Raw genomic sequence first — 259,539 nt, forward strand, 5'->3', positions numbered from 1 at the left:
GGTCAAATAGGTCTGAGGTCAATGCCAGCCAGTTGGCGGGGTCTCCTTGGAACATTATTTTGAGGATGCTGAAACAGTGTCTTGGCTGTGCAGGAAATGGTCTGTGACGAAAAAAATGTTTAAGAAAGTAGATAGAGCCACCACCAAGTCTTTTTATTCGTCTTTATGGTAGCCTTCCTTTTTCTTTGGGATTTGGGAAACTATTTCTCAGTTTTTCTTGGTTTGCACAATCATGCTCTTTGCTTTTCTTCACCATGAAGTTATCAATTTTATTGCTGTTCTTCTTTCCTCTTGTACTTTCCTTCTCCAAGAGCCCTTTGGAATGGGCTGACCAAGTGAAGACTCAGTAGATCGTCTTTCCTGTTATCAAGTACATCAGCATCGGAAGATGATCTCTGCAGGTAGTGCCCAGAACTGACATTTTCTTCCACAATCTGTAAAAACACCTGGCTTCTTCTTACGTGTGAAACAGCAGGAGATGTATTCCTGAGTGACAGAGCACAAATTTTCCCCTGTGCTACTTGGTTGGTGTCACACAGGTGGGAACAAATGGTCCTCCACTATCCACTTCCATGTCAAACAATCTCTTAGAATAAACACAAAGATTCCTACTCCAAGCTTTGTGCAAGAGAATACAAAAGAAGACAAAGTAAACATTATCTTCAAGAATCCTCTGGTTGGGTTTGTTCTCTATTTGCTCTAAATTTTAAGAGATTTATCCATTATTTCTAGATTACTCTTCATATGCTTATCTGCCTTCCCAAGAAAGAAATCATGAATCTCTATTTAGGATATATTATGTTCAAGACTCAGGGGCAATCAGACCAATCTGGCTCGTATGGTCGGCTCACGAAAAGTCCCTATATATTGTGTAGTGTTCTAATTCCATACTCTACCACAAAATGATACTTCATACTTTTGTAAAATAAGAAACTGGGAACCAGTGCTTTCCGGAAGACAATTAATTGTAAAATAATGTCCTCACTTGGTTGGACTGCAGTTTCAAGCTACAGTGACATCTGATGAAGAGACAGTCAGCAATCAATGAACCAGTGATTATGTATAAGGCATTCTACATTAAATTAAATCAGATACTGGTCTCTTTAAAGTAACATCAATCTCTTTTCTTTTTTTTTTAAAGATTTATTTTATTTTTATTACAAAGTCAGATACACTGAGAGGAGGAGAGATAGAGAGGAAGTGGAGCTGCCGGGACTAGAACCAGCGGCCATATGGGATCAAGGCAAGGACCTTAGCCACTAGACCACGCTGCAGAGACCACATCAATCTCTTTTCTCACAAAACATGTAGGGAACACTGAACAGTCATATTGACTGATGTTATGTTCAACTTTTTGTGTTTTTTTTTCCTTCCTAAATTCTTTTAGAAGAAAAATGAACAAAAGGTAAGCGAGCAAAGGAGAACAAAGCAGAGGGAAACAGCTCTGCTGACACCTGCAGACTTGGGCTTGCAGACTGCAGTTCCTGAGAACAGAATATACTTATAGCTTTTGCTTTTATTTTTTGAGAGAGAGAGAGAGAGAGAGAGAGAGAGAGAGAGAGAGAGAGAGAGAGAGAATGCCTAGACTATGAACATCAAAAAATGGGGGAAATTCTGAGAACTATCCCTGGAGAGTAAAAACTTGGCATTGGTGGATACTTTCAAGATTGTGGACATAATACGCAAGCCTGTCCATTCAAGGGCCCTAAGCACAGTTTTTACAGTCAGTCATAAAAGAGAAAGTAAAGGTTCATTGTGAAATAGTTGGCACATACCTAACAAAGGTAAGACAAGCTGGCACCACTGTAATTTGCACCCATTAGCATGGGGCTCAGTGGTGATCCAATGGTGGAGGACACAGCTAATAAACAACTTCAAAAGCAGAGAACACGCTAGGAAGTTTAGATTAGGATAAGCAGTCCACATTTTCAAGGATATGAAGCTAGATTTTACTCTCAGAGGTTAGGAAATGTCACTATTAGTACAAATAAATAACCCATCATTTTGTGTGTGTGTGTGTGTGTGTGTGTGTGTATTAGAGAGACTTCATACAATGTGTCTTGCCATTAGAAAGGCTACTATTTATTACAACACTATTTAACTTTTGAAAGAAATGAGGTGGCAGTGCTTGAAAGCACTTAAGAGAACTTATCTGTCAAATCTACACTTGTAAATATTTTCCTTGAGCAGACAGAGTAACTGAATCTATTTGCCTTCTAATAGCTCTCTATATTTCTGAAAATTACAGTTAAGTGACTCCTTAATCCCCATATTTGCAGGTTAAAAAAAAATCCCTCTCCCATCAGCTTTTGAAGAATCATTTCCTTTTCCTTGATTATTTGGTCACTTCCTTCGGGACCTTTCCCCCACTCACACTTTTCTGTAAAAATGAGAAAAGTAGCAAGGTCTAACCCGCAGGCTCCTCTAAACTTACCTGGAAGCATTTCCCCTTGTTTTGCTCTTGGGTTTTTTACTTTGGGAACTTTCATCAAACACATGATCAGACCCTTTTGGATTCCTAAGAGAAGAGATCAAAGAAAAAAATCTAGTCCTCTAACATCTCAGTTGTACCAATCTCTCCATGAAGTGGAAGGGGTCTGCTAACCACATGATCTTGCCCTGGAAAATGTACTGCTTCCCTGAGTCTTACCAGGACATGTGCTCTCACAGAGGTTAAACTGCAGCGCACAATACAGAGCAAAATGCTGCCATTTGGATACTCAAATATGTCCCTTTAAAGAGAATTCACTGAAGGGGAATCACTTGCCCTGGTTGTGATAAGCATTTGTAAAGTAAACCAGCAGAGGGAAGAACTATTCGTGTCTGTCTCTGCTTTTTACGTAAATGGGGGGGGCAGAGACAAGGGAAAAGGAAGAAAATAAGGGAAAAAAAAGAAAAAGACAAAGAAAAGTAAAGAAAAGGAACAGAAATGAGAAAGAATAAAGAAAATGAGAAACTCAAAATTTGCAGCACCAAAATAATGTAATTACATTTTCCACCAACCTTTTGAAGTCCTCTTTTAACTACTCTGTACCAGAAGTTCTGTGAAATGTAGGTCTTGGCACTCTTATTTCTGTAATTGTTATCTACATTTCAAATGTCAAGAAAATATGTGAAAAAATAGAGATGTGACTGTTTGGAACTTGTAGGGACTAGCATTTTGTTTTAAGACAGCAGATGGCACCGTGGTAGAAACTGAAGGTATGTCTTAATTTTATTCAGTAGTGTCACAGTGGTTACATCAATCAAGTGCCTCAAAAGCAATGAAACATATGCAGCTGGGAAATGCTTTGGCAGTTACACTGAAACAAAGACTGTATGTTGTTTAACCTGAGGGACCAGTGCTCAGAACTAAAAGGCGTATTAGACATCTGAATTTTGTAACCCCCTACCTCTTTGCTTCCTTATGTCCTTCAGTGACTTGTTGCTCCCAGTATCATCTCCATAGATGACACAGCATAGGCATCGCTTGGGATCCTGACACAGATGTAGGATATTTGTTCCCACCCAAGACCCAATTTATCTCCATTTTGCAGCAGGTTTGCATCCTTATGGTTCTGAAAATTAAATCTCAAATCAGAGTCCCTGGGTTTAATTCCCAGCTCCAGCTCCGGACACCTGCTTCCTGCCAATGTATATCCCGGGAGGCTCCAGTAGTTGGGTTCCTATCACTCACGTAGGAAACCTGCATTATGATTCCAGCTCCTGGCTTTAGCCCAGCCTCAGCACCAGCTGTTAGAGGCCCTTGATAAAGGAAAAGTAGATAGGAGTGTTTTGTTATCTTTCTCCACTGCCCTCCTCCTCTGCCCTTATTTCCTCACAAATTTAAAAAAAAAATTTTTTAAAGATTTATTAGTTTGCTTGAAAGGCAGAGTGATAGCGAGAAAAAGAGATTTCCCATCTGCTGGTTTGTTCCCCCAAATGACTGCAACAGCCAGTGCTGAGCAAGGCCAAAGCCAGGAGCCAAGAGCCAGGAACTCCATTGGGTGGCAGGGGCCCAAGTACCAGGGCCATTTTCAGCTGACTTCCAAGGCATGTTAGCAAGGAACCAAATCAAAAACAGAATAACAGGGACTGATTGGAGATGCAGGTATCGCAAATAGCCATTTAACCTGCCGTTCCATAACACAGGCTCCTGCTCTCATTGAAAAATAATAAAAATCCGTATATTACCAAGATTTCCAAGGGATTTGTATGCATGTTAAAGTTGAAGGAACACTGCTTGGCAAATCCCTTTTTTCTTCTACATATTATCTCTAAAATTATTTTTCCTCTTAAACTCCCTTAATAGAAAGTTAAGAAAATAAGCTTAACAGCTCCTTTCCAGAGCAATCAACAAAGTGTTCTTCCTGTCTTTCAACTTATGGGGTGGCCTTTTTCACCCAAACACTAATACAGTGGGGAAAAGAAAGAGTGATAAAAATGGCTCTTTGCCATCAGTTTCCCCTTCAAAGTCCCACCTTGTCTAGTGAGGGATCTCTTTCGAATCAACCTCTATTTCACACACTTTCCTACTAGTTAGAGTCTGGGGGGAAAAAAAAACTTCAAAGGAGAACCAGGTGCTCTAAGATTAACAGCTGTTTATTATTGTAATTAATTTATTGAAAGAGATGGTTTAGCTCCACAGCAATCTTAGGAGAGTTTGCACATAACCTGAAAAGCAAGCAGCCTACAGGGCATAGTCACTGAAGACCCATCTACCTCACAGACCATAACAGATGAATTCTAAAAGCTGGGGGAAGGAAGAGCATTCTATTACTATGTTACCTGTTCTAATTAATCCAAGAATACAATCTTGGGGATCAAATTTGAGGTGAACTGTCTTTCTTACTTGCTTTTTTTTTTAAAAGATGTATTCATTTGAGAGAGACAGAGACAAAGAGACATAGATCTTCCATCCATTGATTTACTCCCTAGATGGCCACAAGGGCCAGGAATGGGCCAGGCTGAAGCCATGAGCCAGGAGCTTCATCCAGGTCTCCCTGAGAGTAGCAAGGGCTCAAACACTTGGACCATCTTCTGGTTTTCCCAGGCCATTAGCAAGAAGCTGGATCAAAGTGGAATGGTCAGAAGATGAACTGGTACCCTCATGGTACGCTGTTGTCGTAGGCATACGCTTAATCTGATATGCCACAGCACCAGATGCATGCATCACCTTTCTTATTCAAGGATCTCCATATTAGCCTGTCATTTGGTTTTCCATTGTCAGGCATGGAAAAAGAACTTCTATAGACAGAGATTTTAGGAGTGGAAATGTGGGGATCTTATGGGGGAAGGTCAGATGTTTAAAGATACGGTTTCAAGAGATTAGGAAATTATTTTTTCATAGCTCTAGATTATTTTCACTTAAGCAACCATTAATTGGTGGCCATTCATGCTAGCACCCCAACTATACTTTTACAGAAATTAGATATTTTCAGGGATTGTAAGTAATCATAGGTAACTGAACTCTCCCCACCCCCCTTTTATTCTTTTTCTGTCCAGGTGTTTTTTCTGTACAAGGTGGAACAGTGACTTCAGACTACACAGTCAGCCCTGCACATCTGCTGCTCTCTTTCACATCCATGAACTCAACCAATCCTGCCTGGAAATATTTGAAATAACATAGATCTGTACTGAATATGTACAGGCTTTAACATATTTATTTATCTTTTCACTTTATTTGGGGAAGAGGAAGGGTAACTGAGGGGTGTCTTCTGTCTGCTGGCCCACTCCCTGAGGCAACAGCCAGAGCAGGGTGAAGGCAGGATGAACACTGGATCTCTCACAGAGGCAGCTGAGACCCAAGCACCACACCCATCTCCCACTGCCTACCAGGATGTACAAGAGCAAGAAGCTGCATTAGAAGTGAGGTAGCCAGGACTGAACCAGCCCTGCTGATATGGGAGTCAGGTATCCTAAGCAGGTGCACCAAATGCCCACCCCAAGAACATGTATAGACACTTTTTCACTGTCAGCTTGACAGCTATTCACATAACATTTACGTTGTCTGACATGTTAGGAGTAAGTCAGAGATGAATTTAAAGTGTATGGGAGGATTGTGGAGTTGTATGCCATTTCATACAGGGATCTTTTGCATCCTGGGATTTTGATCCTGTAGGCAGGGGCTAGAACCCAACACAGACGAACACAGAGGGATGGCTGCAGTCTGTCAAATGAGTGTTGTGAATGATTTCTTTGGGTAGTGCTTCTTGAAAACAGGACCAGAAGGAACCAGAACAAGAATCAGCTGGAGAGCTTGTTAGAACAGACACATGGGAACAGCACTTTGGATTTACCAAATCAGAATGTGGGGGAGCTTGCATCCCAACACTACACTTTCAACAAGCCCTTGGGCGGTTGTTAGGCTTCAAGTTTTTAAATTAACTTGAATTTTAGATTCCAACAACACTGCAGCCAGCACCATATTCAACAGCTGTCTCCAACCTAGGTAAGAGAGCTAGCAAGTTAGTAATTACCTTTCCATCTTGGGGAGTCTGAAAACATGCAGGATTTAGGGACTTTTTTTTTTTTTCCTACCAAGGGCCATTTAGATATTTGCAGCATCATTCACAGGCCATACAAGATTATTAACTTAAAAAATTATCTTCCTACAGATTTGAATTGCGAATTCTGCCTACAGCTGCCTTGGCAGGGCCAGAACAAATGATTCTTGTGGGCCTTCTTCTGGCCTGCAGGTCAAAAGTTCTCCCATCCCTGAATTACAGAAGAAGGAGCAAGATACATCAGTGAAAACCTTGATACAAGCACAAGAAAAGTTAATTTTCATGATTCAAAATATAGGTTGGTGGGTCACCAATCTAAATTTTCAGTTAAAAAATGTTTCCACAGCCAACTGGATCACAACTGTGGAACTAAACAATCATGGGAAAAATTATGTTGTATTAGCTAGATGACTATGGAAACCCCTAAGGTTTCAAACAGATTACTGGGAGTCAATGCATTCCAGTTAGGTATCCAGCTGGTCCATGTTAGAACCTGCTCATGGCTATTGATCATTCATGTCTTGGGTTGTTTTGGAATTTACAATGCCGCCAGTTTTATGCTCACAATTCTTCATTCCTACACTGAAAAAAGGCTAGGTTTAAGTTTACCATCAGGGTGAGTAGTACACAGCACTGGTACTACATACATTCACATTCGGTGAATGTGCCTATTCACCAAAACCAAATTCACTGTGTTCGTGCTTCTTTTAGCTCTTCCTGGTAGAAAGGAAATGAATACTTTTGAACAGCAGAACGAAAAGTCGTTCCACAGAGAACCATAACACTCAACGTTTGTTGAATACTGATGCACATTTGCATTTAAGCTCCAAAGAAAACAGCAACAAACCAACCAAGACAAATTTTAAACATTTATAGCAAAAGAGTTTGTTTTAAATTCTCTGCTTCTTACCAATATAAGTTCAGTCTTCCATCAAAATCAACAGTGAAGGAACAGATTTTTGGCAGGCTTTTCCCACCAGCCCATACATCCAGTCCAAATTCGTAAGCCATCATCTGGACACCTACATATTATGATCAATAGTAGACAGTCTCATGTTTCACTTAATGTGAGATTTCCTTTTTGAGGTCCTATAATTTAAAAAAATACACAAAGAATTAAGTTTCACTTCAAAGCAGTAATATAAGGAATGTTATGCTTGGCCCAAGAACTAAATGATTTCCATCCTCATGAAAAACAGATAGCCGTAGGTATGTGACTAGGGGTTGATATAGGTCCCTGATAGACAGCCATCAATCCTTTTTCCCTAAATAGACTGACTTTTGCCTCATAAATAACTCTCAACCAACTAAATTCACAATGAAATAAACATGGCCTTTGGAGACAGGAAGCCAGCATACGTGAGCACTGAGTGCCAGGTAGTCACTCTCACCTATATTTTAATCCTTGGTTCTCTGTGTTCCAACCGTTCAGGTTATTTAAAGCAGATATTCATTCCAGGTGAGTGTGGGAAATTATACCTGAAGGGGCCAGGATGAAGCCAGGAGTCTCTCAAATGGATGACACAAACCCAGCCATTCCAGCCATCCCTGCTGCTTCCAGCGTATGTGTTAGCAGGAAATTGGTGGTTCATGAGGTTGAACACCTTGTCATATATCTGTGCCATTTTTGGTGAAATGTCTGTTGAATTAGATCATTTGGCTTCGTGCTATTGAATGTATAAGCTTCTTAAATATATTTTGGCTGTTAACTACTTATCAGATGCATGATACAGAAATATTTTCTCCCAACTCATAGGCTATTTTTAATCACTTTTTCCCCTATAATTTATATGTTGAAAAAAAATCTCAGGCTATTAAGGCCACAGAATCTCCCATAAACTGGACTTCTCTGGCTGCATACACTAGGTGCGGTTCAACATGTTCCTCTGTCCTTAATATTTCCTGCAAATTGGCAACTGGGTAGAGCCAGATCAGATTGCCTTTAGCTTTGGAAGCTTTATACCTCATTGTGTTCTTTCACAGAGAAGTATATATTATCTGTTGTCATTCTTTTTGCATGAAAGTATTCATTGATCTTCAATGCCTGAATCTGTTAATTCATTATAAGTCGTAAGTTGTGAGATTTTAACTTTTTGTTGCTTTAAGCTGAATCTTTTTTTAAACCTAGTAGTACTGTGCACAAAGGTAAGGAAGATGAATTTTTGATTCTTCTCTTTTGCCCACCCAATTTTGAAGACAACAATTGATCCTTATAAAAGATTTATTTACTTTTATTAGAAAGGCAGATTTACAGAGAAGGAGAGACAGAGACAAAGATCTTCCATCTGCTGGTTCACTCCCCAAGTGGTCACAACAGTCAGAGCTGAGCTGATCTAAAGCCAGGAGCCAGGAGCTTCTTCCAGGTCTCCCACATGAGTACAGGGTGCCAAGGCCTTGGGTCATCCTCTACTGCTTTCCTAAGCCACAAGAAAGGAGCTGGATGGGAAGTGGAGCAGCCAGGACTCAATGGTTCAATGCCCATATGGGATCCTAGCATATGCAAGTCCAGAATTTAGCCACTAGGCTATTGTGCCAGGCCCAACAAACTGATTCTTGCTCTTCATAGGATGATCAATGAATCACATATATAAAAATGCAATCACAAATGTAAGCAAGTATGATGTATTTAAACCATTTAAATTCTTATCCCTACTGAAGCTCAAAATGTTTGGCTCCCAAATTCACTGGACATGGCTCTAACAGTTTTTGAGAGCTGTGTTGCTGTATAGTGTTTTAAGATGTTCTAAACTCATTTTTACAATTCCTGCTACAGATTTTTTCACACTTCACCCTCCCCCTCCCATAAGTCATGGTCGCTTTTAAAGGGGAATGACATTTTAAGACCACACACAGATCCCAGAAATAATGTTTCTGGATTGGCCATTATCCTAAGCCTTTTCAGTAAACTGAACTAATATGCATGTAAGTCTTTAAAAAATAACAATTTCTGAGATTTCAACTGCAAATCTAGGATGACATAATTTTCACGGAACTCATAGAAAAAAAATCTATCTTGAGTTCTTCCATGCTGAAAACAAATTTTTGTGCTTTTAATCTTTAAATTTAGTTTTGCTATGATATAAAACTTTTTCAGGGCCCGGCGGCGTGGCCTAGTGGCTAAAGTCCTCGCCTTGAATGCCCCGGGATCCCATATGGGCGCCGGTTCTAATCCAGGCAAAACCACTTCCCATCCGGCTCCCTGCTTGCGGCCTGGGAAAGCAGTTGAGGACAGTCCAAGGCTTTGGGACGCTGCACCCGCGTGGGAGACCTGGAAGAGGTTCCTGGTTCCTGGCTTCGGATCGGCACAGCACCGGACGTTGCAGCTCACTTGGGGAGTGAATCATCGGATGGAGGATCTTCCTCTGTCTCTCCTCCTCTCTATATATCTGACTTTGTAATAAAAAAAAAATCTAAAACTTTTTCAAACGTATTTTCTTTCCTTGTTGATTTATATAGTGTAGCTCATTTTCTCCTAGCATATAACATTGCTATGGAAAGTCTGATGGTACCCGAGATGGAAAACATTTTGGTTCATACTACTTTTCCAACTTCTTAAGGACATATTTTCTTTTGTTTTTCCAGATTGTAGGGACCTCATAAATACCTGAGAAGTGCCTCTCAAAACTGTCAAGGTCACCAAAAAGAAGCAATGTCTGAGCCACTGTTACAGCCAACAGGAACTTCAGGCAACATGGCAAATAAATGTAATGTGGTATATTGAATGATATCCGGGAATAGAAAATAGATAAGGGGGGAGGTTGGATAAAGCCACTGCCAATGATATCAGCATCCCGTGTGGGCACTGGCTCATGTCCTGACCAGCTCCAAGCTAATGGCCTGGAAAAAGCAGCAAAAGATGGCTCAAGTTCTTGAGTCCTGCTCCCCATGTAGGGGACCAGATGGAGCTCCTGGCTCCTGGCTTCATCCTGATCCACAGCCATCCACTGGGTCATGTGGAGGGTGAACTGGAAGATGGAGGACTTCTCTCTTTAGCTCTCCCTGTCTCTCTCTTTCAAAACAAATAATGGTAAGAAAAAAAAAACAGACATTAGGTTAGAAGCTAGAGAAATTTGACTAAAGCAGATTTAGTTAGTGATAATGCCCAGTGACTTGTACTGTGGCATAGCAGTTAAAGCTGCTGCCTACAGTGGTAGCATCCCAAATGGGAACCAGTTCAAATTTCAGCTGTTTCACTTTTGATTCCTCTGCTTCCTGCTGATGCTGCCTAGAAAAGCAGCTTTAAAGATCTAAGTCCTTGGGCTCCTGTAGCCATGTAGTAGATGTGGATGAAGCTCCTGGTTCCTGGCTTTGACCCAGCCCAGTTCCAGTCCCTGCTGCCACGTGGGGAGTGAACCAGCAGATGGAAGATCCTTCTCTCATCTCTATTTCTCCCTCTTTCTCTGTATCTCTGCTTTTCAAATTTAAAAAAGTACACATTCTTTTAAAAAAATAATGTCTATTGGTTCATTAATTATCACAACTGTTTCATACTAAAATGATGAAAGAAAAACACAGGGGAACTGAGTGTGGAGTCTGCAGAAAATCTTTATACTCCCTTGTCAATTTTTCTCCAAATCTAAAACTATTCTTAAAAATAAAGTCTATCGGGGCCCGGCGGCGTAGCCTAGCGGCTAAAGTCCTCGCCTTGAACGCCCCGGGATCCCATATGGGCGCCGGTTCTAATCCCAGCAGTTCCACTTCCCATCCAGCTCCCTGCTTGTGGCCTGGGAAAGCAGTCGAGGATGGCCCAAAGCTCTGGGACACTGCACCCGCGTGGGAGACCTGGAGGAGGTTCCTGGTTCCCAGCTTCAGATCGGCGCGCATTGGCCGTTGCGGCTCACTTGGGGAGTGAATCATCGGACAGAAGATCGTCCTCTCTGTCTCTCCTCCTCTCTGTATATCTGACTTTGTAATAAAATAAATAAATCTTTAAAAAAAATAAAGTCTATCATATACAGACCTTCAGCAGCTTGCTGATATTTCCTAGCTCTGTGCTCTACATGCATCCACCTTCTCTGATCCTCTTCTTTTTTCTATCGCTTTTGTGTGTCTTTATATGAGGAGACAGCTTGGGGGGCAGTGTTGAGATCCCGCAGGGGTTGTACTGTTGCAGTCATTTTAAGCCTTATAATGGGCCCCTCACATCATTAGCAATTGGGAGGGCAGACACCTGACCATTTCACCAGTTGTTACCAAACTGACATGCTGTGGTGTCCAGTTTCATCTATTTTGGGGTTCTTCCGTTCTCGAATCCATCAAATGCAACCTCATTGCTTTCCCCTTGTCTTCTCTTACACAGATGCTAAAAAGGCATACGTCTTATGCCTTGTAATTTAAGGTTCTTTGGTTCATCCTTTGCCCTGTTTTTGTCATACATGTTGTCCATGCATTTTTGGCTTTATGATCTAATTGCTCTAGTATATGTCTAAAATTTAGAATATGAGGATGCTGAGCTTTCCAATACACATTTATTTGTGGCAGCTTTACTGAGATATAATTCATTTATCAAACATTTTTTTTTGGTAGATCAGTCAGGATTCAAAACTTAGGTTGCCACCATTTTCTCTGCATTCAAAACCTCTTCATAATGCAACCATCAGCATTAGAATGGAGTCAGATAAGTGAGGAATTAATGATGGCTTTGGATCCAATGGCTGCTTTACTCTAGACAGGCTGGAATGTGTAGTGGTCACAGAGATAGGCTGCTGTCTTTCCCATGTATTGAAAGACAGAAACCCCAGGCTTCCTGCTGCACATAGGACACAAGCAGCTCACCATAGCTGATGGACATTGGAATCCATCAGACATACCTCACATCTTGTTAATTTCCTTTATGTATTGCCTGAATTTCTTCCAATTGATCAGTCTTTGAGGAGTAAAAAAAAAATGATAATGTTGCCTTTCAGTGTGTACCAAGTTTCAATTATACACAACGAAATAAATACTTAAGATCTGCTCTAAAACATCAATCCTACAGTTAATAATAACATATTGAATGCTTTTAAAAAATTATTTAAAGTGTAGCTGTCATGTAAAAGATTCTTACTAAAAAAAATCAATGAATAACATGCACACGTGTGATTCTGCCACCTCCTGCCAGGGCAGGCACACCTGTGTGGACCACAGCCAAGCAACAGCTCTGCCAGGAAGGAGGTTTCAGTGCAACAAAACCTGGGTGACCCCGAAGTCCCAATACACTGTGAAGCAGTACAGCTTATTTTCAAGAGTCCATTTCCAAGAAACCCCCAAGAAGAAACAAACAAAATCAAGGTTTCATAAATACGGCGAACAGAAGACTAAGATCATCTTGAAAAGTTTTTCCCAGACCTCCCTGGAAAGGAAGGCTATACTTTTTTGGCCCAGGTTCTATGATTCTGATTCCACTACTAACTCTGACAGACACTTCGAGAGGGTTCTGCTCGCACAGCAGTCTATAAACAGTGAGCAAAGTGAAATTAAGCTTGCCTGAAAGAGCCTACCCAGTCTCCAACAATTTCTTCCCTGAAGGTGTTAATAAGTGTCTGTCTAACAGTACACACGCTTCATCTTTGCGTTTTCCCCTTTTTAGGCACCATGCTCAAAGGCAAGAAACAAAGGGGGCCCTCCCACAATTTGTAGCCCAGACAATCAGTCCTTAAAGAACAGCAGGCCTCATAATATTTTGCTTTCAGGCTACAGCTAGGCCGTGTAGGGACAAGACAGCTGCTCTTTCTCCACAGAACATTCTGAGGAGAGGCCACCCTCAGGATGCCACCCCAACACAGACCGATTCCCATACACACCACTAGCCACGGTTTGTTTTCTTAAACAGCAAAAGTTTATTTTATTTCACTGCTCCATCAAAATTATTTATCTCATTTATCATACAGTTCCTGTCTAGTGTATTTTGCCAGAACTAACATGCATGAAAATTATGTTAATGGGCCTTGGACTGGTTTTAATGTACTTCATATAATCAAGAAGCTAAACAAACAGAAAGTATTCTGAAAGGTTCTCATTCTGCTAGGGAGAACCACTTGCTCTCAGAAGACACGTTTTTGAGGAGAGCCACTGCCAAGGATCCAACCACCAGCAATGTCCTTAGAAAAGACCTGTTTGTTCCAGAAGGAAAATGGATGGAGGGACTTGTCACCGTCTCCCATTCCATCAAGTACCGTAGGTTTCCATTCACCAGCAGTGGTTTCATGGAGGGACTTTGGGAAGTGATTTGGAAAAGATTCTTAACACGAAAACTAACCAAGGGAAAAATGAAATTTCAATTTGTGAGGAGAAGTTAGCTTGGTAAAAACTGCCCATAGCTGTGTGTGCACAGGGATGGCACTATAAGGCCAGCCTGGTGGTCCACACTGACGTAGGGAGAGGCTGCATTATAAAGAGGTCTTTCTGCTGCTTCTGAGAAATGCATATCCCAGGATTTAGTGCAGGAGGCACCCACATCATGATAAATTCTCCTTGAGAAACAGGTCTTATAGAAAAACTCCATTAAGCTGGTTCAAGAAGTAGAATTTTGAGTAGAAATTCTAAATAGCTTTGCAATTTTTGCCTTGAATATTTAAACTTATATGCTGACCTTTAAAAACAATAAACAACTGCAAAAAGAAACTTGGGAATCAGGATTCTGCATTCAACAACCACTATGTGGCAGATGGTGAGGGCAGGGAAGGCTGGCATGTACCAGCAATATCAAAACAATGTGAAAACCAGATAAATGAAATAGACAGCGATACATTCTATTTTAAGTATTGCAATGATTGCATCAAATGGATGGCCTGACCAATCAAATCTCTGGAATAAGACTTACTGAGTAAAATGACCAAAACACATGATTTCAAAAGGAATTCAACATTTAAAATATGTGTACTTTCACGCTTATCTTACATTCCATGCAGGACATTGAATGGCAGTGGTGGGGACTTGAGTGTTGTACAGCAGACATTGGAGCTGCTTCTGAGTCTGTGTTTTGGTTTTGGTTTTTGCCTAATCCGTCTTCCAAAGAGAGCCAGAAGTTAAGAATCAGAAGGCAGAAACAGGGGCCTGGGGTCAAACTCAGAAGGGCAGGTCCTAGCCTGGAGCAGGTGGCAGGGTAGGCTGATGTACCACGGCCCTGAAGCTTGCTGCCTGGCATGGGAGCTGTGAGCCACCAGGGGCCTCCTTCCATACCTTCCACATAGTGCTCTCTCAAGATGGTACGACACCAGCTCAAACTCCACAGCTGGAACTACTGTTCTTTGATCCAAGCTAATCAAGGTGTGATCTTCAGATATAAAAACAAATATCCCTGAAGAGGTGGCATATTAAGCTCACTGTTTATTTTGTGTTTCAGCTCAACATAAGAGTCAAATGCTTTCTTACATTTGTTGTAATAAGGACTGGCTGGCGTTGGGTATGGGGCTGGCCTAAAGGAAACAGTGGTGGGTCACAAAGAAGAGGACAGAAGTAAGAGAACCTCAGAGATAGAAAGAGAAGATAAATCCTGAAGGAATAAAACCACAGAAATCATATAAGAATGGAAGGCAGGACCTACCCATGCATTTTTTCCATAAGCATTTCACTTACAATTAATCCTGTATGAAGAAGACAATAAACCCTCTCCTACTCTAAATTATTAAAACTCTTCAAAAATATTAAGTCTATGAATGTGCCACGTTAAAAAAAAAAAGACCTCAACCTACTGCTTTATATCCAAAAGAGTATGACTAGAAAGATGGGAATCAAGTATAATTCCTTGAGAAGCTAAGGATGCCTGGCTAGAGAGAATTCAGCAGACACAATAATTGTGAAGTGAGGGATTACAGATAAATATGTACACTAACAATTCAAGTGTTGCCCTTGATAACAGATATGCAACCAGTGAACATAGAAAAATTGGGGTTCACTGTAAAATTTCATAATAGTCAGAATCACCAAAAAGGAAACAAAACACTTCATAAAACAGAGACAGCCTTCTCATCAGATTCACTGGATAGCTTGCTGCTGACTGCTCAGATCCACCATAGAAAGGAAGTCTATTAGTCAAATCTCTCCATTGCAAGCGACTAAGGCTAATTCGAATGGCTTAAGCAGAAAGAAAACAAATTGGTCCAATTTAATTCTGGATTCACTCTTGGATGAAGTCACATGTTAAGCAATCTCTTTTTCACTGTTCAGTTCTGTTTGCTTTATATTCGCTTCATACTCAGAAATGCTATCTTTGAGGCAGTGGCACAGATGGCAGTATGGACACCCAGTGTTACACTATTCCAGATTCTGTATCTTGAAAGCAACAACAACTGCTGGAATTCACTCCAGCTTGGGTTGAGGACTTCTCTTGAACTCAAATCTGGGATCACAGAAAAGGTGGTGTCCAGAAGTTATATGCTCAATCCTGCACAAAACTTGATGACCACAGGCATGTAGCTCATTCTTTGACTGGGTCTAAGCTGCGAGAACTATTTCCAGAGCAGGAAAGGAAGGTAGACACGGGGTCAGAAATTCTTCCTTCCTAAATCATGTGGACTGAAAATTGGAAAGATTACAAAAAGAGGAAGGAGATTCGGAGTAAACAAAAACAACAGCTATCCTATAACAGGAGGTCTTTATGAGAGTGGAAGGAGTCCCACAAAACTTGTACAAGCTCATCCAGTTAGCGTTATTTTTTATTTTTAAGTGACACTAAGAATGAGGTATTCATCTGATAATTTTTAAAACCAAACATGACCTTTTCAATGTTTAATCCCTTAGATAAAATAAATGCAGATACTGAATTACTCATGTAATAGCTTGTTACTTACCTCCTTTGTAGGATGTATGTGCAGAAACCAGTGGTGTTACTGGTAAAATGGTTCCCTGAAAAAGTAAAGCCCTGATTTATAGCATTTGCCAATTTCCATGGCTCAAAGATGCCTATAATTGCCAATTGCAAATTATCAACATAAGGTCATTTTTGTTACTCTAACACACACACACACATACACACCCACACAATTTGAGGCAGCCTACTTTATAAAGAAAAACAGTCTATTTTGGCTCAGGGTTCCCATGGTTTCGCAAGACATCACAAGGCAAGAGTCAATGCGCATTTGTATATGTATCTTCTAGTCTCTATTCTTACATAGCTACTCATTTTCAATCATGGGGCCCAACCTTAATGGTCTTATCTAACGCAGTCACCCCTCAAAGGCCCCACCTATAAACACATAGATTAAGTTTTTATCTTCCTAACACCTCACAACAGGGATTAAATTTCAATCCCTGAACCATTAAGCAACATTCAAAGCATGCCCAAACCACAGAACTCAGTAAACACAGAGATGCAAAGCACACATTCGTCTCTGCTAGACAATACTTAACAAATGTTCCATGCCTATGAAACATGACTGCAGGTGAGTCCAGTTTTTTTCGCATCACATTGTGGTCATAGTAAAAGAACATAACTTTTAAAATACAACATAGGGGCTGGCACTGAGGGATACTACCTGTGACACTGGCATTCCACAGGAGTGAGGGTTCTGCTGCTCTGCTTCTGATCTAGCTCCCTGCTAATGTGCTTGGAAAAGCATCAGAAGATGATCCAAGTAGTTGGGGTCCTAGCCACTTCCATGGGAGAACCCAAATGGAGCTCTGGGTGCCCTGCTTCAGCCTGGAACATTTCTGGTGCTGCCTGTCACTGGGAAATCAACCAGCCAATTTCTATCTTTGTAACTTCCTTTCAGATGAATAAATATTTTTTTGAAATTTTAAATAAAGTATAAAATATTTAAATTAGGCATACCAATTTCTCTACAATTAGATGCTGCTAAAAATATCAGGGGTTAGGATCAAAATTAATAGACACAAAATAAAAGATTCTGTAAGAATCAATGGAAAAAAAACACAAAAATCCAACTGAATATCAATATTATATGGCAAGCCTTTAGCTCTTACCTTCCAGAATTTGTTAACTATGACTTACCAAAACTATTAAATTGAAAATTCCAGAAATGAACAACGCCTAAGTTTTAAACTGAGCACCATCCTGAGCAGCATGATGCAGTGTCAGGCCAACCCATCTCTCCAGCTGAGGGTGTGAGTTTTCTCTGTCCAGTATATCCACACTGTACATAGTATCTGTAGGTGGGTTGCTTATCAGTCTCAGTTATCCAATTAGCTGTGGTATTCTCACAGTGTATATGCCCAAGTAACCCTCATGTAGCCTAATGCAACATCACAATGCCTCACGTCATCTCATCACGCACACTTTTTACCATTTCCCATCATCAGAAGAAGGGTGAGCACAGCACCAGAAGGTATTTTGAGAGACAGAGAGAGACCACATTTAGTATATTCACATAAGTTCCATTATGATATATTGTTACAACTGTCCCATTTTAGGATTAGTTGTTCTTAATCTCTTGCTATATTTCATTTATAAATTAAACTTTATTTTATTAGGGAAAAACACAGCAAATACTACCTACAGTTTCAGAATTCACTTGGGGTCTCAGAATGTATCCCCCAGATAAGGAGGAATGCTGTGTGAAGAAAGTGGTGCAGAACTGTAACAAGAAGGTCTATTTTTTGATACTTTAGAAAAAGTTATCCCATTCCCCGCCCCCCAAAATGCCTCAGTAGAAACTTCAAATAGACAACAGAAAATATTTTTAACTGATTTCTCATTCTTCAATCCTTTCCAAATATTGAAAAATAGAATACAGCTAAATATGTGTTTCTTGGTTTATTGTATCCTGTGTGAATTTTAGAAATTAATTTTTGTCTACCCTATTAGCAACTCTAATTATTTTTGAACAAAGAAAAAGTCAACTTAATTCAGGCCTTGGCAATGGTAATAGCTAACACTTATGTAATCTTCACTTTGTCCCACGCACTCTTTCATGTAATAGAAGTGAATGCTGCATTCATGGAACAAACAGTATTGTACTTGACTGTCATCACTAAGACCAATAAATGAGCCCTGAGTGGTCATTCAAGCCTGGGTCAGCAAAAGCCCAAGTGCAGGGCTTCCAAAGAATGGCAAGAGAAAAGGGAAGATGAGTCCTGTCAGCCTGCTCGTCAAAGCCATCTGCGCTGCTCATCCCACTTATGTCACGGCTGGAACATATGTCACCTTTCTAAAAATTCGAAGTCCAAATTGCCAAACAGGTGGATTTTTAAAAATTCTGTAGAGGAATTGTTTCAGGAATCATAAACCCCAGAAAACATGAAAGATCAACTGAGCTTTTCTCAAAATTTAAGCTATTTCTAGGAAAAAAATACATTCTAAAGTCAAAAGATGACACAGTTAAGTGAACTTTTATGATGTATGTTATTTTATACAAAAAGGTATCTTATAAATCAGGTAAGAAAGTAGAAGACAGGGAAAGAAGGAATGAAAAGGAGAAACCACCAGGCTGGACTGCAAATCGGGGCTGAAAATAGAACCAACCCAGCGATCGCAACCACCAGCTGCTCAGGGCGTGGACTGTGCTGGGCCCTGTACTTGCTAATACATACAAGAATCTGATCTGGGAACACCTCAGACAAAGTTTCTTTGAAGATCTTCCCAATCGAGTTTCTGGACCCAGAACCCTAACCAAGGAAAGGCAGAAGACAGAACAGGTCAATCAACCATGTCAGCTATAGGTTGGCAGTGAAATATGGGGCAAACGGAGACTCTATGTCAATCAATGGATTCTTCAAAGACCTCATCGTGCTTCAAAGACTGGAAGCGATTCATAACTGGTGAACTATCAAAACCACTTGAGCAAGAACCTCGGAGCATGCCCTACATCCGGGACCTGGGGAGGGTGGGAAATTGGGTGGGCCTTCTCCCTTAATACCCCCCTTTAAACATGAAGGAAACAATATGGAAAGAATGGTCTTACCCACTTTCCTATAGCCCTTGAACCTTTTTTACCCTAATTAACTATGTAAAGATTGTCAAAAATATAATAAAAAATAAATTTAAAAAAAGGAGAAACGAGAAAAAGAGAGGGTGGAAGCAAGGATGGCAGGCAGGCAAAAACAAACATGCAAACTTCATATATATCGCACATAATTTTAAAAATGAACATTAACATACAATTAAATATCTCCTTATAATCTATTCATCTAAAATTAAAGTAAACTTCAGAAAGAATGTGGTGGGCAATAAATTACACAATGTCTCTCAAGGAAAATTTGGGGAAACATGAAAAGATATTCTTCAACTTTACAATTGGATCACCATCCAGAATCTAGAAAATCAATTAAATCAAAATTTTGACTAAGATACAAACAAGCCACCTAAAAATGACACTATTGGTTCTAGATGATTGATGATGTAATTTATATTATGAGAGAATGTGAGCTTGCTTGGACTGGCCTGATGGATAACAGGTCAATTTAGCAGAATATTTATGAGCGGAGCTAATAACAAATTCTGAGCTTACTTTGATCTGTGACTTGCTTAAATTGGTTTTGCCTTTGCCCTCCCCCAGACTGAGCATCCTACAGAAACCAAGACTATTCAACATACAGAATATTACAATCCAGATTAACAAACGATGTGTAGACTCATGTGGGAGGCAGGGTAACAGAGATGAGGATGACCTTACAGAGGAAGGGTACTGAAATGCCTTGCGATGCACTGAAGCAGCTGCAGAGCTGCGGAGAGTTAGAAGGACCCTTCCAAGCTCAGGGAAAAGCAAGGGCATGAGTACAAGCAGGTAGGAAGATCTGAGATGTAAAACCAAATCCAGAAGATGTTATCAGCAATAAGATTCTTGGCACTTACACTTAGCTACAAGCAGAACGCAGAAAACATCCTCAAGATATTGGTCTCAAGATACTCCACACTGATCTATCTAGAAATTGATACAGTCATGAATCTCCCTTATGAGCTTTGTCTTTTTGGCCTACAGGCATATTAATACAATGTTTTTTCCTTTTAAATCTACTCCTTTATTCTTCAGCCTCATTTTAAGGAATAATATCCATGAATTGCCAGATCTTGTATGTTAGTTTTTTTAATACACCTTAAGCAAATATGGGCACAAACAGGTGATACACTGGCTAAAACACTGCTTAGCAGTCTGCATTTCCATTTCAGAACGCTTGGTGCAAGTCCTAGCTCCCAGGTTTCTGAGCCAGTTTTCTGCTAATAATGCATACCCGTGGGGCAACAAATGCTGGCTCAAGTATGTGGGTCCTTCCCACCAATGAGGAAGACCTGGATTGAGTTCTGATCTCCTAGTTCTGGATGAGCTCTGTCTCTCTGCCATTCAAATAAAACTGAAAACAACTAAATAAAAACCTTGAACATAAATCAGCATACAGACGAATGCCGCACCATGAGATTCTGGTCAGTGGTTCTGCAAGGTTATATCACCTAGTGACCTCACAGCTGTCTTGGTTTGTGAAAGCATCATCCACAATGTTCACACAACAATGAAACTGCCTAATGATGCACTTCTCAGAATGTAACCCTATTGTTAAGCGATGTATGGTTGTATAGCCAATAAAAGGTTTTTAAAAGTTCATGGTATAGCATCTAACCTCATACAATTAAACCACCAAAGAAATACATGTCTCTCTGGGGGGAAATGCTGCTCTTCATACAGTCCCTTCCAACTGAACACTAGGAAAGCTGTCATTTGCTCAAGTTTATACCACACATGACAACACAGACCAAACATGAAGTGTGAAACTGGAGATACCAGATGGCATTTTTAAGCCGTGTGGAAAACTCAACTTAACGTACTGTAGTGCAATGAGAAACATCTTTTGAACAACTTTGCACAGCCAGTCTGCTAGTCACATAAAGTGTCTTATGAATGAACGTGGAATTCACACAAAATCAAATAATGTAACCAAGCAAGTCAGATCCAAATACAAACACCTTCTCATTCCAAACCCCTGACAACCTGATATTAAGTATCATTTCAAAGTAGTTTTGGCTCAGTGTTGACTTCCAACCTTTGAGGAGAGTTGTTGGATCCCACTTGAAAGGATGACTATCCTCTGAGGGGAGAGACCACAATCCCACAAGAAACAAGAAAAAAAAATACAACCATCAATTATCTTACAACATTTACTAAAGACGGGGGAGGTTTCATAATAGTGTGGCAGCTGGCTGGAGTCATGGCAGGGTTTCTTCTTTATCTGTTTATTTTCTTAAAGAACATGCACTCCTATTTCCAACCAACATAATTTCCTGGGTGAGCAAGAAAGATTTTTCATGAAGATTACAATTGTGTTAGTATGGACTTTTCTCCCATGGGCAGGCAAACAACTGATCTTTCACCAGGCATAAAGAGTGATCAAGGGGTGGCTGCTTCCATCCTGGTACAAAGGATTATGACTGAGGATTTAGGCAAGGTGTCTTTCTATTCCCAGAACCTACTCCTAAACCATAACAAGAATGATCTTCTCCCTCCACGCACCCAGTGAGGTTGACTCGGACACAGGACAGTGCAGAAAATACAAGTGAGATGTGTCCTGGGCAATTGGAGAGAAGAAACAAAGTGATTCAACATCTGGGAAACAAGTCTCAAACTAAGAGAAGAAGGGGAATTTAGATGTATTTATTGTGCCCAAGGAAAGAAGGCATATAGTGGATATATGACTGTGTTCCTTTATGAAGGACAGGGATGTTATTGACAGGCAGATGACAAAGACTTGCCAGTCATGTGAATATAAGGGAAGCAACACCGACCTTAAGAGGAAGTGTTTCCTGTGAGATGAAATTCTCTGATCCTTCTTTAGAACACTGTAGTACACGAAAGGCAAGGCTACCAATAGCTCAGGCACACAGACCAGGAAACCAGGCTGCAGCACTACTAACTGCACGGCCATGGGCTCCCTGAAACTGAGTTTCTCTGCATATAGAATAACAAAACTAAAAGTACCCAGCGTAGTAAGCATTGTGACAATCAAATTTGCTATTTTATATAAAATGCTTAAGTCAGTGCACGGTGCATGATACAGTGATAAGCATTTATTGTTGTTTGGGTTGTTTCTATTACTGTCAGACTAACTGCAAGCACTTCTATTTCCATTAAGAGTAAAAAGTCTGGGGATTAAATTGCATAAAATTGAGGTGAGCTACAGAGATAAATGAAATTTATTACAAAATGGTTTTGGAGATTGCATCTTCCAAAGTTGTTTTGGTTTACTCTTGTTTGTTGAGGTTGAAGACACTGTTGGGTTTGTGTGAGTTGTTCTTCCTGGAGGGAAAGGCAGATACACAAGCTGACCCATTGAGTAAGTTGTAGCCAGATCGTTTGCTTTACATGTGATCACTCCAGCTCTGAATATAGAAATTTTTCCTAAATGCAGCTCACAAGAAACATCTCCTGTCAAGCTCAATGCTATTTCACTGGCATGCACATGGCCCACAGATTCTTGCCATCTGTCAGTCAATACACATGTGGAGGTAGGATTGGAGTGGGTAGCGTATCCGAAACCAAACTGCTTAAAGTATGTAAGCAGGCTCTGTAGTCCATGTCAGTCAATAAAATTAGATCCTTACATCTCTCTTTTCTTGAAGGCATTTAATGAGTTACATACTCATGGTTTTAAGAAGTACACTTGAGTAACAGTACAACTTTGTGGGCAAAAAACAATGCTCCTCAGACTGGGTTTTGTACCATAGAAACTTGGTGATAGGAAGCAACCTCAAAGCTTCTGAGCAGAGTAGGGTGTGCCTGCTCAAAGCCTACAGGGTCCCATCTGAGGGGCCACATGGTGGCAGACCGATGCCACTTGGTGGGAGTTTAAATTCTGGAGACCCTTGCTGTGTGCAGACTGAGCTAGTCACAGCCACCCACTGGGAAGAAACCTCAATGGTCTATGCCAGGTGATCACTTCTCATTCTTCTGTGAGGCTGGAACTCATGCAGGACCACAAACGTAGTGATGGGACACAGTGGACTGCTCTTGAGCAGTCCAACAGTTTGTCAACATCAGAACAATTTGCTTATCGAAACGCATCAGGACAACTGCTGAGAGTAAATGGGATATTATGAATCATTACAAGCAGACATTAAGCATAACCTGAATCTGTCCTGGACAAATGAAATGCCTGGTCATTTTGCTCAACGTCTGCCTTTATATAAGCCATATCTCTGGCCAATAGCTTTTTTAAAAAAAAACTATTTATTTTTATTGGAAAGGCAGATATACGGAGAGGAGGTGGAGAGATGGAGAGCAAGATCTTTCATCCAATGGTTCACTCCCCAAGCAGCCGCAGTGGGTGGAGCTGAGCCAATCCAAAGCCAGGAGCCAGGAGCTTCCTCTGGGTCTCCCACACGGGTGTAGGGTCCCAAGGCTTTGAGTCATCCTTGAATGCTTTCCCTGGCCACAAGCAGGGATCTGGATGGTAAGCAGGGTTGCTGGGATTAGAATCGGCATCCATATGGGATCCCGGTGTGGTCAAGGCGAGGACTTTAACCACTAAGCTCTTGTGCCAGGTCTTCTGGCCAATAGCTTTTTTAGCAAAATATTTCTTTATTTAAAAAGACAATCAAGTGAGAATTGGATCGTTGGTTAACTTCTATGAAAGTTTTATCACATAATGGGTAATGGTAAGAAAATTGGGTTTTCAGAAACAGCTCCTTCAAAATCTAAAACTAGGGCATATGCGAGACTCTCAAGAGATTACTGAATTATCCACACAGAGCTTAAGTCTGAAAATTTTTTTTTAAAGATTTATTCATTTTATTACAGCCAGATATACACAGAGGAGGAGAGACAGAGAGGAAGATCTTCCATCTGATGTTTCACTCCCCAAGTGAGCCGCAACGGCCGGCGCGCGCCAATCCAAAGCCAGGAACCAGGAACCTCTTCCGGGTCTCCCATGCGGGTGCAGTGTCCCGAATGCATTGGGCCGTCCTCAACTGCTTTCCCAGGCCACAAGCAGGGAGCTGGATGGGAAGTGGAGCTGCCGGGATTAGAACCGGCGCCCATATGGGATCCTGGGGTGTTCAAGGCGAGGACTTAAGCCGCTAGGCCGCGCCGCCGGGCCCAAGTCTGAAAATTTTATGTCCTCACCATATGTCTATCAAATTGGGCAAGAAGATTGAAATAAAAACATGTCCACCTGAGTTTATTTCCAAACAACATCAGGGTTTGTTACTATTCAGATAACTAAAGTAAATGGTCAAATGGGCCACTGGTGATAATGATTTCTTACAAGATAATGCTAGCTGAAAATATCCATTTGACTCGGAAAATTTTGAAACCTGAAGCATGTCCCAAAAATGGCCTTCCTATGGCTTTCCAGGTACAATTAACTAGGCAAGCAACTAATGTGTATTCTATAATGAGAATGTACTATACTCTTTATACAAAGGAACTTCAAAAAATTTATGGAAAATAGAGTTCAGATGGATTTATTTTGATGTCAAAAAATTGAAATTCATGCATATTAAAGGTCTTCAGAAGGTCTTTGGGATGCATGTCATGAATTCCAGTCTTTTGCACCAAAATGAAGTAATCTTTCAATTGCATTTCCCACGATCATTTTAGAGTACCCACGTAGGTATGCTGTTTTTCTAGTTTATAACTATCAGAAGGAGACAGTATCCTCACCTGACTGCTTAAGAAATTGGTTTACATAGCTTTATCAAATAAATTCATTTATATTTTTACATATATTTTTACACAATCATGGCAGGAGGGAGGCGTACAGTTAGTCCTAAAAAAACAACTTTAATCTTCTCATCACAGGAAAAGGTAAAGATGTTAATTGTTTCTTACTCCAAGAAACTACTCCTATTTAGTCTATCATTTGCTGGTAAATTTGTAGAAACGAACTAATTAGAGCCAGATAGGTGCTTTCCTACTATTGGTTGGGGGTGGTTTTGTTGCTTTGTGTAGCTCCTAGGAGATCTGAAAGAATTCTGGAGCCTAAATGACATAATCAGGGCAGCGGTTTGTAAATATTTTACTATCAATAGGAAGAAAGTCTTAGTTTTGGTAATCTCTCTCCTAATCTTCAACTAACTATCTGCGTTGAAAGAATCATTAAAATGAAGGGGAAGAAATTTTCAGTGAAGACTGTAATGGGAAAAGGCAACAGATACAAAGGACGGCGAAAAAGGGATGAGAAAACATTCTGCCATAAAACTGGTGGCAAAGGAATCAGGGGAGCTCTCGCCTGCTCAAAACCCAGACCACAACAGTTCAACTGGAAGGAAGTATGTGACTTCCAGTTGAACTCACTTTAGGTTAGAAGGTGAACAGACTGAGGTTTATGCTGTAGTAATTACCTATAATTACCATTTTGAAGGATTTTTTTAAACATAAAAGGAAATAGGTTATAGTTATGCTGCAATAATCCACTTATGTACAGTTTTTGTTAATTTTAGCTATGATGGAAGATGAGAGGGCGTGGAAAAGAATACCCTCCAGTCAAAGCTTTAAGTGAAAACGTGTTTCATGCCAGCACATGTCGAGTAAATAAAATGATCCAAGATCTTTATTGTATATGTGAAACATCGAAGTCTCGCATTGGAGGAACAACTTGACTCCCTGACAAAGATCATTTGGACCTGTGTGTCCAGCTGGGATGTGTGTCCAGAGATGACAAAGTGCCTTCAACTGACTTTCTCCAGGACACAACATTGCTCTAGAAATCTCCTTTAGCAGCAGCAGCCTTCCCGTGGCCTCTGGGCCCCTGACAAACCTCCACCCATCATGCAAATACATTTCCGATACCATCTGTAATCAAGCCTTTGCCCAAGCCTCCATGGCAAGGGATAGCACACCCCTTGGACCCTTGTACAGAAACACCTTTCTCACAGTTCCTTGCCCAGCACACTTCACACCCAAGAAGAGCTGGCTTCCAAGCATGTCATCTCATGGACTTCTAGGTTGATTCTAGTGACTTGAAGGATTAGACATGAACTTTTCATCATTTGTTATACACACAAGTGATCTGCACATTTAAAGTAGAGAAAGGCTTTTGTTCCATATGGGACGAAGAATGTGCTTGTATGTGTCTGTTCAGATGTGTACTGTTCACTAGGTTTTGAGTTACTTGAGCCTTGGTAATTAGATCTCACTGATGTTTTGTTAATCTGTTCTTATGTAAGTTCTATATGTGCAATACATGAATTTATGTTCACATAAGTGAAAGCAATGAAAATAGTATACTTACTCTCCTTGTTTTTAAATGACATTTTCTTATTTTTTATTTTCTAGGTTACATCTTGATTTTTAAAATGTTTTTTTACTATGATTCAGGGAGTCTCAGATTTGCAAAGGAGTACAAATTTATGTCTCCAACCTTGAGCTCCAGATCCATTTCTGAGTACATATAAAACTTCCAACCTGCCTTAAAAATCTAATAGACATCTCAACAATGTCATTACAGATACTCCCCTTAGTCCAACTCTTAAAAGTGCGTATCCATTTCAAAACTGACCAGCCCCATTTCTTTGGGCCCATCCACTATCATCTCACCTGCAAGACCTCCAACTATTCTCCAGTTTCCTGTTCCCTTACAGACAGAAGAGCTCTACTGCCCTTCTTAAAATATCAGTATCATGTTATTCCTCAACTGAAACACCTGCAGCAGTTTTTTCAAGATACTTGGAACAAAGTCTTATCTTGTCCTTATGGGACTCCAGTGTTCAATACTGTCCATGCTGCCTGTCCATCTCTGTGACTTTGTTTCCCAGCTCTCTCCACTATATCTGTTGGGTCCATATTTCTTCTTCCTGATCCAGGAACCTGTCAGGTTGTTATCCTTGGCATTTGTCTTTCTTATCCAAACTTCATGGTCAGACTTTCTCCTGCCAGGCTCCATCTGGTCATTCCTGTTTCAGGAGAAGCTTCAGCTCTTACAGGAGCCCTTCCTGACTGATCTCCCAAAGTAGATCTCCAGGTCCTCTCTGGAGCAGCTCTCTACTTGGCTGACTTTGAAGATTTTTTTTTCAGTATCTCTCTTCCTGCTAGAACTTAAACCTGTGAGAGTAGGGACCTTGCCCACTTCATTCACTGATAAATCCCTAACTCCTAGAATAAGGATGGTGTTCCCATTTAGAAAGAAAGAGGAGTGGTCCTGGAAACAAACCAGAACACTGTCCATGTGAGATTGATTTTTGGTACAGTCACCAGGAAGTGGCTTTTCTGTGGACATGTACTTCCTTCTTTGTTGTCAGCTGCAGGAATAAGCCAGGACTACAGACAAAGGACCACCTAGTGACAAATGTGCAAGTTTGCTTTGGGACTTCACTGCCTGTCAGTGTGCTGGCAGAACAGATGTTATCCAAACGGCCTGTAGGGTAGACATGTGGCCTGCTGCTTGAAAGAGAATGGCAACACTCCCACCTCAAAGGGGGAATTCTCAAGAATGAAAACACTGTAGCAGATATAAAATGCATCCTTGCCAAATAGCCCTGTCCATCCTTCAGCACAACAGAGAGGTCAAGGAACTGATCTCCTTGTTAAATTATAAATTTTGCTGCTATGCTTACTTCAATCCACTGATTTATTAGCTCCAAATCCAGCTGTGTATACTCGTCCTTAATCTAATTATAGCTCCCTGATACCACCTCACACCCTCGCCCTCCTTCTACGTTGCTGCCTAATTCAGATTGTGTGTGTGTACCCAAAATAAAATACTGCCATCCCACAATGAACTGCTACTTCTGGCCACTTTACAGATCAGCATGAAATGTAATCAGTGTAATAAATATGTGACCACTGTCCATCATTATCAAAGCCACCAGTCTGGCACTAACTATTGAAAGGTTGATGTGGCTGTAACTCCCAACATATTTATTAATTCTTCTTTGTACTCTCTTTCACCTATGTGAGCATCTAAAAGACTCACCAGTCTTTCCCTCCATTACCATCCATCTCATGTGAAGACAACCTACTTTTTGCCTTATTGTCATTCCTTGGATAATGAGGGAGAAAAATCTGACATTCTTCTTCTGTGTCTGCTTAGTTCTCGTTTCATGTATATGGAGGAAACAAATGTGCTTTGGATTCATGCATATTTTCCTTTGACTCCTAGTATACTTTCTGTATTTCTGAGGGAGAGAACTTCTGTATTTGCTCAACATATGTCCTCTGGCACCTAATGCCCCATTTCTAGGGACTGTTTGCAATCGGCAAATAACAACTTTGATCATCACTAGCCTAAGAAGAGATGCTATATGTCTCAAAAAATATCTGTGATGTTTCTTATGTTACACAAGATACTTGCTGATGACAGGTACTGTGACGCAAAGACAGCCACCTCCTATTCTGTGGTGGTGGTGAGTAAATGCAGGACATCCAACAGAGTTGAACTTTGAGTAGAAATTCAAGCTCTGGAAAACTATATATATAAATACACACACACACACACACACACACACAAATACATACGCACAAAACTTAGTCATAAATTCACAGTGTGATATCAGGTGACTAATAACTTCTTTATATTCAATTTCTGAAGATAAAAAAAAAAAGAAGACAATCAGTCCCTGCCTTGCTAGCTGCTGAAAGGACTGAACTAGGTAATACACACAAAGGGTTTAGAAGAGTTTCAGGATTTGGTAAACGTGTCAATACATCTCAGCGTCCACTCTGGCAGTATGGATGTGCATTTCCAGGTGCCATGTCCTGTTCAATGGTGATTAAACGCATCTTTAGCTGTACTCCCTGTTTGATGACTGTGTGGGAAGGACATCAGCAAGCAAGTAGGCAGGCTCCTACTGCCCTGGATGCCCAATGTTCCTGGAAAGGCTAGAAAACGTGCCAGTTGGAGGCTTTATTATTCCTCAAAATTCATTATCTGGGAGTCTGATACACAGGTGCCCTGGCAGGGATCTGTATGCAAAGATGAGAGGAATGCCCACTTGAGAGGATAATTGTGAGACTTTAAGTGAAACAAATTATGTGAACCAATCCAGAGCCAAAGGAGTAATTTTTCTTCCTTCTTTCCTCTGCATGGTTTGGAAAATGTTTAAAATCTTTATTTAGTACTCACAATCAACTTTTTACCTGAAATTTATAAGGAGCCTATCTCTTCCCATGATAAATTCTTTGAATGCAAAGTATTAAAGTTTCCCCCTAATCATCTCCCTTTCCCTTCTTCCTCTTTGATCTTTTCTTTCCCTTGCTGTCCCTCCATTTCCCACATCTTTAATTTACATTTTGGTGCACAGTCTTGGTACAAGAGCTTTATTGTGGCACCAATCATAGAATGACTATTTTTAAATGGTCAGTTGCAAAAGAAAATAAAAGTAGAATCCTAGCAGGATACATCCTGACACACTCTGATAGATTCTTTTAAAAAGTCTCTTCTCGTAGTCTATGCAAATGATCTGTGACTGTAAGCTGGAAATACATTCAGCTGCCTCCTCAAGCAAGAATGTTGTTTCAATGTCACAATTCTTAAAAGTCCTTGAATAAAAATTCACTTTCCTCTAGAGCTATATTTGATGTATTTTTTAATATTGCTATTTTTCTTTTATTGTAGAATAGAGATGAATTCTAATTTTGTTTGTTTGTAGTTTGTAATAAAAAGGAACCTGGGGAAAAATTAGTAAGGGTTTATTGAAAGAGTTAAATCATTTCCCTACAGCTTCCCTAAGCGGAACTGATAGTCTTAGTCTGACTTAGAAAGCTGGAATAGAAAGGCTGCCAACATCTGTTTTGGTCAGAGTCAGATAAAAGGACTAATTCATAGAGGGTATAACCCGTGTATGGCATTCTGTATTCCATTACTCTTTTCACAAAAAACACGCATGATATAGATTGACAGATATTTCTACCTAAACTTTTCCACAGTAGAAGTGAAAAAAATTAAGTGAAAGGCCCTAAAGTGTAATTACTGATTTGTTTACCCAGAATGAAGCTTGGAAGCAAAACACATCAACATCACTACATTGTACTGGCTGGTCTTGATCACAGGACAAAACTAAAAAGAAAAAGAAATGTTGCTAAAAGAAAAAAAAAATGTTTTGTTTTTAAGTACAAGGAAGAATGATTTTTCAAATATCTATAGAATCTTGGATTAAGGCTGACATAAACAACTGAAACTCAGAAATAATGTGCAATCCTCACTTTAAATCCAATTAATTTAAAGTGTTAGTCAGATGTACTTTGAGAACTCCTTTCTCTTATCACTGACAAAGATGCTAACAAGTATGCAAGGTAAGTAGCAACCATCCAGACAACTGATGAAATGAGTAAACCATCAGAATAAGGCTATATCAAGAGCTTAACTCCAAGAACAACAACAATCACAAAAGCTGCATTTGGAAGGGATGCCACAGTAGAGGTGGCGGGAAAGTGGTATGCTCTCATTGGCTTATTAGCTAATTGTCAGTTCTGTGCATTTTACTGAAAAATGTACAAAAACCTTCAACAGGAAACATGTCTAAAACTCTGAATTACTGAAGACAGGTAACTTGGGCATAGATTTATTTTTTAATGCTGATCTTTGCATGATTGAAACAATGTTGTGATAGGAAGGGAGTTGTGTTGAATGTTTTTTAACAATGAGCAAAGACAATCTGGAGTGAGAGCAGCCCAGCTGATAATCAGTAGGCACGGTTTTGACCACTACAGCCTATGAGTACCGCAACAGGGAAAACTCACCTCAAATTCCATCAGCGCATCAGGATGGGTGATACACCGATTCTTTTTCCTGGTGATGCTTAAATTCAGTTCTTCTCAAAGTCAAACGCAAGCTCCTCATGACGGGCCTTGATACTTTGCTCTTCTCCTAGTTTTCTTCTGCTCTTTCTTCCTTTCATCTTTCTCCCTCTCCCTCTCTCTTCCATTGCCTTGGAAGATACCCATAGTCTGGCTGGGAAGTAAGTCTTGAACATGAATACTGGAGTCCAAGATCATCCGAAGCAATGACACAGATACGGCGCTCAGAAAAGAACTTTTAGTGAAAAAGAATAAAACCATTGTATGACTGTGCCACCCCCAAGGTCTAGTACTGAGGAAGTAGTTGTAGTAAACGGAATGCCACTCCTGCCATGGGGTGGATGAGGCGGAAAACATTTGTTTATGAGCAACCGTCCTGTTAAACAACTGCAGTCTTTAACACTCAAACACAGTACAAATGTTTCAGGTTTCTGAATGCTTGACACATCAGGACCTTAGTTAACTGGAACCTAACCAAAAGGAACACTACTACCAACACCACCACGACTCTCTACAAAACATTTACAATTTTTTTGGCATCCCACTTTATGAAAAAGATTTGAAACTTTAAAGGATTCAGGGAGACTCTACATGTAATTAACAAAATTGTCTCCTATTATCATTAAAAAAATACATTCATGAAGTAACAGAGTAATCAACAAAAGGTCTCTGAGTGTACCTGAAACATTGTATGTCGAGGTATTCTCTTCATCCTTCTACAGAGCCAATGAGACTGAAGCCAAAACAATCATTCATATTTCAGAATATCAGTCCAGAAGCAGAGCAGGGCCATGATAATGGGAGAAACATTGTGATATCCTTTGTTCTTACTAAAGCAAGAAAAATGGCTACTGCCTTTCAGAAAGATTTTCAACAAGAGAAAATATTCTTTTTTGTCTTTGCATTCCAGATAATTGAATTTCTTTTTTCATCTGCCAAAGAATGTCAGTGCTCTGATCCTTCTAAGAAATCTGGGAGTAGTAGCCTGGAATTATTTATGATTTATGCCTACTGCCATAAAGGATTTGAGGCCTAGGATTCAAGGAATTGATATGACCAATATGCTAGATCCTGCCCTGGATTTTTCTGACCAAAGTTGTGTGTTTCATCTATTCTAACTGTAAAACAAGAGACAAATAGTCACAGAATGACAGAATTAGAAGGAAGTGTTTCTACTGGGAATGGTAGATCATTTTCTGGAAAGTCAAGTTTCAGAGAAGTAATGCTTCCTTCTAAAAACGGAAGATGTCCCGGCAATAGGAGTTATAGTAAGATCAGGCTCCTGGACTCCAGTCTTCCCTCTGTGCAAGAATTTTTAGGCTAACACAGTTATGAAGGTAAGACTATTTTGTAAAATCTGTGAATATTAAAACATGCCCCGAAAGCACAAGTTTTCTTTCAAATTCCACATTCCAGGCCCAGTGCGATAGCCTAGTGGCTAAAGTCTTCACCTTGCATGCACCAGGATCCATAGGGGCACCAGTTTGTTCCCTGGCTGCTCCACTTCCCTTCCAGCTCCCTGCTTGTAGCCTGGGAAAGCAGTCGATAATGGCCCAAAGCCTTGGGACCCTGCATCTGCATGGGAGACCTGGAGGAAGCTCCTGGCTGCAGGCTCTGGATTCGGATTGGCTCATATCTGCCATTGTGGCCACTTGGGTAGTGAACCAACGGATGGAAGATCTTTTTCTCTGTCTCTCCTTCTCTCTGTATATCTGCCTTTCCAATATAAATAAAATAAAACAATTTTTTAAAAGCCTCCATATTCCACCCTGATACTTAGACTAACCTAATGGATCACCAAATGGGTCACAAGCCATCCACTCAGATACTATGACTACCTCCTACTAATGCTCCTTCTTTCCTGGATGCTGTCCTGAGTGTCACTGTCCCTACCAGTCATACTAGGCTTCCAAATTGCCCTTCTTGGATGGTGGAGGATGGCGACTACTAGGAGACAATAAAATGAGGAGTTCAGGGCATTTCCTACTTTATTTGTAATATAACTATAAACTTCTCTAACATAATTTTAACAGCATATGTGTTGAAATATCCATCTCACAGTATTCCTGAACACTTAACTAAGTGCAAAGCTGGTGGAAAATGGCTCCAGCACTCCACTATGGGGGAGAGCTATTCTGAAAACCAAGTAACTTATAATAAGACATATTCAGAATGCCAGACAATGGGACTGTGCAGTGCCCTTGCTGAGGGGGTCCTTCAGACAGCCTCCTCTTCAGACAGTGCATTTTCAAACTGAGAAATTGACCATTTTCATTTCATTTCCTGAAAGTTGGGGTTGGCTTATGAAAAGCTGTAATCCAACATGCCAAATGGGAAGTTGTCCACCCTCACTTCCTGCCTGGAACATCAGATGAAGACTTCTTTGGGATCTGCAGTGGTTTCTGACGTCAGTAGTCCATTAGAGAGTCTGAATGCTGTTGTATACTATAAACAATTGTCTTCCCCAGTCCTGCTTGAAATACCAGGACTGTTATCTTAAAAAATATACCATGACTGTTTATGAAAAGAATCTTTAATAAGGCTGGCTACAGATCGGCTTAAAAAAAACCAAGAGATACATATTCATATTAAGTTATAAGTCATTTACCGAAAAAGTGAGTTTTCCAAAACCCTTGACCAGCCGGTAGATTTGGCATTTCCCTCCAAGTATGTGTGGGGTTAGAATTTCTCCATTTCTACCACAGCCTTAACCACCCACCCCAACTCTTCCACAGACACCCACTGCACACAGGGATCCATTTAACACACCTCATGAGAGGTGCTATCCAAAATAACTCCTTCTGGAGCCAATTTTTTAGTGTAATTTATTCCAAACCTTTGATGGGGAAACTTGTACTCTTGAAGCTGCTCAGATGTGCAGCCAGTGGGAAGCTGCTGGGCCACGCTGGCTTCTCCAGCTGCAGAAGCTGTGGCCAACCCGGACACCCAGGGACACCATGCGGATCTGTAACATTCCATGAGGGACAGAGGATCCATAGCCTATCAATGAGGGCATTATGCTTCTCCACGTACATGGTTTTCATCTGTGACAGGTAGTTTATGGATTGCAGCCTTCATTTAAATGTTACATAATAAATAATGTGAGCACCCAATATAATTGAAACAAGAAAGGCTGCCTTTGTTTTTGCAGAATTGAACCAAAAAGAAAAGAACTCATCATGACTAGAAATGAATCTTCAAAAAGATCATTACATGTCTACCAAAACTTAGATGAAGTTTGGACAGATGACACCTCTACCAAAACTTTACCAGAATAAAAGAGGCACAATAACAGGATGTTTGCCTTTTAATAGGTGATCATCCTCAACTCCTCAGACATAAGAAACAAAAGAAATGTGACCGTTGGTCAAATTACTCATTTGTCTTAGCTAAAAACAAAGCCAGAACAAATTAAATTTTTTTAAATGCTAAGTTATGAAAAATAATTTTTAAAGAAGTTAAGGTGCACTCTACTGTAATTCAAGATTTCACTGAAACTGCTATCCACATATTACTCAAGTAGATTGAACTTCAATGTGGGGATTATGTGAAATAGAGAATCTGTAACTTCCCATTTAGCAGTCAGTACCTGCAGCATTTAGCATAACATCTCACACACAAACAAGTCTCAAATGGAGTTACTAGCAAGTAACAGACATTTTCTAACGGAGAACCTGAGTCTGTTACCTGCCTCAGGATCCCAACTCCAGACAGACCCTGGGAGGGAGCAGAGATGGTTTAAGTCACTGGGATTCTGAAACTGAAAAAGGAGACCTGGATTCCTGGCTCTTGGAGTCAGCCTCCGCTAGGGTGGCTCTAGGCATCTGGGGAATGAGCCCACCGACGGGTGTTTTCACTGTCTCCCAAATAAACAATTCCTTTAAAAAAAAGATTTATTTATTTTTATGGGAAAGGTGGATATACAGAGAGGAGGAGAGACAGAGAGGGTCTTCTGTCCAATGGTTCATTCCCCAAGCAGCTGCAACGGCTGGTAAGTCAATCTGAAGCCAGGAGCCAGGAGCTTCTTTCCGGGTCTTCCACGTGGGTGCAGGGTCCCAAAGCTTTGGGCCGTCCTTGACTGCTTTCCCAGGCTACAGGCAGGGAGCTGGATAGGAAGTGGGGCCACTGGGATTAGAAAGGAACCCGCAAAAAAAAAAAATTAAAAAAAAATTTAAAAAAAGATGCCCACATGGGATCCTGGAGCGTTCAAGGTGAGGACTTTAGCCACTACATTATTACGCCAGGTGCCCAAATAAACAATTCTTAAAAGGAATTAGTTCCGGGCCCAGCGCCGTGGCCTAGCGGCTAAAGTCCTCGCCTTGAATGCCCCGGGATCCCATATGGGCACCGGTTCTAAACCCGGTGGCCCCACTTCCCATCCAGCTCCCTGCTTGTGGCCTGGGAAAGCAGTCGAGGACAGCCCAAAGCTTTGGGACCTTGCACCCGCGTGGGAGACCTGGAAGAGGTTCCTGGTTCCTGGCTTTGGATCGGCGAGCACTGGCTGTTGCAGCTCACTTGGGGAGTGAATCATCGGACAGAAGATCTTCCTCTCTGTCTCTCCTCCTCTCTGTATATCTGACTTTGTGATAAAATAAATAAATCTTTAAAAAAAAAGTTCCTTTATTCACTAACAAATGTCTTAACAATTGGTGACAATTTACTAACACTTAAGACTTCTTTTTGTGATGTGAGGCCCCAAATATGCTTATAATCACACTTGTAACACTAATTTAAGAAAATTTCTCTATTAATAGCATGGCCCTTTAGGCCTTCTGTTAGAAATTCTGCAGTCCAAATGAAGCAGGTACAGCGCTCCTCTGTTGTTTTTTCCTGCCCAGGACTCAGTTCACTTTCTGCCATCAGTAACATCCTGGTTCTCCCCTGGGATCTCATTCTCCCCTTCTCACATTCCACGAGGACACCAAGCCCAGCCTGGCAATGGGACAGAGGCCCCAGGCCACATGGCCGATGTGATGTTAGACATACAACATATACTGGACAAGAATTTGCTGCAAGTACTAGAAGAGAACCCTCTCTTTCTGCTAGTGTGCTGATCTGGCAAACTGTGTGTCTGGTTGTTAATGTCAGTGACAGTACAGGAGTGAGACCAAGGCAGGAGAATGTGGAGCCCAGAGGCACAGAAAGAGATGCCCTAAAGAATGAGATGATCTGAGCAGTGATGGGACAGCTGCACCACCAGCAGACATTCATAAGCACATAATTCAGTGGGGGGTCCTGTCACTCACAGCCAAACAAGTCCCTTCCTTAAGGTTGTCTTATTCTTATTTTCCATGGTATGGTCTCTGTGGCTCTAACTGAAAACCCAATGAAAGCATAGTTGTTCCTCTGCATTTGTGGGTTCCACTTCAAGCAATCATGGATTGAAAACATACCCCTCAAAACTGCATTGGCTTTGAACGTACACTGGCTTTTTAAATCTTGTCATTATTTCCTGAACAGCACAGTATAACAATATTTACATGGCATCCACATTGTATTAGCTATTATGAGCAACCTAGAGAAGATCTAAAATGTAAGAGAGGACCTGTGTGGCTTACATGCCAACCACACACTATTTCACGTAAAGGACTTGGTGACATGCATGAACTTGGATATTGTTACCCACAGCATGTGGGCTGAAAGGAACCTGGAACCACCACCTGAAGATAACAAAGGCCAATGGCACACATTTGCTCAGCCGGGGGGGAAAAAAGCATAGTGTAAAATGTTGCCAAACATTTTAACTTTCCAATTATTCACATCAGTAGTTTCAGACTCATGTTCATGAAGCCTAGAGCTGAGTTTCACCAGACTCTGTGGAGAAGGGGCTCTTTTAGTATTCCTCCATAGCCTAAGGAATGAAGGTGACTTGCTTTCAGAAGATAACTCAAATGTGGGAAGGTGATTCAGACAGCCCTTTCTCTACACAGGACTCCTCGTGCTAGTAAACTAATGCCCATCACTGCCAGGAGACCCGGGAGCTCAGGAATCTAGAAATAAAACATTAGGTGGCAAAAATAACAACAAAAAAGCAAACGATTCACAAAATGACAAACAGAATATTACTCTTTCAGAATGCTAGGAATACCACCACAAAGTTCCTCTCTCAAAGGGAAAACGATGAACTTCAGTAGTTATCCTGAAGCAAATTTTAAAATAACTTTATTTTTTTTGTGTGTGGATTTATTTCTTTAAAAAAATATCCTTATTTGAGGCTCATTGGCTAAATTTTTACCTTGTACATGCCTCCAGGTTTTCATATGCATACCAGTTCGTGTTCCAGCAGTACCATTTCCCATACAGCCCCCTGCTTGTGGCTTGGGAAAGCAGTGGAGGTTGGCCCAAAGCCTTGGGACCCTGTACCCACATGGGACACCCGGAAGAGGCTCCTGGCTTCAGACTGGCTCAGCTCCAGCCATTGCAGCTATTTGGGCAATGAACCAGTGGACAGAATATCTTTCTCTCTGTAAATCTGCCTTTGCAATAAAAATAAACTTAAAATCTTAAAATTTTTTTGATAGAAGAGTGAGAGTGAGAGTGAGAAACCTTCCACTCACTGATTCTCTCTCCAAATGGCCACAAAGGCTGGAGCTGAGCTGATCCGAAGTCAGGAGCCTGGCCTCCTTCGAATCTTCCAAGTAGGCATAAGGGCCCAGCCACTTAGGCCATCCTCTGATGCTTTCCCAGATCCAGGGAGCTGGATCTAAAGTGGAGCAGTTCAGACATGAACTGGTGCTCATATGGGATGCCATTACCATAGGCAAAAGCTTAGTCTATTATGTCATAGTGCCAGTCCCCTGAAGCAATTTTTCCTTATCCCAAATACAGTGCCATGACATTAAAGGGTGTGGAAGGAGATGGAACAGGGACCCCTGATCTGGGTGTGATTTCCACTTTGGTACTTGGCAGTTGACCGATTCTCCATCCCCACACTGATGACCATGTTTGTTTGTTTGTTTTTATGAGACTCAGAACACTAAGAGTTATGAAAATTTGCCACCACCTCTCTTTTTCATCAATGCTGTAATAATATTGTTAGGTTTGTGGACAAAGCCACACACCTCAAGAATTGGTAAGGTAAGGAGTTTAGTACACATTGGTGGAACCAATGTGCCCCTATACATGAGACACACTTTTACCAATCTGAGGATCTTGTTTAGAAGTAACAGAACAGACAACGGAAGGGCTGTGCCTTTGCTTCTGAACTGTACTTAACTTGGCATAGTTAATCTTTCCTGCAAGAGTAATATGCTAGGGCTATCAGAATTACAAAGGAGTAAAAAATAGTTTCCACTTTCTGGGAACATAAAGGCCAGCCGTGGCACCAGATGTGTTTCATACCAAATACAGTATATGTGCAAGAAGCAGCAAAGGGCTGTTTCAGTGGCCAAGAAAAAGTGATGAATTCTATGTGGCCTTCATTAAAACCGGCATTTCAGCGTATCAAATGTGTGTGTGTGTGTGTGTGTGTGTGTGTGTGTGTGTGTGTTTTAAACAGATGTTGGGAAAGGTCTCACAAGAAGGGAAAACAGATGCAGAGGGCCTGAGCGCAATAAAGAGCTGTACACAAGTAGGTTTGGGGTCAGCTCTTTTCCATGACCTGGAGGCATGTGGAACGGCATCTTCACAGGTCTTAACCTGGATATTCACCAAGATAACTTTGGGGCTGGTCTTTGGTATCATCCATGTCCTTGATCTGCTGTTTCAGAAATACTGGATCTGTCTAGGTGTCAGGTGCATAATGCTCCAATTTCTTCTCCCCCCTTTTTATTAAATAAAGATTTGCTTATTTTTATGGCAAAGGCAGATTTACAAAGATCTCCTATGCTGGTTCACTCCTCAAATGACCACAACAGCCAGAGCTGAGCCAATCTAAAGTCAGGAGCCTTCCTTCTGCTTCTGTCCGTAAATTATTCTCTTTCCAAAGAGAGAAAGTAACACTTTGGATTTTTAAAAATCTTGTACCTTGAAATGTTTTCTCTTTTTAAAAATATCTTAATCAACTTGAATGACAGAATACTAGCCTATGAACTATAACACTAAAAAAGGTTCCCATTTCAGAAAAACAGCATCATTCTGACCCAAACTATGGGCAACTGCCTTGGTTGCCTTGCACCAAAGCAACTATTTTTTAAAAAGATTTATTTATTGGGTGGGGAGAATCCAAGTACCTATGAAACTGTGTCACATAATACAATGTAATTAATTAATTAAAAATAATAAATAAATAAAAAAAGAAAAAAAATATTTATTTATTTTTATTGGAAAGGCAGATGTACAGAGAGGAGGAGAGACAGAGAGGAAGATCTTCCATCCGATGATTCAGTCCCCAAGTGGCCACCAGGAGCTTCTTTCCAGGTCTCCCATGCGGGTGCAGGGTCTCCAGGCTTTGGGCCGTCCTCGACTGTTTTCCCAGGCCACAAGCAGGGAGCTGGATGGGAAGTGGAGCTGCCGGGATTAGAACCGGCCCCCATATGGGATCCTGGCGTGTTCAAGGCAGGGACCTTAACCGCTACACTACCGTGCTGGGCCCACCAAAGCACTGCTGGTTGATAACACTGCTGGGAGATAGGCAGCAAGTAGCTGACAGGCATTATGGACCTGGTTAATGTTAAATTTGTGCTAAATATACCAGTAAGCCAGCTAGCATAGTTACTTATTCCACCCCCTTCTTTTTTTAAAGATAAGTTAGGAAGGTAGGGAACTCCAGGTGGGACGTAACACCGTAGCTCCTCGGCAGAGGGCAGGGGACACAGCGGCACTGCAGACTGCCCAGAGAAAGGGGAACAGAGACATATGGAATGAGAACAACTGACAGCAATTTGACCAGAGAGGAATGACTTCTGAGGTCTTCCTCAGACCTGGCCACTGCACTTGCAGGTAGGTGAGGTAACTGAGACAAAGAGGTTGAGATGGGGGAAACCGGTGGGCACGTCTAGGACAGGTGAAGGCATCCACCCATGTGGGAGACTTGGGCTGGGCTAAACATCATCGCCTGCTAACCACTGACACACACAAAAGCTGGGGCTTGGGGAGCATGTCTGGTTCGGCTAGGCCACCGTACCCACCCATGAGTATTGGAGTTCGGAGTGGGTTGTGTCAGGCTGGGCCACAGCACCCACCAGAATGAGAGAGAATTGGAACTGGGGGCAGATTCTGTAGGGGACTGTGGACTCATCTCGGACTGCAGCACCTGACAGTTTATGCAAAGAGCTGAGGGCAATGACAGGCTGAGTCAGGCTGGACCACAGAACTCATCTGGTAGGAACCCACCTGACACTCATGGGAGCTGGGGTTAGAAGGCCTGGTGGGGCCAAGCTTCAGCACCCAGCAGCCCATTCAAAGGCCAGAACTGAAGGCAGACCATGTGAGGCAAGGTCACTGCACCCACCACTAGCACACGTGAGATCCAGGGCTGGGAGCAGATTCAGTAGGGGAACTTGGGAACTCCCCTACTAAGTCACAGCTCCCACTGGGGAGCACAAGAGCCAGATCTAGGGGTAGAAAAGGCCAGGCAAGTCTGCAGCATTCATCAGCATTTGTTTGAGCCAGGTCTGAGGACAGGCTGGGCTGGTCCAGGCCAAAGCACCCACTGGTACACATGAGGGCTAGAATAGGATGTGAACTGCACTGTAACACCCACCAGTGACAGCTGAGACTGCGGGTGGGCCATACCAGGCTGGATCAAAGCACCTGCCAGCATGTGCAAGACCCAGGGCTGGGAATGGACTTGCTAGGGATCTCTGCAGACTTCCCCCACAGGGCTGCAGCATGCACTGGTGAGTGCAAGAGCCAGGGTTATGAGCAGCTCAGGCTGGACAAGGCTGCAGCACCCACTGTGAGCAAGCATATGGACTGGGTCTGAGGACAGGTGAGACTGGGATAGACTCCAGCACCTGCTGGCACTCACGAGAGTCAGAATGAGACTGGGTAAGGCTGGATTAGGCTGTAGCACCCAGTGGGGAGAGCTGGAATGGGAGCTGGGCAGTCAGGTTAGGCCACAGTATCCACCAGTGAGTGCCGGCAACAGCACCCACAATCACATGTATCTGTTACTGGGAGCAGACCTAGTAGAATAACCTGGGAAATTCTCCTGGTAGGCCCCAGCTCAAGCTGGTGAGCCCAAGAGTCAGGGTTGTGAGCAGGCCAGACTAAGCTGGGATACAGCACCCATTGGCATACATATGAGCCAAGTAGAAGAGCGGGCATGGCAGGATTGGTCCACAGCACACCCCTGCATAAGCCAATATGGACTACAGCCTGGCTCAGGGTTGAGCTAGGCTATTGCACCCACCAGGTAGCACTGTGACTGGGGGGCGAGCAAGGCTGAGCCACGTTGTAGCACCTACTGGCAAGTGCCAAGACTGGGGGCAGGACATTTTAGGCTGGGCAATAGCACCTGCTGGCATGCACAAGACCCTGGGCCTGGCAAGGGAACATTGGAGACTCCATTGCTGGGCTGTTGGTTTTACTGGTAAGCATGAAAGCTGGGACTGGGGGCAGGTAAGCCTGGGCTAGGCTGCTGCACCCATTGTCATGCATATTAGCCAGAATGTTGCAGCTCAGGTGGGCTAGGCCACAGCATCAGCTGGAAGGTGACAGGACTAAATGGGAGTCACATCAGGCTGGACCACAGTACCTCTCTGACAGGCACAAGATCCAGAGCTTGGAGAATGCTTAGGAGGAGAACTGTGGGCACTCTGCTGTTAGGCTGTACCTACTACTTTTGAGCATGAGAATCAGGGCTGTGGACAGGCCAGCCTGGACAAGGCAGTGTTACCTGTCAGACTAAGTGAGTGCTGGTCTGGGGGTGGGTCAGGATGAGCTAAGCCATAACACCTATGGGTAACCAGAAGAGCTGATGTGACGCAGGCTAGGCTGGATGAGGCTGTACCAGAAGCTGGCACACACAAAAACAAGAGCTGGGAATGGCCTGGTGGGGGTTATTTGGGTTTGCCCCAACTAGGCCGACACACCACTGGTATGTGTGAGGACCAGGTCTGTGGCTGGCTGGCTAGGCTGGGCCGCAGCACCCATCAGTTTATATGAGATATGGGGTTTGGAGGGAACTGAACCTGGCAGCTGCATCCACCAGTATGTGCGCTGGCAGGTGCAGGAGACAGACCAAGCTTGACCCTGCAGTGGCTGGCACACAAAAGTCAAGTCTGAGGTCATTCCGGGCGAAGTTTCTTAGGGGAATCCTCAACTAGACCACTAGACTCGGACCCACAGAGAAAATCACAGCATGTGTGATCCAACTCTGAAGTGCATGTACCGGACGGGACTGGACCTCTTCCTCAGTTTCTGATGCCTGCACAGTGGACAGCATGTCCAGATGCGCATGGGGGACATGACAGCCTGCTAATCTAGGCAAGCGGGGACATCAACTGCCTCATCAAAGGATGGAAAGCAGAACAGGTTATACAAATCTCCTGCCTAAGCCAGCAGCATGCTCCAGGGTCTGGGGATGCACAATCGTGGACTTCATCATCCAGTAGACTTGAAGACTTTCTCAACCCTGGAGCAGTAAAACTGATGTCTCAGGGCTACAAAACCACTCAACACATTCAGAACACTCTTCTCCACAACCAGGTCTCTAAGGCATCATCAAAATATGGTTCCCCATTCTCGGGTGCTGATGTAATTTGACAGCAAGGAGCAGTCCCTCCCTTTCCTTCCCTGTGGGCACAGGAGGGAAAAAAAAACTAAAACATTATTCCCACCCAACTTCCTCAATACCTGGTCCTCCCACCTTAATGAGAGGCCCACATGGGCATGTATCCTTCTCAACTATGTAAACAATATTAAAAATAAAACATTAAAAAGGGAAAGATTTTTAAAAAGAAACATATAATCATTGTGATAATTAGAGATAATTCAGAATTCCTTTGAAAGAGAGACAAAAGAGCTCACAGTTGTTGCTATGTTCTAGAAGCTCAGCCTATGGGAGGTAATTCAACCCGTGGAGAGGAAAATGATGGGAAATCCTTGAGGGGTAGATATTTTTCATTTTTGTGGAAGGATGCAGCAGTTCAGGAAAAAAATTTGCTTGGCACAAAAATCCCTCACTGTGGTGTGCTGAAGTTTTCTTAGAGCAGTGAGAGGATAGGATCCTGACGTTCTGGGCGGTCCCCTTAGGCCACTGCCACAGGAACTTGAATGTAGTCAGCACAAAGCCTGGAGGCCAAGGTGAGGTCTGAGAGGAGAGAGGGGAAAAGCTCTCCAATGAGAGTGGACCCTTGGAGAGGACCACTGTGAATGTGAGAGGCCACCAGTGACTACGGGGGTTTGATTCTTCTGCCCAGTCACTCCACATTTCCTGAAATGTCAGCCTTAATATATATTTTGAGCTTGTAGTCAAGAATGTAGGAATTCAGCAAGAGAGAGAGACACAGAATTTGCAAATAGTGACTTAATTTGAGCTTGGTTTTAAGAGGCTACTCCAGAAAGGCTGACCTTGTAACATTCTACCCAAAGGGATGAGACCACCAGTCAATCAAAGAAAACTGCAAGATTCAAGTGTGAGATGATTTAACATACAATGTATCAAGATGTATACTACAAACAGGAAGGGAGCCCTCTGCCTCCCCGCTACATTCTGAACACTCCTTGACCCAATTATAAACCTGGGGTACTGGGTCAGGCCCAGTAGCCTAGTGGCTAAAGTCCTCACCTTGCCCACGTTGCCAGGATCCCATATGTGTACCAGTTCTAATCCCAGCAGTCCTGCTTCCCATCCAGCTCCCTGCTTGTGGCCTGGGAAAATATTCGAGGACAGCCCAAAGCCTGGGGACCCTGCACCCGCATGGGAGACCTGGAAGAAGCTCCTGGTCCTGGCTTCAGATTGTCACAGCTCCGGCCGTTTTGGCTGCTTGGGGACTGAATCATCAGATGGAAGATCTTCCTCGCTATCTCTCCACTTCTCTGTATATCTGACTTTCCAATAAAAATAAAATAAATCTTTAAAAAAAACTGGGGTAGAGCAAGACGGAGGGAGAGCAAGACAAGAGATAGTAAAAGGAGCACTATTTTCCCGCTGTTTCTTTTGCTTGTTACCACAGAGCTTCCTTTGAGCAGCTTCTGTTAGAGGCTGATGATCTGGCAACATCCTCTTGTTTCCACTGATGAACAATTTATATTTCGTTTAGGTTAGGTTGTTTTGCTATGGCATCTATTTTATTCTAAGGTACAAGAATTGGTAAGGTGGAAATGTTAAATGGAGTTAACTTTCACCAGTCACCCTTTCAAGCTATTCTTGTTCACAGTTGATTAAGGCTGATATATTTTATAAGGGCCACTTGGAAGTCACTAATGTTCATTTTAGTTTAAACACCTCAAGAATTTTACATGTTCTTTCAAGTACTTTGGATAGTTGCACAGTAATGTGTTTCTTGCTTTTTTGATATGGCTGATTCATGCCTGAAAGTCTGTGCAACAAACAAACAAAACAAAACATCTTACTGCAAGTCTGTATCTGGCCATATCATTTTCCAAAGAAATCTGCAGTAATGAGGATACTCAGGCTTGCTGCTGCCACAATCTCAGAGAGCTTGTTTGGGAGAAGCCTGAAGCACTGATCTAAGAAAGTTCAAGGCCTCTCCACGGCTCTGAAGGCCAACACAGACCTGCTTTCAGCTGCACTGTCCTGACAGCCACCTCATACCAAACAGGATATGCCACAAAATTCAACCTGGGTCCAATGGGAAAGTGCATCAGTTGCACATATCCATGGCAAAAGCCTCTCTTTTGTTCCTCTCTCTCCCCTCCCTCCAACTTATTAAGGGATACACAATAAACTGTCCATATTTAAGGCATGCAATTGGATGAGCCTTGATATGTGCAACCAGTACCTTTAAAAATACAGGGTCACTTAATGCAATCCCGAGGTTCACTGATGCTGTCTGGAGGTTTCCTCTCATTTTCTTTCCCTTCTGATTATTTTGACAGTCTCTGTTCTTTCTGTGTTTCATTCCAGACAGCTTCTACTGTTACTTCTTGAAGTTTAGTAAGCTTTCCTCTGTAGCATTCAATCTATTAATTCCATCTGGTGTGTTTTTTATCTGAATCACTGATTTTTCATTGTTAGAAGTTTTTGTTTGTTTTTTAATTAATGGCACAGAGAGGGAGAAGTAGAAAGACAGGCAGAGAAAGATCTCCCATGCACTGGTTCGCTGCCTAAATACCTGCAACAATAGTGCCTGGGTCAGGTCAAAGCCAGAAGATAAAAACTCAATCTAGCTTCCCATATGAGCGGCAGGGAGTCAGCCATGGGTGATATTCCCTGCTGCCGGTCAGGGATTCACATTGGCAAGAAGCTGGTATTAGACATGAAGCCACACTGTGACCCAGGCACTCTGATCAGGATCTGAGCAGCCCAAGCAGCATCCACACTGCTGTGCTGTCTGCCTCTTAGTCTTCTTTGCATTACGCGCAACTCTCCTTGCCATGCTGAATGTTTTGCATCTGTGAAGTATATTGATAATAACTCTTTGAGTACCCTCACCTATTAACCATATGATCCATGTCATTTCTTTGCCTGTTTCTACTGATTAATATTTCTAACTATAATTATATTTCTAACTTCTTTGGATGCCTGATAATATTTTATTAAGTGACAGACTTCATCAATTTCTGTTTGGGGTAAACATGGATTTCTTTGTGTTGTTGTGTTCATTTAGATATTCTTGAATATTGTTCTAAAGAAGTTAAGGCACCCAGAAGCAAGTTGATCTTTTCCAGGTCTACAATTGCATTTAGTGTAAGGCTTGGTTCTACTACTAGGGCTCTGCTCAGTGCCACAGGCATTAAGCAGTCTTTCTACTAAGCACAGTGTGGGGATGAACTGTTTCTGGTTCCAAAGACTCTTCTGCCTGCTTCTTTCTACTGACTTTTTCCCCAGGTTTCAGAACTTTGCACACATTCATGTACCCTCAGACCTAGATTAAAACCTGATGGCACCCTCTGATTAGGGAAAAGGGGCCAGGGGGCTAATCCCTGACTCCAGTAGCATTGCAAGTTAATCCTCTGCTTGTTGGCACCAGCATCCCATATGAGCACCTGTATATGTCCCAGCTTCCCTACTTTCAATTCAGCTCCCTGCTTATGGTCTGGAAAGGTGGTGGAGGATAGCCTAGGTCTTTGGGCTCCTGCACCCAAATGGGAAACTGGGAGGAAACTCCTGGCATCAGATTGGCTTAGCCCTAGCCACTGAAGTCATTTGGGGAGTGAACCAGTGGTTGGGAGCCTCTGTCTCTCCTTGCTCTGTCAAATCTGCCTTTCAAATAAAATGAAATATTTTAAAAAGGGGGAAGAAAAAAGAAAGATATGTAAAATTATCCCTTGTCACTCCATGAAATCTCAATGGTGAACTCTGATTCACAGGGTGTTAATACTAGGTTCAAAAGTTTAAATTACACATTTTAAAAGCTGATACTGGTGTTGGTCTCAGGCCGGGGCGTCTCCATGCTCGGATCCCTGACTCCAGCCACCACGTACACGTGGTTAGCTGTCCCTGGGCCTGCCTGAGCTCCAGAGGCTGCTCCCTTCGGGGTGAGTACACCAAGGGAGTAAGTCTCGGGCGCTGGGCAGGCCCGAAGCCCACTCACCACCCTCACTGAGTGGTGGATGGGATTGGAGAGGGGTGCAACCATGGGCCTGGGGGTTGAAACTTCTGCTAGTGGACCTCAGGCCTGGGCGTCTCCATGCTTGGATCCCTGACTCCAGCCACCACATACACGTGGTAAGCTGCCCCTGGGCAACCAGCACGCCATTTGGCACCAGGCTCTGCCTGCTGGCTGCCCGGCCAGGAGCGCTGAGTTTTTGGTTCTTTGAATCGCTGCTTAGGTAGCTCCACGTTGAACCCAGTGTGCTTCTGGGATGTGAATTAATTCTAAAGATTCCCAATGACAGTAACTTTTCCTTTGAAGGACTTGTAATCACTGAACAATGCTGACCACTGAATACCAGTCCATGCAAAAGCTATGGCTCGGGGCTTGTCTAGCAGGATCATATCCTATTACCTGACATGATGATGGATCAGGAGACGAGTCACATTAGGCAGGGCCATGACATTAACTAGCACTCAAGAGAACCATATCTCGGGGTAGATTCTGTGAGAAATGTGGGGGCCAAACCCTGTGATAATTACAGACCCACTGGTTAGCTCAAGAGTTGGGGTGGTGATGGACTAAGCTAGTTGTGACCAAGGAGCCTGCCATCAATCACAGGTAAAAAAACCGACAACAGTTTGGCCTGTCAGTGCAGCAGCACCCGAATGTGCACCCTGAATAGGGTGTGGAGTGGGCCGGGCTGCAAAGTTCACCAGTTCATACAAGGCCAAATGGAAGGCCAGACTTTGCCAGGACCTGGCCTAAAACCCAATGGTATGTATCAGAACTGGGTCTAGCAGGGGATTAAGTGGAGGAACTTGGGAAACTTCCCTGGCGAGTCACAGCTCCTGCTGGTGAACATGGGGTCCAGACCTGGGGACGGACAAGCTGGGCAAAGTAGCTCCAACAGCTGGCCAATGTGTGAATTGGTAATGGAACAGGGTGTACTGGGCAGGACTGTGCAAACCTGAGCCCACAAGCAAAACTAGAAACCAGGATGGAGAACAGGTCATGCCAAACTAGGCTCTTGCACCTACTGGTCTGCGTGAACCAAGAATGCTAAGCCACAGTGTCTAAGGCAGGGGTCGGGACAGGTGAGGGGCTGAGCCAAGCTGAGTCAGAGCAACCACTGGCATGCACAAGATCTATGGCTGGGAACAGGCCTAGTTGGGGAGCTAAGGGGACACCCTAGCTGGGTTGAGGTTCCCGCCAAGGGGCGCATGTGTGCTGGAATGGGGGCTGCATTCTGATCAGGATACAGTTGTAGTCTCCCTTGGCACAAGTGTGGACTGGGACTGGATGCACCAAGCCAGGCCAGACTCCAACACCGTCTGGTGTTCTGGAGGACCAGGGTAGATGTGGAATGGACTAGGCTAGGTCTCAACCCCTATTGAGCCATGCGTGAGCCATATGTGGGTATGGACGAGCTGTGGCTGGGCTGAAACATCCAACAGCAAGAACCTGATTGGGTTGAAGGCCAGTCAGGAAACACCACTATTCTTGCTAGGACAGGAGGTGAACTGAGTAGGGTTGGCTCATGGACCCACTGGTATGTGCAAAATCTGGCACTGGGAGAGGTTCTGATGGAGGAGCCTGGGCAACTCCTCTGGAAGGACACAGACCCTGCAGAAAGCGCAAGAAGCATGATAGGACACAGCCCAGACCAGGCCATGGAAAGTTTCCCACAGGCATACATTTGGCATGGGTCGAATGCAGACCAGGCTGAATCAGTTCACGTCATCCACTGGCAAATCTGAGCATCGCAACAGAGTATGGGTCAAGCCAAGTTCGGTTGCGACGAAAACCAGTACACAATATGGAATGCCAAGGTGAGGTCACCTGTACCGGATGTGACTGCAGCGCCCAACAGCACACGTGAGAACCAGGAAGGGAAGGGGCAGAGCCAGCAAGGAGAATATGGGGGAGCTCCCTTGCTGGACAGCTACTCCCACTGGAAAGCATGAGCCGCGATGGGGGCAGACCAGACTAAGCAGGGCTACAACACCTGTAAGCCTCATGTGGACTATATCAAGGAAAAGCCAGGCTGGGCTGATTATTCCTACTGGTGCAATCTACAATTAGAGTGGGTGAGCATTGTTTGGGCTTATCCGCAGCATCAGCTGGCAGATGCTGGCACTGGGGTCTAATCTCTCAAGTCAAACCACAGAACCACCTGGTGAGTGGGAGAGGCCTGGGAGGGAAAATAGTGGGCTCCTCCCTCTTGGGTTACCACTCCCACGGGAGGGCATGAAAACTAGGACGGGGTCTGGGGTGGCTAGACAGGCACCCAACAACAACCGTGAGGGCTGGATAGTTGAGCTGATTAGATCGAACTAAGCTTCAATACCCATCGACAAGTGCCAAAGCCAAATGGGATGTGGCACACACTGGACTAGTCTGCTTCACATACTGGCAAACCAGGGAAGGGGGCGGGCCTGGTGGGGGTTATTGTGGGTCGCTCTGACTAGGCTGCAGCTCCCACTGGTTTATGTGAGGGCCGAGCATGTGCCAGGCAGAACCAGGCTGGACTGCAACACCCATTAGTTCCAGTGCAAATTGGGGCTGAAAACAGAACCAACTCAGCGATTGCAACCACCAGCTGATCTGGGCAATGGACTGTGCCGGGCCCTGTACTTGCTAATACATACAAGAATTTGGTCTGGGAATAACAAAGTTTCTTTGGAGATCTCCCCAATCGAGCTTCTGGACTCAGAACCCTAACCATGAAAAGACAGAAGAGAGAAAAAGTCAATCAACCACCTCAGCTATATTTTGGCAGTGAAATATGGGGCAAACGGAGACTCTAAGATGGACTATGTCAATCAGTGGATTCTTCAATGACCTTATCGTACTTGGAGTGGCGAGAATGGTAGCAATTCATAACTGGTGAACTATCAAAACCACTTGAGCAAGAACCTCAGAGCATGCCCCACATCTGGGACCTGGGGTGGGTGGGAGACTGGGTGGGACTTCTCCCTTAATATCCCCCTTTACCTCAGATACATGAAGGAAACAATATGGAAATAATAGTCTTACCCACTTTCCTGTAGCTCTTGAACCTTTTTAGCCTAATTAGCTATGTAAAGATTGTCAAAAATATAATACAAAAATGGAAAAAGTTAAAAAAAGTCGATACTGAACATCTTCCTCAATTCATCAGTCTGACACAGAGCCACATCATACTGATAAAGACTAGGTGAGTCCAGTGTCCCTGATACGTCCTTATTTTCATTTGCATAAATTAAGGAACAGACATGTCTTGGTTGCCACATTCCACACTGGAGTACATGGCTTTGAATCCAGATTCTGGGGGTGTCTGGATGGCCAAGTGGTCTAAGGCGCCAGACTTAAGGTGTGTGTCTAAATCCAGATTCTGACTCCTATTTTCAGCTTCCTGTTAATGCCTACCTTGGGAGGCAGCAGGTAATGGCTCAGGGGCTCGGTTCCTGTTGTCCAAGTGGCAGACCTGGATGGAGCTCCTGGTGCCCAGTGTCATCCCCTGGCCATTGTCAGAACTCAAGGAATGAGCTGGTGAACCGGAGCTTGCTTATCACTTGTCCACTCTCTCCTCCACTCTCCACTTCTTCCCTCCAAATATATTTCCTTTGTAAAGTTAGGATTCCTTTCAGAGCATGAGTGTATATTCTTCCTCCTTTTTACAACTAGGCCCAGTGTATTCTCAGTCTAGCTCTATTCAGATGTACGTGTGTGGGTTTTTCCTGTAAACACATATGGGTATTTGGCTGTATGACTGGATTTAGTCTTAAAATAAAATTTATGAGTAAGCTTTGTTTAATGCCCATAAACAGGAAATAGCTACTTGTGAATTCATTAATTAGAATTCTGTTTATAGAAGTCCTGTGAAAAATAATCCTCTGTTTACATGAGTGAGATCCTGCTGTCAGTATGAAAAATATATATATAGGGAGAGTTTCCACCAAGGACCAAACCTCGTGGCTGGCCTGCACAGCCAGCCAGTCTCACTCTGGAGCCCTCTGGACTTCCCATGTCCTACAACTGGATCTTGCCCCCAAGAGAAGCCTTTGATTGGACTAGAGCCTTGCATGAGAATTATTGCCCATTCCTCTAACCCCCTTCCTTGGACTCTGTGCCTTGGCCTTGGCTGCTTGCCCAAAGTCTACTTCTTTAAGACTTTGGGTGCACTCTGGTTTCCCATACCTGAATGAACCCAAGGGCACCCACCTCTCCTTGACCTTTGGTATAAACTTCCTAGGTGTTTGTCTGCCTGTCCACCTGGACATTGCTTGGCCTGATGCCCAGTGTAAGTTGAAAGCCAAAGGCAGGATATAGGAATATGAGCGTTTCCTCTGAACAACACAAAGGCAGCCAGCAGTCAAAAGAGATGGATATGGAACATATTTTTTAAGTTAAATGAACCAAAAACATAGATATACTTTTAATGTAATTTCACAAAATATTTCTTAAGCCAGGCATAGTGCAAATGTCTGTAACACAGCTGAATAAGACAGTGTTTGGAAGATAAGCAAAACAGTGAGTGACTGAGCAAGAGAGAAAGATTGTAATTTAGCATCAAGGCGATCACATCTTCTCTTTGCCTATCCAGCTTCTAACATACCGCATTTATTTATACATATGTTAGGATATAGGCTGTATTACTACTAGATGACCCTGCACCATGTCTACATTGAGTTCTACAAGAAATTTATTTGCCTGTTTTTCCAACCAAATTATAAATTCCCTAAGAATAAGGGGAATGTCTTATTTCTCTCTTGTCATTTCCAGTGACCAATACCAGTTTCCCTTCTATTAAAAATATGCAGCATATATATGAGTACGTAAAAGCCTAGTGTAAAACAATAAATTAGTTACATAGGCAGCATACAGTAAACTAAAGCACACTTCTTTTAGTAATTCCAATTAAGAAAACATAGATAATACAGTTCACAATAAAAAGCATTTTTCTTTAAAAATGAATAAAGCAAAAGATTCTCCTCATTTGTTCACTTTGGCTCAAGTTTCCTCTTCAATGCAGATATGAACCAAAGCTATATATGCATTTAAGCAACAATGGCACTGCTGGCTCCAAGCACTTCAGTGACTGACAGAAAGGAAGTCACAAGTCCAACTTCCAAATATGGAAAATACTCATCCTGATACTGTTATCATGCCCTTTTTTTGGCTTTTCTTTTGTTTGCCACCTCTTTGCTCTAAATGAAATTGCCTGGAGGACAGAAGAGAATTCTAGATCGTTCCATACCCAGGCAGAAGTACCAGGGATTTAGTTGGCAGTCAAGCACACCAGAGATGGGAGGCACAGTAAAGCCCATTCTATTGTTTAGGGCTCTTTCAAGTGACAAAAAGGCAGATTCAAATGGCTGCAACTAAAAAGCAATAAAGAAAAAATATTTATGCTTCAGACACAGTCAGATTCAGAGTGCTCAAACAACCTTGTCAGAACTGCCTCTCCATCTTACAGCTGTTTTCCATGTCAGCTTTTTTCTCAACCTCACAACTCTACTTCTGACAGAACCTAATCATAGTGGTGTATGTTCTAGAAACTTCTTAATGTTGTGTTTGATAGTGAGTAAAGGATGGATGAAATTGTTATCCACTCTCTGCTTCAGTATGCTGTAATGTTGAGTTCATTGACAATGAAGAGTATTAAAACATAATCAGACCATGAGAAAGTATTTCCTTCTGCTTTGGCAGTCTAAGCTCAATGGTTGCTTAAAGTCTTACTATACAAACATGCTGTTATGCAAAATGACAGACACCCAACTCCATTGCTCTATTCATGGGTCTGAGCTCTAATAAGGAGGCCTATTCAGTTTATCTGTCAAAGACCATTTCATGACTTACAATGCAGTTTGGAACTACATTTGATGTGTGAAGTTGTCTATCTGGCATGGTAAAATAGCATCGTTTGGTTCTGGCCTTTGGATCTGCATTGATCTGGCTTCACACGGGGAGTTCACAAGGTCAGACTGCGTTTTATTTATGTATTTATCTCAAAAGAGTCCTTGGTCCAAAGTAGGCAAGCAATGAGTATATTTTAAGTGAGTGGCCCCCAACTTCAGCTGTCAGTCCCCAGTGTTTGCTGACAATGCCAGTCCCTGCATGCCTGCTGCTTACACATTCACAAATCTGGATCATATGCAATGTGTGTATATGTAACATTTATACACCAAACACGGATGTACAGCTTGAAGCATTCCTCCTAAGTGAAGAGACGAGTGTGATCACCAACCAACTCAACATATAGAACACTTCCAGAAGGCTTGTAGTCAAAAATCTGCAAAAGATAACTACTATTCTGACTTCTACCATAATAGCCTATCACTTACCTTTGCTGTATAACACATTACCCCAAAGCCTAGTACCTCAAACAACACCCATCTCATTTGCTGTCAATTCTCCTAGTTTCATTTTGGCTTAGACTCAGCAGGTACCTCTTCTCTCTCGCACCTTGGGTTGCTCATGTGGCTTTGGTTATCTGGCAGCTCAATTTAGTGCTTTATGACCTGATGAAGTCACAACAAATGTCTGGCTGTCAGTTGGGTTCTATGTCTCCAGTAGGACATCCATGTTCCAAAAGCGTGAGGTCTGCCAGCCTCTGACACTCAGCCTGAGAAGTGTCATAGTCTCACTTTTCCCACAAATTGCTGTTCAAGACAAGTCAGATAACAACATATTCAAAAGGTGATTACACAGATTTCATCTTCTGATGAGACAGTTGCAAAAAAAATTGAGCAGGTGTTTGATTCATCTCCTATAATATGTCTAATCTTATATCTGAGTTCTTTCTCATTTGTGAGATTCGTATCTTACATGATATTATGTGAGTTACTAGGTCATTTTTCATTGCTGTACAGTATTCTATCATATATACATATCCCCCAAACTATTTGCCCATTCTATTGTTCATGGGCCTTTGGGCTGTTTTCAGTTTGGGGCTATTCAGGCTAAAGCAGTACAGAGGGTATCTGGCTGAGCTGCTCAAGATGTCAACATCCCATATCAAGTGTCTGATTCAAATCTTGGACCCTCTCTTTCCAATCAAGTTTCCTGTTAATCCACATCCTGGGAGGCAGCAGTGATGGATCAAGTATTTGAGTCCTTGCTACCCATGAGGGAGACCTGAATTGAGCTCTAAGTTTCAAATTTTAGCTTGGCCCATATCTGGCTCTGGCAAGCATGTGGAGAACAAACCAGTGGATAAAAGATATCTCACTCTTTGTTTCTCTATTCATCTCTGAATTTCAATTTTTAAAAAATGAATGATTAAAAAATTAAAATAATAAAACAGATAAAATCATTCCTATGCATACTTCTTGTAGACAACTGAGTACCCAGACCAACATTACTGAATCATGCAGTGCATGTATGATTAGGTGTACTGAAAAAATACTTTTCAAAGTGGTTATTGCAGTACTAGTATGGAAGTTTCACAGTAGTTTTGGAGACTTATTTCAACACTTGCATCCACAGATTTTCTTAGGTTCTCAAAAAGAATGAACTTTTTTTTCTCCCTCTGTCAGTACTCCTTTTATGCCTTTAATAATAAAACTGATTTAAATCCAGCCACCTTTTAATTCAGTTGATCTTAACCAAATTCCCTTAAGTGTGAAAACATAAATCATTTTTGTGAATTATCTAAGAGATAGCAAATCTAACATGTGGAATTGGCAGGACATGTTGCAGCAGATGACTCAACTTGATCAGAATCAAGCCAGCACCAAGACAGGATAGAAGAAGTGGAAAGAAATTAATGTTTACTGGAAACCACCTGTGCGACAAGTACTTTGCTATCCACTCTGCCTATAAGAATCTGATTAAGCACAACATAAGGAGATAAGTTTAACTCTGTCCATTTTACAGATGATTGATATTCCAAGAAGCTGCTTAAGGTCATATTCAGCTGCTAAACAGCAGAACATAGATGAAATTTTTAAATGCACTGCCTGGTTACATCAAATAACCTTGAAATAACTACAAGATGAGTCAAATTCATGAACTGCAGCAGATCAAACTAAAACCAATTCCTTAATTAATACAAAAATAGAGACTTGAGAAAACCAAATTGGCACAATACTGTGATGTCCTCAAAACCCAGATGAAGACTGTCTTGCATGGCTTGTTAGGAATCACTTTTCAACCCAAACTGCCTACCCATCAGCTGCATCAGCTATTAGAGCCAACAACATCTTCAGCATGCCCAGGAGTGAGGGCCACTGTGTGAGTAAGATAACCGAGGGTTCAGAAAAGCACATTCCAAATTCATGTATTCTGTTTCCTAAAAGGAGTTCCCCAACTCTAAATGTTCCTTTGTACTCAGTTATAAAGCTCTTCAGTGAACCTCTGGATGTTTTATTGGGGTCCCTCTTCCCACCTTCCATGTTCATCCCTGATGGTCTGCAGACACAGAAAACGTGTGACTCTTTCCTATGCACACTGGACACTGGGCACAAAAACCCTTCTGCCTTTACCCAGCCATTGCACAAGACAGGTTTTCATATATCCGAGGAGAATGACAATTCAAGAAGTGTGTAGTCTGTGCTTCCAAAGGTTTTATCATATTAGAAAAGCAATGATTATAAAAACAATCTACCTCTACTAAAACTACTCTGTTCTCCCCACCCCTCACACACACACACACACACACACACAATCACATCATGACCGTCAACCAATGCCCTAGTCCTTTTTAGTCTGTTACTAAGTCATGTTTTTCCTCTAACAAAGCTAAATATTTTCCATAATTACCAAGGCCTTACTTGAGAAAGAAAACAATGGAATCAAGAATCTATGTACACTGAACTTGTCTCAGTCTTCCTTGAGCTGCCTTTCAAGGCTTGTAATTCACTGTAGAGATTTGAAGGCCACCCACCCAAGGTTAAACAAAAGTGAATGTCCTTCTACAAGAACACACAACCTGACATTTCCTGAGTTCTTAGAACTTTTACACTGGGCGACTCCTGGGAAGTGACTTTTGAGGCACAATGCTACTTTTTGGAACTTGTGATATTATTTTGGTGATTGACTGAATACTAATCAAGAGGATAGGTTTTGGAGGTTCAAATCCTAGACCTGCCACTGGCTTACAGTGGGGAGGTTATTTGCCTTCTAGAAAATGTAAATTATAATAATCAGCGTCATTTCTGCCATGCAGCTCAATAAGATAACTCACAGAAAGTGTTCAGCATGTTGCTCAACATATAATAAGATCTCAGCAAATGGTGGCTACTATTCTTTCAACAACCTCAGCCCGTATCACCATAGCAATTTCAGGCTGCTTTCCAATCTCCTTCTGCCCCTTTCTTACTGAAATATTGTCCTGGGTAGAAATATTCAGCTTCTGTTGCCACTTCCCAAAGAATAGTATCATTACTGTTATCCAGGAAGTGATTACTGGTGGAATGAAAGCTCAAATCCTAAAGAGAACTCAGGGCCCACATGTCAACCTTTCCAAGCCCCTTGCCTCACACATCCTCAATCACCTCAACCTTTTCCCTGACTGTGAATAGGTCCCAAATTTAGAACAGCTTAGTCATTATTTGGAAATGCTCATTTCTAAGGCTGTCATTGTAGTGTAGCACGTTAAGCCACCAACTGCAACCCTGGCATCCCGTATGAGGAGTACCAGTGTGAGTCCCAGCTGCTCCACCTCTGATCCAGATCCCGGTTGCACATAGGAAAGCAGCAGATGACGGCCTGACTTCTTGGGCCCCTGACTTCCACTTGGGAGACCTGGATGGAGTTACGTTGCTGGTTTTGGCCTGGCCCAGCCTCGGTCATTGCATCCAAGAGTGAACTTGTGAATGGAAGATCCACCTCTCTCTCTCTCTCTCTCTCTCTCTCTCTCCAGCCCCACCCCATTTCTCTGTAACTCTCCCTTTCAAATAAATACATTTTGGGGGAATAAAAAAAATTTAAAAAAAGAAATGCTTACTCTTAGAATTTGAAATTCAATCCCAAACTATACTTGCTCTCTCTTTTTCCTTCAATTTCTCACCATTAACTGCTCCAGACAGAAACCTTTTAACAACTTCTACTTGGTGTCATGGATTCAATCAGCCCATGTCCACCAGCCTTGCTCATCTTAAGAATCCCTAACCTAGGCCCCAGTGCAGCAGCCCAGTGGCTAAAGTCCTCGCCTTGCATGCGCCAGGATCCCATATGGGTGCTAGTTCCTGTCCTGGAACTTCCCTTCCAGCTCCATACCTGTGGCCTGGGAAAGCAGTCAAGAACAGCCCAAAGCCTTGGGATTGTGTACCCACATGTGAGACCCAGAAGAGGCTTTTGATTGGCTCAGCTTCAGCCGTTGTAGCCACTTGGTGAGTGAACCAATGGATGGAAGATTTTTCTCTCGGTTTCTCCTTCTCTCTGTAATTCTGACTTTGCAATAAAAAATAAACAAGTCTTAAAAAAAAAAAAAGAATCCCCTACCCTAGATTGTCCATACTCAAGTTTCCTTTTCCTTGGGTACTAACCATTAGTGGAGATAGTAAAAATTAAAGCTAAAATCTTTAAAACTGAATAATTCCACCTGTATTTATATATCCAGTATTAACTAGGCCCCTTTCTTGCTCACTATTGTTTTTCAGTACTCATCATCATGCCCTGCAAAGCCAATTCTGTATCATTTCCTTTCTTCACTTGTAACCAAGGTTGCAATAGAACAGTTAGACCTTTCCAGTGAAATTCTCACAAGATAGAAATACCATTGAATTCTCACGATGTTGTGTTGATTTTAAAGGGAAAAAAAGGTTGATTGTTTTTCTGAAAGAGGAAGAAACTCCAACATTTAAATCACAAATCATGTGGCTCTTTTTCCTCTTCCCTTCAACATTCTTAGTTTTTCAGCACGCAATAGCAATATGAGAATTTCATAGAACCCTCTTGCTTTATAATGAATAATATTTTTCCATGAAATGAGTACTATTGGGTCTTACGGTTCATATGGTTTTACTTATTTTTTGAAGTAGTTCTTAGAATAAGTTAATTAATTTAACTAAATCTTTCATTAAGACAGGAAAGAGAAGGAATAAAAATCAGGCAACAATGTCTCCAGAGTGAACATACAGTCTATCTGCAGACTCTGGTTCTTGACACCAAGGCTCAAGGTGCATACTTTTCTAATCAAGACAGAATGGTCACAATTTTATGGCTTTGTGATTCCAGGGGAGGTCTGTTCATGCTGCTGCTTCTGTCCAAGCCATCGTAAGTGACACTTCCACTGGATTCTGCTGACAACAGTTTTTAATGCTCACTTACCTTCTAGCACATATAATTTCTGCCTGCACATATCTATAGCAATGTCATCAATTAACCCCATGCTTGCCAGTTTCACAATATAGAATGCTTTATAATTAGCATAATGACATTCAATCACAGTATAAGAATCAACTGAGCCTTCAGGAAACTGAGGGTGTGGCCTTTGCCTGCTATCCTTAGGTCTTAGACACTTAGGATACTTCTATGTTGGCTTCTGGCTTTGCCCCCTCCTACTATTGAGGTGCTATCTGAAAGCATCTTCCAAATGAGGGTCTTCTGTCAACTTTAAGCCAATTTCTTAAATTAATGATGATTCATTACTGAAATGGAAAGCAAGGGAAAGGCACAGTTATGCTAAGACATGATTTTTAGTTAATGCATTTTATTCCTTAAAAATGTTCCTTTTTGGGTATATTCTTAAGCAGGAGCTCATTACAATAATTATTCTACATCACATAACTAAACAGGAAATAGGACTACATGCTCTTTGCAAGCACCTGAAAAATGGGAGAGGCAGGCAGTCTCAGTGTGTGGAGTTTATCTCCTCTACTATAAGATCATGAAGACACAGAAGTACAGAGTGACGGGGTTATCTTTCAGAGTTTATAGTCACAAAACACAGAGTTAAGGAATTCTCCTTCCTCTGGTGTTTCATCAAGGTTTTATAAAAACCTCAAATCTATGAATTGTGGAACAATAATGTACTTTTCCATGGCTAGTTACTCACAGGCAAGGAAGCCCAGGATACAACTCCTCTATACCATAATTACACCTGGGATACATCTTATCGTTTGTCCAACACCACTAACTTATGCAAAACCATTCACACACCAAAGGGAACTGCAGTTACAATGGAAAACAAACCATCGGGACACAACAGAAATTTCCCACAATTATTTGTTCCAAAGTAAATGGGTTTCCTTTGATTTTGACAAAACCATAAAACACAGAAGTGTATTGTGAAGCTCTGTTTAGCTGTGTGTTTACTAATACCCTGGAGGCTTTACTCTTTGAAACACAACTAGATTACATCATGCTGTTTCATCTCTCATCACTTGGCACGCATGCCATGCTATATCTAACAAACATCAGCAGGGAAAAACAAAGAACTAATTCATGAATCAGGGTTCTGTTTTACAGTCCATTTGTGAAGGATAATCCTGACTTAGCTTAAATAAGACTCCACACCTTGATTATAAGTTTCAAAGTGTGAAAGTATTGACTGAGCCTGAGTTTCTGATACAACACACAGAAAACATAGCACATCCATGCTATATTTGCGGAAGGATCCTACAGATTTGATTAATACAGCACATACACAAGCAACAAAGCATTTAGAAGATTGATATTCCTGAGCCTTACATCTATTTCCCCTTCCATATGGTAAGAATAATGTTTTAACTTAATTTTATTCTTTCCTCCAAACAAAAAGGCTTTCAAATATTTAAATATCTATACCTTATCCAGAGTCAGATATTTACAGCAAGGGAGTATTTTATTTTCTTTTTTTATTTTTATAGATTTATTTATTTTTATTGGAAAGGCAGATATACAGAGAGGAGGAGAAACAGAGAGGAAGATCTTCCATCCGATGGGTCACTCACCAAGTGGCCACAATAGCTAGAGCTGAACCAATCTGAAGTCAATCCAAAGCCAGGAGCCAGGAGCCTCCTCAGGGTCTCCCACATGAGTGCAGGGTCCTAAGGCTTTGAGCTGTCCTCCACTGCTTTCCCAGGCTATAGGCAGGGACCTGGATGGGAAGCAGGACTGCCGGGACTAGAACCGGCACCCATATGGGATCCTGGCGCTTTTAAGGTGAGGACTTTAACTGCTATGCTATCACGCCAGGCCGCTTTATTTTCAATGGATGACACTCTTCCTCTTTCTCCTCTATTTTACTGGCTAATGCTTGAGCGGGATTATATAATAACGATAAATGCTAAGGCTCACAAATCACACAACCAAGAAAGTTCTACCACTTTTACAGTTTTTCTTTGTGGTTACCTTTTTATGTATTAGTTCATTCAGCAAATATGGAACATCTAAAACATACCAGAAACAAGCCTTCCAAAAAAGAAAAACAATAAAGACCTTGCACTTCTGTGACCTCCTGTATTCTGGCTCATTCATGTTTATTCTCATGACCATAACTTGGCTTAATCACTACCTGGAACTAGGCAACTCTGACCTGATAAATACAAACCAATGCCTTCCTGTCTATACCCTTTTTCTGCCTGTCTCTGCGTCATAAACCTATTCTTCCATATTAATGATATCACTAGTTCCTCATGGCTTGGATGTTCAAACGTTCACCTACCCGGAGTTCCCAGCTAACCGCACCACCAGCACTCCAGTCTGCATGCTCCTTTACAGCCCCCTTTGTGCTTGCACTGCCTGCACAAGGATCATCCCAAGCTGAATGCAGTGGACACACAGAAGCAGCCATCTGATTACACGGCCTCAGACCTGGCCTTTGGAGTCACTCTAAGACAGCATGTGCTTCTGCCACTGTCAACTGCAGGACTTTATTTAGTTGTTAATCTCCATAAACCTCAATTTTCTCCATCTATAAGATGGACACAATGATACTTGCATCACAGGCTTATTATAATGAGAAAATTGGTGAGTTCAGTAAATAACTTAGATTTAGGCATACAGTAGGCACAAATAAACAGTAACTAGTATTATTTCCCCTCTTTCTATTCGAGTTCAGGACTGTTAATTCCTTCTGGAGAAAATTATATATTCATGTTGCTGTGCTCCATTATAAATGTATGAGTTCCAATTGCAGATGGGCACTCAATTGTTTCTCATCTACTCCATTCCACTCTGTCCCAACCCCTTACCACTTTCCTCAATATTCCTGCCAAATTTATGCCTCTCTCACTCTTGGCAGGTGGCCTAACCTCCGCCTTCTCATAGGTATCAGGTGCCTGTGAGTAAGAACAGCTACTGCTTCTGTCCCGGCTTCTCCAATCAGTTTTACCTTCATGTCGTCTCTTCCACTCTCACTCCTTTCTCAGAAGGAAAAAAAACTACACTTTGTCACTCAGTCATTATCTGAGCGATCCAAGAAACACTTACTGTGTGCTGACTGCAGTGAAAGGGCTGTGCTGAGTGCAAATCTACCCTCTGAAAGCTCTACTGAGGAGACAGGCCTGTAAACAAGCAGACAGGAATCCAGCAATGGGATGCATGACTCCCTAGATGTCAAGACAGGCAACAGCCAAGTCTCATAAGACCAGCTAGGACAGCTTCTCCCTGGCAAGTTCACCTGAGCTAAAACCTAAAGGAATAACAGTAGTGTGCTGTGGCAAAGTGAGGGGAGCTTTAAGGAAAAGGCCATGGGAAAATGAAGTTCTGGATGTGGGAAGATGCAGGTGGTGGTGAGCCTAGATTTCATCACAGATTTAAGAAACATGGAACAGCACAGCTCTTGGACAGAATAGTTGAGATAGGGCCTGGCACAATGGCTCAGTGGTTAAATCCTTGCCTTGCAAACACTGGTACCCCATATGGGCACTGGTTCGTGTCCCAGCTGCTCCACTTCCCCCTCCAGCTTCCTGCTTATGGCCTGGGAAATCAGTTGAGGATCGTCCAAAGCCTTGGGACCCTGCACCCATGTGGGAGACCCGAAAGAAGCTCCTGGCTCCTACCTTTGGATCAGCTCAGCTCCAGCCACTGAAGCAACTTTGGAGTGAACCACCAGTTGACAGAAGATCTTTCTCTCTGTCTCTCCTTTCTGTGGGGCTGCCTTTCCAAAAAAACCCAAATAAACCTTAAACAAACAAACAAACAAACAAACAAACAAAAACAGTTGAGCTAGAAGTTCAGTTTGTGGCACCAAGGGTAGGTGGGAATGGAGCACCCAGACATACACACCTGCCAGGGTCCAGAGAGGATGGTCCAGAAAGCCACTCAGTGGGACATGATGCACCTGTGCTGGGAATGGCCTGGCCTCCTCTGCACATGCTGAAGGCAGCCTCAAAGATTACGGCCATGATCCTTGAGCACGACAGAACAACGGGCCAATCTCCCTGGCATCATTTTCTGTCTGCATCACAGGAAACTAGTCAAAACCATCTTTGTTTAGAAATCCTGTTTGTTTCCCCCCTTTTTTTATTGTGTGGTCTTTTGTATCCCAAATAATCATAATATGGACCCTAGCTTCTTCTTTGGAAATAAGTCAGAAAAGATTGAAAACTCTTCACCTTTTTCTAGGAAGACATCCTAGACAAGCTGCAGTGACGCTACAACCCCTCACCACCTACCTCCATGTACTGGGACAGCAGGCCCTGCTTGGATGCTTCAGACCTTCAGACCTTCAGACCTTCAGACCTTCCTGACAACTTCTGATCCTCACATGGAGGGTACAATGTAACATGAATCATCACAATGTTGTTTAGATTTTTCTTAAAAATCTTTTTTGTTTGATTAAGAGCAGAAACCTTCCATCTGCTGGGTCACTCTCCCAACTGTCCATGGTAGTTGGGGCTTGGGCATACCTGAAGCCAGGAGTCTAGAACTCAATCTGGGTGCCCATATGGATGGAAGGAACCCAAACCCTTGCACCATCCCTTGGTGCCTCCTATGGCATGCTTTAGCAGGAAGCTGGCATTTGAACTCAGGCACTCACAAATTTGATATGTGTGCCCAAAGCAGCATTCTAACTTCTGCAGCCACCACCCCTTTGGGAAGGAACGAAAAGCACGTGAAATTATTTGGTTGGATTCTACCAAGTGATACATGGATTTTTTTTTTTGCATTCTTTGTATATTTAATTTGCAACTTCTGTGGACACAGTTTAATTTACAATTTATACAGCATGATAGAGTAACAGTTATATGAAAATATCTTGTGCTATATTACTTTCAAAATTCCAATAATACAACATAATATTCCTTATTCTATTAAAGGTTGTTTTTTTTTTGTTATTGACAATCTTTACATAGTTAATTATGGTACAAAGGTTCAGGGGCTATAGGGGATACATGGACTTTTGTCACATTACACTTAAAGGAACTGATTCACTCACCCTCTTGCTGGTTGTCCCACGGCTTTGATAGCATCTGTATTCTAGTGACTCCCAAATTTGCACCTTCAAACTTGACATGCCTTCTGAGCGCTGCTAAATTATTATTTAATAGAGCAATCTAACGAGTCTGCCTGCTTCCTCCTAGCCTGATCAACAAAGAAGTCGTGGGAATTCTGCTATGGTGCAAGTCAGGTCATGTCTGTTTGCCATGGGACACTCCCCAGTGACTCTTTTCACCCTATGTACACACCAAAAACCATTAACTGACCATGAGGGGTCAACAGGGCCAGGCCCTGTGGGGAGCAGCCTCTAAGACAGCACCCAGTCATCCCCTCCTTGTGGCCATACACCCTCCATGATTGACTTGCTTCTCATGGCTGCACTAGCTAAAGTGACAAGCTGTCAATTCTGAGATTATGTTGAAAAAGGACTGGGAGGAGTTGGCCACTGTTCTGTGAGCTGCTTGTGAAAACGCTTTCATGGCAACGACCCAAGACCAGTCCACTGAAGCCAGTGTACAGTCACGTGAGTGAGCTGGAAGCAGCTGTTCCCAGCACTGAGCCAGGAGGGGATTGCAGGACCAGCCAACACCTGCCTGCAGCCGTGAGCAGACCCTGAGCCAGGGGTCTTCATCCACACTGCTTTGGGGTTCCTGACCCACAGTAACTGCAGTATTACAAATGTGGGTTGGTTCAAGCTGCCCAATTTTAAGGCAGTTGGCTGTGTACACACAAGTAATTAATCCAAGCCATATTCACCTCTGTTCAAACTACTCTTTCTCTTCCTGACTCCTTCCAGCCACACTGGCGTCCTTATTGTTTCTTCAACACATCAAACACATCCCCTCCCTGGAATTCTTGCACTGACTGTTCCTTCCATCCACAATACTTTGCCCCTGTGGCCAACTTCCTCATCTCCTTCAGTTGTGTGACCTAACGCAAAACCTCAGTGAGGCCCATTGTCCCTGCCATCCTGAAAGTTAAAACCCTCCCCTCCATGCCTCCACCCTGTTCTACTACTTTTTGTCACATTATCCTTCTTCTCCCTTAAATTTCACAATTTGTTTTTCATTAAAAAACTGAAGACTTAAACAAAAACCTATGTTTTAGACAGTGATTTTTTTTTTTAATGTGCACTGTAATTTTTCTCAACAGCACAAGCAGAAGTGCTGATAAATTGTGACATTGAACTACGGTAGACTTTTTTTCAGGAGGACCCAATAGAAAAATAAGGATGCAAGAAAGTGAGACAAGAACGTTACTGAAGAGTAAGCATCATGGTGTTCAGGCCACACAGAGCTGCACAAGACAAAAGGAAGAGAATCTACTGAGAAAAGCAAGGGCCAAAGAACAAGTGTAAGGAACACATGTACTCATGTAAGAGAGTAAAGCCAATCCTCATGTCTGTGAGGCCACCAACCTAAGTCTGCTGCCAGCCCTGTAAACCAGTCAGGCCTCCACTCCTTGGACTTCCAGTCTATCCTATACAGTTCTACCAAGTTCCATATCACATGTTTCCCTTACTCAATACTTTTCAAACACCCTTTTCCACTTCCCATTAACATTTTGAAAGGCGCATCTATTCCTTCTACTTCCTCACTTTGTACTCTTCAAATTATTGGCTTCAGGCTTTACTCTTACCTTTACCCATACTGTTCTGGAAAGAGTTACTGAAGACTCGCATTCTAAATATAGAATTGTTCTTCATTTGTGAAGGACTTGGATGTGTGCCTTTCACACTGTTGATAACTTTCTTTGCCTTATTTCCTAGGGTTTTTTGGTAAGATTTACTCGAAAAGCCAATTGACAAGGTGTGGACAGGGAAGATCTTCTATTCACTGGTTCACTCTGCAAATGGCCACAATCGCCAGGTCTGTTGTTTTCCAGAGAAATCTATTCCTAAATGCCTGCAACAGCCAGGGCTGGGTCACAACAAAGCCAAGAGCCATGATCAGAATCCAGGTCTGCCAAATTGGTGGCAAGGACCCAACCACTTTGGCCATCACTGCTGCCTCTCTGGGTGTGCACAAACAGAAATCTGGCAATGGAAGCTGATATGGGATGAACATGGCCCAAGTATTTAATTAACCACTGTGCCAAGTGCCTTCTCCTGATTTTTCTTAGTACTTGCATTGCATTATATTAACAGCATTATTCTAATGTAGAGATATGCTAAAATTTGTTGATGAAAATACCTTTAAGTTTTATTACAAATAGTATATTACTTTACTAATTATCTTTATTAATATATCTTTTGCTTTTTGCTTTTTTCAATCTTATATAAAAATCAAGACTCATTCAGAATCTATAACTGTTTCTATACAACCACAAAGATAATGTTTTCAGAATTCTAATTCCTCTCCCCATTTTCGTCATTGAAGCAGAATAAAACCTTAATTATAAATTGTTATAATTTGTCTGTTTTGATATGAAAATACTTAAAACTCCACCTTAAATGTTATAACTAAATTATTAGACAATTACTATAAATTTTACATTCACATTCTAGTCTGTGTATTTTGGCTTCCCATTTTCACTTCTTTATGCCGAATTTTTTTTTGACTGGATTACTTTCTCAGGTAACTTCTTTTAGTAATTTTTAAAATAAAAGGTATGTAGGAAGTTCTTTTTGGTTTTTGGTTTTTCACTTTCTCACAATGCAATGATCGCTTCTGTGAAGAATTCTGGGAATCTGGTTCCTTCCTTAAAATCTGTCATCTCTTAGCACGCAGTGTAAGTTGATGAGAGAGTAAGATCCAAGGACCAACACTGTGATACAGTCATTTAACTCACCATCCCAAACTGTGTGTTTGCGTTCTGCCTCCAGGATGTTGTGAACATTTGAAGAGTGAATCAGCAGACGGAAGATTTCTCTTTTTGTTTCACCTCGGTCTCTCTTGCTTTCCAAGAAAATGGAAGCAGGAAAACACTCCACTATGAGTGTGGCTGGCATGATGGCTCAAGTGACTAACTCTCTACAAGCACCACAATCCTAGATAGGTGCTGATTTGTGTCACAGCGCCTCCACTTCGCATCTAGCTACCTGCTTGAGGCCTGGGAGGGTGGTGAAGGATGGCCCATAGCCTTGGGACCCCGCACCTATACAGCAGACCCAAAAGAAGTTCCTGGCTCCTGGCTTAAGAGTGACTCAGCTATGGCCATTGTAACGATTTGGGGAGTGAACCAGCAGATGAAAAACCTTTCTGTTTCTCCTCTCTGTAGATTTGCCTTTCCAGTAAAAGCAAATTATTTTTTCTTATTCTATCACTAGTAAAGAAGCGGCAGAACGGAAAGTTGAACCCAGGGTCCTATGACTCCACTACACATACTCTCTGTGGTAGACAATATCATCTGGAGCCTCTACATGTTCAAGGCACCGAGCTAGGGGATGTGGGGCATGCCAAAGTGAATGTCAGAGTCCTCCATACCTAGCCATCTATGTGGAAACTACTCAATGCACTTAGTGGCTCTTTTTTCTCAAAAAAAAAAAAAAAACACCTAGAATTTTCTTCTTGTTAACAAAATTAATTAGGTCATGAATCTGCAAGTCAGAAGAAAAATGTCCTTATCCAGGTGTATTTTTATACACTAGCATTTAGGGCAAATTGCCCAGAAATCCAATACTAATTTGCCCTCAGGATTTCAACCCATAGTTACTGTTGGAATTTTTGGCAAGTAGATTTCCCTGAGGCTAACAGTCAAGTTAAGAAGTCTTCTTAAAGGAAAGGTGTTAGAGTCTTAGGCAACAGTTCAAAGCCTGATGTTCAAAGGTGCAGAGGGGTCCCCAACCAGGCAGAGCTCCAGTTGTAAATGAGGCTGCACATTTCTCTCCCCTAAGCCATCACTTAATGGATTCCATGGAGCGGTCTCATGTGCAGCCGTGATGATCTCTACTTTGTACTCAAAATTATACTATTCTAACTTAGCCGCAAAATTGTTATAGCAGATTGGACAGGTGAACATTGCCAGGTTACACTAAAACGCTCTGCAAGCATGAAACACAAATATGATTTTGGCAGTCCAGATAAATACCTTTACCATGGACACCAGATCCCAGATCAATGAGTTCTGTTTTAAGAACAACTGGAACAACTATAAATTGTAACATTAATAATAGGTATAGTCCCTAACTTTCCTGACCACTGACTGCATATAATGTTCTAAGAATTTCACAATTCATTCAGTCCTCACAACTTTATCAACTTGTGTGTCTGTTTTACATAAGAGGAAACTGAGAGGGCCCAGCGGCGTGGCCTAGTGGCTAAAGTCCTTGCCTTGAAAGCCCCGGCCCCGGGATCCCATATGGGCGCCGGTTCTAATCCCGGCAGCTTCACTTCCCATCCAGCTCCCTGCTTGTGGCCTGGGAAAGCAGTCCAGGACGGCCCAAAGCTTTGGGACTCTGCACCCGCGTGGGAGACCTGGAAGAGGTTCCAGGTTCCCGGCATCAGATCCGCGCGCACCGGCTGTTGCGGCTCACTTGGGGAGTGAATCATCGGACGGAAGATCTTCCTCTCTGTCTCTCCTCCTCTCTGTATATCTGACTTTGTAATAAAATAAATAAATCTTTAAAAAAAAAAAAAAAGAGGAAACTGAGAGCCAGAGAGATTAAGTGATTTGCCTAAGATTATACAGCTAGTGATGGCAGAAGCAGGATTTCAGCCTATGCAGGGCGGCCCTTCAGCGTGCCTTATTCACCACTGCCATTCATAAGGCTGCGTGTGGTCACACTTGACCTTTTCTGGAAACTTCCTTTAGCATTGAAACCGATCTTGCTAAAGCTATCTGCCAGATTCATTAGAGAGACTAAATTTTCATAAGACTATCTCCTACAAATGCAGGATACTTGGTAGACTCCAAAAGGAACTAAAAGAATTCCCATGAAATCAAGGAAATCGAAACATTTAGATGGGATGAGAGGGAAATCAGTAGAAGGACATAGCTACTGAAAGGGCAGGTCAATACTCCTCAAAACAGCTTGTAGCAAAAAAGTTAAGTCATTCCCTTCTACCTGGTTAGCCATGAGTATCACCCAAACTGCCCACTGTCCCACTCAACAAGCTTTAATAACTGGGAATAACTAAGTCTGCAAATGGAAGGCCAAGAGCAAGGGCTAACAAGGCAGAGTCACAAATTAGAAACCACATAAAAGGTGCAGGTCCTTGTCCAATTACAATTTAAGAAAATAACTTAAAATTTCCCAACTTGAGTTAAATTCTATGAAGATATCTGACTGTGCCCGGTGCAGTAGCCTAGTGGCTAAAGCCCTCACTTTGCACGCACTGGGATCCCATCTGGCCGCCGGTTCATATCCTGGCAGCCTCACTTCCCATCCAGCTCTCTGCTTGTGGCCTGGGAAAGCAGTCGAGGATGGCCCAAAGCCTTGGTAGTCTGTACCCACGTTGGGGCTCAGAGGAGACTAGGCTCCTGGTTTCAGATCGGCTCAGCTCCAGCCGTTACGGCTGCTTGGGAAGCGGACCATTGGGCAGAAGATCTTCCTCCCTGTCTCTTTTCCTCTCTGTGTATCTGACTTTCCACTATAAATAAATAAATAGATAAATAAATAAATAAATAAATAAATAAATAATTTTTAAAAGATGTCTTATCTACCTTAATGTACCCTTCAGATATTGCAGAAATGAAAGTTTTCGGTACAAGTCTATTGATTGATGTTGGCTGTCAGAAAGAGTTGCCCTTTCTATCCCTCCCTGCCCCATCTTCGCAGTGACCCTCTTAGAGAATCATCCACCACCCCTAACTTCTTGCCCCAGGAGAAGAGGGCTGCTTGAGAAAGTCTGCAGACATACTCACAACCAGGAGTTGACGAGTTACACACCAGCTGACCCCGAGAGGTATGATCAGTGGATGGCAGTGCATAATAGGGCAGCAGTCTGACACAACACAGCTTGAGGGGTACGTATATCACTTTTAGCTTTTTGGATTCCAGACACCTCCCCCTCACCACCTCAAAACAAAAAAGAGTGTCTTACATTGACTAAATGTTCTCCATGGCAAAGCGGGACCCAGAGACAGGTAACTCAGCTATGGTTTTCCTGGTTGCCTTTTTAATTTTATAGGGCTCTGAAAGAGCTGGGTATTTTAGTTATGATTTGCCCTTCCCCACATAATGAAGCTTTTCAGTCAACAATCTGTCAAGGGAAAATGCTGGCAGTGGGAAGGGGACACTGGCCACCTTTCCTTTCCAGCAACCTCAAAGGAACTGCTTTCTACCCAACTGCCCACCCCACATGAAAGGATATGCTGTCTGCTGGTTTTGATCTGGTTCCCTGGCATGAGTTCTGCCAAGGCACACTGTTTGGCCATATGGTCCCACTTCTGCAGCCCTTCAGCCTGCAGGAGGCTAGTACAGCAGGCTGATGACAGACCTGTTGGCGCTGCACCTGCAGCAGCTCGGGAGGAAGGAGGCCAGTGCCTCACAGGATGTACATCTAGAGCAAAACATCGGCTGTATGGAGTTGGGGGTCTGCAACAGTCTTACACAACCCCAGAAATCCAGGTACTGGCACAGTACAGGCATTCAGTAATTGTAGATATTCAGTGTCTTTGGAGTCAACTTCTTGGTCAGCTTCCTTGTGGGCAGAAACCAGTGGCACTAACTAGCAGTATGTGGATTAATTTGGAAGACATGTTATCCTATCTGGATTCTTGGCAGCTAACACTAAGAACTGTAACATCTTTTCTCCTTCCTAGTGTCTCAGACTTCAGGAACAGTTCTGACTCCTGCTCCAGCCAGGTCTCGAAGCTCCATACCAGGACATACATGAAGTTTATGAGCTATTTCGTGGTACCCAAGACTTAAAAGATGCTCAGTGAAAAGCTGTGTGACAAAGTAAGCTTGATAAGTATCACATGCTAGAGCTCCCTTTTCAAAAGTTCCCATGCACACTGACCTACTAAAAAGAGTTTTAAGTTTTCTGTAAATAAAGAAAAAAGTTTAACCCACGTTTCTTAGATCTTTTTTTTTTTAACTGTGGAATCTTCACCCTGCACATAATAATAATTCCTGTAATGTTGCACTAAGCAGTCCTCTGACCTCAACTTGGAATGTATTTGGAAACACTGATTTATATCTCTAATTTTTAGAGATTTTATTTATTTTATTGGAAAAGCAGATTTAAAGATAAAGAGAAACAGAAAAAGAGATCTTCCCTCTGCTGGTTCACTCCCCAAATGGCCCCAACGGCAGATCTGAAGCCAGCAGCCAGGACCATTATCCAGGTCTCCCAAGTGGGTGTAGAGTCCTAAGGAACTGGGACATCCCCTCCTGCTTTCCCAAGCCATAAATAGGGGGCTGGATCACAAGTGGAACAGCTGGGACATGAACTGGTGTCTACAGGGGATGCTAGCCCTTGAAGGAAGAGGGCTAGCCTGCTGAGCCACAGCACCAGCTCTTGTTTTATACTTGATTGGCCCTCGATGTCCCTCCTAATGCCCTCCAATTCTTACATTAGATATTCTAGGCTTCACTCTAAAATTATTTATTACCTTGATGAACTGTGATTTCCAAATCATCTAGTGTAAAAATAGGGATCATGAGGGCTTTTCTACCTTGCTGTGAAGAGAGGCAAGTGTTCCCTCAGAAAGAAAGGAGCTGGCTGAGGAGAGCTCTGTATAGCTCAGAAAGCTTGAGTAATGCCTGGTATGGGCTCAGCTGTGGAATAGGATCCTGGTGGAGGTTTGCTCACTTCTCCTGACTGCAGGCTTCTTCAGACTGGCTGCAATAGCAGGCTATATGGAATAGCTTCACTAGATCACATTTTTTTTAAAGTTTTATTTATTTCAAAGGCAGAGTTCCACGAAGTGATGGGAGCAAGAAATGAAGAGACAGAAAGGAAGAGATCTTATATTTGCTAGTTCACTCCCCAGATATCCAGAACAGCTGCAGCTGCGTCAAGCTAAATCCAGGCACCAGAAACTCCATCTGTGTCTCAAATGTGCACAAGAACTCAGGAACCTGAGAGCCATAATCTCTGTCTCCCAGCCCCATTTGCAAGAAGTTGCATCAGAAAGCAGAGAAGAGATCCCATCCTGGGTATGCCCATAGGGGATGTGGATATATCAACCTTGTCTTAACTCCACTGCACCCCCACTGCACCACAATGCCCACCCCCCAGCTAACATTATTATGTTTAGCACTAACCTAGGTATTAACTGTGAAGGTACTCCATAGGTAGCTTAATAGCTATAATCAACTGACTTGAAGCACAGGGGTCCATTCTTGGTAATCTGGGTGGACTGCCATTCCTGGAAAACTGTCATTTTTGGAAGTAGTTCTTCTAGTGTTGTTGCCCAGTATTGGGACTAAGTGTGAGCTGCTTAACACGGCCAAATTTCCATGCCTAGGCACAACCTGGTGAATTAATTTCTGGAAGATAATGTCTGCCTTCCCACTTAATTAATTTTCACAGTTGAATAGTATCTTAGGGCATTTATTTTGCATTAAGATGAAGAGCACAGATTTGTGCATATTATGGAAATAAACTGGATTTCTCCTTTTGATAAGGAAATGTGAAAGCCCAGCACTGATAAGAGGGGGAGGCTGGTATACTCACACACAGGTTTGTTGTGTGGGTAAGAGAAGGGCTTTGATTTTTCCTAACAGACATTCAAAGCCCTCAAACATGCCTATACAAAATGGCTAAACATGGCTAAACATCTTACCTGTGGAGATATGTAAAACTAGCCTAGAAAAGACTACATGTAGAGTGTGAAATATTAGAAACCATTTCAATGTCCAACAGTATGACAATGAATAAACTATAATATAACAATATACAGGGCCCGGCGGCGTGGCCTTGCGGCTAAAGTCCTCGCCTTGAAAGCCCCGGGATCCCATATGGGCGCTGGTTCTAATCCCGCCAGCTCCACTTCCCATCCAGCTCCCTGCTTGTGGCCTGGGAAAGCAGTCGAGGACGGCCCAATGCATTGGGACCCTGCACCCGCGTCGGAGACCCGGAAGAGGTTCCAGGTTCCCGGCTTCAGATCGGCGCGCACCGGCCTGTTGTGGCTCACTTGGGGAGTGAATCATCGGACGGAAGATCTTCCTCTCTGTCTCTCCTCCTCTGTGTATATCTGGCTGTAATAAAATGAATAATCTTAAAAAAGATATATAACAATATACAATAAAAAATAATGAAAACGGTCCTCAAGACCAGCATTGTGGTTCAGGGGGTTAAGCTACGACTACAATGCGGACATCACTTATAAGAATGTCAGTTAATCTTGTTTGCCTCATTTTCTGATCCAGCTCCTTGCTCATGCTCCTGGGAAGGCAGTGGAACATGACCCTAGTTCTTGGGCTCCTGACACCCATGTTGGAAACTAGGATGGAACTCTTGGCTCCAAGCTTCAGCCTGGTCTAGACCTTGCTATTGGGGCCATTTGGGAAGAAAAAAACCTGTTTCTCTGCTTCTCCACTTCCTGTTGTTCAGCCTTTTGTATAAGTAAATAAATCCCTTTTTAAAAAAAGCTATCATTCACTGAATCATGCAGTGAGCATTGTTCTATAATGCCTTCACAAGTACTGACTCACTTAATTCTCATAATAACCCTCTAAGCTAGATGCTTTCCTCCTCTTTTTAAGGTACAGAGTAGCGGGATAAATACCCCGAGGTCATGCAGCAGGGGTAGGGCCAGGACTCCAGATGAACATTCTGGCTGCTGAGGCTGTTCTCCAATCTATACTGGGCCATACTGCAAGGTATGATGATGTCATTTAAAACATCCAGATGTCTCTTTACATATGTACAAAACATAGTAACATCAAAAGCAGAAAATTCTATACTTCAACATCAGTTGTCATCCATATTTTTATTTCTGCTCTTATTTTCTACAATAAGTATCCACTATTTTATAGTTTAAAAACAAAATCAGTGCAGCTTGTGTTCTGATCCAGCAAGTAAGGCAATACCAGAGATACCTGCATCCCATAACAGAGTGCCTGGGTTCAAGAAGTGATTTCATTTCCAATCCAGTTTCCTGCTAATTGACAACCTGGTCATGTACTTGGGTCTCTGTCATCCATATGGGAGATACCAATAGAGTCTGGCTCCTTATTTCAGTTAGGCCCAGTCCCACTGCTTTGGGTATTTGGGACATAAATCAGCAGATGGTAGATCTCTTTGTCTGTCACCATACCTTTCAAATAAATGGAAATTAATACAACTTTTTAGAAAAATAAATAAAACCAAGGACAGATGTTTAGCCTAGCAGATAAGATACTGATTAAGATGCCTGTGTTGCACACTGGAGTGTCTAGGTTCAATATCCAGCCGACTCCAGCTTCCTGCAATTGCAGACTCTGGGAAGGACAGTGATGGCCCAAGTGAGCTCCTGCCTCCCAAGTGGGAGACCTAGACTGAGTTCATTGATGCCACCCTTTGAAGGTATTTGGGGAGTTAATCAATGGGTGGGAACTCCTTGAACTTCTCTCTGTCTCAATCTCTAATAAATTTTTAAAATAAAAACAATAAAAGACATGCTAATATTTTTATCAAGAATTGAGCTCCTAATTTACTTGGCCAGAAAAGAAGATCAGTCCAATAGAAACTAAAGTTCAAGCCAATATATTCTGGAAGATACAAACTGAGGTGGCATGGGGCAAACTCCCAAAGGGCGCAGGTTCCGGGCCCCTTCAGTGACCCAGCCAGTGATCCTCTTCTAGGAGCAGGCATAGGCAGAGACCATCTCCCACACCTCCTTCTCACTAACTTCCAAGCTTCATTTTTATCGATCTACCCAAATCTTATGATCCTCAAAATGAACCATGAATTTCAAGCCTGTCATTTTTTTGAGAAGTCAGGAAATAAACAAATGTGCTAAGTTGGGACTTCCCAGAACTTTCAGTCTGAAACAATGTCTGGATCTCCTGAAAACAGTAAGACACATTGAATGACACTATGAATTAGCATGAAAGCAAAGGTTAGAAATAGGCGTAACTCTCCTGTGACTAGTGCTGTGGAGGGCTAAGCCGGAAGCTACAGCGCTGCCATACCATCTGGGTGTCAATGTAAGTCCTGGTTGCTCCATTTCTAACCCTGCTCCCAGTTAATGTGCCTGGAAAAACAGTAGTCCTTATGCTCCTGTAGCTATTTAAGAGACTCAGATGAAGCTCCTGGCTTCTGGCTTCAACCTGGGCTAGCCCTGGCCATTGTGACTATTCGGGGAGTGAACCAGTACATGGAAGGCGCTCTCTCTCTCTCTCTCTCTCTCTCTCTCTCTCTCTTTCTCTCTCTTTCTTTTTCTCTCTGTCTCTGCCTTTTAAATAAATAGATCTTAAAAGGAAAAAAAAGCAAACCCTTAGAGATGAACTATATATAATGTCATCTGAAAAGCATCCTAAGGCTCAGAAAGGTTAATTGACTTGCCAACAGTCCCTCAGTCTGTCACATGCCAAATCACGTCAAAACAAAACAAAACAAAATAAAACACCAAAAAAAAAACACAAAACACATTTTAATTTCTAGTCCAATACTTGCTCCATTGGATCATAGTTCCTCTGAAGTTTGGGCACAGTTGAAAGGAATACAGAATTCATTACCCAGACAACAGCAGGTACTTTATGAAAATCATTTCTGTTTCACTTTTATTACACTAGCAGGAGATACTTTCCCTAAACCCGAAATCCAAAATGCTCCAACATTCAAAATTGCTTGAGCTTCATGTCAGTGAAATATTCTAAATGTCAAGCTTTTTGAGTATGGATGTCAGACTGCAGAAGTTTCCAGCCTTTCAGCATACTGGATGTCATACACTTAGATTAGGAATATTCAACCAATAACATCTGGTCAATCAGTATTTTCAAAATCCGAAGTATTCCAAAATCTGAAACACTTCTGCACCCAAGCATTTCAGATAAGATCAACCTAAACAAAAATACACTCATAAACACCAGTTGGTGAAGAATCCCTTCTGCTCCACATAGCACAGCACTCCCAGAGGTGATTAGCCCACCGATGATTTGTGGTGTGGCCTTCCAATCTCCTTTATGCACTCGGTGGTATGCTTAGAGATGGCTTGTACTCGTTCTTGAGAGACAACTCAAATTTTATGAAAGATATGGGCCAAATGTTAAAACAGCCATATGAAAATTATAAGAACTTACAAATTATTTTTAAAAGATAATACATTTCTCCACCAACACCCCTTTTACAAATAGCATTTCACTACTCTATGTTCTTGGGGTTGTCCACACTTAACTGTGTGTCTCTGTGGCGGAAAAACTAGAGCGTGCTTCCTGCACTCTCTTCCCAGTATCACATCCAATAATGTCACATTGATAGAACACAGTGTGGGTATGGGGTGTGCAAATTATGGAAATTGGCAAAAACCACACATTGGGCTTTTCTTTATGCCCACATCCCACTTCATGCCAGCCCCTCCACAGCCAGCCATTCTTAAGCATTTTCAGAATAGCATTATAATAGACATGTTTTTTTTTCAAGCATTTTTCTCTTTATATAAATAGACTTGAAAGTTTTTAGAAATCTGTCAAATGCACTTCACTGGTGGAAATAAAGCAACAGCACTCACTGAAATGTGTAAACCGTCTTTGCCATCAACCTGTTCAGTGAACTACCTGAGACCTGTCTTATCTCCCTCAATGCCCTGTTCCCTGGATAATCCAGCATTCTATTTTATCTAAATCACATTTCCTTTTAACATTCCTCTTTGGGTATATTCTACCTCTCCTCTTCAATCCCCATACTTTTCAAACCTTCTTAGAGAGAAGGGGGGAGCATTTTCAGCAGGCAAGGTGATGTTTTCTGAGGGTAATGACTTAATAAGGCAACCAGACAAGAATGGCGAGATTGGCTCTGCATGGTAAACACAGGACCCTGCTAGCTGCTACTCCACCACTCCAGGGCGGGCGCCTGAGTGTCACAGGGACTGTATTTAGTCTCTTTTGTTTACACACCCAAAGATTAGGTTTCCTTAAATTCCTGAGGAATTTCACAAGATTAACTTTTAGATAGGAAACTTCATAGGCAAAGCAAAGAAAAAAAAGTCATGTCACCCTCCAGCAGTTCCATCAAGGGATGAAATTTTAAATCACATCATGTCTCACACCCATTTCTTAGTGCAAAAATAAATCACTTGAACGGAGTGCAAGCCAATTTTTACTTTAAAAATGTTGTGTCCTTAGGCTGTCTTCTTGAACTTCAAAAGCACACTTTGTAATTACTCTACCTATCAAAGGGGACTCAACGTTTCACCTCCAATCTTCCACAGCTCAGGTTATCACTTTTAATTGTTAATGAACCACATTAATTTTAAACTGATTATTCTGTTTTGGAACTCAGTGTTTTCAAACAGAATATTCTAAATTCCATAAAAAACATTTACATAAAAGCTGAAATGGGATTTTTTTTCCTCACTATTGAATTTTTTTCTTTTCTTTTTAAAAAAGATTTATTTATTGATTTGAAAGGTAGAGGAACACACAGACACATACAGCACACACAGAGGGATTTCCAGCTGCTGGTTCACTCCAGGAATGGCTACAGAGGCCAAGGCCCATCCATAGGTAGAAGTCAAGAACTCCACATGGGTCTCACCATGTAGATGGCAGAAGCCAAAGCAATGGGGCCATTTTCTACTGTCTTCCCAGGTGCTTTACGCTGGATCAGAAGTAAAGCAGCCTGAGGCTCAAACCGGTGCTCTTACGGCACGCTGCTGTTGCAGGTAGCAGTTAGAGATACTGCAACATCATGCCAGCCCCAGATCGTGGTTTTCACTGTAATTTCTTGATCATTTTGGAAACTCATTTCATGCTCATAATTTTCTAAAGGGGAAAGTTTGGGGGGGAATGAGGAATGTAAAAAAAAAAAAAAAAGACAGGGACTGTATCCATTTGTGCCCAACACTGGTAACATTTCTGAGTTGTCAGCCTTCCTGGGACTTTTTGTTTGCTTGGTCATATATGAAGCAGGGATGAGAAAAGAAAACAAAATGAAGGTCAAAATAGAATGAAGTGAATCCAAAAACTGTGACTAAAAGGGTAATTAAATATTTGTTGTGGTGTTGTGGGCCCCTGGTTTTGGCCAGGCCCAGCATTAGTCCTGGACCTAACTGTAACCCTAACCCTAGTTGTAGCAGTCATTTAGGCAATAAATAAGTGGACAGATCTCTTTCTTTCTTTCTTCCCTTTCTATTATTCTACCTTTCAAATATATATAACACATCTTTTTTAAAAAAAATTGAAGTCTACAGATAGCTTTTCCATAATATATCTGTTTCATGAACTGTTTGACAATCCTTCACGGGTACGTAAAGAAATTCTTTATAAGTCAAGAAAAATTTTTGCACCAAAATAAGCTTAACTTTGAAATTTCATTTTCCATGAACTTGTTGAAGTGCCTTTGTAGTACTTTATCATGTACATTCACAAAGATTCTCTTATTGCATCTTCAAAGCAGTCATTTCCTATAGCTAATGTTATTACGTCTAGGTTGCAGGTGAGGCTCAAAGAGATGAAGAAACTTGATTGAGTCCACTTGCTAGTAAGTGTGACTGAACCCAATGCTAACTCATCTGGGGTAAGGAACTTGTTCTAAAGTCTACTGCCTGAGAGGCCTTGCAAGGCCATCCCAAAGTCATCTTTTCCAAATGGGAGAAGATAATCAACCATAGAACTCGTGGAATGTTGATCTGATCCTTCACACATGGTTCTGCAGTATAAAACTGCGGCTGTTTGTATTCTGAGCTGCAATTGGTGTTTGGTGGGGTCATGCAGGGTATATCACCCTCCAAACTTGGTGACGTAACTCACAGTCCCTCCTTGCCCTCCTCACAGCTCAGGTGAGGCACTGCTTTCCTAGTCAGCTTCCTGGGTCAAGATGAGACACTATCCCTCTAAACCCTTACAACAAGATCTTTGGGTTACATGGGAGCCTCTCACGCAGGTCTGCTGCAGGGACAGGGCACATTCCCTGGGCATTCTCTCTGCACGGGGCACCAGAAACACACGGGCCAACATGCAGAAGTCTTTAATCCTCTGTTAGGTTGGGACCAAAACGTCAATCAAAAGGATTCAGACACTAAGTGCCTGGAGAAAAAGCAAAAAACAACCAAAAGAGATTTCCAAAGAACAGGTACTGAGAGGCAGGTAATTCCTGGGCTAGCTGCCTGGAAAACAAGGCCTGTCTCTCACCAACATCCACCGCCCCGACTCTCCTCCCTTTCTTCCTCCTGGTTGCTTGGCACTCCCTCCCATCTCCACACTTGAGCAGCCCAAGGGAAGGTGATTCAGACCTTGCCTTCCCAGAAATGTCTTTCTGCTCCTCTGCTGCTGTTGACAACATGCACTGAAGGGCCCCACTGCGGGGTACTCCAGTCAACACAGTGAAGAAACATAATGCTATCCACTTAGACGTGGGATTAGCACTGGCCAGACACACTAAGGAACAGACATTCCTTAGCCTCCTGCCGATTTATTGTGTGAGGGAGGAGAGGTCCGGCCGGTGTGCCACCAATCTTCCTTAAACAATAAAATAATGTGGTGCTTTTTATTCGGCGACAGAATTACTCTAATGGGATTTTGCCAAGGACGCAGACACCCTATGCTGCCCCCATCCTTCCTAACTTTCCTGGAGTGGCCTGTTTCTGGCTGTGATAATGTACAACATGCACAAATGTAGATATCACACTTTAAACAATTCATTGCGATTCTGGCCAGGAAAAGAATGCTGAGAGTCTCTGCAGCCCAGCTGCTTTGTCTGTCTATGAATCCATCTAGGATCAGTGGACTGGACTGGCTTTTCTTTTCTTTTCTTTTTTAAGTTTATAGAGGAACATGGAACAAAATTCAAAGATAACTCAAAAAAAAAAAAGGACTTTAGCTAATAGCTGACAAAACTTTATAGTTAAATTTTTTTTTCAAAGAAAGTAGCAGATAACTCATGTACTGGAACAAGCTTTGGAAATAAATGTCCTAACCTCCATTTTATGGGTGAAAATAACTAAAGTCTAAAGCAATTAAACAGAACTCCCATGGTCATAGAACAAGTCAGTGTTAAGACAAAACTCCTAGTTGCTGAGCACAAAAACAGTGAAACAGGAGAAATAAAATCTAATATTTCTAGGCCACACTAGGTTGAGCAATACTGAACAATTTTTGCATACATCAAAATAGCTAGAAGAAAGTATTATGAATCCGTGCAAAGAAATAAAATGTAGATAATGGATAGGTTAACCATCTGGATTTGATCATTATACACTGTATACGTGTGTTGAAATAACACACTGTACTTCCTCATAAAGGCATACAATTATTATTTGTTAATTGAAAAAAAAAAAAAGCAAAATGACCAGCAGAAGAAAAGTGGTGAAAGAAAGCAACAGAAAGCAACTTTGAGAATCCCAAACTTTTGCAATTATGTGAATCAGAGACAAACACACCCGATGACACCCCACTGACCTTACAGGAGTCCTTTGATTCCCACTGCCATGCCCACTGCCCACCCTCTGTCTACCCATCGTGAAGCAGGTACCACTTACAGCAGTGGGTGTTGACAGATAAAGACAAAAGTCACGTGAGCTCCTTTTTACCCTCAGTGCAACACCCAGCCCCCAGGAAGGCCACAGGGAATGGTAAAGGTCAAACACCAGCAGCAGTGTCTTGATACTTATTGGTTTTTGCACCTCCCTGCAAACAAAAAAACAAACTTATAGGGAAAAATGCTAAAGTACTTGCTTTCCTAAGCCTTAAACAGCTGCGACATATGACCTTCAAGGTTTAAAAAGAAGTACCAACATGAAAAATGACTTCAAAATGTCTTCATTCTCTTGCAAGTGGATGGCTAAAATAACCACTTCAAGTTGTTTATAAAAACAAAGAGGAATTGGAAAGAAGATTGCAGTCAATGTTACTGAGTCTCACCATCTTCTTAAATCAATATTACCATTTAAGAACTAGCTGCCTTTTTTCTACCGACTGGTACTTGTAGCGTGAAGTAACAGTTGGCCCTTGGTGACAGTACTCTATAAACAAGTCACATCTGCCTCTAATGACTCACGAAGGCAGAAGACTGAGGCAGGAGGTCTTAAGGGAGTCCCAAAGACTGTTTGGATCCTGATTTATTCACTGTTGATGTATTTACAGATACTCCCCCACCCCCCGAACTCCTTTACGATGTTTTAATAATACAAGAAGAGAAAGTTGACCATGTAAATTAAACCAATCACAAGTGCCAGCTTATCAAAGGGGGAGTATTCAGAACCTGGGAGTGCAAACCAGCATCAGTCACTGTGCATTTGGTATAACTGAACACTTCTGGGGAAGGAAATCCACTGCTGTCTAAAATACCACCTCATTTCTCTGGTACATCTCGGCTGCAACTGAAGAATCTAGTGCGCAATTAAAATTCAGGTCAACACACAGTAACAATGGGCTCTTTGATGTGAGGTCAGCTTTGGTCATTCTCATATACTTATTGAACAGGTTAATCAACTTAGTGCAGAATATAGGGTAGGAGTAACCAAAAATCTATTTAATTACCATTGCCCTGAGACTTCTGGCAGAAAGATGTGTTTTACTTATTTGACAAACCAACTGCTGTTTTGTTTTCATTTTGGGTTTTTTAAAAAAAAATTATTTTTATTAGAAAAGCAAATCATGTATACAGAGAGAAGGAGAGACAGAGAAAAAGATTGCCCATCCACTGGTTCACTCTTCAAATAGCCCAACGGCCAGAGCTGAGCTGATCCCAAGCCAGGAGCCAGGAGCTTCTTCCAGGTCTCCCACGCAGATACAGGGCCCCAATGCTTTGGATCATCCTTTACTGCTTTCCCAGGCCACAAGCAGGGAGCTGGAAGGGAAGTGGAGCAACCAAGATGCAAATCAGCATCCATATGGGATCCCAGTTCTTGCAATGTGAGGATTTAGCCATTAATCATTATGCCAGGCATGCCAACTGCTGCTTCATCATCAGTTCATACTGGTGCTAAAGACACCATTTCTGGAACTGTGTGCTTCTCTCTCTTTTTTTTTTTTCAGGTTATGAAGAGCAGATATTACACAAATATCTGTAATTAGAATATTATAAAAATAAGTGGAGCCTGATGTGTGTCTTCCTTTCATCTTCTTATATTTCGTATTCAGTATTAAAGTGACAAACTGTGAGAGTCACATTTGCAGCCCTGTCCTGAACTGTTCATATTTGTTCACCTTCGCTACAGTTAAGAAGGTGATAAGGTAACAGATTCAGTTAAGATGAGGTAACCTGATTTATGTTCCTCTGAATCATTTTGTGCAGAATGCAAAGGGAAGAAGAGTTAACATGAATGACTGGTACCTACTACAGACATTTTGGTACAAACATGTGGCTAATGTCCTTGCTTTCCATGCCCTGGATCCCATATGGGCACCAGTTCATGTCCCAGCTGCCCCACATCTCATCCAGCTCCTGGCTTGTAGCCTGGGAAAGCAGTAGAGCATGGTCTTTGGACCATGCCTTGGGACCCTGCACCCACCTGGGAGATCCAGAAGAAGCTCCTGGTTCCTGGCTTTGTATTGGCTCAGTTCTGGCAATGGCAGCCACTTTGGGTTGAATCAGCAGACGGAAGATCTTTCTCTCTGTGTCTCCTCTGTAAATGTGCCTTTCCAATAAAAATAAAGAAATCTTTAAAAAAAAAACATAAAAGATGTGGACTTTAAGGTCAAATACAGTTTCTTGATCTGCAAATGTTCATTGGTGGAGATAAAAAGATCTATCTTTCTGGATTGCTGTGAGGATACAGCAACAACAACAACAATAAATGCATATAAAGTTCTTATTAAAATACTTGGAAACATGGTAAAACTGAATGGAAACTACTTGGCAACAAGAAAATGCTTTCCTAAGCTAAGAGGAGAGGAGATGTATGCACAGGAATACAAAATACATTAATCAGGATATGGTGTTCTTTTCTTCTCTAAAAACCATATTTAGCACTTTTTAATGTAAGTCAGATTGTTCTTAAATAATGAAACCAAGCATATGACACTTTATATGAAATTAAAGAATGAAATTTTATCCTTGAAGTTTTAAATAACAGTCTACACAGCCTCAAGAGGAAGGCACCAAGTGTAGGCATAATAAAAGTCTCTTGTTTCATTCTTGAATGAATACTGGAGTCCCATCTTCACGGAATGAGAGCTGGCATAGGTGCACTCGAGGTTTAAAATCACTAGAAGCTGGGGGTCAGTGCTGTGATACAGCAGGCAAAGTTACAGCCTCTGACACCTGCATCCCATAGGGGTGCCAACTCAAGTCCTGGTTATTCTACTGCAGTCCAGCTCCGTGTTAATATGCCTGGGAAAGCAGTGAAGGCTGGTCCAAATTCCTGAGCCTCTGCATACACGTGCAAGACTGGAAGAAGTTCCTGACCCTGTCTTAAAATTGTTCCAGGGCCAGCCAATGGAGTCATTTGAGGAGTGAACTGGAAGATGAAGGATGTGTGTGTGTGTGTGTGTGTGTGTGTGTGTGTGTCACTCTGCCTTCCAAAGAAACAAATAAATCTTTAAAAATAAAAACAAAATAAAACTGCTAATAACTTTTTAAAAAACCCTTTGTATATCAATCCCTTGATAAGCATTATTTTTAGTAATTTTGTTGTATAAAGATGGTGTAAACACTGAGTTGGTGAATCCTGAGCCATTTCTCTTTAGGAAAATACCAATTCAGGGTCCTTCAAGTGTCTGGTCACAGCATTTCTCTTGTTTTTAAAAATGTATATGCATGCATGGATTTGAAAGGCAGACTGACAGAGAGAAATCTTCATCTGCAGCTTTACCTCTCAAATACCCAAAACCATTTGAGTAAGGCCAGGCTAAATGCAAGAGTCAGGAATTTCATTTGGGGATCCCACATGGGAAAACAGAAATCCAAGTACTTGGATCATCATCCTCTACCTCCTAGGAATGTTAGTAGGATGCTGGATCAGAGACAGAGGGAGGACTAAATTTTATGTACAACAATATGGGATATAGGTGCCCTAAATGGCAGCCCATCGTACTGCATCATAAGGCCTTCCATGGTCACAGTTCTGCCAGTTGATCTATGCCTACCTTATTTTATGTGTGCATCTGGTAACAGGTATCTTGTTTAACATGTACAGTTGATGCACAAATACTGAACTCACGACTAACAGCCCTATAACTTATGCCTGAAGGAAGCTTTTCTAACACTTATTTCTCTATAGAGCATAACACAGCCTTTTTGTGCTTAGGAACTGTGCTTGGAGCCCATGTTAAATAGTGGAATTACACCCACCCAAAAGCAAGGCAAAACATCAAAGACTAAATTGATAGCAAGCAGGACATTCTCTTACAACATGAGAACAGAAAAAAGGCAGAAAACTGCTATGTTCAACTTCAGTTGAACCTCATATACACTCAACAACTTTTTAATTTCATTGTTTGCTGCAAATCTATATATAAGTGAACGAGTGAAAAAGTTTAGCAAATATTACTGTTGTGGGTGCAACTAAATTGTAGCAAATAGGTGAAATCACAAATATGGAGGCTGTGTACCACTTCTCAGTAAGTCCAACACAGCAAATCTTCTTCAGCATTTGCAGAAAAGCTATTTGTTTGGATAAGCACCAAATGAAGTTAGCTGACTTGCACTGAGGGGCTACATTGCATGAAAAACATTGAGAACAAAGTAAACACTATAGCAAAACTTTGGGAGCACATACAGTATCTACTGGTTCGCACAGAGAGGAACCACTGCTGGACTCCGCACCACAAAGAGCTGCACAATCCACAGGAGGATAAAATCTCAGATGGATGGAAGCCCAAGAGTCACCTAACTGAAGACCTCTTTCAGGGTAAAAACTGAAGACATTGTGTGACATAGCTATTAACATACACACTAATTCATCAGTTAGAAAAACTGTGTGGTCATAGACACAGAGGTTGAAAGCAATTTGATAGAATCAAATACTAATTTAAAAGAAGAGAAACGAGGTCGAGTGCTTGCACTACCACAATAAGATGTTATAAAAGTGTATTATTTTTCAAATGTGGTCAGGGTTGCAGGGCACACAGCAGATTCCCTTTTCCCCACCAGGCCTTCCCTTCGCTCCCTGGCCCAGGCCAGTCCCTGCCCGACTCTGCATAGAGCCTTTCCACACACTCCACAGCTGGCAACAGATGAAAGGGGATCTCTTGTTCCTCCCCCTGGCCCTCCCCACCGCCCTCTCCCACCACATTCTGGACTTTACTCAGCTGCTCAGGCTACCTTTGCCTTGCTCTGCAAACTGACTGCCTCCGATCATCTTTTTGGCTTTTGACTTCCCCAGAGTCACTGCTCAGACTGAATCCCTTCCTCCTCTAGCCTTTTATTTTTTTCTCATTGTGTCATTTATTTGGAAGCAAAATCATCTCATCCATCAGTAGCACAGTGCCTAGAGACTCACAGAAATATTTTAATTTTACTTATGAAAATTTAACGCAATTTATTTAATTATCATTGATAATGAATCCAGTCTGGAATATATTCATCTGTTTGCCAACACATTTGTAGAAACACATACACACACACATACACACTCACACACACTTATATAGAATAGGAAAAGATTCCCACAAAAGCAAAAATGTTTAAGGCAAATAAAAATCATAATATGATGGTTATGTGGGATCACCAAGCTCCAGCCCTACCAAAGCTGTGCGCAAAATAAGGACAGGGTGGAGAGAAGCCACAGAGGGCTAGCTGAGGTATATGAAATGGTTGCTAGTGACCTCCACAGGACAGGCCACTGAACATGTACGTCAGCAAGAGAGCAGGGACGTATTATGGAGTTAATGGGGGACCGAAGATTTTTCCAAGTCTAGGCAACTACACTTGTGTTGCACCATTTCAAACACCCCCACACATGAGAGCCAGGTCTGGGGACTGGCCTGGTAGGGACCCATAGGGGTTCACTTGAGTAGGCAGCTGTACCTGCCAATAAGCATGAAAGCTGGAGCTGGTGTGGGAAAGATCTGGCTGAAGCACCACAGGTGCATGAGAGAACCAGAACTGGGGACAGGTCTAACCAGGTTAAACAAAGGACAGAGTATACAGGAACTAGATCCATGGTAGGGCCTGGTAGGGGCTCAAGAGGTCTCCCCATCTGGGCTCTTTCACCTGTCTCTAACTATAAGAGCCAGATCTGGGGACAAACCAGGACAGGCCTGAGCAGCCGCCAGTGCATGCAAATATCATGTCTGGGGGCAAGCTGAACCAGGTCACAGTATCCACCAGCACATGTTATAGCCAGGTCTGAGGGACCAGACTGGTCAGGGTATTCTTCAGTTTTCATGAGTCAAGTCTGTGGGAGGACCAGGTTGGGCTGTTGTATCTGCTGGTGCACAAGAGTCGGGACTAAGAAATGGCCTAGTAGGGGTTCAGGGAGTCACCCTGACTGGGTTACTGTACCCACTGATGGGTCTGTGAGCCAGGACCAGGGGTGGGCAAGGCCAGACGTCTGCACCTGCTGGCACTCACAGGAACTAGGGCTGTGGGCTAACCTGGTAGGGATTCTGGAAGGGCTCCCTGATCATGCTGACATATCCAGATACCCACGGGAGATAGGACAGGAGGCATTCTGAACCAGGCCACAGCATCTGCTGAGGATTGAGAGAACTGGGGCCGGGCGCAGGCTATGTAGGGTGACCCAGACAGACCTGTGTAGTCTGACAGGATCCCCAGTGTCCCCCAGGGATATGTTGTGGGATAAAGCCACCCCTGTTGCTGACTCCAGAGAAAAGATGAAAAGCATAGCTAGATGCACATGAAAGAAAAGACAACTGGGCCCTCTAATCCAATTTTAAAAATTTCTAGTACCTCTTCAAAAATGGAAAGAAGGACAAGTGGTACAACATTTCAGGCCAAGTTCTATAGAAAGTTCCTAGGCCTGTGGATGCGCTGAGGGGGCCATGGACACCCAATAGGCCTTAGAACTTGCACAGAAAATGAAGAAGAACCTCTCTGAGGACAGATGAATTATGTCACCTTTTATACAGCAAATGAGAAATCAAGTAACTCTCCTGAGACATTCTCTTCCCCCACTGAGTCCCTTGAGGAGGTATCAAGAGACCATCTCCATTCCCTGCCACTATGTAGTCTGACAACAAGGAGCAGCACAGGCCACGGACACATCTCTCTTCCCCCCCTTCCCCTCCCTGACCCTTTTCATCCCTACCAGAGGCCCCCAAGGGTATGCAATCCCCATCACCTCACCTCTGTAATGAACATTTAAAAATTAATTATCTTATGAAAATTAAAAAAGAAACAGAAATCATAACATGACCCTATTGAGTAGTTATCTTTTATGGGGGTGTATGTGTGCTTCAACTTAATATCATAAACCCTTTTAAAATGAGACTAGCTCTTTCCCCACATATTCATGTTCCCTGTACAAGCCACTCTTTTATTCTAGTATATTTTATACTTTTCTTTTCAAAATTTTTACTCAACAAGCAGAGTTACAGAGAGAGAGGTTCCTCTTTTTCTGGCCCACTGCCTAAATAGCTATAACAGCTGGAGTTGGGTCGATCTGAAGCCAGGAGCCACAAACTCCATTTGGGTCTCACAAATGGATTCAGGAGCCCAAGCACATGAGCCACATACACAGGTTTCCCAGGCACACTAGCAGGGAGCTAGATCAGAAATGGAGCAGTCAGAACTCAAACATGTGCTCGTACAGGATGTCCCAGATCAACGCCCTGTGCCACAATGCTGGCTCCAGAAACCTGCTTTGAATGACTGAATAATTTTTGCAACATGTTCCACATAACAGAGAAGTCACAGTGATTTCCTTGTCCTTCTTTATACCACAGTCAGAGGCACAGAGAGAGGAGTAGGTGAGTCCCCTACAGTTGCTCAATTTGCACAGACAATGACAATTATCCAGTGTTGGCCCAAGGTCCAAGACATGTGATAGGGGCCAGCGAGAGAAACCAGTGGGATTTGCTCATTCATTTGCTCATTGGTGGTATTTTGGCTCCTTTTCTGACTAGTTTTGTGACCTGGATAAGTAATTCACATTCTTCCTGCCTCAGTTTCCTGAGCTGGAAAACTGCAGAAGGAACAAGTACCAGCTTCGAACGGCCGTGGTGAAGTATACAGGAGATAATACACATAAGGCCCATTGCCACCATCAATATCCACAGAAGTGCCAACATGTAACCAAATTGACACATGTCAATGGAATAAACTGACATGAGCAAATGCCCCTAAGCCTTGACTCTGAAGTCTATACCCCCAGCCCTTGGGGCTGAAGGAACTACTTGCGCATCAGCCACACCTAGCCACACCAACCCCATGCATTCTCATTCACACTTCTTTGGTGGGACAGGAGTACTTGGTCGGCTTTGGGACATGAGTACTTCCATGCCGGCTGATTACGGGGAGACCTTGTCAGCCTCCTTACATGGGAGGCTATGAAAGAAGGTCTTCCACTCATTCAGAACTAACCGGTCTTTGCAGCCCTCGACCTGGGGACAATCTGCACAGCCCATGTCTTGTTGAAGGGGTGTGTTAGATGGCATCATTCTGAGCTGGGCTACCTCCAGTTTCAGCTCCTCCCCACGCTCCCCACGCTCTCCTTGCACACTCCAGATTAGCTTTCAGTTCCTCCAGCAACCAACTTGCTTTATCTCACAGATCTAGTTGACTGAGGATTCCCTCAGGCTCATTTCCACTTTCTGCTGGAAAATGGCCCTGACCCTAGACCACGTTAAGCCATCCCTGCTTCATGCTCCCATGGCACCTGGGAGGTATGCTGCCAATTGCCACTGCACTCCAGTGCAGTGCCTGTTTGATATCCTTCCTTCTGAACACACAGGAAGCTCTGAAGGAACACCGTATGTCTACCTTCTCCATGACTCTACCCTTAGCACCTACCACAGAGCTCTGCTCATGGTATCTCTCAAAACAGCTCTGTTGTCTGAAAGAATGAATTAATAAATCAGAGAATAAGGTCCCAAGGGGATGAAACAAAAAATGAATCCTAGTGCCAAGAAACAGTCTGTAGCCACTAAAATAACACTGGCCAGAGAATGAGACAGGTGAGCGATCATTCATTGCCTCAATTTCCACATCTGTATGTCAGGCATGCTAAGTCCCCCTCTCAGGATTGTTGTGAGTACTAAGGGAGTTCATATAAACAAAGCACTTGGAACAGGATTGGATCAGGCTTCTGCTGGCATTGCATGTGATTACTGTTGCTATTCATTTTGGGCACTTTTCCCAGGCACTGTGCCCCAAAGCCACATAGCAAAGGTGAGGGAAGTTTATTGAGGCAAACATATGCTAAAAGGGATTTTTGTAGGCTGGTGATGCCCAAAACCCCATTCTAAAGGGACATAGAGCAGAAACAGGCAGTGGCTGCTACACCCTGAAGTTCCCTGTGGTACATGCCACAGTATGGAGTTGAAAGTTACAACCCCACTCTGTGCCAACCTACAGAAAACATTGCTGCATTGCCAGCCCATCTAGAGAGTAGGGCCAAATGAGTATTCCATCTTTATCCTCTCCAGTCCCCAAGAATAACACATCAAAGAGCATGTTTGCATCCCTACAACAGATAAAGACACTGCCATAAGCTTCAGGGTCCACATATGCTAGAGATAGAATGAATTAATAATTTCACATGTTTATAAAATATAAATTAACCTGAGCAAAATATAACTCCCAGTAAAATTCTTGCTTTTTAGAACCGAGAAGAGGGAAGACTCACTGACAGGCCAAATTCTAGTAAATGCTCATTATACAGCGTTACCAATTTGGCATTTATCCCATGGAAAAGATCATTCTGTTCTGATATATGGGTGTTGACACAACACAAGCATCAGGCTACTGGGGAGGGGGCGAGTCAGACAACTTGCTGCTTAATTAAATTTGATTAGCTGGCTATTTTTTTTTTGTACAACAGAAAAGCAAGTAACACAGTAAGTAAGAATTCTAGAGGCTCGAGTGCGTTTATATAAGCACAGTAAATTACTCATAAAAACCGTGGCGCATTTACTGTCGTCTCTGTGTATAATAGACCCTGCATGTGTGGATCCCAGTTGCTTTGATGGTAAACAGCTATTCTCCCTGAAACCTGGCCTTTTCTTGCTCTGCTCTGTATTGCCAAGTTCCCTTAATAGCTGAACTGGTTTTCCTAGAAGAAGAAAAAGAAGTAGTGTGAAAAATGTACGTATTAGCCTTCTTTCTTTTCCATAATACTGTAATGATAATTGATATTCATATTCAGAGAGGCCAAGATCCATACACCTGTTTTGTAGAGGTGGTAAAAATGCAAAACAGTATATTATATATATATAATCACAACACAGAGGAGAAATAAAAAGAGCCTCTCCATTCTATAAATATACAAAAATACTAAAAATTAACCTTTGCTATTCCAATGTCCCTGACCCTGGAAGATCTTTCTGTAAGCATGATATAGGTATGTGGATTATTTATTACTAGGATGGGGATTATTTTGTAGCTGAATAGGCTGGAGGGAAGCTGGGTATTATCTGTGAGATGCTTCCAAACATGATTAAAGATGTCATCATTAGAGAACAGGGCAACTTTGGAACTTAAGGTTCTATTTTCATGAAGAACTTTTCATTCAGAATCAAAATAATACTTAAGCTTTTAAAATGTCTATTCCCGCATGTCTATGCATATAGGAGCACATAGCACAGACTTTTAAATAGAAACGGAAAACCATAATAGAAAAAAAAAGAAGAAAAAAATCATTAGCATCACCCCCAGGTAGAAAAATACATGAGAGGAGCCGGAAGAGCTTTTTCTATAAAGTCAGAAATGCTTGTTTTCACACCAGAAAATGGAGCAAGTTTTGCAGAGAGAATAGTATCAGTTACAAAATGTTAATTACAATAAACTCCCAGAAACTGTCAGAGCTAAACTCCCTCTCTCCAGCTCAGGATGGTCTGTAGAACAGACCAAGGAGCTCACCTCTGTGTCTCACCTAGTCTTGGGCCTTTTCCAAGTGCTCCCGACTGGAACCAGAAGATTTCCCTTTGGCTATACAGCCTGGAAGTGACATCCAGAACGACCTAAAGCAGTCCTTAGCAGAAGTTCTCAAATGCCCCCCAGAGCCACAGCCAAGGCACAAACAGCAGATCCACCCAAAGCTGGGCCTATGAACTCTGCCCAGCACAAGCCACCTGACCTCTGGGCAATGCCCACCTAGGCAGGTCCAAGGGCTACAACCACACACACAGCCACCTAGGGGAAGGGAACAGAATTTTTTGGGCACCACACACTAAAACCCTCCATGTGTCCCTGAGCAATTCCATCATTCCCACCAGTAGCACATCAGGGAAAACCAAAATTAGTACAAAAGAAAATAGCAATGCATGGAAAGAAGACAAGCAGAGTGGTCACTGGATTTAACCAAAATCTGCATTAACCAAAGCTCTTCCTAGATCCAGTGTTTCATACTGTGAGAGCTATGCTGCTGATTTCTAAGCTGCATTTGATATGAAATTTTGTTTTGTTTTTGAGACAAGCAAAGGTGGGAAATGGCCAGCTTGTCCCCCACCCCGAAAAAAAAAAAAAAGAAGAAGAAAAGTTTCCATTTTACTAAGAACTGTGAATAAATCATTCCTGAAAATTTCTATCATCCCATTTTACTGAGGACAAAATCAAAGCTCAAAAATATTAAGTAATTTGGCCACATTTGCCCACCTGGTAAATATATGAGCTAGGATTTGAATCCAGAGTTTTAAGACCCCAGGCTTTTAACTTCTGAACCAAATTTTACTGCTGCATTTTATGAATCAGATAGATGTGAACAATATGAAAAGTCCATTTATTACTTTAACGGGCAATGTTTCATCAGCATACACAAGAAGAGCGGGTGGTTAGCTTAACAGTGGATGCCATATCACAGTGTCTGGGTTCCATATCTGATTAAGCTTCCTCACTCAAGCCTCCTACTAAAGCGTACCCTGGGAGGCAGCAGGTGACGGCCTGAGCAAAAGTGCTGACCATCAGCGTGGAAATGCGGGATTGAGTCCTCGTCTCTTGGCTTTGGTTCAACCCCTCTTGGACACTGTTAGGCATTAGGAGAGTGGACAGTGGAGGGGACTGTCTCTCTCAGTCCATCTATCTCTCTGCCTCTCAAACCAACAAATTTTTAAAAATGTTTAAAGAATGCAAATGACAACTTCAAAAGTATTTCAAAGAGAGATATTACAAAGGCATAAAAAATGTTTTGGGGGTATAGTGGTTAAGGGGCTCACACACTCTATCACAATGTCTGAGTTCAAGTCCTCACTCTATCATCTTGTTAATGTATAACCTGGAAAACAACAGGTGATGGCATAAATATTTGGCTTCTAGCTCCCTATATAGGTGACATGCACTGAGTGCTGGGATTCTGGCTTTAGCCTGGCAAGCCCTGGCTGTTGTGAGCTTTGTGCAGAGCGGAGCAGCAGATAGAAAATACCTTTCTTTTCCTCTGTTTCCCTCTGCCTAACCTCCAAAAGCAATAATAATAAAAGTTGATTTGTCAAACACATATATGTAAGGTAAATTAATCCACAGTGCAAACACAGGAAGATGTATAGAGGTCAGACAGGCTGTGTCATGCAGATAGCCTGATTCTGTGGGCAGACCGGGTTTACTCTGGCCAGGCACATAAGGGCCAATATGCTTAATTCCAGAAGCTGCAGAAAGCAAGGCTGCTGCCTCTCTCGGTGGTTGATAGCAAAGCAAAACTATTGAAACCAGTGTCATTTTCTAATTGGATCCTGGAACACAAAAGTGACATGAGCAGACAATCTAATGATAAATAAAGCTAACAGTGGTGTACTCATGTTAATTTCTCGGTTTTGATATACCCCACTTATGTAAATTATGAACTCTAGGGAAACTGGGATCACTGTGCTACTTTTTTCGGTATATCTGAAATTATCCCAACATAAAATATTTGGTTTTCAAAGTTAAGTATAATTTAAATATAAAAACAGAAAAGAGGGCCCGGCAGACTAGCAGCTGAAGTCCTCACCTTGAATGTGCCCCGGGATCCCATATGGGCAGCGGTTCTAATCCCGGCAGCTCCACTTCCCATCCAGCTCCCTGCTTGTGGCCTGGGAAAGCAGTCGAGGATGGCCCAAAGCCTTGGGACCCTGCACCAGCATGGGAGACCTGGAAGAAGCTCCTGGCTCCTGGCTTCAGATCGGTGCAGCACCGGCCGTTGTGGTCATTTGGGGTGTGAATCATTGATGGAAGATCTTCCTGTCTTTCCTCCTCTCTGTATATCCGCCTTTCCAAATAAAATAAATAAATCTTTAAAAAAAAAAAAAAAGAAAGAAAAGATGCAGAAACTTTATATGATTATCCAGGGCTTGTGTAAACAGGAACTCTCATATGTGAGCGGTAGGAATAGAAATTGGGGTGACCTTTTATGGAAAGCAATTTGGCAAAATAATATCAATCAAAATCACAAATGCTCATACCCCCTGACCTAGTAATTCCAGTTTTAGTGAGTTAGCCTCCAGACACGTCCTCAATATTGCAAAATCACATGTATGGGAGTGTTAATTTTGCCACATCATTGGTGACAGCAAAAGACTGGAAAGTACCTGAACATGAAACATCAGAGGACAGGTTAAATACCCTTTGGAACATCCATGAATGCAATCATACTGTGACAGATTTAAAAAAATAAAGTGAGGCAACTCTTCAGGATATAGAAAGTTAGTAAGGCTGACGAAGAAATAATGGATGACAGGAGATCTTCTGGGGTGTGTGTGTCCCTGTGTGTGTATTCATATATTGATACAGAATCTGTGTTGGGAACAATACAGTTGGTGATGGAATTTCGGAGCTTCTCTCTTTGGGTTCTTTTTTTAAAGTCATGAATACTAATTCAATTTAAATAACGAGAATAAACTGCTAATTTTTTTTAAAGAACTCAATCAAATGCCCTGTACCTACTCAAAACGTACAACTGACAGGAGAAGAAAGTGAAAACAAATAAAGCCACCTGGTTCTTCAGGCCCCCCTCTCAGAGACTAAGCAGTCTCCACCCTCTCCCTAGGAAAACAATGCGGTGTTAAACCCTCAAAGCCTCCCAGCTCAGTTGTTAAGGTAATTGTGTTTACTCTTATCCAAACAAAGTAATTTGAATCAGAAAAGTAGATGTGCTCAGTCTTCAGGTTCTTTGATGTCATCCTCCTCCTTGCTTGCAGTGTGCAAGCCGCCCACGGCACCACTGCCCAAGGCATTACACACAAATTCTCTGAGCATTGCCATAGCTACACCATTCTGCTTGGGATAATGATGTAAGGCAAATAAAACATAAGGAAAAATCAAATTTGAAATAAAGCTACAGGGCCTGGGAAACAACATACCATGGGTTTGTTTTTTTGTCCTCCCCCCCCCCCCGCCTTCATCTACTTTGAACACTTCTGGAGATTATGAAACTTTGAAGTATTTTAAAATTTTAGACCAATTTTTGTGGTGGTAAAGTCCCAGAGACACGACTGTTTTCCTTCCTGATAATAACATCTGATCAAGGCAAATGGCATGTTTGGAGCCTTCCGAGGCCACGGCTGCACCTCCTAAGCCCATCAAATGAGTTCCCTCTAGTTGACCCTTGTGAAACATCGCATCAGCTCTACATGTTGTTGTAGGGTTTTTTTGAACCCCGAATACTGCAGCAACTTCAAATTCTTGTCTCACAGGAAAGAAGAATTTTCATGCGGACACAGGTTAGTTTTAAAGTGAGATTTATTAGAAAAGCTAAGAAAGGAGGCTCCCGCCCTAGTTACGGGAGGGGGTTCTGAGACAGAATAAGACCCGTGAATGGTGGGTGTTGGAACCTTTTAAAGCTTTAGTTCAAAGAGGGGTTTTTCCAAGGACAAAGGAATTTCCTGGTCTCCAGGTATCTGCTTTTGGGACAAAAAGACCAGAGAGGTGCCAGACAAGACATTCCAAGCCCTAGGCATCTGCATATTACTTCCAGCCCTCCTTTCAATGATAGGGAGATAGGCCTGAGACCCTCCGACACCTTGGCCGGAGGTAGTGGCTGGTGCTTCAGGTGGGGAATTGATATACTAATAGCACCTTTGTCCCTTGGAAGAGACTGCTCTGGTGAATTTAAAATATGGTGGGGAAGTTCCCTTTTATATTTGGGAAGAAAAATGACTTAGAGACCCAGAATACCCTAACTGCCTACCACCCAGTCTAACTCCTCACACAATGTGATCTGAGGATTTTAGGTTCCTAAGACTCTGAAGCTGGTAGCTGTCTGCTCATCCAGGCTGATCCATGCAAGCTCAGAATTACACAGCCCAGGTTGTATTATTAGATGAACTGAGTCATCCAAATAAAACCATACAGTCTATGGGACACCTACTGCCTCCACAGCCCCAAACCAACTCAAAGACACTCTATTCCTGCCTGACAAAGGCCCCCAGGGCCACCTGCCTGGAGCTTCAGCCTTTTATGGTTTCCGCTCTTTCAATAGTCCTCTCTCCGTTTCTTATAACAACAAATTTGGAGTTGAAAGTTATTTTAAGGGGAAAAGAAAACTGGAAAAGTCTCAGAGAAACCTGTTAGAATATCCTTTGCTCCTTTAACACCTGGAGGTTAGGCTTCTATACTGACATTTAAATCCCTGGTGTGGTTGCATTTCTTTCTTTTTTCTTTTTCTCATTACTTTACATACTTATAATAAAAAACATTCCTTTAGACTTTAGAAATTCTAAATAAAACAAGAACAAAAGCGTGTTCCTTCTTTTCAACTCTCCACCCAAATGTTACCATTGTAAATCAAGGTAGCAAAGTACTGGCATTTAAATGTTTGCTGTCCCAAATATTTATTCCTTCCCACTCCCCCAAATTTGTTTTATACAAACCAATTCTCATAAAAACAATAAATATTCATTCTTTGTCTGCTAAACATGTGAGATCAAAGTACTGTGTGGTCCAAAGCCTGCACAGTAAAATGTAATGCTGTTTGTCCAACAGGAAGCCCTCAACTTCCCAACTGCAAGCTGATCAAGATTGGTTCCCATTTATTTCTAAGCACTGGCAATGTTACATATAGACAAAACAAGATAATTCACTCCATATTTACACAATACACTTTGCAGTCAGAGTGTCATTTTGCTCATTACATGCATGGCGTGCTAGAATGGGAATGCTTTTGACATTAGATAGACCTGGATTTGAATCCAGGTGCACTCAGGTGGCTAGGATTCCATTTTGTCTTGGGTAAGATGAAGAGGGCATGCCTGTCTCACTGGGATGCTGTGATGCTTACATGCAAATGATGTATCCAAAGCTGCTGGCCCATGGCAGACCCTGAGACACACATCTCGTCAGCCCACTCTTTTATGCTCACATGTTTGCTTCCCACTACTATAAACTCCCTCCAGAAGAGACTAGGTCTTCTGTCCCTAGCTTCCATGGCCATTTAACTAATTGTTTTGTTAAATTATTCTTTTCTTGGACTTACAAAACTGCTACCATGTTCCCCAGATCAGGGGTGGGGACCAGCACCTCTGCCCCTGTCACATCCCTATTCTTCTCTAAGCCCCTTTGAGCTGAACATCTGCAGGGACTGTGAAAAACTCTGAGAAGATCCCACAAGCCCCAGAACAGAACCAGGTTAGTTTGGAACAAAGCATCCCCACGCTTGCCAGCCCAAAGTTGTCCAGAACTTCAGTCTGTCATGCTGTGCTTTAGCTGAGGGATTCCATTTGTGGTGAGGTAGGCAGCTAGCTCTGAGTAGCGAGCTTAGAAGCCACTCCCCCATCACCTAGGTGTTCCCTCCTGCCCACCTTTGACTCTCACATATCACCTGAGAGGGGGTGGTATTGCAATCTTGTGTAACCACTCCTCTCACAAGCCCCTATAAAGGCTCTTGATAAGGAGGTGCTAGAGCTCTTGGTCGTGTGCTTCTGTTGCTCTGGCACTCTGACTCTTGGCCTCCCCAGTATCTCTGAGGACAGGTGTCCCCTGAGCATGGCCCTTGTGTGTCTGTATTCCTCACCCTCTGTTCACTGCTTGGGCAGGACAATGAAAACAGCAATGCTAAGATGCTTTGTATTTCTAATTTGTGTATTATCTGGAGTTTCAAGAGAGGTGAGATCTAGCAATAGTGGAATGCAGGAAGAGAGGCCAGGGAATGGTGAATGTCTGAAGCTTTGTAAGTGTGTCCAGGTAATTCATTGCATGTCTCCTAGGATAACTTATATTGTTAGTGAAGCTGAAACATAGGTCTTCAGCTTAACAGATGGACGTCAGGGTAATGGCCATTTGTTCCTCTTGGGGTTATGACTGATTGGGTTGCCATATGGATTTGTGATTTTTTATTTCTAGTGTGCCCGGTTATCACCAAGGTTGGTTAATAAAGAGTCCTTAATAAACCTAATGTCTGGCGTGATCTTACTCGCACCCTGCAACACATTCCCTACATACACAAACACCCACACACCCACACACCCACACACAGAGCCCATGAAAAGGATTCACACAGCATTTCCACCTTTCTGCTGGCCATTTTCCATCTGCTCAAAGAAACAGCCTTGGGCTTCCCTTTGGAGGAGTTCCCCACCCCTCACCCCCAAACCTTTATCTGTCTGCATCTGTGCCTGGTTCATTGACAAAGTTGTACTTCTAGGGGACACGTTCTTGAGTAATGAACTTGGCAAACAACTTTAAAAGGATGGGCAACAATCCATTCTGGAGTTGATTATCCAAGAATGGATTCATGCTGCCCACTCCTGCAAGCTCCTTTGTGGACCTCCAGGCACACATCTCTTGTAAAGAGTAGGGGGTGCGATGTGGGAGAAACAGACCAAGGATAATTGATAATCTGAGTAAAAACATTTGTGAGATCAATTACTATCCTTCATTATTCAGAAACAACTGCTGCCAACTGATGAACTGCTGAGGCACCTTTGCAGGATTGTATCGGCCAAGCTAACTACAGACACAGGCTTCAGGGGCTGCCCTTAGGGACAGCATAGGGCAGTTTCCAAATCCCAGCACTGCCATAACCCAACGGCATGGCCCTTTGCCCAGCTCTGAGTCTGTTTTCATTCCCATGAAATGGAGATGCTCGGTGACTGTTTCCAGGACTACAATTCACACATGGGCTTCCCAGGGCCCACAGCAGAGAGGTTCTGGAAGGTGCAGGTTTTTGGTTTTGTCAATTTTTTTAAGTGCTTGCACAACCCCCACTCTCAGGAAGGGCACACGTGAAATGGAGGCAATATGCACACAATCATGTGAGCAGTCAGGTGGTGGGCAAAGGAAACCATGGCCATGCCTCCTGGAAGAGGGAAGACCTATGTGGATGACATGATATAGGCTAAGCCATGAAAATGCTTAAACAGGACAAGTGGGAAACACTGTCCCAATGATTTAGACTGCAGTAGATGAATATCAGCAGCCTATGGTATAAGCCTGGCTGCTACATGAAGACAACTGTGAGAAAGCGATGAAACTGGAGGTGGAAGCAGAGACCAAGCACAGTGAATTCTGAACAAGCGGTGTCAGTGACCATTTTCCCCTTGGATACTTCTGATTCATTTTCATTTGTAAAAACATAAATTTTTTTTTTTGTAAAAGAAAAATCAACTAGTATGAGAAAGAGAATAAAAAAGCAAATGATTTTTCCCAATCCTTAGAGTTAAGCGTTCAGTGTTGACCCTTCTGGACTTTCGAGGGACCAGTATTTTAAGTCAGAATGTGCTAGCTTGGGCTTGATCTAGCTCTCAGTAAAAAGAAATGACTAAGAATTAGAAGTGGTGAAAGACATGCAGGTAAGGTTTCAGTGGACATTTTCCAAAGGCACACACAGTGACAAGAACTCAGCTGTTAAGGTTTACTAGAAAAGTAAGGGTGATCACTCTGGACAACTGAAACTTGCTCCCTCTGCGGAAAGTCTGGAAGCCAGTATATAACACACCTCAGAATTAGCCTAGCCTACAGAAAGATGAGAGAGCTGGGATATTTCTTCATTAATTCTTGTCAATCTCGCTGATTGGAGACTTATCCTTGGGACATTAATTCTACAACATGCCAGGGCTGTTTTGTGGGCAATAAAGCAGGCCCAGAGGCAAGAGAAAGCCTCAAGCAAAGAAAGCCGATGTTGTCACTGGAAGTCCTGCAGACCCTCACTGACTTGATAAAGGGCAGGATTCCAGCCAGGGCTGCTGGGGATTCTAAACTAGATTGCCTTGAGAAAAGAAATATTGCTTGTTCCCTATCAACTACAAGTAGCTTCAGGGTAACTGCTTGTCTGAAAGCATTTGAGTTGTCTAAGAGATTCTTCTCCCAGAAGCACATCATTAAGATGCTTATGTCAGGCCAGGCCTGCTAGCCTAGTGGCTAAAGTCCTTGCCTTGCATGTGCCAGGATCCCATGTAGATGCCAGTTCATATACACTTCCCCACAGCTTCCTGCTTGTGGCCTGTGAAAGCAGTAGAGGACAGCCCAAGGTCTTGGGACCCTGCACCTGCACCTGTGTGCGAGACCCAGAGGAGGATCCTGGCTATTGGCTACAGATGGCTTAACCTGACCTCTCTCATCCCCAGTCAAGTCACTTTTTTTTTTTAAAGATTTATTTATTTTATTACAAAGTCAGATATACAGAGAGGAGCAGAGACAGAGAGGAAGATCTTCTGTCCGATGATTCACTCCCCAAGTGAGCCGCAACAGGCCGGTGCTGTGCCGATCCGAAGCCAGGAACCAGGAACCTCTTACAGGTCTCCCACGCGGGTGCAGGGTTCCAATGCATTGGGCCATCCTCCACTGTTTTCCCAGGCCACAAGCAGGGAGCTGGATGGGAAGTGGAGCTGCTGGGATTAGAACTGGCGGCCATATGGGATCCCGGGGCATTCAAGGCGAGGACTTTAGCCGCTAGGCCACAACGCCGGGCCCAAGTCAAGTCACTTTTAAAAGAAAATTTTAACCTTTATAAAGGACCATAAAATTCCTTCAAGAACCAGCTTCAATGACTCATTTAACATATAAGTCATTAGGGCGGGGGTTTGGCACAACAGTTAAAACCCCACTTGGGGTTCTGCATTCCATTTCAGAGTGCCTGAGTTCAAGCCTCAGTTCTGCTTCTGGACTAGCTCCTGCTAGTGTGCACCTGCTGACGTCACAGGTGATGGCTTGGGTACTCGAGTCATTGTTACCATGTAGGGGATACAGAGTAAGTTCTAAACTTCTTGACTTCAGCAGGTCCAGCCCCAGATTGCAGATATTTGGGAAATAAATCATTGGATGAAAGATCTCTTTATGTTTGTCTAACTGTTTCTGTGTCTCTGCCTTTTAAATAAATGAAATTTAGCAAGATTATTCTAAAAAATCTTTATTTACTAATATTAAACTAGACCCATCTGAAAGATATCCACTGCAACAGTGGATGAAATATAGGGGTACCACACTTGTGTTTTGTATTTTTTATGTACTCTTTCATTCAACAAGCATTTGCTGAATTCTTTTTAAAGTATTGTAGATGCCTGTATTAATAGCAATAAAAGAAACAAAAAAATTCTTCCTTTCAGGAAATTACATTGTATTAAGGGAAATAATAGATAGATAGATAGATAGATAGAAGGAAAGAGAGAAAGAGAAAGAAAGAAAGAAAGAAAAAGAAAGAAAGAGAAAGAAAGAATGAACATATTGGACATCAGTTGATAATAACATCACTTGGTACAACAAATAAAGTGGTAAAAGAGGATAGGAGGGCCCGGCGGCGTGGCCTAGCGGCTAAAGTCCCCACCTTGAATGCCCCGGGATCCCATATGGGCACCGGTTCTAATCCCGGCAGCTCCACTTCCCATCCAGCTCCCTGCTTGTGGCCTGGGAAAGCAGTCTAAAACGGCCCAAAAGCTTTGGGACCCTGCACCCGTGTGGGAGACCTGTAAGAGGTTCCTGGTTCCTGGCTTCGGATCGGCACAGCACCGGCCTGTTGCGGCTCACTTAGGGAGTGAAACATCAGATGGAAGATCTTCCTCTCTGTCTCTCCTCCTCTCTGTATATCCGGCTTTCCAATAATAATAAAATCTTAAAAAAAAAAAAAAAAGAGGATAGGAACTGGCTTACAGAGAAGTTGTAGTCTCAATAGGATGAGTAGAAAATACCCTACTTACAAGAGATAATATTGAAGATCCCATTTACAAAGGCAAGAGATGAGCTACATGAAGATGTGAGGAAAGAGTACCACAGAGAGAGGAAAGATCCAGGACAAGGATCCTGAAGTCTCAGAAACGCATGTGATTGGTGCAGAGTTAAGAACAAGGGACTAGCAGAGGTAAGATAAGGAAGCAGATCACTCAGTGCAGACCATTGTGAAATGGCAAAGTGCTGGAGAGTTCTGAGCAGAGGAGAATACGAACTGAGGCTGAAGAATATCTTGGCAGCTTCATAGACAAGAGGAAGGTATGACAAGGCACAAAGATGGAAGCTAGTTAGTAGGCATTGTCAAAACGCAGATGAAAGCTAATGGCAGCTTAACCTTGATCAGCAAGTAGTTGGTTCTCATTATATTTTTCTTTTTTTTTTAAGATTTATTTTTACTACAAAGTCAGATATACAGAGAGGAGGAGAGACAGAGAGGAAGATCTTCCGTCCGATGATTCACTCCCCAAGTGAGCCACAACAGGCCGGTGCACGCCGATCCGAAGCCGGGAACCTGGAACCTCTTACAGGTCTCCCACGCGGGTGCAGGGTCCCAATGCATTGGGCCGTTTTAGACTGCTTTCCCAGGCCACAAGCAGGGAGCTGGATGGGAAGTGGAGCTGCTGGGATTAGAACCGGCACCCATATGGGATCCCGGGGCTTTCAAGGTGAGGACTTTAGCCGCTAGGCCACGCCGCCGGGCCCTCATTATATTTTTCAGATAAAGAATCTGAACAGACAGATTGGATGTGGGCAATGAGAAAAAGAGAAATGCCTCCAAGGTTTGTGGCCTGAGAACTGGGAAAACAGACCTGTAATTTCTTGAGATACAGAAGATTATGCAGAAGCAGGTTCAGGGAAAGGTCAGAAGTTGGATTTCAGACATGTTAGGTTTCAGATGCCTATTAGACATCCAAATGGAATGATGTGTGGACAGCTGGATGTGTAAGTCTGTAAACTGGGGTCAAAGGTCTAAGTCAAAGAAATGACTGTAAGAGTTGCTATCTAGCAACAGGTTGAAGTAAACAAGTGAATGAATTACATGGGGAAGAGAAAGGCCTGAGTAACTGGAGCAATGGGGCACTTCACTAACTAGTGTTCAGGGAGAAGATGAGGAGCAAGCTGAGGAAGCCAAGGAGCAGCCCTGGAGACCAGGGAAGACTTAGAATGCCTCCTGCAAGCAAGAGAAGAAAACTGCTGAAAACAGTGTTGTGAACTCTGCCATGCTGTTGACTAGTCAAATGAGGGATGGAGCACCAACCTTCAAACACAGCACTTTTGGCAGAGAGCTGAGGCCAAATGTGCTCAAGAGACGGGGTAAGAGGCACTTGCACTCACTTTTCTGTTTGTGCCTGTAACTTCAGCACTGCTTAAAACCCAAATAACTGTTCCTTTCCTCGGCAAAACAAAGTAGCTCTGCTCAACTTAAACAATTAATTAGTTTATTAATTAATTAATTTCTTCAAAAGCAGAGTATTTTACCTGAGCTTTTTTTAACAGTCATTTTCATTCGCTGCTTTGCTTCTCACATGCACAAAATAACAACTACACACAAAAGCACGTGTGGAATATATGGTAGTTATTCTGCATTGTAGCCCATATAGCAATTAAATTACTCACAAATTGCTAGGCCCATGTGTCTCTCTGAGCTCTTGTTTCACGCAGCACCAATGATCTGGAAGACAAAGATGGAAAAACAAGCAATGCTTGTGAGTTATCACCATCCTGAAGGCCATGGCAGTCCTGTTTTAATCCTCTGTTGACAGAATGCATGAACACAAAGTCCCTTCATCATTGCTCACAGGAAAGATGGTAGTGTGATTACCAGGTCATGGAGCAAAGCAAATTAATTTTCCAAAATAAAAAGAGAAATTGCACCCCTTTTCCCTTTTGAATTAAATCTTGTGTCATGTTTCTGGTCAGCTCTAAATACAAGCCTGAGTTTTTAATTATAAATTAGTTATGTCTGCAATACCACTTTTATTTGATTGCAAATTCTTCTTTCATCTCATGAGGACGAGAAGAAACTATGAAGAAACAGGGTATCACTCATCCCCTGATTAGCTGGAAGTGAGGGCTTGCTGTTCTTCATAGGAATATAGCCCAAGCCTAGAAATACAATTAGCATTGCTGCTTCTTCTCTTTTTTCCTTTCTTTCTCTTCTTCTATTTCTTCCATTTAAAATGTGCAGAAACAGACATTACAGCTAAAATAGAGTTACTTCCATGAAATGTTTCTTCCACAGTGCTGGAAACCCCAAGATAACAGCCTCGTATTTAAATATGAGAGGCAGAAAATGTAATTTACTTGAAGCATTAAGTGAAACAGAATAGAGTTTTCTTCCTTATTTTAAAATCATTTATAGTAGGTGAAATACAATAACTACTGGACAACGACCATTTGATTTTCAACATTTTCCCCAAGTTTAGTAACCAAAATAGAAATAGTTAGAATGGTAATGCTTTCCATTTAAAGAAATAATTTTTGCTGCTGCTATGGTTGGAATAATGAATATAATTAGACAGCATTAATTATTGCATCAAAAATAAACATCCACCTTGGCTTAGAAGAAAACATAAAAGTGTTTGTTGAATTCACACCCATGTTTTTACTCTCTATATTACAATTTACATTATGGCTCTCTATCCAGCTGGCCTTTCCACAGAAATGAGTCTTTTTAAAATTTTCAGCTCACCTAATATTGTTAACTTATGGAACCCCCCACACAAAAGTAAATTTCTGGCAACCAATTCACCACTTTGGGCACCAAGTCATCCTTTCTATCAGTTCTAATTCCCTTCATTTTCAGAGGTCAAACTATGAAATTCTCATTGCACACCAGTAGAAGCAGTTTATCAAGTGATTTCACACACCACAAGCTTCAGGGCCCATGAAGAAAGGGCTAGTGGGGAAAGGCAAAGGGTTCATTTTGCAGGCCACACTTGGAATAAATCCTTCATGTTGTTTTCACATTATTGTTTTACTTCCTTCATGGCATGCATTGTCTTTGGAGCTATAAGGATAGTAATCCGAGAAGTTCTGACACTTGGCGAAGAGAAAATCTGACCTAAACCATGCAATCCATTCCACAGCCTTCCCAAGGACAATTTCCACCCATTGATCAACCAGATTATTTTGGCATGGACCTACAAGCCAATATTCAAGTTGATTAATTTTTCCCCTCCCTGGAAGGCAAGGTTTATTCCCATGAGAGGGAAATACACATAAACACACACACACACACACACACACACACACACACACACACAGAGAAGGGTAAATTTTAGCTATTTCACAATCAGGGAGAAAAACATCAGATTACTCCCATTTTTTTTAGCACTTCCCATAACAGAAATCCAGGAAATGATTTTCTTCCTCTTTTTTCTTTCTTCCTTCTTTTTTAAACAATGAATGCTTTGTGCCACAGCCAGAAGATAGTCTTGTTGCTATGTTGCACGTATGCAGTGGACTAGGGGAGACGGCAGATAGAGGAATGCCAAGCCTCGAAGGCATGTGCCAGGAGCATGCACAGATCCACCGTATTGCTCTCCTCTGGTTCTGTACTTACCAGAGTGCCTCACGTTCCAAGGCTGTGGGGTGCAGCTGCCTCCAGAAATCATCCTGTCACTTCCTTCATCACTTGTTGCCACAGACTCCTCCCCTAAGACCTCCAAGTCTGGAGAAACCAACACTTCTTTCAACTGCAAGGTCTTAGTGACTTTGGACATGGTTTCACCTATTACACTGTGAAATAATCTGCAACACAAAGTGTCTCACCACATGTATTTGGACAGTGCTTCAAATCAGCACTTTTTGATAGTCAACCTAATCATTGGAGCTTCATTTCTGTCCTTCCTACAGACTACGTGACTAGTACCCTTTCTGGAAAGCCACTCGTTAATCTGGCAAGTTTTTCAGATGGAGAAAATAAAGTCAAGAGAATTTGTTTTAAAGATCTGTTTCTTTCGAAATGCAGAGGGATGGAGAGACACAGACGCACACGCACACAAAGACACACACACATACAGGAGGGAGAGAGAACACACATGCTCTTCAATACTTTGTTTTACCCTTCAAATGGCTGGAACAGCCACGGGTTGGACGTCACCCACGTCTCTCATATAGGTGACAGGGGCCCAAGCACCTGGGTCATTTTTTCTGTTTAGCCTCAACAGACAGCTGGATAGGAAGTAGACTTGAAAAACTGAAATTCATATGGATACCAGTGTTACAGTCATCAGTGCCTTAATTCATTGTGCCACAAGACCGAAACCAAATTATGGAAGATTTAAAATATATATCAAAAGCTGTCATCAGGAAAACACAAACAACAAATGAAAAATGTAGTTTCAAAAAGTTCCTTCCCTAGGGGAAATTTCTGGATGATTAAACTATTTTGTATCTTGACAAGAGGGATAGTTCCACAGGTGGATGTATTCATAAAAACTTGTAAAATTATGTGCCCTGTGTATTGCACTATGTTTTGCACTGTGCAAAAGACCTATGTATTGCATTGTGCTTAGATGTTCCCTTAAATGTGAGGGGCCAGTTTTGTGCAGGTTAACCCGCTACCTGGAATGCCTGTATCCTGTACCCAAGTGCTAATTAGAATCCCAGCAGTTCCACTCCCATCTAATTCCACATTAATGTGCCTGGGAAAGCAGCAGATGATGACCAGAGCAGTGGTGACCTGCCACCACATGTAGGATACTTGGATGGAATTCCAGGCTCCCGGCCCCAGCTCCCGTGACCATGTGGGGAATGGACCAGCAAAAACAAAAACAAACAAACAAACAAAAAAACTACTACTTTCCCAATAAAGAAAATAAATATAAACAAATGTAAACACTCATCTCGATGATTGTGATGAGCCACCACCCACCACAGCCCCTTTGTAGTAACTGCCAACTGGTTCTGAAATCACGTTTGCTTCAACACTGCCCTGCTTCTTCATCCTCTTCCTTGTGATGTATTCATTCTTGTGTTGATGCTATTGTTATCTATTTCCTAGGATCAGCTCTTGTAATTTTTAAATCCTTTTTATCATATCACATTTAAAATTTCACTACCATATGTTAGCTTATTGCATATGATTTTTAAAAAAAAAAAACATAAAGAAGAAAACTTTTAAAAACTCATGCCACCAATGATGTGAGAAACCTTCTGGGGCCCGCGGCGTGGCCTAGCGGCTAAAGTCCTCGCCTTGAAAGCCCCGGGATCCCATATGGGCGCGGGTTCTAATCCCAGCAGCTCCACTTCCCACCCAGCTCCCTGCTTGTGGCCTGGGAAAGCAGTCGAGGACGGCCCAATGCTTTGGGACCCTGCACCCGTGTGGGAGACCCAGAAGAGGTTCCTGGTTCCCGGCTTAGGATCGGCACACACCGGCCCGTTGTGGCTCACTTGGGGAGTGAAACATCGGACGGAAGATCTTCCTCTCTCTCTCTCCTCCTCTCTGTATATATGACTGTAATAAAGTGAATAAATCTTTAAAAAAAAAGAAGAAACCTTCTGTAATCACTGCAGTCTATCCTTCCAGATGGTCAGCACGTTTAAAAACATTAATACAGTTGGCCCTCTATGTCCACAAATTTGGAAACTAGTGATTCAATCAACAACCATGAATCCAAAATATTTAGGTAAACAAAACTGTGTTTGCACTGAACATGCATGGGCTTTTTTCTTTCTTTCTTTTCGTTATTCCCAAAACAATACAGTATAACCACCACTTACAAGGCATCTACACTGTACCAGGCATTATTCATAATCTTGAGAAGATTTAAAGTATATGAAAGGACATGTAAATGTTGTGCTATTTTATATGAAGGATTTGAACATCTGAGGATTTTGATATCCAAGTAGGGTCCCGGAGCCAATCATCTTGGAGTTCCTGGGATGACTACAAAGGTACTTCAAAATACTCACCTGAGAGTAGAAGTAGGGGCTGCCCTTGTGGGTAAAGCCAGTTCCTATGACAGAGGCATCCCATTCGGGGGCCAGTGTGTGTCCTGCCTGCTTCACTTCTAACCCAGATCCATGCCTGGGAAAAGCAGTAGAGAACACTCCACTTAACTGGGCTCCTGGTACCCATGTGAGAGACCTGGAAGAGGTTCCAGGCACCATCATGGCCATTTGGGAGTGAACCAGAGGATGGTTCCTCTTTTAATTCTTAACTTTCTTTCTCTGTAACCCCTGCTTTTAAACACTCACACATACACACAAACACACACACATTATGTATCATTTTTTTAAAAGCAGAAGAAAAAGGAGAGACAGAGAGGAAGATCTTCCGTCCGATGATTCACTCCCCAAGTGAGCCACAACAGGCCGATGCAAACCGATCCGAAGCCGGGAACCAGGAACCTCTTACAGGTCTCCCATGCGGGTGCAGGGTCCCAATGCATTGGGCCGTCCTCAACTGCTTTCCCAGGCCACAAGCAGGGAGCTGGGTGGGAAGTGGAGCTGCTGGGATTAGAACCCGCGCCCATATGGGATCCCGGGGCTTTCAAGGCGAGGACTTTAGCCGCTAGGCCACGCCGCGGGACCCAAAAAAGTACATGTTTTAAAGATTTATTTATGTATTTGAAAGGCAGAGTTAAAAAGGTGATCTGTTTCATTTCTATTGGCAGCACTTATATACACAATTATAGCTGTTACGTACTGTGTATATATACTGTGAGTCAACTTATTTCACATCAATTATTGGTAATTTTTATAAGGGAAATATTACAGATGAGGAAGCTAGGGGCTTAAAGATTACGTGTTTAATCTTCCCACATGTCTTTCTAGAATATGGCTATGCATCAGGAGTCACTGTGAGAACAATTGGTGCAGCAGTTACAACATTGCCTGCAATCTCTGCACCCTGTATCAGAACGCCTCACATAAAAAACCTAGGTGGGGTCTGGCACAATAACTCAATGTTTAAATATTCACCTTCCAAGCACTGGCACCCCATATGAGCACCAGTTCGTGTCCCAGCTGCTCCACTTCCCATCCAGCTCCCTGCCTGAAGCCTGGGAAAGCAGTGGAGGGTTGCTCAAGGCCTTAGGACGCTGCGCCCATGTGGGAGAATCAGAGGAATCTCCTGGCTCCTGGTTTCGGATCAGCTCAGTTCTGGCCACTGTGGCCATCTGGGGAGTGGATCAGAGAATGAAGAATTTTTCTTTGTAAATCTGCCTTTTCAAAAATAAATAAATCTTAAAAAAAAAAAAAAAAAAAAAAAAAGGAAAGAAGCCTAGGTGGAGTTCTGGCTTCCTGGGTTCAGCCTGGCCCAGCTGGGCTGTTGCAGTTATTCAGAGTGAACCGCAGATACTAGATTTCTTTCTGTTTGCCTTTCCAGCAAAAATAATAAATCCTTTATCTAATTCCTTAAAGATTTATTGATGGACTGATTTGGGAGATAGAGTTATACACACAGAAAAAGGTATCTTCCATCTGTTGGTTCACTCTCTACATGGCTACAATGCTTGGGGCTGGAATGGGCCAAAGCCAAAAGCCTGGAACTGTATTGGCATCTCTTCTGTGAGTGGCAGGTAACAAGCACCTGGACCATCGTGGGCTGTTGCTTTTCCCAGTCACATCAATAAGTATTTGGATTGGAAGTGGAGAGACCAGTATTTGAACTGCCACTCATACAGCATATGGGATGCCAATATTTCAGGTAGAGGCTTAACTTGTTATGCCTAATTCTGGCCCTTCGTTTTTTTGTTGTTGTTGTTTGTTTTTTAAGATTTATTTTACTTGAAATTCAGAGTTACAGCAAGGGAAAGACAGAGAGAAAGAATCACGCATCTGTTGGTTCACTACCCAAATAGCTGCAATGGCTAGAGCTAGGCCAATCAGAAGCTGGGAGCCAGGAGCTGCTTCTAGGTCTCCCCTATAGGTTCAGGGACCTGAGGATTTGGACCATCCTCTGCTGTCCATCAGGCCATAAGCAGGGAACTAGGCTGGGAAATGGAGCATCTGTGAAATAAACCAGCACCATATGGGCTACTAGTGTCTTCAGGTAGAGGATTAGCCTACCACACCACTAGATTGGCCCTGCCCTCTTTTAATTTTTAAAAGATAATTTAGAGACTGGCACTGTGGCACAGTGGGTTCAGTCACCACCTGCAGCACTGGCATCCCAAATGGGTGCCAGTTCATGTCCTGGCTGCCCCGCTTCCAATCCAGCTCCTTGCTAATGGCCTGGGAAAACAGCAGAGGATGGCCCACATTCTTGGACCCCTGCACCCATGTTGGAAACTTGGAAGAAACTCCTGGATTATGGCTTTAGCCTAGCCTAGCTGTGGCCATCTGTGGAGCAAACTGGCAAATGGAAGATCTCTTTCTCTCTCTTTCAACTTGAGCATTTCTCCTTCTCTGTTTGTAACTTTGCCTTTCAAATAAATCTTTTAGAGCCAGTGTGGTGCCATTACAAGCTAACCCTCAGCATATAGCACCAGTGTCCCATATGGATGTGGGTTTGTGTCCTGGCTGCTTCACTTTCCAAGTCAGCTCCCTGCTTTTGGCCTGGGAAAGCAGCAGAGGATGAACTAAGTGCCTGGGCTGCTGTACCAGGTGGGAGATGTGGAAAAGACACCTGCCTCCTAGCTTTGGAATGGCCCAGCTCTGGCCATAGCAGCCATGTGTGCAGTGAATCAGCAAATGGACAATCTCTCTCTCTCTTTCTCTCTGCTTCTCTTTGTAACTTTGACTGTCCAAGTAAGTACTAAAAAAAAATCACAGGAATTAACAATCACAAAGACGAAGCCAGAAAAAAAAAAAATGGAGAATGACCAGAATTGGAGTAAGTTGGGGGTGAGCCAGGACACAAACGTGACTCAAAAATGTCAAGCTCCTCCTCTTTCCTTCTCCTACCAAGAGTCATTCCACCCAGCTCCAAATCAGAAGAAAGGATCGCTTACGCCCTAATGGCCTGTCCTGAGGAGCCAGATGCAACCAACAGGTGATCTTCCCAGGATCGTGGCAGTAAGCCACACTACTGATAATGTTGTATCCAGGAGAAATGGCACCTACACAGAGCCTATGGCTTGGTGTGATTAGAGTGGCTTGAGCTGAGTAGGCGTCACCTTCTTCTTCCCTACCTGATGCCAATTCCCCTGACTCCCAGGCAGCTGAGCCAGTCAGAGGAACCTGCTCCTGCTGGGCTGTATCCCTTGTACTTGAGTATAAGCCCTCAAAGAGACCTTGTTTGGGTTGAATGTTGGCCTCTCTTCAATTTCCATTGTGGGGTAGTCAAAGAACCTCCAGTTGATTTCAAGGATAGAGTGTTTATGGGGGGAGGGGACATATTTGTTTTAGGTAACAAGGTCTGAAAATGAGTTGTCATCTAAGCAAAAACCCTAGTGAAGGCGCCAGTATTGTGGCAGAAAGGGTTAAGCCATGGTCTGCAAAGCCAGCATCACATATGGGTGCCAGCTCCCTGCAAATGTGCCTGGGAAAACAGTGGATGGTAGTGGCCCAAGTGCTCAGTCTTCTGCCACCCACATGGGAGGTTCGGATGGAGTTCAGTGTTGGCTGTTGCAACCATATGAGGAGCAAGGCAGTGTTTGAAAACTTGCTCTCTCTCTCAGTCTCTCCCCACCACTGCTGTCCCCAACCTCCATTTTGCCTTTCAAACAAGTAAATGAATAAGAAAGAAGGGAAGAAAGAAAGAAAGAGAAAGAAAGAAGAAAGAGAAGAGGCTACTGTAGGAGTTCAAGACAAGGCCAATAAATGCAAGACACTAAAAACTATGCAAAGAATCTGAAATGTAAAGATCAACCATTTGAACAATTACAGCCTTAAAATATTTCTGGACATTTTTCAGTTATCTGAACTGGCAGTCAAAAATTACCATCCATCTTCATAGCAGAGTGATTTATCTGTATCCCTTCACTTTCTGCCAATTTTACCGAAGGGAAGTGGACATCTGCAACTGGCAGGGTGGGACTGCAGGATCTTTACATCCAATTCAGATAAGGCAAATTAGCTTTATTTATTGCCAAAGAAAAATGCTTAGCTGAGCCAGATGATAATTTGTAGCCTAAACTATTTGCATTAGCTCTCTCTGCCTTCTGAATTCACTCCCATAACTATTCATTCTTAAGCATAACTGTACAGGCATAGCTGTGCACGCAAGACAGAGTGAAGAACGACACACTGGCTGTACTTGGCATAAATGCACATACTAGTAAACACAGGCTCACTGCGTGAGCCCATTTTTATGGACGCAGGTGCTTTAAGAAGAAAGGAAAAAAAAAAAACTCCTCAGGGTCAAATGCTGTGTAGGCCAGGATCCTCCTCAGAGAAGTAAAGGAAGACTTAAAAGCAGCTACCCAGTTTCAGCTGAAAATGAATACAAATCAATCCCAAGGTCCCCTGGTCGCCATGCTGTGAGAAAAAGGAGTCTCAATCCTAACCCTCCAGGTTGGTTTATTTACTTTGATGGAACTCACTGAAAATTGTTGAACTCCATGCCTCACTCTGCCTGTGTCAATGTGCTTTCCGGGCATTGGCCGTAGATCCTGTCAGTCAGGCACTTTCCTGGAGCACTAAAATGTACAGATTACACACTTCAAAGGCAGGCTGCACCCACTGCAGCTGAAATTTACACAAATCTGTGCTGCAAGTAACTGGATAAACAATGAGACTAATGACCTTGTTCTGCATTAATCTCCATATGGCTCAGTTGGTACTGCTGTTGCCTTTAGGCAAGAAGGTTGTGGCTTTGGCTTGTAGCCTCAAACCAAGGATTAGGTGCTTGCCCGATGCTGACAGAGCCCAGCAAGCCTGAGAGTACAATCATAGTCATCCATTTTAAGAAATGCATCTACGGCGATTTGAGAAACACCTCTGTTACCAAACCCACTGAGAAAAATCAGTAAATCCCTTAGCCATGCCTCCCCCTTCAGAGTTTATTTTCTTTAGTAGCAGCCCCAGATTTCCCAGTGATTTCAGAGGCACATCAGGGTCCTTCAGAAAGAAGACAGTTCTTACTGCATTAGTCTACATTCAGGTCTAGAGTCAATCTCAGAAAGTCTGCATCTCTTATCCAAAAGTGAAAGCAGCGATTGACATTGACCAGTGAACTTGATCAGCACCCACAGCAGCCACTTCTGAGCCATTTGAGGAAAGATATGTTAAAAATAGAAGGTGTGTCTTAGTTCCAACAAAAATGGCTATAGAGTCCCCTCCTCCAAAATGACTGGCAAAGGCTGGTTGTATCTAGTCACAGGAGGCAGTTCAAAGCCATGGAGCATCTCAAACGGATTTAATACCATGGCCATCATGGGCTATGGCAGGAGACAGCAAGAACAGAATGCAACCCCTGCTCTCATCACTCATTATGCAGGTGGCACTGAGAAGTTCCTATCAGGAAGCTGCATCCAGGGAATGAATCCACCAGTGGGGGTTACCTGGGTTACCTCAGGTTAGAAAAGCTGTCACACAAAGAATACTTGACTAAATGGTCCAACTACTATAAACGTGATGCTCCTACCACTTCACACTGAGCCATAGCCATAATCCTTACTGCATCATACACTTAACGTATCTCTGCCCAGAACAGTGCAATCACATTCCATCCTTAAAAAATAGATCTTGGGCCCGGCACAACAACCTAGTGGCTAAAGTCCTTGCATTGCACACGCCAGGATCCCATATGGCTGCCAGTTCGTGTCCCACTGTTCCACCGCCCATCCAGCTCCCTGCTTGTTGCCTGGGAAAGCAGTCAGTCGAGGATAGTCCAAAGTGTTGGGACTCTGCACCCGCCAGGGAGACCTAGAAGAAGCTCCTGGTTCCTGGCTTGGGATCAGCTTATATCTGGCCATTGCAGCCACTTGGGGAGTGAATCGGCGGACAGAAACTCTTCCTCTCTGTGTCTCTTCCTCTCTGTATATGTGATTTTCCAATAAAAATAAACCTAAAAAAAAATGGATCTTGCTGGGATTTGCACACCCCACCCTACCCCACCCCCGAAACAAACAACCTTTTGTTTCCCTTTCTAGCTGCCTCCCAGCATCCCTGAATTCTTACTGCTATGTAGCAGATTTTTACCCATATACACATAGCCCCCTTCTTCAGGCCATCACATCACAAGGCCTGTTATCGGGCATCTGACCTGGGGTAAATGCCTTGCAAAACCATGCTCTTTTTCAGTATCATTTTTCCTCTTCATTCATGAATTCACTGAGAGGTCTTCATACAGGGCAGAACTGAGGCACACTGTCTCCCATCACACTATATAGGGAACACAGGCTACCAGGACTGCAGCGGCCTTTGGAACACAACTTTGGGGATGGGAGCAGGTCACAGCAGTGACAGTGAGCCCCCCACACCCTCCCGCCTATCCCCACCCTGTTTGCTTCCTCAGTAAGGATTCCTAGAGCTGTATAAGTATTTGGTTTTGCCAACAAACAGGTTCTCCAAAAGGGTCACCATTATCCCCATGCCCTAATACTTTCTGGAAATTTCTACATACCTTCAGGTGCATTATCTCACTGAAGAGGTGATTATCACTCCCATTTTCCTGAGAGAAAACTGAGTCTCGGAGACATTGAAGGATTTGACTGAGGTTATCAATGGCATGTGAGGCGGGAGAGGAAGGAACACAGCTCACCATTTGCCCATATTAGGTAAATGGAGAACAGGAGCCGTAAGCTCAAAAAGTATGCTCAAGAAGGGAGATCTCAGGGGGCAGATGCTTGCATAGCTTGGGACTCCACATGCCACCCTGTCAGAAAATGCCTGGGTTCCCAGCTGGGCTGGCTCTCCACTCTAGTTTCCTGCTAAGGAACACCTTGGAAAGCAGCAAGTGATGGCTCAACTATTTGGAAATCAGTCACCGAGGTGGGAGACCTACCTTCAGTTACTGCCTGATCTAACCTAGCCCTGGCTGTTGCAGGCATGTGGGGAAAGAACCAGAAACAGGAGATGATCTATACTTGCCTTCCAAATATATAAAGTTAAAAAAAAATTTAAAAGGATGCTACAGTTTTTAAACCATAAACACAGAAACCTTTCTGACTGGTTGTTAAGAAAACACCACAGTAGCCTATCAACCAGTTAGCTTCAAGGCTGGGAGACCAAGGCTGACAAGAACCGCTCTGGTCAAGATGACCACATGACACTGGCTTCCCAAAACTGAATTCTGTCCCCCACAACTCCTCGGGCACTGCAGGCTGCTCCAGAAACACGTGTTGTTTCGGGCTTCCCCAACGTGGCCGTGTAAGAAAACGAGAGGCATTCTAAAGTAAGACAATATTTACGGCTAAAGAAATTCAGCTTCACATAACGGTAATAATGAACAAGATATTTTCCTCTAATAACATTACTGCAAGACAAAAGCTGGAGAAACTAAGTGCTTCCCTATGTTCTCTTTATGTTCCCTCCACGTGCTCAAGAATGAATTCGGGAAAGGGAGAGACACAGAGTGAGCAAGCGAGCCAGCCACGGCGAGACGGCCTCTGCCGAGGGTTGGTTTTGCTTTAGAAACTGGAATGTGTCCAGGCTTGATTTTTATTTTCAATTCACATTTCAGATCCAGCTCCCAAACTCTTTGATCTTTCTCCCTGTCTCCTTACCCGGAAGAGAACCCTTGGCCTTCTCAGCTGGGAGCTGGGAGCACACGTGGAAAGGCTGGCTCGGATCCATATTCTTGCCAAATTTAGTCACACAAAGAGGCCTGCGAGGGAAAAAAGAAAGGATGAAAGCGGCGGCCGCCGCGACTTCAAAGGCCGCGCCGCCGCGCCGGGCCCTGCGCAGGCGCCGCCCTCGGTGGATATAAGGCGCGGCTGGCGCGCGCGTCCCCGGCTCCGGGGGCGGGGGCTCGGCTGATGGGGTTGGGGGCAGGGGGCGGATCGGCCCCAGAGGCTGGTCGCCTCACCAAGTTACGGTGCCTGAGGAAAAGTTTTCGGGAAGGAGGGGAAAGGAATGCCACGTCCGGCCCACTAAGCCGCGGTCCTACGGTGCAAATGTACTCGGGTTCCCACCTCCCCGTGGTGGGCAGCGTCCCTCGTGCAGGCGCAGCGCCGGTCCGTCGGCGGGGTAGCCTGGGTTCCTGTCACGCGGCTCTTTCTAACTCTAATCTCTGACCCTGTTCGCGACCCCCTCACGCCCCCGGCTTCCCTTTTTTCTCTCAGGGACGCCTGCCAACGCCAGCCTGCCGGGTGGGTGGCGCAGTCCGCAGAATTGGGGGAGAGAAGGTGCGGTGTGCAGCACCTCCGTCGCGGGGCCGTGGGAGAACTGGGGCCCACGCCTGGTGAGGTGACTGATGCTGAGCACTAGAGGGGCCCCCTTCGGGACGGGAGGCGACAGCGGCTGCTCGTCGGAGCGCGCTTGGCTGCGCCCAGCTGCGGACGCCAACGTGCGGCCGCGCCGCGGAAGCCCGAAGTCCGCAGGCGGCCGGATTTGGGAAGGATGTTTTCCCAGTGCCACAAGTTCTGTTACCCTAAGGGATGAGGGGTCTGAGTTTGTCTCGGAGAAAACAAGCAGCGGGAGAGCCCCTGGGACGCTAACTGCCACTTCCCCTCGCGCCCCTCTTCTTTCCTGCCTGCGAGTCTGCCTGACTGGAGCTGCCCACAGCTCGTGTCGGCTCGTGAGGTGCCGGGTGGTAGTAAGGGGGTCGCAGTTCCGCCCCTGCCATTGCGTTATTCGTTTTCACGTCCTTCTCCCTCGCTTCTCCGCGGCATCCTCTTCTGTAGCTTCCGCCAACCCCTCACCCCCGCCATGCCGTCCCCTGCTTTTGGGATCCCACCAAAGTGGTAGCTGGAAGATAGTCCAGGCAAAGGGGCCGACCAGGAGCCTGGGCGCGGGTGGGGGTTAGAACCAAGGGGTCGGGGTGGGCTGCAAGAGGCACCGTGCTTGCCTTCGGTCTCTGTAATTAAGGACTTGCTGGACTGTGTGCTGCCCACTGGGGTTGGCAGCGGACACCCAGGGAGGGGAGAAGGAGGAAGGAGGGGTTCTCGCCCCGAGGTGGCTGTGGGTCGTGCTCCTTGCCCCGACCCCTGGGGCAGCCAGGCCCGTCTCCGCTGCCCCCGCGCCTCCGTCCGGCCGGCGGGGTGGGCGCCTCGCCCCCTCGCCCAGCGAGGTGCAGAAGGAAGTGTTGATATAAAGCAAGTTCGCTCCCAAACGAAACCCAAACCAACCAAAGCCACCGGGAGGGGGAAAACCAACAGCAATCCGGCCAGCCCCTAGCAATTGTTTCACGGTCGGAATTCAATCACATCAAAACGCCCCCTGAAACCCACATCCTGCAGGAGCGAACCTCCAACCGCCAGCCTCCTGTCACTTGCTCGAGTTCACACGAACAACCTGCCTCTGCATCCGAAGGAAAGGACTGCGGGCGGCCGCGCTCCTCCCGCGCCGCACCGCGACATCCCGGACCCAGGCTTCCACTCGCCGCACCCCCAGAGCCGATGTTTGTAAGACTCCGCGCGAATCAGAGATGGTCCGGCGAAGGAAATTCCTTTGCCGGGAACTACACCAAACCTGTTGGGAAGCAGGAACCTGTTTCCGGAGTTCCTTCGCCCCTCAGGGTCCCTTAGCTTTTTTTTTTTTTCCTCCACCTCCACAGAGACAGACTTGAAGCATCCTCAACAAAGCTTTCCAAAAATGTGGGCGCGTGGTTGTTACTAAAGCTTTTTCTGCCCATCGGAAGATGAGCCGAAGTCACGCACACCGCCGAGCGGACGGACCACCAGGAAAACATAGCAAAGCACTGGCTGATTTCGTTAGAAATAATGTTTGCAAACGAGAGGCTTACAGCCAAACACTGAATGATGCCACCTGCCCTTGGCCCTAAGAGGGAATAGTTTCCACTATTGTTCCCCAAATTCTCATCATCTCTTTCTCCTAATCTCCAGGACACCTGGAGCTGAGCTCCACGTGACTGAGAGAGTCCAGATAATTAACAAGAAGTAGAAAATGGGATTCGAATTAGTCGCAACACTTACACGGGGGTGGGGGTGGGGTGTAGGAGCAGTCATTTAATCTCTCCTTGGCTTCCAGAAGATACCCCGTGGCCATTCTTACTGCCCCCATCTCCTCTCCGGAGACTGATGAAAAGGAACGTGGAATCTAGCGGTTGGGGGTTGGGAGGGACTGCATCTTCCTGTTGTACTGGTGAAATTGACGCGTTCAGGGCAGGACTTTTTTGCTTAATCATGCCTATTTTAACGCGAGGCAATTGACACAACTACACATTCCCATCTCGAACACATGCCCGCACTGCTGCTTCAACTCAGCAGAGATTGCATGCCAGCACCATCCAGAGTAGGGGGGGGAATGGGTTTCTTTCCAACTTTTTTTTTTATCACTGCCCTACACACTGTAGCAGAATATCATTTTCTTCTGTGACGCAGAGAGCACTGTCAGGTATCTAAAGTGGATTTAATGTTTTACTTTCCAGGCTCCCTTTACCACCCCCTTAATTTTACCAGAATCTCCCGGAAAGAATTTACATGTGACTACTGACCACGTTCAATGGCACTAACTGAGCCCTTTAAAATGATGGTTTTTAAAATTACTCCCTACTTAACCCCATCCCCCAAAGCAGTAGTTATCGACAGGTGAAGTTTTAAGTGCTCATTTACAAGGTCCAGCAGCCTGCAGTTTGACCCGCAGGAAAAAGCATCCTCCTTTAGCTGAGCATTACCAATAAAATAAAATACAGCTACAGAATGATTCTGTAGTGTTTCCATGTTTTCAATCCAAGGGAAAAGATAACATTTTTTTTCCTGCCTCCTATTTGCTACTCCGAGGTTTTATACATGACTGATGTATTGAGGAATAATAATTTCGCCTGGATTTTAAACTGAGGACATTTGACTACCAAGATACAAACTACGTTTCCAACTTTAGTGTTGCTTATATTGTAACGTTCAGAAAGCATCTACTCAAAAGTTCTGTCCTTGTGTAAGACTCATCAAAGGGATGGCGAAGACATCGGAATTTGGGGGTTTAGATTCAGGGTTTGCATCTTCAGCGCATGGTCCAAGGTGCGAGGGACTGCCCTGTCCTCCCTCCTTAGACTGGCTTCTCTCTTTTGGGTCCTTTTGCCCCGTTCCTGGGGTTGTCTTTTCATTCTCCAAGAGGTTCTCCTACACAGGGGAGACCTCGCGTTAACTCTCTCCATATATCCAGTGATGAGGACACAATGAAAGAAATACTGTTTATAAAGCGATAAGTGAGATCGTCTTCAGTTACTTCTTCCTCGTCCTATTTTTCTCGGCAAGCCTTTTTTTTCCTGCTAGCCTGTGTTCCCTTGTGCCTTGTGTGTGTGTGTGTGTGTGTGTGTGTGAGAGAGAGAGAGAGACAGAGAGAGAGAGAGACAGACAGACAGACACTTAGGGATGCCACAACTCTTTTCCGTGTCCTTCTTGCCTTTTTTCTCTTACTAGCCGAGCAACCTCTATTATATTTCCCCCTTCTCAGTCCCCGATTCCCGCCTCATCCCGTCGGAGCATCTATCACCGCGGTGAGGATCACAGCGGCGGCGGCTTTCTCTTTCATCTTCCTCCCCCTGCCTGAGCTAGAGAGAGAGGGTGGGAGGCCAAAAGGAGGTGGGGGAAGAGACTGGCAGGAGGAGAGGAGAGGGTGAGTGACTAGGGGCAAAGAGAAATACTTAGATGGTGGAGTTAAGCTATTACTACAGAGTTTCTAGTCAATTTCACGCGGGCAGAACGTGCCTCTCCGTGGGTTTCAAACGGCGCAGGGTCCTTCCTTCCTTCCTTCGCCAAGTAGCCTGATCCTTTCCTCCAGGCGCGCGCGTGCTCGCGGGGACACACACACACACACACCCACCCCCTACTGGCTCCCGGGAAAGAAAAGGAGGAAAAAAAAGTCCTCAATCACCACTCCTTCTCCGACTCCCCCCCCCGCCCCCTGCTCCAGCCGGCAGCCAAGGAGAGCTGGAGGCGGGGGAGGGGCGGGGGAGGAGAAGCGACGCAAGTGGGTAGCTTTTCAGCGCCGCGGAGGCGCGGGAGGAGGAGAAGCGGTGGGGAGGCGCAGCCGCTCACCTGCGGGGCTGGGCGCGGAGGACCGACCCGGGCTGCGCGTTTTGCGGCCGAAGAGGCTGGACGCGCCCGGAGCCTCGCACGCGGCCAAGCTCCGAGAGTCCCCTCCCTTCGGCAGGGCGAACCCGAGGGACGCCGCTCTCCCGGCTTGGATAGAGCCGGCCGGCGGAGGCGTGGAGAGCAGCGAGCGAGCCGGGCCGAGGAACTCGAGACGGGAACAAAGAGGGGTCGGTCTGCCAGTGCGTATCGGCTCGAGCACCGGGCAGAAGCTTTTGGACCTGAGGCCTCGGCTGCTGCGGCTTGAGATCCCGCGGTGCCCTGCGCTGCCGATTCCCAGCGCTCCCCGGCACAAACTTTATTCTTGGCAAACAACTTCTCTTTCTTTTCCCCTCCTCCTCAACCCCCACAACCTCCTCCTCCTCCAGATTAAATGCTCCTCCAGAAGGAAAACCGAAGCGAAAGGGAAGGAAATAAGACGCTCTAAAAACGGACATCACTAGCCCGGGTGGCTCTTTCTGTTTGTTTTAACCCTTCAGGAAGCGAGCTTCTCATTATCTTCTCTGACTTCTCCTCGCACCTTGCCCACTGGGGCAAACGGAGACCTTTTGCCCAGCTCTTTTTTTTTTTTTTTTTTCTCGGAAACCAGACTGCTAAACCGGCATCCGAGGAAGCTACGGTGGAGAGGTTTGCGCTTAGACGCGCGCGCCAGACCTTCCACTGCACTTTGGGGAGTCGTGCTCCCTCCAGAATCAGCGTCCTGAGCCCACAGACCCCGGCTGCGCGGGGGGCGTGGGGCGGCTGTCGGGGCCGGGGCAGGCTAGCCTAGCGCGCGGCGCCGCACAGACGCCCCGGAGGCGCCAGCTGCGTTGGCCCTAGCCGTCCCGTGCCCTTCGGCCGTGAGGGCAGGCGTCCGGATTGGTCTCGGCGGAGCGGGAAAGCGCAGGCGGCGACCGCAGCTGCTCCGGCTGCCGGCCGACTGCCTCGCCTTCGCCCGCCTCGCTTCCGCCAGCGGTTCTCACTTAACGCACCTTCTCCCAATTCTCCTTCCCCTCCCCGCGCCCTGCGCGGACCTCCCTCTCCGGCTGTCGCCGCCGGTGCTCCCACAGCGGAGCGGAGATTACTGAGCCGTCGGGATGCCCCAGCTCTCCGGGGGAGGCGGCGGCGGCGGGGGGGATCCGGAACTCTGCGCCACGGACGAGATGATCCCCTTCAAGGACGAGGGCGATCCCCAGAAGGAAAAGATCTTCGCCGAGATCAGTCATCCCGAAGAGGAAGGCGATTTAGCCGACATCAAGTCGTCTTTGGTTAATGAATCTGAAATCATCCCGGCCAACAACGGACACGAGGTGAGCGGGTTGTGCGCCCAGCCCGGGAGTGTGGCGGCCCCGGGAGAGCATTAATGTGAGGAAAGGGTCCCAGGCGCAGGCAAGTCCGTGGATTAGGGCGGGGGGTTGGCCTCCCCCTCCTCCCGCCCCAACACCATTCCCCGTAGGTGTGTAGGGTGGGAGGTTCACTCATCCCGAGTGGCTCCGTTAGGGATTCGGTGGCTAAATGGTTGGTCTGCGATAGGAAAAGCCACCCTTCGCCCCTCACGATTTGCGTCCGGCCTTGGCGCTGGAGTCAAGGGGCGCGAGGCTCAGGGGCGAGGACGTCTCAACACAGTGAGTTTTTCCGGAAGACTACGTGCACTTGCTCGCTGTCTTGGTGGGTGCCTCTGCAAAAAGTGCGTTAAACCACTAAAGACTTAGCTGTGCAGAGCCACGGTGGGAGGAAGGGGAGGCAGGCGTGGGCCGGGCCCGACAGGCGGGGCCGCCCCAACCGCCTGGGAGCTGGGCCCGCGCGGGGCCGAGGGGCCGGCGGGAGGGGCGAGCGCTCGGGCTGCGTGGGCGGCAAGGGACTTGGTGCCTGCGGCTGCGGCGAGCTGTGGGCGCACTGGGCTGAGCCGCCCCGGGAACGCATCTCACTTCTGCCCTGCCGCCTCCAACAGTGGTTTTCTGAACAACCCTAGCTTCCTAAAGAGGGGCGGGGAGGGTGATGAGGGCACCTTGATTTGGGGGTTAATTTGGGCCAGGATCAGCCCCAAATCTGTGAGGAGAAAGGCGATAGGGCTGAGTGGGGAAGCGGCGGAAGCCGGCCCCCGTCTGGGCGGGAGAAACCCTTATCAGATGTGCAGGCCCGCGGCGAGCGCGCGCTGGTAACCTGAGTAGGGTAAATAGAGACACGTGGGTGACGGCGCGGACTGGCCTCCAGGGCCGTGGCTGTGGGCAGGTGGACCCTCGCGGCCCCCACTTGGCCTGCCTCTCCGGTTCAGTAGTTGGGAAACCCTCCAGAGGAAATCCGGTAGAAAAGTCCTCACACCCACATGATTTCACCAGCGCTTTTTTTTCACCCCCAAAGAAACTTGGAGGGGTATGCCTTTTGCCTTAAATGGCATCCTTCAACCCCCCAAGAAGAACGCCTGTGGCTTTGGGGGCGGGGACAATTTGGGGTTTAAACAACCCGCTTAAGGGCACCTCCGAGTTCCCTTCTTTATCCCAAATGGCAGGGGTGAGTACCCGTTTTGAAAGTCTGGCTTGGGTTCTGAGAATTTAAGGGTATTCTTAACCTTGCTCCAGTTGAAGAGGTACTAGGGGGCCCTCATGTAAAAGCTTTGTGACTAGGTGTGTTAAGGGCGGGAGCGGGCGGGGAGGGGGGCTTCACAAACAGCAGGGCAAGACCAAGGCTGTCTGTCACCTCTCCTGACTGTAGAGCAGGCTCTTTTTCTTTCAGTCCGTTTCCCTTGGCGTTTCTTAGTCCGTTTCAGCACTTGCCGGCCCTGTCACATTTTCTACACTTTTCTTCTTGGAAACGGGAGAGCCCCGGTACTTAGGGTACTGCCAGCCTTTTTACCCCAGTGGGAAGTGGGCCGTGGGCAAGGGAGATGCTGAAGGGATAGCACCAATGATTTGCACGTGGTTGAGTCTGACGGGTGGTGGTTACCAGAGTTAACTGGGCTACCCTTTAGATGTCCGTGGCTGGACACTCAAATTGTCCTCCTCCCTGTAACCACAGAACTGTTCTCCTTTTCTGTTGTAAGCTAGCCTTGCTGGAGCTCCTGCTGGGACCTGCCAGGGCAGTTTGCTTAAGAGCCCCATCCAAGTGGTGGGCTTATGTCTAAAATGTCATTTTCAGCAGCCAAGTGATATTACAGCCTGCTTTTAATCAGATCTGATTGAGGTGAACAGTGGTTGGAGACACTCACGACCATCAAGTCGGTCACCTATCCCTTCCCATGTAGGCTGGATGTGTTTGCGTAAACTGAAGGCGGGCAGCTCATGGATCAATCCCACATTGGCTACCTTTTCCTTATTCATGCTTTTGCATCCTGAGTAGAAAATAATCATAAGTATGTGTGGAAAAGAAAAAGAAAAATCCCCCAGTGCTCAAACCAAGCCTATCCCTCACAGATTTGTTTTACCTGTACCACCTCCTTTAAGCTATCAAGGGACATGTACCTCTGTATCATTATTGTTTTAAAGTCTAAGGTGATTTTCTTTTTTGGGGGGTGGGGACTTATGCTGTTAGGTGACCAGACAAGCTCAGACCTCTCAAGAATCCTACCACGACAAGGCCAGAGAACACCCTGATGATGGTAAGCCAGGGAACTGTAGGGCATAGTGTGGGGTGGAGGGGGCTCTGTGTGTGTGTGTGTGTGTGTGTGTGTGTGTGTGTGTGTGTGTGTGTTTTGCTGCTTTGACTTGAGCTAGAGTTGACACATCATGCCCACTGCTTCAACAACAACAAAAAGAACTCAGGAAACTTCCTGCTTATCTGTAATGTATGTTATAGTCTTTGACACCTGTCTGTGAGTAAGTGAGGGGCCTTTGTTTTTCGGCTGGTTTCCTGATTCCTCAGGGAAGAGAGAATTCCATGATGAGTTTTTGTCATTGGTGTTTTTAAATACGGTATTGTGAATGAGACTCTACACCAATTTATTTTCCAACAAGGGTAGTGTTTAATGGATTTTCATTTGCCAAACTGCAGGGTTTTTGTTGTTGTTGTTGTTGTTGCAATGAGAAGACAGCAAATGAACAAGCTAACTCAGTAAAGCAAAATCTGGCTTGTAAAAATGTAAAGCTTACAGGCACCGCTGTATCAAACATGATCAAATGTTCTCATAGCTGCTTCATGCTGACATTTTGGAACATTATTACGTATATTTATACTTAAGGAGTGCTTTTATTGACTTTGAAAGAATCCAGCCACTGTTCCAGGTTACTTGTCACCCAGTCTGCATTTTTGTTCTCTTTTAATTACTGAACAATTGGCCTGAGCAGAATGAAATATTGGTACAGCCAACTGTGTGTCAAGTAGGAAGGGAAGGACAAACACCCTGTGTGGAGCTGTTTTCTCAGCCACAAGTAGTTACATAGATTAAGGAGAAGAAATTTATAACTGAACACACACACACACATGAAATTGCTATGGCAGAAAGATGTAAGTGTGGCACATACATGGAAGCCTCCCAGTGTTAATCCTTTCTACATTGGGAGAGTCGCCCAAGCCATAGACACAAACTGTTTCCCACAATGAAATCTAGAAATTTAGAAGCACAGGTAGGATTGCTGATTTTGCCTAAAAGGTGAAGCACAGATGCACTGTGTAGATGGTGTGTTGATAGATGACAGTCCATTGCAGCTTTTCTTTTTGTGTGTGTTCCTTCACGTTTGTGTATTTCCTAGTCCAGTTTGTTGGTACTAAAACAAATTAAGTTAGATGGATAACACTTAGTTTTGTAAAAACATCAGTCAGTAGTAGAAGTAAATTAAACCACATGTTTTTTAAACATCTGGTTTCCCTGCTAAGCCATTTAAGAAAATAAATATTGTCAATCTAAAATAGAGCGTAATAATCCAGTTACAATGTTTTGTAAACAAATCTTTTATGTAAAGTCTGATCTGTCTTTGAACTATCAGATTTTCAGCTGAAAAATACAGTGATATGAAAAATGCATGGCTTGTTCTTTGAATCCTCTCAGGGAAGCATCCAGATGGAGGCCTTTACAACAAGGGACCTTCCTACTCGAGTTATTCTGGGTACATAATGATGCCAAATATGAACAACGACCCGTACATGTCAAATGGATCCCTTTCTCCACCCATCCCAAGAACAGTGAGTAACACGCTGATGCTGCAAATTATTTTCAGAAGTGCAAATTAATTTGTATGTCGGCAAAATGGTTTCTTTTCCAAGCTCATTGGAAATGCTTTAAGTACATATGGCCAGTTACTGCTAAATTAGAGCTATTAAGAGGAGTGGATATTTTAATATAGAGCTTCTTTCAATGTCTTGCACTTGGGATTTTACCTTTTGGTTAATGGCTTCAGATGAATAGATTCATGAAATAAAGTTAAACCAGCATATCCTTGTTTTTATGAGATTGCGCTTTCTGCGCTACCGAGAAGAAGAAAGTGACTTAGCCTTTCAGTTAATTAATAATTACATAGCTTTCAACATCGTGAGCCGTCTGGAGCCAAAACTCTTTCGGGTCTTTCTAAGCTCTGTGGATAGGGGAGAGCTATTTTTACTCTACTGTGGCGGAAGCATCATTTGTTGGTAACCTAAGGAAAGCTATTCTTTTGTTGTCTCATAGCTTAGTTAACTTTAAAAGTTATAAGGACACACTGGCATCATATTTACTTCAACATCACATTGTATCAAGAATTTCTGTTTTGTTACTTGATGATACTTCTCTTGGCTTGAGAGGTGGAGAGAGCTCTTGTGTACCAAGATGTGTATGTGGTAATCTGAGAACCATGTGAACCCCAATGGTGGTAGAGTTTTCACTGAGGATCACCCCACCCAACTGCCAGTGCAAAACAGCTGTATGTGATTTGGGGGATTAGGATTTTACATTCACTGACCTTCATGAGGTCAAATCTAAGATCCCATGATGGATCCTGTGGTCTTTGTCTAGTTTGCCTAGTGCATTCATCAGCTGGGAAAAACAAGAAGAAAACCCATCCCAAACACTTGAGAAGGTAGTATCATTGGTACCTCATGGAGCAGGTGCTTGATGAAAGCCTAGGGGAGCACTAGCTTGTGATAAACAGTTATACCGACACTAGGATTTAAGGTGGTCTTGACCATCCAAAGGCCTCAGTCAGTGTAATGATAAGCCAAGGAAGCCAAGTCACTTGGTGTTAAGCCTGTGATTTAGAAATTATTGAGACTTTTTTTCCCCCCACAAATTTAACAAGGATATTTAACTTCTCAGGGAATAAGATTTATCTAATTTCCACAAAACAGCTAAAATGGAGGACTGGGGCTCTGTAATCTTGGCGATGGTTTGATGGCTGCTGTAGGAAAAAAGGTATTTCATATTCTGACAAGTTTTCCAAATACTTACTGGTGGAGATGCCTATGTGATACACATGAACCTCTTGCTTGAAAAGGTGAATGAATTAATAAAAGCAAGTGGTGTGATCTTTATAGACCAACCTCAAATAAATGCTTCTGTGTTAAAAACTTGAAGGAGACTTTATGGAACTAAACTTAAAAATTTATCACACACTTTGTAGTTGGGCAGGTTTTTGATAGTTTAAGGGTAGAAAAGAGATAGGAATAAAGGGGGATTTCTGTTGAAGGTTTTTTAGAAGACAAAACAGTGTCTTAGAAAACAGCTACAGGATAGTCGTATTCTTCACTGTGCACACAGTGTGTATGAAGTTTATTCCCTGTATCAGCTCCTTCTCCCTCAAAACATTTTTTAAATTAAAAAATATTGGCTTTTATAGGTAATTCTTCAGAATATTGAAAATTAAGCTACTCTTCCTCTTAAATCCAGCATTCTACCCTATAGCATTTTTTCTCAACCTTTCATTCTAAAATTTTGATAGAATGAGAAGTATTTATGTTTATGTATTTAAGCTTTGAGGTACAGCAAATCCAAACAGCCATTCTTTGTGTAGAAAAGGCCAGAATAAATGCTTCTGGGTGTGCAGTATGGGAAAGTGGTGTGGATGTGATCAGGAAATGGTTTGTTATCCACTACTGTGCTTTTATTCTGGTACCTATTAAATTGAATTTTATTTTTTGCTTTTTTTTTTTTGAGATATTCTGCAGTTTGCACAATTCCAGAAGCTTTTCAGTTTTAACCACAAGGCTCTGTCAGATTATTTTTTTTTAAGGTCTGACCAAAGTGAGTTACAATCATTGGCTTTTAATACCCAACAGCTGTTTTTAATGTGTCCGAGATCAAAAACACTTCACCGGAAGGCAGTCTCTTGCTCACCCCTCGCCATACTTGTGCCTTCTTGCTCTTTAACTGTCCCTAGTGGGACTGTGTTTCACTGAGGTGCAGAATGACAGATTGTCAGGAAGAGTGTCTGGAGCTGAGTGACCATTTTTGTTTGGGCTTAGGTTGAGCCGGCATCCCCTTGGCATCCCTCAGAGTCTCATTTGCATTACAAACAATTGCTTGTTTTTCACATCTGCCTCCCAACCTGTTGGGGTGAGAACATCTAGGGATGAGGAGGTTGGGGGTAGGGTGGGGTGGGTGGGGGGCTGACTGCCCCTTCGCTGCCTGCCTCTCTGTGGAACTGTGCATGATCCCGAGTGCTGGTTTCTGCCATCTGACTCTCACAGAACATTGCTGCTGGAATCATAGTTTAGCAATCCAGTCTACTTTAACTCCCTTTTCGACAAATACTGATGGATGTCTGCTTGCACAGCTTTGACCTTTGAACCTGAGTGTCATGCTAATTACCTGTTTGGGAGAGCTACCTTCACCAAGGCAGGTCTACACCCCTCTCCCACCTCCACCCCTGCCCCGCAGCCCTTCTGAAGAAAAGTTTTAATTGGCAAATTACTCCTGGAATGGTTATTGTCAGGGATGGGTCTGTTACCAGAAATCTTGGATTTGGGTCTCTCATAGAGTTTTAAAGAATTCTTTGTTTAGTTAGATTGGAACTAAGAAGAAAGTACCTATCTTAATTCCCTTGATGTTATTCGGTTCTTAAGGCATGATAAGCCTTGGCTGGTGTTGGCCTTGACAGAGAGAAGGAGATGCAGGCGCTTGTTAAATATTTTAGAGAGTGGGCTCTGGAGAGTTCATGTAAACCATACTCCCAAACCTTTCTTTCTCTGAACCTTTATTCGTGAAAATCCGTGTAAACCAATGGTAAAGCATTAAAGGAGAAAGGGGGGAAAATGTTCTTTACATTCCTGCTTCAGTCCTGGCCATCAGGTGCCTGAACAGCAAGTGAACTGCCCCTTCAGCTGGCCTCAACACCAAGTGCCCAGTGCACTGCATGTTCATTTGTCTTGCATGCAGCCCCCAAAGTTTTAACACCTTAGCAGAGAAAGTTCTCATCTCTGCAGATGCCTGGGGGAAAAGCAGCAGACAGTGCAGGAAGCTGCAGCACCAAACCACAATAACACCTGGTCGATGCAGTGCTGCGAACTTCCTTGTTCTGGCTCTGTGTGATTGTTCTCCGAATGAATTTTTAGGTGGGAAAGGAAAATATTTGTGTTCTCATTTCAACTACTTCTTTCAAAACTTCTTATTTATTTTTAAAGTAGAAATTGCCATGTGGTGTTCCAGGAGCTACTTTTTCATTATTTTAAGTAACTAGGTTCTATTCTGTGACTTTGACCTGAAGGGAGTCAACATTTTGAATGCTGGTAAACAGAATAATGCTTTGTCTGTCTGTCTGTCTGTCTGTCTTTCTTTCCTTCCTTCCTTCCTCCCTTCCTTCTCTCTCTCTCTCTCTCTCTCTCTCTCTCTCTATTTGAAAGTCAGATTTACAGAGAGTAGGAGAATCAGAAAGATCTTCCATTCCCTGATTCACTCTCCAGGTGGCTGTAACAGCTGGAGCTGAGCCAAGCTGAAGGCAGGAGCCAGGAGCTTCTTCCAGGTCTCTCATGTGGCCACAGGTTCCCAAGGCCCTGGGCCATCTTCTACTGCTTTCCCAGGCCAAAAGCAGGAAGCTGAATGGGAAATGGAGCAACTGGGACATGAAATGGTGCCAGTGTGGGATGCTGGCACTTACAGATGGAGGATTAGTCTGTTGAGCTACCGTACCTGCCCCTGTTATTTTGTCTTACACTACGTCTCTCATTTCTATTTACTTAACAACTGATTGTCACTTAAAAAAAAAAAAAGCAGTATTTATTTCTATTGGAAAGAGTTACAGAGAGAGGATAGACGACATTGTGGGTGGGGAAGCTGCATTGTCTGGAATTGAACTGATCCAGAGCTAGGAGCTAGGAGCTTCTTCTACGTGTCTCACATTGGAGCAGGGACCCAAGGCCTTAGGTCATACTGTGCTGCTTTTCCAGGACATTACTAGGGAGCTGGATGAGAAGTAGAACAGCTGGGGTTTGAATGGGCACCCATGTGGGCTGCTGGTGCCACAGGTGGAGGGTTAGGCTCCTGTATCCAGGCTGCTACTCCAGTGTTCTCGTTCACATGTACAAGTCAGGAGCTAAGATGAACTTACTTGTAAGTGAACACCACTATCCATCGCATTGCCACATAGCTTTGCAAACACTGCGGTAACTCAAGAATCAAGGGCAACTGGGACATAGCTCATGGAAGATTTTCTTTGAGAAATTTGGGAAAGGATTTATAAGGTGTTATTTATTTATTTGAAAGGCTGAATCACAGAGGGAAAGATCCTCATCTGCTATTTCACTCCCCTTATGCCCACAATGGGGTAGGCTGGGTCAGGCTAGTGCCAGGAGCACCATCTGGGGTTCCCAGAGCAGTGACAGGAACACAGGCACTTGAGCCATTATTATGGCCTGGCGGTGCATTAGCAAAAAACTGAATCAGACATAGAAGTTGAACTCTATCTCAGGCACCCTGATAAAGGATGTGGTATCACAGATGGCAGTTTAAGGCACTGCTGTAATACACACCCCTCACACAAGACTTCTGAGGGGGAGTTTCTTTCCACCTTACTACAAGCTTTTACCACGACCTAGTGGGAAATATTTTAAGTGTTCTAATTGTAATTGTATATTTTCATGAAGCTAAGAATGTTGAAATTTCCCTTTTTACCTCATTTCAGAAGCGTGTTCTATCTCAGGTTTGAATGTGGATAACAAGAGACTATGTGGGAAATTTCCTCAGAGCTTGCAAACTCTAGGGTTTGAGCTCTTCATTGTTTCACAGCCACACAGTTGGAAAGGGGTCATAGAATAATAGGGAACTACTGTCAGCTTCTCTTCAAATAACTTAGCATAGCTCTGCTTATTCAGGTGTCCCAGGAGCCACATTGCATGTGGTCCTTTTGGAGATGATACTGTATGTACATAACTGGTCCTTACTCAGATATGTTTTTTTGTGAAAGCAGCTTGGAAAGTGTTCAGTAATTTCGCTAAAGCAAGACGGTTGAGCTGGCCCGCAAAGTTTCTTAGTTTTGAAAGATTCCTTCAGTCTCAGGTTGTTTCTCATCAAACCTGTCATCTTGACTCAGTCTATCCTGTTACGTTTTAACTCTTTGTATGTTGGATTTTTTTTTTTTTAGATACCAGGCCATTTCTTTCTGACTCCTTTTGTTCCCAATTTATGTAATATAGAGATAGTTGGAATTTTATAGAACCATTTTCTCTGATTTTGGAATAAGACTTAACATAAAGAAGAAATGTCAGCTCTATCTCTGGTCATCAGAAAAATGCCGTATGTTTTATTCTCAGGTAAACTAAAGCTTAACATTGCATAGGCACCCCTGTTGGGGTGCTAGCAGACTGAAGGTGGTTTTTTGATTTCATGAAGGAGATGTTCATTTAACGCTTGTCCTTTTTAAATTCATTGTTTCGTGATTATGCCAAGCTAGGCCTGTCTTTATGAAGTTAATCCTGTGGACCTACAATTGCTTCATACTATTATTATAGATCCAGCTACTTCCAGAAAATGCAGCAAATGGGATTTGTTTAAATCATTAAAAAATATGTTTTAGATATATGATCAGACAAAGAAAGAGCTTTCACCCATACTGTTCACCGCCCATATTCCCTCAGTGGCCAGGTCCGGGCCCAGGCTGAAGCCAGGGGACTGAAACTCCATCCAGGTATCCCAGGTGAGTGGCAGGGACCCAGGTACTTGAACCATCACCTACCGCCTCCCAGGGTGCACATTGGTTAGAATTGAGAATTGGGACCAGAGCCAGAGCTTAAAACATTCCAGTCAGTACAGGATGCAGATAATCCCAAGTGGTGTCTTAACTGCCCTCATGATTGGTTCTTAAATAGTGAATTGTGATCTTAGGAAGTCGGAGTCCAGGGACTACAGATCCTGCTGGATGCTCTTACATCATGTTAGGCATAGAAAAGATCCTTTCTCTAGGAGTTGGCACCTCAAAGCACTAAGAGACCCACAGCAAAGCCAAAGTAGTTTTGAGGTTAGGTGTTGAAATTCACCAGAGACAATGGTGGGGATTGAGCAGTGACCTGTACGGGGAACAGGGATTGAGAGCTCAGAAATTCTGTGGACCAAGCAGAGACTGTTTGCAGACAGTTATCAACTGACCCTCTCCATGCTGCAGTTATCTACTTGATGTATGTACATCACTTACACAGCTCACTGAAGGGTGGAGCTTACATGCCTTCAAAATAGGTGAAGAAAATTGAAGGACAATATGGAGCAAAGCAGCATTTTGTTTGTTTGTGTGCTTGCTGCCATACATAGGAGAAATGAGAGCAGAAGCCTTAGAAATGTGATTGGCTTTTGCAACTAAGGGCAAATAGAATTTTTTAAACAAAACAAAAAAGCACATTACTGATCATTATGTCTAGCTGTGCCCACAGTTGTGCAGAATCCGTTTTTGGTTTTCTTCATAGAAAGTGATTGCCAGTATTGCATTCCTAAAATGGCTCCTATGGCTCTTGCACTGATAGAAGACGGATTGGGTGAAGGGGTAATGAGGAAAAGGCTCGGAGTGGCTTTAACGTTGCTTCAGCTTTCTTTTTATTTGTTGTCAGCTTCTGAATGAAATAATCACCAAGACAGAACTTGAAAATATGACCTACTAAGATATTTTAAGTCTTTTATTATATGATGGTTGGTCAGCTGGGGATGAATGATATATCAGAGATTGCTGATGAGCTGTGAGGTAGTTGCAGTCTCACAGAATAGAAACTTTTATGTATGGTATTTTTTTTTCAGTTTCTACATTATCTCTGTCATTCCAATGTTATACAAAACTTAACAGAGGTACTAAATATCTCTTAATATTTTGTTATTTTCTAATTTGTTACCTCAGTGAATCAAAGAGCATTAGATGGATGTCTTTAATGAGGAAATCAAAGATGTGTCTTCTAGAAGGCAGCAGCTGCAGGCAGCCAGCCAGCCAGGAGAGCCCACTAAGGCAATAGGAAGAAAAGACTGGGACTGGGCCTTCTAGAGGATTGGTCGTTAGAAGTACTTATCTCTCACTTAGGTCCTGGAAACCTCATTGAAGATGGAGTTGATAGAAATGCTTTTTCAGAAGAGTACTTGAGATGGAAATATAATAGCTAATAAAATGAAAACTATCTTCAAGTATGTTTTCTATTATGTAGTGAATGCTTTTCGATTAATTTTTATTCTCATCTAGAAAGGACTTTTTTTTTCAATGCCACTTAAGATATTTTTCATATATGAAAAGCTTCTGCTTGTTGTTTTTGATTGCACGTGGCAGCATCAATGTTGGCTTTTCTAGGCCAGTGTGTTATAAACTGATTGTGGCCTTTGGCAGTGTTGGGAATTAAATTTTTGAGGCTTTATTAGGGTGAGGTAGGCAGTGCCCTCCGAAGGGTGGCTGTATGGATGGAAATCCTGGACTGAGTATTAAAGTGATGTGCTGACTCTGTGGCCTCCTCTGAAAACCCTGGGAAGGCATTTTACATCTGTCAGCCCTTCCTTCTGGTGTACCAATCTGGCTTGCCTGCTTTCTTTGGCTGATGTGAAATTCAGGAAGCATGAGCCTGCAGCAGTACTGTCTCCGGCTCTGTCAACAGAGCAGGAGTCCAAGATGGGACAAGCCCTGGTATCCACCTGATGAGATCTTTTGCACCTGCCAGAGTGCCCGTGTGTGGCACTAATTCAGAAAGCTCCTGAGAAAAGGAAAATGCTCCTGACCCTTAATGTGTCACACTGCTGACTTGGAATCTCTGAGTGAATGCTTCATATCAACCCTTAGGAAATGTTTTTAAAGGAAATAAAAGTTTTGAGACTTTGTCACTGAAATCCTTTACATAGTGGTTTTTTGTTTTTCTCTTGGACTTCTTTACCCTCTAATCACTAGAGCACTATATCTTTCTCTTTTAGCACACTAAGTCCTTTAAGGGCATGCAATATGTGAAAGAACTGATCTTTATATTTCAGAAGCATTAGTTGAAAATCTCCTATTCCTCTAATATTTGTTATGAAAATGTTGGATAACTCTTAAAATTCTATGGACCAGGGCTAAAAAAGGTATTTTTGGTTAGGAGAAAATTTTCCTTGTAACTTTTTGGAGTTAGGCTTCTTTCCCCCACCTTCTTTCAAGTTTTCTTCTGGCTAAAATCTATTGCACATTCTTAGTACCTAAAAGCATCAAATACAAGAGATACGTTAGCCGGGCAGCAAGTAGAAATCCATGCTTTTCTAGCCTTGTGGAAAATTATGGCCTCATAATTTTGGTTCAGGACTTTCTGTTTCTCTCAGTAAAACCTAATGAAGGTTAAGTGTATATCGAATACCAATGTGGAGTAAGCTTTCTTTGTACAGCACTTTATTTTTAAAACCATTATTTATTTTATTTGCTGCTCTTCCCATCAGTGTGTCCAGTAGTGAGGTCAGATGGAGGCACCACATCAGATGAGCCTTACCATTACTAAGGTTGGATTGGAAAGTTTTGGCTTGAACTGTGTCATGAATTTCCTTAGACTTAGCAGAATTGAACACAGCCTAGCCCTAGGCCTCTCCAGCGCAAGCACTTCTATCTCTGTAGAACCAGATAAGGGAACAAACTCATGTTCAGACAAGTTGACTCCAGAACAGAGAACAGCAGGTCAGTTTATCCTGGTTTAGTTTCTTCTTCTAAATCACCAAAGACATGAGTCTCTCATCCTTGTAGAGAGTGAATGATGTGAGAGTGGGTAGGGGAAAAGCCAGTGCTAGAGTAGCAAGGTTGTTCCTTGATTGGCCGAGCTAAGGGAGAGGAAAGAAGGTGATCGTCCTTCTACTCAAGGATTCTTGATCACTGACTGTGGGCCAAGGAAAAAGTGGTAAAATAAGTAAATAAAGATGTGAAAGGGGGTTGCAGCAGGGCACTGCTGTTGCTATGGGAATTCCTAGCTCCTGGTGCATTGCTGCCACCTATCTGTGTGTTTTCCTCATTTTGACATTTGGTCTTCTCATCTGGAACATGGCCACCTCTTGCACCTGTGGATGTCTTCTGCCTTGGCAGGGGACCAGCTGCCTCCGAGTCACTGGGGTTCTTGTTAGGAAACCTTAGCAAATATCCTGAATCAGAATCTTCAGGCAAGTCCCCTAAATGGACCTTTAACAGGTTCCCAGTTGATAATAAGCTTTAAGGGAAAAAACACTGACGATGGTAGATACCCATTAATGTAGGTTCCTGTGATGTAAATGACTTGCCCAGTGTGTCACACCTAGAAAGCAGTGGAGCTTAGACCTTGATGTCACGTGCTTCCCAAGTTCTCCTTGTCTTCACTCCGACCCTACCAAGGGTTAGATGAAAGCCACTGATGATCCCTGGTCATTTCCAGTCAGACCTGAGGTTTGCTCCCTAAGTCCTTCCTCCACTAAACAAAATGAAGCCTGAATTCTTTAGCATTATTTTGAAAGCTTTGTATAATTTCAGTGAAACTTATTGGCTTTGTTTCCAGAGCTACATCCTAACCCCTTTTCAAATCTGGATTTTTTTTTTCCAAAAAGGTTATTTATGTATTTGAAAAGAAGAATATCAAAAAGAGAAAGGCAGAGTCACCAGCTTCACTCCCTACATGGTCACAACATCCAGGGCTGGCTGGCCCAAATTAAAGCCAAGAGCCTGGAATTCCATGTGCTCCTTCAATATGGGTGGCAGTGGCCCAAGCATTTGGGCCATCAACTGCTCACTGCCCTCCTGGGGATATTGGCAGGAAGCTGGATCAAGGAAGCTGGTGTTACGAACAGTGGCTTAATTTGCTGTGTCACAACATTGCCTCACACCCCCTCCCTCCACACACACACTGCTCCTGCACCACTCCACCCTACCTGACCCTATTTTGGGACTTCTCCAGGTTCATCTCTCTGAAATGCCAGTGCAACCTTGTCTATTCTTGAAGGTCCAGCATAAACATTACCTTCTCCATTACGTTCCTCTTGTTTTCACCACCAGTTGAGACCAACTACTCTGTCCTGGGGTCCCTGGGGTCTCTTCTTGACCCTGTAGCCAGGTGTTAAAATAGTGGGCTCTTCCTGTATGTATGTATGTATGTATGTATGTATTTTAAAAACGATTTATTTTATTTTTATTTGAAAGGCAGATTTTACAGAGGAGTAAGGAGGCAAGAGAGAGAGGTCTTCCACCCACCAGTTTATCTGCCACATAGTTGTAATGGCCAGAGCTGAGTTGATCCAAGGCCAGGAGCTAGAAACTTCTTTCCAGGTCTCCCATGCAGGTAAAAGCGTCCAACAACTTCGGCCAAATTCTGCTGCCTTTGAAGTTCACAAGCAGGAGCTGGATCAAAAGTGGAACAGTCCAGACTTGAACCAGCAGCCATATTGGATGCTGACACTGCTGGCGAGAGGATTAACCTGTGATGTCATAGTGCTGGCCACCTTCCCTGTTTTTCTTATGGATTGTTCTTTTATGATTGGGAGTTTTTTCTGAAACCTGTCGTGCTATCTGCCATCAGATTGTTCACCAGGTGTGTGCGAGATCTATACAGCAAAATGTTTTTCAAATTTTAAAGAATTCATTAATGTAAGGTAGCATCAGATAGCAATTCATATTTATACGAGGACACTTGCAAAATAAAACTCATGCTGAATTATAAAACTGAAATTATCTGCGCATCAGGGTGCGTGAACCAGATGCACATTGTTGATAAATTTCTAGTAACCCTGTATTGCAAATGAGTGGAGTGAGGTGCAGAGAATGCTGAGAGAAGACACAGGGAGGTCTTGAAAGGGCTGAAGGCCAGTGTGATACAGGCCAAGAAATGGCAGGTCTGCTAAAGCAGGTAATTGGCTGTGATCACACAGCCAGTGAGTAGTGGTGTCCTGATGCCGGGTGCTCTCTGCAACTTCAATTTGTTATCACTCTCACAGGCGACAGAAGATGCTTGCTTGTTGCTGAATCGGTGAACTTCTCATTAGTAAGATGGAAAAGATTTAACTTGGGTGTAGGGGGGAATTATGAGAGTAAAATGATACAGCTTATGAAACAGATTTCCTTAACATTATTTTTGGCAGTGACTGGTATCTTGCTTGCTAGGGAACTTTCTGTACCTGCAACATGCAGAAAGAGAGCTGTAGCAAAGATGCTGAGTGTTCTGTCCTGGGAATGAGGGGGCAGTGTTAGTGGAAGGAAGAGATTTCGAAATGGTGTCCAGGTTTGAAGACGTTTATGAGCTTGCCTTAGGGGTTAGCCAGTGTTTTCACTTTTCTCCCAAGAAAACAAAAACCTAAGTAACACGATGAGCATGTTTTTGGCCCAGCCTGATCTAATAGAAATCACCAGGGCCTCACAAAATCACTCTACTGACCCAAAAACCTTTTCAGACCTTGACTTGCAGCCTTGGTATGATTATCAGATGAGATGGAACACGTCCAGGGTGTTACGGCCGTAGACTGATATGATTGAAGTATCTAAGTTTTAAAGAAACTAAGATTAATTAAGATTAAAGAGATAAAGTATACTGCCCAGCAGTGGAGGTAGTATGGTATTGTACTGCTAATATACTAACATGCATGCAGTATATGGTCAGTGTGCTTTCCAAGCATTGTTTCTTTTACTAAATTCTTACTGCAACACTGGTGATGTGGATGCTATCAGTTGTCACATGTTTGGCACACTTGATTGCTTTAGTAAGTGACGGAACTTGAATTCAAAGCCAGTTATGCCTCATTTCAAGAGTCAAATTCAATTCATAAAGCAACACTTCCCTCGGAGGGTGTTGCGGTGATGGCATTGTTGTGCAGCACGTTGAGCTATGGCGTGTGACACCAAGACCCTGTATGAGTGCCACTTCAAGAGTCCTGGCCAGTCTGCTTGCAACACAGCTCCTTGCAGATGCTTCTGGGAGGACGACAGAGTATGTGTGGCATTCCCAGCCTCCCTTGGGGAGCATGGCAGTTCCAGCCTCCTGGTTTGCACTTGGCCTGTCCCTGGTGTTTGCCGCCCTCTGCAGAGTGAACCAGTGGATGAAAGATCTCCACCTCTGGCGCCCTTTCCTCTCTTTCTTTGAAATAAATAAATCATATCTCTTTTTTTAAGGGTGTTGCCTATAAGCGTTTGGTCAATAAACTGTTTAGAGGATTAGAAACACTGCTATGTTTTATTAAATGTAAGCAGGTAGGCTCTAGTGATAGCTTAAATGACAGGGTTAGAGGATACTTGAACATTGTCTTCTTGTTCATTCAACACATAACCATGTAATTGCTCAATGTTCTTGAAAATTCCCAGGAAATATTTGTTCCTTTGGTGTATCAGACTTATTTTGATGAATGTCTGATTTTTATAGGGTTCCCTGTTGCTGACTCATTGGGGACAATGTCACCAAGTCTTAATTATTAAATACTTTAGGTTAATCAAAGAGCTGTATAACCACAGATTTTGTGATTCTTGGAATCTGCTGATAAATAATATTGCTGCCTTATTCCAAAAGAACTGAGCATTTATGAGCAAAAGCATGCTATTAAAGAGTGTTATTTGCACAATAATCAATTAAAATGTGGTATGCACTTCATTTTTAGGAGCAGTTAGTGGTGATTTTTGTGGTAATATGAGATCGATTAAGTAACAGAAATTAGAGTTAACTGTAATTGTGATCATTCCTGAGAAATTGCAACAGCAAGTTTCCTATAAAAAAATGAAGAAACTTTTTGTTAAGGAGATATTTGTTAGGAACAGTCTTTTTGTCTGTCTCAAAAGGAAGGAAATATGTTGTTATCATTGTGGGTTCAAAGTTATATACATAAATAAAGTCAGGGGAAACCCATGAAAGAACAGAAAATATAAGGAAAAAGCACCTGCATTTTTGTCAGATAATGATGTTTCATTTTGAAGTACATATTTTCAGTACTTTCTGCATCTGTGCTTTTAATACGACCTTTTATGTAAATGGATTCAGTATTCACTTATAATCATTTTTATTAGAAATATGTTGTGAATGCTCTCTTTCCTGCAAGAATATAGGCCCAAGTCATTCATTTTAATAATGGCGTAGATATCAGTCGTATGACTATTTCAATTTATTGATTTTTTTCCCTCAGTTACAGAGGTAGGTTTTTTTTTTTTTTAAGATTTATTTATTTGAAAGTCAGCATTAACATACTGTGAAGGAGACTAAAGGAGATCTTCCCTCTGATGGTGCATTTCCCAGATGGCCACAATGGCCAGGGGTGGGCCAGGTTGAAGCTAGGAGCCAGAAACTTCCTCCAGGTGTCCCAGGTGGGCGGCAGAAACTCAAACATTTGGGCCAGCTCGTGCTGCTCCCCAGGCTATTAGCAGAGAAGCGGATCGGAAGTGCACCAGCACCCATATAGGATTCCAGTGTTGCAGATGCCAGCTCCAGTTTTTCTGTTTGGTTGTCTTTGATAATGCTTTAAGGAGAGTGTGTTAAAATATATTTATCCCTAATCTGTTTATGTTGATGTGAATTACTGGTTCATGTCACTCTTGATTTAGGAAAGCTTTTCATATGTAAAGCATATTAGCAGTTTTGATCTCTTTTTTCTTAGTAGTATTTTGAAACTGTTTCACACAAAATTATAATGGTTTTCTGTTGCTTTGCTTCTGCTCAGTTGAGATCCACCTGTTGTGTAAACAACTAACTACTTAATGCAAGGAGGTGCTTTTCATCTTTAGTTTGGCTCATTATTTGTGCTTCATTTCTGGAAGGAAGATGCTTGTGATAAAGCTCTTTTGACCCTTAGATGGCACAGTACCCAGAACATACACTGTATGCCAGTGTGCTAATTAAAAGATGATCTCTGTTGTGATTGTCATCTAGTTGAATGGGAGTCTGAACTAATCCTAAAGTTGAGGATTAAACACATTTCCTGACAGTTTGAAGACAAATGCCGAATTGTTTACTTCAGGAATGATTTATCATTCACTCCATAAATACTCTTCCAAGACTTCTTTCAGCAAACGTTGTGCAGAGCCTCCTGGTGAATACCTGGTGATAAGGACAGTCACCACCTCCTGGGGCTTACAGTGCACTGAAGCATTGGGGTGAATGTCCCCAGAGGAATGCCAGTGGAGTGGGTGGAGCCGTGCCCAGGTCATCATCCCAGGGGCTTACTGCTGGTTCCAGTGGCTCCAGAAGACTGCAGTTTTTATATATGCTGTTCTTTCTTTACCTGCTTTCATACTTTCAGTTCAGGGTGGCCCATTCAAAGCATGGTCCTCAGTCTGTTCTGCTTACTTGAACATGGTTGTAGGGACGGCTGTGTTTGGGGTGAGCCAGGAAAGTTGTTGACAAACTTTAATTTAATTAAAAAAATGCATATTAAATAACATAAGGATGTTTGAGACAAGAACACATAACTATTTGTTGAGCATTTTAAATGAGCAGGTTTATAGACATGACTATCACATAAACAGATGGTTGATAGGAGTCAGGGCTAGGAGTTACACTCCTTGTCTTCACATTGCTGATATTGGTGTCAGTGTTTCATTAGCATCGCTCCCAGAGACCTTTACCTGTAAGACAAGCTGTATGTGCTCTTTGCGTTTTACATGGTTGGCTGACTGCAGTTATAATTGGGCAGACAGAATCTCATGCACGTAGACAGGTCTGCCTATACACGGTGGGTGATGAAGAACCACTTGTGGTGCATCTTGAATGCCTGAGCCCAGAATCAGGATCAGCCAGTTAAACAAGTCATAAAATGGGAAAATTACATTAACCTTTTGGTTTCTGTATATTTATTCACAAATTTGATCAACTTTCTGGCATCCTAAAGCCAGTTAGAAACACAGCTGATGACTTATTTCCAAAGTGTTAACCAAATTTGCATCTGGGTCCTACAGATAGGAAATACTTGATGAAATCCATGTCAGGGAAGCACTGTACTGCCAAGAATAAGGTGTCAGTGTAAGTCTCAGAATGTAGGTCTAAGCAAGTTGGACTTCACATTTTGGGTCCTATTTAGTGAAAAATGAAACTCGAAAACTAAAGTTATGTAGTTAACTAGATTTTATGAGACTTTTTTCATACCTAGTTGGGGAAACTAGAGGTCAAATTTCAAGAAGAAAATGGAGACTTTCTGTCTAATGGTGGGAGAAATATGACGTTTAACCTACGCATGAGAAAACAGTTCATTGTTCAGGCACAGCTGAGATGTTTATTTTGGTTTTTGTTTGTTATTTTAATAGCGCTAGAGTGCGTGCAATAATGACTGCATTATGAAATTTGAAAATATTTGACTAAGAAAACATTTTAAAAAATAAAAAAAAATTTTACTGATCTCACCATATGTAGAAAAAATATGCTGACATGGAATCAAACTCAGGAACACATCTCCAGCATCTTGCAGTCTTGGGTTTTGTGGACTAAGGGACATAAAGTAAAATCAATGTATTTTTCTCATTCAGAACAAAACAAAAAAAACCCACGGACAACTTTGTGTCAAGCCTTTGAACTGACTCAGAAGGAACCACATTTGTCTCTCCTGTGTTTTGTCAGCACTGGGATCATCAGCATTCACCTGGTGGTTTTGCCTTCAGTTTTTTCTGCTGTGCAGATGAAGCAAGGCCTAAGACATGGGAAAGGTAGCAAGCATAATCAGAATCGCTTGTGCCTGGCTTTGGGAAAGCATCTTCTGTGTTAACCTTCTGTTGCCCCAGCACCATAGACTTAACACCCAGGAAGATCTGAACACAAAACCTGCATAATTCCATTGGGTTGAGTGGCCATCAAAGAACCACGTATACTTTCTGCTTTCCTCCTCTTTTCACCCTCCCAGGAGATTTCTAGAATCCTTTGTCTCCAGTTTTTCAGCTGTTTAATGTTATGGTACCTTAGTCTCAAAAGTACACACAGACACATATTTTAATTCTAAAGGCTGCGAGACAGAGGTGGTTCACCCTTCAGATGTCAGCATTGGCCATGGCTGGGCCAAAGCCAAAGCTGGGAGCCAGCAACTTCCTGTAATTCTCCCACCTGGTGGCAGGGACCCTGTTAACTTGAGATATCACAGGAGGATATTGGAGGCTGGAGAAAAGCTTAGAATTCAATCCAGTTATTTCAGTGTGAGAGGTAGGCATCTTAACCATTAGGCAGGATGCTCACTGCCAGCATTTTGGTGTGTTAAAGTTACCTTCACATGCCAGGATTCAGCCACTGATGGTTTTAGTTACAAGACACGTTTACTGAAGAGTTCTTGCATTCTGGCTTTTCTCATTTGTTAGCTGGGGAAGAGTCTACTCACTTTGTTTCGCAGGAATTTGTAGTTTTATTATTTGCATACAATTCAAATTATACAGCTTACTCACTTAAGATTACAATTTAATAGTTTCTAATATATTCACAGAACTATGTAACTCACTACAGTTCATTTTACATTTTCCTCTCTTTGGAAAGTAGCCCCATTATCCTTCATTTGTCATCCCCTTACTTGTCCTTCCCCTCAGAGCCCTCGAGGGCCGAGTAGCCAGTTGTCTATTTTCTGTCTCAGTGGATCTCCTTTGTTTGGAGCAGCTCGTGAGGGTGGACTTGTGTGCATATGTATTGATCATATACACAGAGAGCTCCACATTGTACACTTCGTTCTGCTTGTGACTGGCTTCTTTCACTTAGCATGCCAGCATCAGTCTGCATTCGTGATGGATGGTGAAGTCAGAACCTCATTGCTTTTCCACTCTGGCTTTTCCTAGTGGCATCTTGCTTTCCAAAGGCGAGCTCTGTCTGACAGTAGCAAGAGCATCAGCACAGTCAAAAAAGCCACTGACTTAGTAGGGAAGGAAAGTAAGAGGTCTTTGATTGTTTAGTGAATTAAGGTGGTGGGAGGATTTTTTTTTTTTTGGTTGCAGATCCTTACCAGTTAAAAATATCTGGCCATTGTATATTTATGAATTATATTCTCATTATATCTGAACTATGCAATTATCTAATGACTCAGATGAAAGTATACATGTCAGGTAATGTTTATGGTCATTGATTAAAGCTGAGAATTCTTATTTCACATAAAGTTAACAATCCTTAATTATCTTGGTCAGCTTCTTGTCAAGTCTTGTCTCATAGATTTTAGCTCAAATGCAAGCTGTTGAAGAGTTGGCATTAGAGGAGGCACTGTCAGCCCTGGGTAGTCTTGATGGGCATTTATATTTGCATTAACAATCATCTTCACTCAGCCTGGCACTAATTTTTTTATATTTATTTTATTAATTTTATTGGAAAATTAGATATACAGAAAGGAAGAGTTTCTGTCTGAAGATCCACTCCCCAATTGGCTACAACAGCCAGAGCTGCGCTATCAGGAGCCTGGAGCTTCTTCCAGGTCTCCCACGTGGGTACAGGGTCCCAAGGCTTTGGGTTGTCCTCTACTGTGTTCCCAGGCTACAGGCAGGGAGCTGCATGGGAAGCAAGGCTGCTGGGATTGAAACCGGTGCCCATATGGGATCCTGACGTGTGCAAGGGAAGGACTCCAGCCACTAGGCTACTGCGCTGGGCCTGGTTTGGCGCTCGACCACCATGTGGCCTACAGGGCAAATAAGGACTCACTGGAAATCTGCATATTAAATATTTTTGTAACGCTTAAAACTTTTCATATGAAGATGCTTTTTGGAATTGTGTCTTCTTCCACAATAGATAATGCGGTGTCCTGTTTCAATGGTGCATTGTATCACCCTTCTTTGAATGAATCGCTAGGGAATTGTATTCCCGCTTCTCCAGCAAAATCCTGACAATTGGCTGTGTTTGTATTTCATATGAAGGCTTGCTTTCTAAAATATTTGTTTGTTTGCCTGAAAGGCAGAATGATAACAAAATTGGTGGTGGGGGACACGGGCAGATGTGGGGACACGGGCAGATGGGGTACAGGGAAGGAATCTCTCATCCATTGGTTCACTCTCCAAATGCCCACAAGAGCTGGGGCTAGTCCAAGCTGAAACCAAGAACCAAGACCTCAGCCTGGCTCTCCCACGTGTGTGACAGGAATTCAAATTCAGTGACCATCATCTGCTGCTTTTATAGGCACATCAATGGGAAACTGAGTCTGGGTTGAGAAGCCGGGAGCGCCACATCTTGAGCTAGCCCTCTGAATTGGGATACTGGCATTGTAAGCCATGGTTTAACTCAATGTGCCATACATACACTGGCCTCCATTATGAAGTTATTTGTTTAATGAGATGAACAGATTATACAACTTTCATAGGGCCCCTTCATTTTGCCTGCTTTTGGTTTGGTTACCATGTGAGCTTCCTGCTTGGGGTGTGCTGCACTTCAACGTGAGATGAGGCTCTTTCAGCCCAATGCAGCCCAGCTGAATTACATCATCTGAGGTTGTGCTTCCTGCTGACCTTGTGGTGTCTCACCCTTCTTGTGGCTTGCCCCCCAGCAGTTCTGTGGGAATACTGCTGCCTGCCTTCCCCCTCAATTCGAAGTCTGCACTAAGGCACTTGCTGTTTCAAACCAAAGATGACGCTCCGTGTGCGGGGAATAAAACTGCCCAGAAAGAAAGCATTGTGCTCTCTGAGTCAGTCTTTAGACTATGAGGAACATGTTAAGAATTGGGCAAGGTTCAGTGCTTGACATCTCGTGGTGCTAGATGGCAGGACTTTGCCAGGCCCCCGAGTGATCTGCCTGGGAAAAGACAGAAAGGCTGTCTCAAGTCATCTCTAAATAACAAGAGTTGCTTAACAAAAGTATGTGACCAGCTTCATTCTCCAGTGAAGAAATAACCAAAGGAGATGGGCTCCAATTGTTGGAAGAATTTAAGTTGGGAGAATTACTAGGGGAAGGAGGTAAGATAAGAGGGCATAGAGTTCAGAAACATAGGAATGGCTAATCAAAGGAAAATGGCATCTGATTAATTAAAGGTTTTAAGAGGAAATGTTTGTTGTCTGCCATGGCTTACCTGGAGGGATCGGCAGACCTTGGGCTGCTCCAAGTTGACTTGTTGCTCCAGTCCACTCCCCACCCTGATTATCTCCCAACTCCTCACTTCTGAGGCAGTTTTCTCTTTTCAGTAAGCACCATGTGAAGCCTCCAGCTCCTTCAAGAAACTCCATTCCTTCTTAGGAAAAAGTAAATTGGGCAACAAATAGCTGATGTCGTATGATGGGCCTCCTGTGTATGGTTACAGCATTGCCACCTTTGTCCATGATCCGATCACGGAGATGTTGGCTGGGTGGCGGTTTTAGCAGCTTCGAGGATCCAGAGCTCCCAAAGCTGCAGAGCTCTCTGGGCTGCTGGTAGGGTGCTTCTCCACAGCCTGTAGACCAAGCACAGTGCTGACTTTTCTCAAGTGCTTCCCCGGGGACTCACGTTCAAAAATTCTATGTGGAGGCTTGTCTGAGCAAGAGCTTTGGAGTACATTGTGCCCATTGGGCAGAATTCAGGAGAAGACAAAGACGTGCCTGTGAGTGGGGTTTTGGGATCCTCCAGTCCTCTCTCAAACCTTCCTGGGGAAAGCCTCCAATGCTCCCAGTAGCTGCTTCACTGGAGAAGGCCAGTGAGAGACTCAGGGAAAATATTTTTTGCCTGTTACACTGAAATTAGATTGGGACCCTGGGATGTAGAAAATGTGATAAGCTTATTAGAAATACAAGTCAGAGAAAAAACTTTCTGAAGATGGTAAAATGAAGGAAAAATGCCATTTTTTTTCCAGAGGAGAAAAACCTAGACATTGAGATGCTGTGGTTTATGGTTTATTTTTTGTTTTAGTTTTTTGCTAGATTTTGATTTTGTAATTCTTGATTCATGCAGTTCGCAACCCTTCTGCCCAAACTATAAATAAACCTCAAACAAGAGATCAAATCTGAAACCTGGTAAACTAAAGTGGGTAGACTGTTAGCAGAGTCTTCCAGTTCCATACAGTTTCAGACAGATTTTTCAAAGGAAATTTACAGTTGGGTACCTTACAACCCGGCCTATTGATTCAGAATCCTAACAGACAAAGATAGCTTTTGTTCCCCAGTTATGTGGAGTTTTTCAGAACTAAGAGGTTTTGTGCAGAATGAAAGGAGGTAGTTATTTCGTTCATTTCTTCGATGTCCAGTGAGTTTCAGAATTTTGGAAATTGTGAATTTTCTGAAATTTCTCCAAGTGGGTTTGGAAAAATGGAAGACTGGTGGGATGGTTCATTGACTGCTGTCTACATCAAAAGCATGGCATATTTGAGGAGTGCACTGCGTTAGGTGTACACGTTAGGTACACATCATTTGGGGAAATTGTTTGGAAATTCTTCCCCACATCCTCTCCATCCTGGAATTTCTATACGGGGCTGTGCGTCCTACTTGGGACCTACATTTTGAAAAGCATTGGTTTAAGTGCTGGAATTGCAGCAGGTTTTCTTTCCAGCTGCGAAGGCTGCTGAACGCAAGTCATACTGGCTGTAACTCACTCAAAGCCTTGATAATGTCTGTAATGAGTGAGTGACCTGCATGTTTTCATGTTGTGTTTAAATTCATCAATGGGTTAATTTTTAAGTCAGCAATTGCTTCACTTTTGTTTCCCATGTTAAGAAAGTATGGAATATTCACTTTAATATTTTGCCGACAATGTCTCTTTAAGAATTTTTCTGCCTTCCCCCCCTCCCCCCAGTGACTTCAGATTTTGATTCACATATCAAGGTGTGATCCAAGCAGACTAATCTGTATCTTCGTATCTGGAGCCAGGATTGATAACCTCTGTTGATTTCTGTACTCTTCCTTGTCTGTTAATAAGGAATCATGCAGTTAGAGTTTCCCGAATAAGCCTGTGGTTTATTAAAGATACAAATTTCAGCTGTGCTTAGGTGAGAGGAAAGGGCCTGGGGGAGGTGTGACCAGCTGTGCCTGCGCCACCTTGCATCAGGTGTCTGCAGAGCCCTCAGCCCAGCGCAGGTGAAGAGTCCCTTTCCCAGTTGAAATCGCTTAGCCTAGCCTTTTCATTTTACCCTCTTGACTTGAAAAAGTGTGTATTTAGCCATCAGTTCATTTTGTGTGGTCTGAGTTATAAAATGCCCCTGCTGTTTTTTCCATATGAAAAACATGTTTTTCATTTGTGGAAACTTATATAATTTTTTCCCTGGGTTTTTCTTTTGTGCTGCTTTAAATGAAAAGCAAATGTATTTCCCTCCCCTTCATTCTTCCTTCTCCACCCCCATCTTTGCATGTTCCAATTACGGAGTTGTGAAAATAAGTCATCTTTCGGCTTTTGTTACTTTAAAACAGCTATCGGTGATGTCAGAGTCAATACTAAAAGCATTAAGAATGCTGGCAGAATGTAATGCAGCTGCAATCCAACATGATGCTGGAAATGGGGTTGAGAGCATAAAGGCTTTCCATATTCCCAGGGTGCACAACTGCTTGCGGCCTTGGCTTTGATCTCTTCAAAGGCTGCTGCCTCCTCCTAGATGGAGAGACTTGGCTGCCACTCGCTTGCATTGAAAAAAGGCAGAGGTCTCTATTCAGGCAGAAATCAATCACTGTGCAGAAACAATTATGTGTAATTCAACCATCATGAAAACAGGACGAGATTACGGGTTTGTTACCTGAGTGACTGTGTGGAGACGGGGAGCAGAGAACACTGGAGTCCCGCTGGCGTGCCACATCTCGATGACAATTATAGACATATGAATGATGTGGCGTACAGGGGAGGCACAATGACAAATGCTGGTCACGCTGTCCAGCAGAGCAGAAAATGAGGTTACAATTGGGAGATAATGTTTGCATATGTAACCATATTTCAGTCAGCCAAGCAACTTCAGGGAAGAGACCCGCGCAAACTCTTGGGGATATATGCATGTGTGGATATGTATACCTTAGCATTGTGACTTTTATATGAGCTGAATTAAAGGTAAACACAATTCTAATAATTTGAAAATTGTGCTAGAAGAGAGAAAAGAATCCATTTAATTCTGGCTTATTAAGGTGCTAATTCAGAGCGTAAACTGCTGAGGCCGCCTCTGGAATAGCAGCTGGGCTTCCGAGTGTCTGGGCAGTTTGTCTTAAAACATCTTCTGATTCAAGAATAACATTTTTGTTTTGAATCTGTTTATCTCTCTCAAAAAAGCGTTATGTTTTCTCATCTTGACTTAAGCCGTCTAGGGAGATGATTTTTGCAGTTGTGCCATCTTCCCTTGCTTTTAAGTTTTTTTTGTTTGTTGTTTGTTATTGTTGTTTTTCCTTAAGCAACCTTCTGAGGCATGTACGTGGTCATGCCCTTTCATTGTGGGTGGAAGCCTGGTGATGATGGTAGTGGTGGTGGCACTTGTTTTCTCAATAGGAAATAACTTCTTGCTCCTGGTAGAAGTTACATTTCATCTCACAGCCCTGACACACAGCACTGTTGAGGCATTTCTTTTTATTTTAACTTGCTCTTGTCACCTAACAAAGACATTGGAGTAACCTCTCACTTTGCTAGCTGGCCTGAGTAAAGCGGGCTGTGGAGGGGCTGGGAGACTGGCAAAATAAGATGAGAACCTCGATGGCTGATTATAAAATGGCATGGCTGCTGCTCAGTTTGCTACCCAGGCCCCGGGTTTACCTTTTATGCTGCTCCAGCTTAGACATCAGAGGCGTGAGAGCTGCTTTGAGTTACAGATCTTCAAACAATAAGTCAAAACAAAAAATCAATCCCCTCCGGTCCCTGGGTGCAGTTATCGAAAGATAAAAGAGAAAAATAAAGTTATGCTAAAACAGATAGAGGAAGGGAACAGCCATGCCAAGGAGACACGGAGGACAAGTTCGCGTGAGCCAACATCAATGACTTTTTATCTTATCACAAAGTTTTAGGGTTGCCAGCTCTTTTCAAACTGGATCCAGTCAGCTCCAGGGCTGCCTGGGGCACTGGCTTCAATAAAATTACTCTCCCCCTCCCCACCTCCCTCTTAAATATAACCACATAGGAATTAAGATTGCATTTCACTCAAGGTATAAAACTTGCCACAGACTTCAACAGCAAATTAGGGGTTTTGATAATCCCTTGATATTTTGAATGTAAATTGAGGGGAGTGTGTGTGTGTTTAATGTTTATTGAAAGCTGAGATTTTCATGAAAAGTAAGGCGAATCTCTGTAGTGAGCGTTTCTTCTTGAAGTCGAATTTCTAAGGAGAGCTGGAAAGCCCCCATGATGTTTTTTCTGAGGTAAGAAAGCTGTGTTTTTCCTGTTTGTTGAGTGCGGTGTCAGATATTTCTGGAGATTAACTGTCTGAAGCATTTGGCCTGCATTTTGATATATGAGCCATGATATAAATTCATGAATTCAAGTCAAGTTACAGTTTTGTTTTGTTTTTAAGAAGGGAAGGTTTAACATTTTTAGATACTCTCATAGAATAAAAAACCAGGTTGCTTAATAACGTTACAGTTAGGATCATTTCTGAGGTTATGCAGGATGGAGTCTCTTCAGTAGCTTCTGTGAAGGTCTTTAGGAAAAGGGCAGCCCAGGTTTCACTCTTGGCTTGCTTTGCTGCCTCTTCATTTTCCTGGCAGGTAAGAGCCAGGTACTTCAGTTTCTGTCAGGGAGCACAGTGTGGGGCCCCTAGTCCTGCAGGCATCCTCCCAGCCCCCGTGGAGCCCAGCCCACGCCTTGCCACATAGTCTGGGCAGGATGTTCATTTTCAGGTTTTTAACGGAGAAAGGTGAGCTAGCAAGGCATTGTGGAATAGTTGCCCTGTTAGTTAAAGAAACGTGTTCCATCCGTGAACTTGTAATCAGTTGCGTAAAACCATTATCACTTCCATTTGCATAGTCAAATGAGTCAGTGTTTTGAAAATTAACTAAACTCAAATGTTAAATAACCATGCACTACTGATTGCAACTTCTATTTCCTAGTGTATTTGTTAATGAGCAGGAAAATGGCAGAGCCATTTCCACACCTCTGAGGCTTGAATGTTGAACACGAGAACTTAGAGTATGTGTTGGAGGCCCTTTGAGAAGTGCAGTGAGGATTCTTTCTGGTTTCTGACATGAAGCTAGGGTGGGGAATCCCAGACTGTATTTTTAGGTCTGTGTCCTCTGACTCTCCTTCTAGCAACATTCAGCTGGCATTTCCACTCTGGCCCCTCTCTCCCATTTCCTATCCTTAATCCCTCTTGTTGCCTTTCCAGGCTACTTAGAGGATGTTTATCTGTAAGCGGCTTCATGTTCACATGCGAAGAAGGAAGGTTCAGCAAGATGGGCTCCCTGGTGTATGGGTGCCCGTCTCAGCAGGCTCTGCCGTGTCCTCCGCGGAAACACCTTTGGATTCTTGCCACTCTGAGCGCTAAAGCCCAAGCTCTCACTGTTGCACAGGCAGTGACAGCTCTCTTGGGCCTGGGGGAGCTTTGATAATCTGCGGTAGCAGCCTCTCCCACCCCAAGCATAAGTATGTGCTAAGTGAGTGTTCTTCAGTCCTATTCCTAAGTGCCCTTTGTGTAGAAATGTATATGCTTGGTAAACTGTCAGGCATGTGTAAACACACATGAGTGTGAATGTGTATATACTTGTACATATAATGTTCAAAGTGCATGAGTCAGACCGTCTGCCATTGAATCTCAGCTGTAGTGGCTGAATAACCTCAAGCAAGCAGTTCTTAGCATATGAGGTTTCATTTTCCACATCTGTTTCAGGGGAACAAGCCCTGGATTTGGGTAAAGCTGACATAAATGTAAAACACACTTGATATGAAAGTGCTAATAAACATTAGCTATTACCATTATTGGTGGAAAAACACAAATCTGTTCCACACGTAAGTAAAACATTATTTGAATCAGCATTGCTTTTTGAGATGCACTACCTCATCTATAATGTGTATATGATCTATTCCTGGAGTAGAATCCAAGATATCGAGGGAAATGATAAATTCAGCATGTCTCGTCTAACCTTGTATTTTTTTTTAAAGATTTGCTTATTTTTATTGGGAAGTCACATATACAGAGAGGAGGAAAGACAGAGAGGAACATCTCCCATCCATTGATTTACTCCCCAAGTGGCTGCAACAGTCTGAGCTACGCTGATCTGAAGCCAGGAGCCAGGAGTTTCTTCCAGATTTCCCACTCAGTTGCAGGGTCCCAAGGGTTTGAGCTGTCCTCTTTCCCAGGCCACAAGCAGGGAGCTGGATGGGAAGCAGGGTTACCAGGATTAGAACCAGCGCCCGGTGTGTGCAAGACAAGGACTTTAGCCACTAGGCTTGTATTTCTAATGAAGAGAAAAAAGGGAGATTTTTGGTAGTGATCATGGAAGAAAATTTGTGGTTAATACTTTGTTAAACTCTATGAGTTTCAGTAATTGGAAATTGAGAGCAAAACCATAATTCACGTTTGTTTTTGTTTTTTCTTTCCCCTAACCAAAATTTACTATCTCTTTCAAAGGGAAAAAAGGTTTTTAAATTACTTGAACATTGCATTTTGGCATTCACATTTCGTTGAATGTTTTCTGTTTCATAAACAAATTATTGCTTTTAAAATGTTAATTTTTTCTTAAAAAGTTTTTGATTCATTGATCAATCTCCCATCTATTGATCTGTTGGTTCATTCCCTATTTACCCACAATACCTGCTCATTGGACATATTCACTAGGCCAACATTAAATTTTCATTACATTGCCTATGCATACGAAGCTCATTAGCATTTGAAATGCTTGAAAAAAAAAGCCGTAATCAAACATTTTGAAGGATAGATAAGATTGGAGAAGAGGGTTTAAAATCTTGACTACTGGGGCCACCAGTAGGGTTAGCATCATATTGGTTGAAATCTTAGCTGCTCCATTTATAAGCCAGCTCCCTACTGATGTGCCTGGGAAAACAACTGAAGATAGTTGAGTACTTGAATACCCACCACCCATGGGACACCTTGATGGAGCTCCAGGCACCTGGCTTTGGCCTGGCTCAGTCCTGAATGCTACTGTGCTCTGAGGAGGAAACAGCACATCTTTTCATGTTGGTTTGCCTTTCAAATAAATATACATAAATCTTGACCAAAAAAAGAAAGAAACCTGTACTATTCAGGGATATGTTGGATGAGATGTAACCCATTGGCAGATGAATGGACTGTGCTGGTTCTCCGGAGTAGCAGGCTCTTTTCCAGCAGCACACATGGCTCTGGCCGCTGTGCAAGCAAGTCATCCACATGGCTTCATGCTCTCCTCCCCAAGCCTCAGGGACATTGCGAGAACATGCCAGTTCCAAATGAAAAATTGGAGTTCGGGGTGCAAATAGCTTTATGACACTGAAAACATTACTTGGACAACCTAATTTGATAGGAAATCACGAACCTTCATGATCTGAGTTATTTAAATGTAAAAATGTTGAAAGTAGCATTTTGAAATGTTTGGGAAATGACTATATTTATTGCAGATAACACCAAAATATATTTATATTAACTGTAAAGTATTTAAAGAAGATAACTGATTTTTAGCAAGGCGAAAGACGTTTCAGCTAAGTAGCTTTCCTAGCAGAAATGATCAACTTCTTAGGAACTAAATAGCTGTATTTAGCAACTTAAGGAAATGATTGAAAGTCATTTCCCTTTTTAACCTTGGATAATTCGGAATTAGACAGTATTTTCAAAAGCCTAGAAATATGTTAAGATAAATAATCAAACCTTCTCTAAGGACATACAACTCCATATTATTTAATTTGACTCTCCTGATATGCTAAGAATGAAGTGGAGTTCTTGATAGAGTGTGTCAGTGAGAACTCTGGTTCTGCAGTTTTTACACCACTTACAAGGATATTTGGGGTGGTCGATTATATGAGGACACATTAAAAAAACATTGATAGATTAAATTCAAGGTTTTTTTTTTTTTTTCTGGTGCAAAAATTCTCTAAATCCGTTCATACTTTTTTCATGGTATGTATTTTCTATAAACTTGGTGCTTATGGATCTAATTTAATTTTCCATGAAAAATTTGAAGCATCCATGTATGTATTACTGTGCTTTCCTTATTTGGTTATATAGATTTGGACCTTTTAATAGGCAGTAGAAGCATTTAAAACTACTTTGTAAGAACAAATGTATAAGATGTATATTATTCATTAGAAATGTTTGAACAGGCATATGTGTGTATTATAGAAGGCCAAAGCAAGAACACGAATTTTGTAAAATGCAGTGCCCACATCACATGGAGCTGTGGTGTTTGCTTATGTATCTTAAAAGTTAAATATTTAAGAATGTTTGATATTATTGTTTCCTGATTTTATTTTGCATTTTTTTCTTATCTACCATGCCTTGTTTTTGTTTTGTTTTATTTTGTTTACTTTCCTGTTTTTCTACCTGAATCTTAAGCCTTGCAAGATTTCATTCTTTTGACATAGTATCATCACCTTCCTGTGACTAGCTGTGCTGCTGAGGGTAACAGGAGAGTTTTTATTCATTCATCTCGCTTTGGCCATTTTGTGCCTCGTTCTCTTTGGGGATAAGGAAGAAGTTGAGTCTTAATCACATTGTCTTATGGTACAATTCACATTTGGCAGGGTTGGGGTAAGAAGGGTGAGAAGGCAAAAGAAAAAAATTCTTGGAGCTGTCTCATGGCCTGAGTGGAAGGAGGGCAGAAAAAATCGTGTGCCTAGTGGGTTGGCCCCTGAAGGGTTCAGAATGGGTAATTAATATGCTCTGTGGCCGGAGGAGAGCAACAAGTCTCCACTTGCCTGAAAATCTCTTCCCTGCTGGCAGTTCATTGAAATGTCGCTTAGCCCCCACTTCCCACTGGTAGAGGCCTCTCGGGATAAAAAGGGTATTGTTACTCTCAGACCCCTGTTGCAGCCATAAAATAGACACTTTGCAGTTTGACAGAGGAAGACCCTCAGAAGTTGTGTAGCCTAACATTTGTAGACACAGCTTGCATCTCTTCCCAAGGTGAGGTCCACCCTCAGCAGGAGTAACTCATCCTCTCCTCTCACAGCATCCTGAACCACCCAGTGGTTTGTGCACCATAGGGCCATCACTGAAAAGAAATGCAACCGTTCTTTGCATAAATGTGTGACTTGACATTTGTTTGCTTCTCAGGCTTTTTTCAGTCTTCCAGGTGACTCAAACATTCCTGATCCTTTCAGACAAGCCATCTGACTTCAGAACTTGTTGTTCTGGTCCCTCTCCCCAAGCATTCTGTTTGGATTGTGACGTATGGTCAGTAGTTCAGATTGGGTCTGATCACTCTAGGGTCAGGTTGATCTATGGCATCTCTCATTCTGGACATCAGAGTTCTGTTAAGACAGCTGCAGGTTTTAGAGTTTTAATGGCCTCTTGACACTTGGTCTCAGAGTAAATTTGGGGCTAATAAAATTGTCTCCCTCCAACATGTAGGTGTATGGACCCATCAATTTGCAAAGTTTTATGGGAATCCGTGTTACATTTTCCCCATCTCAGTGTCAACTTGCTTGTTTTAAGGTTATTTTTGCTCCCTTTGTCACTGAGATCCCATATCCAAATGCCAGTTCCCGTCCTGGCTGTTCACTTTCAACCAAGCTCCCTGCTGATGTACTAGAAAAGCAGCAGAGGATGACTAAAATAGTTGGGGCCTGCTATCCACATGAGTGACCCTGACAGAATTCCTGGTTCCTGGCTTCAGCCTGACCCAGTTCTTCATATTACAGCCATTTGGGGGATGAAAACAGTGTAGGCACAATCTTTCTCTCTCTTTCCTTTTGTATCTGTCTTTTCTATCACACTGCTTAAAAAAAAAATACTTTGTAAGAAAAAAAAAAGAATCAAAACTAGAATCCCAGATCTATTTGCTTCCTATGTGACCTTAAGCAAGATACTTAATTGCTCAGACTTGTAATTTCCTCGTGTATAAAATATTGCCTCCTACCTCATGGAGCAGTGCAAGCATTGGGGATCTGCTGCTTAGATCATCATACACAGTGCTCAATGCATCACAAGTATAAGTGTTACAAATACAAAGATTAGTTGTCCTCTTTCCTGTTCCTGTTTTGGAATTATCTAGAATTCAGTCCATATGTCTTTTAAGTGTTTGTGATAATTATTGCCATGGGAGAACTGAATTGACTTCTAAGTTCCTAGTAAGCCTGGCCCAGTCCCAGCTTTTGCAGGCATTGTGGGAATGATGAGTGAATGGAAGAGATAGGTAGATAGATAGATAGATAGATAGATAGATAGATAGATAGATAGATAAGAGAGATAGATAAAATTTCTGAATGAGATCATTTTCCTGTTTGATGATAGACAGATATTTGTGTGTGGGGGGGGGTGTTACTATGAAATTCTCTCAAGGATGTTATTCAAGGGGTTTATTGAATAGGAAACCGTGCTTCTAAAGTCTCTTGCAACCCTGTATTTATTAAACAGTTGCTTGTTGGACCCTAGGTAGATGAGCTCCAGGGGAGGCTCCTATAAGATAATGAGACATTGCCCTGGCCTGTGCTTGAGAACTGGGACATGAAGTAAATACGTACACCATGTGGGAGAGGGCAGACAGCTAATGAGGCAGGAGCCTATAATTGTTCTTGCATTTATTACTTGTCCCATGGTCACATGGTCACTGCTCAGTTTGAATAAAATCAGTGTGATAGACTTGCATTTCACAAAGCTGATCTTGTCTATGTTCCAGTGGTCCTCAAGGGGATCAGTAGCATCAGCATCACTGTGACCTTTTTAGCAAAGCAGGTGTGCAGTCCCGTGCTGGGTCAGCTGAGACCCAGCTAATTCAGCCAAAGTCACTGATCACTTTAAATGAAGAAACCCCTGGAGGAGCCCATCGTACCTGCACTCCAGGTTTTAAAGTACTTGGCTGGGAGAGAAATCCAGTCTACTTGATGACAAGGCTCTGTCCTGAAAAGGTTATAATGAGACACACAGTACAGAAGAATAGGAAAGGAATAAAACCACCCTAATAGCACATTGAAAAGAGAGCTTGGAGGAAATGTGTGCTTTAAGGTACTAGACAACGTATGAGTAAGATTTTGTTGGGGCCAGCATGGAGTAGCAACATTCCTGCCTGAGGGGAAACGTAACTGGCCTGCCTGAGGGACTTGAATTGTCCTTAGAATGATACTGGGCATATAGGGCCACCAAGGGAGAACCGGAAAACAGGGCCAGCCTCTGCAAAGAATCCAGCCACACTGCAAATAGAAAATACTTGAGAAAATTAAACCTGAATTGAGCATGTACAGATTTGTTGTGTTTATTCCCTAAAAGGTACAGTATAACAACTAGTGGCAAATCTAGACGGGCTTTAAAGTACACACATGCAGAAGTAAGTTGCAATTATTATGCCATTTAGTCTCAGGGCCCTGAGCATCTCAGAGTTTGGGCTCCTGGGGAATCTTGGAGCAGTCCCCCATAGATACCAGCTTAACTGTCAACCATGCTGTGTGTTTGTTTTCATGTAATATAGATACGAAGTCACTCCTTTTATGACTCAAGTGCCTTACTTGATCCATGCTAGCTAACAGCAAGTACATTAGTGTATTCCAGTGATACCTGTGACCTTGATCTGTAAGCTCCATAGCTTAATTATGTCAACATCCAAATAAAAAATTTCCCTCCAGGGACTAGTGCTGTAGTGTAGCAAGTTGAGCAGCTGTCTGCCATGCTGGCATCTCATATGGACAGTGGTTTGAGTCCTGGCTGCTCCGCTTCTAACTTCTAATTAATGTACCTAGGAAAGCAACAGAGGACAATCCCAGTACTTGGGTTCCTGCACCTGCACCCACATGTGAGACCTGGATGTGGCCTAACCAAGTCCCAGCCATTACAGCCATTTGGGGCCAACTCTGCCTTTCAAATAAACAAAATAATCTTGAAAAAATTACCTCCAAGATTACCTAAATTGTAATACTGTGTAAGTACATTTGTGTGGTTTTAGAAATTGGTTTGTAACACATCTTCTGTACGTTTTTAAATAAAATAATATTGCATTTTAAGACTTTCATTATAGATTTTACTCAGTATAGTAAACTACAAAACTTGTCAAAACCTTTTTAAAAAGAGATTTTATTTATTTGTTTGTTTGTTTGAAAGAGTTACCGAGAGTGGGGAGATAGACACATAGATCTTCCATGCCCAGATAGCCACAATGGCCAACACTGGGTCAGGCCAAATAAAGGAGCTTCATCCAAGTCTTTACATGGGTGGCAGAGGCCACCTGGGCTATCTTAAGCTGCTTTTCCTAGGTCATTGACAGGAAACTGGTTCAAAATTACACTCATAATGGCCTACAGCATAAAATTTATGAATTGGTGTAGGATTTTGACTCAGTATTTGAGACATCCTATTCTCCTATCACAGTACCTTTGTTCCATCCCAGGTTCCAGCTCCCGAGTCCAATTTCTTGCTGTTTTACACCAGCGGAGCTGTAGGTGGTACCCTGATGAGTTCGATCCCTGCCACCCAAGAGGAAAAGCTAGACTAAGTTTGTGATTCCCAGCTTCAGCCCCAATCCTGGTAGCTGCAGATTTGTGAGAAATGAACCAGTCACAGCGCTACGTCTCTGTTTCTCAAACAGAAAAACCTCATTCTGGAATTTGCTATTTGTTTCTGGAATGCAATTGGCAATGGGTAACTGAAATTGTGGCATGTGAGACTTTGGAGAAGAGGGGACTACTATATGTGCCAGGGAAGCCACAATTATGGCTTCTATGAGGTACGGCCTTTGGAAGAACAGAAGTGAAATTAAAGTTTTTGGAGCGGTGTTGTGGCATAGCATGGCAAGCTGCCACCTGTCATGGCGTGCTTGTGCCTTCCAGTATCTCATTAAAATTATTCAAGCAGATAGTTATCTGTCCAACTCTTCATGGTTTCATTTAAAGAGAGTTATACAAGTAGTGTTAATTGTTCCTGGACACCAGTGTTGCAGCTTGTCTCTCCTCCCCCCTTTTTTAAGCAAAAAGTTCAAACGCTGTTAAAGTCCTTTTATGAGGGGAGAGATTTGAAGGGCTGTTTTAGCTCATCCTGAAATTCAAAGGGAAGCATATGAAGTAGTATTTTCCTGTAAGTGATCATTGGAAATGATGGTGTTATGAAAGAAAAGAAAAAGGGAATCACTGTTGAATATCTGAGTTACTATTCACTCTGCAAATAGCTTCGCTACCCATAAAAAAGCTTAAGATGACTGTTTTCTTTCCTAAATAGATTCAACTTATTATTGGTATTTCAGACTACTAAGAAAATGATTGAAGAGTGCACTGTATATCTCCTAAGTGCATTCACAATCACAATGTGATTATACTCTACAAAGTACTGAATAATTCTGTCAGTTGTGTGTGTGTATGTGTTTAAGAGTTACAACCAGCTTTTATTAGAAACATCAACTAACCCAGCAGGTTGGTTAAACCTCCCCTTGCCAAGCACTGGGATCCCATGTGGGTACCTGTACAGGTCCTGCTGCTCAACTTCCCATCCAGCTCCACACCTGTGCCCTGGGAAGGCAGCAGAAGAGAGTTCAAGGCCTTGGGACTCTGCATCCATGTGGGAAACTCAGAAGAAGCTCTTGGTTCCGGATCAGCTCGGTTCCGACCCTTGTGGTCATTTGGGGAGTGAGGCAGTGGAGGATCTTTCTCTGTCTCTCCTTCTCTCTGTAAATTTGGCATTCCAATAGAAATAAAAAAGTCTTTTTTTTTAAAAGGACCCAACTCAGCATGACTTTGTTAAACACTTAAAACACAAAGTCTACCCTTATCATTTGAGATTTTTCTTTATTGAAGGACTTGAGAGAATGAACCATCGATAGTTTTGTTGCTTGTTTGTTTAATATTTGAATTATCCTGCAGGGTTTTTTTCCTTTATCTTACATTTTCCCAGAATTCAGGAATACATTGTTGTAGTTATACTGTTCTCTGTGTCTCTGCCTTCCTATTATTCACAAAGGACCATTTTCTATTAAAATAAATTATTCTAAAGCCATGAAGCTTGTAACTCCTTCTTACAGAAAAAGTTAGGACTCTGTTTTGTTTGTTTCTTTTCACTGTAACAATCTTTGGAATTCTAGCATTCTTGGAAAGCTAGAGGTAGAGTGAGCATTCTAAGTGGCCATGGGTTCTTGGGAAGGGAACGAGTTTTGATTCAGCTCCCTCCTTCTGGTGACTAATCGATGTTTTATTGTAGAAACAATTTGTAACTGATCAGAGCTCCACATCACCCATACACAAAGACAGACCTTGGGGTGGCCAGAATCCTGCAGAGGTGTTACGGGAGGTTTGTTTCTGTCTATTCCTCTAAACTTGGGAAGCGGCAGGTTTGCCATGAGGAACTGAGCAAGATTAAAAACAGAGGGATCAGCTTGGAATGGTGGGACAGGCCATGATGAAGAGGAAGTCCAGTGGACGCTCTCTAAGGTCTTACCTTCTTCTCCCCTGCCCCCCGGTTCCAAAGTGAAAGTGGTGGCCTTTGGTGGGGTAAGTGACATTTCATCGTATCTGTGACAATAGTTATTTAATAGCTGTAAACAATCAGTTATGCTAGGCAGTTTCATAGGCTCCTTTTTAGCTGCCAGTTTGTTTTAAAGCAATAGCGGAAGCAAAAGGAGCTAATTTCTTCAGTCTCAACTGCCATGATAGTTTTCATTGTTCTTTCCCATATACATTTGTAACTTTTATAGTTTTGTTACCCTGTCTGATTAAGGCTACAGTCATTGTTAGCATCGTATTGTTACTTAGAATATTTTTTTAGAAAGTATTGGTGATGTATCTTATACTATACACTTTCTAGATTATATGAATGTATTTCACAATTTAGAAAAGGGCTCTTTAGAGTCAGCCTTAAAATAAGTCATGTCCTTCCAAGGGGCCAAAGGAAGTCTAACTCTTTAAAAAACTGTGTTTATACATTTTTTACATATTTGAGAGAGAGAGAGATGGGGAAAGACATGTTACATCTGGTTCATTCCACTCTATAGGTACCCACATTAGCAAGGGCTGGGACAGGCCAAAGATAGCAGCTTGAAATTCATTCTGGGTCTCCCATGTGAGTGGCAGGGACCCAGCATCACCTGCTGCCTTCCCGAGTGAGCATTGATAGGAGGCTGGAACTAGAAGCAGAGCGGAGATCCAGCCTCAGGGACTGACATGGGATATGGGCTTCGCAAGTGTCATCCTTGTTGCTGAGTCCAACACGTGTTCCTCTCTGATTCTTAAATTTTTAGTTACCAGTTGATCCTTTAAAAAGAAACAGTCATGTTCTAATTTTTTTTCTCTTTAGGAATTTTATTCCTATCTCACTTTTCTGCTCGTGAAATACTGTCTTTTTGAAAATATTTTATTTATTTGAAGTATAGAACAATACACACACACCAAATGAAAGAGAGATCAATCTTCTATCCACTAGTTCTCTCCACAAATGGCTGTAACTGCAGGGGTTAGGTTCAACCGTAGTAAGCTAAGAACTCCAACTGGGTTCCACACATTGGTGGCTGTCTTCTGTTTTCCCAGATGCATTAGCAGGGAGCTGGATTAGAAGTACTGAAAGAGATTGTCTACTAGCCAGCTTAATGCAGTTCTCTTATGTGGGTACAAAAGTCTCAACTGTTTGGCCATGTCTCATCCCTTTCTGAAGAGTGTTAGTAGGGATATGGATTGAAAGCAGAACTGCTGGGATACGAACCAATACCCATTTGCAATGCTGGCATTGTAGGCCACAGCCTAACCCGCTGTTCCACAACACTGGCCCCTGAGAGCTTTGACCATTTAATAAGTCTTCCTTTCCTTTCCTTTCCTTTCCTTTCCTTTCCTTTCCTTTCCTTTCCTTTCCTTTCCTTTCCTTTCCTTTCCTTTCCTTTCCTTTCTTTTCTTTCTTTTCTCTTTCTTCCTTCCTTCCTTTCTTTCTTTTCTTTCTTTCTTCCTTTCTCTTTCTCTCCCTGTTTTTTGGTTTTAAAGATTTTTCTTCTCATGATTTTTACATAGTTGATTAGGGTGATAAGGGTCTAGGGTTACAGGAAGGTAGTTGAGACCATTATTTCCACGTTCTCTGTTTTCCTTCCTCTAACTGGGGGAAGTGGCAAGATAACAAGATAAACCACACCCAACCTCCCAAACGCCTCTGTACCCTGGGATGGAGAACAGCCACTAGACACCACCCCAGGGTCTCCGATGTGGGGTATGCTCCAAGGGTCCCACTGAAGTGGTTTTGATAGTTCAACAGTTCTGAATTACTGCCAGTCTTACCACTACGATCATGATGAAGTATCTCCAGAATCCACTGGCTGATATAGTCCACCTTAGAGTCTCTGTTTGCCCAAATATTTACTGTCAACATTTGGCTGGGCTAGTTGATTGATTTGTTCTGTCCTCCATCCTCTGTTATGGTACCAGGTGTTCTCTGCAGGCTCCAGTGTACTGCCATATCCTCCATGTGCACCTGGATATGCTGTCCACTGCCCCGTCTAAGCCCCTGAGGAGGCCCAGCTTTGACACAAGCACTCCACCGTCAGACCATGGAACCTGCAATTCTCTCCATGGTTGGGGTCTGAGTTCAGCAACTCAGTTGACAGGGGTGGGGGTTCCCGAAAGAAACCTCCTCTGGGGTGATCCCAGACCTAATTCTTCTGTGTGCTTGCCAGTACAGGAACTGGCACAGTCCATCCCCCCAATCAGCTTTTGCACACTCTGGTAGTTGCAATTGCTGGGTCAGTTCTGTCTCCAGCTCTGTCTTCTACACAAACTAATGAGTGTTGCAGCCCAGTCTAGCCCAATCATGCCTACCACACACTCAGCCCTCATGCAAACCAGTGGGAGCTGCAGCCTAGTCAGAATTACCTGCAATAACACCCACAAGAAGTCTTCCTAATTGTGTATTTTTATTATTATTATAAAAGAGTGATACATATGCTGTAGTGTCAAACAATAAAAGGCATAAGAATTGCAAGATGTTGTCACTCCCATTCCCTAAAGGTAACTTTTATTAAGTTTGCTTATCATTTTTGATTCTGTGTATGTATTTTAGTATGTGTTATACAAGATTTACTTCTTAAAAATGCATGCATACATGTAAAAAACCATAGTTGTGTTTTAACTACAGAGTTAGTACATCTAACTCTGAAGACATGAATACATTCAATTTAAGCCTTTTAAGTAAATAGAAGAGTCAAAGCCAAAAAAAAAAAAAAAAAGTTTTATTTGGGACAGCAAATCCAGAATCACATTTAGATGCTAAAGCTAAATGTTACTTCCAAAGTTGCAGTCACTTATGCTGTAGAGCATAACATCTAAGGCCACTGCTGTGATGCTGACCTTCCATGTGCTTGCTCCAGTTTTCATCTGTTCCCTGATGATGGCCTGGGAAGAGCGGTGAAGGATGCCCCACATGCTGGGACCCACGCGTGTGGGGGACCTGGCAGGAGCTTTTGGTACCTGGCTTCAGATCCATCTAGCACAGCCCTGGCGTTATGTCATCTGGGAAATGAACGGATAGAAGATTTCTTTCTTTCTTTCCCTCCATCCCACTCTCTCTTTCTGTAGTTATGATTTTTGAATAAGTAACTCCTCTTAAAAAGTTGAAGTTACACCCCCCCCAAAGAAAACCTCCCTGTCCTCTCTTTCTGCTTCATTTTTCTCCATAGTGCTCATCAATGCTGTATGTGTTTACCTTTCTCTCTTTTTAAAAAAGTTTTTTTTTTTTATTGGAAAGTCAGATACACAGAGAGGAGAGACCCAGAGAGGAGGAATTTCCATCCGATGGTTCACTCCCCAAATGACCACAGCGGCTAGAGCTGAGCTGAGCTGGAGTCAGGAGCCAGGAGCTTCTTCTGGATCTCCCACGTGGGTGCACAGTCCCAAGGCTTTAGGCCATCGTCGACTGCTTTCCCATGCCACAAGCAGGGAGCTGGATGGGAAGTAGGGCTACTGGGTTTGGAACTGTTGCCCATATGAGATCCCCGTTTGTGCAAGGCGAGGACTTAAGCCACTAGACTACTGTGCCGGGCCCACAGGCAAGGTTTTTAAGTGTCCTCCTTGTTACAGCGCCAGCGTGTCATACCTAAGTAGCTGAATAAACATGATAGATAAATGAAAAAAAAAAGTCTCTCTGAATGCCAACTCTGAGAATTGACCCTCCCCTGAGAGGCCTTCGTCCAGTCACTGAGCCTTTTGCTGGTTTAGAGCTGTTCTCAGCCTGTGGACCTGTACTATTACTTGCATCAAACTGAGTTCCCCACCACCAACACCCTGCACACCCTGCTCCCACTGAGCCTCACACCTGACTCTTCTCTCCCTTCCCTTAGAAGCCTTCCTTGAGCCTTCATTGCTTGATACATATCCATGACCAGCATTTTCCATATCGAAAGTTGTTCACTTAACATCTCCTTGCCCTTACCAGGGTATGTACAGATTCTTTTTATTTTTAAAAAAGCTTGCTTTGTTTTTATGTGGAAGTCTTACATACAGAGAGGAGAAGAGACAGAGAGGAAGATCTTCCATCTGATGGTTCATTCCCCAAGCAGCCACAACAGCCGGAGCTGAGCCAATCCAAAGGTAGAAGCCCGGAGCTTCTTCCAGATCTCCCACATGGGTGCAGTGTCCCAAGGCCTTGGGCAATCCTTGACTGCTTTCCCAGGCCACAAGCAGGAAGCTGGATGGGAAGTAAGGCTGCCAGGATTAGAACCTGTGTCCTTATGGAATCCTGGCATGTTCATGGTAAGGACTTTAGCTGTTAGACCACCAGGCCGGGCCCTGTGCATAGATTCTTAAGGACAGGGTAATCTTTGGATGTTATCTTCAGAAATAGGGCTAGACATACACATACACTGATCAGCAGAAATGTAGTAATGAATGGCATTTCCATTTTTTTTAAAGGATAAAGAATTGGGTAGCAAGTATGTTAAGAAACACATTGTAACTTATCTCCTGTGTCATATTTATTGCAATTGTGGTTTATCCTACCTGATTCTTTTACCTACCTTTCTTTCTTCTCTCTAACACCTTCCCATACTTGTTAGAATGCAGAGATTCTACCCCAAAAGGTTTAAGTCTTAGATGATAAGTTTTGATTGGAGAAGTTGATGTGATTAATGTTAGTAACACACGGGTGCTTACTAAAAATATCCACACCATCTCTGCTTTTAATTAGTGTCAGAAAGCCAGAATTGGCTTTTAGTGCACACGTATATATAGAGCATTTTGTGTTTTAAGAAAGTTACAGTAGGAGCTTTAAGCCCATGTTGGAAAATGGGAGAGAGTTACAGTACATAATGAAAACCTCTGGACATGGAATAGGAGGTTTCTTAAAGCAAACAACAGAAAGACTTGCCCATTCCAGTTAAGTTACCTTAAGTACTTCTAGGAATCTAAGCCTTGTAACTGGTGAGGTTATGGTTAGTTTTGTGGGTTTTAGTGGTGAAAAATCTGGTTGGTGTTAATACTGTTATGATTAGTAGCTTTTTGAACTCAGTTTTGGATAAAAAAATAACATGGTACATTTAGGAATGCTTTGTGTGTGGAACACAATGAATTTTACCAGCCTCTGGGAATTTGCTTAAAGGAATGGCCAGTGCAGGCTGTGACCCTCTTCCCCAGGTGTGGGGCCAGAGTCACACTATTGCACTTTAACTGTCTCTTGTGAATCAGTTGCTTCCAAACTTTGACTTCTAAAAACAACAGAAAATTTCTAATGTGGTATTATACAGCAATTGGTTTATTTTAAAAGACTTATTTATTGTATTGGAAAGGTAGATCAGATCTATGGAGAGAGAAGAGACAGAGAGGAAGATCTTGCATCCTCTGGTTGACTCCCCGAATGATCTCAACAGCCGAAGCTAAGTCGATTCCAAGCCAAGAGCCAGGAGCTTCATCTGGGTCTCCCACAAGGGTGCAGGGTGGTCCCCAGGCTTTGGACCATCCTCTGCTGCTTTCCTAGGCCACATTAGGGTGCTGGGTGGGAAGTGGAGCAGCCGGGACACAAACTGGTGCTTATGTAGGCTCTTGGTGCTGACAAGGTAAGGGTTTAGCCATTGAGCCATCACATCAGGCACCGAGATGATTTTATTTTGTTTTGTTTTTTGGAAGACTTCAGAACTCTAAATCTTCTACTAGTAACACATAAACTGGTAGTCAGTAATATGAGTTATATACATATCTGTTCAGGTTCACACCAGTTGTCTCTAGTTTATCCAGGAAGTAACTGATAAAATTCTACCTTTAATCATAGTAAATTAAAAAACGGTAGCCTGTGCTGAGATAACTTTAAAACAGTGGTATCCTGCCTTTGTAGATAATATTAAATGTTGACAGTTGAATTTGGTGAGTGCACTGAATACTGCTTTAGTGCATTAGTCTAGAGAAAAATAATTGCTAGTCATTTATGAGACAATGCGTTGGTGGTGTGTTAGAATTTTAAGTCAGAAGGAGCTAATTCTTTATAATTAGCCATTCTGTAGAGATTTTATTACAGATTCAGCAAATCAAGAAAAATGGTTCCCACAGCTTTGTACCAGTGATATTCCATTAAAGTGTATGGAACAAATCTGGAGAGTCACAGGAGTGTTGGAAAATCCAAATTTGAATCCCAGGGCCTGGAGATGTAAGACCCTATCCTGAAATGGAATAAAAATATGGAGATTTTATAAACATGGATAACATGCTCACATGTGACTTATATATGCACAAACATGTGCACACGTAATGCATCCAAGAATGGAGAGACATATCCAGTCTGGACATTTTCACTCCTAAAATATGCATTTTAAATGTATCCATGAGCTAACTAGAGATTAAAGGATGAGACAGTCATAGGCAAATACACAGTGAAAGCAATAAGCCAGTGATGATATAGGCTACTGAAATTGGTCCTGTTGCATACTGAAAGTTGCAAAGCACAAAGAGTAGAATCCAATAGGGGAAAAACTCACCCCTAGCTGAAAGCAGGGATCCTAAGACTGGTATCTTCCTAGTAAAGATGAACTAGAAATAAGCTCACCCTCCCTAGTAACTGCTATGAAAATTTCCTGTTTCAGATATTGACACACTGACTTGGAAGAGGAAAAATGCTTTCTTGCAAATTGGAACCACAGCTGACTTCCGCTCAGCTTTCTCATTTTTCCCCCCATGATACAGTTTCATAGGCTCAGGGATTACACCTTCCACCCTCCCCATCTGCCTTCTTCATCCACTGTTCTCTCCCGTATTACCGTAATACTATAGTCCTTCCGCAGTAGTCACAAGTCCATCAATCTATACTTGTGTATCATGACAGTGTACATATAGACAGTGGTAGTGTCCTGCATCAGCTTCACATTATCAAGGTGAGCATCGGAGAGACCACAACCTGAGAACTCCCTGTAATGGAGATACAGTTTGCTCATGCCCCCAGCTCACAGCAGCAACAGAGCACTTCTTTGCAACCATAAACCTTCAGTGTAAAACTCAAAGAAATTTCTGTAGAAAAACGTGTAAGAATTGGACATAATTGTAAAGAGAAAGGAAAAGATATCAATATCTTCAGTTGAATCAGATTCCATCTCTTTAAATCAATGTTGATATATATGCTATACAATGTAGTAGTCACTACTTTAACAAGTATAACTGAAAAACTGATTTTTAAACATAATCTAGCTTTACTATCTTAAGTAGCCACATAGCTCATGATTACTATACCAGGTGATGTATCTTTGTCACATAATATTACACTCAGGTTTAACAGTTTCACAGATAGGAAAAAATGTTGAAAAATGTTGAATAAAGGTGAAGAGACCATAACACTGGACACAGAGTTGTGAAAAGGAGCTAAAGCAATTTCTCGGGAAGAAAAAATGTACTTTAAATTAAAAGCTACAATAGATTGCAGAACATCAGAATAGACTCAGCTGAGTTAATGTAATAAAAAAACTATCTGAAGAGATTATACAGAATAGACACAAGAGAGGAAGAAGAAAAAAGTATAGAAAATGTTGAAAAATGTTGACCATTTCAAAATAAGCTAGTGGACCTGATAAAATCACATTTAGGAAGATATAATTCTGACCTTTTAAATTTAGGTCTAGAGTCTACAGGGAAAAATTTGAAAGAACCACAAGCAAATACTGATAAGTAAGAGATTTTTAAATCAGTGATTTGTGCATCACTATAGGGGAGATCCCCTCCTACATATACACAAAAGGTAATAAGGCTGTAAAAGGTTGGACTAGTTCACAGTTTATCAGATGGATTGTCTAAATTGCTGTGTGCAAGTAAGGGTAAAAAATCTTGGGCCACAAACTTCAAAGAATTATCACATAGACCATTTTGTCTAATTGCAAAGAAGAAAACGAAAGGGAAAAAAAAAACTTTCATCGGTAGTGAAGAAAGCTCATAAAATCCTCAAAGATCGGTCTGGCGAGGTAACCTAGTGGCTAAAGTCCTCACCTTTCATGCACTGGGCAAGTGAACCAGCAGATGGAAGATCTTTCTTTCTCTCTTTTTTGTAGATCTGCCTTTCCAATTAAAAGAATTAAATCTTAAGAAAAAAAAAAAAACCCTCAAAGATCAAAGAAAATACGTAGTGCTGAATGGTAGCAAAGTTTGTGTATCAAAATAAGGATTGTCCATGAGCCCCAGGGGGTGGGGATCCAGTAGGGCCCAGGTTGCCTGGCCCGGGTCCTTGGGCCTGCCTACAAGATCTGGACCTCCTCAGTGGAAATGACAGCAGTGGAGAGCAGGCCCTGATACACATGAAGGATATGGTACCATGGCAGAGGAAGGAGAACAGAACAAATTGGACAACTACCCCAGCCAAACAATGACAGCAAAAATCTGGATGAATGAAGACTCTAAGATCAACTATGTCAGCCAATGGACATTGGAATGGTTTCCTCATCCTTGGATTAGCAAGATGAACAGCGTTTCAAAACTATCACGTCCAGCTAGGCAGAACCTTCAGAGCATGTACAACATCAGGACCCTGGGTTGATACCAGAAGGCTGTTCCCCATCCCTGGGCGTTGGAGCGGTTGGGAGGCTCAGTATGACTTCTCTCCTTATCTCTCCTTTTCTCCCAGATACAGGAGGAATAAATTTAAAACTTGGAAACTGATCATACCCACTTTTCCTTAACTCTTAATTGTTTCCTCCCTGATCAGCTTTGTAAACATCTAAAATTTAAAAAAAATCAAACATATAGGACAGGTAAATAGATAGCTGACTGATAGTAATTGGGAAAAAATGCCAATGGTGAATTTCATTATCATGGCAGTTCAAGTAAATTAATAGAATTTTACAATATGAAGTAAAATAATTTGTACCTTTCATAGTCTCTGATTTATATCTCATATACATATTGATATAAGATGCTATATTCAAACTAGGTCCATTGTTAAACATTTAATGCCCAGTGTTTTTATGTCAAAAGAACCTAACATTTGGTATACTAAGTTCTTTGTAAGAAATATTTCCCATCAGCCGTATGTTTTAAGTATCAGTATTAAAAGACACGTATGTGGATCACATGCCTTTGATCATATACTAAAAAAAAAATAAAATGGATTTATAGTCTCAAATGCTTGTTAGAGCAAACAGGAAAAAAAAGATCTGGTAAAAATGTGGCAGATAAGAGAATGAGGATTGGCGTGTGTGTAGTGCTACATGGTCAAGACGCAGTCAGCCATTACAGTTAACCCCCTTTGTTTGTAGGGAGCCTCCGTCACTTTATGAAAAGTCTGTCTTCCAGACAATGTAATCCCAGTTATTAGGTAATAACGAAGGGTAAGAATAAGGAGGCAGCACTCTCAATGCCCAAGGCACTATGGCATGATTGGCCTGTGCGTTGGTATCTCTTCTCTGTATGAGGATTTACACAAACAGACAAACTTGGCTCCTCTAATTAAATGACCAGCATAATCAATTTTGGTTTAGCAAATAGAATCTCAAACATTCTTGTCTAAGAAATTTTGGTGTCACCTAATAAATGTGATAGAAGCTTTGAATTTTATTCAAATTAGGTGCTTGGGTATTTGGTTTTTGATGTTCTGGTGATGAAATGGGAAATAAGGTATTTTTTCAGTATAGTGAAGAACTGCAATTGTCTTTAGGAAAACACCTGTGTAATTTTAGTTACTTTGCAGAATGACCGATCAACTCTTAACTATTCAGACTTAGTTATTCAGTAGATCTTTTCATCATTACTAAATCAAAAGAGCCTGCCACTTTAAGAAGACTAATTATTGTCAAGGGTAAGATTTAAGTTTTCAAGCACAAAATCGAATTTTGGGAATCCTGTCTCCTTTGTCTCCTTGAAAACTTTCCCATCCTTAAAGTCTCTTGAGATCAAAAGTAATTTTTTTAAAGTTTCTTTTTTTAAAATTTTGGTTTGAAAGCCAGAGTTATAAAGAATAGGAGAGACAGATATTCCATCTGCTGGTTCATTTCTTAAAATGACTGCAGTGGCTAAGGTGGACCAATCCAAAGTCAGGAGCCAGCAGTTTCTTCTGGGTTTCCCATGTGGATACAGTGGCCCAAGTATGTGTGGGCCATCCTCTGCTGCATTCCAAGCAACATTCACAGAGCTGGATTGGAGGTGGAGCAGCCAGAATTGGTGCCCATAAGGGATGCCACCACCACAGTTGGAGATGTCAAATGCCAGAGTAATTTTTTTTAAGATTTATCTTTTTATTCATTTCAAAGGCAGAGTGACAGTAAAAGGGAGAAATAGAGTTGATTCATTTTCTGGTCCCTCCCCCAGTGGCCACAGTGCTTGGGGCTGGCCCAGGAGACAACCAAGGTCCAGAACTCCATTCAGGTCTACAAAATAGGTGGTAGGAACCCAAATATGTGGTCAGTGTTCTACTTTCTGCATTTTAAGGGAATTGGATCTGAAGCAGAGCAGCCAGGACTCGAACTAGCACTCCAACATTGGATGTTTAATGTCACAAGCGGCAGTGGTACCAGCAGTGTCACCGTGTCAGCCCCAAGAGAATACTGGTAATTTTTACAAATGGGATTGTAATGTTGAAAATCTGCGTAACTCACTAAGGCACCATTCACCAAATGATTAGTGCTTATCATTATACAACTATAAAAGACCCATTCACATTACAGGAGAGGGGATGATGATGTAGCAGAATGAGTAAAATCAATGCCTACAATGCTGCCATCTCATATCCGAGTGCCACTTTTGAGTCCTGGTTGTTCCCTTTCAGCTCCATGCTTACGTGCCTAGGAAGGTGACAAAAGATGGCCCAAGTGCTTGGGCATCTACCACCCACATAGGAGACCAGGTGGAGTTCTGAGTTCCTGGCTTTAGCCTTGCCCAGCCGCCCAAACTGCAGCCATTGTGGGAATGAACCTATAAATGACTAGATGTTTTCTCTCTCTCATTCATTTCAAATGAATAAAATGAATTTTTTTTTACAAATGCAGGATAGACCAATAGAAAGAGAGTAGGACAAGTTCACTGATATGGTTTCAGACTTCCATATTGCAGCTAACCTTGAAAAAACCTACCACTTTGTCTGTTGTTCTATAAAAAGAATTACAATCCATAAAATCTTCTAAAAATGTAATCTTCCATTACATATCTGAATGAGGGCGGATTTTCTACAACTTAGCAACAGGTTTTATGCAGAAAACAAATGGAAGAATCTTGCTGTCTTCTAATAAGCCAGGTACTAAAGGTATTTTAAAGAATATAAAACGGTACCACTTTCCTAGCGATGTGTTACTTACGATCCTGTGTAATGAGTATACTCTTTCTAAACAGATTAATGCTTGTAAGTTGCTGGTTTTTGCTCCTAGCATGGTAAATATTGATTGCTATAATCCATTAACAAAAGCTTTGTGAGGGTCTTTAACAAATTTAAAGAGTAGAAAGGATTCCTAAAACCAAAACAGTTTGAGAACTTAGGATCTTGAGAGGAAAAATTTGAGACTTCCAAATACGTAGACATATTTGTGTTTCTTTATGTAATAAAGCCTGTTACAGTAAGCCGGATCACCAGTGTAATCCTAAATAGGCCACATCCCAGCTTGTGACTCTTTTTATCTTTACCATTACAGTAGGGCTTCTTTAAAAGTGCAGTGATTGTGTCACTTGGCATATGACTGTAAAATTCTTTAGTTATTTATTGTTTTTATTTGAAAGGTATAGAAACAGATTCAGGGAATCTGTCGACTAGCTCACCTCCCACACACTTGGAATAACTGGAGCAAGGGTAGGCCAAAGCTATGATCCCAGAAGCCAGTCAGGGTCTCTCATGTGGATGGAAGGGACCCAACCACTCAAGACATCATGTGTTACCTCCCAAGGTATGGATTAGCAGGAAGCTTAAAAAGGGAGTGTGGCAGTGGGAAGTGGAGCCAGGAACTGGATCCGAATTCTTTGGTATGGGATGTGGCTGGCCCAAGCAGCAACTCAACCAGTGGCACCAGTTCCTGCCTTGACTATAACTTACTTAGTTACTTGTAACTTATGTAGGTAGGCAGGTAGTTGAAAGGCAGAGTGACAGGGGAAGAGATTGAGATAGAAAAAGATCTTTCAAAAGCCATGACGGTCAGTGCCAGGCCAGGCTGAGGCCAGGAGCCAGGAACCCCATTTGGATCTCCCATGTTAAACACCTTAGCCAGGAAGCTGAGTTGGAGTTAGTCACCCAGGACTAGAATCCCCATTCTGACACGGGTGCTGGCATTGCAGGAGGCAGCTTAACCTGGTGTACCACAGTGCTGAGCCTGGTAGTAATATTGTTAAAAGAAATTGTGAGTACTACAGATATCAACCCTAGTATATTTAAATAGATTCAGAAATTTCTTGAAATTCAGTCATATCCCTAAACATTGACTCTAATAAAGCAAAAGAAACTTCGTTTTTTGCATTCAGAATCAGTCATGAGGAGAATTGATCTATTTTCAATGAAAGGAACAAAGAAAAATTTCCCATTTTAAACAAAAACAGTCAAATGACTTAAAACATGAACACTCACTTTTTTTTTCCTGTTCGGCGTGTAGACTTTCTGTCACCTGGTATCAAGCCTTTCATCTTGTATGTGGGAGTTGACCTTTACCTCCACAGACTAGGCTGTGGCTACAATCTTTCCTCTTGGCCTTTAGACCTCAGATTTCACAAAACAGTTATGAGAGGTGGGAATGAGAAAGAGAATATCTTGCTCTTATAAACATAATTTTGCAGATAGAAGCACTTACCAAATTTCACTTGAAGGGTAAAGACAGAGAGGGTCTCTTCTATCTGCAGATTTCTCTCCCCCAAATATTCGGAGCAGTCTGGCTGGGCCAGGCTGAAGCCAGGAGCCCAGGAACTCAATATAGGTAGCAGGCAAGTATGTACTTGAGCCATCTGCTGTTGCCTCCCTGAGTACCTAGTAGCAAGAAGTGGGAATCAGGACAGGACTAGGACCCGAAGAACTCACACACTCCAAAATGGGACGCAGGCATCCCAAGTGGCCCCGTAACTATTGTGGCAAACACCAACCCCAATTAATATTAAGCCTAGTTTTAAAATTTGCATCCATAGTCTATCCAGTCAATTTCTTCCAGAGGCAAAGAAATTGAAACCAAAACAATCCCTTTTAAGTTTTATTTTCGTGATGTTTTTCTTTCTTGGTGTAAGATACTTCCGTGTGTTTGATTATAATCTCTTTGCTGTGAAATACAGCTCCCTCCCAAGGATGGACAGCTATTGCACGTATACACAGAAAATAAATACATTTTGGGGGAAAGAATTATGTTTTTGAGGGAAAAGGCTGCTACATTTTAGCTTCAATTGAAGTAGAGCTCAAGAATGGGTTATTGCAGTGGCAGATGTACACACAACAAAACCCAGAAAACAGGTCTGGCAAATGCTGTGTGCTATACTGTCTCATTAACGAAAATGAGTCAAGATTGATCTAATTAACTCACACGGATTCAGCGCATTTTCTGTACCAAAGCAGGCTGCCATGACTGTCTCCTGCTTGCCACAGCTGTTTAAATTGTTCACATGAGTCATTCTGAGAAAGAGCCTTTAAAAAAAATCAGTAAACAAACTATTTGAAATCTTTTTCTTGTACCGGATAATCATCTAAGAGAAGCATTGTAATTATGTACCAGGGAGAGTCCCGGCCTGAGATATTTCTGAACCTTAAGTGGCCTCCCATAGACATTTAGAAGAAATGTCTTCATTTGTCATTTGCTGGATATGTTGTGGTTTGTTGGCTTGTTTTGTTTTTTTTGTTGTTGTTGTTCAAGTTTTCTACTTACTAGTGCAATTATAACATTGTCCTTGGCAGTTCACACTCAGCCTAATAAATTTCACACTCAAGCTGTTACCATATCTTAACATTACCATGTAGGATATGTTCACTATCAACAACATATCCATGTGTTGAGAATTTTTGTGTCACCGGTTAGTAGATACAGAAGTGTACATTTGTAAAATGCTGACTAGAGGTGGAAGCATGGCTTCTTTACCACTTTGTGTATTGACAGCTAATATCTGTAAGCTTATTTTTTTAAAAAAGCAATGCAGTGGCAATAAGAGTAATTATTTGCTCATGTAACATGCTTGGAGGGAGTGCAGACTTCGGGGAAGACAGATCTGGGTTGGACCCCTACATCTGCCACTGACTAGCTGTGGGATTTTCAGCACTCCCCCTCCCTAAAACAGAGATCATGATAGCAGTCCCACAGGGTTGTCACTGGGATTCAACATTTATTTAGCACAGTACTTGGCTCATAGTAAGTGCCCCACATGGGAGTAATGGTAATTGTGGCTGTTATCATTGCTAATATTAAGTTGTATTTCACAAGTGCTAATTAAGTCGTGTAATCCTCCTGAGCCTTGGTTTCCTTATCTCTAAAATGGGGAGTTGGTAAGTGATCACTGAAATTTCTTCCAGCTGGACTTTTCCAGTAAGCCTGCCATCTGTTTGGCCTCTCAGGACATTGGCAAGCTGCCCAGTGGGGAGTCCTGTATACCCACCCTATTCCCCTTCTCTCCCCACCATTCCTCCCCTTCTCTGCACAGCTTCCCTGGCCACTTACTGCTTGGCAGGAGGTCACTTGATCAAAGCCCTGGGAAAGGTCAGACATTCCTGGAGCAGTGACACTGAACTGGCTGCAAGAGCTGCCCTTCCCTAATCATGTTCTGCCAAAGCCCTAGATTCTTAGTCCTTTTCTGAGCGTGCATGCTCAGAAAGACTCTTAAGGGAGAACACCTAATTTAGGTCATGATCAAATGTTTTGTCATACTTTGGTTTTCTTTTAGGATATGCACAGATTGGAAGTACAAGGTGGATACTGAATCTTGTCTTAGAGATGGTACATTAAATGACAGTAGAGTCAGAACAAAGCAACTGCTAAAAAATGCCATATGTAAGATGTATTATCAATGGGAAATAGTCACAACATAATGAATGGGACAAAGTATAAAACAATATCATAAGTTATTTTTTAAAAATAAATATGTATTTGTGAAGCTCTGATGGAAAAGAAAGATGAGAAAGAAACTATTCTGTTGTTCTTTGGGTGATATTATCTGGTAGGTTTTATTTGGATTTTCTAGATGGTTTACATGAGCTAAAGAATTCTAAAATAGGAAGAAAACAGCTGACTTTTTTTTTAAGAAACCAAATTGCTTTTCAGATGAAAGGTTAACCTCTTCAGAGAAAAGAGGATGTGTGAATGTGAATTATGCACGGTGATCCTCGTGGTGAGGACCCACTGTGGGCCCCCAGGCTGTTACTCCAGAGGGGTACTTCCATGGGGACTGGAACTGGCTCCTTGATTTGTGTGCCCTGAAACTCCTCCAATGGGATTACCAGCACTCGAGATTAGTTTACTGGATCTCTGCAACGTCAAGAGACCAATCCTGTTATCCTTACTTGACAGAAAACAGAGATACAGGGAGCTGAACACAGCTTGGGGCACCCCGCTGGTGAGAAGCCACGTTCCCCTCTCCAGAGACATGCTCTCCTGCCTTGCTTGGAACTAGAATTCTGGCAGCACTTGTAGCAAGCAGTTTTCATATTGGATTTTTATAAAAAGATTTATTTATTATTTTTATTGGAAAGGCAGATATACAGAGAGGAGGAGAGACTGAGAAGAAGATCTTCTGTCTGATGATTCACTGCCCAAATGGCCATAATGGCTGGAGCTGCGACAATCTGAAGCCAGGACCAGGAGTTTCTTACGGGTCTCCCACATAGGTGCAGGGTCCCAAGGTTTTGGGCCATCCTCTGCTGCTTTCCCAGGCCACAAGCAGGGAGCTGGATGGGAAGCAGGGCTGCCGGGATTAGAACCAGCACCCATATCGGATCCTGGTGCATTCAAGTCGAGGACTTTAGCTGCTAGACTATCATGCTGGGCCCTCATATTCGATTTTACATGTGCAGCCACAGTGAGGGCTCATGGGGGTACTGTGCTACAATATGCTTACATGTGGTTTCTTCTGTCATGATGATTCTCTGTCATATTGGCTGAATCCAACCCAGACTCTCTCCCCATCTCACTATTTGGTTTGCAACCCTGCTCCTACCATCACCTTGGTTACCGAAATCTATTACTTATTTTACCTGTAAGTCGAACTCTTTCCTGGGTGTGAACACAGCGGAGTCTATTGCAATACTTGGAACTTAAGCCAAAATTATTTTCCTTCTGTCATAGTAAAGGATTTCAAATCTCTATACAAAAAGAACATATATAAAGGCTTACTTATTTTATTTGAAAGTTACACAGAGAGTGAGGGATAGGAGGGAGAGAGAGAGAGAATCTTCCCATCCTGTTTCATGCCCCAGATGGCCACAAAAGCTGGAGCTGAGCCAGGCTGAAGCTAGAAGATTCCTTGTCTCATGTGGTTGCAGGGGCCTGAACACTTGGGCCATCTTCTGCTTTTTACGGGTCATTATCAGGGAGCTGGATTACAAGGGAAGAACTGGTGTCCATAAGAGGGGATGCCAATACAAAAAAAAAGAACTTTCTGTGACTGCTCCTGAACAAAAGGCAGAAAGGGAGGTGGACAGAGCAGTCGTGCCTGCAGCTGTCTTCACCATGCAGGTCTGCCTGACATTCCCAGAGGGCTGCGTGCTGTTACAGTACAGGCGGACCTTCCTGGGCCTCAGCTTCCTGGATGACAGAATGCAAAGACTGAGTTACATGAGTTTTAGTGTCTGCTCACTTCTCTCCTTGTTTGTGAAGTTCCAGTGCATCTTTCAACATTTCTCGTTACAAATACTTTTGTCTTCATATATGCCAAAAACAGAGAATCAAGATTACATCAGTAGCCATAAAACTTTTGTTTTCCCTTTTTCTGTGTAACTTCTTGCAGTCTGATTAGTACCTTAGGTGTGCTCTGTTGTTTTGGTAACAGTTACCTGCTTCTACATTAGTACTACATTTACTTTTGAAGGAAAGCTCAGAATTATTCTCAGGTTATTAGCAGAATTCCACCTGTAAAGACTAATATATATCCAAAGTGAACTGCTTTGAAATAAAATTTAGACAGAACTTCTCTTTTTTCTAGAAAAAAATATCCTATATGCAGGAAAGATTTATCTTGGTTATTTAAAAGTCAGAGTTAAAGGGAGATATGGATATTCATCCTGTGGTTCACCTCCAAGTGGCTACGAAGGCCCGGACTAGGCCATGCTAAAGTTAGGAGATTCATCCCACATTAGTGCAGGGAACACAAGGGCTTGAGCCATCTTCCATTGCTTTTCCAGGCACATTAGCAAGGAATTTAATGAAAGGTGGAGCAACAGGGTCTTAAACTGGCACCCATATGGGATGGGCAGCAGCCTAACCAGTTAAGTCACAACACCAACACCTAGACAGAAATTTACTAAGGTTGCATAGCAGATGAGTGACATGAGATTACCATAGCCACCAAGAGAGGGGGTTCTTCCCAATACCAAACCAGACCATTGGCCCAGTTCTTTTCATCAGCTATTCCGAGTACTTTGGTCTGCTTATTTCCATTCTTGCCCTCAGGTTGATAACATTCATTATGTCATGCTTTTCAGTTTAATCTAGATAGTTCATTAATTAACTGTATATAAAGTAGATATCTGGGTTCAGACATTTGTCTTCAGTGCAGGAAGGAATTTGAGTACACTATGTAGGTAAAGGTTAGCATGGGAGCAATGTTTATTTGCATGCTGAGCAAGAATACCCAGGAAGGATGAGCAGGCATGCTCAAGAAAGCTGCATGCTGCAGGGATGAAAACATTCCTTTCTGGGAGGCAGGGGAAGGTAGGGAGGGTGGGCATAGGGAGTTGGTATCTGGGGCAGGACCTAGTTGACCTCAAACAGGATAAAGTTTAAAGGTGGGTTTGAATGCCACCTGTTCCCATACATATTTTTGGAACACTTGGAAGTGTCGTGGCATCAGGTGTGTAATAGGAAGAGGTGTGTGATTTCATTGTAATGACTTTGTAACGAGCTAAAAGGACATTGCAGGACCCAACTGGCAGCCATGTTGGTTATTTTTGGTCTGTCCCTGCTTCAAGTGGCTAAACTGGGTGTTGCAGGTGATGGTACTGCAGTGTGGTAGCTGTCTCACTATCTCCATCAGCCCTAGGTTGTCTGCAACAGGCCTGAGGGAACACGGTACAAAGGTTGTTCTCTTCCCGTCTCTTTCTTCCACTGTTCTGTTTGCTTATTTATTTATATGGAGTGTGGGAGTACTTCTGATGAGAAACCATAGAAATGATCCGAGGTGGTGGATAAGTCATTCTCTGAGGAGGTGCTGATGTACTGCTGTGGAGCAGGAGCCGACAGCCCTGAACGCAGCCCTCCCCTCTTCCTCAGTCCCTTAGCACCAGCCAAGGTGTTTTGCTTGCTCTTTGCTATTCGCTCCAGGGTAGTGTTTTCTTCCCGTACGTTAACCACTCCTCAGCTCCTGGACTGTCGTTCCTAGACAGGAGCAACTCCATCCCACCTAGAAAACAGACCTGTTTGTATATTACTTTAAACTGTTTCTTCGAACTGCTTACCTTCCACCCCTGTACCTTTACTGTTTTTCCTGTTTTGACCTTTGCCTGCATACAGGGCCTTTGATGGGGCGGTGGGGCGGTGGGGCGGTGGGACAGTGATGAGAGCCTCCTTTGTGTATTGGCCACTTTGTGGTACAGCCCAATGGGCCCTCCTGACCACCCTTCTGTCTTGATGGTGGTGCCAGTACTGTGTGTGGTTTTGTCTACACATGGGATGCTTCTGCCCGTTGGTCATGAAGGCAGGACCCTATCATGGCTTCTTGTGACAGATTCCTTTCCTCAACTCTGAAACTACCGTTTAGGTTGGTTCGATTACCAGATGGGCTAAATATAAAGGAAAGAGACCTCTCTAAAGAATAATTTCTCTAGATGTTTCTCTCGATGTTTCCTGTTTGGCCTGAATGCGGAAGAGCTTCGGGCTATCCCAGGATGGCAATGCTCCTGAAAATTTTCTTGAATGTGTTGAATGTCTACCATGGAAAGATTGGTTTCTGATAACTGCTGGTAAAATAGGCCCACAACTTAGAATGATTAAAATGTGCTGAGGTTGTCCTATTATATTTGCCTTTAGAGTAAGAAGAAAGACATTCAGATTGCTTCAAACTTTAAAGTATTTGCTTATTTCTTAGCCCTCCTGTCATGCTGTTTTTTTTTTTTTTTTAATGAGTGTGGAACCAAATCTTATATATAACATCTGAAAGTAAAACAAACAACTTCCAGCTTGCATCTCCTTTTATTCAAAATGATCATTCTTAGCACTGACCTTAGTAATGGGTGCCTGGGTAGGGCAGCTGGTGCCTGGTCCTCCTAGCTTGCCTCCTCCCCTCAAAGTACACTTCCTGCTGTGTAGCCACAGCCATCCCACCCCCCATGGTGACTGCTGTTGTATATGTGCCCAGTCTCCTGTTTGAAAGAGCACCAGGGAAATCCTGTTAAATTCTTCGAAGAGCAGGTTTGTAGATGTTTTGGGTTTTGGTGTTTTGACAGCACTAGATGGTTTAGGATGTTTGTCATCTGTGGTGAAACAGGATGTTTTAAGGTGAACTCAACGGTACAGACAGTGGACTTGTGGCAGTGTGGGTGGGTGCTCCCTGACTTTGGTCTCCATTTCCTCCCCACTCAGAGAACAATTCACTTTCTTTGCTTGTTGTTTTTGTTCAGGAGGTATTCCCTTGCCCCCGCTAATATAGGTGGCTAGAAACAATCCCCCACCTCACCCCAACCACAGCCCCACTGGGCTTTCCTCCCCAGCACATCCCCTGACAGCAGCGTTCAGCACTTCTCCCACAAGTCTCCTGACAGACGATGTCTGTCTCTTGTCACTGTGATTGCTGGATTGGAAAGGACTGAGGGTGAGGCAGAGGACGTCCGTCAGCCACTCTGGTTGATCTTCCAGTATCCTTCTGCGTCACTCTGTGTTCTTCTGCCACATCCTTTCTTCACTCTGTCTCTTCTTATTAAATAAAGTGATGGGAGGGAGGTTAATGACAGAACCTGGACAGGGAATTTTTAGGGAAGTCTTATGAAGGGGAAGGAACCATCTTTTACAGACATCCTTATATTTCCCTTTTCTCCCGAGCAGAAGCTGTGGGGATGGTTGGATGGTTTGGTTCCTGGAATTGACCTAACCAACCACACAGTGCGTTGACTGGGTCCCAAGTTCACTCAACAGGTGATGTTTTGTGGGGGAAAATATGTATCTATACATATATGTGTGTATATGTGCCGGAGACCAGCTCCAGCTGACCGAGAGCTTGCAAAGGATGTGTGGATCGGCGAGACTGTAAGAGGAAAAGATAAGACACGGACCACTATGGCTTGATGCTCATAATGGACAACTCAGAAAAGTTGCCTTCTTTATTTATACACAAATCATCACAGACTTTTGCACAATATCCAATTGTTTCATTTTTACATCATGGTTAAGAAAATGCAAAAAACAATCCTAAAATATTATTTACTTTAAAGAAAACATTTTTGGCCAACCATTACTGATTGAAATCTGCAGTGACCTGGCTGAAGCCAGGAATTCCACGGTTGGCAGCACATGCAGTTACATAGTGAGAAGTAGTTTACTTATACTCAAAATTAATCTTATACTGAAAATCAATTTCTCCTAAACACAAACTAAGATTGATTAAAATATTAAGAGTACAGAATTAAAAGATTATAAATGAAAGGATCTTACAAAAGCATATAACATAGGTTCTTTGCTAAATCTTATAATCAAGTCATGCATTAATTACCGTCACCTTCACCTAGTGCTGATTCAATTGTTTTTTGTTCTTTTGTTAAAGGGCAGTGAAAGGGATCAAGGCAGCACAGCCAATCTACAGAGGGCCTTTACAAGAAACTTCCTTTTATCTATATAAACTGTTTTCATTCCCTAAATATAAGTGCCAATATAAGACAAAAGTTTTTAGAAACTGTTTTCTTTCCCTAAACATAAGTGCCAATATAAGAGATTTTAAGCCATTTTGAGGGGGTTCACATTTGTTTCCCTTTAGAAGATGCCACATATACTTTTGCTTTCTGTGGTGAGAAACTAGAATGCGTCATATCATGTGTTGTAACAGTTCGAGGTGCATGGTAAACAAACTCTTTGTACCTCCATGATTGCCATCAATTGCAAGATATTATCAAGCCATTTCTTAAGGAAAACATTACTTATACTAGGGCAAATTCCAGGACAAAAGTGGGCACATAACAGGATGTTTGGAGACATTGTGAGCTCAATTGTACTATTGTATACTTTTAGCGGTGTGTCATAGCCTTACGTCGCTAAAGATGTTTTTATCATAACATGATTGATCAATTTGAGGTGTCATACCAGTTACAGGAATCACTTCACATTAGCAGAAAAACAACAACAACACCCTCAGGAGAATTCTGTGAAACATGAGAGAGGTGATTGAGTGTCCATACAATGGGGTGAGGCAGCAATGAGGTGACCAGAGACATTCCGCCGGGCCTTGCCTCGCTGCTAGAAACTCCTCGTAGCCTTGCTAACCAAGGAGCGGTGCTCATCACACACCCATGCCATCCTACCCAACTGCATGGCTCCCCACATATATGTATATATATATGCATGTATATATGTATATGTAGCCAATGAGAACCAAGATAGAAATACAGTTCTACTAAAGTCATCACAGTATAAGACATGTTCGGGAAGAAGCAGGTGGCAGCAGAAGGAAGGCAGAGACCATCAGGTCTGCATTACCATGTTTCACAGGGGGTCTGCAGGGTCTTCACTTGCCCATTCAGGGGTTCTGTTCAAATCAGTATTGTGTGTGTGTGTATGTGTGCATGTGTTAAAAAAAACTTTGGTTTGGTGTATCCAGTGGAAACCTGGAGGGTTAAGTGTTGATTAACCCTTTATTCTCTTCTGGTAGAATTTGGAGGAAAGTATACAATTTTATCCAATTGTTAAGTAACTCAACATATGAAAAAGATGATGCACCTTTCTCCCAGTGTAATGAATGCTCACTTTCATTAAAATGTCTTTGGATGAGTTATAACCCAGAGCCTGAACAGATTTCTGAGACATTATAGTTACAGGACCCATCAAAGGTGTAAAATAATATGAAGGATTGCTACAGTTAGTATTCCCAACTAAAGAAGGCTGTGAATTCTATGTAGATTTTCTTTGAACCTTATCTGCATGTTACAATTGAGAAAACAGGTTCAGTAACTGGAACATGGAATATAGAGACAGCAAAGTCAAAGCTTGAAACCACATGGATCATTCCCCTTGTAGGAGGCCTGCCTGCAGCACCAGAATGGAAAGGGCAGAGGCTTGGGATGGTTCCCTGATTAAAATGGGGAGAAGAGCAGTTTCAGGAGGGTAAAGAAAAACTCTGATATGTTCCATCTCTATGGGGAGAGAGTGTCCCTTTGTGCTTTGTTTGTTTTTAATTTATTTAGTTATTTGAAAGGCAGGGTGACAAGGAGAAAAGAGAGCGAGAGAAACTCTTCCAGCCTCTGATTGACTCCCCAGAAAGCTGCAACAGCCAGGACAGGGCCACCAAAGCCAGGATCCTGGAATACTGCCCTACAAATGTGGCCGGGACAATGAATTTGAGCCGACTTGTTTTCCAGGCACATTAGTTGAGAGCTGCTTGGGAAGCAGAGCAGCCAGGATTTGAAACAGTATTAAAATAGGGGATGCCAGCATTGCAATTGGTAGCTTACTCCGCTGAGCCACGGTGCTGGCCCAAGTAAATGTCACTAATACAGATTTAATCTCAAAGACACTATAATCATCCTGTTAGCAACCTTTGGCAAAAGACAGAAGATTGAATTACCAGGGACAGATTGAAGCTGTTAAGTCAAGAGGTGGTTAATGCTTATAATGCATGATGTTTAGGAGAATTCTGACTCCAGGCACATCAGTAAAATAATAAAACATGCAAATTTAGAAAGTAAAAATATTCCCTTAAGTAAATGGTTACTATACTTAGTGACCACTGTTGCTGTACACAGAGAAACTTAAGTATTGTTTGGAGAATGTTAATTTTCGACCTAGAAAATTGTTTTTTTTTTTTTTTTTTTTTTTTTTTTTTTTTAAAGATTTATTTTATTTTCATTACAAAGTCAGATATACTGAGAGGAGGAGAGACAGAGAGGAAGTAGAGCTGCCGGGACCAGAACCAGCGGCCATATGGGATCAAGGCAAGGACCTTAGCCACCAGGCCACGCCGCCAAGCCCCGACCTAGAAAATTGTTTAACCAACAATGCCACCTGCCTTTCTTCCCCATCTCCTCTCACTGTTGGAGTCTGCTCAGTCTTGCTGAATATAAACAGTTGAAGGAAATAACATTCTGATAGAAATCCTCATTACTTTCCCTTTCACACCCCACCCCCACTGGATGTTAAAAGTGATAATTGCTTGAAATAGCAGGGGAAAAGTAATTTGTATTGGTAAAGCTCCAGTGAACTTCATGCAAATCTGTGTTCTCTAATGTGACTTCTTAATTATGAGGCTGGACAGATGTATATTTCTGTGAATCTGATGGGCCTTTCTTTTCCCCCTGACACCAGCACCCTTGGATAGAATGTACTTCCTTGGATTTTTTTTTTTTTTGGCTGTCATTGTTAAATTTGTATGTATACAGTAGGAGACCACAATTTAGAATCTTTTGGACTGTCTTGGTATTTGGGACTCTGAGCTTTGGCTTTTTTCTAGTTGAAAATCTGCATTATATAGAAATGTAATATGTGTGGTGTTTATCAGCCACTATTCTAAACATGTCACATAGATTTGTATTTTTCTTTTTTAACACTAACATAGTACTTAACTCTCATCTGTGAAGCCGACACCATAGATCTAAGTAGTTGGCAAATATTAATGTGTATCCTCCTAACAGTCCTTCAAGTCGTCTTCTCTGTTTATTATCATTTTACAAATGAAGAAGCTGGGGGCAGGTGGAGATGTGATTTGCTGGAAGGCTACCCAGCTTGCAAGTGGCAGAAGTGCTATCTAAACTCAGGCAACCTGGCTCTGCAGTCATCCTGGAAAAGAGCTTGCCCGGCTTCATTTGTGGAAGTCTTTCTAGATGGTGACAGCCCCCAGCAAGTCAACACCATTTACCTCTCATATGTTAATAATTGAAACTAATTGAACACTGAGGAAGTGCTCAGGCTAGAAACACTGAGGCATGATAGTTGATGGCCTTACAGGGAGTGGATTTCTCCTCTTTACTCCGTTTTAATTAGTTCTTCCACACAGGTGCTACATCAAATATGCCTAAAGATGGCATGCCCATAGCAGATAAGTAGCTTCTAGCAGATTTAATAAATTACCTTTTATCTGCCAAGCTGTTTTGTTATCAAACACAATATCCCGAGTTGGAAATGTTAAGTTTTTGCACATCAAAGTTTGTGTGCTAAGCTGGGGACACAGGAGAGATCTATTGAAACTTGATGCTTGGTCTGCATCCAATCCTGTGCTCCTAGACACAGACAGAATGAAAACACAAAAGTCACATCTAATTATTTGTAGGATCTTTATTCCAGATTCTTTTTAATGTAATTAAGATCGTTAAGGGGGTTGGAGTATGAGGGAGAACATAAGCTTTCAGCTCAACAACAAAGGCTTTATCTACTTGTGTTTTGTTTGTAAACCTAATATTTAATTGTTAATCCTCACCCAGTGCAAGTATACTTCATAAATAAGTGAGCCAAGAAAAACGTGATTTGTGTTGGTTTTATAGGTGAGCCTGTTTACCTAGTGGGAGAAAAACTGGTCCAGATGAATGGCTGGGATACCTTTCCTCTGCTGTTCATTTCTCTGGTAATGTTTCATCTGTTCTCACTCTGATGAGAATGTCCCCATTTCCAAGACCATCGAACATCTACCACTCTACAATATGATTTATTTTATCATGTGGAAGGAAAACAGCAAATTTTATCCATATCATATCTTAATTTGGATAGGAAAAACTGAGTCCAGAGACGCATCATTGATGCCACACCTCCTGAGCAGGTCAGGTTGCAAGGAGAAAGGGTACACTGTGGATGAGTCAATTCTAGAAGAAGCTAAAAGAAAGCGGCACCATGACAAACTGATTGCAGATAAGCTGGTGATAAACTAAGAGCTTCGCATTGCCAGCACAGCGTTACGTGTGGCTTGTTACTAACAGTCTGCTCTTGCAAAGCACCTGAAGGTTGATGTGGAAAATCTGAGCAGTTTGGAGAGGAAACCTCAAAGACAGAGCACACCATCACAAGGCCATGTATCAAGGTTGAGGTCCCTATGTGTGAGCTCTCCTCACACATACGCCTTCTGAAGTGACTGCCTGAAACTTGCCTGGATATTTCTATGTGTCTCTTATGGTGCAGAGTTCTCACTTCCTGGCATCCCTCATCTTTCCTGGTTCTGGGGGCCCTTGTTCCTTTGTATCCAGCTTTAGTGCCCCAGAGGTCTAAATTGTTAAGAGTTGTGCTTTCTGAAGATCTCCTAATTTCCTGTTTAGAACCTTCTTGTGATAACTGTTCCTGTTAGTTCCATGTCTGTGCCAGGTTTTCTGTGTTGTTTGTCATTTTCTCATTAGCAGGAAAAATGGCAATGAGGGCTGGCAAGAGTTGAAAGGTGAAATTAGTCTGTTGGACTCTGATAGTTAAAGAGGCTAACAGCAGAGTGTGTGTGTGTGTGTGTGTGTGTGTGTGTGTGTGTGTAGATAATCACTTCCTTGACAGCAGCACAGGGGGAAATTTTGAGAAAAACCAAAAAATTTACATAGGTCTCTGACTTCAGTAGCTAGCCAGAATAAAATTCAAAGTGCACGAGTTTTTTTCTGCAAGACAGCGCAAGTAAGACTACATTGTGGTTAACATTTTAGAACACAAATTACTAAGTCCTTTTCCTCTTTGTAGGCTTTGCATGAAATCTCATCCCCCAGTAATCTGTGGGATCTTTAAAACAAAAACTCTCTCCTTTCTGTGCTCAGAAGCCCCACCTATTTACCTGCAGAGGTCATTGACCGAAGGTATTCCCCCAAGGCAGATAACTCAAACTGTAGAATAAAATAATAATAACTCTAGAATAAAAATGATTAAAATAATAATGAGGGGTGAAGAAGTGGATTGTTTAAAGGCCCAGTCAGCCTTTCCAACAAGATCAGTGGGCCTTTTAATCTTGGAGCGTGGGCCATGGGAGGCAGGTACCAGATTTTGAGTGACACTGCCTATACCGGTCTGCCATCTGATTTCTACTCATTGTGGTGGCATCACCGATGTTTCACCCTCTGCACCACCTCAACTCAAAGGAGGGCCCCATCTTTGAGCACCCACAGAAATTAAAAAGGAATATCAGTATGTGTAAACTCCTCATTAGTACAGGCAGTGTTGTTTATTGATTTTGAAATGTCGTGTTTTCCTTCCTTTTTTAAAATTTTCTAACCAACTTGACTGGGTTTTAGAAGACTTATTAATTGAAAGGCAGAGAGAGAGAGAGAGAGAGAGATCTTCATCTGCTGGTTCACTCTCCAAAAGGGCTAGGACTGTGCCGGCCTGATGCTGGGAACTTGGAACTCCATCCGGATCTTCATTTGGGTGGCAGGAACCCAAGTGCTTGGACCACCTGCCAAGGGGGCTGAATCAGAATTGGAGCAGCGGAGACTGGTGCTGCAGACAATGGCTTAGCCTGCTATTTTCCACTGCTGGCCGCTTGACTGATTTTTGGAAAAATCCTTTGTATTTCTGTGACTGATCTGAAACACTCACCTATGATAGATAGTATTAGGGTGCTATACAATGACCTGGCATTGGATATCCAACCTGGAGACTTGCATTTCCACTGTCTTGTAGCCCTGTGACTTCATACCAGTTCTCTTAATTTTGTTGGGTGAAACAATCACAAAAATACCTTAATCAGTGTGTGAATGTTTGCTGCTGATTGGCTTCCAATGAACAGTGAAGACGGAGCCCATTATCATTCCCTGTCTTGTCTTCCTCATGCCAATCTATAAAGGCAGCCCCACACACTGGCTGTCACTCAGGTCAGCTCATCTTCCTCTGTATCCCCAGTGGCTCTTAGAGTTGTCATCATCCCATGGTTACGACCTTCCTCCAATCTTTTGCTCCTTCCTGGACACTCATCTCTTCATTGCCTGACTTGCCTTTAACATCTCATGTTTGAGTTATCTGCATATACAGCTTTCCTCCCTGCATAGACACCAGGTGCCTTGGGAACAGTGATGAGGCTTTATGAATCCTTATTCCTTCCTGGCTTCTTTAGCATAGCACCTTAATATCACAGCTGTCCTGTTCAGTGCTTACAGTGTTGGACAGAACCGAACTGAATGGACCGGTTGGGTTTACCTATGAGTATTTAGGACTGACTGACTGCTTGTCGCTCGGGGGCCCAGGTGGAGGCAATGGATTTGGAGTGGTGTCACTTGTAGCCCAGCTATAGTCACAAGTGCCTTCTGAGTATCACCTTCTTCCTTGGCTGACAGCGGGGAGCCAGACTCTACGAACCTCCAGGCTCCTCCTAACTCTAGAATTCCACATTAATAAACTGCTTTGCACTTGATCACTTTGAAGTAGCAATTTCCCCTCTTTTTCCCCTCCTTTATACGAGATAAATGAATATTTCATCTCAGGCCCAGGAGTCGTTTTACACAGATCCTGTGATGGGAGGCTAATGAAAGCCTTGAGACAGACTTTAAATTGGGGGAGATGGGATCATAACCATTGCTGGGTCATATGAATTGGGTCTGAAACTCCAAAGAGAAATGAGATAGAAGATTTAGATTTTCATTCTTACTCCTAGAAATCATTATTTCAGACATTATTGAGGTTAATTTTAAAACCACTTGGGAAAATGGAGGTATTTAAGGAAACATTTTCTTGTAATTCTAAAAGAGCTGCCTTGAAACTTTGTATTACAATCCCATAGTCATCTTAAGGAACGAATGCATATTGTGTTGAAGTGGATTCGTCATGCGCTTTAAAAAAAATGTGTTCATTTTTACCTGAAAGGTAGAGTTTCAGATAGGAGAGACAGAGAGAAAGCTCTCCACCCACTGATTCACTCCCCAAATGACCACAGTGGCTGGAGCCGAACCAATCTGAGCCAGGAGCCTCCCCCAGCTCTCCCAAATGGATGCAGTACCTAAGGATTTGAGCCGTCCTCCACTGCTTTCCAAGGCCTTAAGCAGGGGGCTGGATCAAAAGTGGGATAGCCAGGATTCCAACTTTATGGGATGCCAGCACCACAGGCAGAAGCTTAGTGTACTATACCACAGTGTTGGTCACATCTTCATGCACTTTCAATTTTAAAAGTGCTACTTTTTATTTTGAAAATCAGAGCCAGTTGACTGCCCAGATGACCGCAGCTATCAGTGCTCAGCCAGGCTGAAGCTAGAAGAAGCCAGAAGCTATATTACAACTCCTGCTTGGATTACAGGGACCTGAACACTTGGGCTGGGCTATTTTCTTCTTTCTTCCCCAGACCCTTAGCAGGGAGCTGGATTGGAAGTGGAGCAGCAGGGACGTGAATATCATAGGTTGTAGCCTTTCCTGTTATGGTACAGTAAAGCCCCATGAAGTGCTGTGAATTGTTTTTTTGTTTTGTTTTGTTTTCTCTGTAGCAGAGAAAATATAAGCCACAATCTTATGTGCATGGGGTTAATTTTTGTGTACTGGCCAGGTTTTTGATGCAGATTATAAACCTGACCTGATAACAGTTCATTGCTCCTGCAAGCATGCCTACCTGCTGTCTGTAAAGTGGGCCCTTCAGATCCTACCACGCATAACCATCCATCCATCCAGCAGTCTGGAGCAAGCTGAGAAGATCAAATCATTTGCCTTACTGTCCTGTGGCAAGTGGAAGGAGACCCAAAAAGGCACAGCTTTAGTTCTTACCTCATCAGCTCATGCAGTGCCCTCAGAGACAGACATGTTGTTCCTAGGGTGAATCTAGGGAGAGCTCTGGAGGGAGAGGGAAGTGAGAGACAAACCTAAGAACATGTGGGGGGCAGGAGGAGAGTTCCCAGCCCTGTCCTCTCTATATGATAATGTGAGTCCCTTTGGTGTCCATAAACACCCAAACAAGGTCACACTTTCACTGTGGCCTGTGGTTTAGTTACATAACTCCGAGTGGTAGCCTGTGAAGAGTCCCATCGCTACTAGGCATAAAATTGCAAAACCTAGAGAAACATTGCATCGACAGTGGCACTTCACTTGGGTTTACCATTTGTGTAGCTAAGTCAGCCTTCATTCAGTCCAAATTAGGTCTTGTGCTTTTATTTTTAAAAATTGGATATAATTAAGAAGACTTAAAACTCATGTAAACAATTCAGTGGTTTTAATATGTTAAATCTCACTATCTGATTTCAGAACACTTTTGTCACTCTCAGAAAAAAAAAAAAACACTTAGCAGACAACCCTAATTTCTTACTCTTAGCTTCTGTCAACATTTTTTCTGCTTTCTCTTTACAGATTTGCCTGTTCTGAATATTTCATATAAACAAATGTATACATTATGTGGTTTGTTTGTGTCTGGTTTATTCCATTTGATGTCAAACTTTTAATGTTTCTCTGTGGTATGTCAATAGCTCATTTTCATGGCTGAGTAATATTCCATCACATGTATATATTACAGTCCACCTATCCCTCAGCTGACAAATATTTTGGGATATATATATATATATATATGTATATATATATATATATATACACACACACACATACACAAATTACTGTCATGAGTAATGATGCTATATATATTTTTATGAGTATTTGCTCTCAGCTCTCCAGGAGTAGATTTGTTGGTAGTTTTACATTTGACTTTCTTAAGAACTAAGAAATCCTTTATCTGCTTCTTTGTATATGTTTAAAGCTCTATGAAGCAATCAGTTGGAATTTTCTAAAAGGGAGGGGGAGATTACACAAGGTGGCGTGCCTAGAGAAAACACAACTGAATTAGTGCTAAGTGGAAGAGGGAAAAATTCAGGTTATGTTAGACAATAAAACCTATTATTTTTAAAGGCAGACAGATTTACAGAAGCCTAGGAACACAAAAAACAGTTTGTAAATGCTGTAAGTTTTGTGAGTTTTGCTATGGTTTAAGTTTGGCTCTTGCACTAGAGCATCAGCCTTTTCTTGAAGTGGCTCGTTCATAGCTATGGCAAGCTGCTGAAGAGGCATGCTCATGGAAAGCAAGCTCTTAGAGGGATCTGCATTCTGGGCTCCTAAACCAAGCAGGACCCCTTGTCCTCATTGCTGTGTAGGACCCGGACTGTACACCTACCAGTCATGGAGCTACAACCACTGAGCCTTCCCTTTTCTTACTCAGTGATGACTTGGGGCTGACCCGTTTGTCCCTGTACCACTGTCTCTGGTGGCTGCCCTCTCTCTGCCCTTGATAGACACCGGTAAACACCATTTCCCTTGAGGTGAGATTTACCCACCTGAGTGTGTCTGTGAAAGTTTACCTAGAGGTACAGATTTAAGGTGTATTTCGGGCCCAGATATACACAGTGCTTCCTGTCTTTATTCCACCAAAGGAGCAGCCATTGGTGGAACTTGGGAAAGAAGACCTCATATTACTGTAAAGTACTAACTTTAAGTTATGATGATGTGCTCAGCCTTGTGGATCCTTGCTCTGGAAGAAACTGGGTCAGTGAGAATTTTATTAACACTTGAAGTAATTTGGGAGCAAACTGCTCCTGTTCATCCTTCCAGTTACTAACACATGCCAGCACCAAACCCAGCATGTAAACAATGTTGTACTGATCCACCTTAAAACCAAATAACTCATTTCTGGCTGTAAGTGGTTCACACTCTTGCTTTCCTAGCTTCCTTCTTCCATAGGTCCTTGTAGGCATTGTATCAGATCTATAGGATATTAAAGTTTCAGAATTCAGAGCTTCAGAACCCCTGAGACCATTGGCTTTGGAAGGGCCTGGCATATTTGCAAAGCCAAAACTTTATCATTTGCTGCTGTCAGGAATCCAGCATTCATGGGTCACAATGTTCAAGTTGTTGCATGCACGATCTGGCCTCCCCACTTCCCTCATTGTCCCCTTGCTTGCTCCTCACTGTATTTATGGGTCATCTGGATGTTTCTTGGTCCTCCAGAAGACAAAGGTATGTATTGCTACTTTCTGAAGTTGCTTATCCAGCCATCTATCCCTTCATCTACCTTTGCTCAGAAATCACTAGAATGTTGGTTTTCAGATGGAGCAGCCTGGTGCATGTTATAGAGATTAAATTATAATATTCTTCAAGAGTTTGGATGGGACCCTGATGTAGTGTATTTGCATCATGGAAAACATTCTTTTGTAAAGTTGTCTTAGGTTCTCAAGGGTGCAAGCCAGTAGGCAAAGTGTAGTAATTTAAAGAATTCTCGAATGCCATTGTAGTTATTCCAACCAATTTAAAAGTTGGACTGACTTGGTATTCACTGAAACCATGAACGCTGACTGAGATTGTGCCATTGTTGGTAGGGGGAGATGAGCTGAATAATATCTGTTATTCCAAAGTAGAATTGTTTGTTGTATGTAGACATAATGTTAGTTTGTTCATGATATCATTTGATCTTTACACAAACTTATGAAAAATATTTACCTGATTCGTTGAGAAATCTGAAACACAGAAAGGTAGCTCATTTACCTAAGTTCACGTAACGAATAGTGGGTAGAAGCAGGAATCGTAGTCCAGCATTCAGACTTCGAAACTATGTGTCATCATAGGCTCAGAAATTGCCTCTCACCCATGGCCTTGGTACAGGAACTTCAACAAAAAATGCAGAGGAGAGTGTGTTGAAGACATCCTTAATTAACCCTTAAATTATTTTTGTTTCTTTATCTCCTCTCCTCACAATTTCTAATTGTTTTCAGAAAATCCCTAAGCCAATTCTCATCTTCTCCAAAAAGAAGTTACAGAAAGTGAATGTGCTGCAAGAACAACAGTCTCTCACCTCTCTCTTTTGAAACATTTAGCACAGTATCTGCTTCTATGGCATGGGCAAGAACAGCTCCTGATACACTACCCCCGTATTGAAAGCTCTGTTCATCTATTCGTTAGTGCACATGTAAAAGAGTGTCAGTTGATTTTGCTTTTTTTTTCTGTCAAATGTATTTCTTTTGAATAACTTCCGGAAACAATTACATCAAAATTTTACACTTATTAAAAAATCCACATAAACTCTTTCCTAAGTCAGTGAAAGGAAGGAAGAAAATGTCAATAAATCTTCTACAAATGTCTTATTGCTGTGCAGTGGAGCACCTTGTATCCAGTGAGTGAAACCCAGTGCTGTTCAAGCCCAGCAGCAAGGAACCAGGCTGAGTAGTTAATGGCCGATGACTGGAGTGCTCCAGGGTGAGTAGGAAGTGGGTCATGAATCAGGTCATTCTAGATCATGCCAAATGGCCATCTCTGAAATTTCTCTTTCAGGAACGGTTTCAGACAAAGAGCAGGGTTCTGATCCTGTTCTTGTCAACGAGAAACAAGAAAAAGAAAAGACTATTTCACCTAGTAATTTAGGAAGAGATTCAGTGTCTGCCAGTGGTGTGCTGTTACATGTTTAACAACCGGCTTCGGGGAGAGGGGACTTTTCACATTTGCCAATTTCCATGGTATAAATAATCCCACCATGACCAATTTCAAGCTACCAACATGATAATAATAGGCTCTCAGAATTCCTGAAAATTTAGCAATCAGCTCTCACGAGCTAGAACAAGCCAGCTGTAGACCACTACCTTAAATTCGGGGTACTGTTGGTTACTCTCGGGAAATACAGACTTTGTATCTGCCTTGAGATTATCCTTATGTACCTTTTAAAAAGGATAAAAAGCAAAATAAAATTCAGGAACAAAGTTTCCTCTTCACAGTCAGTGGTACAAAGTAGAGGTTTAGTTTTGATTTTTCTGTCCGCAAAAATGTCCTCTTTTCACAGGCAGAGGCCAGGCATCGTCATCTTTGCGACTATAGTTTTCCACAGGCTTTGGAACGTTGCTTTTTTTTTTTTTTTAAATCATCTATAAATAGAAGTGAAAACTCTCTTTATAAATCTTTACATTTCGCTTGCTCTTTGTGTATCACAGCAGTGAGTGGTTTCAACGAAAGTTTTTTATTCTGCCTGGACTTATTTGGGAGCCTGAAGGTGAATCAAAATGGGCAGTATTACGTAAAGCCCAATTTATGTAACCTGCTTTGTCATTTAAGTTGTAGCCTCCATTTCCAACTCATTTCAGGATTTTGTTTTTAAGTCCAAAGCAAAAGGTGCTTTTTGCTTGACTCATATAAGTATGTACTGTGAACAGTGATGTCAGCAGCATTGTCTTCACTTGAGATAAGCTCTGTTGTTTTTCCTTCCAGACAATATGCTGCGATGGGAAATGGAAAAGAGGGCTACCTGGCAAGGAAGCAGTTCACCAGTTTTTGTGAGAAACCTGGACATGCACATGATGTGCTTTTGGAAGTAATCTGAGCTTTGACAAAATGAAGCAATTACATATGAACGCTGCGTAACATACCATTTGTCCATGTCATTCTAAGCTATAAAGGATACTATTTAGTAATTTTTCTCACAACCTGGCTTTATACCGTTTTGAACATATAAATATTTGGTTTTTAATACTACTCACCTGCCCTTCCAGCCCAGCACAGTGGCTTGATTGGTTAATCCTCCTCCTTCAAGTCCTGGGATCCCATATGAGCACCAGTTCGTGTCCCAGCTGCTCCACTTCCCATCCAGCCCTGTACTTGTGGCCTGGGAAAGCAGTCGAGGGCGGTGCCCACGTGGGAGGCCCAGAAGAAACTCCTGACTCCTGGTTCGGATCACCTCAGTTCCACCTGTTGTGACCACTTTGGGAACCAACTAGTGAATGGAAGATCTTTCTGTCTCTCCTTCTCTCCATAAAATCTAATTCGCCTTTCCAATGAAATTTTTTTAATTAAAAAAAGATTGCTAGCCTTTTGTTTAATTTTTCAGATTTTTATCTCTTTTGAACTATAATTTTCTTTTTACATTAAAGGAACTTTTGTTGAAAAATATGCCTACCTTTTATGTTGAAGTCAGATTGGATTACCAGAAGGAAAAGAAGCAATGCTACTGATGGTGTTTTAAAATGTGTGCGGGAGCTATCTAATTGAATACAACTCAAGCAAAAAATGTGTTGTTCCTGTAATTGTTTAAAGATTTATTTATTTTTATTGGAAAGCCAGATTTATATAGAGAAAAACAGGCACAGGGAAAGATCTTTTGTCCACTGGTTCCCAAGTGGCCGCAAAGGCCAGAGCTGAACAGATCGGAAGCCAGTAGCTTCATGTGGGTCTCCTATGTGGATGCAGGGTCCCAAGGCTTTGGGCTGTCCTTGACTATTTTCCCAGTCTGTAAGCAGGATGCTGGATCAGAAGTGGGGCATCTGGGACAGGAACCGGTTCCCATATGAGATCCTGACACATTCAAGGCGAGGATTTTAACTACTAGGCTACCGTGCTGGGCCACATTCCTGTAAGTTTAAATTTTCTTATAGCTGCATCAAAAAAATTAATAAAAATTATTAAAATTTTGTAAAAATTGATTTTAAAAATATTTAATATAGTATATCAGAAATGGTGTTTTCACAAGTACCCAATGTGAAAAATATATTGAGTTATTTTTTATTATTCTTGCACTAAGTGTTTGAGATCTACTATACACCTTACCCTTAGAGTAAACAATACCTATCAACTTCAACCGTGTCTCAAGGGCTCAGGCTAGTGGCTGCCATATTGGTCAGTGCAGCTCTGCAGAACAGCTTTAATCTTTCTTTTCTGCTCTAATCGTTCAGGAAAGATCTCTGGAAGATAAAGTGATAGAATATGATTGAAGCCTCTGTAAAATTTGACTTTTCATTATTTATGTTTTTGACAGTAATCTTACTGGGAGAAACTGAACCTCAGGTAGTTTATTTGTTGTATTTTTTTTTTCCCTTTTAATTTTTGAGGGATTAGAACTCATGAGCAAATTCTGTGGAAAACTGAAGGATACTACCTTCCAAAATTTAAGTGTTATTTTTCACTCACTGCAGCATCCTGTTTTAAGCAGGGACTGTTTTACTCATGTAATGTTCATTGAAACCAAGAAAGGCTTAATGGGATAAAACTGGCACAAAAAATTCCCATGATTGTAAGTGTTCCACCTGATTTTAAAACAGAACTCCATTCTGTGTAAACAAAAATAAGGCAAAGACCTTTCACATTTAGTTCAAGTCAGGTGAGAGGAGCTGTTGCAGTAAGAAGTGATGAAGTGTGATGTCTGCCCCTGTGGAATTCTGTCAGCTCCCTCCCCACACCCCACCCTGCCCTGCCAGGTGTAGTCTGTGTATGTAGGCAACTCACGTGCAGGCCATGCCTGAGTAGCTGTGGTCCCACACAGCTCGGCACTCTCTGGGAGGCCATCTTTCAGGTTCCAAACCTTCATCCTTTCCTGATGGACATTCTAAATGCCAAAGAGTCATTGTCCATGCTGAAACTGAGTACCAGAGAGGGCCTTTCCTCTCCCTCTGAGTATGCTACCCAGGGACACTGGAGCAGAAAGCAGAAGGACCTTTCTTTTTAGGATTTATTTTTATTTTTATTGGAAAGTTCAAATGCATAGAAAGGAAGAGAGAGCGATAGGAAGATCTTCTGTCTGATAATTTCACTCCCCAAGTGGCCACAATGACCAGAACTGAGTCAATCCGAATCCAGGAGCCCAGAGCATCTTCCAGGTCCCCCACAAGGGTGCAGGGCCTCAAGACTTTGGGCTGTCCTTGACTGCTTTCCCAGGCCACAAGCATGGAGCTGGATGGGAAGCGGGGCTGCTGTAATTAGAACCGGTTCCCAAATGGGATCCCGGCCCATGTAAGGCAAGGACTTTTGCTGCTAGGCTACTGTGCCGGACCCAGAACCTGTTTTTAAAACAAGCAAGCAAACAAACAAAACACATAAAAAATGTGCCCAGATCGGCTCTAGAAAACCTGGTGGAACCTATTCTCAGGGTCAGTGACTGATGAACCCCAGAACTTGCTGTAATTTGCCCTCTCCTGCCCCCAGCAGTACCTTCCCTCTGTGGTGTTGGAGCTCCTGAGCCCTCATTGAAAGAGATAAGGAAAGCCCTTGGTCCTGGCTTCTCTGCCACCCTCACTGACTGGATTTGTTCCCACTCTCCCTGCTTAACATAAAAAGTGTTGCTTTCACCATGCTGACCAGACTTCAGCCTAGTAAGAAATTATTATATGGTAATTGGCAAACCATTTATCTGTTGGAATATGGCTGCCATTTTTTTAAATTTGGGGACTATGGACCCTGCCTTTCGCTATGCATACTACAGTCCTCTCTTAGACTGTTAATATTATAGGTCGACTCATGTATTAAAACATTTAAACGGGATCAGGTTGTAGTGTAGCAAGCAAAGTTGCCACCTTTAATACTGGCACATCCCATGTGGGCACTGGTTTGTGTCCCAGCTGTTCTGTTTCCAATCCAGCACCCTGCTGATTTGCCTGGCACAAGCAGTAGAATATGGCCCAAACTCAATCCACCCACACCTAAGTGGAGACCTGGAAGACAATCCTGGCTCCTGGCTTTGGCCTGGCCCAACCCTGGCCATTATGGCCATGTGGAGAGTAAATCAGGTGAAAGATGTGTTCTCTCTCTCTCTCTCTCTCTTTTCCCTCCTCCTTCCTTTTTTTCTCTCTCCCTTCTTCACTTTCTGTAACTTTAAGTGAATATTTTTTTAAAAGATTTATTATTATTGGAAAGCCAGATATACAGAGAGGAGGAGAGACAGAGAGGAAGATCTTCCATCCGATGTTTCACTCCCCAAGTGAGCCGCAACAGCCGGTGCTGCGCCGATCCAAAGCCGGGAACCAGGAACCTCTTCCGGGTCTCCCACGCGGGTGCAGGGTCCCAAAGCTTTGGGCTGTCCTCGACTGCTTTCCCAGGCCACAAGCAAGGAGCCGGATGGGAAGTGGAGCTGCTGGGATTAGAACCGGCGCCCATATGGGATCCTGGGGCGTTCAAGGCGAGGACTTTAGCCGCTAGGCCACGCCGCCGGGCCCAACTTTAAGTGAATCTTACAAATATGTTTATAATCAGCTAAGGTCACATACTCAGTGCAATGCAAAAATTGTTGTGAGCCATTGCTGTCTTGCTGTTACTGTTCCACCGCTTAAATGTTCCCAGGAACCCTGACAGCACTCCTTGATCTTGTCCTGTGTGTCTTGCCTCCCCAGAATCCAGAAGGTGGTGGTCCTTTCTTTCACCTGCCTCATCCCTTGTTTGTTCTGTTTCTGATTGTGAATTAGCCACTTTGTCACCACACTTGTAATACTGTATCACGAGCATAATCAGGCTCAAGCCTGTATTTAACTGAAATAATTCCAATTCTATTTTTTGAAAGATAATTGAAAATAAATGATGCCCTTAAATGATTAATGGAGTGGTGGAGGTGTTGTGTGAAATCAGACCTAGGGTACAGTGGCTGTGCATTGTTAGAGATTATGTTTCCTTTTACGCTGAGCTTTCTGAGCACCTGAGCATCCTAGCCCATGACTTGCTGCTTATAGACATCAGTTACAGATGTCAGCAAACAGCGGGGCCCTGTTTTGCTCTCAGAATGAATGATTCTGTTTTGTGTCCATTTCTTTGCAGGGTTCACAGTGCAACTTTGATCTGGTATGGAACAGGTCTGTGTGGAATACATATTCTCCTATATACAGGCCAGGTTTTATGACCTTGGGTAAATCTTAACCTTCCTGAGCATAAGTTTTGTCATTTGAAAACTGGGAGGTAAATTTTATTATAAGTGTAAAGCACTTTTTATCACTCTCAGAATATAGTGAACAGAAGGAAGTGGTAAAGATCCAGTGGATACCCCTCGTCCTTCTTGTTGAGCTGTCTGGATTTCAGCTCTTGCTGCCTAAACAATCCTTCTTCTGTTGCTAATTATCTTTCCTTGACTTATTTCTCTTCTGTCGTCTTTATTTAATAAAACCTTTGAAACATGATTAGTGATCAATAAATGGCAAGAAATTAAATGACGCTTTTGTCACCGTAAGTGGCCGAAGAGTTCAAATAAATCATAAGATTAAGTATAAACCGAATAGCTAGACTTAAATATGAACTAATTGTTCTAAAACATTTCAAAAATGCAAAATAGTTCTGACATGTTGCTTGTTAGTGTTGGAGAAAAAAACCCCAGTGCTCAAAAAGGATTCTGAGTTAAGGAAAAAGTACAGAAGTATAATAGCCGATCCCCCGCCGTCCCCACCGGGGACTTTGGATAGTCAGAATAATAACTGTAACACCCAATAAGGATGTTTGTAATGCTACTGGACTCTTACCTGCAAGGATTAATTGCCAGTAGCTGTAAATGAAAGAAAAAATGAAAGGTAAAAGCATTGTCTTTGTCTTTGATGTCACTTCCAAAGCTACCCTCTCTCCTGGCCTCTCCCACTTTCACTGTTGATGTTAGGAGACAGAAATCATTAGGGTAGGTCTGTTACACTCACCTGAGCCCTAAAATAGTGGGCAGTTGAATGCAAAAGCAGAAATGAAAATCCTGTTGTCCTCTATTAAAGCAGGCACTACAAAGGTCTGCGAAAAAAAAGTATGAAAAAATACAATTCTTAACTTTTCAGAGTTGTTTTTATTAAATATATTATGTGGCCATGTCTGTCATTTTAAAGCAAGTGAGTTGTTTTACCTTTCTCACTTTGATTTCTACCATAATATGTACGTATAGATGAGTGTGCGTAGATAAAAGCTCGTTAGGAGCCTTGGTGATTTTTAAGAATGTAAAGATGGCCTGAGAACCAAAATGTTTGAAAACTACCTTTGTAGGAGACACCATGAAAAAGAGTTAATGTGGATTGTATTGCCTATTTTTTTTTTAAAGATTTTATTGTTATTGGAAAGCCGGATATACAGAGAGGAGGAGAGACAGAGAGGAAGATCTTCCGTCCGATGATTCACTCCCCAAGTGAGCCACAACGGGCCGGTGCTCGCTGATCCGATGCCGGGACCAGGAACCTCTTCCAGGTCTCTCACGTGGGTGCAGGGTCCCAAAGCCTTGGGCCGTCCTCGACTGCTTTCCCAGGCCACAAGCAGGGAGCTGGATGGGAAGTGGAGCTGCTGGGATTAGAACCGGCGCCCATATGGGATCCCGGGGCTTTCAAGGCGAGGACTTTTAGCCGCTAGGCCACGCCGCCGGGCCCGATTGTATTGCCTATTAAATTAAAACACCATTGATGACTTACAGCAAAGATATAGGAGACTTCTGTGCATGAATGCTATGGCGAAACTTAAGCCAGAACGTTATGTGTAGTTTATGGTTTCAAGTGAAGGATGGGAGGTATTCCGGTAGGCGTTGCAGAGGGGCAGATCCTTGTGTCTGACACACGAGCTCAGAGCATCTCCATGGAGAAGGGCAGGAAGCGTTAGTACAGTTCTAAATTCTAAAGCATGTTGCCTTTAGAGAATGAGTGATACAAACTTAAAGCAAAGCAGATCATCCATGCCCTCATTTCCCTTTCTTCTTCCATTCTTGAGCTCCATAAGTATCTATTGAGCTTTATTATATGCCAGGCACACTGAGTTAGATGTATGTTTGTTCTTGCATTGCTATATAATTTACACCTTAACTTTGTTAGCTATGTTTCTACTCATTTTAGCTAGGGGGAAGTCGAGGATCTGAAAACTGCAGTGCATTACTTAACCACAGTTCCTAAGTGGCATTTGAATATTTGTGATTTGAACTCTGCCTCCAGTGCTCATATCCTTGAATGTTAAACTAGATTGTTCCACTGGGCAACTGAGAATGCAAGGATTATTTTTACCTTTGTGAACTTCAGAGCATCCAGGCTTGGATTCAGGCCTTTTCTCTGCTACTTAACATCCTGTGTAATCTTATGTGAATTACTTAACCTCTCAGAACCCTGGTTCTTTTCGCTTTTCTCAGAACAGAAATGTCAATGCCTAGTTCAGTGGTAGCTCCAGGATTAAATGATGTAGTCTGTGAAAATCATCGCCCTGAGACCCTGGAGAACAGTTAGCACTTGGTGCTTGGGGTTTAGAGCAGCTCTTCCAGTGGTTCCCTGGGAACCTACTGGTGGTGGCAGTCTTCTCCAGGTGCTTGTTCCTATCCATAGGCTTGGTTGTAGCTGAGCCTGTGGCAGACCGAGTTCATGGGGCAGTGGGCCAGTTTGGAATGGTAGGTGAGAGAGCACAACACTTCACTTGGCTCATTATTACCCAGCCCTGTGTTCCAAGGAGTCAGCCTTCCTCTCCCATAAGTATAACTGAGATAATAACCACATATGTGGATGAGTGCCAGAGTATACAGAAGCACTGCATGATGTCCAACACCTTTTGGTGTCTGTCCATAATAAACTCTCAGGAAAAATACTCCAGTTGTCCAGTGATCAGTGATCGTAAGGTTAGAGACCTACCTACCGCCTTGCCCCCATTGAACAGTAGTCATCCTAGATTTGAAAACCCTATCAGGCCTGAACCAGCTGTTGCACTTTGGTGGATCTCAGGAAAGTATTTTCAGTACTGAACGTTGTTTTTTGCCATCTGACAGATGCAGGCGTGGCTATGTCTTTTTTGCAGTGAGCAGAATCTGCCCCAGTAGGTGAGAAGGCCTGAGAAGCTCAAGGTCTCAGAAGAGGAAAGTACCAGATGACTTCTGAGATGAATGTAAAGCAAAATGAAGTCTCTCATCTCCATGAATGTGGTGCAGTGTTGAAATTCCCCACGGCTCAGTTCTTCCTTTCCAGGAGGCCTGTGATGAACACGGATAGCCAGCTCTGCACCTAGGTTTAACTGACACTGGGAGACATGGGAAGAGAGGTCTAGCTGCCAGGTCAGCAAATCTGAGGCCGCAGCCAGCAGGGAGTTGAAGCACTTTTCAGTCTTTCCTAGAAGCTTGGCCTTGGAGGCTATTAACTTTGACCATACCTTGAGCTCCTGCCCATGTTGAATGGGCCATTTCTGGAAGTGCTACTTAGAGGGTGGCTGTCAGGATCCCTAAGTGACACCCACTTCATGTCCACAGGAGGTACTTTCACCACACAGGAGGTGCAAAGAAGCTCTTACCTGCAGGGAACAGCTTGAGTGGCAGGCAAGCAGCTTTCTTGGAATGTTTTCCAGTCCTGGAGAGAAAGGCGGCAATTGAGTCACTGCCCCTCTAACCTCATCCACTGACTCCTCTTTGAGTCGTTCTTGTGCCTAGGACAAAGACCACACAGTTGTTTCATAGATATCACGTACTGTTAGGTATAACCTAGTTGGTCAGTTCAGAGTCCGGGATAAGATGGAGGTGGCTCTTCAGGGTGACAGCATGACATACTGGATCCTGGCTTTGCCACTGACTAGCTCTTTGCACTTGGGAAAGTTACTTAGCTTCTTGATGCCTGTCTCCACATCTGTGAAAGGGAATAAGAATTGTATCCACATGGAGGTTGCTGTGAGGATAAGGTGTTTAGTATACAGTAAGCCCTTGGTAATTGTTAGTTGCTATAATTGTTATGTGTAATGTGGTAAGATGGCCCGAGGGTGATTTATTTTCAAGTGTTGGAAAGGATTTCAGGCTTCCTATGCAAAAGCCTGGTGGGACTGTTGAGTGTGGTGGGAGAGCTCTCCCCCATCATGATTCTTTGTAGGGAGGAGATCAGCTCACCTACCACTGACTGTGATTAAAGGAGGTGCATTTAGCATCAGAAAACCATAGTTTGGGATCTTGCTCAGCCACCTGGCTGCCCTTGGAGCTTAGAGCTTTTACTAAGTTGCTTTCAGTTAAGGTAGAGAATTTGGAATGACCTAAGACTACCAAGTATTTCATAAAGAGGGGTGGATAATCAAATTGAGGTCACACATTGGCAGCATTCATGCTTCTCCATTGGATGAATAGGATTTACATCGTTGGTTAAGATGTAAGACTTTACCTGACTATACCTATGAATGAGAAAGAATCAAAGTGAATTTTATCCTTTCCCCTTATCCATTCCTTAGGTAAAGTGGGGGAAATGCCTAAAGCAGGAATCAAGAGACTTGGATGCTTTTTTTTAAATAATTAATTTATTTGAAAGGCAGAGCAAGAGAAAAAGGAAGAGAAAGATAGAACAAGAGAAAAAGAACTTCCATTCGTTGATTCACTCTCTCAAATGTCTGCAGGAGCCCATACAGACCCAGGCCAGAGCCAGGAGCATGAGAGTCGCTCTTGGTCTCTCACAGGAAGCAGAGGCCCAGGCCCTCAGCACGTCACTGGCCCCTCATGTGCTGTTTCAGTGAGGTGTGCAGAGAGAGAGCTGACAGGCTTCAAAATCCCTACTTCTTGGTTGCAGTATGTTTTGCAGCCCAGGCCCATTATTAGCGGATTCATGGTGACCTTGTGTTAGAGGAGTGCTGTGCCGAGAGAGGCTGTGCCCATGCCAGTGCTGAGTCAAATTCCCAGTTTGAGCACCAGTTCCATGGAGACCTCTGTCTCAACTTCTCACCGGATGGACCAAACAGCCTGGAGTAAAAGCACTTCAGATTTCCTACAGCTTTAACGTAACATGAAGGCAGAGAATTGAATATATATTGTCTTATGTCACCCAATTCATTTTTCTTAGAAGATTTATTTATGTATTTGAAAGGCAGATTTATGGGGGTTGTGGGTGACATCTCTGTTCACTGGGTCACTTTCCAAATGGTTGCAAAGGCTGGGACTGGGCAGGGTTGAAGACAGGAGCTTCTTCCACATCTCCCATGTGGGTGTTAGTGGCCCAGGAAATTGAGGCATCCTCCTCTGCTTTCCCAGGGACATTAACAGGAAGGGCGAACAGGAGCAGTTTGTTCCCAAGGCTTTGGGTCATCCTCCTCTGCTTTCCCAGGCCACAAGCAGGGAGCTGGATGGGGAGTAGAGCAACTAGGAAATGAACTGGCAGCCACTGGGATTCCAGCTCATACAAGACAAGGATTCAGCCACTGAGCCATCATGCTGGGCCCCAGATTGTGTGTGTGTGAGTGTGTGTAAAAAAAATTTAAAGAACATATCCTTTGTCTCCAGTCCTTACTCCTTGCTGCCTGCCACACCTCTACTTAATAAGTAAACTGTGTGAAAAAAAAGGAACCTTGTCAAGGTAACGTCATTGGAGTGAGATAGTGTTCGGGACATTTTAGTCATAAATGCACAGATTCCCACACATGTGAATATATTACCACATGATATTGTAGTTATGTAAATCTGTTTGCAAAAACTTACGTCGGCCGAGTAGTTTTTCCTTCACCTGTTCCTCACCTTGTTATTTTGGGATCAGAAGAATAGAGTTAAGAATGGTATACTCCCTGTAAACAGAGTAGCAGTGCCAGAGCACTGATGTTGTGTGTGTACAGTATCACAGGACAGGGACCTCGGGCATCCAAGGACGTCTGTGGGTTTAAGGGCTGACTCTTGACTGTACTGGCAGTGTGCCAAGTTGGAATCCACTTTGTTCGGTTTCTATACACGATGGAGATGGTTGACAGGAGGCAAAATATAACCCTTAGAATTCTGCTCACACATATCATTGAGATTTCATATTGCTTTTATTATTTGGCCACGAAAATGGACATAATCCTTGTTGGCTTTAACACACCTACTAGTACTGCCTTCCCTATCCATCTTGCAAACTATAAGACAAGGCCAGAGCTTAAATTAAAATCCTCAGCTCCTTATCTCCTTCCCACAGGAAAGCAAATCTGTGTTGAAAACCGTAAAATTAAGAGGAGAGCAAGGATAGCATAATTTAACAAAAATTCATGGTACTGGATTCTGAGCTATATGACTGGAGGGATAGGTCAGACATTAAGAAGATACTGCCTGCAAATGCAAGTTCCTCAAGGTAGCGCTCTGGAAACAAGAAAGGCATGCAAAAAAGAGGGGAAAACCCATCTTGCTGTATATTTTTTCCAAAAGATTTTTATAATGCTTAGTTCCTTACATAGCTACCCCAAGAAAGTATCTTTACAGATTATTTGGTTATTATGCTTGTTATAAGGCTTTCAAAATGAATCCTAAAGCAGATATTTTAAGGCATAGTTAAAATATCTTCATTTTATCACTTAGGTGTTGAGATCGTTTCTATTGTAAAAAGGGCTTATGATAATATCCTCACCCACCCCACCTCCTCTAGAACTTAAAATTTCTTGTATTTAAGATGCTCACTCTATGTGTTTGGCAAACCTTATCATTAACACTTGAAAAGCATTAACGATTTTTAAGCGATTTACACATTTCTATGCATAGATGTTTATGATGGGTTGTACAGAGAAAAATCATATGCTGTGATAATGGCTCTGTAATTACAAAATGTCAAAGGCACTATGACCTGTGCAAGTTTTGCCATTAGAGATGAGCTGGTAATTATAATGCAAGAAGAATCTAATACGGAAATTAAAGCAGTGTACAAAAAAAGTGTGATTTTACCTCTCCACCCTTACCCAAGTTTCTTTTGGATGGAAATTTTAAGGTAGGTGGTGAAGAGAAGTATTATTAGTAGTAGTAGGATAATTACTTCTCATTTAGGGTGATCCTTCCTGTTTGAGCAACATACCTTTTCAACTAATTAGTACAGAACACCAAGTTGTGATTTAGTGTGCTTTACTGGTGTGGGTCCATGCACGCCAGTATCACAGGGGCCTGTGTTTTAACAAGTAGGTGGCACATGCTTTAGGCTTTGCTATGTATGTGTGTCTGTGTGCGTGCACACACACATATATACACACTTTTAGAGAAATTATTTCACATCCACTCTAGTCTGGTAAAATTTCACTAATTTGAGAGGAAGATGGCAAACTAGTGAATTTATTATACTCCCTTCTTCAATCCATGTTACTCATTGCTGTAGTGCTTCTAAACAGAGATCGTCCTGACACTGCTTTAATTAGTAGATGGCTTTGAAATCAGAAACATTTTAATGTGTGTAATTGTATTGAGGTCCCCCCTTTAGAGTTGTGGTGAAGTGTTTGGCTTTCGTTTTAAGAAAATTCTCCTTTAGATTGGTAGATAAAATCGTATTATTTATTGTGTCTAGCATTTTTTTAAAGTGTGTATGCATAATACAGTGATTAAATCTAGCTAATTAAGATGTGCCATCTCACAGAGTTAGCCTTTTTGTGTTGAGAACACTTAATATGTAATCTTAGTATTTTTTCCAGGAATATGTTAGCTAGAGTTTCTTTAAAATATCCCCCCAAAGGTTGATTCTTGTTTATAGTGTTAATTTATTTATTTAGCACATTGTTGGAAGAAAAAAAAATAATCAGCTTCAACTTTTCTTCAGTCAAAATGGATACAGATTAAAGCTTGATAAAGTCCTGATAGATAACCTGAGCCTTTCAAAAATATTACTGCATCCAGGGGTGGGAAGCTTTTATCTGCCAAGGGCCAATTGGATTTCTATAACACCATTCATGGACCACATAAAATCATCAACTTAACAATTAGCCTGCTGTAGATGCACTGGATTTCTAGTCTTGCCTGCAGTTGTTGCCTTGGCAGGGCCAGGTCAGGTGGTTTCACAGGCCTTACATGGCCAGTTAGGCTGGCCACTCTCCATCCTTGCTGTATCATTTTGGATTTTCAAATTTAAAAAATGTTAAGATTCAGTTGAAATCTGCTAAAATACAATGTTAATTTTAAATGCTTTTACAAGCTACATTTATATCCAATTCAAGGCCAGAGGAGAAGATGATAAACTGAGCAGGCACTAAAGCATAGCAGATAGTTAACGTTTGATTGGCAAACCTGTGTGAAATAAGAAAAGATGGCGTAGCATGCATGTACTGCTAATGAATTTTGTAAACAATAGCAAAAGTTTGTAGTTTATTGGGTTGTTTAAATTTTACTCTTTAAATTGCCGATTGTTATTCACCGGACAATTTTTTTTATTGAGTGCCCTTTTTTCGTTGTCGTCGTTCCAAATGTATGCAATGCAAGCAGAGCTTACAAAACATCTGTAACTTTTGCTTTCATAAATCTTGAGTGAACTTAACCTGGGAAGATAACCTGAAATCAAATATAAATATATATTTGCAAAGATTCTTCTCATATGGGATAACAGTGGTCAACCTAAATCACCAGAGAGGCATCGGTGAAATGCCTGGTAATCTGTTCATGTGAGATATGCATACGCCTGAGCACTCTGCGCAGACGTACTCTGGGAACCTCGAAGGGCTGAGTTTAGGTGTTGAGATGTGCAGGTGACTGTATGCTCATTATAGATTGCGGCCACTGTGCGACTTTCACTTTGGAAAGGAGACCAGAGCTTGGCATCCGTGCTTAACTGTTGACCTTGTGATTACTCTGCAGTCCAACAAAGTGCCCGTGGTGCAGCCTTCCCATGCGGTGCATCCTCTCACGCCCCTCATCACCTACAGCGACGAGCACTTTTCTCCAGGCTCACACCCGTCACACATCCCGTCAGATGTCAACTCCAAACAAGGTACGAGCCCCTGCCCTGCCCTGCCCTGCCCAGGCCTCTCGCTGAACGTGGAGCAAGTCTCATCAGTGTGAGGGACCCTCCGAGTGCCCTTACTTCATACCACCAGGTGGACTGAAACACATTTGTAGTGAAATGAGTAATTCATGTGATAGCAGTGCTTTTTTAAAAAAGATGTGTTTATTTATTTATCATTGGAAAGGTAAACTTAGAGAGGAGATAATAGAAAGATCTTCCGTCTGCTGGTTCACTCCCGAAGTGGCCACAGCAGCCAAAGCTGCACTGATCCAAAGCCAGGAGCCAGGAGCCTTCTCTCAGTCTCCCACGCAGGTACAGGGTCCCAAGGCTTTGCACCAGCTTCTACTGTTTTTCCAGGCCACAAGCAGGGAGCTGGATGGGAAGTGGAGCAGCCAGGACACGAACCAGCTGGGATCCCGGCATATGAATGGCAAGGATTTAGCCACTAGGCTACTGCACCAGGCCCTGATAGCAGTTCTTTAGAATACATAGGAATGGATTGCGTTTTCATTTTTTCAGGGTTAATAAAGAGAAATAATAAGCCATAGTTAGGATCATTTTTCAAAAAGAAGTTCTGAAAATCTTCATATAACATAAAGCAGTATGTTGTGATCGCTTCTTGGCCCTTTGGCTAAGATCAAGTATAGCAGTAGGTTGTGCATGTATTATGAAAATCGGATTCTCTGCTGTGTGCATTTCAGCATGCACAGTACCCGCACCCCATGTGTAAGGAGGGCACCTTCCACGATGCCTGGTGAATGCCTGAAACAGGATGGAAGCAACCACAAGTTGAGTGCCCTTTCTATCCTAGTCATCACTTCTTATGTACCATGGCCGTAAGTTGCAGTCAGTGATCCAACACTGAAATTAGCATGAATTCTGTTTTCCTCCTTCACAAAGTCATAAGTACAAGAAGTCGGAGATCTTAGGCATCTCAGCGTGTAGCTTTTCTCCTTACTAATGAAATGACTACCACCTTTTCAGTTAGAGCACACACTGTGATGTTTCTCATGGGCCTCTCTGAATTGCCAGTGTCATTGCTTTTGTGTCTTGAGGCTATTTTTACATTAAAATAATGGTTACTCAAGTGGAAGCACTGAAATACCCCAAGAGGCAATCTGATCATTGAGATGGCAGCCATGTGAAATGAGCAGCTGGTGTGTACAGGATGGATACACTAGACAGAGGCCCCGGGCCCAGGGTGCGTTGAGGTAGGACAGCTACGTATGCTGATCAGAATGGTATGCAATTTAAAACCTGTGATTTTTTTTAAGAACTCTGTGTGGAGGAGGAGACTAGGGGAGAAGGGAGGGGAAATCCCAGGGCCTATGGAACTGTGTCATAAAACGATAATAATAATTTAAAAAAACCAAAAAATTATATTTTTTGAAAGTCAAGATTACAGAGGGAGAAACAACACAGAAAGAACATATGAATTTTTTTTATTTCTTCTCATTTCATATTTTTCAGATCACAGTTGATTATGGGTAACCGAATACACACACACATTTAAGCTAGAAAAGGGACAGAATAGGATATTTTAACTTAAAATATTGTCCTTTTGAGCCTTTTGTAATTTTTTTTTATTTTTTCAGGGACATTCCCATTATGTTCTATCCTTTTTTTGTTGTTAATTCCCAGAACCAGCTTAGATATAAATAGTAAAGGACAAAGCCATCTGATGTATTTAAAGTCAAAGCAACATGAATCTTATGTTGGTTCTCTACATAAATAGCAAGTTCTACTTCTTCATTTACAGAAATAAAAAAACAGTTAAAGGAGTTGTGAACGATTAAAATGTTCCTGACTGATGTGTGTAGGTTGAACTTAAGCCAGGGTTTGGGCCTCCAACACTGGGTGCCATCCCCTGAAAGCGGATCCCTGGGCTGGAGTTACTCGTGCAGTGCCTCGCTGCTCTTGGTGTGTACACGCACTCGTAGACTTCAGCAAGGTGTCTCCTTGTTCAGAATAAAAGATCTTACAAAATCACAGCAAGGCAAAATGTCACAGGGTAAAATGTGCCACTCTCTGCATTTCACCCTCTTGTCTTGCTTTAACTTTTGCAGACAATTCAAAAAAAATATTTGAAAAGCATAGTGACAGGGATAGAAGGAGAGCTAGAGATAGAAATTACCTACTGGTTCGCTCCCGATTCCTGGGGCTGAGCTACAACTAGGAGCTGAGAGCCAGGTCTCCCAGGTTGGTGACAGGGGCCCAAACACTTGAGCTTTCATTTGATGGCTACTAGGATGGTTGACCAGGAAAATGGATCAGAAGCAGAGTAGATGAGATTTGAACTGGCACTCTGACACGGGAGGATGGCATCCCAAGAGGCAACTTAACCCTCTATGCTACGCCTGCCCATGGACAGCAAAAAGGTTTGAGTGCTTAGAAGACAAAAGAATAGTGGGCATGATCAGAAGTCATCTGCTTGCAGTTTTTGTAGTCGGTATTTGTCCCAAGAGTTGATGTAATTATTGTATTCGAATCCAGGCACTGGATTGTTTTTAATATGAAGTTCTGAGTTTTCATTGCATTTTTTTTCTGGGGTTTCACATACCTGTAGCTGTTGGATAATATGTAAACTCTGATTTGGAAAGCCCTCATTTTACCTGGCACTGAGTTTTGTATAATTCCCTTTGGTTACTTTCATTGCCAAAAAGTAAGCCTACTAGATCTCTTGCTTTAGCTTTTTTTCCCGCTGCTTGCCTGCCTTTTGGGTATTACCATCTCACTCAAATGATTGAACAGACGAACCAGTGAAGTACAGCTGATTAAAGCATGATGAAACAGGCCAGAGTTGCTATTTTCAAAATTCCTACTAGACTAATTATCTATATCCAGAAAAAACCCACAAAGAGTAGCATATCCATACTGTAATCTCAGATAGAGCAATTGAGTAAATTGAGAGCTTGTTGACAACTCTCCTTCTCAAATGCAGAAAAATAACTTCCTGCAACAGAAAATTTAGTTTCCTGTTGGAGTGCTCAATATTTTCACCTCCATATGTGTCTAGGAAACTAAAAGAAAATTAATGCTAGGTTTTATTTAAAGATTTTTTCTTTATCTGCAAGGCAGATTTTTTTACAGAGAGAAGAGAGACAAAGAAGTTTTCCATCCATTTGATTCACTCCAGAAGTGACAGCAATGGCCAGAGCTGAGCTGAGCTGAAGCCAAGAGCCAGGAGCTTCTTTCTGGGTCTCCCACATAGGTGCCAGGGGCCCTAGGCCTTGAGCCATCCTCCGCTGCTTTCCCAGGCCATAAGCAGGGCGCTGGTTAGGAAGTGGAGCAGCTGGGACTTGAACCAGTGCCCATATGGGAGGCCATTCATGCTACAGGCAGAGGATTAGCTTGTTATACCACCACGCTGCCAACACTAATTATTTTGTTCATTATTAATGTAGTAAAAAAAAAGTTAAAGGAATGAGGTTTTAGATATCTGTGTATTGGTATTATACATTTTATCCATATACATAATATAGCACTTGCATTAGCACCAGGCACTTGCCAGCATTATACAAACTGATATGTTTATTCTTCACAGTAACATTGCTGTTTTTCTGACTTTTCAAAAATAACACGAAAAAGTATCTTCCTTAAAGACATGTAGTTAGGGGGAGGTGTGGCATCACTGGCAAAGTCAAATGCTTTCAATGCCAGTATCCCCTATGGCTGGTGCTGTTTTAAGTCCTGGCTGCTCTGCTTCTAATCCAGTTCCCTGCTGTTGGCCTGGGAAAAGCAGTGGAAGATGGTTCAAATCCTTGGACCCCTCAGCCACATGGGAGACCGGAAAGATGCTTCTGGCTGCTGAGTTCAGCATGGCACCATTCCAGGCATTGCAGCCATTTTGGAAGTAAGCCAACAGACAGAAGAACTCTATCTCCTTTTTTCCCCTCTTTCTATGTCATTCTGACTGATAAATAAATAAATAAATAAATAAATAATAAATAAATAAATAACAAAAAAAGAAGACATATAGCCAGGACCACATTGTGGTACACTGCATTAAGCTATGAGTTGCAATGTCAGCATCCCATATCAGGTTGCCTCTTGGAGTCCTGGCTGTTCCACTTCTGACGTAGGTGGCCAAAGTATAGGGTCAGGAGTGAGTTCCTGGTTCCTGACTTCTGTCCAGGAACTATGACTTTTAAATAAATTTGAAAAAAAAAAAAAAAAAAGAAAGCATGTGGCTAGTGAGCGTATAAACAAGCAGTCTAACTTGAGAATTTTTCTCATTTCTGAGGGCCTTCTAAAAGTTCACATGGAGTCCAGTCATTTGCTCCAAAATAAACTAATCTTTTCATTCTGTTGCCACAAACCTTTTGAAGTACCTTCAGTTATTTACAAAGGTGCAGTGTTTAAAAAAAAATTAGATTACATTAAGTATATCCCCCAGCACACACTAAGTATTGAATTGATACTAGATTAATACATGTTGTGAAATGCACATTAAGTTAGCATAGTAGCTGATAGAGAGGAACGTACTTCTAGAAATCTTTGGAAACAAAATCTAAAATGTAAAATGGGCTGTTTGGAAGCTACACATCTGTTGTCTGTTCATGCAGTGACGTAAGCCACTTCATGTACTTGGCATGCACATGCAAAATGGTCAGTAATAGAACAGGCAGTGGGTCCACTTTATACTATTTTTTTTATTTCACTAGTTTATTTGTTGCAATTATTTGAAAATATTCATGTAAGGTCTCCTATGTAGACAGGCACATTTTGCTAACACAGATTGATAAAAGTTCACCCTTTTATCCCAAATAGTATATGAGCTCTTGCAGAAAATCATATGCACAAACTAATTGTAAAACAAACAAACAAAAATAAGAACTTCCTAAGTGCTAAAAGTACAAATTAGAAGTTGTAGATTTGAGGGAAGAGAGTTCTAAGAGTTGCAAAAGTTAGAGAACATTCTGTGGGAGAGGGCCTTGTGAAAGATGAGCAGACTTTCTGAGGGCCGATGCTGTGGCGCAGTGGGTTAACTTGCCACCTGTGACGCCAGCATCACATGTGAGCACCTGTTCATGTCTAGGTTGCTTCCCTTCTCATCCAGCTCCCTGCTATTGGTGTAGGAAAACCAGTGGAAGATGGTCCAAGCGTCTGTGCCCTTGCCACCATGGTGAGACCCAGGTGAAGCTTCTGGTTGTTGACTTGAGCATGGCCCAGTGCTGGCTGTTGGTGGCAAGTTGGGGGAGTGGAGCAGATCTCTCGCTTTCACCCCACATAATTCTTTGAAATAAATAAATGAATAAGTACATAAATCTTTTTTTAATAAATGTTCAGTCCCACTGAGGGCACTGAGGTGTGGGGAGAGATCTGGATGTCAGAGTGTGGGAGGTAGCAAGTGAACAAAAGCCCTGAGTAAGGAAACTTGCAGGACCACCTCCTTAATCCCTGGGATCACATTGCCACCTGGCCCTGCCCAGAACCTCTTCTTACCCCTTCCTCCAGATCTGAGGCCACTGGGACTGCAGTCCCTTGTGACCAAAAGAATCAGCATTACTAGAAAAAGCAATTAAGGTAACTTCCAGCATGTTATTTATTTTTTAAAGATCCATGTGTTTCTAGTTGGACGGCAGAGCTATATAGAGAGACAGATCTTCTCTCCACTGGCTCACTGCTGCAGTGGCTGGAATGGACCAATCTGAAGCCAGGAGCCAAAAACTTCTAGGTCACCCACATGGGTGCAGCCACCCAAGAACTTGAGCCATTTTCTTCTGCCCGCTCAAGCCATCACTAGGGAGCTGGATCGTAAGTGGAGTAGAGCAGTTGGAACTGGAACTGACTCCCATATGAAATGCCAGCACCGTAGGCAGAGGCTTATCTCACTGTAGTCTGGCACCAACCTAATATTTCAGTATGTTATATTATTTTGTAAGGATTTATTTTCACTGGAAAGATAGATTTACAGAGAGAAGGAGAGACGGAAAGATCTTCCATTTGCTGGTTCACTTCCCAAATGGCCACACTGACCAGAGCTGAGCCAATTCAAAGCCAGAAAGATGCCTCTTCTGGGTCTCCCACACAGGTGCAGGGCCCCAATATTGCTATCCCAGTCCACAAGCAGGGAGCTGAATTGGAGGTGGAGCAGCCAGGACATGAACCAGCACCCATGAGATGCTGGCACTTGGAGATGGACGATTTGCCAGTTGAGTCATTGCACCAGCCCTGTGGTATATTATTTTAAAGACACAAAACATGAGATGATATTGCGTAAACATTAAAGACCATCCTCCTTGCCAATTTCTGTGAGAATCTAGAAATAGTTTGTTCCAACTTCCAAGTCAATGTAACATCAAATTTGAAGGCTCCATTTCTGGGGTCCTCCCTGTGTTCAGGCCTTAAAGTCCAGGTGAAGTTCATAAGCTTTCTAAATAGTAAAAAAGCAGAATATTCCAAGGACATCCTTCATGTGCTCACCTAACTCCACAAGTTAGCCAGTCTATTTCTAATTACTGAGGGGTAATTAGGGAGGGAGAGAGTAAAAAACCTTTGATTATGAACTTACATGTGGGCACCCAGTCATTTGATTTGCTATGTGAGGAAACCTCTGTGGCCTTTTAGATTCAGAATTGGTTTCCAAAAAAGCATTAAATGATTAAATGTAGGTTTTCTTCTTCTTCTTCTTCTTCTTCCTGTACCTAAGGTAAGGTATAAACAATGGGGTATTGTGGGCTTAAGAGTAAGAAAAACCTGTAGGTGCTTTTCACAGTGACAGGGCAGTGTACTCCAGGGAGTGGCAAGCTCCAGAGCCAGTTTGGTGGCACTCTCATCTTCTGTGGCGACAACTAATCCAGAACAGCTTGACCTTGGGACCCAGCAGACTCAACTCGATGAAGGGCTTAGTTGGAGCTCAAGTGGCAGAGACCAAATGAATCATATCAAATGTGGCCATTGTGGGGCTGCAGTTTCCTAATTAGTCTTTGTTCCTCTGAGGTGTCACATTTCCCCCAATCTGTGTGGTTAGGGAACCAATGAAAGTCTGCAAGTGGCAATTTATCCAATCCTTGAGCACCACAGCAGTCATGTGGAGCTGTCACTTTTTCATTCTATGCAAACAAAAAAAAAAAAGTTACTTACCATTTTCATAACCAAAGTGAAATAAAAAGGGCAAAATGCAACCTCTGGGCATCTGTGTAGGAGACTATTCCCCTAACTGCATATTTATTCCTTCAGGATATAAACATAAAGGGTCTTCAAAAGGTTTGTGGAAAAATGCGCTATGAAAAAACAAGCATGGGTTTTTAAAAACATTGTTTGCGCATCATAATAAACTTGTCTTATGACTTTGTTTCCCACAAACCTTTTGGAAGTGTCCTCATACCGTGGGAAGCCCTTGTGTTCTCAGGAGTTGAAATCTTGAGAAATGTTCACATACTCTCTTCTGTTCTTTGGCTCAGATGAGTCAGTATTGTTTCCTTGTAGGTCTTCAGGGTCGATGGCATAAAGTCCCGTACGGCTTTCCTTTGTTCTAGTCAAGTGCCCTATGTGTCTAAAACTGATTCTCCTGTTGTTTTTTTAATAGGCATGTCCAGACATCCTCCAGCTCCTGATATGCCTACCTTTTATCCCCTGTCTCCGGGTGGCGTTGGCCAGATTACCCCACCTCTTGGCTGGTAAGATCCTGCTCGCAGCCTTCATCCAGGTGTTGGAACATGTGTTCTTCTATTTCCCACTCACACAAGTTAGCTTGAGGAATGAAAACACTTGTGGAGTTGAAGAAATTTCACATCAACAAGCAAGGTGTTAACTTTATTTCATTTCAATTTTAAAAGGTGGAAAACAACATCCAGCCTTTGAAATGGATCAAATCTGTTTGCTAATATGTGTAGAAAATGACCGTAGCATTTTGCTTTGAAGCTTTCAGTCTTATGGATTCAATTTGTGGCTTTGGGCGTTTGCTATGCCTTTACAGTGTTATTCTCAGTGCAGTTTTTCTTTTTCTTTTTTTGTGAACAATTTATTTTTGAAGCATGAACTTAGACATATTAAATATCTACCTCTTGTAAGTGGCCAAGTAAGGCAAATGACAAATTAGTTGAGAGAAATCCAACAAAAGTAACACATCTTTTGAATTTTCATAAAGTAAGCATATGAGCTGAATTCAGAGAAATCAGGAAACTAATGTTAGGCTACTAATTTTTTTTTTCAGAATTCAAATGGCTAATATTCCTACCTTATTTTCAGAAACGTTCTTCCTGCAATCTCTGCAATTTTTTCTGCAAGTAAAGGAGATAACATTTAGGGAGAAAAAAAATCTTTGTTATATAGCCTACTTTTTGGTTCAATTATTAACATACAACTTTTCCTCTTCCCACTCCTATCCTCCCATTTTTTCTCGACCATTTCTGCCTCCCAGGACATAAATGATGCTTCCACTTCAGCAAATGTATTTTTGCTTCCTCCGTTAGTCTGTCTTCTCACAGCCTCCACATCATTCCTCCTGTTTCGCTATATACATGTTGGGACATCACCTCTTCCCCTGCCGTTGGCATTCCAGTGTGTTTAGTCTGTTTCCCTTTTTATCTCTCTTTGTCTCTGTCTCTGTCGACCAGCAACTCTGAATTTAAGTGATTACACATATACTTTTCAAAGCTAGATCAATTATTCTGTGTGAACTTAGCTACTTAGGAGCAATAATCCTGTGCCGTGCTACATTTCTGACAGCCAGAGATCAAGACTAGAAAGGCAAAATGCCAGAGGTGGAAAGAGCAGAGGGAGAGACGGACTTCTCGGAGGGCAGAGATGCCTTCAGTTCATTGACCACTGACTTTCGGATTCCCACACATGTGTATAGGGTGGGGAGAAATGCAGTGTGGTCAACATATCTGTTCATTTTCATATAAAGATGAAATTTCAAGTCCTTCTTTCTTTCATCTCCTGAAATTCTGATGCAGCGCTTACTGGAGCTTCTTTTCCCTTCATAGGGATGAGTGCTCTGAGTCAGTTACTCAGTGCCTGCTTTGTTCTCAAGGCTAGTGAGGTTGGGAGAGGGGAAGGAAGTTGTTGTGTGCTTTCCAAGTTGAACGTGGGAGATTTTCTTCAAGGTAAAGGATGCGGTGACTGGGTGGACGGCACAGAAAGGAAACCATTATATATTTGAAGAAATGTCGTGGTCTATAATACTCCCACAAGATTCTTTTGAAACATCTCCCCTCACCAAACTCATATTGCTGGTCAGTAACTGGTGTTTTGTCATTGATGGGTTCCTTTCTTCTGTGACCTCAGGCAAGGTCAGCCTGTATATCCCATCACGGGTGGATTCAGGCAACCCTACCCGTCCTCACTGTCAGTCGACACTTCCATGTCCAGGTAGGTGGAGGAGGATCCCTGGGGTCCCCGAGGACAAGCGGCTCTTCTCATGCTTGCATCTTGTGCGCCTCTGCTTGCCTCGCGGGCGGCTCGGAGGGGGCATCCCAGCCACGTGTGTGTCTGCGCAGTGTGCCTGGCTCCCACACTAGGTGTCATGCAGATTCCTGGCTAGGAGCTGCACGCTGGGCCCCAGCAAGACCACTCACATGGGCCACATTGCCACCTGACTGTGGGAAGAGAATTGTCCAGGAAACGGACGTCTTACGAAAAGCTTGTTGGAGGTTAGGGGGTGGGAAAAGGGAGTAGGATAAACACTGGTTTGGTGTGAGTTCTGTAATTTGCTTCTTTGGAGGAAAGTTGTAACAGCTCCATGAGGCAGTGTTTGAACACACCCTGCTAGTTGCGAACCGGCCTGGAGCACGGCCGTGGGGAGGAAGTGTGTTCACAGACCAGTTGTGCGTCCTAGTGTGTGAATCAGGCCCTGTGAGGACTTGTCGGTGGCCTCAGAGCTCTGGGAGAGCTTCCATGCCGCACTGAGAGGCTGCTTTGTGTAACGCTTTTGCTTCTGGAAAGGAAGGCTTCTTTGCCCTGTGCTTGATGTGCACACATGCGTGGTGCGTCATCTGCGTGTCCCATGCGGCTTCCTCAAGGGTCCAGTGTGCTCGTGCCAGAGCCCAGCGTGGGGCTCTTCGCTGGTGATGAGTCCAGCCTTTTTCTTAATGTAGGTATGAAATTCACAGTTTCCATGATGAATTTCAGCTTCAAAAATGCATACGTTATTTGCTCAGGAAATTGCAACTCTAGCTTGTTGGGTTGGAGGGATGGAATTAATAGCCTTCCCCTTGAAATACCTTTTTTTGCACTTCTAAACAGTATGAGAACTACCTGATATTAGGTTTGTCTCAAAGGCAAATAAGCTAGCATCAAGCATTTTTGCTAACAGTACATTTAGCAAAGCATCATTATTTGGTCCAATATTTGTATTTTCACCATGCCATTCCAATGTTTTGAAATTGCTTCTGCAACTTGACACATCCAAGCAGAGTTCCTTCTTTCCTTTCCAGATGAAGGAATTAATTGTACAGGCTGTGATAAAAGACGCGACAATGTTGTGCTTGACGAATGAAGTATTTACTTTGCACTCAATTTGAAAAGCAAAAAGTTCTAAGCATAGACAAATTTGTCCCAAGCTGTTGTTGAAAATACTCTATTTTTCTTGCATGGCAGTTCTGTTGTGTTGGCTGGTGGTGGATGTTTTCTGATTTTATTTGTTTGTTTATTTGTGTATATATGCTCTGCAAGCACATTCAAAATAAAGGCCTGCAGTGGTGTAATTTTTATCTTGATGGCAGAAAACGCATCCTTCCTTTTATTTAAATTCTTCCCCTTCATTTTGTTATCAGCTCTTCATGAGGCCAAATCTGTCTAACGTGACTCTGTTTCTGCATAGGAAGTCACTTTTTATGTTGTTAAAGTCAACATGCTAGTTAAATGGGGGGACTGAAGACAAACTTCCTGTCCCTTTTCTAGTTGTTCTCTCCAGACACTAAGGACCAAGTCAACAATATGAAAAACACTGGAGTGTGATTGTTCGCTTCCCAGTGTAGTCGGTTTTTAAGTGGGATGTCCTTAAGCTTTCATTTAAAACTCATTTTAAAAGCTAAATAATTTAATGAAGTATTATATTTCCAATAATTACCATTATTGAAATTTTTTAAAGATTGCTTTACAGTAAAAGATGGTTTTTGATTTTTTTTTAATGCCTTCCAGGAAGAATGTCAGATTCTACTATTAGTTTGAGGAAAAAAAAAAACTTCAGGAAATATTTTGTACCTGAATACAGAAGTGAAAAGTAATTATCAGTTCACTAATTTGTAGTTTCTGTTCCTGTGAATAAGTTCTGTGCCCAGCCAGTAGCTGCTAGTATAGCTCTAGCTGCAACAGCCAGTGGTACGTACTCTTCTCTTCTCTTCTCTTAGGTTTTCCCATCACATGATTCCTGGTCCTCCTGGCCCCCACACAACTGGCATCCCTCATCCAGCTATTGTAACGCCTCAGGTTAAGCAGGAGCATCCCCACACTGACAGCGACCTAATGCACGTGTACGTATACACCTGGTCTCCTCCTCCGCCCAGCTGCTTCTCCACCATCCCCCAGAGGTTCCTCAGCCTAGCTCTGCCTGGAAAGCTGTGTCCCCAGGACAGGAAGCAGCTTCCTTCTGGCTGCACTCTTTTGATCTCAGTTTGGAAAGGAGACCTCAGGAAGTGAAGGAAGCAGCGGAGCACAGGCATTGGTGACTCTTGAGCTGTGTGGCCCTGCAGCAGAGGGTTTTAATCTGCAGACTGCTACGGAGAGCCTGTTGGTTCCTAAGTGAAGTTGATGGGAGAGTTGAAGGCAGTGCCTTCTGGGATGCAGTTACCTGGCGTGGGCTTCAGCCCGGTGATCTCTCCTGAGCCAGGGTTGACTCAGACTGCTCAAGCAAGGCTCAGTGACTGAAGAAATTTTTACCAGATCTTTTCATTTTAGAGTGTGTTGACGAGAGGTGGGGACCAGGGAGGAGAGTATGTGATAGCCCATAGGACCCTACAAGTACAAGCAAAGATCACATAGCTTTGGGGAAAAGGGTCTACATTTTCGTTAATGTCGCAGAGTGGTCCAGCCTACTTGCCCGTTAGGAAGAGTTGAGAATTTCTGTTTTGGAAGAGGAATCAATCACCTACTCTGTGGGGGGAGGGGCAAGGAGCCCAAGGCCTTGGGCCTTGGAGCCTCTTCCCTATCCCAAGTGCACTTCCAATTCAGCGGAAGCACTTATCAAACCCTAGGCACACTTTCTCAATCCACGGGGCCCTTGGGCACACAGAGTCCTGCACTCGTGAGACACCCGCCACCAGTGGGGGTGGGGTGCGGGGGACAGGTTTCACCATCTGTAAGCTGGCAGTGTGCAGGGGACTTGGGGACAGCTGGGACAGCTGCGTCCAGCCTGACCTGTGATAGAAACAAATGCCTCACTTCAGTCTCCCTCTCTTGTCTTCCTTGTCCCCTGTCCACCACCACCACCACTTTTAGGAAGCCTCAGCATGAACAGAGAAAGGAGCAAGAGCCAAAAAGACCTCACATTAAGAAGCCTCTGAATGCTTTTATGTTATACATGAAAGAAATGAGAGCAAATGTCGTAGCCGAGTGTACTCTCAAGGAAAGTGCAGCTATCAACCAGATTCTGGGCAGAAGGGTAAGTAGTGGGATGGTAAATAAATGTTTGTGCTTATCAGGAAACAGCTGAATGAAAATCTTGCCAGATTTATTTACCTATTAGGGATTCATTGAATGCAGTTGTATGACTGGCAGGCACTTTGGAAAAGAAAGAGTGTAAAATTTGGTAATAGCTTTTAGAAACATTAAATGATGTAATGTGTGGCAAACAACCCAAGAAACTTCCCATGAATAACTCTTCTGACCATTATACTTAAAGCAGATACTTGTTGAGCATCTTTTCTGTGTCAGGCAGGATGGTAGGTGTTAGATAAACATTGCTGAATAAAAGAAATACAGTTTGTGGAATTTCTAGAGCTGGAAGAGTGCAGACCTTGGTCAAATAATCATCCAGCAAATACTGAAGTTGTGATAAATTCTGTGGATGAAAGGGGCATGAGTGAGAAAACTCAGGGGTTTGGGGTCTCAGTTCCCTCTGGACAGTTGTATTCATTAGGCCAGGGATCTGAGCAATGAGTAGGAATCTGGAGGCACTGTAGATTCAGCTCAGAGTGCAGAGTGAGGAAAGTCCTTAGTCCACTGAGGGAGGTGCATCGAGGCTTTTGGGAAAGCAGTCTTGCAGAGGGGTGGCTGCACCTTGCAAGACAGAGGCAGATCTTCCACTGCGAAACTCTGGGTGGAAGAACTGATGTGATCCAAGCAAGCCGTGGTTCTCGATGCTGCACTCTTCGGTTTGAAGATTGTGGCAGTGCTGTGGCATAGCGACTTAAGCCACAGCCTGCAATGCTGACATCCCCTGTGAATGCCAGTTTGAGTCTTAGCTGCTCCACTTCTGATCTGTTTGTTTGTTTGTTTGTTTTGTTTTGTTTTGTTTTGTTTTGCTAATGTCCCTAGGAAAGTAGTGGAGGATGGCCTGCATGTTTGAGCCCCTGCATCCATGTAGAAGACTTGGAGACTTGGAAGAAGTTTCTGGCTCCTAGTTTTGGCCTGGTCCAACCCTGGCCTTTGTAGCTGTTTAAAGAATGAATCAGAGAATGAAAGAGCTCTCTTTTTCTCTCCCTAATTCCTTGCTCTCTATTTTCAAATACTTAAATCCTTTTTATAAAGAGCGGCAGGAGAGGAGTATTCTGTTGATTGGTTATCTCCAGCAGCTAGGGCTGGGCCAGGCAGATGCCAGAAGCTTAGAAATCCATCCAGGCTTCCTACATGGTGGGGTTAAGGGCCCAAGTAATTGGGGCATTTTTCATTGGTTTCACAGGTACATGAACAGGGACATGGATTGGAAGTGGAGCAGTTGGGGCTTGAATGGGTACCCATGCAGATTGCTGGTGTCACATGCTAAATTCACATGCCACAATGCCAGCCCTGCTGTCTGATTGTTGAAGGGTACATATGCAAGGTTCATGCCTTGCCTTCTTTGTTATTCCTTTTTTGACACATGCCGGAACATTTTTCTGAGTCACTATTACAAACCAGGCATCACATTCAAACTGGTACAGACACTAAGATTCCCTACCCAACCACTACCCAAAGGACTAATTTTGCAAGATTGAAATGGCTTTGGTTAGGTATCTGAAGAGTGGAACAGAAAATCTGAATTTCTTGAATTCATATTACAGCCTTGCTGTAACTAAATTAGAAATTTAGACACATTGCTACTATACTAAGTTGTGCTGTAGGGTATTATTATCATTATTATTATTATTATTATATTATTTGAAAGGCAATTACACACAGAAAGTACTGGTTCACTCTTCAGGTGGCCACAGTGACAGTACAATATGGCATGCTAGTGCTGCAGGCGGAGGCATAGCTTGCCACACCACAGTACCAACTCCATGTTGTAGCTTTTTGATTTATGACCCTTGTTTGCTTGCTTTCTACAAGCTCTTAAAAAATTCATGCTCTGCTAGTGAGTGTTCAGGTGAGGAAGACCTTTGTGCAAATCTTAACCATATGTGCTGCAAACCAAATGCTTTGTGTGTTTGTAATGGAAAGGATGCCACAGGTGGCCAGTCCACACAGAGGAGGGACGCAGGCCTTTGTGCCTGATCAGTTACCATTGGGTAGTCCCCAAACACTGGTCTTTCCAATCTACAAGACTCCAGGGTTTCAGGAGCTGGCTGCACTGACAGTGGATAGCTTTCCTGATGTCCTGTATGCAGTGCCCTATCTTCCTGTGGATTCTTAAATGCTTAATAATTACAGTGATTCCTCAAGCCAGACCCTAGAAGGTGAGCGTGTCCCATCATCTTTGAAGAAGAACACCTTAAAAGCCCGAAGGCCAATGAGTCTTCTTTCCCTCTTTTTCAAAGAAGAAATCAGGGCAGAAGAAGAGTTGACATTTTTTTAAGTTTTTGTAAAACTCTCAGCTTTTTCTTTTTCAAAGTTAAAGCCCTTTTGGCCCTCCAGCAGGAATTATTTTCCTGCTCAGTAGAGTAGGTGAGGGATAGGATACAGAGGTATGCTTCCTATTTTTAACGCACGTTTCTAACAATTGTTACTTTCTCAGCTCCGTTAACTATCCCCAGATCCAAGCATGTGTCCTCAAGGATGGTTCTCATTTGGGCTTTTTCTCTGTCTTTGATTTAAGCACCTGTTTCTATTTATAGGACTTTGAGATCTTTGATTAAGATCAGGTTTTCTATCCTTTCATAACTCCCCTCTGGCAGGGCAGTCCCTACCAGCTCTTTAATGTCCCTGACTTTAACATCATGAAGTTTTACACTGGATAATTAGAGTTCTTTAAAGGAGAGCTTAAGTCTGTCCTGGCACATTTTATCTTCTGATTTTTATTCATCTTCACTGTCTGTCTACAATAGAAATGTTCATATGAACTAATCAAGGTGTTCTTAATTCATATTATAAATAAAAGTAACAGTTCTTATTTTCAAACAAGCTGGGTTTTTTCTTTTTTCGGGATTTCTTTGCTGTTAAGGAAATTATAACAAATTTACTATCTAAATATTTTGGAGCCATGTAAATCTCTTCAAATTGAATGAGTATATTTCATCCTTGACAAATTAAATTTGATTTTTAAAATACCTTTTATTTTTACAGTAAGCAAAGAAATTCAGAAGCTTATTTTAATCACTTGTATTTCAGGAAAATTTTAACGCTATCTTTGTGTTCTGTACTGAACTTGTTTCTAATGCAAGTTATGCATTAAGCTGTTGCTTTAACTACCCACTCCTCTGGTCTGATAAATGAAATTTGTGAGCAGGTCTTATGCGTTGATAATAGCAGGAAACCGGGACTGTTGTGATGGCTTAACTGGTTAATCCTCCACCTCCAAGTGCCAGCATTCTATATGGGCACCAGTTCATGTCCCTGCTGCTCCACTTCCCATCTAGCTCCCTGCTTGTGGCCTGGGAAAAGCAGTAGAGGATGTCCCAAAGCTTTGTAACCTTGCAACCGTGTGGAAGATCTGGAAGAGGCTCCTGGCTCCTGACTTCAGATTGGCTCAACTCCAGCCATTGCGGCCATTTGGGGAGTGAACCAGCAGATGAAATCTCTCTCTCTCGCTCTCTCCTCTCTGGAAATCTGTCTTTCCAATGGAAAAAGAAAAGTCTCTTTTTTTGTTGTTGTTAAGGAAAACAGGAAAGTCAGAGGCTACTGACATTATAAATAAATAGCTTCGTTTGTGCCCTGCCTTTTCTCTCCTTGGGTTTCATTAAGTTACACTTTACTTATTAGGAGTCTTTTTGTCAACCTAAGTTTTCTGTTTCCACTGAAAAATACCTAGTTGTTTGGGTAGGAGACCCAGGCTTAATCCTGAAACATATTTTGAAGGCAAATACTATTTAGGATTTTATATTTTCTCAGTAAGTCCTAAAGCTCCCTAAAATTATACTGATAGGTTGCATAATAGAAGATGTTGCATATGTAGGAAAATAGTGATCTAATGAATGATGTGTGGCTCTAAAATAGAAGACAATTGGTTTGTCTATTTTTTTACTTTTGATAACATTTTTGCCTTCTTGTCAATAGCATTTGTTTAGCACAACAGCTAAGTGTAAATGATAAGCGTGTTTTCTCAGCCACCACCAAGGCTGCCCTTGTGGATAATCTGCCGTTGTGTCAGGGTGGTCTGCCCTGCCAACATCTCTAAGGTTGGAGGCGGCCGTGGGTTGCTAGAGGCCATATGACTTTTCCTTCCCAGCCTGCCCTTCCACCACTGCCCCAGAGTGGCTGGTGCTTGGGCTCAGCGCCTCTACTACTTACTCTGCTAGCATAGATATACATGCTTCCAGGGATTTTCCTTTCTGTTTCTTGGGTTTTGGCTTTATTTTGTTTGAGAATTGCCTTTATTTTTCTGCCACCTCTCCCTGTTTTGTTTTGTTTTGCTTTTAAAGAACACCTATTAAACCTGATCTGTCTTTAGGCTCATTCCAAGTCCTGCTGTGTGTCATGCTTTTTAACTTTACATTCTTCACTTGTAAAGCAATTAAAAAATAAATCACCTTCTGCATCCAGCACAGCGTGCCAGGCTTTCAAAGGAAATAGGGTCTGATGCCCTGCTTGTGGGTATCGGCCAGAGGCCCAGCTGGCAGTGCAGTGGTGCCTTGGTGAGGGTAGCTGCTTGTTTTGATGTCAGACACACAGCAGGCATTTGCTGCTGGAGGGCAGCTACTTAGCTACACCTTAGGGGCACTATCTGAGTTCCTGACTTGGACATAGCCTTCAGGAGTTTCTCCCTTCCCGTCAACCTGCTCTTTGCCTCTCCCTTAACTGAATCCTCTCTTTTCATCATTAATAATAATAATAATAATAATAATAATAATAAAACATTAAGACCAATATATATAGGGTGCCCATGGATGGGGAAAGATTACGTAGCCTGCAATAGGGAGGAAACAAAATGGGAAGCTCCATACCCAAGACCAATGGCAGGGCAGGAGTGGGGAGAGGCCTAGGCTGGCTGGAGAAGAAAGCACCTGTTAATTGAGGGGCTGGAGGGACCCCAATCCTTCCTCCTACAGCTGCCATCACCTCAGTGCTCATGGATCTCTACATCCTAGCCAGTTCTCCCTAGAAGGAGGGAAAATGCTTGAAAAACTTTGTTCTGCATAGGGTGACTCATTTGCAACATGCAAAACGGTATGCAAGCTGATCGGGGTGATGGACTGTGCCGGGCCCTGTGCTTGCTAGAACATACAAGAAACTAGTCTGGGAATACCTCAAAGTTTCTTTGGAGATCTCCCCAATCGAACTGCTGGACTCAGAACTCTAATCAAGAAACAGAGCAGATCAATCATTCATCTCAGCTATATGCTGGCAGCGAAATATGGGGCAAACGGAGACTTTATGATGGACCATATCAATCAGTGGACGACCTCATCGAGCGAAACTGGCAGCGATTCATAACTGGAGAACTATTAACACCACTTGAGCACATATCTCAGAGCATGCCCCACATCCGGGACTCGGGGTGGGCGGGAAACCGGGTGGGGCTTCTCCCTCAATATCCCCCTTTACCTCAGATACATGATGGCAACAATATGGACATAATAGTATTACCCACTTCCCTATCCCCCTGAACCTTTTTTTTTTCTTTTTCTTTCTTTAACTGTAATTAACTATGTAAAGATTGTCAACAACACCACAATAAAATAGATTTTAAAAAAAACGGTATGCAAATCTAAGCCACTTAACAATCCCAAGTGAATGCCTTGCCTAAATAAACTGTGATACTATATGTTTATATTTGTTTTTAGACATATTTAAATATTATATAAACATTTAAAATACAAGTATAGTTTAAAATATTAACTATGTTATATTTATATATTTAATATTAGACCTAAAATATTAAACATTTACTTTATAGTCATATATATGTATGTGTGTGTAACAGTTATGTAAAAAGGAAATGGAAAGTTGGACAGTCAGCTGCTGCATTCCCCGTATTAAAAACCACAATGACAAATTCTAGATGGCAGAATAATCTTAAGTAGTGCTTCTTGCTTTCCACGAGAAAGAAGCTAACAGCTGTAGCCCTGGAAGGTGCCTGTGGGAGTGCACAATGCCATCCCTGTTCTCCCTAGAGCCGACTGCGTGCGCCGATGTGTGTGGAGCTGGTACAGAGATGGAGACGGATGGATGGCCATCTCATGTCTTGCCCAATCCATAGGCAGGATCATATGATGGAGGTTTCAGATTGTTCACATCACAGAATGGGTGAGGGTGTGTCTATCCCACGGACATCTGGAAATTATCACATTTTGCAGTACTTGGGCCCATACATCAGAATATGCACCAAACGGTGAGAAAGGGTCAAGTTGGGTGTTGAGGTTCGCCAGAGGAAGTACTTTGTAATTTCTTGGTAAATAGGAAAGGGTGGGTGACAGAAATCTTTCTTTGAGTGCTTTGAGGGACTTTGAAGTGTTTTCTTATGAGATCAGAGAACAGACTGGATAGACCAACTGAAGTTTGAGTTTCTCCACAGCCACCAAGGCTCCACATGGATTACTACTGTACCTGGTCTTTCGCCATTTAAAACATGAAAGAAAGGTTAAATGCTTAATCTTTTCATTTTACAGTGTTTGGAGCAGGAAATATTCTACTACCATTTTGCTTACTTTTTTCCCCTCCTTCTCTGTTTTGTTTTAGTGGCATGCCCTATCCCGTGAAGAACAGGCTAAATACTATGAATTAGCACGGAAAGAAAGACAGCTGCATATGCAGCTCTATCCAGGCTGGTCTGCAAGAGACAATTATGTAAGCCCCTTCTCCATACCAGTGTCTCTGTACTTGCACTCTTTTCTGTTTTTTTAAAGAAGAAATGTGCTTCAGGGCATATATAATACTGGTAGTATTTGTTAATGTACTTTGTATTAAAGATTTCATGGGTATATTACATTAGGAAAGCCTTGAGCTGTCATAATGGTATTTTTCTTCTTTGTTTTTGTTGTGGGTACCAATGCAATAAAGCCTAATTTAAAAGTCAAAATGTAAAACTTTATCATTAAAATATTGGTGACAGAAAAGGAAAAGCCCTCAATCTCACCACGTAAAGGCAGCATTAGAGTAGTAACAGCTTGCTTTACTTCCATTATTTGTTTCCTCTTTGTACCTCAAAACGTTTATAGAACATGGAGTGAAAGATGTTTGTTTTATTGCAAAAAAAAATTGATGTCATGTGTGGGTTCTTTTTAACACACATTTCCATGAACTTTTTGCAGACTGTTGTGCGCATGCGTGTGTGTATCATTTGTGCCTTGTGTCTCACTCTTAACTGTAAAGGCATAGTGCCTATGTATATTAACATTCCAGTGAGTGTCACAGTTTACATAGGCATTTTCATTTGTTCCTGCTTTCACACATTTAAGTTGCATCTTTTTTACTTACAAAGAATCTGCAGCGATGTGTCTATGCCTAAAATGTGTGTGTGTGTGTATTCTAAATTGTTATTTCTGTATGTTAGATTCTTAGTAGTGAAATTGTTGGGTTAAAGAATATCAGTATTTTAAAGTTCTTGATACATGTTAAACTACTTCCTGCAGGAGTTACAGTATTTTAAAATCCTTAAAAACAATGTGTTTAAGTGACTGGCTATGGACTAATTAAAACAAAACAAAAAACCTTTTTTTTTTACTTCATTGTAATGTACATGACCCCTTTTGTATTTTATTCAACTGCAGTAGGCATTATCATGTTTTAAGCACTACTGATTTTATAGGCAAGAAAATATCTCATATTGCCAGTTATTTTAACACTATAGAGGCTGAGTATCGTGGTAATATGGATTTGTTTTTAAAAAATATTCATTTACTTACGTGAATGGTAGAATTAGGGGGGAAGGGAGAGACTTCCACCTACCAGTTCATTGCTCAAGTGGCTTCAAAGCCAGGAACCCAGATCTGCAGCTGGGTCAGACATGAGTGCAGGGGTCCCAGGCACCTTAGCAGGGAGCTGGATCTGAAGTGAAGCAGTCAGGACTTGAACCAGTGCTCCAGCAGGAATCCCAGGATCGCAGGTAGGAGCTTAAACCACTGTATTACAGATTCAGACCCATGAATGTGGTTTTCATAGTGTAAAGACTGTCTGAGAAAGTATCCTATAAGTTGTATGCTTGTATATTTGTATATTATGTATGTATGTATATTTTATACAGGAAAATGTTTTTACTATGTAGGCTCTTAAAATAATGTAGGATTTTGGAGAGTCCTGCCTTTGTTTTTTTCATCCTGCTTTCATGGAGCACCGTGACTGGGTAGCTCATAAACAAGAAATATTGCCTCTGTTCTGGAAACTGGGAGACTAAGCTGAAGGCGCGGTCGGGCTTGGTGGCTGGTAAGGGCTCAGTCCCTATGTGTAAGTGTCCCCATTATGGCAGGGAGAGGAAGGAGGGAGCTGTGCAGCCCCACCCCCAGCCCCCTAAATGGGACAGAGACAGAGCTTCCCAACTGGCCCCAACAGCAGGGACTGGGCCAGGCCAACACCAGAGGCTTAGAACTCAGTCCTGGCCTCTCACTCAGATGATAGCGACCCAAGTACTGAGCCATCCGTCACTTGTCCTCTAGGAGGCACATGAGCAGGAAGCTGGAGTTGGGACCAGGGCCAGGACTTGAACCCTGGCACTTTAGTGTAAAGTTCAGACATCCCAGGTTTTGCTTAACCATTGTGCCAAACAAATGCCTCCCCTTCACTCCCACTGTGCCCAGGTTCTTGTTCATAAGAGAGCTGATCCTATTCATGAAGGCTTTGCCTGTGAGCCCTGGTCACCTCCCAGAGGCTCCCCCTGTTTGTTGATCACACCAGAGTCACAACTTGAGCCTGTACACTTTGAGGAGGATGCTAGCATCCATCAGTAGCAGGGGTCATATTCCATATGATGAGAGCAGCAGGAGAAATGTTAGCCAGGATAGTTCTCACAGAGTGGAACAGTCTCTTCAGAAAAGGGTAAGGAAGGCACCCTGAGCCAAGAGTTTCCTGCATGGCCACTGCCCAAGGCGTTCCCGTGCAGCTTAGGGCATGAGGGCAGGTATGATGGTAATGGCCTGAGGTCATATATCCCACATAAAGAAAATCACGAAAAGCTGATTCCTGGGAGGGGGTGCGCACAGTTGGTTTGGTTTGTGCTCCTCCCTGTGACCAAGGGCAGGAAAGCCCAGCTGTTTCTTAGAAGCAGCTGTGTGGCCCAGTCTCCGCGTGTCGCTCTTGGGGTGGTTTTAGTAACTGCTGGATGGTCAAGAACTGCCTTGTGTTCCTCCTCTGTTATTTTCCAAGCCTTGCAGCAACCCACTGGTGTAGATGTTGCTATTCCATTTTTCAGGTGAGGAAATTGTAAGGTTGCAGACATTAAGTAATTTGTCCAGTGCCATGTAGTCGGGTAGCTAAGCTGCAATTTGCACCCAGGAGTCTCTGACTTAAAATCCACAGTTGGTCTTTGCTTGTATGGATTAGCTCAGTCTTGTGGTGCCTGCTTATCAAGACAGGTATAGCTGAATTTTTGTCCTTTAACCAGGCTACTGTTCTCTCCACCCAGTAATCACCATCTCTGGATAGTATTTGCTGTGTCCTTTCAGTGGGAAGCCCAGTCCCCCCACCTGCCAGGTTTCCACAGTGTCACCTTCTAATCCAGTCCCATGTGTCACTTGCATGTGGTTTGCCTAAGAAGAGGGAGCTGACCTTCCCTCTCCTGACCTGTGTTAAGGGCCTTCCTGTGCTGTGATTTTAGCATTGCTTGTTGTATATTTCAGTCTTTTTCTAATCCTTAAGCTTTGAATTTCAACTTTTTAGAAGACGTTAGGAAAACCCGTGGTGGATGTACTGTGGCAGTGTGTTAAACTACCACCTGTAGTGTCGGCATCTCACATGTGCACCAGTTTGAGTCCTGGGTGCTCCCGTTTCTGATCCTGTTCCCTGCTAATGCGCCTGGCAAAGCTGCAGAGGACAGTGCAAGTGCTTGGGCCTATACACCCACATGGGAGACAGGAAAGAAGCTTGTGGCTTTGCCCTGGCTCAGCCTCAGCCATGCAGCCGTTTAGGGCGAGTACCACAGTGGTGGGAATCAATCTTTCTCTCTTCTCCCTCTCTTTCTCTCTTCCTTTCTATCTCTAACTTGAGGCCTTTGAAATAAAATACTTTTACAGTGCACATGAACACATACACCTGTACATGCTTGCATACACAGGTCTCCTCCCTGTTTCCCTATCTTGCTTTTATCCCCATGTATGGATGGAAAGAAAGCAGTTTACAAGAAAGCAAGTATAATGTGACCTTACTGTAATATTTTCCTTTGCCCACTTGTTACAGGAAACTGTTTTGTCTATATCTTGAATGAAGGGAAAATCCAGCATTGTTCATTCTATTTTGTTTTTAAATTAAAAAAAGAATTATATCAATCAGTAAGGCAACCAGGAGTCAAACAAGTCACTGTACTTAACCTACAGATTCTGTGCTAAAAAATAACAGTTTAGGAATAGAACCTGAAGATAAAAACCAAGGTAGCTAGCACCAAAATGCCATCCTGGTCTTCATTGAGATTGTGTTAAATAGATATCAATAATTTAATAGTAAAATGCCCCCATTTGATGGTGTCATTATTTTTTTATGAATTCAGCTTATTTTATGACTTAGTGTGGCAGCTGAAGTCTTTACAAATTACCATTTTCTTGAATTTAGTTAGACAAGTATGTATATTGTTTGAGCTTTCAGGTTGAGTGCTTCATGTGTTCCAATATTATCTAGTTTGTGTAACACTAATGAAAATACTTCTGAGTTGATCACACAAGAATTTTGTTTCCTGTGTAAATTAACATTGGTACACCCAGACTTCCTAGTTCTTCTTGTCCAATGTCAGTGTCAGTTCATGTGCGACACTGGCTTACAGCTAGATTACGATATAAGCAGCTTCCCATCAGCCATGAGGCTCATTGGGGCCTGGGGAGCCACCGCATCCTAGCATGTAGGATCTGGCAAAGACAGGCCTCGCTCTGACCAGCCGCCATCAGGCAGCTAGGTATGGAAGAGCAGAGCCCCTTAACCATTTCCATCAGGAAGCCAGTCACAGCCGTGAGAGTGGGGCCCAAAAGACAAGCCCCACCTGGCTGGATAGGGGGTGGGGACAAAGTGTGGAAAACAGACGATTCTGGAAGAGTTGACACTTAAGACTCAGCATTGCAAGGCCAATACTGCTCTCTGCCAAGATCAGAGAAGGAGTGGAAGAGCGTTCAGTTCAGGGGTGATGCTTCCAAGGAGCTCGCCTGCTCCCCTGAGTACCTCTTATGATCTCAAAGAGGCCTCCATTGTTGGGAGCCGTTTTCCAGGGTGACAGACAACTGCTGTTTGCCAAAACAGTTTCTGAAGATTGTTTGCAGTCAACTTTTCAAAGCTTCACAGCTCCCATGGCCATGGGATGTGAAGAAGAACGAAACATGTATTCACTTCCATATTTCACCTTTCTGTATTAAGGGTATTGCAGAGTTTTATTTGTTAATGTGATTATCCCAGCAGACATCAGATAGAACCCTTGGATGAGGTGCACATTCTAATAGAGTTAGTTGAAGATCCCTAGCATACACTGGTCTTTTCCTGTTCATACAGCTAGAAAGTGGCTGTACTGTATTTTGATAGGTAGGTAGCTACAAAGAAACATGGAAAATTAGATCACTGTCAATGAGTTGTTTTGAAACCTATTTAAAATTGGGTACATACATAACATTATTGTTTCTAAGGAAGCAAGGTCCTTCCTCACTGGCTGTTAACTCTGCCTTCCCAGTTTGGTCTTACGCTTCTGCCTCTCTCTCCTCGGTTAGGCTGGACGCAGGCCACAAGGGCCACAAAACGTCAGCACTGTGGGGCTTCCAGTTACAGGGTAGAATTGTGTGTGAAGTTCACCTTGAGCTTTTCTAACAGTGGGTTCTGAGTACATGGTTAGTAAGAAAAGGGGTGCCACATGAAGCTAGATTTTTATGAAGGAGGTTCTAGGAGCACAACCCTAGTCCATTAAAGACACACACAGCGAGAGAGCGTGTGTGTGTGTGTGTGTGTGTGTGTGAGAGAGAGAGAGGGGTGTCAGCACCCTCTGCTGCCTGCCTGCCTGCCTGCCTGTACTCTGATGTGACATTCATGTTCTCCCAGTGCAGTCTCTGAAATAACAATGTGCATCTCTCTTCTTCCAGGGTAAGAAAAAGAAGAGGAAGAGAGAGAAACTCCAGGAATCTGCATCAGGTAGGCACCATGCGACTTGGCAGTCACTTCTCATGCTTCTGCCAGGTGGCTTTACGTGTGTCCGCGTCCTCCCATAATTCTGCTCTGTGATTGTAACGTGTGTATCTTGAACTTTCTTCTCCTTCCTGAAATCTTTTGTAATAGTTCCGAGACTTCTTAAATGTGACTGTGGGGAAGTACATGTCAAAACCTTCCCAAAAGCTGTCACCTGGAATCCTGATTATGAACTGTGGGTTTTGTCTTGTTTCTTGCTTTAACTCTTCTTTTTTTTCTATATGCATAGCTCCTCAAAAAACAAATATGTTTTTATGATGATTACATGTTTACCCTCTATTTCCCGAGAACCTTTTGTGTGATTTGGGTTTTTGAAAAATATAAACCATGATGTTAGAGTTTGGCTTTCTTGTACATTAATTCAAGGCATCATTGAGGTCCCACTTACTTCCCCTTTTTCCTTTCCTTAAAAATAAGTCCACTACGTGTACTGCACAAATAGAAATGGCAGCTATAATAACCATGAAAAAGCAAGTCTGCGTGGTGTTATAGCTGCTACATATATGGAAATGTACGAAAACCTCTTGAATAAAAATTTGTTAAAGACACAATTTTCTGCAGGTACAGGTCCAAGAATGACAGCTGCCTACATCTGAAACATGGTAAGAACGACTCTCTGGTCCTACTGCTGGCATTGGCTGTAAAAAGAGGCACTTGCTTATGAACTTTTTTTGCTCATACTGATTCTGTTCAGCATTGCTCCTCAAACAGGAAAACTCCACAAAAATCAAATCCATGCTTTTAAAAAACTGATGACTTTTATACCGGCTGTGACTTTGCAATATAACGTGCTTTCATCTCTTCTCTCCCTTTTACTTCGTCTGTTCTTTCTCCATCCCCTCTCCCTAACTCTTCCTTCTCCACCACTTCTTACTGACTAGAGACAAAGAACAAAATGCCTTGTCCTTCGCAAGCTCTGAGATGGGTGGTGGTGGGGAGCCATTTGACCCCAGGACCTTTGCTCTACAGAGCCTTTTCCCCAGTTGACATGCTGTGTGTTCACTGGGAAATAATTGATTGGTTTCTAGTGAGAAAGAATAGCAAACTCTGTTGTTGTTACTGTTGTCGTCTGAGAATATATCACGGGCACTTGTTTCTCAGTCAGTTTTTATTGGTCACCATTGCTAGAACTCTTTCTAGAATTGATAAGTGGTATTGACTTGCCTTTTTTCTGGTCTGGTTCTGTTTTTACACCTTCTGGCATCTAGGTGGAGCTGCAAGGGCTCCCGTCCTCCTGGTGGGAGACCTGAGTCAGGTGCTCTGTCCTAGGGGAAGCCCTTTTGATCTGTATGCAGACTTCCTGGGTTTTTTAGAATCCCATCATTGTGGGTTCTGTGATCTCAAAACAATTCCAGGCTAATCCCAAGTGAAAGGAGAGCCCCTCCTCCATATACACTACCACATGGTACACCCAAAATATGATGCAGCCCCAGGTGCTAACCACATCTGAGGAACAGCCTGAGCTATTCACTGCAGCCTTCCTCTGAGCAGCCTCCTGGCTCAGCACTCAGAGATGTTCTAGGCGTAGTCCCTTCCCCAGAACCCCATGGCAACTCAGAAATGAATTTGGTGAGGAGCATTGGCTGCTTGTATTCTGTGTTTCTTTTTGTTTCCCAGAGAATGACAAACCAGTCACTCAGAACTTCCATCAGGCCTTTGCACGCCCTGCCTTTCCCTAGGAAGCCTCAAGAGCACAGTGTGCTATAGGGCTTAACTGCTCAGCAGTAGCTGGCACCAGAATCTTTAAAGTGAACCACCGCTACTAAAACTCATGCAGAGTGAATTTTTCATGCCTTGAAAATTTGGTGTCCTTCGTGCGTAATGGTGCATAGTATTCTAGTGGCCAGTGTAGTGGATAAAGCCACTTTCTGGAATGCCAGCATCCCTTGTAGACACCAGTTCATGTCCCAGCTGCTCTTGTACTGTCCGGCAGTGGCAGACAGGGGAAACAGGGGAAGATGTCCTAAGTGCCTGGGTCTCTACCACGTGGAAGACCAGAAGTTCCTGACTTCTCGATTTTGCCTGCTCTAGCGCCGGCCACTGCCAGCCATCTGGGGAGTTGACCAGTAGATGGAAGATCTCTCTCTCTCTCTCTCTCTCTCTGTAACCAACTTTCAGAATTTGAAAAAGTCTTTTAAAAAGTTTTAAGCTATTCAAGATGTAAAAGATGGCGCTATTTTTGTCCTGAAATGTGCCCCCAAAATTCTTCTTTTAAAATACTGGTCGAGTATCTAATCAGAAAATCTGAAGTACTTTGAAATCCAAAACTTGGTAGAAGCAGTGCCGTGATGCTCCAGTGTTTGGGTGTCAGAGCAATTCAGCTTTTTAGGTCAGTGATTTACTGTTTGTGCAGTCTATACATGTATCCCAAAGCCTGAACAACTCTGAAATCAGAAACATTTTTTGGTCCCAGGCATTTCAGATAAGGGCTTCTTAACCCATAACTATCATTTTTTTCCTGCTAATTTGTGCAAACAAAACAACTACCCCTGCCACTTCCTTGCAGGAAAAGGCACACACACACACAAATAAACAAACAAAATAAAATTTCCCACAAAACTTCTCATCGGGCTTCAGCTTCTGGGTGAAGCATGGGCTCACAAGAGCCTGTAGAGGCCTTGCCCGCTCAGCCCTGGGGTATCCGTGCAGCCACTGGCATCTATGGAGAGCATAACCGGCAGTCATTTGCTAAGAATTGTGGAGCAGAGGGGAGCTCAAAGTTGACACTCCCCAAGATTTGAGTCAGCACTGATGATATTCCACCTGTTCCCTGGACCCTTATAGATACCAAGCAGCTTTTCTGTGAGGTAGCCCCCTTCTGTGCTGAATGCTCGGTAAATGCTAGGTGGAGCTGCAAGACCCAGAAATGTTGGGTTGGCCGGGACAGGGGAGGTGCTTACGACTTTGTCATGCGGGTGCTTGATGAAAATAGTACAACAGAGAGCGCCTCAGGAATTGCTTTAGGCTGGGCAACCAGAGAAGACTCCCCTGGGAGAGTGCCCATGGGCAGTAACCACCGTTATCGCTGGTCCATCGAAGGCCTCCTGTGCTCTGACACAGTGCCAGTGCAGACTGAGAGATGAGAGGAGCAGAGTGTTGGAGCAAATGTGGGCGAGGAATGAGATCTCCAGGTGCTCAGGGTAGCCCCACATTAACTGTGCAGCCAGGGTGGGTTCTGCAGCTGTGAGCAAGAGAGTTATGCCTGGCAACCTCTGAGATGCCTCCAGTCCAGCAGCCTGGTCCACACTGCCTCCTATTTCCTCATGTGGAGTCCTCACTGTATGCATCTAACGGTTCTGTGGAGACATAAGCTCCCATAAAGCTTGGGAAACACTTGTACACAGTGCAGGTGCTCTTGGCATCTGTCCTCTCCTGCACACTCCCCATCCCCAGCATGACCACCATCTCTGCTTGCAAGTTGATTTCCCACTGATATAACCAGTGGATCTGAGTGGCTGATTGTCTGCCAGACCATTCTGTGGTTGTCAGCTGAGGGCAGATAAGAAACATGTGATGCAAACCAGGCCTAGGGGGAGTGTAATGTGAAGCCCATGCCCAGGTCAACAGAGGACTGCACCAGGAAGAGGCTTTGTATTTTTTGTTTGTGATTTTTTCCTTTTGAGTGGGTTGAGCCCTCCAACGTGCCACGGCAAAACTGATAAACTTGTGTCATTAGAGAAAATTGCTAGTAACTTAGGCCTTTAGGTCCAGACTGCAAGGAATGTCACTCAAACCATAGACAGCTTTCACTACTCTGTACTGTAAGAAGCAGGTGCTTTAAGAAGTAAAGGCCTCAGCTCAGCTCAGACAGGGAACAAAATTCATCTGAAAATTATACTCCTTCATAGATGTGTGGGTTTCATGTGACATGGAAGATGCCACTGCATTTGCCTGCCACCTGCAGCTCTGTGCAGAAGTAGGCCTGTGGACAGGCAGCCCCTCCCATACCAGCTGTGTTCCCTGCATGTGTGCGTTACAAGAACTTCATTCCAGGGAAATCAGTTTGAAACAAAACGCAATCACTGGTCGCACATTTAACACTGCAGCGGCTTTCAGGGTAATTGGGGATCAGAGGCGATCCACAAGCCAGGAATCTTTTGAGAAAGCCAGTCCAGGCTTTTCGGTTTTGGACAACTTTGTCACTTGTGCACCTGCTCAGGGCCTCTGCACATCTACCGGAAAGGCTGCTATTGTAGACACTAAATGGTGCATTCACTCAGCAGGCATCCAGTGGGTGCCACTGCAATTGAAACACTGCATTAGGCAGAGAGGGTGCTCACTAACTAGCCTCCACTTCTGCCTGGGAGCTTCCAATTTAAAAAGATATTGAAAGCATTACAGAGAGAGGCAGAAAGGGGGTGGTGTTGCATCCACTGATTCACTCAGAAGGCTACCACAGTCAGTGCTCGGCCGAGCCAAAGCCAGGAGGCAGGAGTTTCATCCGGATCTCCCACATGGATGGCAGGAGCCAAAACATACAGACTGTCTTCTGCCTTTCGCAGGCCATTAGCATGAAAATTGTGTGAAACTGGAGCAGCAGGGAAATAAACTGGCAGCCATGTGAGATGCTGGCATCTCTAGCGGCAGCTTTCCCACTATGCTGGCCATGTGCAGACATAATAATGAGTAATACAACAAAATGCTTCCTTGTGTGAATGAGTTGCATTTAGTGTATTATATAAAAGTAAAGAAAGACGCAAATATTGGCTCAGTGGTTAAGACATAACTTGGGATGTCCAGCTCCTGTATCAGGGTGCCTGGGTCTAGGTCCCAGCTGTACTTTCCATGCCAGTTCCCTGGCAATGTGGGCCTGTGAGGCAGCGTGTGATGGCCCAAGAGCTTAGGCATGTGGGCCACCGGGACTGAGCTGACGGCTTCAGCTTTCATCTGGCCTGGCCCTGGCCATTGTAAGCATTTTGAGAATGAACTAGTATCTTCTCTTTGTCTCTGCTATTCAAGATGAGAAAATAATAATAATTAAAAAAAAGAAATAGAATAAGATGTATCTAAATATATCTGAAAAGTCTTTCTAGAGTAGATGGTCTTTGGGCGTCTGAGGGAGTCCTTGGGTTTTGTTAGCACAGTGACTGGCTTGGTGTGAGTTTCCAGTGTGTTGGTCCATGTCTGATTTGGAATATGTAACAGCTGAAGAGTTTGTCAGAGGTTATCATCAAACACTAGACTTGATTTTCTTCCTGGTTTAACCAGTATTCAGAAGGAATTACAGAATCGGAGATGCTGGAACACAGGAGAGTAATCACTCTGATTTTTCCTACTTAAAGTTTTTGATTAATTTATTAACATTTACATTAGCAAAAAAAATCCAAAAGGCCCAACTTTCCAAAATTATATCGATGGAAAAGATATCTTTAGGCATTTTAACATATTCTTTATTACATAACATCAAAGAGCTGGCTTAAAAGTAGAAACAAGCTACTTTGAGAAAGCAGAAAAGCCCTCTGGTTACACACAATCCATGTGCTGCTTTTGACTTTGGCATTATCTTTGTCTTGTAGGCTTTGTAAACTGAGTGAATGAGTACAGCTTGTTGTTCAATAAATATACAAATGTCAGCTTTGATTTCCCTGAAGCCAACAGACGTGTGGTAGGCACCATGGACGCTCAGTGGGCGGCAGTTAATCATGCACGGCTTGGGTTCATAGAGAGAACAGTTCACAGTTCAGCAGTGGGGGGTGTCAGTGCCATGAGCCGGGTAAAGCCTGGGAAGTGGGAAGCCTCCCCACAGGGAGATGTGTTGCTGAGTGGAGCAGAGACCTTGTCACTCCTGGTGCCAAGACTGTCACCCTGAGGCTTTGGTACAAGCTCCATCCAGAGCCAAAGCATTCAAGTGCCAGGGTGTGCTCTAAATATGTGCACTGGTCTCATTGAGAGAAAATATTTATTTCCCACAATTGACCTGGTAAGCCTGACAATTTTGCCTGATCTTTCTGTTCCAGATATGCCTCTGGGTATTTGCTTCTGGGTTGGTATGTTTGGTTAGAAAACAAAGCCAAGCTCTGTAAAAATAATGAAGGAAGTTGGAGCCGGCTGGCAAAATTGAAGATCTTGTCCAAAGTCTGAAAGTAAAATTTGAAAAATGGCATCTTGTTTTTTATTCCTCATGTTTCTGTAGCACAGTTAGGAAGCACATGATGTCAGGTTATAACTAAACAAGCAGAAGGCACAGAAAAGGGGACTTGGGAGGGGCATGGCTGCCAGGTCAGGGGCTACCAGCGGTCCCTTAGCAGGGGTGGCAGTACCTGGTTGTTCCCTTCCATCTGCACCCTGCTCAGTACTGACCTTTGTCTGGAGGTGCCCGGCAGGGGCACCTTAGGCCCCCTGTTTGGCCACAGTCATGGGTTAGAGCCCATGGAAGAGACTGATCATGTCACTTCTCTTACTCCGCTTGGAAAGGGAGGTCTGGGTGAGCCAGAAAGGCTACCCATGGCAGCTTTGCAGAGTGCTCCCCTCCAAGGCAGTGGCCTGCCTACAGCTTCCCTGTTCTTAAACTGCTTGTGTCTACAAATCCCTGCTGTACCCCTCCCTGATCAGCAGAAAACCTAGAATTCACAAATCAGTGATGCTTGGCCATGGTGTTGTTTAGGACTTGAAAGCATCTGGCAGCTCGAGTCAGGCTTGGTCACACACAGAAACAGAAATGGTGGTAGAATGGCGTTGTTGGGTTTGAGTGCGCTCTATATGGAGTGCAGGGTTTCACATTGTGGTCATTTGTCCAGGGTGGCTTCCGTGCACTCTTATGGCAGGAGTCTTTGGAAAACAAGTAGAGCTGGCCCTCTGTATCCACATGCTCCCCATATGCAGATTCAGTCAATGGCAGGTTGAAAATACTCAGGGGAGAAAAATACCAGACATTTCCACAAGATGAAGCTTGAGTTTTCCACACAGGAAGCAGTATCCTGAATCCATGTGCATGAAGGTGAGTGGTCCTCTGCCATTCCCCTGGTCCTCAGTGTGGCTCCAGCACTGGCTTGGCTATTGTTGATCTTGAGTCTCCTTTTCATATTGTGTAGTCAGGCCCTCTGTGGCTGTGTCTGAATCAAACACAGATAGATAGTTTTGCTTCTTGTCATTATTCCCTAAAACAATACATAACCATTTCCATAGAATTTACATCATTTTAGGTATTATAATATGGAGATGATTTAAAGTATAGGGAAATATGGATTATATACCAGTAGAGTGCCATTTTATACAAGCGACTCAGGCATCCAAAGATTTTGGCTTCTGTGAGGGGTGCTGGAACCAGTTCCTCCTGGAGCCTAAAGGGTAACTATATATATTTTAAAAAACCAATTCTTACTAGGGGGAACTTACCCTACAGACAAAAGGATGGCTTGTAGAAACCAAGGACAGAAACACAGCTCTGCCAGAGAGTCAGACAGGGTAGCCTCGCCAGGGATGTCCACCAGGCTCTCTGCCTCTTGGATCTGCAACTTCTGAAAATACCTTCCTCCCCACCTCTGCAAATCCACTTCCTTGGTTCTTGGAGCTGCATGTGCAGAGCTCCCAAGCCCATGTGCTGGTACAGGATCAGTCTCCCAAAGAAAGCTCAGCTCAGGATGGCTGTCAGGCTCGCTGCTATGGCCCAAGGGACACAGGGCAGCATCCTGGCGGGAGCTTCCAGCAGGGAGCTGTGACAAGATGATTTGATAGAGGCAGCCGTGTGTTAAGACACAGGGAAAGCTTCACACGTGTGGTGCCAGTGTTTAAAATCTCTGTGGCCTGATCCTTGCCATCGGTTTTCCTTTCTCCCCTTAATGGTGCAAATAACCAGAACTGTCTGTAAGTTGCCGTGTGATGCAGAAATCGGAAATTGGCCTCAGCTAGCAAGGTTGATTATTGCCATTAAAAATATAGGAGAGGGACAGAAACAGATGAAACTAGTAACAACATTCTAAAGATGCATGCTATTCGGAGTTCATGGAAGCCCATAAAATAGATTCTGGTTGATACATTAGGATAGTTTGTAGAATGAGAAGAATGATTTCAGATTTTGTAGAATAGCATACTTTTCTCCCAGCGGTGTGTGTAACTGAAAATGAACCCTTTGGATAGAGGGGCTTCTAAGACAACTGTAGGTTTACCGCTTGACGCACTAGAAGCACTAGTGAGTAGATATCTTCAGCACCAGTATGCACTGAGGTTAAATATACTTTATGATACAGCAATAACAGGGATCTGTTGGTTTGCTGCTATTCTAGATGAGCTCAAATCATGCACAGTTGTTAATAAACAACTCTGTGTTTCTTGTCTTCCTCTGGTGTTTGATTATCTGCCTCCCCCTCCATAACATGTGCTTGCTCTATGGACTTAGGAACCAGAAAATAAAGCTTACTTGAATAATGAAGAAAGGTCAGATTGGGGTGTAGACTGCACACTTAGAGGGATGAAATGTACTGTTTCTGGTACATAAATTGTTAGATTTCATGCCCTCCGTGCATGTACCCATGCATTCTTCCTCTCTGCAGCTGACAGGTAATAGCTAGGGAGCAGAGTGTGGCAGGGTAGAGAACGGCACCCAGTGAGCTCTGGTGAAAGAACTTCATTGCTTTTGACAGAATGAGAGAAATTAAAGGCATCCAGCTGAACAGCATAGCTCATCCTTGAGCTACCATTATAAATTCATATGCCATCTGAAGTATTCTAGGTTTGGGGTATGTTATCTGTTAATAGTACACTTTTTGGCCTGCCTTCCTGGACTGCTTTTTCTTGGTTCACGTTCAGTCTTCTGTAGGAGACCTTATACGTGTTTTGCAGGCTGCACTGCTGGTTTTAACTTCCCACCAGCATTTCTGTACATGGTGAGGTTCTTGCTTTCTCCACCCTACACATGTTGTGAGACTGGAGCCGCAGGGAATGGACTGACCTCTACAGGCCATGGCTTCTGCCCTGGGTTCTAATAGATGCTTGTGCACATGTTACTGCCTCTCATACAAGAAAACACGAGGAACTTGTCCAGTGCGATGGGGCTGGAGTCAGGTTCACAGATTCATCTTTGATCCTCTATCCCAGTACATTACAGGAATTGTTGACTATGCCCCTCAGGGTGCCAGGCACTCACAGAGCCCATCATTCTTTGTTCTCTATCTTCTTAACACCCTTGGGAGGTAGAGTAGCTCCTTGTCTCCACTTTAGAGTTGAAGAAACACGGTCAGGTACTCGCCCAGGACAGCTGAGGTAGTTAGCAAATGGTTCAAGGAGCCAGCCACAACCCAGGTGTTTGCTCATGGCCTAGACTCTTCACTCAGCAGCATCACGACCACCCTACACATAGTAAAGTGTGAAATAAACTTGATCAAAAAAGAAGTAAAGCAGAGAACACGCACTGATCCTGTGGCCACATTTTTGGAAGAGGACGTTAGCATCTTTAGTGTGTGAAGATTTCCCAGAGAAATATGCGCTGCCCAAAGAATTGGGAGGTAGAGAAAGGAGGTGTGCCCACCTCATCATTGTCCCCACCAAGCACCTCAGTGCCCAGAGCTAGAGCAGACCCTGTGTGCGGCTCTTTTCGAGCTCTGATCCAGAGTCCTCCTCCGGGACTGGCAGTGGCCGTGGGGACCCAGCCAGGCTATGTGTGCCGGGAGGCCCAGCCTCCCAGGATGGTGTGTCCTCACTGAGAAGGCCTGGAAGCCCCAGGCGGATGATGGGGAGAACCCCACACTCCCCCAGAGTAATCTGTAAACAGGTCCAGGCCTGTGAAGAGTGATCACAACATTCCCAAACTCTGCCTTGAATAATCACAGGGGAGGAACCTGAAGCCAGGCCAGGGTTAATGACCCCCTCCTCACTCCTCACGCCTTCCAGGCGGCTGTGTTTCAGAGGGGACTGCGTGGTCCTGAATGCCCAAGGACCAAGGACACATTCCTCCATAGAAATAAAGCCCAGTGCAACCTTCCTAGCCACACGTTTTCATATTTCCCATTCTCATATCATGCATTGGTTTACCACCAAAGAGCCCAAGCTAGAATTTTTTTAGGTCATGTTTTAGTCTTAGAGATCTTAAAATTTCAGTTAATTCATACATTTGGTTCCTTAAAGACATTTTAAAGGTTTGTTTGAAAGTCAAAATGACAGAGAATATCCATCTTCGGCCCACTGACTGGCTCCTCAGATGGCTACACCAGCTGGGACCCAGTGCCAAGACAAAGCCAGGTGCCTTTTTCACGTCTCCCACATGGGTGGCAGGGGCCTCTGATTCACAGACATTAGACACTGTGTAGCCAGGACTCAAACTGGCATTGCAATGTAGGATGTAGGTGCTGCAAATGGTGGCTTAACCTGATGTGCCATGCCATGCCAAATCTGCTTTTTTTTTTATTTATTTGCAAGGCAGAGCTCCCACCACATCCCACATACCCACCATATCCATGGTGGGTTGGATCCAAAACCTGGTTAAGGACATCAGTTGGAAGGTCTGTACTCCACATCAAAGTAGGTTTATTCCTGCTGGTGTAGCCCCCAGGAAGCAGTGAGGATGGCTCAGATGGTGGAGTGAGTGTCTGCCTCCCACATGTGACTTTCTTGAACCTGCTTTCTGATAGGGCTGCTCTTGGAGTACCTGAATTGGTAAATGTAGCCCTGCTGCCCTCAGGAAAAAGGTGCTATTGAAGGACAGACAGATGGGAAGAGAGACAATGAGTGATGACTGAGCGCTAAGATAATGCAGCCAGGACTCAAAAGTTACTTCTGCCACTTACTGGCTGACCTGAGGCGAGGGATTGAACCTTTTGCAGCCTCAGCTTCCTCATCTGCGCAAGGACCTGCAGAGCTGTGACGGTGACTTGAAATCCAGGTGTGCACCTCAGTACGCAGCAGCCGCTGTTTCTCCTCTTCCCTCACCAGTAGCATTAGACAAGGCCACCGTCATGCCAGTATGGCCTGGGGAGCAGCCCGGCCCTGCAGTCTCTATGGGTTACCCCAGGCCAGTTGTTTTATGACCACATGCCTGTCTCCACTGCTTTAAAAGACGGGCTCTGAACTAGTCCAGTCATGCCTGCTTCCTGCTCTGCTGTCAGCACCCTCACTTCCTTCACGCGCATGTCAGCTTGTGCAACACAAGAGTTCACGCCCTGAAATAGCAGGCTTCTTGTCAGTTTCCCCCGAGGGAGAAAAACTTGAACAGTTGTGTGGGATGCCTGCTGCATGGCAATTTCTGCAATTAAAATCCACATCTCTGCCCCTTTCTCACAAAACTGATCTCCTGAGATTCTCTCACCCTTCACCACTGAAAGTTCGTTGAGGCTGCTCCTGTTCTTTCCTTACTGGCAGCAATTGGGCGTGGGCTGTGAAGAGGAAGGAAGAGTCTTTTACTGAGGGTTGCTTTGTCTGGTCCCACCCAGAGAAAGCAGGTGATGGTTACCCAGCCAGCTGTTTCTAGAGCCCAGCTTGATGCAGGACTTCCAGGGTCACACACCCACATGTGGGGGCCATTACCGTCTCCTCCGTAGATCCAGGCCCCTGTGCAGGCTGGCTTCCCACCACCAGCAGAGTCTGAGGGAAAGGGGCGCTGGGCTGGGATTTGAGCTTAGGGATAATGGATGTTCCTCATCTTCCTTGCTTCCCTTTCTTGAGTGATGGTTGCCTCCCAGAAACAGGTGCTGTCCTGTAACCTTTAGAAAATTGGGCTCTTGGCACTGGGCTCTGCCCAGCAGGGTGCCTGGTTTGCCACGGGGGTTGGAATATGGGTCCCCAAGAGCGACAGGGCTGCCATCGGGGAGGAGGACACACTCACTGTCTTGGAGCCGCTGGACCAGTGGCTGCTAAGGGGCCTCGTGAAGGAGCCAGCCCAAGCCTTCCCATGTGGGAGCCCCGCCTAGCTACACTCCCTTTGAAGCCCAGCGCAGCCCCGAGAGTAATTGCCGGCTTTGATTGCACAGGCCTCGCGGGTGGGTTGGGTTGTGCTGGGGCTCGCCTGGCCCGGCCCAGCTTCCCCACAGCCCCCCAGTAAGGCTTCAGATGTGGGAAGGCTCCAGGCTCCGGAGCCTCATGCCTGTGGTTTCTTGAAAAGAAATCTTGATTTGACCTGTTTTCTGTCGGTAAAACAACACTGGGAGGCCCCTCTCCTCCCAGCTGGAGGTAAAAGCCAGCCAACCCCGGTCACTCCATGGGGAAGAGCAGCAGCCGGGGACAGCCCATCCTGTTTGACAGCAGGGGGATTTCCTTACCCCTTTGAAAGCACTACCAACACTCTCCAGAAATCGCCCCCCAGGGGCAAGGCCCTCTCTGGAAGATTCTCTAATGCCTGAAGCCTGATGTGAGGTGGCAGAACTGGGGTGATGGCTTGGCTACAGAACCCCAAATCGCAGGAGGAAGTGGTTTCCCCAGGGGCCACAGGGAGGCGCTGTGCAGGCAGGGCACACAGGGTCCTGGAGGTCAGCAGCCACCTTGGGCAGCCGCTGGATTGTGTGGTTCACAGTTTGTGCTATGGCTTGTCAAAAAGAGGTGAAAGCACCTTTTGGAAAGCCAAGGAAGGGGCAAAAAGGCAGCCACAGCCTGGGAGGAGTCAGGCCGGCTGAAGAAGCAGAGGCCACAGGCCTTGTCTCAGTCTCCTGACTAGTCTCAGTCTCCTGACTTTTTGTCGGGGAGGGGTGCTGGGGGCACAGCCTTCCCTGGCCAAAATCTGGCATTCCTGCTGGGCACAGGGGTGGGAGTCGGGTAGGCAGGTCAGTGTGAACCCCAGTGCTATAGGGAGCTGTGGGGAAGAGGTAGATGCCCCAGGAAGAGCAGCCAGGCCCACAGCTCTGAAAATCCGTGCCGCTAAAGGGCAGTCAACATAGGACTCCAGGCCAGACTTCCCCGGGTGAGCCCTGCTGCCTTCTCCTCGGGTCCTTTGGAGCTACCCAGAGCTCCGGTGCCCAGGGGGTGGGAGGCACCTGGGTTACATGGGGCAGTCACAGCGCCCACAGCATGTGTCTTCCCATGACCCAGGGCAAGGCCAGTTCCACCCAAGAATAGGAATTGAAATAGTCACTGAACTCTGCTCAGCTGCAAACATTGCAAGGCCGATTTCCTCCTTTTTCATTTTTGGTGTTTGGGTTTTGCAGTAGCTCCTCGGGTGTAGAAATTGTCCCTCCACGGTTCACATCAGTCCTGTGTGGGGGCAGCACTGGTGGTCACTACAGCAGGGAGTGTAGCAGGCGTGTCACCACACTGCAGGTCACTGGCCCTCCGTGAGGATCACCCAGCTCTAACAGGTCAGCCTGAGTTGTCGGATTCAGCTGTGTCAAGACTTCGTTTGGGTTCTCCTCTAATTTCTCTTTCCACTAGAAAGCATAAGTTCGAATTTGGAATTCTCATTATTTAGGATCATTCTTAAAAGGGAACTTGGCTGTGTAGCAGGATGTCACAGTCCCAGCCTTTAAACGTGCTGGAGTTCACGGGCGGCCAGGGTGGAAGCAGACCGTGACCCTGATCTTACTTTCCCTGTGCCTTTGTCCCCACTGGTTAGCAATGGGGAATGCTCAGGTTTGGGGATTTGGGTTTTTTTTTTTTTTTTAAATGAAACTGCTCCTCCAGCTCCAGTTGCTGTAGCATACTTGCTGAGAGGTGATAAAAGCTGAAGTTAAAGAGTCTTGAGAAGTGTCAGGCCTTCAGGAGACAAAGGCCCCTGTCCCTGGGCCAGCGGGCAGAAAGGGTCAGATCAGGCGGGATTGGCACTGCGGATCGGCACTGTGGGAGCTGACCGTGCCCTGGGCAAGTTGAATGTTGTCAGCCTGGATAGAATCATACAATGGCTCCCCACAGTGGCCTGAATCCGCCACGCACCTAAGAATCCCAAGCTTGCCCCGGCCCTTGCCCACTTTTTCCAATTGGTATTAGCCTATGCTAGTGATGTTCACACATGGGTTGCTTTGTAAAAACGTGTCTGTTGGGAGAGATTTTTGTGTTTGCATTTTTATGTAGTTTGTACGATGACCCCAAGTCCATCTCACATCAAAACTCCGTAGCTACATGCCCATGGAGCCAGAGTCAAGACGTCATTCCATGTGTGATGTTCACTCTGTGGTGACTTCTGAGACTCTGTGGCTCCCAGAGCACAACCTGTTCTAACCACCAGCCAATCTGAACGGTGGGGTGACCGGAGGCGGAGGTCCCAAGACGGGCTTGTTGCTTAGAGGGTGCAGCCTTTGAAGGGCCTGCGGCAAATGCATATTAACAGGGTTTCATTTGTTCCTTCTTGAGGTGGAAAACGAAGCTCATTCCCCACGTGCAAAGCCAAGGCAGCGACTCCAGGACCACTTCTGGAAATGGAAGCTTGTTGAAAACCCAGACTGTCTCCACAGCTTGCCCAGTCGACCCCAAAGGAGCACTGACGCCAACTTCCCCCTGAGGTCACTGCTAGAGACGCCGATCCCTACAGACAATCACTGCCAACCTTCCCCCACCACCCCTGTGTACTGCAAGAGGCCAGCTCCAGAAGAAAGCATATCAAGATTTTGTCAAAGGAAATGGAAGAGCGCACACGAGAATGCTGGCAGGCCCTGGGTCCGCCGGGCAGCTCTTCTGCCCTCACCTCTGCGTGCGCTGCCCAGAGCGTTTCGTGTCCACACTTGGACCCTCTTGGCAAGGACAGCGTCTCGGCTGCGTTTGCCCACCGTGCGCACCTGGAGCCGGCAGCTGACACGCTTAGCAGCATCGCCAGGGGAGGGATTTGAGGAAGAGCTCCCTCTCCGTTCCAGTCTTCACTTGGCTTTCTCTTCTTTTCTCCTGAAGCTTTTATTTAACAATGCAAAAGGATCAACCTACACCTGCTTGGGTTTTTTTTTCTTTTTTAAACTTGAATTTTTTTAACTTACACTTTTTAGTTTTGATTTTGTTGTATATTTTGCTGGCTATGAGCTTTTAAATAAATTTCAAACGTCTGCAAAAGTTTGAAATGAAGCAATGAGAAGAAGCCCTCCTTTCGAAAGAGCGATCTTGTCCAAATTTCATCGGCTTCTGTCTCGTGTCCGGTGTTGAGCGAGCCGTCAGTGGAGCAGCCCATCCACGTCGTCGGGAGCAGTTAGCAATCCTATTTCATTTTCCTTCTGATTTTTTTTTCCTTTGTAAGCGGTTAACAGATACTTTGAGCAGAGCGGTCTGCAGTGAACTTTCATTTCTTTCCTTCTCACTCCCTTATTGTAAAAAGCCCAGCACTTGAATTGTTCTTACTTTAAATGTTCTGTATTTGTATCTGTTTTTATTAGCCAATTAGTGGGATTTTAATGCCAGTTGTTAAAATGAACATTGGTGTACCCAGTTTTTTGTTTTGTTTTGTTGTTTTTTTAAATAGCAAGGCACAGCCTTTGCCCCAAACTGTCATCTAACGTTTGTCGCTCCAGTTTGAGTTAACGTGCTGAGCATTTTTTAAAACAAGCTTTGTAATAAAACATTTGGGAAAAAATGTGTCTTTTTATTAATAGTGATGTTCATGATCATATGGACTGCTGGCAGTGAACCCGGCAGACCCACAGGCGTGGCCTGAGCCACCTGTCATGCTGTGGAATCTTCCATGTCTCCCAAGCAGGTAGTCCTCAAACGTACCTGCATGGCTGGGGCTGTCTTCTTTCCCAGTGTGCGGAGAGGAGAGAGATGCCAGATCAGATGGGGGTGAGGCTCCTGCTACCCGAGTACCTGACCAACCTTAGAAGCAATGGTGGGTAGCCATGGTCACTAGTGCAGCCACCTTATCTCCTCCTAGCACATTGGTGCCCAAATTGGGCCCCCTAAGTGATGGGTCCCAGTGGTGAAGCAGAGTTACACACTCCCAGTCCTAACACTCACCGTGACATACTTTAGTCTTCTGTTGTACTAGTATACAACTTGCTCATTTAGCAAACCTGTATGTCCAAAGAGTCACTGTCTCACGGTCATATGCAGCGGTTTTCCATGCCACTTTGAGAACCATTGATATCACTGTTCTAACCTAAAACCATCTTGCTGAAATTCTGGTTTTGCCTCCCTTCTCCAGCCTGTAATGCAGATGGAGAACAGCTGGCTCCCATCCTTGTAATAACCCTCTACATACTGTACATGAAGATTGCCATTAAATCACCCCTCAAATTTCTCTTCTGCAGGCTAAGTAATCCCAATTCCTTGAACCTTTCATCATCAGCCCTTTAATCATTTTCATTACTATCCCCTGGAACCTCTCCAATTTCTATTCATTTAGTCCAAAACTTGAACCAGTAAGAAAATTAGTATTATGTTCAGGGGACCTACTTGCTATAAGGGTTTCATATTCAGGCCAAGCCAGAGTTCCATTTGAAAATTATCTGGGTTTTCTTGATACGTGTGGACCAAGTAAAGCAGACTAAAGCTGGAGTTTAGCCAGTTCGGCCCCACTGCAGGAGGTGACACTGGAGTGTGCAGTAACATTGTCTCTTGTCTGGATATGACCCTTAATGCTGTCCAGCAAGGAAAGAAGCACAGTGGGAAACAAACCTCAGGCTCCAAGCTCAGCCAGAACCCACTCAGCTCCCATGTCATCCTCCATGTGTTCATGATGCACAAGCAGGGCCACCTCACCAACAGACACAGGGGCCTGCTATATATATCCTGGCCATGTGCATTCTTGAAGATGCATTTATTTATTTGACTTGACTTCCACAAGCTTGGACCCATCCTAGTTTTCAGTAACTCTCAGAATACTTCCTTCCCTACCCCCCAAAAAAATATCAGATGTTGCTGGCACTGTGTTCATTCCTGGCCCTTCTGCAAGGGTTCCAGAGGACACTTGTGAGTGCCCTGGAAATTATTTGGTGTGGTTTTGCCAAGGCAACCGCAAGTGGGACTTGAAATTTGCCAACTCTATAGCGGCTCATTTTTAAGTTAATCATTTGGTATGGCGTGCAAATGATGTCAGAAGTACTAAAGTCGCCCTGGAGACAGACCAAATAGGTGCTCGTGGTGGGGAGGGCCACTCCTCTAGTCCCTGCTGGTGTTTGGGGACAGAGGGTTTGCTCTCTTCTCCTGTACCTGTGCTGGAGCACTCTACAGGCAAGAATAGCAGAGGGGGCCTGGACGTTAGGATATGAACCAAACTGCAGGGAGCTGTCTTCTGAAGCAGTAGATAGTTAAGATTTGAGGAGTGAAGTGAAAACCAGCTGGAGGGCTGTTCTTACTTCCCTTTATTGAAGAAACTTCTGGTTCTCACCACACAGTGGGTCACAGTCAACTGCTATTGAAAGGAAACCAGCTGAGAACAGGTGTCCGCTATGATCCTTCCCAATAAAATACCCATGCCAATGGCTACTCATTCACAGTGCACGTGTACCAAAGCTGGGGAAGCCAGGAAGATAGGAGGCAGCAGTACCTGGGGTTAGGACAACAGGAAAAGAAGTGCTGACGAAGGCAGGATGGAAAGGGCTGCCCATGTTGCCCCCCGCCCAGCTCCAACTGGGCTTAATGTGAAAACAGACACCTACTGCTTGGGCACAGGTGAGGGAAATTGGTCCAGCACTGGAGCCAGGCCCACTACAGCTGGGCAGCACTTCATGTACCCTGTGTGGACTGAGCTGCCAGCACTGTGGGCAGACAGACCCCTGAATAGCCTACCAGGAGTAGGGCAGGGCACACAGGTGCACAGTGACCTCATGAAGAAGCAAGCCAGAACACACAGTGAGGGCCGCTCCTTCTCAGGACCAGCCCTGAACCAAGGGAAGCTCCACTCAGCAGGAAGAGAGTAAGCAGGTGGCGCCAGTAGCACCCACTCATACCATGGGCACCTGACACATTTATTCCAGAAGAACCCTGGAGCCCACATTGAGGAGCTTCTGGGTTACCACAGCACTGCACTGCCCCTGAGAAAAGACCCCAGCACAAGGTGTGCCTTCCCACACTATGAATGGAGCCATGGAGAGACTCCCTACCTCCCTGGGCCGCAGACCTTAGACAATACCCCTTTGATGTTTCAGCCCGCAGAGTGCCCACCACCTCTTCTACAGACATAGATGCAGCCAAGGCCCCCAGGCACACATCCACCCTGAGCCCTGGGAAGCACCTGGACAGCTAGCCTGGTGCAATTCTACCTGCAGAACTCCAGAGAAGCAGGGAACAGCCCTAACCACCCCTTCCCCACCACCTTGGAAAGCAGGGTCACAGTCTTTCCTTAACAACCAGAGCCATGGAGGTGTTCAGGAAGCAAAAGTGCAGCCTCACCCATCCTGCAGTGGCCCCCAGAAGCAGTCAGGCAGCCTGTTCTCAGAAATGTGGCTGATTCTTAGAAGAGATCCCCAGAAGTAGCAGGTGTTTGGGGCCTTGCCTGCTCCCCCTGGGTCCCAGAAAGCAGCAAGGCAGCCTTCTTCCACCAGGTCAGCCCCAAGGGATTCCATGAAATTGCCAGTGCAGCCCTCAGACACCAACAGGCTCCTTGCCCCTCTGCTGGGCAGACATCCACCTGAGCCCATAAGGGTGGCTGCAAACTTACATATGACCCAGAGAAACTAATGAGCACCACACTGCTGCAGCCAGCTACTCACAGCACTACTAGTGAACCTGCTATGTCCCAACTAATGGATCAATCCCACAAGTCCTGCAAGCCTAGGTCACTAAGACACCCGCAGTCTTGAACTCCTCGAGAAGGCGGCCACATGGTCACCAACGTGCCTACCTAGAACAAAGCCAACAGCATAGCTAACCAACATCCCAGCACACAGCAGCAGCAGCAGCTCTCCTACTGTGAAAGTCACCGTTTACAACTGGGAGAAGAAATTGTTCCACTGGATGCCCCAAAACTCAAGCAGGGACACAGAACGGTAAGGAAACACCTCCTTAGCAACAGAACTAGAAGTGGAAATGGACTAATTATCTGATAAACCATGCGAAACCAGCAATTTTAAAGAGCTTTACTGGGATCTAAGAGAATACAGTCCATGAAATTAAGGATGCCTGATATTAGTTAGGAAATTAGCAAAGAGATGAAGAGCATAAAGGTAAGCTAGTTGGAAATCTTGAGCTAGGGGTCAGCGTTGTGGCCCAGCACGCCAAGGCCACTGCTCATGATACCAGCGTTCCGTATCTGAGCATCCATGTCAGTGCTGGCTGCTTCTGATCCAGCTCCCTGCTAATGCACCTGGGAGAACTGTGGAAGGTCTCTCAAGGGCTTGGGTCCCTACTGCCCAAGTGGGAGACCAACATGGCGTGCCTAGCCCCTTACCCATCCCTGGCCATTGTGACCCTTTGAGGAGTGATCCAGTAGAGTACTCTGTCTGTCTCTGTTCTGCTTGTCGATGTATATCTTTAAGAAGCAAGAAATCTTGGAGCTAAGGAACTTGATAAATGAAGTTTCAAAAATGGTTGGGATCATCAGGAAAATTGAGTGATCAGAAAAAAAGAATTTCCAAGCTTAACGACAAATCTTCTGAAATAACCCAGACAAAAGGAAAAAAATATATGTATGTGTATATAGAAAGAATAAGGAAAGCCTTTGAAACTTTCGGGATACCATTAAGCAAGCAAACATTTGCATTATTGCTTTTCCTGAAGGAGAGGAGGAGTGAAGTGAAAAGATAAATACAGGACCTGTTCAATGACATGGAAATTGCTGAATAGTTTCCAAATCTTAGCAAGAACGCTGATATCCAGGTCCAGGAGCCCCAAGGGACGCCTAGTGGATTTAATCAAAAGGATCCTTTCGGAGGCATATTATAATCAAAATCCCACCTCCCAAAAGAGAGAGACTCTAAAAATGGCAGAAGAGCACTAGAGTGGCCATATAGGAAACACCTGGAGGACCCAAGGCAGCTGAATAAGGGAGAGCCACTCTAACTCAGGCTGCTCTGGGATATGAAAACAAGGAAGGAAGGAGAGTATATCCAGAAGTCACCCAGAAATGTTCATGGAGGAGACTTAGGGAAGCTTCCAGGGACAAGAGGACCGAGCTCAGAAACACCACTTCCAGTCCACCGTGCGGTGGAGCCAGCAGCTCACCATCACCTCAACTAGAAGACATTGCACCAGGAATTAGAGAAGGCAGAAGATCTGCAGGAAGAGGTCAGAACAGACCGTACTGCAAGAGTCATTGGTAGCAGCACTGCCTGGTGTAGAAATCTCAATGCCCACACTGCCCCTGGGTGTGGAGGAGCCAGAGCTGGGGTAGGACTACGGCACCTGGCCATGGAGGAGGAGCACACTTCTTACTTCCATTCTCCTACCAGGCACCCAGGCCAAGGGAGGAAGCCCTCATTCCCAGGCCGTCCAGGCCCACAGGCAAAGAGAGCCACTGGTGAGAAGCTGGATGTGCACGGGTGCACACGGTTAGGTAGTTCTGTTGAAAAGCAAATCCGTGCTCCCGACGCCCTGTGAGTTGGAGCTGGTGGCCTGGCAGGAAAGGCAGTGCACACTTCTGGGACTGTGGGATATGTATGCACCCCCACCCTTCTCCAATCCCTGAGGGCAAGCACAGCAGTGCCAGCTACTGAGGCAGAGCATCCAGAGGTCACTGGGCAAACTGGTGGGACTGAGAGGAGCTTTGGCAACCTGTGACACTGGAGGTCTCGCACACAAAGACTGGAGCTCTGTGTTGGCATGCTAGTGTGTGACATGTAGCTGGTTCTCTGAACGCATAGAGAACTGCACAGATCCTCTATGTGGTGCACATGCCAGCATGGGTGGGGTTTGTAGCCAGCATGGGTTAGCTTCAGGCACTGGTCCCCTTGGAAGTGAGGAGGTAAGGTAGTGACTCCACTAACAGTCATGATTGCTACCTCCAGCTTGCTGGCAAGATCTACTATGCCCAACCTGAGCGTCAGCCCAGACTCTTCTCCAAGCTTGAGTACAGACTGGAAATGCAGCCCATACTAGCACACACACCCAGGAACACACTAAGGATCAGTCATTCCACCAAGACACAGAGACATGGCTCAAAAATAGAAGCCATGGGGGGGGGGGGGGGAACAACAACAACAGGCAGCACTTCTAGAAATGTCTAAAAATAAAGAAACTCAAGAAACACAGCAGACAATACAACCCCCGCAAAAGAACACAACACTTATAGTACAAAAGAATATGAAGATAAAGACTGCCGAAATGCCTGGAAAATGAGCTTAAAAAATTATACTGCTACTGAAAGACAATGAGAAGCAAATGCATGAATTAAGAAAATTCACACACATCCACAACACAGATGAGTTTTCCTGCAATAACAGATTTTGAAGAGAAAAATGGAAACAGTAGAAACGAACAATTCAAAATGCCAAATAAAAAACACAGCAAAAAGCCTTAACAGATTTAATGAAGCAACAGAAAGAATCTCTGAGCTAGGAAAATCTTTGGAAAAATCTCAGGCAATAAGAAAAAATGAGAAAAACCAAACCTAAAGTCCAAGTTCCTCTTTCACCTGTGGCGCGTGACTTGGCTCAGTGGAGCTCATGATGCTAATAGACATAAGGCCTTGCGCTTGGATGAACCACTGGGACATGGTATCTGTGTGAGGAGTGATGTATTTTTTGTCCCTTTCATGCTGGTAGCGGGGGTGAATTTGGACATGGTGTCAGTTACTTGTGAGACTATGTGTTAGGATTTTCATAGGATTCAGTTCTACTACTTGCATTAGTTTCTGGCAGCCAGCTCTAGTCTGATAGTTAACCAGTCTTTGAATTAGCAATAACTACAGCTAATTCTTCACGGTCAAGTTTAGAGCAGAATAATAAAGCTAGACTCATGATCTTAGAACTATCTTCAGCAACATTGTAAACTGCTCTGTTTTACAGAGGTCATTTTAAAAATCACATTCTAGAGTAAATCTTAAAAGTCAACTGTGATTAAGGTCTCCTAGTGGTGATGGTGGGCTTTATCTGTATTCTGTGAGGCTTTGATTTTGTGTATTTTGTATGCTTCCAAATGATCCCATCATTATTTTCATTATTAGATTGTATGCCCTTGACAGATAGCAGATTTGTAGGCTTGGAAGATGAAGGCAAGGTTGATTGCAATGGGGCCTGAGAGTTTCTTGAATGATACCTCCTCGCTTCCAATTGCTTTAATCTGCACTTCTAATTCTATGATTAAGATAATTATGTGACTGCATTTGTCAAGTCTCACACTTCAATAAACTTTTGAAAACAAACAAGCAAAAAAAGTCCAAGATTATGGGATACCATCAAACAACACAACATACATGTCTTAGGAGTTCCTGAAGGTGTGGGAAGAGAGTGAGTTAGAAGGCCTATCTAGTGAAATAATAACTTGACACTTCCCTAATATGGAAGAATAAAGGGCTATCCAAGTACAGAAAGCACACGGAACTCCTAACGGGCGTGATAAGAAAAGCTCTTCACTGTGATACAGTCACACATAAAGATTCTAAAATATGCACAAGAAAAATAGGTTGACTTTAGAGGATCTTCAGACTCACAGCTGGTTTCTCACCAGAAAGCAGACAGGTTAGGAGAGAATGAGAGCTATAATCTAGGTCCTAAAAGGAAAAACTTGCCATTCCAAAATACTATACCCTGCAAAGCTCTCAGTTATACATGAAGGGGAAATAAAGACTTTCAGAACCAGTAGGAATGGAAAAGAATTGTGCACTACCTTCCCGGTCCTACAAATGCTGCTTAAGGATGTGCTACACACAGAAATGGAGAATGCTAATTATCATAACGAAAGATTGAGAAAATACAAAATCTCCTAATACTGATACAAAGAAAACTCAAGGCAAACGATTAGAATACTTATGGTAAAATGTTAAGACCAAGTTCTTACATTTTAATAATAACCCTGAATGCTACTAGCCTGAACTCGCCAATTAAGATGCCGATTGGCTGAATGGGTTAAAAAAAAAAAGACCCATCTTTTGCTGCCTACAAGAAGCACATCTCACTGGTGAAGATACACACAAAGAGAAATTATGGGAAAATGTATTTCACGCTAATGGAAAGGAAAAATGAGCAGGTGTAGCCATTCTGTTATCAGACAAAATAGACTTTAAGACAAAAACCATGACAAGAAGGGCATTACACAGTGAATAAGAGGTCAAGTCAACAAAGAGAAGTGACTATAGTAACTATATGCCAGCACACCTGCTATTTAAACATGTTAATGGACCTAAGGGGAGTCATGGAAAGAATACTATGAAATAATAATGGGGGTTCCAACACCTCCACTTTCATCAATGAGCAGATTGACTAGATAAAACAACAAAATAACATTCCTAATCTAAACTATAAGCCAAATGGACCTAATTAATATCTACAGAATATTTCTTTCCAGTTGTAAAATACACACTCTCGATCAGTTCATGGAAACCACTCTAGAATAAACCATATATGTTAGGCCATAAAGCAAGTCTCAGCTAAACAAACAAACATACATACAAATAATGCAAGTAACAAATTATACAAGTATCTTTTCTGACCATCAGGGAAATGAAGATAGAAATTAACAACTCATGGATCCTAGAAAATATGCAAATACATGGAGATTGAATAATACACGACTGAATGAACAGTGTGTCACAGAAGATATCAAAGCAAAAGTCAAAAAATTCCTGGAAGTGAATGGAGGCGACAGCACACTTCACCGAAACTTAGTGATGTAACAAAAGCAATGTTAGGAGGACATTCATAGCAATTGGTGCCTATCCCAAAAAATCAGACATCAAATAAATGATCAGTGCATCTCATGGACCCAGAAAACAACAAATTAAGCCCCAAATTAGTAAAAAGAAATAAACAAAATTTAAACAAAATAATAATATGTTAGATCAATGCATAGACCTGATGCTCTTCAAAAATTTAAAAAAATCAATATATCATTGGCCTAACTAACCAAAGAAAAGACCCAAATCAAGATCAGAGATGAAAAGGAAAATGTAACAACACATATCATTGTATACAAACAACTGTATGTTAGTCAATGGGAAATCCAGAAGAAATAGATAGATTTCTGGTCACATACATTCTATTAAATTGAGTAAGGATAACATAGAAAACCTAAATGGACAAATAGCTAAGATGGAAATTGAATCAGTAATAAAGACTCAGCAAGGAAAAGCCCAGGATCAAATGGCTTCACTGCTGAATTGCACCAAACTTTAAGAAGTAATTCCTTTTTGGGCCCAGCAGCGTAGCCTAGCGGCTAAAGTCCTCTCCTTGAAAGCCCCAGGATCCCATATGGGCGCCGGTTCTAATCCCAGCAGCTCCACTTCCCATCCAGCTCCCTGCTTGTGGCCTGGGAAGGCAGCCGAGGACGGCCCAAGGCTCTGGGACCCTGCCCCCATGTGGGAGACCTGGAGAAGGTTCCTGGCTCCTGGCTCTGGATCGGCATAGCACCGGCCGTTGCGGCTCACTTGGGGAGTGAACCGTCGGACGGAGGATCTTCCTCTGTCTCTCCTCCTCTCTATATATCTAACTTTGTAATAAAATAAATAAATCTTTAAAAGAAAAGAAGTAATTCCCTTTTTTCTCAATCTATTCAGAACAATTGAAAGGGAGGAAATCCTCTCAGATTCCTTTATAAATCCAGAATCATCTTTTTTTTTTAAAGATTTATTTTATTTTTATTACAAAGTCAGATATACTGAGAGGAGGAGAGATAGAGAGGAAGTGGAGGCGCCGGGATTAGAACCAGCAGCCATATGGGACCAAGGCAAGGACCTTAGCCACTAGGCCACGCTGCTGAGCCCCCAGAATCATCTTAAAAGATAGCACAAAGCAAGAGAATTAGAAAACAATATTCCCTGATGAACACAGTGCTAGCTAAATGAATCCAACACATGAGAAAAATTATTCACCCACACCAAGTGGATCTATCCTTGGCATGCAGGGATAGTTCAACATATGCAAATCAATAAATGTGATAGGCTACATTAACCAGCTGAATAAAAAACACATGCTTATCTCAATAAATGCAGAGAAAGCATTCAATAAAGTACGACATCCCTACATGCTAGAAAACCTTAATTAATTGGGTATAAAAGGAGCAGTCTGTTGCTGAAGGACTATACTATTATTATAATGCAGAGGAAAACAGTTGAGTGGGGGAGGGAGAAGTGGGGAGGGTGGGAAGGAGCATCCCTGGGCTTAAAGAACCATATCATGAAAAATAAAAATAACACACACACACACACACACACACCAGAAGGATCAGTCCTCTACACAAGGAAGGCTATAAATACGAAAAACCCATAGCCAGCATTGTAGTAGATGGGGAAACATTGCAATCATTTCCACCAAGATCTGGAACCAGACAAGGATGCTCACTCTTAAAACTATTCCATATAGTCCTATTGCTGGGTAGAAAACCAACACGCCTGGATCAATGGCCTCTGTCTACACACGCTATGCATGGCTGAAAAAGAACTCATAAGATCAGTCCCATTGGCAACTGCTGCAAAAACTTAAATACCTTGGAATAAACTTAACCGAAGATATGTGGGACTTCTATGATAAAAATTATAAAACATTAAAGAAATAGAAGGCAACATCAAACATGGAAAAATCTACCATATTCATGGATTAGTAGAATTAATATCATCAAAATGTCCATCTTGGCAAAAGCAATTTAGATTCCATGCAATCCCAATCAAATGCCTATAACGTTCTTCTCATATCTAGAAAAATGTTAAAATTCATATAGAAACACAAGAGATCCCAAATAGCTATGGCAATCTAAAATATGAAAATCAAACATGGGAGTATCACAATACTAAACTTCAATACGTACTACAGAGCATGTAATTAAAATAGCCTGGAACTGGTACAGAAACAGAGAAGTTCAATAGAACTTAATAGAAATCCAGGAAGTAAACCCACACACCAACAGCCAACTGATTTTGGACCAGCAAAGTAAAATGAGTTCAGGCAGAAAAGACAGTCTCTTCAGCGAGAAATATTGGGAATATTGAGTCTATTTGTAAAAGAATATGAAACAAGACCTCTGCCTTCTAACCAATACAAAAATTAACTCTAAGTGGACCAAGGATCTCAAAATATGACCTGGTATCATTAAACTACTAAAGAAAAACACGAGACATTCTGTAAGACCTAGCTGTAGGCAAAGACTTCTTGGAAATTCAGGTAATTAGAGCAAAAATAAACAAAGGGTATTATACCAAACTAAGGAGTTCTGCACTGAAAATGAAATCATCAACAAAATAAATACATAGGCAACCAACAGAATGAGAGAAAATATTTGCCAAGTACCCAACTTATAGAAGATTGACATTCAGGATCTATAAAAAGCTCAAAGTCAACAACAACAAAGCACACAATCCCATTAAGAAATCGGCCAGGGACGTAAGCAGGCATTTTTCAAAGGATGAAATTCAAATGGCCAACAGACATATGAAAAAGTGCTCAGGTTCAGCAGCCATGAGGGAAATGCAAATAGAAACTGCAATGAAGTTTTATCTCATTTAGCATAGTTATCCTGCAAAAATCAGAAAACAATAAATGCTGTTGAGGAGATGGGGGGAGAGGTACCCTAACCCACTGCTGGTGGGAAGGTAAGCTTCTGCGTATCGTTATGGGACAGGTGTGAGGATTACTCAGATATCTGAAAGTAAATCTACCGTATGACCTGGCCATCCCAGTCCTGGGAATTTATCCAAATGAAATGAAATCAGCATATGAGAGTTATTTCTCAGAATCCCCATGTTACTGTAGCTTAATTCACTATCGTTAAGATATGAAATCAACCCAGATGGCCATATCTGATGACTGAATCAAGAAAATATACACTATGGAACATTCCTTGGCCATAAAAAATTAAATCTTGTCTTTTGCAACTAAATGGATCCAATCGGAAACCATTGCGCTTAGTAAAATAAACTAGTCCCAAAAGACAAATATGTTTTCCCTGATCTGTGAAAACTACTAGAGTTCCAAAAATGCTATGTATGTGAGTGAGACTGACATCCTGGGATGTGATTATTGTTTGCAATCATTGTCTATACTCCTGAGGAATAGAGGTGAGTTTTTTTTTTCACTTGCTATGTCTTGATATCTTTACCTAATGGAGGGTTAAGCCTGTGATTATGAAGTGAAATGAAAAATATGCCATTGTAAAATTGGGGGGGGGGAAGAAAAAAGGAAGGAGGAGAGGGTGGGGAACACAGGCCGAAGGAAGGGGAGTGTAAAGTACCGCTCTGCTCCTAAGTCTGTATCATGAAATATGTGGAATCTATTCACTTCATATAAAAATTGCTCAAAGAGGCCTATTTTTCATTTAGAAATGAAAAGTAACCCATAGCATGAAAACACTAAAAGCATAAATAAATCTCAATAGTGGAGCTATATATAAATAACATATACTATTTCCATTAATTTCTGGGTTGGGTTTGTCATATTTGATAAAAGGTTCTTTTTTACCTGGATTAAGACTGTACGTTATGTAATTTTCTTAAAGTCATATTATGGGAGCTATGCTGGTCTCTTTTAGTGAGTGAAGAAAAGGGTGGAATCTTTTATTTACAAAAAAGCATATTATTACACTATTATTTCTTGGTTAAATATATGGCAAAATTCACAATGAAACTAATTAGGTCATTAGTGACTTCTTAGGGAAGAGTTTTTAAACGATCTAGTGTTAACACGGTTAGTCAAAATTTTCAGTCTTTGGGCTGACACTGTAGTGTAGCAGGTAAAGCTGCTGCCTGTGATGCTGGCATCTCATATGGGTGCCGATTCATGTCCTGGCTGCTGCACTTCCAATCCAACTCCCTGCTAATGGCAAAAGATGGGCCCCTGCACCTACAAGGGAGACTGGATGAAGCTCCTGGCTCCTGGCTTTGACATGGCCCAGTGCTAGCTGTTGGCAACCATTTGAGGAGTGAATCATCAGTTGAAAGATCTGTCCCTTCCTCTCCGTAAAAATTCTTTTTTAAAAAGACCAGGGACTTGGGGATGCATAATCCCCAAGGAAGCCGTCATGGAGGGGCAGGGCTGCGAATGGCAGGAGATGCACTGTCCCCTCTCTGATCTCAGGGCATTTGGAACGAACTGTGACTCAATAAAGGGATGCTATGAACTAGACAAACCCCAGTGCACAGGACACTTCGTAAGAAAAGGCAGCCACCAGGAAACAAAAGCAAAGACACAAACAAGTCAAGCCATATCAATACCCTCCCTTGGGTCAGCTGTGGGCAGGAGCTGCTGCGGAGCACTGCTTCTGAGAGCCCAGGTGCGGTGAGCTCGCAGGCTGGGGCGTGTGTGCCTAGGCACTGAAGCATCCAGCCTGGGGGTTTGCAGACAGGCCGGCAGCCTGGCACCCCAACTTTCTTGGTGCAGATACCACAGAGGGCAGGACCCTGCCCTCCTGCTTGAGGCCACGTGGCTCCACTGGGAAGCCCCCAGGGAGCATTCAAAGAGCCCCAGATAGAACCTCCAGCTCCCACAATGCCTTCCTGTCTGAGGCAGACAAGCCCCGGGCCCCTGCAGCTGCCCGACAGCATTACCAGGTGATGCTCGGTTCAAGGCTGTGCAGGCTGAGAGTGGCAGGTGCTCCAGCCAAACAGTCCAGTGGGTATGGCAACAGAAACAAGGTCACAGGCTTGGGCTGAGGTCCCGGGCACCACTGTGCTGCCACACTGTGCTGCCACACCACTGTGCTGGTGCACAAGGGAGGCTTGAGCCTGACAAGCCAGTCACTAGGTGAGCCATGGCGCCCTCCCCATACTGGGTGATGAGTCAAGAATGGCTTCCGCCCCATCCCCTGGAGCAGCTGATACGGAGACCTAGTGTTTTGACCCCAAATCATTAAGTCAGTTAGAAACACAGCCTCAGGGCACAAAGTTTCATTTTCTCCTCTCCTAATCTCCAACTGCATGTTAGGGGAGCCCCTAAGACTCCCTCTCTCACCCACCTGCTTTACTGCTGTGTTCTTCCATCTTGTCTGCAGTTCATCCACATCAAGGGGAGCATACCTGGGCACTGGCAGACTCTTCCAACCCAGGGGCTGTCTTCCCCCAGAGCAGCTCTGGGCAGCGCCCTTGGGGGATCTGGAAAGGCCCAGCACGCCAGGCTCGCAGCTGGCCACACGGCTTTGTTCCTGAGACTGCCTTCAATAAGACAGACCTCGGGGCTCTTCCGCCCGTTCCCCAGGTGTAGATGTTCAGGGCTGAGCTAGCCGTGAGGCCGTGAGGCTTCCTGGCCATGGCTTCCACCTGTTCCACAGACACTGCGCTGCTCGGCGTTGCCCTGGCAGGACTGCACTCAGGCCTCAGCAACCCTATGCGATAAGTTCCCTTGTCCTGGCCGCCTTGCCCAGACAGCCAGTCACCAAGAGCAAAGAGCGGCGGTAAGAGCTGGAAACTGTTCCACAGCAGGTGGAGTGAGTTACATGGATGGAGCCTGAAGCCCTTACAGCTGATTTTAAGTAAAGCGGTGGGGAATGTACCAATCATGACATTCTTCGTGTTATAGGAGTTCAACTGTTCTGCCATTTCAAAACGGTAGCCAGGAAAAATGTTGCTGGGATATTTGCCTCAAAGGTTAGGATGCTCCCTGGGATACCAGCCCGTGTCTCCTATTGGAACACCTGTATTCAAGTCCTGCCTCCACTTCAGACAACTTCCTTCTAATGTGCCCCCCTGGCAGGTGGCAGGGGTAGCCCAAGTACTTGGATACCTGCCTCCCATGTGGGAGACACGGATGGGGTCCCAGTCTCTTGATACAACTTGATTTGGCCCGGTCTGGCTTGGCAGACACATGGGGAGTAACCACGGATGGAAGATACTGCTCTCCCTGTGCCTCCCCACTTCCTGGTAAAGTGAAGATTCAAATTCAGAAATGCATTGGTAAACTAAGCAGAAACCTGATTATGAACATTGAGACCACAACCAAATGGATCCTCTCACAGTACAGCCCTGGATGCCGGCCCGTCAAAGCACTTTCCAGATCACTATTTATACAGCATCAGTGCCTGTTTATAGAAAAATCAGTACCGTAAAACTGTGGCCACACCTTGCAGCTTTGCTAGGCGGTTACTTAAGCCGAAATAATAATGGAATTAAAACCAAGGTAGAACGGGACGACAAGCCTGTTTCCAACGTGCAGCCATGGAATTCGCAAAGCAGAGCCAGCGTGTTGCTGTGGACGCCCTAACACGCTGGCTCCACGCTCTCCAGTGACGATGGCTTGAATCGCAGCCCTGAAGGCTGACGTCAGTAAACAAAGCCAAACCAAACAGCAGGGAACTGCTTTATGACACGATTTTCATACTGTGGCCTCTCGGCTCTAAGACCCGGTTCCATCTTTCCTTGATGCTCTGCCACTTATCAGTTCCCGAACCACAAAAATACCTTATAAGTGACGCTCAATGGGGACAGGTGGTTGGCTGACAGCTCGGGTCCAGTGAGGATGCCTGTGGCCCACCCTGGAGAACCAGAGGCCCGACCTCTGGCTCAGCCAACCAGAGGCTGCAACTTAACAGCCCAAGTAACTGGGTCTCTGCCCCAAAGGGGGAGCTCTGGAGCAGGCTCCGGGCTTTGGTGTAGCTCTGGTCCAGGGCCAGCCATTCTGGAAGTATACCAGCAGACAGATGCTCTGTTTACCCCAAAGAAAGAAAAAAAGAGAAATGAAGTTAGCCAGCTATTTCCCCTAAGAAATCACTGCAGTGAAACATATGAATATTAAAGGGTGATGATTTTTATTTTATGAACATTAAGTGTTCAAACTGTTGTCAGAGAAGTCCACTAAGTGAAGTCAGGTAGATGGCTACATTCAGCAGCTTGCTTTGTCTTCTGCAAGTCATTTCATAAACTGGATGTTCAATCTCAAACTTCCACTCTGTCAGGGGATAAAAGTACTGCTGAGAGGAAGGAGAGAGAACCAAGTCTTGTCTGGATGGAAGCCTGGTGATTACTTTCCACTGCCCCACTCTGCCTCCCTTCTGAGCAAATGCAGCCCCAGCGCAGAGGGAAGGCGCCTGGCTTCCCAGCCCCAGCCTGGAGCAGGCAGCAGTAGCTAGAAGCAGAGCATCTGCAGTGTGAGCCCTTCCTCCCTGGTCCCACTGCTCTGCGGGAGCAGCTGTGCTTACCTGGGGGCCACTCCCAATTGCCAGGTTTGCAAGGGGAGGCTGTACACGTTCTTCTCCTGGCCCTGGCCAAGGGGTGCGGCAGCTCTCGGACCAACCAAAGGCTGAGCATGTAGCTGCACGCTGCTCAGTCATGCTACGGGGTGACCTTGCAATTTAAGGATCAATAGTGAGCCGGCCACTCGCAGAAGGAGCGCTTATGCCCTGCACGGATTCTGGTCAAGGTGGGGAGGAAGTGAAGTCCTTTCCTGGGCTCACAGCTCATGTCACAGGTTCCAAGCCACTCTGGGAAGGAGCAGGGACTGTGAGACCACAGGGTAACCTTCAGGGATGGTGATGCCTGCGGGCTTGCAGGTGCTTCCTTTGGCTCGTTGTGCACAGTTAATAATAACCTAAGTTTCTTAAACCAGGTTCTGTGTAGGGCAGAAACGTACGTGGGCATGGGCATACTGTCTCACTAAGTTACAGAATGGTATTTTTTTAAGGTTAGGTCACTAAGTCAAGAAGAAGATCTCAACGAACGACAAAGAACCACAGTCCAGGAGACCACACAGGGATGTCCACTTAG

The 259,539-nt window shown here is 43.2% G+C and overlaps 1 protein-coding gene and 1 long non-coding RNA gene across 10 annotated transcripts; one reads left to right on the forward strand and one right to left on the reverse strand.

The window, feature by feature from the left end:
• Positions 1 to 6,365: 6,365 nt before the first annotated feature.
• On the reverse strand, positions 6,366 to 16,309 carry LOC131480763 (uncharacterized). 2 transcript variants are annotated; one of them, XR_009245794.1, is made up of 3 exons: positions 16,256 to 16,309; positions 7,396 to 7,574; positions 6,366 to 6,426 (listed from the first exon to the last, which is right to left on the reverse strand). It is a non-coding gene; the product is annotated as an uncharacterized LOC131480763 (long non-coding RNA). The 2 variants fall into 2 exon arrangements; XR_009245793.1 differs by lacking the exon at positions 16,256 to 16,309 and adding an exon at positions 11,446 to 12,246.
• Positions 16,310 to 118,728: 102,419 nt separating this feature from the next.
• Positions 118,729 to 243,395, forward strand: LEF1 (lymphoid enhancer binding factor 1). 8 transcript variants are annotated; one of them, XM_058666963.1, is made up of 12 exons: positions 118,729 to 119,481; positions 121,700 to 121,766; positions 123,153 to 123,286; positions 203,093 to 203,225; positions 210,772 to 210,862; positions 212,475 to 212,558; positions 214,538 to 214,660; positions 215,625 to 215,787; positions 222,381 to 222,488; positions 227,897 to 227,945; positions 228,561 to 228,601; positions 242,202 to 243,395. In XM_058666963.1, the coding sequence occupies exons 1-11, from the start codon at positions 119,269 to 119,271 to the stop codon at positions 228,593 to 228,595; spliced, it is 1,200 nt and encodes a 399-aa protein (XP_058522946.1). In that variant the 5' UTR covers positions 118,729 to 119,268; the 3' UTR covers positions 228,596 to 228,601; positions 242,202 to 243,395. The 8 variants fall into 8 exon arrangements, 7 of the variants coding, with proteins under 7 accessions (XP_058522946.1, XP_036351012.1, XP_004594326.1 ...); XM_012929553.2 differs by lacking the exon at positions 118,729 to 119,481 and adding an exon at positions 119,997 to 120,682; XR_009245840.1 differs by having other exon boundaries at positions 227,897 to 228,601; positions 242,202 to 242,307.
• Positions 243,396 to 259,539: the final 16,144 nt, after the last annotated feature.

This window comes from Ochotona princeps, chromosome 7 (genome assembly GCF_030435755.1).
Source record: "Ochotona princeps isolate mOchPri1 chromosome 7, mOchPri1.hap1, whole genome shotgun sequence".
NCBI classification, from domain to species: domain Eukaryota; kingdom Metazoa; phylum Chordata; class Mammalia; order Lagomorpha; family Ochotonidae; genus Ochotona; species Ochotona princeps.

What these genes read in the sequence shown, in the direction of transcription:
- LEF1 (XM_036495119.2), top strand. Translation starts at nt 119,269, where the DNA reads ATGCCCCAGCTCTCCGGGGGAGGCGGCGGCGGCGGGGGGGATCCGGAA. An exon ending in CAGAGAACACCCTGATGATG is followed by an intron (nt 121,767 to 123,152) that starts GTAAGCCAGGGA and finishes GAATCCTCTCAG; the next exon opens with GGAAGCATCCAGATGGAGGC. An exon ending in ACTCCAGGAATCTGCATCAG is followed by an intron (nt 227,946 to 242,201) that starts GTAGGCACCATG and finishes TTCCTTCTTGAG; the next exon opens with GTGGAAAACGAAGCTCATTC.